This window comes from Lampris incognitus, chromosome 17 (assembly GCF_029633865.1).
Source record: "Lampris incognitus isolate fLamInc1 chromosome 17, fLamInc1.hap2, whole genome shotgun sequence".
Classification (NCBI taxonomy): domain Eukaryota; kingdom Metazoa; phylum Chordata; class Actinopteri; order Lampriformes; family Lampridae; genus Lampris; species Lampris incognitus.
The window spans coordinates 41796091-42084448 of NC_079227.1; the positions used below are offsets into that span (position 1 = coordinate 41796091).

Genomic DNA, 288358 nt, shown 5'->3' on the forward strand with positions numbered 1-288358 from the left:
AAGCAACATGACATGACACATGACGTGTGAGGTGTCTTGTTAGAATAACACAATGAACAGATGTAGGATGGAGCAAGAAGAGGGGGGTGGAGCAACATGACGTGACACATGACGTGTGAGGTGTCTTGTTGTTAAATAACACAACAGACCTAGGATGGAGCAACAAGAGGTGGGTGGAGCAACATGACATGACACATGACGTGTGATGTTTCTTGTAGTTAGAATGACACAGTGAACAGATGTAGGATGGAGCAACAAGAGGGGGGTGGAGCAACATGACATGACACATAACGTGTGAAATGTCTTGTTGTTAGAATAACACAATGAACAGATGTAGGATGGAGCAACAAGAGGTGGGTGGAGCAGCATGACATGACACATGACGTGTGAGGGGTCTTGTTGTTAGAATAACACAATGAACATATGTAGGATGGAGCAACAAGAGGTGGGTGGAGCAACATGACATGACACATGACATGTGAGGTGTCTTGTTGTTAGAATAGCCCAATGAACAGATGTAGGATGGAGCAACAAGAGGTGGGTGGAGCAACATGACGTGACACATGACGTGTGAGGTGTCTTGTTAGAATAACACAATGAACAGATGTAGGATGGAGCAACAAGAGGTGGGTGGAGCAACATGACATGACACATGACGTGTGAGGTGTCTTGTTGTTAGAATAGCCCAATGAACAGATGTAGGATGGAGCAACAAGAGGTGGGTGGAGCAACATGACGTGACACATGACGTGTGAGGTGTCTTGTTAGAATAACACAATGAACAGATGTAGGATGGAGCAACAAGAGGTGGGTGGAGTAACATGACATGACACATGACGTGTGAGGTGTCTTGTTGTTAGAATAACACAAAGAACAGATGTAGGATGGAGCAACAAGAGGTGGGTGAAGCAACATGACGTGACACATGACGTGTGAGGTGTGGTGTTGTTAGAATAACACAATGAACAGATGTAGGATGGAGCAACAAGAGGTGGGTGGAGCAGCATGACTTGACAGATGACGTGTGAGGTGTCTTGTTGTTAGAATAACACAATGAACAGATGTAGGATGGAGCAACAAGAGGTGGGTGGAGCAACATGACGTGACACATGACGTGTGAGGTGTGGTGTTGTTAGAATAACACAATGAACAGATGTAGGATTGAGTAACAAGAGGTGGGTGGAGCAGCATGACTTGACAGATGACGTGTGAGGTGTCTTGTTGTTAGAATAACACAATGAACAGATGTAGGATGGAGCAACAAGAGGTGGGTGGAGCAACATGACATGACACATGACGTGTGAGTTGTCTTGTTGTTAGAATAACACAATGAACAGATGTAGGATGGAGCAACAAGAGGTGGGTGGAGCAACATGACATGACACATGACGTGTGAGGTGTCTTGTTGTTAGAATAGCCCAATGAACAGATGTAGGATGGAGCAACAAGAGGTGGGTGGAGCAGCATGACATGACACATGACGTGTGAGGTGTCTTGTTGTTAGAATAACACAATGAACAGATGTAGGATGGAGCAACAAGAGGTGGGTGGAGCGGCATGACATGACACATGGCATGTGAGGTGTCTTGTTGTTAGAATAACACAATGAACAGATGTAGGATGGAGCAACAAGAGGTGGGTGGAGCAACATGACATGACACATGACGTGTGAGGTGTCTTGTTAAATAACACAATGAACAGATGTAGGATGGAGCAAGAAGAGGTGGGAGGAGCAACATGACATGACACATGACGTGTGAGGTGTGGTGTTGTTAGAATAACACAATGAACAGATGTAGGATTGAGTAACAAGAGGTGGGTGGAGCAGCATGACTTGACAGATGACGTGTGAGGTGTCTTGTTGTTAGAATAACACAATGAACAGATGTAGGATGGAGCAACAAGAGGTGGGTGGAGCAACATGACATGACACATGACGTGTGAGTTGTCTTGTTGTTAGAATAACACAATGAACAGATGTAGGATGGAGCAACAAGAGGTGGGTGGAGCAACATATCATGACACATGACGTGTGAGGTGTCTTGTTGTTAGAATAACACAATGAACAGATGTAGGATGGAGCAAGAAGAGGTGGGTGGAGCAACATGACATGACACAGGACGTGTGAGGTTTCTTGTTAGAATAACACAATGAACAGATGTAGGATGGAGCAACAAGGGGTGGGTGGAGCGGCATGACATGACACATGGCATGTGAGGTGTCTTGTTGTTAGAATAACACAATGAACAGATGTAGGATGGAGCAACAAGAGGAGGGTGGAGCAACTTGACATGACACATGACATGACGTGTGAGGTGTCTTGTTGTTGGAATAACACAATGAACAGATGTAGGATGGAGAAACAAGAGGTGGGTGGAGCAACAGGACATGACACATGACGTGTGAGGTGTGTTGTTGTTAGAATAGCCAAATGAACAGATGTAGGATGGAGAAACAAGTGGTGGGTGGAGCAACATGACATGACACACGACGTGTGAGGTCCTGTTGTTAGAATAACACAATGAACAGATGTGGGATGGAGCAACAAGAGGTGGGTGGAGCAACATGACATGACACATAACGTGTGAGATGTCTTGTTGTTAGAATAACACAATGAACAGATGTAGGATGGAGCAACAAGAGGAGGGTGGAGCAACATCACATGAAACATGACGTGTGAGGTGTCTTGTTGTTAGCATAACACAATGAACAGATGTAGGATTGAGTAACAAGAGGTGGGTGGAGCAGCATGACATGACACATGACGTGTGAGGTGTCTTGTTAAATAACACAATGAACAGATGTAGGATGGTGCAACAAGAGGTGGGTGAAGCAACATGACATGACACATGACGTGTGAGGTGTCTTGTTGTTAGAATAACACAATGAACAGACATAGGATGGAGCAAGAAGAGGGGGGTGGAGCAACATGACGTGACACATGACGTGTGAGGTGTCTTGTTGTTAAATAACACAACAGACCTAGGATGGAGCAAGAAGAGGGGGTGGAGCAACATGACATGACACATGACGTGTGAGGTGTCTTGTTGTTAGAATAACACAATGAACAGATGTAGGATGGAGCAAGAAGAGGGGGTGGAGCAACATGACATGACACATGACGTGTGAGGTTTCTTGTAGTTAGAATGACACAGTGAACAGATGTAGGATGGAGCAATAAGAGGTGGGTGGAGCAACATGACATGACACATAACGTGTGAAATGTCTTGTTGTTAGAATAACACAATGAACAGATGTAGGATGGAGCAACAAGAGGTGGGTGGAACAGCATGACATGACACATGATGTGTGAGATGTCTTGTTGTTAGAATAACACAATGAACAGATGTAGGATGGAGCAACAAGAGGTGGGTGGAGCAGCATGACGTGACACATGACGTGTGAGATGTCTTGTTGTTAGAATAACACAGTGAACAGATGTAGGATGGAGCAACAAGAGGTGGGTGGAGCAGCATGACATGACACATGACGTGTGAGGTGTCTTGTTAAATAACACAATGAACAGATGTAGGATGGTGCAACAAGAGGTGGGTGAAGCAACATGACATGACACATGACGTGTGAGGTGTCTTGTTGTTAGAATAACACAATGAACAGACATAGGATGGAGCAAGAAGAGGTGGGTGAAGCAACATGACATGACACATGACGTGTGAGGTGTCTTGTTGTTAGAATAACACAATGAACAGACATAGGATGGAGCAAGAAGAGGGGGGTGGAGCAACATGACGTGACACATGACGTGTGAGGTGTCTTGTTGTTAAATAACACAACAGACCTAGGATGGAGCAAGAAGAGGTGGGTGAAGCAACATGACATGACACATGACGTGTGAGGTGTCTTGTTAGAATAACACAATGAACAGATGTAGGATGGAGCAAGAAGAGGGGGGTGGAGCAACATGACATGACACATGACGTGTGAGGTGTCTTGTTGTTAAATAACACAACAGACCTAGGATGGAGCAACAAGAGGTGGGTGGAGCAACATGACATGACACATGACGTGTGATGTTTCTTGTAGTTAGAATGACACAGTGAACAGATGTAGGATGGAGCAACAAGAGGTGGGTGGAGCAACATGACATGACACATAACGTGTGAAATGTCTTGTTGTTAGAATAACACAATGAACAGATGTAGGATGGAGCAACAAGAGGTGGGTGGAGCAGCATGACATGACACATGACGTGTGAGGGGTCTTGTTGTTAGAATAACACAATGAACATATGTAGGATGGAGCAACAAGAGGTGGGTGGAGCAACATGACATGACACATGACGTGTGAGGTGTCTTGTTGTTAGAATAGCCCAATGAACAGATGTAGGATGGAGCAACAAGAGGTGGGTGAAGCAAGATGACATGACACATGACGTAGGAGGTGTCTTGTTGTTAGAATAGCCCAATGAACAGATGTAGGATGGAGCAACAAGAGGTGGGTGGAGCAACATGACGTGACACATGACGTGTGAGGTGTCTTGTTAGAATAACACAATGAACAGATGTAGGATGGAGCAACAAGAGGTGGGTGGAGCAACATGACATGACACATGACGTGTGAGGTGTCTTGTTGTTAGAATAGCCCAATGAAGATGTAGGATGGAGCAACAAGAGGTGGGTGGAGCAACATGACGTGACACATGACGTGTGAGTTGTCTTGTTAGAATAACACAATGAACAGATGTAGGATGGAGCAACAAGAGGTGGGTGGAGTAACATGACATGACACATGACGTGTGAGGTGTCTTGTTGTTAGAATAACACAAAGAACAGATGTAGGATTGAGTAACAAGAGGTGGGTGGAGCAGCATGACATGACACATGACGTGTGAGGTGTCTTGTTAAATAACACAATGAACAGATGTAGGATGGTGCAACAAGAGGTGGGTGAAGTAACATGACATGACACATGACGTGTGAGGTGTCTTGTTGTTAGAATAACACAATGAACAGACATAGGATGGAGCAAGAAGAGGGGGGTGGAGCAACATGACGTGACACATGACGTGTGAGGTGTCTTGTTGTTAAATAACACAACAGACCTAGGATGGAGCAAGAAGAGGGGGTGGAGCAACATGACATGACACATGACGTGTGAGGTGTCTTGTTGTTAGAATAACACAATGAACAGATGTAGGATGGAGCAAGAAGAGGGGGTGGAGCAACATGACATGACACATGACGTGTGAGGTTTCTTGTAGTTAGAATGACACAGTGAACAGATGTAGGATGGAGCAACAAGAGGTGGGTGGAGCAACATGACATGACACATAACGTGTGAAATGTCTTGTTGTTAGAATAACACAATGAACAGATGTAGGATGGAGCAACAAGAGGTGGGTGGAACAGCATGACATGACACATGATGTGTGAGATGTCTTGTTGTTAGAATAACACAATGAACAGATGTAGGATGGAGCAACAAGAGGTGGGTGGAGCAGCATGACGTGACACATGACGTGTGAGATGTCTTGTTGTTAGAATAACACAGTGAACAGATGTAGGATGGAGCAACAAGAGGTGGGTGGAGCAGCATGACATGACACATGACGTGTGAGGTGTCTTGTTAAATAACACAATGAACAGATGTAGGATGGTGCAACAAGAGGTGGGTGAAGCAACATGACATGACACATGACGTGTGAGGTGTCTTGTTGTTAGAATAACACAATGAACAGACATAGGATGGAGCAAGAAGAGGTGGGTGAAGCAACATGACATGACACATGACGTGTGAGGTGTCTTGTTGTTAGAATAACACAATGAACAGACATAGGATGGAGCAAGAAGAGGGGGGTGGAGCAACATGACGTGACACATGACGTGTGAGGTGTCTTGTTGTTAAATAACACAACAGACCTAGGATGGAGCAAGAAGAGGTGGGTGAAGCAACATGACATGACACATGACGTGTGAGGTGTCTTGTTAGAATAACACAATGAACAGATGTAGGATGGAGCAAGAAGAGGGGGGTGGAGCAACATGACATGACACATGACGTGTGAGGTGTCTTGTTGTTAAATAACACAACAGACCTAGGATGGAGCAACAAGAGGTGGGTGGAGCAACATGACATGACACATGACGTGTGAGGTGTCTTGTTAGAATAACACAATGAACAGATGTAGGATGGAGCAACAAGAGGTGGGTGGAGCAACATGACATGAAACATGACGTGTGAGGTGTCTTGTTGTTAGAATAGCCCAATGAAGATGTAGGATGGAGCAACAAGAGGTGGGTGGAGCAACATGACGTGACACATGACGTGTGAGGTGTCTTGTTAGAATAACACAATGAACAGATGTAGGATGGAGCAACAAGAGGTGGGTGGAGTAACATGACATGACACATGACGTGTGAGGTGTCTTGTTGTTAGAATAACACAAAGAACAGATGTAGGATGGAGCAACAAGAGGTGGGTGAAGCAACATGACGTGACACATGACGTGTGAGGTGTGGTGTTGTTAGAATAACACAATGAACAGATGTAGGATGGAGCAACAAGAGGTGGGTGGAGCAGCATGACATGACACATGACGTGTGAGGTGTGGTGTTGTTATAATAACACAATGAACAGATGTAGGATGGAGCAACAAGAGGTGGGTGGAGCAACATGACATGACACATGACGTGTGAGGTGTCTTGTTGTTAGAATAGCCCAATGAACAGATGTAGGATGGAGCAACAAGAGGTGGGTGGAGCAGCATGACATGACACATGACGTGTGAGGTGTCTTGTTGTTAGAATAACACAATGAACAGATGTAGGATGGAGCAACAAGAGGTGGGTGGAGCAACATGACATGACACAGGACGTGTGAGGTGTCTTGTTGTTAGAATAACACAATGAACAGATGTAGGATGGAGCAACAAGAGGTGGGTGGAGCAACATGACATGACACATGACGTGTGAGGTGTCTTGTTAAATAACACAATGAACAGATGTAGGATGGAGCAAGAAGAGGTGGGAGGAGCAACATGACATGACACATGACGTGTGAGGTGTGGTGTTGTTAGAATAACACAGTGAACAGATGTAGGATGGAGCAAGAAGAGGTGGGAGGAGCAACATGACATGACACATGACGTGTGAGGTGTGGTGTTGTTAGAATAACACAATGAACAGATGTAGGATTGAGTAACAAGAGGTGGGTGGAGCAGCATGACTTGACAGATGACGTGTGAGGTGTCTTGTTGTTAGAATAACACAATGAACAGATGTAGGATGGTGCAACAAGAGGTGGGTGGAGCAACATGACATGACACATGACGTGTGAGTTGTCTTGTTGTTAGAATAACACAATGAACAGATGTAGGATGGAGCAACAAGAGGTGGGTGGAGCAACATATCATGACACATGACGTGTGAGGTGTCTTGTTGTTAGAATAACACAATGAACAGATGTAGGATGGAGCAAGAAGAGGTGGGTGGAGCAACATGACATGACACAGGACGTGTGAGGTTTCTTGTTAGAATAACACAATGAACAGATGTAGGATGGAGCAACAAGAGGTGGGTGGAGCAGCATGACATGACACATGGCATGTGAGGTGTCTTGCTGTTAGAATAACACAATGAACAGATGTAGGATGGAGCAACAAGAGGAGGGTGGAGCAACTTGACATGACACATGACATGACGTGTGAGGTGTCTTGTTGTTGGAATAACACAATGAACAGATGTAGGATGGAGAAACAAGAGGTGGGTGGAGCAACAGGACATGACACATGACGTGTGAGGTGTGTTGTTGTTAGAATAGCCAAATGAACAGATGTAGGATGGAGAAACAAGTGGTGGGTGGAGCAACATGACATGACACACGACGTGTGAGGTCCTGTTGTTAGAATAACACAATGAACAGATGTGGGATGGAGCAACAAGAGGTGGGTGGAGCAACATGACATGACACATAACGTGTGAGATGTCTTGTTGTTAGAATAACACAATGAACAGATGTAGGATGGAGCAACAAGAGGAGGGTGGAGCAACATCACATGAAACATGACGTGTGAGGTGTCTTGTTGTTAGCATAACACAATGAACAGATGTAGGATTGAGTAACAAGAGGTGGGTGGAGCAGCATGACATGACACATGACGTGTGAGGTGTCTTGTTAAATAACACAATGAACAGATGTAGGATGGTGCAACAAGAGGTGGGTGAAGCAACATGACATGACACATGACGTGTGAGGTGTCTTGTTGTTAGAATAACACAATGAACAGACATAGGATGGAGCAAGAAGAGGGGGGTGGAGCAACATGACGTGACACATGACGTGTGAGGTGTCTTGTTGTTAAATAACACAACAGACCTAGGATGGAGCAAGAAGAGGGGGTGGAGCAACATGACATGACACATGACGTGTGAGGTGTCTTGTTGTTAGAATAACACAATGAACAGATGTAGGATGGAGCAAGAAGAGGGGGTGGAGCAACATGACATGACACATGACGTGTGAGGTTTCTTGTAGTTAGAATGACACAGTGAACAGATGTAGGATGGAGCAACAAGAGGTGGGTGGAGCAACATGACATGACACATGACGTGTGAGGTGTCTTGTTGTTAGAATAGCCCAATGAAGAGATGTAGGATGGAGCAACAAGAGGTGGGTGGAGCAACATGACATGAAACATGATGTAGGAGGTGTCTTGTTGTTAGAATAGCCCAATGAACAGATGTAGGATGGAGCAACAAGAGGTGGGTGAAGCAAGATGACATGACACATGACGTAGGAGGTGTCTTGTTGTTAGAATAGCCCAATGAACAGATGTAGGATGGAGCAACAAGAGGTGGGTGGAGCAACATGACGTGACACATGACGTGTGAGGTGTCTTGTTAGAATAACACAATGAACAGATGTAGGATGGAGCAACAAGAGGTGGGTGGAGCAACATGACATGACACATGACGTGTGAGGTGTCTTGTTGTTAGAATAGCCCAATGAACAGATGTAGGATGGAGCAACAAGAGGTGGGTGGAGCAACATGACGTGACACATGACGTGTGAGGTGTCTTGTTAGAATAACACAATGAACAGATGTAGGATGGAGCAACAAGAGGTGGGTGAAGCAACATGACGTGATACATGACGTGTGAGGTGTGGTGTTGTTAGAATAACACAATGAACAGATGTAGGATGGAGCAACAAGAGGTGGGTGGAGCAGCATGACATGACACATGACGTGTGAGGGGTCTTGTTGTTAGAATAACACAATGAACATATGTAGGATGGAGCAACAAGAGGTGGGTGGAGCAACATGACATGACACATGACATGTGAGGTGTCTTGTTGTTAGAATAGCCCAATGAACAGATGTAGGATGGAGCAACAAGAGGTGGGTGGAGCAACATGACGTGACACATGACGTGTGAGGTGTCTTGTTAGAATAACACAATGAACAGATGTAGGATGGAGCAACAAGAGGTGGGTGGAGCAACATGACATGACACATGACGTGTGAGGTGTCTTGTTGTTAGAATAGCCCAATGAACAGATGTAGGATGGAGCAACAAGAGGTGGGTGGAGCAACATGACGTGACACATGACGTGTGAGGTGTCTTGTTAGAATAACACAATGAACAGATGTAGGATGGAGCAACAAGAGGTGGGTGGAGTAACATGACATGACACATGACGTGTGAGGTGTCTTGTTGTTAGAATAACACAAAGAACAGATGTAGGATGGAGCAACAAGAGGTGGGTGAAGCAACATGACGTGACACATGACGTGTGAGGTGTGGTGTTGTTAGAATAACACAATGAACAGATGTAGGATGGAGCAACAAGAGGTGGGTGGAGCAGCATGACATGACACATGACGTGTGAGGTGTGGTGTTGTTATAATAACACAATGAACAGATGTAGGATGGAGCAACAAGAGGTGGGTGGAGCAACATGACATGACACATGACGTGTGAGGTGTCTTGTTGTTAGAATAGCCCAATGAACAGATGTAGGATGGAGCAACAAGAGGTGGGTGGAGCAGCATGACATGACACATGACGTGTGAGGTGTCTTGTTGTTAGAATAACACAATGAACAGATGTAGGATGGAGCAACAAGAGGTGGGTGGAGCGGCATGACATGACACATGGCATGTGAGGTGTCTTGTTGTTAGAATAACACAATGAACAGATGTAGGATGGAGCAACAAGAGGTGGGTGGAGCAACATGACATGACACATGACGTGTGAGGTGTCTTGTTAAATAACACAATGAACAGATGTAGGATGGAGCAAGAAGAGGTGGGAGGAGCAACATGACATGACACATGACGTGTGAGGTGTGGTGTTGTTAGAATAACACAATGAACAGATGTAGGATTGAGTAACAAGAGGTGGGTGGAGCAGCATGACTTGACAGATGACGTGTGAGGTGTCTTGTTGTTAGAATAACACAATGAACAGATGTAGGATGGAGCAACAAGAGGTGGGTGGAGCAACATGACATGACACATGACGTGTGAGTTGTCTTGTTGTTAGAATAACACAATGAACAGATGTAGGATGGAGCAACAAGAGGTGGGTGGAGCAACATATCATGACACATGACGTGTGAGGTGTCTTGTTGTTAGAATAACACAATGAACAGATGTAGGATGGAGCAAGAAGAGGTGGGTGGAGCAACATGACATGACACAGGACGTGTGAGGTTTCTTGTTAGAATAACACAATGAACAGATGTAGGATGGAGCAACAAGAGGTGGGTGGAGCGGCATGACATGACACATGGCATGTGAGGTGTCTTGTTGTTAGAATAACACAATGAACAGATGTAGGATGGAGCAACAAGAGGAGGGTGGAGCAACTTGACATGACACATGACATGACGTGTGAGGTGTCTTGTTGTTGGAATAACACAATGAACAGATGTAGGATGGAGAAACAAGAGGTGGGTGGAGCAACAGGACATGACACATGACGTGTGAGGTGTGTTGTTGTTAGAATAGCCAAATGAACAGATGTAGGATGGAGAAACAAGTGGTGGGTGGAGCAACATGACATGACACACGACGTGTGAGGTCCTGTTGTTAGAATAACACAATGAACAGATGTGGGATGGAGCAACAAGAGGTGGGTGGAGCAACATGACATGACACATAACGTGTGAGATGTCTTGTTGTTAGAATAACACAATAAACAGATGTAGGATGGAGCAACAAGAGGAGGGTGGAGCAACATCACATGAAACATGACGTGTGAGGTGTCTTGTTGTTAGCATAACACAATGAACAGATGTAGGATTGAGTAACAAGAGGTGGGTGGAGCAGCATGACATGACACATGACGTGTGAGGTGTCTTGTTAAATAACACAATGAACAGATGTAGGATGGTGCAACAAGAGGTGGGTGAAGCAACATGACATGACACATGACGTGTGAGGTGTCTTGTTGTTAGAATAACACAATGAACAGACATAGGATGGAGCAAGAAGAGGGGGGTGGAGCAACATGACGTGACACATGACGTGTGAGGTGTCTTGTTGTTAAATAACACAACAGACCTAGGATGGAGCAAGAAGAGGGGGTGGAGCAACATGACATGACACATGACGTGTGAGGTGTCTTGTTGTTAGAATAACACAATGAACAGATGTAGGATGGAGCAAGAAGAGGGGGTGGAGCAACATGACATGACACATGACGTGTGAGGTTTCTTGTAGTTAGAATGACACAGTGAACAGATGTAGGATGGAGCAACAAGAGGTGGGTGGAGCAACATGACATGACACATGACGTGTGAGGTGTCTTGTTGTTAGAATAGCCCAATGAAGAGATGTAGGATGGAGCAACAAGAGGTGGGTGGAGCAACATGACATGAAACATGATGTAGGAGGTGTCTTGTTGTTAGAATAGCCCAATGAACAGATGTAGGATGGAGCAACAAGAGGTGGGTGAAGCAAGATGACATGACACATGACGTAGGAGGTGTCTTGTTGTTAGAATAGCCCAATGAACAGATGTAGGATGGAGCAACAAGAGGTGGGTGGAGCAACATGACGTGACACATGACGTGTGAGGTGTCTTGTTAGAATAACACAATGAACAGATGTAGGATGGAGCAACAAGAGGTGGGTGGAGCAACATGACATGACACATGACGTGTGAGGTGTCTTGTTGTTAGAATAGCCCAATGAACAGATGTAGGATGGAGCAACAAGAGGTGGGTGGAGCAACATGACGTGACACATGACGTGTGAGGTGTCTTGTTAGAATAACACAATGAACAGATGTAGGATGGAGCAACAAGAGGTGGGTGAAGCAACATGACGTGATACATGACGTGTGAGGTGTGGTGTTGTTAGAATAACACAATGAACAGATGTAGGATGGAGCAACAAGAGGTGGGTGGAGCAGCATGACATGACACATGACGTGTGAGGGGTCTTGTTGTTAGAATAACACAATGAACATATGTAGGATGGAGCAACAAGAGGTGGGTGGAGCAACATGACATGACACATGACATGTGAGGTGTCTTGTTGTTAGAATAGCCCAATGAACAGATGTAGGATGGAGCAACAAGAGGTGGGTGGAGCAACATGACGTGACACATGACGTGTGAGGTGTCTTGTTAGAATAACACAATGAACAGATGTAGGATGGAGCAACAAGAGGTGGGTGGAGCAACATGACATGACACATGACGTGTGAGGTGTCTTGTTGTTAGAATAGCCCAATGAACAGATGTAGGATGGAGCAACAAGAGGTGGGTGGAGCAACATGACGTGACACATGACGTGTGAGGTGTCTTGTTAGAATAACACAATGAACAGATGTAGGATGGAGCAACAAGAGGTGGGTGGAGTAACATGACATGACACATGACGTGTGAGGTGTCTTGTTGTTAGAATAACACAAAGAACAGATGTAGGATGGAGCAACAAGAGGTGGGTGAAGCAACATGACGTGACACATGACGTGTGAGGTGTGGTGTTGTTAGAATAACACAATGAACAGATGTAGGATGGAGCAACAAGAGGTGGGTGGAGCAGCATGACATGACACATGACGTGTGAGGTGTGGTGTTGTTATAATAACACAATGAACAGATGTAGGATGGAGCAACAAGAGGTGGGTGGAGCAACATGACATGACACATGACGTGTGAGGTGTCTTGTTGTTAGAATAGCCCAATGAACAGATGTAGGATGGAGCAACAAGAGGTGGGTGGAGCAGCATGACATGACACATGACGTGTGAGGTGTCTTGTTGTTAGAATAACACAATGAACAGATGTAGGATGGAGCAACAAGAGGTGGGTGGAGCGGCATGACATGACACATGGCATGTGAGGTGTCTTGTTGTTAGAATAACACAATGAACAGATGTAGGATGGAGCAACAAGAGGTGGGTGGAGCAACATGACATGACACATGACGTGTGAGGTGTCTTGTTAAATAACACAATGAACAGATGTAGGATGGAGCAAGAAGAGGTGGGAGGAGCAACATGACATGACACATGACGTGTGAGGTGTGGTGTTGTTAGAATAACACAATGAACAGATGTAGGATTGAGTAACAAGAGGTGGGTGGAGCAGCATGACTTGACAGATGACGTGTGAGGTGTCTTGTTGTTAGAATAACACAATGAACAGATGTAGGATGGAGCAACAAGAGGTGGGTGGAGCAACATGACATGACACATGACGTGTGAGTTGTCTTGTTGTTAGAATAACACAATGAACAGATGTAGGATGGAGCAACAAGAGGTGGGTGGAGCAACATATCATGACACATGACGTGTGAGGTGTCTTGTTGTTAGAATAACACAATGAACAGATGTAGGATGGAGCAAGAAGAGGTGGGTGGAGCAACATGACATGACACAGGACGTGTGAGGTTTCTTGTTAGAATAACACAATGAACAGATGTAGGATGGAGCAACAAGAGGTGGGTGGAGCGGCATGACATGACACATGGCATGTGAGGTGTCTTGTTGTTAGAATAACACAATGAACAGATGTAGGATGGAGCAACAAGAGGAGGGTGGAGCAACTTGACATGACACATCACATGACGTGTGAGGTGTCTTGTTGTTGGAATAACACAATGAACAGATGTAGGATGGAGAAACAAGAGGTGGGTGGAGCAACAGGACATGACACATGACGTGTGAGGTGTGTTGTTGTTAGAATAGCCAAATGAACAGATGTAGGATGGAGAAACAAGTGGTGGGTGGAGCAACATGACATGACACACGACGTGTGAGGTCCTGTTGTTAGAATAACACAATGAACAGATGTGGGATGGAGCAACAAGAGGTGGGTGGAGCAACATGACATGACACATAACGTGTGAGATGTCTTGTTGTTAGAATAACACAATGAACAGATGTAGGATGGAGCAACAAGAGGAGGGTGGAGCAACATCACATGAAACATGACGTGTGAGGTGTCTTGTTGTTAGCATAACACAATGAACAGATGTAGGATTGAGTAACAAGAGGTGGGTGGAGCAGCATGACATGACACATGACGTGTGAGGTGTCTTGTTAAATAACACAATGAACAGATGTAGGATGGTGCAACAAGAGGTGGGTGAAGCAACATGACATGACACATGACGTGTGAGGTGTCTTGTTGTTAGAATAACACAATGAACAGACATAGGATGGAGCAAGAAGAGGGGGGTGGAGCAACATGACGTGACACATGACGTGTGAGGTGTCTTGTTGTTAAATAACACAACAGACCTAGGATGGAGCAAGAAGAGGGGGTGGAGCAACATGACATGACACATGACGTGTGAGGTGTCTTGTTGTTAGAATAACACAATGAACAGATGTAGGATGGAGCAAGAAGAGGGGGTGGAGCAACATGACATGACACATGACGTGTGAGGTTTCTTGTAGTTAGAATGACACAGTGAACAGATGTAGGATGGAGCAACAAGAGGTGGGTGGAGCAACATGACATGACACATAACGTGTGAAATGTCTTGTTGTTAGAATAACACAATGAACAGATGTAGGATGGAGCAACAAGAGGTGGGTGGAACAGCATGACATGACACATGATGTGTGAGATGTCTTGTTGTTAGAATAACACAATGAACAGATGTAGGATGGAGCAACAAGAGGTGGGTGGAGCAGCATGACGTGACACATGACGTGTGAGATGTCTTGTTGTTAGAATAACACAGTGAACAGATGTAGGATGGAGCAACAAGAGGTGGGTGGAGCAGCATGACATGACACATGACGTGTGAGGTGTCTTGTTAAATAACACAATGAACAGATGTAGGATGGTGCAACAAGAGGTGGGTGAAGCAACATGACATGACACATGACGTGTGAGGTGTCTTGTTGTTAGAATAACACAATGAACAGACATAGGATGGAGCAAGAAGAGGTGGGTGAAGCAACATGACATGACACATGACGTGTGAGGTGTCTTGTTGTTAGAATAACACAATGAACAGACATAGGATGGAGCAAGAAGAGGGGGGTGGAGCAACATGACGTGACACATGACGTGTGAGGTGTCTTGTTGTTAAATAACACAACAGACCTAGGATGGAGCAAGAAGAGGTGGGTGAAGCAACATGACATGACACATGACGTGTGAGGTGTCTTGTTAGAATAACACAATGAACAGATGTAGGATGGAGCAAGAAGAGGGGGGTGGAGCAACATGACATGACACATGACGTGTGAGGTGTCTTGTTGTTAAATAACACAACAGACCTAGGATGGAGCAACAAGAGGTGGGTGGAGCAACATGACATGACACATGACGTGTGATGTTTCTTGTAGTTAGAATGACACAGTGAACAGATGTAGGATGGAGCAACAAGAGGTGGGTGGAGCAGCATGACATGACACATGACGTGTGAGGGGTCTTGTTGTTAGAATAACACAATGAACATATGTAGGATGGAGCAACAAGAGGTGGGTGGAGCAACATGACATGACACATGACGTGTGAGGTGTCTTGTTGTTAGAATAGCCCAATGAACAGATGTAGGATGGAGCAACAAGAGGTGGGTGAAGCAAGATGACATGACACATGACGTAGGAGGTGTCTTGTTGTTAGAATAGCCCAATGAACAGATGTAGGATGGAGCAACAAGAGGTGGGTGGAGCAACATGACATGACACATGACGTGTGAGGTGTCTTGTTGTTAGAATAGCCCAATGAAGATGTAGGATGGAGCAACAAGAGGTGGGTGGAGCAACATGACGTGACACATGACGTGTGAGTTGTCTTGTTAGAATAACACAATGAACAGATGTAGGATGGAGCAACAAGAGGTGGGTGGAGTAACATGACATGACACATGACGTGTGAGGTGTCTTGTTGTTAGAATAACACAAAGAACAGATGTAGGATTGAGTAACAAGAGGTGGGTGGAGCAGCATGACATGACACATGACGTGTGAGGTGTCTTGTTAAATAACACAATGAACAGATGTAGGATGGTGCAACAAGAGGTGGGTGAAGCAACATGACATGACACATGACGTGTGAGGTGTCTTGTTGTTAGAATAACACAATGAACAGACATAGGATGGAGCAAGAAGAGGGGGGTGGAGCAACATGACGTGACACATGACGTGTGAGGTGTCTTGTTGTTAAATAACACAACAGACCTAGGATGGAGCAAGAAGAGGGGGTGGAGCAACATGACATGACACATGACGTGTGAGTTGTCTTGTTAGAATAACACAATGAACAGATGTAGGATGGAGCAACAAGAGGTGGGTGGAGCAACATGACATGACACATGACGTGTGAGGTGTCTTGTTAAATAACACAATGAACAGATGTAGGATGGAGCAAGAAGAGGTGGGAGGAGCAACATGACATGACACATGACGTGTGAGGTGTGGTGTTGTTAGAATAACACAATGAACAGATGTAGGATTGAGTAACAAGAGGTGGGTGGAGCAGCATGACTTGACAGATGACGTGTGAGGTGTCTTGTTGTTAGAATAACACAATGAACAGATGTAGGATGGAGCAACAAGAGGTGGGTGGAGCAACATGACATGACACATGACGTGTGAGTTGTCTTGTTGTTAGAATAACACAATGAACAGATGTAGGATGGAGCAACAAGAGGTGGGTGGAGCAACATATCATGACACATGACGTGTGAGGTGTCTTGTTGTTAGAATAACACAATGAACAGATGTAGGATGGAGCAAGAAGAGGTGGGTGGAGCAACATGACATGACACAGGACGTGTGAGGTTTCTTGTTAGAATAACACAATGAACAGATGTAGGATGGAGCAACAAGAGGTGGGTGGAGCGGCATGACATGACACATGGCATGTGAGGTGTCTTGTTGTTAGAATAACACAATGAACAGATGTAGGATGGAGCAACAAGAGGAGGGTGGAGCAACTTGACATGACACATCACATGACGTGTGAGGTGTCTTGTTGTTGGAATAACACAATGAACAGATGTAGGATGGAGAAACAAGAGGTGGGTGGAGCAACAGGACATGACACATGACGTGTGAGGTGTGTTGTTGTTAGAATAGCCAAATGAACAGATGTAGGATGGAGAAACAAGTGGTGGGTGGAGCAACATGACATGACACACGACGTGTGAGCTCCTGTTGTTAGAATAACACAATGAACAGATGTGGGATGGAGCAACAAGAGGTGGGTGGAGCAACATGACATGACACATAACGTGTGAGATGTCTTGTTGTTAGAATAACACAATGAACAGATGTAGGATGGAGCAACAAGAGGAGGGTGGAGCAACATCACATGAAACATGACGTGTGAGGTGTCTTGTTGTTAGAATAACACAATGAACAGATGTAGGATTGAGTAACAAGAGGTGGGTGGAGCAGCATGACATGACACATGACGTGTGAGGTGTCTTGTTAAATAACACAATGAACAGATGTAGGATGGTGCAACAAGAGGTGGGTGAAGCAACATGACATGACACATGACGTGTGAGGTGTCTTGTTGTTAGAATAACACAATGAACAGACATAGGATGGAGCAAGAAGAGGGGGGTGGAGCAACATGACGTGACACATGACGTGTGAGGTGTCTTGTTGTTAAATAACACAACAGACCTAGGATGGAGCAAGAAGAGGGGGTGGAGCAACATGACATGACACATGACGTGTGAGGTGTCTTGTTGTTAGAATAACACAATGAACAGATGTAGGATGGAGCAAGAAGAGGGGGTGGAGCAACATGACATGACACATGACGTGTGAGGTTTCTTGTAGTTAGAATGACACAGTGAACAGATGTAGGATGGAGCAACAAGAGGTGGGTGGAGCAACATGACATGACACATAACGTGTGAAATGTCTTGTTGTTAGAATAACACAATGAACAGATGTAGGATGGAGCAACAAGAGGTGGGTGGAACAGCATGACATGACACATGATGTGTGAGATGTCTTGTTGTTAGAATAACACAATGAACAGATGTAGGATGGAGCAACAAGAGGTGGGTGGAGCAGCATGACGTGACACATGACGTGTGAGATGTCTTGTTGTTAGAATAACACAGTGAACAGATGTAGGATGGAGCAACAAGAGGTGGGTGGAGCAGCATGACATGACACATGACGTGTGAGGTGTCTTGTTAAATAACACAATGAACAGATGTAGGATGGTGCAACAAGAGGTGGGTGAAGCAACATGACATGACACATGACGTGTGAGGTGTCTTGTTGTTAGAATAACACAATGAACAGACATAGGATGGAGCAAGAAGAGGTGGGTGAAGCAACATGACATGACACATGACGTGTGAGGTGTCTTGTTGTTAGAATAACACAATGAACAGACATAGGATGGAGCAAGAAGAGGGGGGTGGAGCAACATGACGTGACACATGACGTGTGAGGTGTCTTGTTGTTAAATAACACAACAGACCTAGGATGGAGCAAGAAGAGGTGGGTGAAGCAACATGACATGACACATGACGTGTGAGGTGTCTTGTTAGAATAACACAATGAACAGATGTAGGATGGAGCAAGAAGAGGGGGGTGGAGCAACATGACATGACACATGACGTGTGAGGTGTCTTGTTGTTAAATAACACAACAGACCTAGGATGGAGCAACAAGAGGTGGGTGGAGCAACATGACATGACACATGACGTGTGATGTTTCTTGTAGTTAGAATGACACAGTGAACAGATGTAGGATGGAGCAACAAGAGGTGGGTGGAGCAGCATGACATGACACATGACGTGTGAGGGGTCTTGTTGTTAGAATAACACAATGAACATATGTAGGATGGAGCAACAAGAGGTGGGTGGAGCAACATGACATGACACATGACGTGTGAGGTGTCTTGTTGTTAGAATAGCCCAATGAACAGATGTAGGATGGAGCAACAAGAGGTGGGTGAAGCAAGATGACATGACACATGACGTAGGAGGTGTCTTGTTGTTAGAATAGCCCAATGAACAGATGTAGGATGGAGCAACAAGAGGTGGGTGGAGCAACATGACATGACACATGACGTGTGAGGTGTCTTGTTGTTAGAATAGCCCAATGAAGATGTAGGATGGAGCAACAAGAGGTGGGTGGAGCAACATGACGTGACACATGACGTGTGAGTTGTCTTGTTAGAATAACACAATGAACAGATGTAGGATGGAGCAACAAGAGGTGGGTGGAGTAACATGACATGACACATGACGTGTGAGGTGTCTTGTTGTTAGAATAACACAAAGAACAGATGTAGGATTGAGTAACAAGAGGTGGGTGGAGCAGCATGACATGACACATGACGTGTGAGGTGTCTTGTTAAATAACACAATGAACAGATGTAGGATGGTGCAACAAGAGGTGGGTGAAGCAACATGACATGACACATGACGTGTGAGGTGTCTTGTTGTTAGAATAACACAATGAACAGACATAGGATGGAGCAAGAAGAGGGGGGTGGAGCAACATGACGTGACACATGACGTGTGAGGTGTCTTGTTGTTAAATAACACAACAGACCTAGGATGGAGCAAGAAGAGGGGGTGGAGCAACATGACATGACACATGACGTGTGAGGTGTCTTGTTGTTAGAATAACACAATGAACAGATGTAGGATGGAGCAAGAAGAGGGGGTGGAGCAACATGACATGACACATGACGTGTGAGGTTTCTTGTAGTTAGAATGACACAGTGAACAGATGTAGGATGGAGCAACAAGAGGTGGGTGGAGCAACATGACATGACACATAACGTGTGAAATGTCTTGTTGTTAGAATAACACAATGAACAGATGTAGGATGGAGCAACAAGAGGTGGGTGGAACAGCATGACATGACACATGATGTGTGAGATGTCTTGTTGTTAGAATAACACAATGAACAGATGTAGGATGGAGCAACAAGAGGTGGGTGGAGCAGCATGACGTGACACATGACGTGTGAGATGTCTTGTTGTTAGAATAACACAGTGAACAGATGTAGGATGGAGCAACAAGAGGTGGGTGGAGCAGCATGACATGACACATGACGTGTGAGGTGTCTTGTTAAATAACACAATGAACAGATGTAGGATGGTGCAACAAGAGGTGGGTGAAGCAACATGACATGACACATGACGTGTGAGGTGTCTTGTTGTTAGAATAACACAATGAACAGACATAGGATGGAGCAAGAAGAGGTGGGTGAAGCAACATGACATGACACATGACGTGTGAGGTGTCTTGTTGTTAGAATAACACAATGAACAGACATAGGATGGAGCAAGAAGAGGGGGGTGGAGCAACATGACGTGACACATGACGTGTGAGGTGTCTTGTTGTTAAATAACACAACAGACCTAGGATGGAGCAAGAAGAGGTGGGTGAAGCAACATGACATGACACATGACGTGTGAGGTGTCTTGTTAGAATAACACAATGAACAGATGTAGGATGGAGCAAGAAGAGGGGGGTGGAGCAACATGACATGACACATGACGTGTGAGGTGTCTTGTTGTTAAATAACACAACAGACCTAGGATGGAGCAACAAGAGGTGGGTGGAGCAACATGACATGACACATGACGTGTGAGGTGTCTTGTTAGAATAACACAATGAACAGATGTAGGATGGAGCAACAAGAGGTGGGTGGAGCAACATGACATGAAACATGACGTGTGAGGTGTCTTGTTGTTAGAATAGCCCAATGAAGATGTAGGATGGAGCAACAAGAGGTGGGTGGAGCAACATGACGTGACACATGACGTGTGAGGTGTCTTGTTAGAATAACACAATGAACAGATGTAGGATGGAGCAACAAGAGGTGGGTGGAGTAACATGACATGACACATGACGTGTGAGGTGTCTTGTTGTTAGAATAACACAAAGAACAGATGTAGGATGGAGCAACAAGAGGTGGGTGAAGCAACATGACGTGACACATGACGTGTGAGGTGTGGTGTTGTTAGAATAACACAATGAACAGATGTAGGATGGAGCAACAAGAGGTGGGTGGAGCAGCATGACATGACACATGACGTGTGAGGTGTGGTGTTGTTATAATAACACAATGAACAGATGTAGGATGGAGCAACAAGAGGTGGGTGGAGCAACATGACATGACACATGACGTGTGAGGTGTCTTGTTGTTAGAATAGCCCAATGAACAGATGTAGGATGGAGCAACAAGAGGTGGGTGGAGCAGCATGACATGACACATGACGTGTGAGGTGTCTTGTTGTTAGAATAACACAATGAACAGATGTAGGATGGAGCAACAAGAGGTGGGTGGAGCAACATGACATGACACAGGACGTGTGAGGTGTCTTGTTGTTAGAATAACACAATGAACAGATGTAGGATGGAGCAACAAGAGGTGGGTGGAGCAACATGACATGACACATGACGTGTGAGGTGTCTTGTTAAATAACACAATGAACAGATGTAGGATGGAGCAAGAAGAGGTGGGAGGAGCAACATGACATGACACATGACGTGTGAGGTGTGGTGTTGTTAGAATAACACAGTGAACAGATGTAGGATGGAGCAAGAAGAGGTGGGAGGAGCAACATGACATGACACATGACGTGTGAGGTGTGGTGTTGTTAGAATAACACAATGAACAGATGTAGGATTGAGTAACAAGAGGTGGGTGGAGCAGCATGACTTGACAGATGACGTGTGAGGTGTCTTGTTGTTAGAATAACACAATGAACAGATGTAGGATGGAGCAACAAGAGGTGGGTGGAGCAACATGACATGACACATGACGTGTGAGTTGTCTTGTTGTTAGAATAACACAATGAACAGATGTAGGATGGAGCAACAAGAGGTGGGTGGAGCAACATATCATGACACATGACGTGTGAGGTGTCTTGTTGTTAGAATAACACAATGAACAGATGTAGGATGGAGCAAGAAGAGGTGGGTGGAGCAACATGACATGACACAGGACGTGTGAGGTTTCTTGTTAGAATAACACAATGAACAGATGTAGGATGGAGCAACAAGAGGTGGGTGGAGCGGCATGACATGACACATGGCATGTGAGGTGTCTTGCTGTTAGAATAACACAATGAACAGATGTAGGATGGAGCAACAAGAGGAGGGTGGAGCAACTTGACATGACACATGACATGACGTGTGAGGTGTCTTGTTGTTGGAATAACACAATGAACAGATGTAGGATGGAGAAACAAGAGGTGGGTGGAGCAACAGGACATGACACATGACGTGTGAGGTGTGTTGTTGTTAGAATAGCCAAATGAACAGATGTAGGATGGAGAAACAAGTGGTGGGTGGAGCAACATGACATGACACACGACGTGTGAGGTCCTGTTGTTAGAATAACACAATGAACAGATGTGGGATGGAGCAACAAGAGGTGGGTGGAGCAACATGACATGACACATAACGTGTGAGATGTCTTGTTGTTAGAATAACACAATAAACAGATGTAGGATGGAGCAACAAGAGGAGGGTGGAGCAACATCACATGAAACATGACGTGTGAGGTGTCTTGTTGTTAGCATAACACAATGAACAGATGTAGGATTGAGTAACAAGAGGTGGGTGGAGCAGCATGACATGACACATGACGTGTGAGGTGTCTTGTTAAATAACACAATGAACAGATGTAGGATGGTGCAACAAGAGGTGGGTGAAGCAACATGACATGACACATGACGTGTGAGGTGTCTTGTTGTTAGAATAACACAATGAACAGACATAGGATGGAGCAAGAAGAGGGGGGTGGAGCAACATGACGTGACACATGACGTGTGAGGTGTCTTGTTGTTAAATAACACAACAGACCTAGGATGGAGCAAGAAGAGGGGGTGGAGCAACATGACATGACACATGACGTGTGAGGTGTCTTGTTGTTAGAATAACACAATGAACAGATGTAGGATGGAGCAAGAAGAGGGGGTGGAGCAACATGACATGACACATGACGTGTGAGGTTTCTTGTAGTTAGAATGACACAGTGAACAGATGTAGGATGGAGCAACAAGAGGTGGGTGGAGCAACATGACATGACACATGACGTGTGAGGTGTCTTGTTGTTAGAATAGCCCAATGAAGAGATGTAGGATGGAGCAACAAGAGGTGGGTGGAGCAACATGACATGAAACATGATGTAGGAGGTGTCTTGTTGTTAGAATAGCCCAATGAACAGATGTAGGATGGAGCAACAAGAGGTGGGTGAAGCAAGATGACATGACACATGACGTAGGAGGTGTCTTGTTGTTAGAATAGCCCAATGAACAGATGTAGGATGGAGCAACAAGAGGTGGGTGGAGCAACATGACGTGACACATGACGTGTGAGGTGTCTTGTTAGAATAACACAATGAACAGATGTAGGATGGAGCAACAAGAGGTGGGTGGAGCAACATGACATGACACATGACGTGTGAGGTGTCTTGTTGTTAGAATAGCCCAATGAACAGATGTAGGATGGAGCAACAAGAGGTGGGTGGAGCAACATGACGTGACACATGACGTGTGAGGTGTCTTGTTAGAATAACACAATGAACAGATGTAGGATGGAGCAACAAGAGGTGGGTGAAGCAACATGACGTGATACATGACGTGTGAGGTGTGGTGTTGTTAGAATAACACAATGAACAGATGTAGGATGGAGCAACAAGAGGTGGGTGGAGTAACATGACATGACACATGACGTGTGAGGTGTCTTGTTGTTAGAATAACACAAAGAACAGATGTAGGATTGAGTAACAAGAGGTGGGTGGAGCAGCATGACATGACACATGACGTGTGAGGTGTCTTGTTAAATAACACAATGAACAGATGTAGGATGGTGCAACAAGAGGTGGGTGAAGCAACATGACATGACACATGACGTGTGAGGTGTCTTGTTGTTAGAATAACACAATGAACAGACATAGGATGGAGCAAGAAGAGGGGGGTGGAGCAACATGACGTGACACATGACGTGTGAGGTGTCTTGTTGTTAAATAACACAACAGACCTAGGATGGAGCAAGAAGAGGGGGTGGAGCAACATGACATGACACATGACGTGTGAGGTGTCTTGTTGTTAGAATAACACAATGAACAGATGTAGGATGGAGCAAGACGAGGGGGTGGAGCAACATGACATGACACATGACGTGTGAGGTTTCTTGTAGTTAGAATGACACAGTGAACAGATGTAGGATGGAGCAACAAGAGGTGGGTGGAGCAACATGACATGACACATAACGTGTGAAATGTCTTGTTGTTAGAATAACACAATGAACAGATGTAGGATGGAGCAACAAGAGGTGGGTGGAACAGCATGACATGACACATGATGAGTGAGATGTCTTGTTGTTAGAATAACACAATGAACAGATGTAGGATGGAGCAACAAGAGGTGGGTGGAGCAGCATGACGTGACACATGACGTGTGAGATGTCTTGTTGTTAGAATAACACAGTGAACAGATGTAGGATGGAGCAACAAGAGGTGGGTGGAGCAGCATGACATGACACATGACGTGTGAGGTGTCTTGTTAAATAACACAATGAACAGATGTAGGATGGTGCAACAAGAGGTGGGTGAAGCAACATGACATGACACATGACGTGTGAGGTGTCTTGTTGTTAGAATAACACAATGAACAGACATAGGATGGAGCAAGAAGAGGTGGGTGAAGCAACATGACATGACACATGACGTGTGAGGTGTCTTGTTGTTAGAATAACACAATGAACAGACATAGGATGGAGCAAGAAGAGGGGGGTGGAGCAACATGACGTGACACATGACGTGTGAGGTGTCTTGTTGTTAAATAACACAACAGACCTAGGATGGAGCAAGAAGAGGTGGGTGAAGCAACATGACATGACACATGACGTGTGAGGTGTCTTGTTAGAATAACACAATGAACAGATGTAGGATGGAGCAAGAAGAGGGGGGTGGAGCAACATGACATGACACATGACGTGTGAGGTGTCTTGTTGTTAAATAACACAACAGACCTAGGATGGAGCAACAAGAGGTGGGTGGAGCAACATGACATGACACATGACGTGTGAGGTGTCTTGTTAGAATAACACAATGAACAGATGTAGGATGGAGCAACAAGAGGTGGGTGGAGCAACATGACATGAAACATGACGTGTGAGGTGTCTTGTTGTTAGAATAGCCCAATGAAGATGTAGGATGGAGCAACAAGAGGTGGGTGGAGCAACATGACGTGACACATGACGTGTGAGGTGTCTTGTTAGAATAACACAATGAACAGATGTAGGATGGAGCAACAAGAGGTGGGTGGAGTAACATGACATGACACATGACGTGTGAGGTGTCTTGTTGTTAGAATAACACAAAGAACAGATGTAGGATGGAGCAACAAGAGGTGGGTGAAGCAACATGACGTGACACATGACGTGTGAGGTGTGGTGTTGTTAGAATAACACAATGAACAGATGTAGGATGGAGCAACAAGAGGTGGGTGGAGCAGCATGACATGACACATGACGTGTGAGGTGTGGTGTTGTTATAATAACACAATGAACAGATGTAGGATGGAGCAACAAGAGGTGGGTGGAGCAACATGACATGACACATGACGTGTGAGGTGTCTTGTTGTTAGAATAGCCCAATGAACAGATGTAGGATGGAGCAACAAGAGGTGGGTGGAGCAGCATGACATGACACATGACGTGTGAGGTGTCTTGTTGTTAGAATAACACAATGAACAGATGTAGGATGGAGCAACAAGAGGTGGGTGGAGCAACATGACATGACACAGGACGTGTGAGGTGTCTTGTTGTTAGAATAACACAATGAACAGATGTAGGATGGAGCAACAAGAGGTGGGTGGAGCAACATGACATGACACATGACGTGTGAGGTGTCTTGTTAAATAACACAATGAACAGATGTAGGATGGAGCAAGAAGAGGTGGGAGGAGCAACATGACATGACACATGACGTGTGAGGTGTGGTGTTGTTAGAATAACACAGTGAACAGATGTAGGATGGAGCAAGAAGAGGTGGGAGGAGCAACATGACATGACACATGACGTGTGAGGTGTGGTGTTGTTAGAATAACACAATGAACAGATGTAGGATTGAGTAACAAGAGGTGGGTGGAGCAGCATGACTTGACAGATGACGTGTGAGGTGTCTTGTTGTTAGAATAACACAATGAACAGATGTAGGATGGAGCAACAAGAGGTGGGTGGAGCAACATGACATGACACATGACGTGTGAGTTGTCTTGTTGTTAGAATAACACAATGAACAGATGTAGGATGGAGCAACAAGAGGTGGGTGGAGCAACATATCATGACACATGACGTGTGAGGTGTCTTGTTGTTAGAATAACACAATGAACAGATGTAGGATGGAGCAAGAAGAGGTGGGTGGAGCAACATGACATGACACAGGACGTGTGAGGTTTCTTGTTAGAATAACACAATGAACAGATGTAGGATGGAGCAACAAGAGGTGGGTGGAGCGGCATGACATGACACATGGCATGTGAGGTGTCTTGCTGTTAGAATAACACAATGAACAGATGTAGGATGGAGCAACAAGAGGAGGGTGGAGCAACTTGACATGACACATGACATGACGTGTGAGGTGTCTTGTTGTTGGAATAACACAATGAACAGATGTAGGATGGAGAAACAAGAGGTGGGTGGAGCAACAGGACATGACACATGACGTGTGAGGTGTGTTGTTGTTAGAATAGCCAAATGAACAGATGTAGGATGGAGAAACAAGTGGTGGGTGGAGCAACATGACATGACACACGACGTGTGAGGTCCTGTTGTTAGAATAACACAATGAACAGATGTGGGATGGAGCAACAAGAGGTGGGTGGAGCAACATGACATGACACATAACGTGTGAGATGTCTTGTTGTTAGAATAACACAATAAACAGATGTAGGATGGAGCAACAAGAGGAGGGTGGAGCAACATCACATGAAACATGACGTGTGAGGTGTCTTGTTGTTAGCATAACACAATGAACAGATGTAGGATTGAGTAACAAGAGGTGGGTGGAGCAGCATGACATGACACATGACGTGTGAGGTGTCTTGTTAAATAACACAATGAACAGATGTAGGATGGTGCAACAAGAGGTGGGTGAAGCAACATGACATGACACATGACGTGTGAGGTGTCTTGTTGTTAGAATAACACAATGAACAGACATAGGATGGAGCAAGAAGAGGGGGGTGGAGCAACATGACGTGACACATGACGTGTGAGGTGTCTTGTTGTTAAATAACACAACAGACCTAGGATGGAGCAAGAAGAGGGGGTGGAGCAACATGACATGACACATGACGTGTGAGGTGTCTTGTTGTTAGAATAACACAATGAACAGATGTAGGATGGAGCAAGAAGAGGGGGTGGAGCAACATGACATGACACATGACGTGTGAGGTTTCTTGTAGTTAGAATGACACAGTGAACAGATGTAGGATGGAGCAACAAGAGGTGGGTGGAGCAACATGACATGACACATGACGTGTGAGGTGTCTTGTTGTTAGAATAGCCCAATGAAGAGATGTAGGATGGAGCAACAAGAGGTGGGTGGAGCAACATGACATGAAACATGATGTAGGAGGTGTCTTGTTGTTAGAATAGCCCAATGAACAGATGTAGGATGGAGCAACAAGAGGTGGGTGAAGCAAGATGACATGACACATGACGTAGGAGGTGTCTTGTTGTTAGAATAGCCCAATGAACAGATGTAGGATGGAGCAACAAGAGGTGGGTGGAGCAACATGACGTGACACATGACGTGTGAGGTGTCTTGTTAGAATAACACAATGAACAGATGTAGGATGGAGCAACAAGAGGTGGGTGGAGCAACATGACATGACACATGACGTGTGAGGTGTCTTGTTGTTAGAATAGCCCAATGAACAGATGTAGGATGGAGCAACAAGAGGTGGGTGGAGCAACATGACGTGACACATGACGTGTGAGGTGTCTTGTTAGAATAACACAATGAACAGATGTAGGATGGAGCAACAAGAGGTGGGTGAAGCAACATGACGTGATACATGACGTGTGAGGTGTGGTGTTGTTAGAATAACACAATGAACAGATGTAGGATGGAGCAACAAGAGGTGGGTGGAGCAGCATGACATGACACATGACGTGTGAGGTGTGGTGTTGTTATAATAACACACTGAACAGATGTAGGATGGAGCAACAAGAGGTGGGTGGAGCAACATGACATGACACAGGACGTGTGAGTTGTCTTGTTGTTAGAATAACACAATGAACAGATGTAGGATGGAGCAACAAGAGGTGGGTGGAGCAACATATCATGACACATGACGTGTGAGGTTTCTTGTAGTTAGAATAACACAATGAACAGATGTAGGATGGAGCAACAAGAGGTGGGTGGAGCAGCATGACATGACACATGACGTGTGAGGTGTGGTGTTGTTATAATAACACAATGAACAGATGTAGGATGGAGCAACAAGAGGTGGGTGGAGCAACATGACATGACACAGGACGTGTGAGTTGTCTTGTTGTTAGAATAACACAATGAACAGATGTAGGATGGAGCAACAAGAGGTGGGTGGAGCAGCATGACATGACACATGACGTGTGAGGTGTGGTGTTGTTATAATAACACAATGAACAGATGTAGGATGGAGCAACAAGAGGTGGGTGGAGCAACATGACATGACACAGGACGTGTGAGGTGTCTTGTTGTTAGAATAACACAATGAACAGATGTAGGATGGAGCAACAAGAGGTGAGTGGAGCAACATGACATGACACAGGACGTGTGAGGTGTCTTGTTGTTAGAATAACACAATGAACAGATGTAGGATGGAGCAACAAGAGGTGGGTGGAGCAACATACCATGTGTGGTGGTCCCTCATCATCAGCGGTTCTTGGTGGTGGTGTACGACCTCCATTCAAAGTGGCCGGAGGTTGTTTTCCCATGGGAACAGTCACCACGAGGGCCATTATCGATGTCCTCGACAGCTTGTTTGCAAGATGGGGTCTGCCCCTGTCCATTACCACAGGCAATGGACCCCAGCTAACCTCCGCAGAATTATCTTTCTACCTCCGCAGCAGAGGCATTAAGCACCTCCACACTGCCTACTTTCACCCTCAGGCCAATGGAGGGGTAGAGCGTTTTAATCAGACCTTTAACAATGGTATTAGAGCACACCTGACAGGTGTACTCGTTCCAGACCGCCCTGAATCAAACGCTGATACACGATAGGTCGAGTGAGCATTCTACCACTAACACCTCTCCGGCATCCCTAATGTTGGGAGGTGAGATGGAGCTCCCACTGGATCGGTTCAGGACCCGGGGCATAGCAGCACACAGAGCTCGAAGGGTCAAAGCAAAACGGGCCGTTATTAGGCACCAGAGGGAGATGAAGCAATGCTTCAACAATGCAAAGAAGCCTCTCATCCAGGTGTCGGAGAGGGTGTGAACCTGTCGGCCCCAGCGAGTCAATAAAATGAGCACCTTCTGGTCTCAGCCCCGGCACGTCACACACAAACTGGGGGCTGCCACATTCAGACTGAGTGACGGTTCACGTTGGCAGGCCAGTTGCCTCAGGGAAGTGCCTGTACCTCCTCCAGTTTATACACCTGAGTTTCCTCCCCATTCTAATACAGCAACCGGCTGCTCTGAGCCATCACCAGTACAGCCCGCACCCGACCTTCCACCTGAGCCTCAGGACCCAGAACCAGAACCGGTCATCAAGGCTGCGGGTCGGTCTACACGGGTACGCACTCGCCCTGCCCATCTTAAGGACTTTGTATTGTCTTTCCATCCCTGGGTCTGTTCCTCTCAGGTGTGTTAGCCTCTGGTTGAATGATGGTAACTGAGCACTGTTCACATCTTTGTGTTCGACATTTATATAGGAGGTGGTAAATGTTGTGTATGTGAGTACCCTGTTTTGGTGTTTTACGACAGTTGACAGCTTTACGGCAGTGTGCGTTGTGAAATAAAGAATTTTTATGTTGCATCGAACTACTGTGTGGATGTACTGTGTGTTGTACTATGCTACTGTTGGGTGAAGGAGAAGGAGAGGGGGGAGGCATGTCCAGAGGCAGCAGGAGAGGAGGAAGGGTAGGAGTGTGGAGGTGAGAGTCAGAACTTTGAATGTTGGCACTATGACTGGTAAAGGGAGAGAGCTGGCTGATATGATGGAAAGAAGAAAGGGAGGCATACTGTGTGTGCAAGAGACCAGGTGGAAGGGGAGTAAGGCCAGGAGTATCGGAGGTGGGTTCAAACTCTTCTACCATGGTGTGAATGGGAGGAGAAATGGGGTAGGGGTCATTCTGAAGGAAGAGTATGTCAAGAGTGTGCTGGAGGTGAAGAGAGTGTCAGACAGGGTGATGAGTCTGAAGCTGGAAATTGAAGGTGTGTTGCTGAATGTTATCAGTACATAAGCCCTGCTAGTTGGGTGTGAGATGGAGGAGAAAGAAGAATTCTGGAGGGAGCTGGATGACGTGGTGGGGAGTGTACCCAAGGAGGAGAGAGTGGTGATTGGAGCGGAGTTCAATGGACATGTTGGTGAAGGGAACAGAGGCTATGAGGACGTGATGGGCAGGTATGATGTCAAGGAGAGGGATGTGGAAGGACAGATGGAGGTGGATTTTGTGAAAAGGATGGAAATGGCTGTGGTGAATATGTGTCTGTGAATGTTCTCATTCATCCAGGTCGTCATGGTGATCCAAAGGAGTTGAATCAAGTGCAACTGGACTTGGTATAGTATATCTGTGAAGACGTTTCGCCTCTCATCCAAGAGGCTTCCTCAGTTCGTGCCTTTCTGACTAGACCAAGCTGGTCTGACTGGCAGGTGATGAGACTCAGATATTTATCCTCTTGAGGATAAATATCTGAGTCTCATCACCTTCTTCTCTCACATAACCATACAACATGTTAGCATCTCTTTCCACTAAACATATTCCACACCCCAGATTTCCTCTTTTCATAATGGGCTGTATTCAGGGCCGCTGCTAGCCGTTTGGGTGCCCTAGGCGTAATTGCTTTGTGGTGCCCGCCCCCCCCCCCCGCCGTGTGGTGGTGCACAAACTACACTGTGCCACCGTGCTGCCAAACCTTAATAAAAAGACAACATTTCCAATGTTCTTCTAGCTAATTAAGTAATGGCAGTTATGACTCGATTTCCCCTGCAGATATCGACCTTACCCTTACCCTGATGAAGAAATCGGTTTCACACAGCCAATTAGCAATCTCTGGACGCTGGTCCATCTGTCATGTCAGACCTGATTACAAGCAGCCTCCGATGTCCACCAGTTATTCCTGTGTTAAGAGGCTCCGACCTGATTCCCTCAAACGGCCTTACACGATCATAATGGGTCTTGCAAACGCCATGTTTTGAGATAAACATGCTGAACTTGGGTAACTGCTTTGCTAAAGACGGATGGATCCGGCATGCTAACGATGCAAGGGTACTGACACCTGAGGAGTAGGCTGACTATAACGGAGAAGAACGTATTCATGTATTTCACAATACACCGCCATCTATTGCCCAAAATCTGCCCCTAGTGACGTAACTACCAGCTCCCCTTAAACACCTGCCCCCTAAGCAACGCTGGCAGCGTTGAGGATGATGAGATGTGTGCTTGCAGCTCACGTTAGAAGATCTTTAGCTTGCTAACTTGACCTGCTGCTTGCCTCAAGATGTCTCCTGCCATTAGGCTATGTGTGTTGTGCAGGCCAAGGCTAACGTTTAAGCACTTTACACTATTTAAGAATGAACATTTCTAAAACATACCTGCAAGCCATGCACGAGCATCCTCCTGCTGCTGCTCCTCTGCTCCCGACTCCTGTCGCCTGTTCGAAGCCGAGGCGTGTAGCTAACGTTTCAGGTAGCACCAGGCTTGAGTTTGTTGGGCACCATCGCACAGACCACAGGAAGGAGGAGGAGGGGGAGGAGGGGGGCACCATCATTCATTTGATTATTTCGAGGAAATATGTATGTCCTACACATTACCTATAATGGTCTTATGATACCAATTATATTGGGGTTCATCTTAAATTTAAATAATTAATCATTATGAAAATTATAAATAAATAAATAAATAATTCTGGTGCCCCCTCCAGCAGTTGGTGCCCTACGCACAGTGCGTGATGCGCGTTATGGGAGCGGCGGCCCTGGCTATATTCCTCCTTAACTTGACAGCAAACCTTGCATGGCTTAAAATCTAATTTAATAAATCAACATTACATCCGTTCACTTTGCCAGTCACCCCAAACAACCACAAGTCTCTCCCTTCCATTCTGTCAACAACCACCTCTCCTACACCTACTTATTACTTCTGTCAGCAACCACCTCTCCTACACCTACTTATTACTTCTGTCAGCAACCACCTCTCCTACACCTACTTATTACTTCTGTCAACAACCACCTCTCCTACACCTACTTATTACTCCTGTCAACAACCACCTCTCCTACACCTGCTTATTACTTCTGTCAACAACCACCTCTCCTACACCTACTTATTACTCCTGTCAACAGCCACCTCTCCTACACCTACTTATTAATTCTGTCAACAACCACATCTCCTACACCTACTTATTACTTCTGTCAACAACCACCTCTCCTACTTCTACTTGTTAATTCTGTCAACAACCACCTCTCCTACACCTACTTATTACTTCTTTCAACAACCACCTCTCCTACACCTACTTATTAATTCTGTCAACAACCACCTCTCCTACACCTACTTATTACTTCTTTCAACAACCACCTCTCCTACACCTACTTATTAATTCTGTCAACAACCACCTCTCCTACATCTACTTATTACTTCTTTCAACAACCACCTCTCCTACACCTACTTATTAATTCTGTCAACAACCACCTCTCCTACACCTACTTATTAATTCTGTCAACAACCACCTCTCCTACTTCTACTTGTTAATTCTGTCAACAACCACCTCTCTTACACCTACTTATTACTTCTTTCAACAACCACCTCTCCTACATCTACTTATTACTTCTGTCAACAACCACCTCTCCTACACCTACTTATTACTTCTGTCAACAACCACCTCTCCTACACCTACTTATTACTTCTGTCAACAACCACCTCTCCTACACCTTCTTATTACTTCTGTCAACAACCACCTCTCCTACATCTACTTATTAATTCTGTCAACAACCACGTCTCCTACATCTACATATTATTTCCTTCATCTTCAACATGTATCCTCCAGGTCACAACATTCAACACACTCATGTATACATGTTTCCACTCCCACACCACACACATCACATTCTGTCTTCACATCCACGTCACACTTACTGATTATTACATTATTGAACACCCTGCTGTCTTAATAAAAAAAAAATCAAAACTCTCACATTCAACACTGTTTCACTTCACTCTGATTTGTCCATATCCTCCCTATACCCATCTCATTCATCACCCTCTCCCACACTTTCTCCATATCCTCCCTACACCCATCTCATTCATCACCCTCTCCCAAACTTTCTCCATATCCTCCCTACATCTGTTGTGGTTACACCGCCCCGAGCTGCCTCCCCGGCCACGTTCAAGCCACTCCCCCAGCTCGGACGTGCCGGAAACATCCGAGCGCTCGGCTCGCGCTCTGAGGAGACGAGCGCTGCACTGCACCAGGTGTTTGCCATCATCCATCAGGCACACCTGCGGCAATCAGGCAGCCTTCTACAAGAAGTCTCCCAGAACACCACTCCGGGCTTCGACGTACCGAACCCTGCGGTAAAGTTCTGACAAGCCCTCCAGCGTTCCTTGCATCCTGTTTATTCCCCAGTGTCTTCTCTTCGTGTCTCTGTTTCCTCCCAAGACTCTCCCTCCGCCACTTCCACGGCTCCCTCATCCCCAGCGACCTTCAAGTTTTTCCCCGGACCTCTCCTGCGATCTCCCCCCTTGTCCCTCTACCTGGACCCCTTCTTTCGGACTCGACTTCCCGGATCTCGGACCCGGACTTCCTCGGACAACCCCTCTTGGATCACGGACTGGACTTTCTTGCCAGGTGCGCGCACATTATTTCAACACCTCCTGGTCATTTACATACCGCACCACACATTGGCTAAAAACACTCACACATAATTATACACGCAAACCACGGGACACCACACATAGTTTATTCACACATCCCACTAACAGAACGCTTTTGCACCACACATTCCCCTCCCCCAATAAAACCACCTTTTTGGATTTTGAAGTCATCCTGTGTCTGTCTGCCTTGGGTTTCGCCACACGGGTCGGGTTCTGGTGCGCGAGCATAACAGAACGTCGAAGCCATTATGGACCCAGGCAAACCCAAGGAGCAGACGGTCCCTGTGACGCCCCAGAGCCCCGTCCCCCTAGAGGCAGTAGTAAGAAGTCACAGCTGCCAACTTGCCTCTATCCGCTCAGAGCTTACTACTGCCTTCACCCGTGTCACCGGAGAGATCAGCGATCTTCAGTCCGGCTCCCAGGCCGCGACGAGCGCGTTAGACGCCCTCTCCGCGCAGATCGCTGCACTCACAACAGCGGTCTCCAGGATGAGCGACCATCCTGCTCTGGCCCCGGTCTCTGCCCCCAGGTCGGCCTCCGGTTTCCCCGTTCCTGGTCCCGACGTTCCCCCTCCTCCGAGTCAACCCCCACTGGACCCCCGGTGCGAGCCTAACCTTCCCTGCTCCAAGGCCTTCGGTGGGGAGTTCGAGCTGTGCAGGGGTTTCCTTGGTCAGTGTGAGCTCCTGTTCAAACACCAGCCAGCCAGGTATAGGACAGGAGAGACCAAGGTAGCCCTTGTTATGTCCCTCCTCACCGGCAAAGCCCTCAGCTGGGCCATAGCGGCGGTTGGCCATACCGAGCGGCTCGCCTCGGACTATGGTGCCTTCCGCCGCGAGTTCAATCTGGTGTTCGACAACCCAGCTGACGGGGAGGACGCTGCCAGCCGCCTCCATCCAGCAGGGAGCCAGGTCGGTGGCAGATTATTCCTTGGAGGTGAGGATACTCGCGGCAGACAGTGGGTGGGATGACACTGCGCTCAAGACCGCGTACAGGAGGGGGCTGAGCGACCCCATCAAAGATCTCATCGTTCGGGCCCGCCCTGCCTCCTTCAACGAGTTCGTCGCCCTCCTGATGGACGAACGCCTGCGGGAGCGGCGCCAGGAACGCGCCCCGCGCACTGGCCCCTCCCATAGACCAACCCCCGTACGTTCTACCGGTGCCTTCCCTGGGTCAGCGTCCCGTGGGCTCTCTCCACCCTCACACTCCCCCTCGTAACCCTGGGTGGCTTCTGGATCCAGGCCGGAGGAGGAGCCCATGCAGTTGGGTCGCTCACGGCTCCCGCTGGAGGTTAGGGAGCAGAGGATGCGTGACTACCTCTACTGCGGGAGGTCGGGCCACTACATCAAGGCCTGCCCGACTCGCCCAAAAGACCCGGCTCACTAGCGAGGGGTGTCCTAGTGAGCCTGACGACCCTTCCTCAACCCCAGCCCAAGAAGGAGCACAACCAGCTTTTCCCGGTCACTCTCACCTGGGGTAACGACTCACTCTCTATTGGTGCACTCCTGGATTCGGGGGCGGACGAGTGTTTGATGGACATCTCGCTGGCCCGGCAGGCCGGCATTCTACTCGTCCCCCTAGACACACCCCTCACAGCCCAAGCCCTAGATGGTCGTTCACTTGGTAAGATCACACACAGCACTGCTTCCCTCACTCTTTCGGGTAATCACGTGGAAGCTATGCGTTTTTTGGTTTTGCGCGCCCCTGGTGTTAGGAAGACCGTGGTTGGAACGGCACGATCCCTACATCTCTTGGTCTACTGGGCGGATTTTGGGTTGGAGCGTTGCGTGTCATGCCAACTGCCTTCGCTCCGCCCACTCCCCGTCCAGCGGCCTCAGGCCCGTGCCTCCTCCCACGGATCTCACTGGTGTTCCTCCCATTTATCACGATTTAGCCCCTGTATTTAGTAAGGACAGTGCACTCCCCCCCCCTCACCGTCCCTATGATTGCGCCATATATCTCCTTCCCGGGGCCGCCCTTCCCACCGGTCGGTTGTATAATCTCTCCGTCCCGGAGAAGGAGGCTATGCGCAATTATACCACAGAGTCCCTGGCCTCGGGAATCATAAGGCCCTCGTCTTTCCCGGTGGCAGCGGGCTTTTTTGTGGCAAAGAAGGAGGGCAGCCTGAGGCCTTGCATAGATTATCGACTGTTAAATGACATCACGGTTAAAAATAAATATCCACTCCCCCTTATGAGTTCCACGTTCGAGCCACTCACTCACGCCACGGTGTTCACCAAGCTGGACCTGCACAGCGCGTACCACCTGGTGCGCATCCGGGAAGGGGATGAATGGAAGACGGCCTTCAACACCCACCTAGGGCATTTCGAATACCTCGTTATGCCCTTCGGCCTCACCAACGCCCGGGCCGTCTTCCAGGCGTTGGTCAACGACGTGCTCCGGGACATGCTGAACACGTTCGCGGTGGTGTACCTGGATGACATCCTCGTGTTCTCCAGGACTGAGGAGGAACACCACCAGCATGTCCGCCTGTTCCTCCAACGGCTGCTGGAGAACAGACTGTTCGTGAAGGCCGAGAAGTGCGTGTTCCACTCCGCCTCCGTGGAGTTCCTTGGCCACATCGTGGAGCAGGGGCTCGTCCGCACCGACCCCTGGAAGACCCGAGTTGTGGAGGAGTGGGCCCGGCCCACTAACAGGACGCAACTCCAGCGCTTCCTGGGGTTTGCCAACTTCTACCGGCGCTTCATTGGGGGGTTCAGCCGTGTGGCCGCCCCCCTCACTGCACTCACTTCCGCCCCTTCTCCTGGACCTCGGAGGCAGAGGTTGCCTTCTCGGCCCTGAAGAGGCTGTTCACAACAGCTCCGGTGCTCGCCCACCCAGACCCGTCCAGGCAGTTCATCGTGGAGGTGGACGCAGGCATCGGAGCCGTCCTCTCCCAGCGGTCGGAGGAGGACCAGAAGATCCATCCGTACGCCTTCTCCCGGCGTTTCAGTCCTGCGGAGAAGAACTATGACATCGGCAACAGGGAGTTGATGGCTGTCCACGCCGCCCTAGAGAAGTGGAGACACTGGCTGGAGGGAGCAGGGCAGCCGTTCATCGTATGGTCCGATCACAAGAACCTGACCTACGTGCGGACGGCTAATAGGCTCAACCCCAGGCAGGCGCGCTGGGCTCTTCAGCCGGTTCGACTTCACCCTCACCTACCGCCCGGGCACCAAGAATGTCAGGGCAGACACCATCCTTCCCCCGGCCTGCGTGGTGGGTGTCGTCACCTGGGCCATCGAATTGGTGGTGAGAAGGGCCCAGCCCAACCCCAGAACCGGCTATTTGTGCCTCCCTCTGTCTGGCCCCAGGTGCTGGAATGGGGCCACTCCAGCCGTTTTGCCTGCCACCCCGGTGTCCACCGAACGGCGGCCTTCATCCGCAGGGATTTCTGGTGGCCCACCATGGAGGCAGACACCAGGGAGTTCGTGGCTGCTTGCGCCCGCAGCAAGGCTCTCCATCACCCTCCAGCAGGTCTCCTGCGCCCCCTTCCTGTCCCCGGCCGACCTTGGTCCCACATTGCCTTGGACTTTGTAACCGGCCTCCCCGTGTCCCAAGGCAATGACACCATTCGGACCATTGTCGACCGGTTTTCCAAGGCCGTCCACTTTGTTGCCCTCACCAAACTCTCCTCTGCAGCCGAGACGGCGGACCTTCTCGTCTCCCATGTCGTCCGACCCCATGGGATTCCCCTGGACATTGTCTCTGACCGTGGTTCACTTCTAAGGTGTGGCAGGCCTTCTGTAAAGGGATTGGGGCCACGGTCAGCCTCTCCTCCGGGTATCACCCCCAGACCAATGGGCAGGCAGAGCGGGCCAATCAAGCCCTGGAGGCGGCTTTGCGTTACCACCAGCAACCCCGCCTCCTGGAGCAAGTACCTGCCCTGGGTGGAGTACTCGCTCAACTCCATGGAGTGTTCGGCTTCCGGTTTGTCCCCCTTCGAGTGTTCCCTTGGCTATCAACCCCCTCTGTTCCCCCATCAGGAGTTGGAGGTGGCGGTCCCGTCCACGAGGGTCCATCTCCGTTTGGAAGACCGCCCGGGCCGCTATGTTGCAAGCTACAGAGCGGGCCCGTCGCAGCGCCAACCGGCGGAGAGTGCCGGCCCGAGCTTATCGACCTGGCCAGAGGGTATGGCTCCTGGCCCGGGACCTGCCCCTCCCTACCCTCAGCCGGAAGCTGGCTCCCCGCTACGTCGGTCCCTACACCATCGACCGCATCGTCAACCCATCGGCGGTGCGTCTCCATCTCCCCACCTCACTCAAGATCCATCCCGTCTTCCATGTCTCGCGCCTCAAACCGGTAGCCACCAGCCCCCTGTCTCCCCCTGTCCAAGCTCCTCCACCCCCCAGGGTCCTCGACGGTGGGGACATGGTCTGAGATGTCGACCGGCTGCTCGCAGTACGCCGCCGGGGGCGTGGGTACCAATACCTGGTGGACTGGGTTGGCTATGGGCCCGAGGACCGCAGCTGGGTTCCCCGGTCCTACCTGGCCGACCCCGCACTCCTGGAGTTCTATCAGGCCAACGCCATCGGACGGTCGCCCGCTATCTCCCGTAGGAGGGGGGGTCCTGTTGTGGTTACACCGCCCCGAGCTGCCTCCCCGGCACGTTCAAGCCACTCCCCCAGCTCGGACGCGCCGGAAACATCCGAGCGCTCGGCTCGCGCTCTGAGGAGACGAGCGCTGCACTGCACCAGGTGTTTGCCATCCTCCATCAGGCACACCTGTGGCAATCAGGCAGCCCTCTACAAGAAGCCTCCCAGAACGTCTCTCAGTGCTTCGACGTACTGAACCCTGCGGTAAAGTTCTGACAAGCCCTCCAGTGGTCCTTGCATCCTGTTTATTCCCCAGTGTCTTATCTTCCTGTCTCGGTTTCCTCCCAAGACTCTCCCTCCGCCACTTCCACGGCTCCCTCGTCCCCAGCGACCTTCACGTTTTTCCCCCGGACCTCTCCTGCGATCTCCCCCCTTGTCCCTCTACCTGGACCCCTCCTTTCGGACTCGACGTCCTCGGACAACCCCTCTTGGATCACGGACTGGACTTTCTTGCCCGGGGCACGCACATTATTTCAACACCTCCTGGTCATTTACATACCGCACCACACATAGGCTAAGAACACTCACACATAGTTCTACACGCAAACCACGGGACACCACACATAGTTTATTCACACATCCCACTAACAGGACGCGTTTAGCACCACACATTCCCCTCCCACAATAACACCACCTTTTGGATTTTGAGGTCATCCTGTGTCCGTCTGCCTTGGGTTTCGCCACGCGGGTCGGGTTCTGGTGCGCGAGCATAACACTATCTTTTCCAAACAGTGGTTTGACAATGTTGTTTAACCAACATGGGCAACTTTACAATTATGTTGAATTCATTCAACATTATGGATTCCCTGTTCCACCTAAAGAATGTCGTGTTGTCTTTGATGCTGTTCCTTCTGGTGTTGTTTCAATGGTCCAAGGTGTGAGTGTGAGTATGTGTCCCCATATCAGTAGTGTAACTGAAACAGCTGTTGGGACAGCAAGCTTTTCATGGGACACCGAGAACCAAAACAAGATTATTAGTCAACTGTGTCAGCAAGATATTATTGGCTCACCCTCTGCCTTATCTCAGTGGTCTGCCTTTGTTGGTGGGAAAAAAAGGCTTTTACCTCCTAAGTTCCTCTTGACTAATAAAGTAGAAAAATTTCTAAATTATTCAGATTCTATCCAACTAATCAATATTTGCAGAGACTTAAGGAGGACATTGATGTGAGTTGCTCTCTCTGTGGTTTGTTTAATGAAACATTGGTTCATTTATTTTGGTCTTGCCCACACCCTAAACCACTGTGGAGTAGGTTGTCTCGTTTGATTATTGATCATATTGACCCTGAGTTGGAAAACTGTATGGTTTAGATATACTGAATTTGATAGGAACCTCGATTCTCAGTTTTATTTAATCAATTTGCTAATTATCTTAACAAAACTTTACATTTACGGATCTAAATTCTCCAGCAAGAAACCTAATTTTCCTGAGCTGTCTGCCTATATCAAACTATATATTTCATCAATATCTGATAGTGAGAATAAAAAGCTGTAAAAACATGTAAGCACTTTATCATTTACAAAATATGAATTTGTTACTTTATACAATCCCCCTGGCGTATTTGTGTTAATGTTGTATACATTTGATAATGTGACCATTGTTGTACACACTTGTTACTAAAGGTCTTAAGAGAGAGAGATGGAAACAAGGCGCGGAGGACACATCTAATGGGAGCTCTCTCTCTGTGTGTGTGTGTGTGTGTGTGTGTGTGTGTGACAGTGAAGGCAGACGCCTTGTGACGACAGAACACAAAGTCACCATCCTTGTTGAAAACACGTCTGTTTATTTGTAAGTAGGCAAAGCATCATCCGCTGAAGAGCAACGCCTCAACAATGACCGTTTCCTCCCTGTGGACACAGGTTGGAAGGGTTAGTGCCCATATTGTGGTTGAGTGAAAGTCCTTAGTGCCTTAAAAGAAGACTAAAAAGGGGTCTATCTTAATTTATTATTTTCTATTGTGAATAAATAATACGTCTTCATGAAAGGTGATGTCACTTGTCTCATTGTCCTGTTAATAAACATGTAATAAATAGAGGGGGTTAAAAGTACAGGATTTTATAGGTTTAAGGTTCAAGTATAAAATACCTCTGCATCCTAATATCTTAAGTTGGCAGACAACCAATACTGGACTGACCTTTAAGGGGTAACCTAGAGAAAAACAAAACGGGGTTTGTGTTAAAGGCCCCAGGGCCCCCCCTGTATCTCAGGTGAGGGGATGCCGACCAAGCGCTACAGGAGCTATACAGAGTTATTGACACCAGGACAGGACAGGACGGGAACCGAACGGGGGCCAACACAAAGTCCTAACAGGAGTAACCCCCCCCTTCCCCACCCCACCACCGACGGTGCTGAAGAGCCCCAAACCTGAAGACAGAAGGTGGCAACCGCTCCTACCCTATAGTGTGTCTAACAGAGGTGAGCTACGTCATGGGGTGTTTGCCCATGGGCACCTGACCTCGATCCTCTTGCCCAAAAGAGCTAAACAAACTAAAGGCTAAACACAACCACAATACTCAGGATTTAAACACAATGCCAAACTTAAGCAAACACGGGCCAGACGTCACAAACACAAAGTAGCTACAGACACACACAGACCAACACAAAGTAGCTACAGACACAAAGACCAACACAAAGTAACTACAACACACAAAGTAGCTCCAGAAACAAAGACCAACACAAAGTAGCTCCAGAGACAAAGACCAACACAAAGTAGCTCCAGAGACAAAGACCAACACAAAGTAGCTCCAGAGACAAAGACCAACACAAAGTAGCTACCGAGACAAAGACCAGCACAAAGTAGCTCCAGAGACAAAGACCAACACAAAGTAGCTCCAACACACAAAGTAAACCAGCTGGCGGGGGAAGTGAAGACCTGTGGGGGTTAAATGGGAGACTGCACAGCTGATGGAAACTGGGTGATTTGTTGACCGGTTGATGAGGTGATGAGGAGCACCTGGCGGACACCTGAATGTAGCGTCAGAGAGAGGGTTAGATACAGACAGGCAACACAACACACTTGTATGGACACGGACACACCCGTGGCCGTAACACCCCCACCCATAAAAACAAGCCCCTACAGGCTTATTTAAAAAAAATTTAAAAAAACCCACAAGAACCAAAAAAACTGACAATGTGCTACATAACAGTAACCAAACAAAAAGGTGGAGCACCTCAGCCACACCACAAGTAGCTCCACTACATCCAAAATGTGACCCAAAAATGGCCAGCCCCTTCCCACCAACACATGGTCACCTACAAAGTGGCCCTCAACCACAACAGGTTACTGACAGACAACACAAAGTAGCACACACACACACACACACCTCGGTCACCGTGGCGACCCACGCCAAATGACGTAGCTGCATTCGACCCGCAGGTGAACCAGCTACAACTCGTGACCACACAAAACAAAAAGACACACAGTCACACCACAAGGTGTGCTAGCATGGACCAGCTGGTGGAGGAGGCATGGTGGAGGTTGAGAGCGCAGCACGCCCCGCACTCACAGCTCTACAGGTCTACCGTCCGTAAGTCCCCTCCCGTCTCTCTGCCACAAGTCTCCCACTGGAGACCTGCCTCAGCCTGCCTCTCAGGCGGCCTCAGCACCCATGACGAGTGCAACACACGGGACCAGGGATCGAACCGCAACAGCGTGGCCGGCAGCTCCGCCACCAGGACCACTAGGTCCAACACCATGGCAGAGGGCGAAAGGAAGTGGACCAGCAGCCACAGCCGTACCCACCACCAAACCAAGAACACACCAACACCACCTGCCAACACTACACACAATGATGAACACCGTGCTTAACACCACACGTTAGCACAGCACACTACAGGAAATAGCAACTAGCCAGACCGAAGCCGCCAATATCCCGGACGAGCCCCCATTTGTTACGACCCTCGGTCTGGAGAGGCTGCGACAATTAGTGTACTGGGTAACAGTGAGGTGAGGGTGCAACACAGTGAGACATAAACGTTTAAATATAAATATTCATTGACACCACGACAGGACAAGGGAACCGAACGGTTGCCAAAACAACAAACGACTAGCAAAAGTAACCCACCCATGACAGTGCTGAAAAGCACCAAAGCTAAAGACAAACAGTGGCAACCGCTCCTACCCTAGTGTGTCTAACAGAGGTGAGCTACGTGATGGGGTGTTTGCCCATGGGCACCTTACCTTGATCCCCTTGCCCAAAAGAGCTAAACAACTAAACAACTAAACACAACTCAAAACAGTCCAAATGCAAACTTAAGCGAAAACGGGCCAGACATTGCAAACACAAAGTAGCTACAGCACACAAACTGAAATCACACAAACTCAACTAGCTGGCCGGTGAACTGAAGACCTGTGGGGGTTTAAATGGGAGACTGCACAGCTGATGAAGATGGCATGGTGGTGAGGACCACCTGGCGGACACCTGAATGTAGAGTGAGGGTTAGATACAGGAGGGAAGACAAAACAACTATACGGACACGGACACACCCGTGGCCGTAACACACAGTATAGCTCATCTTTATTGAATAGACAACTGATTAGTAGTATATTATAGTAGCTAATTATAATAATCAGTCTGTACACATGATGAAAAAAATTCCCAAATTAGAACAGCCAGATGACAGAAACCTTCGTCAGTGACCCAGCTTGTGAAGTGTCAGCTTTTTACGCCACGTCTTAATGCTGTAATTCTCTCCAGATTCATTTTTTTTACTGTAACTTCTGTCTTTATTTTCCAAGTAGGTGTTAAACAGGACTTCCAGTTTTATTGAACTTGTTCATACAGCAAACTTATGTAAGCAAACTTATATAAGCAAGTTTTTGTCAGTGTGGTGTGGAAAGACTGTTGAATCTTTTACACGGAAATAGAATATTTGAGATTAACAATTTTTGTGTACTGGAGCTTGCTGAAGAGGACTTATCATACTGTATTTGCCTCGGATCAGCTGACTGGTTGTTCTCTTAAATGGAGTCATGGGGAACAAAAACAGTTGTTTTGTTCTGGCATAGAGGTGGTTAGAACGACCCCCCAGTAACTTTTATTCCAAGTAACCAGTATCATTTATCAATTTATCACGTTTATATCAAACCAAATTTCGTTAAAATCGTTTCAGAATTAAGCGAATGACAGTCGACATATGTAGAGAAGTCTTAATCTCTCACTACACATTATATTGGTTTACTTTCGGATATTGACCGCTCAAATATGGCGGACGGGCAGCGGCGACGTAGAGCGGCGGCCAATGAGGTATCTGTAATTGCTGCCGTTCTATGTGCTTTTATTTGAAATACTTGCCTTTATTTTGACATTCTCAAAACCGGAAGTAGTCCACGTTAATTCCGTAAACGTCACACAAGTAGTACTGTAACCTTGCTAGTTTTTTTTTGCTTTGATTCAGAAGACATACCTTGGCCTGATGCTAAGTCAGTGTTTGACAACACAGTGTCCAGTGTCTCCTCAGCTCAAACCAGTAAGTCAAAACCCTCTTCCAAAGCATCCAGACACTCTTCTATCCTGTCACGGAGTGCAAAACAAGCAGCAGCTGAAGTTGCGGCTACACAAGAGGTGATAAAGATAATGACTGCACAACATCAACAAGTGGAAGAAATACAAAGACTTGAGGTGGAAGATCAAATCTTAAAGGCTGAAAGAGAAGCTGAAGAAAGGCAAATTGAAGCAGAAAGCGCTAAAAAAAAGAGCTCAGTTCATAGCAGAAAGTGCTGATAGAAAAATGAAGCTTGAAGGGAAAAGGAAAGAAGTGGAACGGCTGGAGGAACTAAAAAGGCACAATGCCGCACAAGCAAGACTACAAGTTTATTCAGAATCTCTCCACCCACCACTCACGCTTAACCCTTTAAGTGACCCCTTCTTTCCCTCTCAACAAGCACAGGTCTCCCAAGCTCTTCCTGCTCAACAAGCCAAGCCCACTCAAGTCCATCACCCACATCAGGTTACAGTCACCAAAACCTCTCTCCCATATCTCTCTGTGTACACCTCTTAATCTGTCCCACAACCAGCCACATTCACTCAAGTTCCTGCGAATCAAGCCACCACTCCGACTACACCTCTGCTCATGCAACAAGCCCCATTCACCCACGTTCCTACCACTCAAGCAGTCACCTTTACTACCTCTCATGAAGCTTCCAATGACCTTGTGAGAACACTTGCTGAAGCAATTACAGCTAACCGAGTTCCAATCCCAGAACCTGAGGTATTCAAAGGAGATCCTCTCAAGTATAATGATTGGAAGCTATCTTTCTGTACTCCGATTGATCGCAAGAACTTGCCAACTGAAGAAAAGCTGTTCTTTCTACACAAGTATGTTGGTGGCACAGCCAAGTGAGCTATTGAAGGACATTTCCTTGTAGGAACAGAAACAGCGTATCGTACTGCCTGGGACATACTTGAGGACAGATTTGGTAATTCATTCATAGTTGCCAAGTCATACCGTGACAAGATACATACAAGGCATAAAAGTGGACCCAAAGACAGCGAAAATCTTTGTGAGTTTGTAGATTTTCTGAGCAGTGTTGAATCAGCCATGCCACATGTTCAAGGTCTATAAACTCTCAACGACTGTGTGGAAAACCAAAAGATTGCTGTCAAACTACCGGATTGGTTGAGCTCACGTTGGAATAGAGCAGTCACGATGTATCAAGATGAACACAAAATGTTCCCTGACTTCAGATACTTTTTCCATTCTCAACATAGAGGCTCGGATTGCATACAACCCCATCACATCATTACAAGCAATAAAGCCAACTGACCAAGAAAGATCAAAGCCAACAGAACGAGAACAGTCTAAGTATGAACGAAATCACAACTTCAGTGCTAAGACTTTCACCACGAGTACAATTGAGAAGACAAGCATCACGTGCATTTTCTCTAAGAAGAAAGGCCATACTCTCCATAGACGTCGCAAAATCATGGAAAAACCAGTTGAAGAAAGGGTTAAGTTTGTACAACTGAAGAAGTTATGTTTTGGCTGCCTTAAGATCGGCCATAACGCCAAAGCTTGTACATCCAGGAGTGTGTGTGACTCATGTGGAAAACGCCACCCGACATGCTTACATCAAGATCGTGGGAAGAAAGACCAAGAACAAGGAGTAAGAAACAAACAAGAAAGATCAAATGAAAACAAAGGAGACAAAGACCAAGAGTCTAACTCAATAGAAACACAGCAAGCTACCTCCAACTGAGTTGTTCAAGAGAGGAGTAGCACTCATACCTCATCAATTGTTTCAGTCTATGTCTCTACGACAACGGAACCAGACAAGGAAGTTCTAGTGTATGCTCTGCTTGATGGTCAGAGTGACACAACCTTCATCTTGAAGGATGCAGCTGAGACACTGTGCGCCAAGAAAGAGCCAGTAAAACTCAAAGTGTCCACGATAACATCAAAAACAAAGGTGGTGAACAGCCAAAAGGTGCAAGGACTACAGGTAAGAGGCATCAGCTCGGACACTAAAATCACACTCCCAACAACCTACACCAGGGATTATATACCAGCAAATAGATCCCATATACCCACAAGCACAACTGCAAAGTCCTGGCCTCACTTAGAACATGTGGCAGATGAAATGTCTCCTGAGCTCGACTGCGAAGTAGGGTTGTTAATTGGCTATAACTGTCCCCAAGCCTTACTTCCCAGAGATGTCATCATTGGCAATGAAGACCAGCCATACGCTCAAAGGTCTGTGTTGGGTTGGAGCATTATCAGCTACAGCAGCGCTGACGTTGACCATGAGCACGAAGATGAAATCGGTGTGAGCCACCGTATCATCATAAAGAAAATTCTACCAGCTACCAAGCCTCCTTCTGAGCTCAGTGATGAAGACCCAGAAATCAAAAGAGCACATGTTCACACAACCAACGCAAAGGAGGAGAGGTCTCTGTCAGACCGCCTTCAGAAGTTTTCAGATTGGAGGAGAGCTGTAATGGCCATAGCGAGACTTAAGCGTCTTGCAAAGGAAGTGAAAGGTCTGAAAACAAGATCCAATGAAGCTACAACGTTTGAGGAAAGAAAGGATGCCGAACAATTCATAATCCACATAGTTCAAGAAGAAGCATTCAGTGAAGAAATCAAGTCTCTAAAACAAAAGAAAGGGGTACAAAAGTACAAATCAACCGAGCTGCACAAGTTAAACCCATTCATGGATAGCCATGATATCCTGAGGGTGGGAGGCAGATTGACACAAGCAGCACTCCATGCCCATGTCGAACACCCAGCTATCCTCACAAAAAGACATCATGTGTCTCGACTGCTAATAAAGCACTACCACGAGAAGGTTAAACATCAGGGTCGTGGAATGACCATCAATGAACTATGCTCCAATGGGTTTTGGATCCTGGGATGTAGTAGTGAAGTGTCATCCCTCATCTTCAAATGCATTAAATGCAGGAAATACAGAAAGTGTAATCAAGAACAAAAAATGGCCGACCTTCCACCTGAAAAGATGGAAGCTACCCCTCCATTTACATACAGTGGTATGGACTGTTTCGGACCGTTTTATGTTAAAGATGGAAGGAAAGAACTGAAGAGATATGGACTCCTATTCACCTGCTTGTGTTCATGAGCCATCCAAATTGAGGTATTGGATGACCTTTCCACTGATGCCTTCCTTAATGCGCTGCGCTGCTTTATTGCTATAAGGGGTAATGTAAGTCAATTACAAAGTGACCAAGGCTCAAACTTTGTTGGTGCATGCGACGAACTCCAGGAATTGATGAAAGGGATAGAGCAAGAACGTGTGAAAGAACAAGGATGCAGCTTCGTCATGAACCCACCTGCTTCCAGTCACATGGGCGGTGTCTGGGAGAGACAGATACGTACCGTGAGAAGTGTCCTCACATCCATCTTTGACCAGGTTGCTGGAAGATTAGACAGCTCTTCATTAAGAACCTTCCTATACGAAGTGATGGCTATAGTGAATAGTCGACCACTGACCACAGAACACCTCAATGATCCATCGGGACCAGAACCCCTAACTTCAAACCATATATTGACAATGAAATCGTCAATCATCGCACCACCACCTGGAGAGTTCGTAAGGGAAGATCTCTATCTTTGGAAGAGATGGAAGAGAGTTTAATCTTTGTCCAATTCATTTTGGATCAGGTGGAGGAAGGAGTATTTGCTAAACCTGCAACAAAGAAGTAAATGGAACAAAGACAGGAGAGATGCTAAAGTGAATGACATTGTCCTGTTGCAAGATGATGCCACGCCAAGAAATCAGTGGAAGTTGGCAAAGGCCGTCGAGGTCTTCAGAGGAGCTGATGGAAAGGTCAGAAAACTCAAACTGTTACTTAGTGACACAACACTAGACAGTAAAGGCACTCACACAACTAGTGCCAGTGTACTTAGAAAGGTCCATACACAAAACAGTACTATTGCTTGAGGCTGAGTAAAGGATTAACTCTTAAATAAGAGTGTTTTGGTTTTCAAAGTATATTCGCTTATTTACATCAATGTCTTATAAGGTCCTGTTAACAATGTCAAGTTTAATTGAGAATCACACATTGTGTGATGGTGGGAGTGTAATTGCAGCCGTTCTATGTGCTTTTATTTGAAATACTTGCCTTTATTTTGACATTCTCAAACCCGGAAGTAGTGCACGTTAATTCCGTAAACGTCACACAAGGACTGACACGAACCCGTAGTAGTACTGTAACCTTGCTAGTTTTGTTTTGTTTGTTTTTTTGGTCACTCTATGCTTTGTAGTTTTCCACTACAGTTGCATATGAAAGAGTGCATGTAAGATTGAAGAAAAGTTTGTGTTCAAGCATCATATTTGGACTGAGAAGATTGCCTGGGAGTAATATCCAAGATAACTCTGCCGTTGGTTGAGAAGCAGGCTAAAGTGGTTAGTATTAGCTTGTTTTCTTTAGCTGTATTGGCTGCAGTGCTAAGCAGTGCTATTTTCCTAATGATTGTACAAGCTGATGTTGTTTTTTCTTTGTCTGTCTGCACTTTTAGTTCTACGCTGTAAATAAAACATCAGTAAAAAGAACTGGAGTCTCGCATCCAATCAGTGGGTGGCATAGTATCTACGTCTATATGTCTATGGGGGAGACACGCTGCTGCCAGGCCATCACAGGGCCGACACACACATTACATATATACAATACATAGATACAAGATATACTTAAAATATGTAGATATTACATATATAAAATATTTATATATTAACTATATAGAAAATACATATATATACATCTCAAAACATTTTGAATATTGTGGAAAAGTTCATTATTTTCCATAATTTAATTCAAAAAGTGAAACTTTCATATATTCTAGATTCATTGCAGTGATGACCCCTCCGCTCCACTAGGGGCGCCTGTAGTTTTGTGTTCTTCTTTGTCTTGCAGGCTCATGGTCAGGGGCGGAGGGTCATCATTTTGCTCATGAGCTGAGTACTGACTACTGTAGTGGTTATAGGGATACATAATTCCCCTTATTGAGCTAGTAGGAACGTTGGTTTACAACTGCTGTTTTCTCGGTTCGTGTTTACAGTGATACACTTCCGCTGCGCGGGTTTTTGTGTTGTTGTTGTAATGGTGAAGAAAGTTGTCACGACTCCTGCTTGAGCTCCTCTACACTGGTGACCCCGACGTTTGTCTCTTGGTAGTTATCAGAGACAATCTTTCAAACGAACATGGTTGACGAAATCAACGCGGTTTCTCTCAAATTGCCAGAGTTCTGGGAGTCATCGGCAACGACATGGTTCGCCCAGGCGGAAGCGCAGTTTCGACTGCAACTAGAGTGGTGAGTCTCCTTACAAATCCTCCGGCGGCAGACAAATACAAGGGGCTCAAAGATCACCTCTTGAGGATTTTTGAACTTTCCGACGCCGAGAGGGCCCACCGTCTCTTTTCTCTGCAAGGCTTGGGTGACAGCAAGCCATCCGAGCTCATGGACAAGATGCTGAATCTGTCAGATCCGACTATGGCCGGACTCGATGAAGCAGCAATCATTGGCAAACGCTGTCTTCGGGTGGGGGGCGGAGTCGGCTTGTGTTCGTCACGTGAATGCGTCTCTGTGTGTGTCGGAAGAAACAGTGGTTCGGCCTGGAGTCGCCTTGTCACGAAAGTGGGGAGGCGGTCTCCTTCGAGACTGCCGGCCGGAGAGATGCAGTTGGCGAATGCCTGTAGTACGAGGGTGGGTGTTTGAATTAAAATAGGGATCGATTGGCCACTAAATTGGGAGAAAAAAGGGAAAAATAAGAAATACATTTATAAAAAAAAAAAAGATGCTGAATCTGCTGGGACTGTCGCACACACCTGATTTCCTCTTTGTCCAACTGTTTCTGCGACAACTGCCTGCCTGCTCAGGTGCGGACCGCTTTGGCTAACACCAGCATTACCGGTTGCCGCAAGCTAGCTGAAGAAGCTGGCAAGTTCTTCCTGGCCGGCCAACAGCAGCACTGCGCGTGCGCGCTCACCCCCGGGACAACCCCCGGTCGGCGACAGGAGCCCGTCCTGTGCTTTTACCATGCAAAGTTCGGGGCCAAGGCGAAAAAGTGCAACTCCCCGTGCAATTTCAGCTCGTCGGGAAACGCCAAGGCCGGCGCTCACTAGTGGCCATGGGCGTTGGCGTGGAGGACAACAGGCTACTTTTCCTGCAAGACTCCATCTCGCTGCGGCGTTTCCTATGCGACACTGGGGCGCAGAGGAGTGTCGTACCTGCATGGAGTGTGGACGCCCTGTCGGGCGCTCACGGCCCTCCCATGGAAGCTGCTAACGGCAGCTCTATCCGTACGTACGGCACGAGGCACATTGACATGTGTTTTAACGGACAGCGGTTCAGCTGGGATTTTGTCACCGCCGACGTGGCATTTCCCCTCCTCGGTGCAGATTTTCTTTGTGCTCATGGGCTGCTGGTGGACGTCAGGAATCGACGCCTGATTGACGCCGTCACCTTCGCTTCACACGCGTGTGCACTCGGCGATACAGGCTCCGTCAGGCTGTCCAGCATGCTCTCCAACGAGGACGTGTTTCTCCATCTTCTCTCTGAGTTCCCTGACCTCACTCAGCCCACATTCTCGTCATCTACGACCAAACATGGGGTTGAGCACCACATCGTCACCACCGGCCCACCGGTGCACGCCCGAGCTCGGCGCCTCGACCCGACCAAGCTCTCTGTCGCCAAGGCGGAGTTTGAGAACATGGAGCGCGTCGGCATCATCCGCCGCTCCAGCAGCCCGTGAGCTTCACCCCTCCACATAGTGCCTAAGCCTGGTGGTGGGTGGCGTCCATGTGGTGACTACCGTCGACCCAATGACGCAACAACACCGGACTGCTACCCGGTCCCTCACATCCAAGATTTCTCCGCCCACCTGGCTGGGTAAGTGATCTTTTCCAAGGTGGACCTCGTCCGTGGATACCACCAGGTGCCCGTCCATCCCGCTGATGTCCCCAAAACGGCTGTGACAACTCCGTTCGGACTGTTCGAGTTCCTGCGCATGCCGTTTGGGCTCAAGAACGCCGCGCAGTCCTTCCAACGCCTTATGGACTCAGTGTTGCGGGACCTGCCCCTCCTCTTTGTGTACCTGGATGACATCCTGGTCGCTAGCGCCTCCGTGTCCGAGCACTTGTCCCACCTCAGATCCCTTTTCGAGAGGCTCAGCCTGCACGGGTTGATAGTTAACCCGTCCAAATGCCAGTTTGGTCTGAGCACCATCGACTTCCTGGGCCACCGGGTCACCAAGGACGGGGCGCCCCCCCTTCCATCTAAGGTGGAGGCCGTCGCAGACTTTCCACGCCCACACACGGCTCAGTCCTCCGGGAGTTCATTGGCATGGTGTCCTTCTACCATCGGTTCATCCCCCGGGCTGCCGATCTCCTCCGCCCCCTATATGAGGCTCTGAAGGGCACAGCCTCCAAACACGCCGTGGACTGGTCTGCAGAGGGACAAGGCTTTTAAGGGTGTGAAGGCCGCCCTGGCTGACGCGGCGATGCTGGCACACCCTGTGTCTGGAGCGCCCATCGCCATCACGACGGATGCTTCGGACTACGCTGTCGGCGCGGTTTACGAGCAGTGGGTGAGCGGCGCGTGGTAGCCGCTTGCCTTCTTCAGCCGGCAGTTGAACCTGAGAGAGCGCAAATGCAGCACCTTTGATCGTGAGCTGCTTGGCCTTTTCCTCGCTGTTAGGCACTTTCGTTTCCTACTGGAGAGCCGTCAGTTCACGGCTTTCGTCGATCACAAACCGCTGGTGTTCGCGATGGCCAAGGTGGCAGAGCCGTGGTCAGCCCGCCAGCAGCGACAGTTGGCCTACATCTCAGAGTTTACCATCGACATGAGGCATGTCGCTGGGAAGTCCAACCCGGTTGCCGGCTGTCTCGCCCGGGCCATCGCTGGTGCCGCCCATTTGGGACTCGACTACAGCCAGATGGCGGCTGACGAGGCCGCCGACCCAAGAGTGCAGGCATGTAAGACCGCCGTCACAGGGCTGCAGTTGGAGGATGTGGCGTTCGACGACGCCGGTGCCACGCTCCTGTGCGAAGTCTCTACGGGTCAGCCCCGACCCGTCGTTCCAACTGCTTGGAGGCGACGGGTCTTCGACGCAGTCCATGGGCTGTCTCACCCTGGCAGAAAGCCTTCACAGAGGTTGGTCTGGCATGGACTCAAAAAGGATGTGAGGGACTGGGCTGACACCTGTGTGGAGTGCCAACGCTCCGAAGTTCTCCGGCACGTCAAAGCGCCCCTGATACCTTTCACGGTACCTGAGAAGAGGTTCGACCACGTGAATGTGGACCTGGTAGGCCCCCTATCCCCCTCCCGTGGTTTCACATACTTGCTCACCATGGTCGACAGGACCATGGCCAGACGCCGTCCCGCTTTCGTCCCCAAAGCCGCCTGAGGTTGCCCGAGCGTTCATCGGAACCTGGGTCGCCCACTTTGGCACCCCATCTGACCTCTCCTCGGACAGAGGGCCACAATTCACGTCAGCGCTCTGGGAGGAGATCGCCGCGGGTTTAGGGGTGAGGCTCCATCGCACCACAGCATATCACCCCCAAGCTAATTGATTGGTCGAGAGGTTCCATCGCTCGATGAAGGCCGCATTGCGGGCTACCCTCAAGGACGACCGCTGGGTCGACAAACTGCCTTGGGTCATGCTTGGGCTCAGGACGGCCCCCAAGGAGGACCTCCAGTCCTCATCCGCCGAACTGGTCTACGGACAGCCACTTCGGGTCCCGGGGGATTTCCTTCTCACCGCCACAGCTCCCTGGTCCGCTAGCTGCCAACGGACTGCGCTGCAGGAGGAAGCCAGGGCTTTTGCACCGGTCCCCACTTCTCAGCATGGCGGCTCTCAGTCCTATGTCCCCACGGAGCTGCGGTCGGCGGAGTATGTTTTCATCTGTCACGACGCGCACCGCGGTCCCCTGCAGCCACGACGGCCCATTTCGGGTACGGGACACTGGAGATAAGCACTTTGTGGTGGAGGTTGGAGCGGGTTTCTGTGGACCGCCTCAAGACTGCTCACCTGCACTTAGACCACCCTGTTGGTCTGGCCCTGCCCCCACGGCGGGGGCGGCCCCGGGCCCTGCCCCCCTCCCCCGGCGAGCCGCTCCCTGCTTCCCCAGCCCCTCCCTTTCCCCGGTCCAGTTGTGGGGACTCTGCTGCTTTGCCTGCGGTTAACCAGCCCCCAGCTCCTGTTCAGCGGAGCCCTTGGGGCAGAGAGATCCGCCCCCTCGCCACAATGACTTTTCGTATTAAGGCGAATTCTGGGGGGACGTGTGTAGTGGTTATGGGGATACATAATTCCCCTTATTGAGCTGGTAGGAACGTTGGTTTACACCTGCTGTTTTCTCGGTTCGTGTTTACAGTGACACACTTCCGCTGCGCGGGTTTTTTGTGGTTGTTATGGTGAAGGAATTAATGGTGCACGTTGTGTAGCCGAAAGAGAAAGTTGTCACGACCCCTGATTGAGCTCCTCTACATAAGTCCATTATAATTGTGTTATCAATTTTCAATGTTGTATTGTGTTAATTGTGTATGTAGCCCAGTGCTTAATTGAGCTACTGTATGAAGCTACAATAAATAAGATAAATAAATAAGTTACAGTTCATCTGATAAATAAGCTATATTCTCTTCATGGTTATATACACTGCTATTTACAATGGTTACAAGTTGAGTGTATCAGTTATACAGTAAGCCCTAATGCCAGTTCGCTCATGGGCCTTGTTTATTTCAAGTGTTTACAGTATGGTTGCTGCCCATTGCTAATCTTGTCCTCTATCTGGATGAATATGTCATTCATCCCTTTTCTTTGTTTTCATTGGTCACTGTTTACTGTAACAAGCCAACCCGTATGTATGTTGAGATAAGGGGCGGGACATAGAATTTTGACATCGGTGATTTGAGGTAAAGCGGTCAGAAAGCTGGACGATGAAGACGAATGAACCGAAGCTTCTCTGTGTTGTAACGTTAGTAGCTGTTTGTACACAACGTTGGATCAACGGATTGTGACTCCTGTGGACTCGTGTGTACTTATAGGATATCCCAGAGGTAAATACATGTTTCTGGAACTATTGTGTAAAACTGTGACTACTCGTTGTGGTGTTAGAAGAGTGTTATAAGCTAATCGCGGCTAGCGGTTAGCCTAGCCGCTAGGCTAGCTACTGATTCATTCATATTCATGTTAGCTAGCGAGTGTTGCTAACGCTAGCTAAGTGACAAGTTGCTGCTAGGTTAAAACGAGCTGGTATTTGGACTTGGTCATGTAGTCTATGCTGTTGATTCAGGACCGACAGTGGTGGTGTGTGGACCAGGGAAGGAAGGAAAGCTCTTCGGGGGGACAACAACGGAGACCGTTTCTCTTCTTGGGGCCTGGGACTGTTCGTGTTGCTGTGTGTGTGTGTGAGGATTCTTCGCGCCATTCGTCGCCTCTACTTCTCCGACCTGCGCTCACGGTGGAGCGCAGGCCTGTCGCCATTCCCCCCTCATCTCCGCCTCTCTTCAGCTCTCTTCTCTTCTCCCATCCTGCTTTGGCTACTCATCACCCTGGCCCGGGTTCCGTGAGTACCGGTACCCATCCCGAGTCTGCACGTGCTTTTATTTAGGCTTGGTCGGTCAGTAAACAAGCGAAGTGGCCCGGACAGTTTTTAGGCCAGCGTTCACTTTCAACAACAACAGGCCCGCAACGGTAACCATGGTGACGGACTGTTACAGTGTGTGAGTGTGCGCGTGAATGGGCCGGCCATTTTCTTTTATTTGTGATACATGCACATATTGATTGTACATTGAGTTGACTTGATTTTGGGAATTACTTTGATTATTGATTAGAATTGGAATAGGCTTGTAGCCTATTTGTTTAATTGGATTTTGTATATTGTAAATTATTGTGATCTTTCTATTATTATGTTCATTCACTAATTAATACAAATACACTTTCTTTATTAACCTTTGTATGGTTAGTAAATATTCGCCATTGTTATTTGTATTTAAAGCAAAAGTGTTGCGTCCTTAATTAAATAGATAAGATCCTAAAATATAATTACATTAAAGGTACACATGGTATATTAAAGGTACACATGGTATATTAAAGGTACATAAGGAAGTTATTCTAACCACTTCCTCTAGTTGATGGAGGCACTAAGCGTCAAATTTACATAGTTTATCACTTCAGGTAATAGCGACCAGTATTCATTAGAAGAACTCTGGCCCCGGCCACATGGGAGGGGTTACATATAAACACAACATCCATTGCACGCTGCCCGTCTTGGGAGAGAGATCCTCCTCTGCTGCTCTCCCTGAGAGTTCTTCCTATTTTTTCTCCCTGTTAAAGGCTTTTTTTAGGGAGTTGTTCCTTATCTGATGAGAGGGTCTAAGGACAGAATGTTGTGTTGCTGTAAAGCCCACTGAGACAACTTTGTAATTTGTAATATTGGGCTATACAAATAAAATTGATTTGATTTGATTTGATGACACAGAAAGTGGTCTGGCGGCGGCCTCACCTGGTGTTGACTGTGGTGTTTTTGGCGTCATCGTGAGGAGTGCGGGGAGGTGTGTCGAGGGTGTCTGGCTGGGAGAGCCAGTGCTGGATCGGCTGGGACAGCTTGGTCTGCTTCGTCCGTTGGGCCCGGGGACCACGGCCCCTGCCTGAATCTGCGCCCGAGGAGGAAACGCCGAGGGCGGTCTGACAGGATGCAGAAGCGGAGCAGGCTAAGCTAACAGCTAGCCCATGCACACCAGCGGTTCCGACAGTCATCCTGGCTGGCGTTCGTTCCCTTGGACAGTGATTTTTTTTGTGTAGTTAGGATATAAGTCCATTTGAATATGTGTGTTCTTGTAATTTTTGGATGTGTTCTTGTCTTTGTGTTGTAAGTGTAAGTACAACACAAAGACAAAAATACATCCAAAAATACTGTACAGTGTACAGCGTGCAGTACTGCTGTGGGCTGGGGAAACGGCATTTCGTTTCATTTCATGTGCGCAAGTGCATGAAATGGAATGACAAATAAAATGTCCCTGATTCCTGATGAACAAGATAGTAAGTCCAGAAATGTGAACCAAGGCAAAGAATGGGTTAAGTACACATCGACACTTATCTGCCAAGCAACAAAACCAATTGTTTCCCATGACTGACCAACTGCAGATGATATGGCACTCAAAGCTTTAGTCGACTGGTTAATGTTGTCGCCCGTGGTGCGGGAGCCACGGGTTCGCGTCCCGCCTGTGGCGGTCCCGGGCAGCCCCCTTAATTCGCTACCAATGTAGTGAATGCCAATGCCCTCTCCAACTCTACTGCTGAATAATGCAACTAATTTCTCCAGTTTTTTGCAGACAAAATCGCCGCTATCAATGAATCACTGTCCCCTGCATCGGACTCAGCAGCACCTACTCCGGCCCCTCTTCTCCCCATTCCTCTTGACCTCCCTATCCCTCCCCCTGATCGCCGCCTCTCCCGGTTTGTTCCAGTTGCCGCTACCACTATCTAAACTCATCAACTCATCAAAATCTACAACATGTTCCATTGATCCCATCCCCACCCCCCTACTGAAGAAATGCCTCCCTGCCCTATGCCCTTACCTCACCAAACTTTTCAATTCCTCACTGTCCCATGGAATTGTCCCCTCTGCCTACAAAACTGCAGCTGTCACCCCAATTCTCAAGAAACCTGGTCTTGATCCGTCCTGCCTCAACCACTACCAGCCAATTTCCAATCTCCCTTTCCTCTCTAAAACCCTGGAACGCATTGTTAGCACACAACTCCAAACCTACCGACACTCCAACAACCTACTTGAACCCCTCCAGTCTGGTTTTCGCCCACTCCACAGCACTGAAACTGCACTCCTTAAAGTACTTAATGACCTCCTCATCTCTGCTGATACTGGAGCCCTTAACATCCTCATCCTCCTTGACCTGAGTTCAGCCTTCGATACTGTGAGCCACAACATCCTGCTCACCAGATTGAAAGATGTTGGTATTGAAGGCACCGTACTCAGCTGGCTCTAGTCCTACCTCTCCAACAGGTCACACTTCATCTCACTTCACAACCACTCCTCTGTTCCATCCACAGTCGCACAAGGTGTTCCCCAAGGTTCTGTACTCGGCCCACTCCTTTTCATCATCTACATCCTCCCTCTCGGTCAGATTCTCCGCCATTTCAACTTGGACTTCCACTGTTATGCTGATGACACCCAGATATACCTCAGCACCAAATCCCCTCACAATCCACCCCTCTCTCACATCGACTCCTGTCTGTCTGTAGTTAAAGTCTGGATGCAGCAAAACCTTCTCAAACTCAACAGTGACAAAACTGCACTCCTCTTCATTGGCTCCAAGTCCACTCTCAGCCAAATCAACAACCTTGCACTCACTATCGATGGCACTACTGTCTCCCCTTACCCCCAGGCACGCAACCTTGGTGTGATCCTTGATCCCACCCCCTCCTTTGAGCCACATATCCGCCAAATGGTCAAATCCTCCTTCTACCACCTTCGGAACATTGCAAAAATAAGATCCTCTCTCACACGCCCTGCTGCTGAGATGCTGATCCATGCCTTCATCTCTCCCGCCTTGATTACTGCAACTCACTCCTCTATGGCATCAGTGCTAGCTCTATCAAGAGATTCCAATTGGTCCAGAACGTATCCGCCCAACTTTTAACTTTCACCAATTCCTGGCACCACATCACCCCAGTCCTAAAATACCTCCACTGGCTACCCATCTCCCACCCGATCAATTACAAACTCCTGGTTCTTACTTATAAAGCCCTTCACAAAACTGGCTCCCCCATACCTCACCGATCTCCTCTCCCTCTACTAACCCTCTCGGCCCCTCAGATCCACCTCAGCCTCCCTTCTCTCTACCCCCAGGTCCAACCTCCACGGCTTTGGTGACCGAGCCTTCTCCAGAGCAGCTCCCAGGCTCTGGAACTCACTTCCCCAAATCATTAGAGACTCAGAATCCCTCCCACTCTCCAATTCTGTCTCAAGACACACCTTTTCTCCATTGCCTTCTCGTGCCCCCCCCCCCCCCCCCGTCCCCCCGCTCATACACCTCTGGTCTGGGGCAGGCTGGGGACTGAGCGCTTGACCTGCATCTGTGATTTATGTGATTTATGATGTTTGTTTTTCTTTCCCTTTATATCTGTCTAAGTGGGAGAGTACTGCTGGCGTCGTCTGTGGCTGCCGCCTCTCCCTCTCGTAGCCCCCCTCCCCATCCACCCCTGTATGTCTGTGTTATGTTCATCTGTCGTCTTGTTTCACTCCATTTATTATAAAGCGACTTTGAGTACTAGAAAAGCGCTATATTTGATTTATTATTATTATAAAGCTGATATGCAAAGTTTTACTAGGCTGCGCAGCAAGTCTGTGCACAAGACTACAGCTTATCTTTACTGTACACACTTGTTCTCTTGGCTGATAGATAAACTATATTAAAGCACCTGAAAGAAAAGCATACAGAAAATGAAAATAAACTAGTTCCTCTACAATTTCCCTTTCTTCCACCCACATTTAACAAGCCAGTGTGAATTCGATCCCAATTTTTATTTATTTAGGGGGGATTTCTCCTCCAATCGTACTTGGCCAATAAAATAGAAGAAAGAAATAAAATGTGTGTTAAACCAAATAAAACGCAGAACGTATTCCTTTTTTTATTTTTACATATATTACACTGGTCCTGAACAAGTAGAAATACACTTATTGCACATGACTGCACTTTAATGAAATTAACAAAACTGTTCTAACCATTTTACTTAACATAGAGAAAATCATGTAATATTTCAATACAGTATTTTTGCAACCAAAGTCATGTAGCTTCAATTGAATGCAACACATCCATTTGCAAATGGAGTTCTTACTTTGAGATGAAGGACATCTTTCCATAATTCTGAAGGAGAACCATCTCATTTCAAAGAGATCAAGTTATGCAGGTACCTTACAGTAATATAGTTTTTCTTTAATGTCCCACAGAGTTTGCCTACCATAACATTATATTACAAATACAATCTTAAATTCTTTACAAATTTGTAGAGAATGAATCTGAAACTTGAGGCTGAGGGTGTGGTGTTCCAAACAACCCAGCCACTGAGGATGCACAAGCCAGTGCATTGTTAGTGCCCGTCCCAAGCCTGGACAAATGGGGAAGGTTGCGTCAGGAAGGGCATCCGGTGTAAAGTCTTTGCCAAATCAAATATGCAGATCATAAATCAGATTTCCATACCGGATCGGTCGAGGCCCGGGTTACCAACGCCCATCACCGGTACTGTTAACCAGCAGGCTGCCGGTGGAAACTCTGCTACTGTTGGGCGAAGGAGAAGGAGAGGGGGAAGGCTTGTGCAGAGGCAGCGAGAGAGGAGGAAGGGTAGGAGTGTGGAGGTGAGAGTCAGAACTTTGGATGTTGGCACTATGACTGGCAAAGGGAGAGAGCTGGCTGATACGATGGAGAGAAGAAAGGTAGGCATACTGTGTGTGCAAGAGACCAGGTGGAAGGGGAGTAAGGCCAGGAGTATCAGAGGTGGGTTCAAACTCTTCTACCACGGTGCGAATGGGAGGAGAAATGGGGTAGGGGTGATTCTGAAGGAAGAGCTCTCTTGATATACAGGACACGCTGTTCACAGCCAATACACTCTTGTGTTGGAGGTGAAGAGAGTGTCGGAAAGAGTGATGAGTATGAAGCTGGAAATCGAAGGTGTGTTGATGAACGTTATCAGCGCATATGCCCCGCAAGTTAGGTGTGAGATGGAAGAGAAAGGGGAATTCTGGAGTGAGTTGGATGTTTTTGTCTGTCTTGATGCATGCTCAATAATACAGGTAAGAAAAATAAGGAAGGTTGAATCAGTTCATCTGGACAGAACGTTTATTGACTGATACGTTTCATCACTCAACTAAGCGACATCTTCAGTCTACTGACCGCAGACATCCCCACCACTTATCGTTCCATCCAGCCATTTTTCCTCCCTATGAATGATGGTTTGAACGGGGAGTCAAAGAGGCCATCTATGTTAAGAGGGAACAACCATGCCTGAACCGAGGTGGGGGGGGGTGCCCAAGAGAATACCTGTCGCTATCTTACAGTGCCGTGATTGCAACTATTCCCTACTCTGTGAATAGTACACATGGCCATCGAAACTCTAGTTAATGACACACCCATATTTGCATATGAAACTGGTTGATGGTTTTGGTCGTTATGCAACTGTTTTGTTTATTCGGATGGGGACACCTGCAGTCAGTTTAGACTGAAGGTCACTTAGATGATGATGAAACGTATCTGTCAATAAATGTTGTATCCAGATGAACTGATTCAACCTTCTTTGAAGAGAAGGAAGAATTCTGGAGTGAGTTGGACGACGTGGTGGAGAGGGTACCCAAGGAGGAGAGAGCGGTGATTGGAGCGGACTTCAATGGACATGTTGGTGAAGGGAACAGAGGTGTTGAGGAGGTGATGGGTAGGTATGGTGTCAAGAAGATAAATATGGAAGGACAGATGGTGGTGGATTTTGTGAAAAGGATGGAAATGGCTGTGGTGAATACATATTTCAAGAAGAGAAGGAAGACTGTTGTGTGGAGTTCAGGGAGGAGGTAAGTCAGGCACTGGGTGGTAGTGAAGAGTTGCCAGATGGCTGGGCAACCACTGCAGAAATAGTGAGGGGGACAGCTAGGAAGGTATGTGGTGTGTCATCAGGATAGGGGAAGGAAGACAAGGAGACTTGGTGGTGGAATGAATAAGTACAGCAAATTATACAGAGGAAGAGGTTGGCAAAGAAGAAATGGGATTGTCAGAGAGATGAAGAAAGTAGACAGGAGTAGGAGGAGATGCAGTGTAAAGTGAAGAGAGAGGTCACAAAGGCAAAGGAAAAGGCGTATGGTGAGTTGTATTTCAGGTTAGACACTACGGAAGGAGAATAGGACTTGTACCGATTGGCTAGACAGAGGGACCGAGCTGGGACGGATGTGCAACAAGTTAGGGCGATCAAGGATAGAGATGCAAATGTGCTGACAAGTGAGGAGAGTGTGTTGAGAAGTTGAAGGAGTACTTTGAGGAGCTGGTTAATGAAGAAAACAAGAGAGAGAGAGAAGGTTGGATGATGTAGGGATAGTGAATCAGGAAGTTCAGCGGATTAGCAAGGAGGAAGTGAGGGCAGCTATGAAGAGGACGATGAAGAGTGGAAAGGCAGTTGGTCCTGATGACCTACCTGTGGAGGCATGGAGATGTTTAGGAGAGATGGCAGTGGAGTTTTTAACTAGATTGTTTAACACAATCCTGGAAAGTGAGAGGATGCCTGAGGAGTGGAGAAGAAGCATACTGGCACCGATTTTCAAGAACAAGGGCGATGTGCAGAACTGTAGCAACTACAGAGGTATAAAGTTGATCAGCCACAGCATGAAGATTTGGGAAAGAGTAATAGAAGCTAGGTTAAGAGGAGGAGAGGTGATGATCAGCGAGCAGCAGTATGGGTTCATGCCAGGAAAGAGCACCACAGATGTGATGTTTGCTTTGAGAATGTTGATGGAGAAGTATAGAGAAGGCCAGACGGAGTTACATTGTGTCTTTGTAGATTTAGAGAAAGCATACGACAGGGTGCCGAGAGAGGAGGTGTGGTATTGTATGAGGAAGTCAGGAGTTGCAGAGAAGTATGTAGGAGTGGTGGAGGAAATGTATGAGGGTGGTGTGACAGTGGTGAGGTGTGTGGTTGGAATGACAGATGGGTTCAAGGTGGAGGTGGGATTACATCAAGGATCAGCTCTGAGCCCTTTCTTGTTTGCAATGGTGATGGACAGGTTGACGGACGAGATCAGGCAGGAGTGTCTGTGGACTATGATGTTTGTGGATGACATTGTGATCTGTAGCGAGAGCAGGGTGCAGGTTGAGGAGAGCCTGGAGAGGTGGAGGTATGCACTGTAGAGAAGAGGAATGAAAGTCAGTAGGAGCAAGACGGAATACCTATGTGTGAATGAGAGGGAGGACAGTGGAATGGTCAGGATGCAAGGAGTGGAGGTGATGAAGGTGTATGAGAGTAAATACTTGGGGTCAACTGTACAAAGTAACAGGGAGTGTAGAAGAGAGGTGAAGAAGAAAGCTGTCAGAGAAGAGGAAAAGAGGAAGGCCAAAGAGGAGGTTTATGGATGTGGTGAGGGAGGACATGCAGGTGGCTGGTGTGACAGAGGAAGATACAGAGGACAGGAAGAGATGGAAATGGATGATCCAGTGTGGCGACCCCTAACGGGAGCAGCCAAAAGTACTAGTAGTGGTAGTAGTAGTAGTAGAAGTAGTAGTAGTAGTAGGTGTGATTTTCCAAATCTAACTGATGAGAATGACAAAGGCAAAATAGAGACATATGTCGGCCTAACAGAGGGAACATTCAAAAAGAGGTTTAATGCGCATGTGTAGCTTTAGAAACAACCGTTTAAAGAATGTCACATATTTAAGCCGTTATATTTGGTCATTGGCAGACAGAAACATTAATTATTCAACCAGCTGGAAAATCCTCTCAAAGAACAAAGCATATTAGCCCAGCAGTAAAGTGTGTAATCTATGTCTAACTGACACACATTTTATCATCTGCAAACCAGAAATGTCCACACTGAATAACAGGAATGAATTGGCCAGCAATGGCAGACATAGATATAAGCACCTATTTCGTAATTATAAATAAATCATGCCAACAGACAAGTACACCCCCCCCCCCCACTGGACCGTTAGTGAACACGTGTTTTTGAATGTAAGCACCACTCCCTTCCCCACTGGACGTTGTCCACATGATGTGCATGACGAGGTGATTAACGATATGCCCTCTCTCGTTTAACTTGATTGACAGCTGATGATTGCTTATGGCATGAAACAAGTTTGTACTGTCTCACAAAGTATTTAACTGAATACTTGAATCACTGGATTATACATATACACTATATGTACAAAAGTGTTGGGACACACCTCTTAATCATTTAATTCAGGTGTTTCATTCAGACCCATTGCCACAGGTGTATAAATCCAGCAGCGTGCCATGTAGTCTGCATTTACAAACATTTGTGAAAGAATGGGTCATTCTGAACAGCTCAGTGAATTCAAACGTGGTACTGTCATAGGATGCCACCTTTGCAATACTAAATCAGTTCGTGAAATTTCTTCCCTGCTAGATATTCCACGGTCAACTGTAAGTAGTATTATTTAAAAGTGGAAGCATTTAGGAACAACAGCAACTCAGCCTTGAAGTGGCAGACCACATAAAGTCACACAGCGGGGTCAACGAGTGCTGAGGCACATAGTGCGTAAAAGTCACCAACGCTGTGTTGACTCAATAACTGCAGAGTTCCAAACTTCCTCTGGCATTAACATCAGCACAAAAACTGTGTGCCGGGAGCTTCATGGAATGGGTTTCCATGGCTGAGCAGCTGCATGCAAGCCTTACATCACCAAGCACAATGCCAAGCGTCGGATGGAGTGGTGTAAAGCACGCTGCCACTGGACTCTGGAGCAGTGGAAACATGTTCTGTGGAGTGACGAATCACCCTTTTCTGTCTGGCAGTCTAATGGACGAGTCTGGGTTTGGCTGATGCCAGGAGAACGTTACCTGCCTGACTGCATCTTGCCAACTGTACAGTTTGGTGGAGGAGGGATAATGGTATGGGGTTGTTTTTCAGGGGTTGGGCTAGATCCCTTAGTTCCAGTGAAGGGAAATCTTAATGCTTCAGCATACCAAGACATTTTGGACAATTCTATGCTTCCTACTTTGTGGGAACAGTTTGGGAAGGGCCTATTTCTGTTCCTGCATGACTGTGCCCCATTGCACAAAGCACGGTCCATTAAGACATAGTTGGGTGAGTTCAGTGTACAAGAGCTTGACTGGCCTGCATAGAGCCCTGACCTGACCTCAACCCCACTGAACACATTTGGGATGAACTAGAACAGCGATTGCGAGCCAGGTCTTCTCGTCCAACATCAGTGCCTGACCTCACAAATGCTCTTCTAGATGAATGGGCAAAAATTCCCAGACACACTCCAAAATCTTGTGGAAAGCCTTCCCAGAAGAGTGGAAACTGTTATAGCTGCAAAGGAGGGACCAACTCCATATTAATGCCTATGGCTTTAGAATGGGATGTCATAAAAGCTCCTGTAGGTGTAATGGCCACGTGTCCCAATACTTTTGTCCATATATACGTATATCCAGTGATCCAAGTGTATTTATTATTATTATTTTGATCCTTGTTTGTTGAGCACGTTCCCTACCATTCAAGGTTTCATTTAATGAAGTTATATATATATATAGCATTTTTTTTCGGAAACCGTCAATGGTGTTGATAAATGTGCTCAACAAATGAGGAGCGGAATATCAATGTAGATGTAGAAAAAATGTTTAATACATTTACATAATGTTTGACAAATTTACATATTTTTTCCTACATCAACATTCATTTATATATATATATATAGTCTAGGTCAGTGGTTTTCAAATCAGTCCTCAGGGACCCACAGTACTGCTGATGTTCTGTTCTACCATGTGGTTAATTATGTTTACCTGTTGTGTCAGTTATTCCAGCCATCTAATTAGGGCAGTTCCCCTGACACTACAGGTGAACATAATTAACTGTTGGTTCCTGAGGGCTGGGTTGAAAAACACTGGTCAAGGTTATAGACTGCAGATCTGGTGCAAATGGCTTCTCTAGCTGCTCCATACTATTGGTAGATTTTGTTTTGGAGAATTGTGGTCACCTAAAGTATACAATACATGATTCCCGGTTGTGAGTCACTTGTTTGAGACAGACAAACCAGTCAAGCACAGCTCCCAGACCAAGGCACGATAGACCTGCTTGTGTCTCACATGGCTGGTGACTAGAAGGATGCAAGGCAACTGGGCCTTGAGGGTTAAGGGGGTTAAGTGTAGATTTATCTGCAGGTAGGTACATATAGTCCATACTTTTCTTGACTCCTAGCTGCTTCGCTTGATTTCTCTTCCTCTTCCACTCACTCCTGATGCACAAAATCAGGGAAGAAACATGCCTCAAAATCCAAGGAGTGCTCAGGTCTTCATGCCAAGCTTGGCTTTCTAGAAATCAAAGAGCAAAGAAGTCAAAGGAAATCACACATATCCAGACAAAGACGCAGACAGACAAAAAGACATAGATGTGAAGACATAGTGCATAGGTGAAGACATAGTGCTTACACAGTCGAAGTGAAAATTCAGTGAAAATAAAGTTACACATTTCTAACATTGATAACCTTTACACAAATGTAATGTTCCAGATCGTCAGGCCAATACCAGCTGGAGGCTAAGACAAGAGCTCTGTCCAGATGCACCTTAAGGAAAATTATTAATGAAGGGATGACTGTTACCTGTCCAGTTCCCTGCCCAGTGTTTCCTTTCCTATAACTAGCTTTATGTGAACCGGTCTGGTGTGCACAGACCCATCTCTATGACCTTGAAAATAAAATTACCCACGAAGATGGAAAGGATGAGATAAACGTACGATTCCTGAAGCGTGTTTGGGCTTGACACTGTAAGTGGCCTTCTCCTTGGCCTGTCGGAAGCATTCCTCTGCTACTTTTAACCTGGACAAGAACAAAACACACAAACAGCAGACAATTATTTTAAGTTCACCAACTCTATTAATATCCATCCATCCATCCATTCTCCAAGCCGCTTATCCAGCACTCAGGGTCGCGGGATGCTGGAACCTATCCCAGCAGTCATTGGGTGGCAGGCGGGGAGACACCCTGGACCCTATTAATATACAAATATTTTAAAAGGTATACAGTTTGTTTTATGTGGACTTTTCCATCTTTGGACTCTGCTCCATCATTCAGGGATACATCCCAGTGATACATAACTCGAGACCCAACGAGACCTACAAGGCTTTAAATCAAGTGTTTATTCATAAATGCATACTTTTCCAGTCCATATGGTAAAAATCCCTGCTGGAACAAAATAGTTTCACAGACATCAAAAACTACAGAAAGTGACCCTGTATGAAACTAGAAAAGAGCATACTGAAGGTTTAATAAGAAATGTGTCTGTGGGGGGCATTTAAGCATTTATTTGACATGATACTAGAAGTGGACAGGAAATACTGTCAGTACTGAACCACAGGCTAGGACTCATAATGCAGACTCAGTCTCAGTTCACAAAAATCAGTCCTTTTAATAAAAATGAGGTAGGTACACAGGTGATCAGATCGGCAGGCGAAAGGCGAGGTCAAAAAGGCAAAAACAGGTCAGAAAACTATAGGGCTCAAGAAACTTACACAAGGGAAAAATGCTGGAACGCTGTCACAAGGAACAAGACGAACTGGCACAGAAGGAAGGGAACACTAAGACTATATACTCTGGAGGAGGGGAGACAATGAGACACAGGTGAAACACATTAAGGCAGGGCAGGTAATCACACAGGAGGGAGACACATGAGGGCAGGAAGTAAAGGACCTGAAACAGGACAAGAGGTGAGTGTCAAAATGAAACAGGAAGTACAAGACAAAGAACACAGGGAGAAACAAAAAGATAACTTAACTATCCAGATGGGGTGTGACAGTACCCCCCCCCCTACGGCCGGCTCCAGACGGTCCAGGGTTGCCAGGGTGGGCCCGATGGAAGTACAGGATGAGGGAGGGGTCCAGGACATTGCTGGCTGAGACCCAGGAACGTTCCTCCGGGCCATATCCCTCCCAGTTGACCAGGTATTGGGAGCCCCAGCCCCGACACCGGATCGCCAGGAGCTTGCGGACAGTGTAAATGGGGCCACCATCGACTAACAGGGGCGGAGGAGGGGGCCTGGAGGCAGGGACCAGAGGGCTTCATATGGCCGGTTTGATATGACTCACGTGGAAGGATGGGTGGACTCTCATGGGTCTGTGGAGTTTGAGCTTGACAGCAACAGGGTTGATGACCTTGGAAATAGGGAATGGCCCCACAAACCTGGGAGCGAGTTTCCAAGACTCCACTCTGAGAAGCAGGTCTTTAGTGGATAGCCATACCCTCTGGCCGCTCCTGTAGGTGGGGGCAGGGATTCGCCATCGGTCAGCCGCCTTCTTGTAATGCTCGGAATTGCGGAGCAGGGTGCGTCGGGCCTGGGCCCAGGAGTGGCGACAGTGGTGAACCAGAGCCAGCACAGAGGGCACACTGACCTCCTTCTCCAGGGCAGGGAAGAGAGGAGGTTGATACCCATAGGCACACTGAAAGGGGGAGAGACCAGATTAGGAACATGGGAGAGAGTTGTGTGCATACTCAACCCAGGTGAGCTGACTGCTCCATGTGTTGGGGCTCTGGGAGGCGAGGCAACACAGGCTGGTATCCAGCTCCTGGCTCAGCCGCTCCGTCTGACCGTTGGTTTGGGGATGGTGGCCAGATGTTCCCAGGAGTGAACAGAAAGCCCGCCAGAACTCTGCCACAAACTGCGGGCCGCGGTCAGACACAATGTCCCTGGGGAAGCCATGGAGGCGAAAAACATGATGCAACATCACCTCAGCTGTCTCCTTGGCTGAGGGCAAGGGAACAAAATGAACCATCTTTGAAAATCTATCCACCACCGTGAGGATGGTGGTGTTACCTTTGGAAGGGGGGAGACCAGTCACAAAGTCCACAGAGATATCTGACCAGGGTCGATGTGGCACAGGGAGTGGGTGAAGCTGACCAGAAGCTGGGCGTCAGGAGACCTTACTGCGAGCACACAGGACAGGCTGCCACGTACTCTGTCACCTCCTTCTCCATGACCAGCCACCAGAACTGCTGTCTTATGACGAACATGGTCCTGCGTAATCCAGGGTGACAGGATAACCGGGGAGACTGGACCCAGTGGATGACCTGTGAATGCAAGACAGGAGGCACAAACAGCCGGTTCGGCGGACAGCCGGCCGGAGGTTGACAGTTCACATTGGCCTCGTTGACCCTTCTCTCAATGTCCCAAGTGACAGAACCCACAACACACGAGGGAGGAAGAATGGGGGTAGGATCTTTACAAGAGTTCTCAGAGGGAAACAAACGGGAGAGAGCATCAGGCTTTAAGTTCTTGGAGCCAGGGCGATAAGACAGGGTGAAATGGAACCGGTTGAAAAAGAGAGCCCACCTTGCCTGTCGAGAGTTGAGCCTCTTGGCCGTCCTCAAGTACTCAAGGTTTTTATGATCTGTCCAGATGAGAAAAGGCTGTTCGGCCCCCTCCAACAAGTGCCTCCACTCCTCCAATGCCACCTGGATGGCAAGCAGCTCACGGTTGCCAACTTCATAGTTTCTCTCAGAGGCCGACAGCTTGCAGGAAAGAAAGGCACAGGGGTGTAGCTTATTGTCCTTAGCCGACCTCTGAGAGAGAACAGCTCCCACCCCCACATCGGAGGCATCCACTTCCACCAAAAACTGCGGTTGAGGTCAGGCAATGTGAGGACAGTAGCTGAGGTGAAGCTGGTCTTCAGTCTCTGGAAGGCGAGCTCAGCCCAGGGGTTCCACTTGGAAGCTAGGCTTAGGAGAGGTCAGTGCATGAAGGGGGGCAGCAACAGAACTAAAGTTTCTGATGAACTTTCTGTAAAAGTTAGCAAACCCCAGGAATCGTTGAGCCTCCTTACGACTAGTGGGAGTGGGCCAATCCACAACGGCGCTAACCTTTTCTGGGTTCACCCCCCTCAGACACGATGAACCCCAGGAAGGACACGGAGGGCATGTGAAACTCACACTTCTCAGCTTTGACAAAGAGTTGGTGGTGGAGGAGGCGCTGGAGGACCCGCCGGACATGCTGAATATGAGTTTGCTCCTCAGGGGAGAAGATTAAGATGTCGTCCAGGTAAACAAAAACAAACTCATTGAGCATATCCCGGAGGACGTCGTTCACCAGGGCCTGAAAGACAGCTGGTTCATTGGTAAATCCAAACGGCATGACCCGGTACGTGTAATGACCACTGGGAGTGTTAAATGCTGTCTTCCATTCATCCCCCTCCCTTATTCTAACTAGGTGATAAGCATTCCTTAAGTCCAGTTTAGTGAAAACCTTAGCACCATTTAGTAGTTCAAAAGCAGTGGAAATTAAAGAGAGGGGGTAACTGTTGCGAACGGTGATCTCATTGAGTCCTCTGTAGTCAATGCAAGGCCACAGGGTTTTATCCTTTTTTTCAATGAAGAAGAATCCAGTGCCAGCGCAAGAGGAGGAAGGTCGAATAATCCCTGCAGCCAGGGATTCCTCAGCGTACTTTCTCATGGCCTGGGTTTCAGGAGCTGACAGGGAATACAGGGGACACTTGGGTGGTGAAGTTCCAGGGAGCAGGTCAATGGCGCAGTCATAGGCACGGTGTGGAGGCAAGGATGTTGCATGAGCCTTGCTAAAAACCTCCTTAAGGTCACGGTAGCAGACGGGAACCCGGGAAAGGTCGGGAAACTCTGAATCCAGGCTGGGGGAGTTCTGGGAGGTGTTAGGAGGTTGAAGCTCTGACAGGAAAGGTTGAGAGGGTGAGAAACAGTTCTTTGCACAAGTCTTTCCCCATGAAATTACCTGACCTGTTTCCCAGTCTAAATAGGGGTTGTGGAGTGTGAGCCAGGGGTATCCCAGGATAAGTGGCTGCTGAGGAGCTCGAAAGACATGAAAGCTGTTTCTTGCAGTGTGAGAGTCGGGAAAAGACAGGTGCAGTGACTGAGTGTGATTGGTGACCTTACATAATAGCCTGCCGTCCAGGGCACTGGCATCCAGGGGCTGGTTGAGGTGGAAGGTTTTGAGGCCCAGCTTCCTGGCTAGATCAAAGTCCATTAAGTTAGCATCTGGGCCGGAATCAACTAGGACTGGATGCTTAAAAGAAAACGCAGGGGAGATGAGAGACACTAGAGGTTGCAAACGAGAGGGATTAGAAACAGTCAAAGTACGGCTCACCAGTGCCCTCACCTTCACTGGCGAGCCCGGTCTTTTAACAGGCAGAAGGCGATGAAGTGGCCCAGTTGGCCACAGTAGATGCAGCGACCCTCTGAAACTCGTCGCTGGTGTTCCTCTGGGGTCAGGTGGGTTCGGCCAAGCTGCATAGGTTCCTCCGTGTCTGCGGGAGGCGCTGTGATAGAGTCAGCAGGAGGAGTGTGTTGCCAGGAGGAAAAAGAAGAGCTGCTGACCTGTTGCCTCCGCTGGAGCGGTGGGGACTGCAGGGTTTGGTTCCGCCTCTCTCTCTCTCATACAGACGCTTGTCAATCTTTATAGCCAGGGCTATAAGGGAATCCCGTTCTGCAGGTAGGTCCAGGGGCGCTAATTGGTCTTTGAGAGTGTTAGAAAGTCCATCAAGAAAAGCATCAAACAAGGTTAGCTGGTTCCAATCACTCTCTGCTGCTAGAGTGCAGAACTCTATGGCGTAATAAGAGACTCTCTTCTTACCCTGTCACAGTCTCACCAGGGCTCATGCTGCCTCCCGTCCAGGGGCTGTCTGGTGGAAGATCTGGGTGAAGGTCTTGGAGAACAGTGACAGTGAATTATAGACAGGTGATTTCTGACTCCACTCTGCCATCACCCAGGCCTCCGCTCTCCCAGTCAGGTGAGAAATAACATATGCAATCTTTGAGCGGTCAGAGGGGAAGGCAGCAGCCTGAAGCTCAAAATGCAAATCACACTGGGTTAGAAAAGCTCTGCAGTCACCTGTGTCTCCAGAGAAACGCTCTGGACTGGAAAGGTGGAGAGGCAGGGACGGAGTGGCAGGTGCTGGAGAAGCAGCATTGGACCCAGAACCAGTAGGTGCCACTGGTGTCGATTCGCCAGAGTCCAGCGGGTTCTGCATCTTCTGCATTTGGTCAAAGCGATGGTTGAGCTGGGATCCGAAAGCTGCCAAGAGGGACTCCTGATGGTCTGTCAGCTCATTCACTTCATGGCGAAGAAGACTGATCTGTTCATCTTGACTCTGGATCTTGTGAACCTGTGCCCGGAGCACAGAGCATACTTTATCTGAGTCCGCTGAGTCCATGTTATGGCCAGTTCGTACTGTCAGTACTGAAGCACAGGCTTGGACTCAAATCACAGACTCAGTCTCAGTACACAAAAATCAGTCCTTTTAATAAAAATGAGGTCAGTACACAGGTGATCAGAAAACAAGGCAACAGTGTCCAAATCGGCAGGCGAAAGGCGAGGTCAAAAAAAGGCAAAAAACAGGTCAGAAAACTATAGGGCTCAAGAAACTCACACAAGGAAAAAATGCTGGAACGCTGTCACAAGGAACAAGATGAACTGGCACAGAAGGAAGGGAACACTAAGACGATATACTCTGGAGGAGGGGAGACAATGAGACACAGGTGCAACACATTAAGGCAGGGCAGGTAATCACACAGGAGGGAGATATGAGGGCAGGAAGTAAAGGACCTGACACGAGACAAGAGGTGAGTATCAAAATGAAACAGGAAGTACAAGACAAAGAACACTGAGAAACAAAAGATAACTTAACTATCCAGATGGGGCGTGACATATACAGGGTGGAAATGTACAAGAAAATTCTAAGACCACATTCAAACCTGAGAAAACTGCAATCAGGCCTGAGCCTATATGACATGTGCATGCCTGGATATTGACTTGTATGGCCCCTAGGTGTCTAAGCTCAAAATGTCCCCCCAACCCACCCATACCCATATCGCCATGTGTGCATTATGCCACCCAACACTTTGTTTATCACAACCATCAGACAACAAATACAAATGAATGCACATTCTCTCTGTCTCTCTCTCTCTCTCTCTCTCTCTCTCTCTCTCTCTCTCTCTCTCTCGCTCTCTCTCTGTGTATCTCTCATTCTGTTTCTCTCTCTCTGTGTGAGTCTCTGTCTCTGTCTGTCTGTCTGTCTGTCTGTCTGTCTGTCTCTCTCTCAGCCTGTCCGCTGCAGTGCACCAAATGTAACATGTGCTTTATAGGTACAATGCGTACCTATAAAGCTAGTTATCTATCAAACTGTAAGGTGTAGTATGGCAGATGAAAAGTGCCAAAAACCTCTCAACCGACCAATCGGTCGACCAACCAAACATCATATCAACCGTCTTACTGACCATCTATTGGAACATGTTATAGACCACTTTAGAGTGGATGTCACGGTTATGTAACTGCAGTTGTGCGCGTATTGTGGAGGCTTGTAGGTTTGTTATGGTTTACAGTCCTTTCCAGATGGAGGGACAGGATAACTGCTGCACAATTAGAATAGAGAGAATCCATCCATTGGTGCAGCATCAGCAGTAATGCGAACATTGTACCGGACCATTGTGGTGAAGAGGGAGCTGAACCGGAAGGCAACACTTTCAATTTACCAGTCAATCTTCATTCCAACCCTCACCCATAGTCATGAGCTTTGGGTAGTGACTGAGAGGGTGAGATCACGGATACAAGCGGCTGAAATGAGTTTCCTCCATAGGGTGCCTGGGCTCAGCCTTAGAGATAGGGTGAGGAGTTCGGACATCCGGAGGGAGCTCGGATGGTCAATCCTACGCAAATTAAGATGTGGAAAAAATGACCAACTCTGTAATGTATTCGTATTCACCAGGCAGAAGGAGTATGATCACAGTGTTCACAATCAGCGCACTGAGCGGCTGTGGCATGACTTATGGTTATCAGTCTTGAACAACTACTACATTACTTTCCACCATCTGGACTCTTCTCTGCCTTCAATTTGTGATGATTCTCAGGATCAATGCAAATCCTGAGATTTCCCGCACACGTGGGATTGGCATCGACTTTCTTCTGAAGGAAGTCAATGTGTGTGGATTTCTGGACAGCTGTCACAAATAGCCACATTGTGTGACCAGGTAGACTTGATCTACACTATATGTACAAAAGTATTGGGACACCCCTCAAATTGAGGTGTTTCATTCAGACTCATTGCAAAAGGTGTATAAAATCAAGCAGCTAGCCATGCAGTCTGCTTTTACAAACATTTGTGAAAGAATGGGTCGTCTGAAGAGCTCAGTGAGTTCAAGCGTTGTACTGTCATAGGATGCCACCTTTGCAATAAGTCAGTTCGTGAAATTTCTTCCCTGCTACATATTCCACGGTCAATTGTAAGTGGTATTATTGAAAAGTGGAAGCGTTTAGGTAAAACAGGAACTCAGCCACCAAGTGACAGACCACATAAAGTCATAAAGCGGGGTCAGTGAGTGCTGAGGCGCACAGTGTGTAAAAGTCGCCAACGCTCTGTTGACTCAATAACTGCAGAGTTCCAAACTTCCTCTGGCATTAACATCAGCACAAAAACTGTGCGCCGGGAGCTTCATGGAATGGGTTTCCATGGCCGAGCAGCTGCATGCAAGCCTTACATCACCAAGCACAAAATGCCAAGTGTCGGATGGAGTGGTGTAAAGCACACTGCCGCTGGACTCTGGAGCGGTGGAAACGTGTTCTGTGGAGTGATGAATCACGCGTCTCTGTCTGGCAGTCTGATGGACGAGTCTTGGTTTGGCAGATGCCAGGAGAACGTTACCTGCCTGACTGCATTGTGCCAACTGTAAAGGTTGGTGGAGGAGAGATAATGGTATGGAGTTGTTTTTCAGGGGTTGGGCTAGGCCCCTTAGTTCCAGTGAAGGGAAATCTTAATGCTTCAGCATACCAAAACATTTTGGACAATTCTATGCTTCCAACATTGTGGGAACAGTTCGGGGAGGGCCCTTTTCTGTTCCAGCATGACTGTGCCCCAGTGCACAAAGCAAGGTCCATTAAGACATGGTTCAGTGAGTTCAGTGTACAAGAGCTTGACTGGCCCGCACAGAGCCCTGACCTCAACCCCAACTCAATTTTTCAAGGTTGAATATTAAAGCTAAGGTAAACCCACTTCCAACAACTTCAATGTGGAACAAGACCATGTAATTAATTGTGGATCATTTTACTCTTGCTAGGTCAAGTATCTCCTCCAAAAAAATGTTATCATGTTGAACCAAATCCTCATAGATGGTGTGAGCAGGTGAACTGAACCCTGATGAAGTTGACATGGGTAGAAGGAAAAAGCCTAAAATAACAAACAAGGCAAGGGGAAAAGAAAAAAAAATCTAAACTCAGAATCTAATGACAGCATTTGTGTACCTGTCCTGGAGAATATTCTTGTTCTCCTTCTTCCAGAGGTCCTTGAAGTCCGATGAAAACTCATGCCATATGGAGAAGAACGTGTGGGGAGAAACCTCCTTTTCTCCTGACTTAGCCTTCACAGAAAAGAACACTGTAAGCTCCAGGAACCTGGGCAGAGAGAATTATATTTTGTAGGTTAAATTTTATTATAAGCAATGTCTTCCCTCAATGAGTAGAAAATTGGCCATTTTGGGAATATCCAGATGTTTCAGATTTGTATCGGTCCAGCACAAGACAGGACACAAGGTCCTTATTCTTGGATCAGGTGTGGTTGGATTAGGTTTGGTTTGGTTTCCCATGGCACCATTTCAAATGAACCAAAATGTATCAACAGCATGTATCAACAACATGTATCAACAACATGTAATAAAATGTATCAACAAAATATATATGCAAAATGTATCAGTAACATGTATCAACAACATGTATCAACAGAATATATCTACAAAATGTATCAACAAAAGCTATGTGGGAGCCGTCACTGTTCATTGGTCAGAAATCTCGTAGGGTTGGTGAGTGGAAAAAGGACTTTGTTTTTCTTCTGGGATAGAAAAGCAAACAATCCTCTGAAAACTGAAAAAAAATTCTCTTACAAATTGAGCAAATCTCAAACTTTTAACACCTGACTTTTTATTAATTTACGATTATTTGCCACAAATTTGCATACTTTCTATACTTGCATAAAAAAACCTTACATGAAAAGTTCTCAGTCCAGAAATTGGGTATTCATTTCAACTCATTGGTTTTACGTCTTTATTCCTACATATTATTCTTCTATTACACTGAGCTTCTATTAGCCAAACATTTAATCAACAGAACCTCATTCAAAGCCCCCTCCAAACAGTATATGTTGTCTTGTCCTTGGACCTGATATCAATAGAACACAACTGTTCTTATACTGTACTAGGACACACAACATTGAAACCATATATTTTCAAGGTGTTTATTGTTGTTATGTACTATACTGACCTCATGACGATTTTTATTTCTAAATTAATCACAAATGTCTTCAGTGATCATTCAGAAGAAACATCAGGTCTAAGTGAGTCTTGCATTAATTTAAAGAGTGAAAAGAGCCAGTAACAGATTGCCTGGGAGCAATGATCCTGTGCGCAGATAAAGAATAGTGGTTTTACTTACGTTGTGTGTGTGGTGCTAAGCTGAACCTCCTGAGTCTCCAGTTCACTTTTAGCTGAGAAAAGAAAGGAAGTTGGTTAGTATGAAAAGACAGACATACAGAAATGGTTTGCTCCTGTTACACTGCTACCAGCTGTGGAAGCAAACATGCCCTGCAGCTCATTCCTGACAAGACAGAGGTCCTGGTTCATTCCTGACCAGACAGAGATCCTGGTTTATTCCTGACAAGACAGAGATCCTGGTTTATTCCTGACAAGACAGAGGTCCTGGTTTATTCCTGACCAGACAGAGATCCTGGTTTATTCCCGACAAGACAGAGATCCTGGTTTATTCCTGACAAGACAGAGGTCCTGGTTCATTCCTGACCAGACAGAGGTCCTGGTTCATTCCTGACCAGACAGAGATCCTGGTTTATTCCTGACAAGACAAAGGTCCTGGTTCATTCCCGACAAGACAAAGGTCCTGGTTCATCCCTGACAAGACAGAGGTTCTGGTTCATTCCTGGCAAGACAGAGATCCTGGTTTATTCCTGACAAGACAGAGGCCCTGGTTCATCCCTGACAAGACAGAGGTTCTGGTTCATTCCTGACAAGACAGAAGTCCTGGTTCATTCCTGACAAGACAGAGGTCTTGGTTCATTCCTGACAAGACAGAAGTCCTGGTTTATTCCTGACAAGACAGAGGTCTTGGTTCATTCCTGACAAGACAGAGGTCGTGGTTGTTTGTTCAGAGGCAGATCATCTATGCCCACCTAAACTCTCACTCTAAAACTGAGCAGGTCAGAAGCACAGATTTAATTTTTGAATCTGATCTTAATTTCTAATGTTGTGTTAACAGTCTCATTAAAAAGCTTTTCATTAATAAAAAAAATCCAAACTAAAAGGTTTCTCATCACAGACACTGAAAAACAAGTACATACCTTAATTTTGAGTAGCTTGGGTAATTGTGACATGATTGTGATGCTCTTTTTCCTGGCTGCAACTCATTCAAAATGATGTAGCCAGTTTTGAGAGGGACCAGTAAATGTGAGCACATCACACCTGGGTGATCCACAACTGTCTTTAAGATCCTACTGCTTGTTTGTAAAGCAGTAATTGGCCAAGAACCACAATATGAGCTAACCAGCCCTCGGAGGTCACCTGTCACTGGCCAGTAATTCACTCTCAGGGCAAAATAAAAAATAACCGGTGAAAACAATTTTAGTTATTATGCTGATGATAATGCTATTATGTTGTTGAAAATGTTTGGAGGGACAACTTACCCTATTGTTGTTGTTTTTTTTTTTGACCACATGGTACAAGAGGTCTAATCAGCTAAAGTGACCAAAAACACCCGTGCATGTGTCCTGGGTGTTTAATATGCAGGTGCATTATCTTTACCAGAAAACAAATGCTTAATGTCTTCTACACATGATCACCAGTAAAACTTCTTTGTGCGAGCTGAGCTGTTGCTTTCCTACCATAGTCAACGTTTCTGTTGTGAACCTGTTTGCTGCTGACCTTTTAAAGGATGTGCAAATGTGGTCAATTCAAATGTTATCTCTATGCACCAGTTGAACCATTGCTTTCTGCTGGCTGTCACATTGTTGCTGGGTTGGACATTGCAGACCACTCTTTAGATTTTCTGGTTTGCAGCTATTAAGTTGAAACTGTCAGAATCCGTAAGGTTAAAACTAAGATTTGAATGTCTGTAATAAATGCTTAGCAGTCAATGTTTGCAATGTAGCATTTTCATTGAAACAACACAGTGAATTTACACCAGCAGAGTTACAGCACCTTGCCCAGAAAAGGGAAACTGGGGCCCCTTCCTGGAGCCAGACCTGGGAAGGGAGCTCACCAGCGAGTGTCTGGTGGCCAGGCCTTGGCCCATGGGGCCTGGTTGGGCCCAGCCCAAAAAAACAACATGGAGCCACCATCCCATGGACCCACCACATGCAGGGATGAGCATTGGGGTAGGGTGCAATGCAGGCCGGGTGGCAAGCCAAGTCGAGGACCGGGGCGTGCCGACTTGGCCTGTGCCAAGGTAAATTGTGCCCCCCCCCCAAAAATGTTTTACCACCAGCCACCACTGCTGTCAACTGATCACCACCTGGTGGTGAGTTGGATCAGATGGCAGGGAAGTTCTGCTGGACAGACCTGGAAAACCCAAACGTGTAGTGAGGGTGAACTGGGAACGTCTGGCTGAGAACCCTGTCTGTGAGGTCTTCAACTCCTGCCTTCGGAAGAAGTTCTCGTGTATCCTGAGGGAGGCTGGGGACGTGGAGTCTGAGTGGACCATGTTCAAAGCCTCTATTGCAGATGCATCAGGCAGGAGTTGTGGTCATAAGGTCATCGGTGCCTGTTGAGGTGGCAACTAAGAACCCGCTGGTGGACACCGGCGGTGAGGGAAACCGTCAGGCTGAAGGAGTCCTTTCGGGCTTGGTTGGCCAAGGGGTCTCCTGAAGCAGCAGACAGGTATCAGGAGGCCAGAAGGGCTGCCGCTTCGGCGGTCATGGAAGCAAAAACTTGGGTGTGGGAGGAGTTCGGTGAGGCTATGGAGGAGGACTTTCAGTTGATCTCAAGGAAGTTCTGGCAACCATCTGGTGACTCAGGAAAGGGAAGCAGGGCTTGACTCAGGCTGTCTTAAGCCTGTAAGCGGAACTGTCGACCCAGACTGGGGATGTTGTCGAGCGGTGGAAAGAACACTTTGAGGAGCCCCTGAACCTGGCTAACACGTCCCCAGTGGAGGAGGTAGAGTCTGAAGACTCAGGCTAAGTCCCACTCATATCCCTAGCAGAAGCCTCTGAGGTAGTTAAGAAGCTCCTTGGTGGCAAGGTGCTGGGTGTGGATGAGATTTGCCCTGTGATGCTGAAGGCTGTGGACATTGTTGGGCTGTCTTGGCTAACACACCTCTTCAGTGTCGAGTGGAGGTTGAGGACAGTACCTGTGGAGGGTGGTGGTTCCCATATTTAAAAAGGGGGACCGAAGGGTGTGCTTCAATTATCGGTTATCATCTACTCAAGCACAAACTAGGAGCCATCGGGATGCTGCACCACTGAGCTGACAATGTCCCCACCGACACAGCAACCAGGGAAGGGGAGAAATCCCACATTAAACAGGCCCTGGAGAAGTGTTGTTATTGTAACTGGGCATTTGCCAAGCCAGAAAGATGCCCACACACTGCACCAGCCGATCGAAGAGAGGAGAAGGACAACAGCTGTCTCAGCGAAAACCTGTAGTAATTCCCTATATGGTGGGAGTGTCAGAACAGTTGAGATGTGTATTTTACTAACACCGCATCTTGGTTGCGTTCAAACCCCAAACAATGCTGCATCAGAATGTGGTCCACCCCAAGGATCAGGCTCCCCGGAACAAACAGAACAATATAGTGTACGCTGTTAACCAGTGGCGCCGGCAGCCTTAATCCTGTACGCACCATGCGTACATTTTTTAATGATTTTGTTCGGTTTTTTTTGCCACTCAAGCCGTTTGACGCAAATACATTTGAAGGCTGATGATTGGTGTTAACATCACTGGCTAATAGCGCACGGTGCGTACAGAATTACGGCAGCCGGCACCACTGCTGTTAAGTGCTGGGAGGATTCCCGTGATTTGTACATCGGGGAAACCAAACAGACTGGCGTCGTGGATGGCACAACACAGGAGAGCTAACACGTCAGGCCAGGACTCCACAGTCTACACCATCTACAGGCCAGGATGAGGATGTGCTCATCCTTGAACGATGGTTTGAACGGGACGTCAAAGAGGCCATCTATGTGAAGAGGGAACGAAAATCCCTGAACTAAGGAGAAAATGTTCATCATCTTACAATCCTGTGATTGCAGCTATTCCCCAATCCTCTTTGAATAGTACATGTGGCCATTATAACTACAATTAACGGTCACGCCATTTGCACATGAAACCGATCACCGGTTTCGGTTGTTATGCAACTGTGCTATTTATAAGGCTGGGGATACCTGAAGTCAGCTGAGACAGACAAAGTCACTTAGATGAGTGATGAAACGCTTATCCCACTAAACTTTGTGTCCAGATGAACTACATATACTGCATTCAAAGAAATGAACTTCATCCCAACCGTGAAGCATGTTGGTGGCAGTATTTTGGTTTGGGGCTGCTTCGCTGCCTCTGGATCAGGATGGCTTGCCATCATTGATGGTACAGTGAATTCTGGATTGTAACAGAAAATTCTACAGGAGATTGTCAAGGTGTCATTCCACGACCTGAAGCTCATCAGAAAGTGGGTCATGTAGAAAGACAACCTAAAATATACAAATCTGTCTTCTAATGTATAGTTAAAGCAGAAGAAATTTAATGTTCTGGAAGTGCCAAGTCATGGAAGGCACGGTGGCACAGTGGTTAGCACAGTTGCCTCACAGCAAGAAGGTACTGGGTTCGAGCCCCGGGGTAGTCCAACCTTAGGGGCTGTCCCGGGTCGTCCTCTGTGTGGAGTTTGAATGTTCTCCCCGTGTCTGCGTGGGTTTCCTCTGGGTGCTCCAGTTTCCTCCCACAGTTCAAAGACATGTAGATCAGGTGAATCGGCTGTACCACATTGTCCCTAGGTATGAATGTGTGTGTGTGTGTGTGTGTGTGTGTGTGTGGGCCCGCCCTGTGATGGTCTGGATAGGCTCCAGCATCCCTACGACCATGAGAGCAGGATGAGTGGTTTGGATAATGGATGGATGGAAAGAAGTGCCAAGTCAAATTCCAGACCTTTATCCATTAGAAATGTTGTGGAAGGGACCTGAAAGAGAGCAGTTCATGCAAGGAAGCCCACCAACATCACTGAGTTGAAGTTTTGTAAGGCGGAATAGGCCAAAATTCCTCCAAGCTGATCTGCAGGACTGGTCAACAGGTACGGGAAATGTTTGGCTGAAGTCATTGCTGCTCAAGAGGGTCACAGCAGTTACCAAAGTGAGGGTCACATACTTTTTCCAACAAAGATATTTGATGTTGGATAATGTTGCTCAATAATTTGATGAAATGGTGTATTTTTGTTTTATTTTTTTAATGGGGCTCTCTTTACCTAGTTTTAGGACTTAGATGAAGATAGGATCACAATGTACATCAAACCTATGGAAAAATATAGAAAATTCTAAAGGATTCACAAATTTCTAGCGCCATTATAAATATATTGTATCATACTGGTTTTATGGCCGTTGTATAACAAACATCTTTGTTTTCTGTTGTCCCTCCTGTACAAGAGGTTAACAATGATGCTATGAGAGAGAGGGGGGGGGGCTCTCAACGTGTTAAAATATAATTTTATCAGGATCAGCAGCAGCCTGTCATTGTAGATATTAATTTTATTACAGTGTGCTCCTTTTAAATCTTGCTATAATTTGAAGTTTTGGCTTCCTGAACAAATTCCATGATACAGTTTTAGCCAATGTTCACTCAAAATGCCCAGCTGAAACAAAGATATATGTATATATATATATATATATATATATATAAACTTTTAATACATGGCAGTACAAGCTTGTTTCGTGTGTCACGCACTCATCAGCTGCTAATGTGATTCAACAAAAAAAACACACAGTATACGCTGCCCCGCGTCACGCCACTAATTTCGGTGGACAGCAACTGTTGAGGTTTCACCGCCCCGAGCTGCCTCCCCGGCACGTTCAAGCCACTCCCCGAGCTCGGACGCGCCGGAAACATCCGAGCGCTCGGTTCGAACTCTGAGGACGCAAGCGCTGAACTGCGCTGCGCTGCACCAGGTGTTTGCCATCATCCATACCTGCGGCAATCAGGCAGCCCTCTACAAGAAGCCTCCCAGAACAAAAAGCCTCCCAGAGCAAGAAGCCTCCCAGAACAAGAAGCCTCCCAGAACAAGAAGCCTCCCAGAGCAAGAAGCCTCCAAGAACAAGAAGTCTCCCCGAACAAGAAGCCTCCCAGAGCAAGAAGCCTCCCAGAACAAGAAGCCTCCCAGAGCAAGAAGCCTCCCAGAGCAAGAAGTCTCTCAGAACAAGAAGTCTCCCAGAACAAGAAGTCTCTCAGAACAAGAAGCCTTCCAGAACAAGAAGCCTCCCAGAGCAAGAAGCCTCCCAGAACAAGAAGTCTCCCAGAACAAGAAGTCTCTCAGAACAAGAAGCCTCCCAGAGCAAGAAGCCTCCCAGAACAAGAAGTCTCCCAGAGCAAGAAGCCTCCCAGAACAAGAAGCCTCTCAGAACAAGAAGCCTCCCAGAACAAGAAGCCTCCCAGAGCAAGAAGTCTCTCAGAACAAGAAGTCTCCCAGAACAAGAAGCCTCCCAGAAAAAGAAGCCTCCCAGAACAAGAAGCCTCCCAGAGCAAGAAGCCTCCCAGAACAAGAAGTCTCCCAGAACAAGAAGCCTCCCAGAGCAAGAAGTCTCTCACAACAAGAAGCCTCCCAAAGCAAGAAGCCTCCCAGAACAAGAAGTCTCCCAGAGCAAGAAGCCCCCCAGAACAAGAAGCCTCTCAGAACAAGAAGCCTCCCAGAACAAGAAGCCTCCCAGAGCAAGAAGCCTCCCAGAACAAGAAGCCTCCCAGAGCAAGAAGTCTCCCAGAACAAGAAGTCTCCCAGAACAAAAAGCCTCCCAGAACAAGAAGCCTCCCAGAACAAGAAGTCTCTCAGAACAAGAAGCCTCCCAGAGCAAGAAGCCTCCCAGAACAAGAAGTCTCCCAGAGCAAGAAGCCTCCCAGAACAAGAAGCCTCTCAGAACAAGAAGCCTCCCAGAACAAGAAGCCTCCCAGAGCAAGAAGTCTCTCAGAACAAGAAGCCTCCCAGAACAAGAAGTCTCTCAGAACAAGAAGTCTCCCAGAACAAGAAGCCTCCCAGAACAAGAAGCCTCCCAGAGCAAGAAGTCTCCCAGAACAAGAAGCCTCCCAGAGCAAGAAGCCTCCCAGAGCAAGAAGTCTCTCAGAACAAGAAGTCTCCCAGAACAAGAAGCCTCCCAGAACAAGAAGCCTCCCAGAACAAGAAGCGTCTCAGAACAAGAAGTCTCCCAGAACAAGAAGCCTCCCAGAACAAGAAGCCTCCCAGAGCAAGAAGCCTCCCAGAACAAGAAGTCTCCCAGAACAAGAAGCCTCCCAGAACAAGAAGTCTCTCAGAACAAGAAGCCTCCCAGAGCAAGAAGCCTCCCAGAACAAGAAGCCTCTCAGAACAAGAAGCCTCCCAGAACAAGAAGCCTCCCAGAGCAAGAAGCCTCTCAGAACAAGAAGCCTCCCAGAACAAGAAGCCTCCCAGAGCAAGAAGTCTCCCAGAACAAGAAGTCTCTCAGAACAAGAAGCCTCCCAGAACAAGAAGTCTCTCAGAACAAGAAGTCTCCCAGAACAAGAAGCCTCCCAGAACAAGAAGCCTCCCAGAGCAAGAAGTCTCCCAGAACAAGAAGCCTCCCAGAGCAAGAAGCCTCCCAGAGCAAGAAGTCTCTCAGAACAAGAAGTCTCCCAGAACAAGAAGCCTCCCAGAACAAGAAGCCTCCCAGAACAAGAAGCCTCCCAGAGCAAGAAGTCTCTCAGAACAAGAAGTCTCCCAGAACAAGAAGCCTCCAAGAACAAGAAGCCTCCCAGAACAAGAAGCCTCCCAGAACAAGAAGTTTCCCAGAACAAGAAGTCTCCCAGAACAAGAAGCCTCCCAGACCGCCTCTCTGGGCTTCGGCATACTGAACCATGCGGTAAGCTCCGATAAGCCTGTTCCAGTGACTCCTAGTAAGCCTCTTCTCGTGTCTATTCCCACGCTGTTGTTTTGTTTCTCCCAGTATCTAAGTCCTGTGTTCCTGTTTTTCGTCTTGCTGTTTTTGTTCCCCTCAAGAACCTCCCTCCGTGACTCACATGGTCCCCGCGTCTCCCTCGCTCCTCGTCCTCAGCGACCATCACTTTTTCCCCGGACCCCCTCCAGCGGTCTCTCTCCCTGGACCCCTCCCTTCGGACTGGACTTCCTGGATCTCGGACCCGGAGTACCTCGGACAACCGCTCGCTCAACCGATTCGGACTCTGGTAGCCAGGCGCACACACATCGTCACAACACCCCGACGGAGATTCCCCTGTTATCATTCTGTGGCAGTTTTATTTTCCTGCATTAAAATTGCCTTCGGGTTTCTCGGTGCTCCTTGTCCGTGTGTCCTTTGGATTTCGCTACACTGGTCTCTGGTCTTCATTCGAGACCCGTAACAAGCAACCAATCAGAGGAGAAAACATTTAAACTATTACAACCAACGGGGTAGGTCGTTACAATGGAGAAAACATTACAACCAATGGGGTAAGGGGCTGGGGCTTGTTTGGAAAAAAACAGTTAAATGACCAGGGCACCGTTGAAATAGCCTTCATTCATCTTCGGTCGGTTCGCGGTGGCAGCAAGCTAAGTAGGGCACTCCCAGATGTTCCTCCCGGGGGATTCCAAGGCGTTCCCATGTAGTCCCTTTAGCGAGTTCTGGGTCTACCCCGGGGTTTCCTCCCAGTTGGTCGTGCCCAGTAAACCTCCAAAGGAAGGCACCCAGGAGGCATCCTAATCAGATGCCCAAACCACCCCACCTGCCTCTTTTTGACACGAAGGAGCAGCGGCTCTACTCCGAGCTCCCTCCGGATGTCCGAGCTCCTCACCCTATCTCTAAGGCTGAACCCGGACACCACTCATTCTAGCCACTTGTATCAGCGATCTCACCCTTTCGGTCACTACCCAAAGCTCATGACCATAGGTGAGGGTTGGGTACGAAGACTGACTGGAAAATGGAGAACTTTTGACTTCCGGCTCAGCTCCCTCTTCACCACAGCAGTCCGGCACAACGTCCACATTACTGCTGATGCTGCACCAATCCACCTGTCAATCTACCGCTCCATCCTACCCTCACTCGTGAACAAGACCCCGAGATTCTTGAACTCCTTCACTTGAGGCAACAACTCATCCCCAACCCGGAGGGAGCAATCCACCATTTTCCAGTAGAGAACCATGGCCTCAGACTTGGAGGTGCTGACTTTCATCCCAGCCATTTCACACTCAGCTGCAAACCGCCCCAGTGCGCATTGAGCAATGTGATGGCCCGATAATTGGAGCACACCCTTCAGTCCCCCTTTTTGAATATCGGAACTACCACCCCAGTCTGCCACGCCACATGAAATAGCCTATATTTTGAATATAAGAAGGTAACGTCAAATGGGGTAATTTGCATATATAATATAGTGGGGTGGTGTTGGGGCACAGTTGGAAGGGCAGACAGTTAAAATACATCTAATGGCACATGTGTATAACTTAAAGGGGGGGGATAATAAAGACGTTTTACTTGTAGTTACAAAGGAGATATTTTTTTTCGGTGTGTACAGCTGGTGGCCAATTCGTTTCTATTATTCAAGGTCGACATATCAGGTCTGCAAATAATAAAAATAAAATGCTTTTCTGCCGAGCACAGGTTACATCTTTTGCCACTTGTTGCGATTATGGTAGTACGTAAGGGCACATGTGGGCATCTGTCATTTCATGTGACTAGAGTGACAAACAAGTGTGGCAAGTAGCATAAGGCCACATAACCAGGACAGAACGTCAGTAGAAGATAAACTTGTTTATGCCCAAAAGTAGGATACGTGACATTCCATCATGTAAGGGTAACCACTATTATGCAGGAAACAGTAGCAGCAGTGGTAGCAGCATGTCAAGACAACCATTAAACTGTCAAAGGGGGAGGACTGAAGACATCCTAACGTCATCCTTACATCGATAGAGAGGCTCCTGCTCCACCAACATGTCCTCATCAACAAGGACCCTGATTAATAGCAGGACATTGACTGACGCCAGTAGATTGTTCACTAGATTTGGAAATGGTATAAAGACAGGGAGGCTTTTGTCTGATTTTCAGTCACCCTGCAGACCTGACTCAGATTTTGTTGATTTGTCAATAAGTCTTATTTTGAAGGATCCTCGTCTCATTGAGATTTTTTGCAAGTTCTCTGTATCACTGGCCACCACACGATACACACCGTTGGTTGTAATGTTTTCTATCCCACCATTGGTTGCTGTGCATCGTAACTGCCTACACCTACTACTACTACTTTCAACTGCTTCCGTTAGGGGTCGCCAAAACGGATCATCCGTTTCCATTTCTTCCGATCTTCTGCATTTACCTACCTACCCCATTGGTTGTAATAGTTCAGGCGTTTTCTCCTCTCATTGGCTGCTGTCCACCGAAATAAGGGGCGTGACGCGGGGCAACGTAAACTGTTTTCTTTGTTGAATCACATTAGCAGCAGGTGAGTGCGCGACACCTGAAACAAGCTTGTACTGTTATGTAGTAAACGTTTTTTTCCCCCCTACGTCTATATTGATATTCTGCTCATTTGTTGAGCACTTTTATTTGTGTATATATTGTAACGTGCATGGATAAGTAGACACGTTGGTCATTGACTAATGGGTCGGACCCTTTAGTCGACTGGTTAACATTGTCGCTTGCGGAGCGGGAAACACGGGTTCGCGTCCCGGCTGTGGCGACAGTCTCCCAGACTGCCCCCCGAATTCGCTATAAAATATATATAGATCTTCTGTCCTCGCCAAGCGTTGTCCTCGTGAACGTGTACTCGGCTGTACAGACAGCTAAACACTCCCCTAATCAAGCTCCAAGGAACAGACAGATGTGTTGAATTTGGCAGTTTAATCAGGATAAGAGTGAAACAGTGGACAAAGAATGGAGATATACAAATGACAATCTTACGCTACTGTACTAAACAACAAAGAAATAATGATGCATATTTGTTTTATACCAATAAAAAAATGCAACTTACAGATGATGCCATGTATAAGCTATGAAGGAAAGATTGCGTTGTATTGTAGCTAGCAGTAACATGCTGCCGTCTCTGGTAAGATCTCGAGAGGAAATGGAGCACTTCCTGTTTCCAGGGTTAACAAAAGGAACTACTCAGAACAACTAGGTTTGCAGATGACACCACAGTCATTGGCCGTATCACAAACAATGACGAGATGGCCTACAGAGACGAGATTGAGCACCTCACATCATGGTGTACTACCAACAATCTTGCCCTCAATGTGCAGAAGACGAAGGAGCTGATTGTGGACTTCAGGAGGTCTAGAAGCTGCAGCCACTCCCCCATACACATCAATGGGGTGGAAGTGGAGCGTGTCTCCAGCTTTAAATTCCTTGGAGTCCACATCAGCAAGGACCTTTCATGGACATTAAACACCCAGGCCCTTGTGAAAAAGACCCACTAATGCCTGCATTTCCTGAGGAGGCTGAGGAGCGCCCGTCTACCCCCCAAAATTCTCACCAACTTCTACCACTGCACCATAGAGAGCATCCTGACCAGCTGCATCTCAGTGTGGTACGGCAACTGCACCTCAGTAGACCAGAAAGCTCTGCAGTGGATCGTCAAGGCGGCCCAGCATATCACCGGTACCCAGCTCCCAGCCATAAAATACATTTATCACAAACGCTGCCTTCGAAGGGGTCTGAGCATCAGCAGAGATCCCACCCACCCCAACCATGGACTGTTCTCCCCCCCCCCCCGCGCTCTGGGAGGCGCTACAGGAGCCTCGGAGCCCACACTACCAGGCTCAAAAACAGCTTCTTTCCACAAGCTGTTGCCCACCTGAACCTGGCTACCCACTGAATGTCTGTAGATATTTTTAAATATTTTGTACTCCAGCTGTTTTTTAACTTATTTTTAGCTTTTGGTCTTCATGTGTGTATATCTTATACTGTGTTTGCTGTGTTTGTGTGTCAGTCTTGCACTATTTGGTGAAGCCACAGCCCTTATTTAATTTCTAACATGTGCCTGCACATTGTTTTTAATGACAATAAATTGAATTGAATTGAATTGAAAGGTAATCTTGATTGATAGTTTATATGAACTCTGTGAACGCAAAAAAAAAAAATAGAAACGAGGATGTTGGGTAGACTGCCAGGCTTCCAGCAAGCCCCAAAGCGTATTCTTGCTCTTTCTTGAAGGGTCTCACTACTATCACACAAAGTCTTTCAGATGAGCAGGAGCCTGCCTTGTCCTCACGGAGCATCACAGTGCAGGTGGAGGCTCTGCTGTCACGTCTGGCGGCCTGTCAGTTGGAGAGCGTTCAGGAACTCCTTCAGGAGCAGTTACTTTCTCGCTGACCAGAGTGGTGACGACAGAGTCCTCAGGTGAGGCCTACGGCGAGTGTTCTGGACCTTGTAAGAGCACATCAATCAATGCTATGCCCTTGAACTGTGCACTTGAGTCAAAGGCAATCCTCATTTTCCCGGGTTTCAGGGGGTGGTAAACATCGAAGCTTGGTCAATACCAATACTTTTGTGTCTGTGAATGTTCTCATTCATCCAGGTCATGGTTATCCAAGGAGTTGAATCAAATGCAACTGGACTTGGTATATATCTGTGAAGACGTTTCGCCTCTCATCCAAGAGGCTTCCTCAGTTCATGCCTTTCTGACTAGACCAAGCTAGTCTTATTAGCTTGGTCTAGTCATCAGCTGCGCGTCTCCCGTCAGCAACGGGGCGACGATATTCGCCCATTGTGCCTCGGGCCAGCCCTCTTGCGTTGCCACCCGCTCGAAGACCTCCAGGTACGCCGTCACGTCGTCCTCCGGTGTTTGTTTGGTGAGACGGCTGGCTGGTGTCCCTCCGGGCAGCGCCGCGGTGTGTCGGGCGCCCAGCTGCACCACCATCGTCTGGAGAGTGGCCATGCCCTCAGCCTGCTTGGTTTGGGCTTGGATCAGCAACTGCATTGCTGCCTCCATGTTTCGGCTGTTCACAGTCTGCTTCACTGAATCGGGTGTTCTGGTAGTGGTTTCACGCCGCCCGCATCCTCCACCAACTGTGACAACCACGGGGGAACTTTAGCACCCGACCCAACAACGAAACAGAGACTGTCAGCAGGTTGAGCCCGCTGAGGGCATTTATTCAAAACACACAAGGAAAACAGGAGTCTTGCTCCTCGTCCGAGCCAGCTGGCTCCCGTCTTCCTTGGCTCCTACGCTGGGCAGCCAACACAACTATAGCTTTCTCTCTCGCCCCCTGGCGGCTGTCTCTGTCTCCCTTTTATCCTTGGGCTCCTCATCAGCCTTTGATTGGGGCCAGGTGTGTCGCTCACTCTCCCTCTCGTTGAGGGGGAAGTGGGTACAGGTGTGTTTCTGGGCTGTGCTGGGTCGCTGGCCATGGTGCAGAAGCTGGGCTGACACCGGGGTTGTCACACAGGTGACAACCCCGCAGACTGACTACAGGCGTTCCAGAGGGTTCGGTTCTTGGTCCTCTCCTTTTCTCCCTGTACACGACATCCCTGGGTTCTGTTATTCGCTTTCATGACTTCTCTTACCATTGTTATGCCGATGACACCCAGCTGATCTTGTCCTTTCCTCCCTCGGGCACACAAGTATAGACATGCATTGCTGCGTACTTGACTGACATCTCGGAGTGGATGGCAACACCCCACCTGAAGCTCAATCTGGACAAGACAGAGCTGATGTTCCTCCCAGGGGAAGGTTGATCACACCGTGATCTGGCCATCACCATTGATAACACCATGGTGACGCAAACTCGGACTGTGAGGAATCTGGGTGTGATCCTGGACGACCAACTGTCGTTTGCTGCAAACATTGCATCGGTTGCTTGCTCCTGCAGACTTCTCCTCTATAACTTCAGGAGGATTCGCCCATTCCTCACCGATGAGACGGCACAGGTGCTCATCCAGGCTCTGGTCATCTCCCAGCTGGACTATGGCAACTCTCTCCTTGCTGGCGCCCCGGCGTTGGCCATCAGACCTCTGGAGCTTGTTCAGAAAGCTGCAGCTTGTCTGGTGTTCAACCACCTTAAGTTCTCTCACACAACTCCCCTTCTCATGTCCCTACACTGGCTCCCAGTAGCTGCTCGCATCCAGTTTAAGACTCTGGTGCTAGCCTACAGGGCAGTGAAAGGATCAGCTCCTTCCTATCTCCAGGCCATGGTCAAGCCCTACACCCCCACCCGACCACTTTGCTCTGCGGCCTTGGGACGCCTGGTTGCCCCGTTGCTCAGAGGCCCTTGCTGCTGATCGACCCGGTCATGGCTCCATTCTGTCCTGGCCCCACAGTGGTGGATTAACTCCCCACTGATGTTAGGACAGCAGAGTCGCTGCCCATCTTTCGACGCAGGTTAAAAACTCACCTCTTCAAGAACTACTACCCTGTTTCTTGTTCTTAGCACTTATTGTATTCACTCATGTAAAAAAACAAACAAAGAAAAAATCTCTTTCTTGCACTTTTACTTTAGCACTGGTTTTGCTCTTAGATGCTTGTTTAGATGCACTTATGACCTCTGATGACTAGTAGTTCTCCTGATTTCCTACGTTAAATGATGCACTTATTGTAAGTTGCTTTGGATGAAAGCGTCGGATAAATGACTGTAATGTAATGTAATGCCGATGATGAAGATGATGCAGCACACTCTGACTTGACATCCAGGTCTCGAGGATCGATATTAATGGGATTTGGGTCTGACATCACCGTATTGGGCAGGTGGATGTATCTCCAGTCCACAGGAAATGTTCTTGAAGATGTAGGCTTTTTTTTTCTCTAACTTTTCTAAACTGGCTGAAATATGTGCTCAGTTTGGGGGATGAGATGCCAGTCTTCCTCTATATGTGTCTAATCAATAAAACTAATTGCGGTTTGGCAGGGGATGAACTTGTATGTCCCGTCGAGTGGATTCTACTAGACGCATATATGTTATTTCTTCACAGCTTGTATTGGTGGTACATATTTTCACTGTTCTGTCCACGCTAAGCGTTATAAGCATTTTATATATATATAATGTAACAGCCTGAGTGTTGATATCTCTTGGTTAGGGTTGCAGGGTTGCCACATGGACCTTTTTGGGGGAAGGTGTAATCATCAGTATAAAAGTGTGTAAAGAGACTAAACTAAAGACATAAATTGGTTTGATCAACACTGGAAGTGTGTGTGTGTGTTTGGGGGGGGGCATTTAATACATTTTCTTTCTTACCTTGGGTAAGAAACTCCTCCATCTTGTCTTTGAAGGGCTGCAGGTGTTCTTCCTCTGAAACCTTACAAACCTTCACCACCTCTGAGGTACAAGCTGCCAACATAATACACAGAATAAAGCGTCATCATCTGAATGTTTAATGGAATCTGTTATGCAGAGCAAGTTAAAATATGGACATGTTACGAGTTTCTGGATCCTGTCTCCAGATGTTGCAAGTACTGAGTAAAACGAGTGAAATAAACAGCAGTGGAGCACTTGGAGCTACATAAAAGCCTTTATTACAAACCCCAATTCCAATGAAGTTGGGACGTTGTGTAAAACGTAAATAAAAACAGAATACAATGATTTGCAAATCCTTTTCGACCTATATTCAGTTGAATACACTACAAAGACAAGATATTTAATGTTCAAACTGATAAACTTTATTTATTTTTTGCAAATGTTCACTCATTTTGAATGTGATGCCTGCAACACGTTCCAAAGAAGCTGGGACAGGGGCATGTTCACCACTGTGTTACACCACCTTTCCTTTTAACAACACTCAATAAGCGTTTGGGAACTGAGGACACTACTTGTTGAAGCTTTGTAGGTGGAATTCTTTCCCATTCTTGCTTGATGTACGACTTCAGTTGCTCAACAGTCCGGGGTCTCCGCTGTCGTATTTGGCGCTTCATAAGGCGCCACACATGTTCAATGGGAGACAGGTCTGGACTGCAGGCAGGCCAGTCCAGTACCCACACTCTTTTACTACGAAGCCCTGCTGGTGTAACACGTGCAGAATGTGGCTTGGCATTGTCTTGCTGAAATAAGCAGGGACGTCCCTGAAAAAGACGTCGCTTGGATGGCAGCATATGTTGCTCCAAAACCTGTATGGACCTTTCAGCATTAATGGTGCCTTCACAGATGTGCAAGTTACCCATGATGCCATGGGCACTAACACCCCCCCCATACCATCACAGATGCTGGCTTTTGGACTCTGCGCTGATAACAATCTGGATGGTCCTTTTCCTCTTTAGCCCGGAGGACACGACGTCCATGATTTCCAAAAACAATGTGAAATGTGGACTCGTCAGACCACAGCACACTTGTCCACTTTGCGTCAGTCCATCTCAGATGAGCTCGGCCCAGAGAAGCCGGTGGTGTTTCTGGGTGGTGTTGATATCTGGCTTTGGCTTTGCATGGTAGAGTTTTAACTTGCACTTGTAGATGTAGCGACCAACTGTGTTAACTGACGATGGTTTTCCCAAGTGCCCCTGAGCCCACGTGGTCATGTCCTTTACACAATGATGTCGGTTTTTAATGCAGTGCCGCCTGAGGGGTCGAAGGTCACGGGCATTCAATGTTGGTTTTGGGCCTTGCTGCTTACGTGCAGAGATTTCTCCGGATTCTCTGAATCTTGTGATGATATTATGGACTTGAGAGGATGAAATCCCTAAATTCCTTGCAGCTGTACGTTGAGAAACGTTGTTCTTAAACTGTTGGACTATTTGCTCACGCAGTTGTTCACAAAGTGGTGAACCTCGCCCCATCCTTGCTTGTGAACGACTGAGCCTTTCAGGGATGCTCCTTTTATACCCAATCAGGACACTCACCTGTTTCCAGTTAACCTGGTCACCTGTGGAATGTTCCAGACAGGTGGTTTTTGAGCATTCCTCAACTTTCCCAGTCTTTTGTTGCCCCTGTCCCAGCTTCTTTGGAACGTGTTGCAGGCATCAAATTCAAAATGAGTGAATATTTGCAAAAAACAATAAAGTTTATCAGTTTGAACATTAAATATCTTGTCTTTCTAGTGTATTCAATTGAATATAGGTTGAAAAGGATTTGCAAATCATTGTACTCTGTTTTTATTCACGTTTTACACAACGTCCCAACTTCATTGGAATTGGGGTTTGTACAAGGAATTCCAAAAATATAAATTGTTCTCTCATTTTCAGAGATGTAAGAAGTATTTAAAATGTTTGCATATCTGGGCATTTAGAAATATCCATGAGCCAGGGTCAGCACATGGCTTTGGTGTATTTATGGAGTAGTTTATCATTTGTTATGATGGCTAATGTGTGTATAAAATCTCCCCGTAGGTCAGTCCCCTTTCGACACATAAATATATGTCGTTAGAAAAAGAGTGAGTGCAAAAGTTAATAAAACGATGCAATAGAAAACAAGCAAATGAGAGACGTGGAGAGAGGAACTTTTCCATGACTACATAGCCACATTAATTAAAATAATGATAACAGTTTTACCTCTATAAACCTTCCCAGTCCTCAAGGTGGCTTAACAATAGTAATTATCAACATAATATAACACAGCAGAAACAACCAGAACGTGACAACATAGCAACAACTAACAGAGTAAAACAGGACAGGATAAAGATATAAGTCCAGATGAAGGTGACATGGAGAGAGACAGGTCACACTATGACCAGAGAGGAGTCTTACACAAAATGTAACGCTATGATGGAGGAAATGTAACAGATGCTCTTTGAGAGAATTCCAAAGTTTGAGAGCCATGACACATGGCCTGTAGAAGAAACACACACACACACACACACACACACACACCTGCAGAAGAAAGCCTGAACCCAGGACAGAGAGTCAAGCACCACTGGAACTCCTCGCTGTACTGGAGCTCCTCACTGTACTGGAGCTCCTCGCTGTATTGGAGCTCCTAACTGTACTGGAGTTCCTCACTGTACTTGAGAGAGTGTATGTACTGGAGCTTCTCGCTATGCTGGAGCACCTCGCTGTACTGGAAATCCTCACTTTATTGGAGCTCCTCACTGTACTGGAGCTCCTTACTGTACTGGAGTTCCTCACTGTACTGGAGCTCCTCACTGTACTGGAATTTCTTATTTTACTGGAGTTCCTCCCTGTACTTGAGAGAGTGTATCTACTGGAGCTCCTCACTCACTGTACTGGAGTTCCTCACTGTACTGGAGAGAGTGTGTGTAATGGAGTTCCTCATTGTACCGGAGAGAGTGTATGTACTGGAGAAAGTGTATGTACTTGAGTTCCTCACTGTACTGGAGTTCCTCACTGTACTGGAAATAGTGTATGTAATGTAGCTCCTCACTGTACCGGAGCTTCTCACCGTACTGGAGAGCGTGTATGTACTGGAGAGAGTGCATGAGGGGAATGTATGTCCTGGAAAGAGTGTATGTACTGGGGACAGTGTATGGGGGGATTATATGGGGGAAGTGCATGTGCTGGAGATAGTGTATGGAGAGCGGGTATGGGGGAGTGTATGTACTGGAGAGACTGTATGGCGAGAGTGTTGGGGAGTATATGTACTGGGGAGAGGTTATGGAGAGAGCGTATGGGGGAGTGTATGTGCTGGAGAGAGTGTATGTACTGGAGAGCCTACGGAGAGAAAGTTGGGGTAGTATATGTACTGGAGAGTGTATGGGGGAAGTGTATGTGCTGGAGATAGTGTATGTACTCGAGAGGGTGTATGTACTAGAGACAGTGTATGGGGGAAGTGTATGCACTGGAGAGAGTGTATGTGTATGTACTTGAGAGAGTATGTGTACTGGAACAGTTTATGGGGGGAGTGTATGTACTAGAGAGAGTGTACGGGGGAAGCAGGACAGACTAATACTGTGCGGCAAGACCATGGGGAGCTTGAAGCGTACTTCCTTGAGGCCAACCTTTAGTCCTCCTCAATAGCCTCACCAAACTTCTCCCACACCCGAATTTTTGCTTCTGCAACTGCCAAAGCTGCAGCCCTTCTGGCCTCCCGGTACCTGTCTGCTGCTTCAGGAGACCCCTGGGCCAACCAAGCCCAAAAGCCCTCCTGCAGCCTGACGGCTTCCCTCACTGCTGTCATTCACCAGCAGGTTCTTAGATTGTCACCTCGATAGGCACTGATGACCTTATAACCACAGTTCCTACCTAGCACATCTGCAATAGAGGTTTTGAACATGACCCACTCAGAGTCCATGTCCCAGCCTCCCTCGGGATACATGATACACGATAACTTCTTCCGGAGATGGGAGTTGAAGACCTCCTGGACAGGGGCCTCCGCCAGATGTTCCCAGTTCACCTAACTACACGTTTGTTTGTTTTTGTTTTTATATTGTTTTTTATTACTTTGGTTTATTATATTTGTGAGAAGCTATTACATGAACGGTTTCTTTTGCATTCTTCATATGTGATTCAAATTTGATGACATAGTTGACCTGCTCACTGGTCCAATTCAGGACTCTGAGAGAGCACACGGTAAATTCAACTAATTGCAATGCTGATGCCCAGTTTGCACCTCATACCCACAGTTTCTTGCAGATAGGTTGGCAAGTAGAAATGTTCATGTTATGATGTTCTGCAAGACCAGGTTAAAAATGAATAAATAAATAAATAAATAAATGAACAAGTAAATAGTAAATAAATAGATAAATCAATTAATTAATAAATACATAGATAAATGGATAAATAAATAAATGGATAAATAGATTAATTAATTAATTAATTAATACATAGATAAATAAATAAATAAATGGATAAATAAATAAATGGCAGAGAAAATGGTCAGACATGCTTGCTTTAGAACTGTTAATGCCAAGACTGGGCAGTGACAACAGGAAGTATTGTAAGAACAACTGTATCAAATCATCAGAAGAAGAGTTGTATCGCTTGGTTTTAGAGATATTGGATTATTTCAAACTATATAAACTCTGATCAAAACATGACCTTGACCAGATTATGTCTGATAATCGGGTTACTGGTTTCCATATGAACATACTGGATGTGTATTGCAAGTTTATTTTGATTTGTTAGTTTGGGTGTTCTACCTCTCAGGTCCTTCCTCAGTCGACTCAGGTCTTTCTGAAAATCTTCGAACTTCATCTGTGAAGCCTGGAATAGGTCCTGAGGCTCAGGGAGAGGGTAGAAACAATTTTCTCTCCCCGCTTCCTGAGAAGTGAAACACATTATAAACACAGTAAGAGTTGTGAGTAAAACAAGGCTAGGTCTTGGCTAGTACAGCCGGAAAAAAGCGAGTGTAAAGTGCTTGTGTGACGATGTCAAATGTGTGTATAATGGTTGAGAATATCATGTAGGTTACATTCATGGGCCTTCCAGCAAAGATTTTGTTTCGCAAGTAAACAAATATTACTGAGAATGTAACAGGGACAGGTTTACCACACAGGATGAGCTGAGCAAAAAGGCAAAGCAAAAATAGCTAAAATCCTAAAATAGCTAAATTTCGGTCGTTCCTGTCCATGGCTGATGCAGAGTGTCTGCTACATGCACTTGTTTCATCCAGATTTGATTACTGTACTGTTCTGTTTTCAGGTCTCCCACATGCTACTACCCAAAGTCTTCAGATTGTTCAGAAAGCTGAAGCGAGAATCCTCCCCAATTGTATCCGGACAATTACCCCACCCTTCCGAGCTGTCTCGGTCGCTGCTCCAGCCCCTCTGCCAATCCGGGGAGCGCTGCAGACTACCACGTCTCCTCCGATACCTGTGGCGTCACCGGCCGCTTCTTTTCACCTGACAGTGAGGAGTTTCACCAGGGGGACGCAGCACATGGGAGGATCACGCTGTTCCCCCTCCCCCCTGAACAGGCGCCCCGACCGACCAGAGCAGGCGCTAGTGCAGCAACCAGGACATATACACATCAGGCTCCCCATCCACAGATACGGCCAACACGGGTAATCGAACCGGCGTTCCCCGTGTTGGTAGGCAATGGAATAGACCACTACGCCACCCGGATGCCCTGCAGCTAGAATCCTAACCAAATCTAGGAAATCTGACCATATCACCATTTAGATCAGAATACAAGGTGCTTCTGCTGGCTTATAAAATCCTACATGGGCTTGTCCCATCCTACCTGTCTGATCTCCTTAAACCTTACATGCCATCTCGAGCTCTTCGTTCTCAAAATACAGGGCTCCTGCGTGTACCCAAAGTTAAAAAGAAGTCAGCTGGTGGCAGCAGGGCCTTTTCCTATCGGGCTCCATTGTTGTGGAATAACCTGCCTGCTGCCATCAGACCATCAGAGTCTGTTGAGTCTTTAAATCCAAACTTAAAACTCATCTTTTTGCCTTAGTTTACAATTAGTTGTCTTTAAATTGAGTGCTTCACAACCCGTACTGCATGGCGGGTCGGTTTCTGTCTCAATGAATTTACCAACCACTGTTCTGCCGATGAGATTATAGAGTATAGATTATAGAGTATATATTATAGAGTATATATTACTGAGTATAAATTATAGTGTATAGATTATAGTGTATATATTATAGAGTATAGTGTATAGATTATAGAGTATAGATTATAGTGTATATATTATAGAGTATAGTGTATAGATTACAGGGTATAGATTATAGAGTACACATTATAGTGTATAGATTATAGAGTATATATTATAGTGTATAGATTATAGAGTATACATTATAGAGTATACATTATAGTGTATAGATTATATATTATAGATTATAGTGTATAGATTATAGATTATAGAGTATAGTGTATAGATTATAGTGTATAGAGTATAGATTATAGTGTATAGAGCATAATTTATAGAGTATATATTATAGTGTATAGATTATAGATTATAGATTATAGTGTATAGAGTATAGATTATAGAGTATAGATTATAGTGTATAGATTATAGAGTATATATTATAGAGTATATATTATAGAGTATATATTATAGTGTATAGATTATAGATTATGGATTATAGTGTATAGAGTATAGATTATAGAGTATAGATTATAGTGTATAGATTATAGTGTATAGAGTATATATTATAGTGTATAGATTATAGTGTATATATTATAGTGTATAGAGTATAGATTATAGTGTATAGAGTATAGATTATAGTGTATAGATTATAGAGTATAGTGTATAGATTACAGGGTATAGATTACTGACTCAGTTTTATGAACTGAGATTGGAAGCCTCTGCCTCCTGTACTTAGGCACTGTCTTCCCATCACTGGAGGGTCGGCACTGCCTGGAATGAGGGGGAAGCTAGGATTATTTCACGTCTTGGCTTGCCGGCAAACGAAATCAATAAGTAGGCAAATGGGGAAAGGGACGTTGTACTCTCCCTTGTACTTAGAATCGTGCGAGAGCCTCTCCTGCAAATTATAAGGCAGGCTCTGCACAATGGGGTTGATACCATGGGCTGTGTCTGAGCAGGTGAGTCCCGGCAGGCCCCCATCAGATTTAGCAGCTTCAACTCACCTAACTCTCTTAACTTCCGGGTGAGCTGCCGGATATACACCATGGGAAACAAGTCTGAAAACATTTTTCAGTCCTTTGTGTTCACCGACGAGGCTCATGAAAATGACTTTGAAAGAGTGCTCGCTGAAATCGACGAGTATTTTGTCTGCAGAAGGAATGTAATTCATGACCGTGCATGCTTCCATCAGCTTGTTCAGAGACCGGGTGAGAAAGCGGAGACTTTCATAAGGGCCTTGGACGAGTTGTCAGAACATTGCGAATTCGGCGCGAGCAGGGATGAAAACACCTGTGACCGGATAGTTGTCGGCATACTCAACAAGGAAGTCTCCCGGAAACTGCAGCTGACAAAGGACCTGACACTAGCACTGACCATATACACCGTCAGGCAGTCTGAGGAGGTTACAGCACAAATTAGCATGCAAGGTGAAGCAACGGGGGCCGTTCATGAAGTCACCCAGAGGCGCAGCAAATACACCAAGCATCCCGGTAAGCCAACAGGGGGAAATAAGCAGCAGGGCCAAAATAAGCAGCAGGGCCGATGTGGAAAAGTGAGGCATAATAAGGATGAAAACTGCCCAGCTAAAAGATCCACATGTAACACACGTAACAAAGTTGGACAGTGGAGTAGAGTGTGCAGGAGTCGGAGAGCGGTGAGTGAGGTGGTGACAGAGCCAATGGAGCAGCAGCAGTCATATTTCCTCGGGGCTGTGAGTGAGGCAGACGGGGAAGCAGAGCAATGGGCTGTCCGGTTGCTAGTGGGCTCCACACCCCTGGAGTTTAAGATCGACACGGGAGCTGATGTGACTGTCATCTGTGAGGAGGCCTACCACTCAATCACTCCCACCACACCGCTAGAGCCTGTATACATTCCCCTTGATAGCCCGGGCAGCGAGCTACAGTCCCTAGGGCGGATCCAGAGCGCTGTCACCTACAAAGGCAAGACTTACCCACTCACAGCATATGTCGTCCGTGGACACTCCGTGAACAACTTACTCAGCTGGAAAAAGCCTGTGGAGATGAACCTGGTGAGGAGAGTGGAGGAACCTGTGTGCAAGGGAGCACATACGTATGCACAGGCATATGGGGGCATGGGACATAAAGATACAGCTGAAAGACAATGCTCAGCCATATGCTGTGTATGCCGCAAGGCGTGTGCCTTCCCCATGCTGCCAAAAGTAAAGGAAGAACTGCAGAGGATGGAGAGAAACGGTGTCATAGAGAAAGTATAGAGAAAGTGACGCAGCCCACTGAGTGGTGTGCACCGATGGTGTCAGTATTAAAGAAAACCACAGGCAAAGCGCGTATCTGCGCCGACTTCAAGGGGCTGAATGAGGCTGTCAAGAGAGAACAGTACGTTCTGCCAACAGCAGATGAGTTTATAGCAAAGCTCAGCGGAGCCACACTCTTCTCTTCACTGACTGAATGCAGCCAGCGGGTTCTTCCAAATACCGCTACACCCAGATAGCTGTAAACTCACCACCTTCATCACACCGTTTGGCAGGTTCAACTTCAAGCGGCTGCCATTTGGCCTAACAAGTGCACCCGAAATCTTCCAGAGGAAGATGGCGGAGACCCTACAGGGGTTGGAGGGTGCCGGGGTGTTTATGGACGACATAAATGGTCTATGGTGCTACAGAGGAGGAGCATGACAGTCGCATTGGGAAGGTGATGCAGCGTATAGGGAGTGCTGGTCTGAAGCTCAACCGAGAAAAGTGCTCCTTCAGGCAGAGTGAGCAGCAGTTTCTCAGCATCTCATCGACCGATCCGGGGTCTGGCCAGACCTGGATAAAGTGGAAGCCATACAGCAGCTCTCACCACCCACAGACGTGCACGAGTTAAAGAGGATATTGGGAATGGTGAACTATCTTGGGAAATACGTTCCCAACCTTGCAACCGTGGGAGAGCCTCTGTATGAACTTTTGAAACACAAAAACACATGGACATGGGGTCACGCACAACAAGCGGCATTCAAACAGATCAAAAGGCTGCTGACGTCCGCACCCGTGCTGGCCTACTATGATGCGACCAAACCCACCAAACCCAGCAGCTACGGGTTAGGGAGCGTACTGCTTCAACTCCACGGGGAGCAGTGGAAACCAGTGGCGTATTGCTCCAGATGCCAAACTGAAGCAGAGACTCACTACGCCCAAATTGAGAAGGAGCAGCTGGCGGGTGTGTGGGCGTGCGAGATATTTGACAGATATCTTGTGGGACTGGAGCAGTTTAAACTGACAACTGACCACAAGCCGCTAGTGCCTCTCATAAACAGCCGCAGCCTGGACAACGTCCCCATACGTTGGCAGCGCCTTCTCACGAGGCTCATGAGATTTAATGCAGTAGCAGTACACTCCTGGAAAACCTGCTGGTTGCAGACACCCTGTCATGCAGTCCACCAGCAGGCATGGGCAAAGTGAGTAACACAGACAGCGAGGTGGCTTTCTACGTGGCCATTGTAGTGGGGGCAATCCCCGCATCCAAGAGTAAGATGGATGAAATTAGAGGGGTGACTGCAGCTGATGTTTGTCATGCAGCTTATAAAGAGAGGATGGCCTGAGCACTCACAGACTGTACCTAACGATGCTAAAGCATACTTCCAAGTCAGATCAGAGCTATCAGAGTATGATGGCCTCGTCCTAAGAGGAAGCAGGATTGTAATACCGAGGTCAATGAGGGCAGAGATCCTTCAAAAGATTCACGAAGGGTACCAGGGCCTCACAAAATGTAGGGAGAGAGCATATTCATCCGTGTGGTGGCCCGGACTCACTACGGAGATTAACAGGCTAGTGCTGAAGTGCCAGGTGTGCTGTGAAGTGAAAAGAACTCAGCAGAAGGAACCTCTCATTTCCACACCTCTCCCAGCATGACCCTGGAAGAGAAGTGCCATGGACCTCTGCAAGCTCAATCACCACAGTTACCTGGTAATATCAGACTATTACTCGAGGTTTCTAGAAATACTGCACCTTCCCTCCACAACTAGCGCACAAGTCATCCAAAAGCTCAAAACAGTTTTTTCTAGGTTTGGTATCCCAGACGAGGTGGTAAGTGATAACGGACCACAACTTTCAAGTGCAGAGTTCAGAGAGCTCGCCAAGAAGCTCGACTTCAAACACTATACATCCAGTCCTCACCACCCACAAGGCAACGGCCATGCTGAGAGGGCCGTGCAGACAGCTAAGAAAATGCTCAAGTAACAGGACCCAGTGACGGCTTTAATGAACTATAGGTCCACACCCTGCTCCACCACAGGCTACAGCCCAGCCGAGCTGTTGATGGGGAGAAAAATAGGCACCACACTCCCCACTTTGGAGAAACATCTCCTGCCAAAACGGCCCAGCAGAGCAGCTGTGGAAGAGAAGGACAGGAGAGGAAAGGCCAAACAGGCCCACTACTACAACCTTCGCCATGGAGCTAAGCCACTGCCTGCCCTGCGACCAGGAGACGCAGTGCTTTCCAAGTTAGACCATGAAAAATCGTGTTCTCTGCCAGCGGTGATCTCAGGTGAGAGTTCTACCCCAAGATCCTTCGTCATCACGACGCAGAATGGAGGTGCTGCGACGGAACGGCCGTCACCTCCAACCAGGGCCGGTTCCCCAACCCACCACAGCAGTGCCGGATGAGAACTCTGGGACAGATAACCACTCTGACACAGCCACCATGATAGAGACTGTTCCTGTCGGTCCGAGTGTGGCTACTCCCACATCCCCTCTGCCTGGTCAGACCGTGACCAGATCCGGATGGGTGTCCAAGCCAGTTAACAGGATGAACCTGTAGACACTGTTGTATCGATCTATGGCCTTTTGAGGGGGGGGGGGGGGGTAATGTGAAGAAACTGAAGAAATGTGTGTTGACATTTATGTTTGCATTTTTCATGTTGTGGGAAGTTGATTGAAATGTATTGATAATTGTTGTGAAAGTGTTTAGAGTTGAATTACAGTGCCTTTGTTGAGTCAGAATAGGGACCAGTAATAGTATGTCGAACTGTCTCGATTTAAATAATTTTTGGGTTAGGTTATGTGCCATCGAGAATGGTCATTCTCTGGGTTTTCCCAGCAGGTTATTAAAATAGCACTCAAAAAGGAGGGAGATGTCATATACGGTAATATATGTGAGCCTATACTGTAGTATTTACGGTAATTGAAAGCGCTTGCGCTAGTACTGTATTGTTCCGGGAGTACTATATGTTGTTGCCTGCCTCATAGTTTCATTAAACTGACTGATGCTACAAGAAGCCTGCTTGCCGTCATTCACAATATAGAAATCTGTTGACCCCCCCCCCCCATGGACGTGTTCCCTTGTTTACATGCGCCAAATGTGCGTGTGCAGATTGTGAGGTAAAAAGGGGCCAGGGTTCTTGTATTTATGAACATTACTATGTTCATTCCGAAGAGGTCATCACAGAGAAATGGATTTAAAACGAAACGAAGCGTCTCACAGTTGTTGCGCTGTCGGTTGTACAAATCGTTAAGATGGTAAAAACAAGCATCTGCATTTTTATCGCATGCTGAAAGGGAAAAACCCAATCGACAAACGAAGAAGACAGGCGTGGCTTCATGCGATCCGTCAGGAGGACTGGAAGATGTGGTCAGAAGAGCAAATATAAAACGCGAAGACTTGCGCAGAACATTTCATCTCTGGTATGTATCCGTTTCTTACACAAATAAGTATTGTGACGAACATACTGTAACGTGCATGGATAAGTAGACACGTTGGCCCTTGGCTAGCGGGTCAGACCCTTTAGTCAACTGGTTAACGTTGTCGCTTGCGGAGCGGGGGACACGGGTTCGCGTCCCGGCTGTGGCGGTTCCCGGACTGCCCCCCGAATTCGCTACAATACGTACGTAACTGCTCTACATGTGATACTATCCTAGTAGAGCAACTGCCAAACCAAAGACTGGGTTGTTAACACCTAGCATTCCTCAAGTTTGACAACGATTCCACCAGTTTTCTTGTGTTATGTTGTTTGAGGCAGGAACTGCTTGAGCACTGTTTGAGGTCATACTTTGACTCCAGCCTCGAGCTCATAACCGTACAAACAATTCAATTTTTGTCGAATACAAACAATTCCACCGCACAAACAATTAAACTACGAGGGCTTACCTTTGATTTGATGACACGAAACTTGTTTTCCTTCGATAGCGGATGGTAAAAGCAGTGTGCTTCTAAAGACTTGTATGCTTCATGGTTCTTTGGTAAATCTACTTGGTGTGTGTGAGGTGTTTAGTCACGTCCCTCCAGCCCATGTTGGGCAACTTCGTGACGTCACTTGTCCACTGAGCTTCAGCAAGCAGAAACGGATCGGGACGTTTTTCTCCAGCGCTTAGCCTAAGTTTCGACTCGTAATGCGTTCTGTCTTCCTTGCTTAGACCTTCAACATATTCTGAAATTTCTATTTTCTCAAATTTCTAAATTTTCTCCGTTTAATTTTAGGTTTTATAGCTTTCACCTGTGAGTTTCATAGGTACGCACGTTGTTTCTCGGCCGTATTTTGCCACATGTTCTTACAACGCAGCTTTTACGTCACGTGATAAGGGGTCTTTTAACAGGCAGTAAATTATTTATTGTTTACACATTATTTATGCAGTGTACATTCTATGAGATCCATGAACTTCAAGGTATGTGACTTTAAAAAGAGCGTGTTAAACTTAGGGTAAAGAACGTTTTTTTATCTTTCTTTTACTTTTAGCCAATTAATTATGTCTTTCTTAAAATCCATACGCTAAAATGGCATCAGAATGTTTACTTTATGAGTGTCCCCCCCCCCCCCCCGTCCCTAATACATTGGACTATTCCATGATCTTACTGCGCATCTGTACAGATGATTCAGGAAGACAGTAGCCAACAGCTCGGTGTGGTGCACAGACTGTCGACAAACAAAGTGACGCTACCGCAGAGGCGCTGAAAGAAAGAGCAAGTGGGAGGAAAGTGGAATGCTATTAGCAAAACCGCCAAATGTAACAACCTCTCTTACGGTGGCTACTGACGACACTAGCATTACCACAGAGCAGCAGCAAGCCGCTGCTTGCGCAAGCACTAGCGTTGGCATTGCTAATATACTAGCAAATAGGAGCCACCCGTTGCTGCCGCAGTGTCGCCCCAGGTTGCTCAATCGATGCTGCTGCTGCATGCAAGGCAACCTTACAGGATCCTCCAACTGGAGATGGTAACGGAACTGGCGCGTTCACTCTCCATGATAACTATGGCTCTGATGAGGATGGCGATACAGATAATAACCCACAATTGGTGAGTAGAGTATCAGTCACCCTGCCGATGTGTTACACTCTGGCTGAAACAGCTGCCAGACAAAGAGCGCTGCTCAGAAGTGCAGAGGACCATTTCAGGTCAAGGACAGAATTTTTCCAAAACACCAAGAGCAGTGCAAATGTGCAAGCAGTAACTATTAAATACAAATGAAGAATGGACAAAGGAGAAGCAGGTCCTGGCTCATGTACAGTGAAAAAAGGACTTCGTTGTGTCCTTTTTTTTTGCCGCCCGTTTGGAAACCAAGAAAAGAGCACTCGGCTTAGTGGGGATAGGTTCAATAACTTGAGACAGCATCAGAAGTCTACTGAACACATCGCACATGGATATCTAGCACAATCAATCACAGAAACTACAAACACAGCTATGGATCAGGTGACCCAAGAAGGTTATTAGGTCTCAAATCATACAGCAACATGGCGATTTTTTTCTGGTTCACATAAAGAACATGGTGATGCAGGCTTCTATCACGAAAACCACATCATTTGATTTATTCTAGATGTGGCATGTAGTGACATAAGTGAAGCCATAATGTTTAATGTTCAGCCTATAAACCATAATTGATCTTGAAGTAAACCAATGGAAAGATATTTTAAGATGATTAACTTCAATTATGAGCCATCTGGCAGAGTGTAATCTTGCATTTCAGGGCCACTCAGACAGGTTGTTTGAGTCTGGCAATGGACATTTCCTTGGGCAAGTAGAACGGATGGCTCAGTTTGACCCAGTCATGCAAGAGCATTTGAGGGGAATTCATGCAAAAGAACTAAGTGACACTTATTTAAGCAGGCATATTCAAAATGAAGTAATTTCCCTTGTGGCAAAGTGTATGACTGATGCAATTGTAGAGACCAGATATTATGAAATAATCATGGATTGCACTCCAAACCTCAGTCACAATGAGCAGTTGTCAGTGTTGCTACAATTTGGAAATTGTGAGACCCCCAAAAGGCCTCCGCACCAGGCCCATGACTGCGCCATTGACCTGCTCCCCTGAACTTCACCACCCAAGGGTCCCCTGTATTCCCTGTCAGCTCCTGAAATCCAGGCCATGAGAAAGTACGTTGAGGAATCCCTGGCTGCAGGGATTATTCGGCATTCCTCCTTCCCGCTGGCACTGGATTCTTCTTTGTTGACTAGAAGGACAAAACCCTGCGGCCTTGCATTGACTACAGAGGACTCAACGAGATCACCGTTCGCAACATCTACCCCCTCCCTTTAATTTCCAATGCTTTTGAACTACTAAATGGTGGTAAGGTTTTCACTAAACTGGACTTAAGGAAAGCTTAACACGTAGTTAGAATAAGGGAGGAGGACGAATGGAAGACACTATTTAACACTCCCAGTGATCATTACGAGTACCTGGTCATGCCGTTTGGACTTACCAATGCCCCAGCTGTCTTTCAGGCCTTGGTGAATGATGTCCTTCGGGATATGCTTAATGAGTTTGTTTTTGTTTACCTGGACAACATCTTAATCTTCTCCCCTGATGAGCAGGTCCTTCAGCGCCTCCTCCACTACCAACTCTTTGGCAAAGCGAAGAAGTGTGAGTTTCATATGCTCTCCATGTCCTTCCTGGGGTTCATCGTGTCTGAGGGGGAGGTCAGGATGGACCCAGAAAAGGTTAGTGCGGTTGTTGATTGGCCCACTCCCACTAGCCATAAGGAGGTTCAACGATTCCTGGGGTTTGCTAATTTTTACAGAAAGTTCATTAGAAATTTTAGTTCTGTTGCTGCCCCCCTTCATGCACTGACCTCTTCTAAGCCTAGCTTCCAGTGGGAACCTCCGGGCTGAGCTCGCTTTCCAGAGACTGAAGACCAGCTTCACCTCAGCTCCTGTCCTCACGTTGCCTGACCCCAACCTGCAGTTTGTGGTGGAGGTGGATGCCTCCGATGTGGGGGTGGGAGCTGTTCTCTCTCAGAGGTCGGCAAAGGACAATAAACTACACCCCTGTGCCTTTCTTTCCCGCAAGCTGTCGGCCTCTGAGAGAAACTATGATGTTGGCAACCATGAGCTGCTTGCCACCAAGGTGGCATTGGAGGAGTGGAGGCACTGGTTGGAGGGGGCCGAACAGCCATTTCTCGTCAGGACGGATCATAAAACTTTGAGTACTTGAGGACGGTTAAGAGGCTCAACTCTCGGCAGGCAAGGTGGGCTCTCTTTTTCAACCAGTTCCATTTCACCCTGTCCTATTGCCCTGACTCCAAGAACTTAAAGCCTGATGCTCTCTCCCGTATGTTTCCCTCTGAGAACACTTGTAAAGAACCTACTCCCATTCCCCCCTCGTCTGTTGTGGGTTCTGTCACTTGGGACATTGAGAGAAGGGTCAACGAGGCCAATGTGAACTGTCAACCTCCGGCAGGCTACCCGCTGAACTGGTTGTTTGTGCTTCCTGTCTTGCATTCACAGGTCATCCACTTAGCCCACTCTTCCCCAGTTATCTTGTCACTCTGGAGTACGCAGGACCTTGTTCGTCATATGACAGCAGTTCTGGTGGCCAGTCATGGAGAAGGAGGTGACAGAGTACATGGCAGCCTGTCCTGTGTGCTCGCAGTAAGGTCTCCCGGCGCCCAGCTTCTGGTCAGCTTCGCCCACTCCCTGTGCCACATCGACCCTGGTCAGATATCTCCGTGGACTTTGTGACTGGTCTCCCCCCTTCCGAAGGTAACACCACCATCCTCACGGTGGAGGATAGATTTTCGAAGATGGTTCATTTTGTTCCCTTGCCCAAGTTGCCCTCGGCCAAGGAGACAACCGAGGTGATGCTGCATCATGTTTTTCGCCTCCATGGCTTCCCCAGGGACATTGTGTCTGACCGCGGCCCGCAGTTTGTGGCACAATTCTGGGGGGCTTTCTGTTCACTCCTGGGAGCATCCGTCAGCCTCTCATCTGGCCACCATCCCCAAACCAATGGTCAGACGGAGTGGCTGAGCCTGGAGCTGGATACCAGCCTGTGTTGCCTCGCCTCCCAGGGCCCCAACACATGGAGCAGTCAGCTCACCTGGGTTGAATATGCACACAATTCTCTTCCATGTTCCTCATCTGGTCTCTCCCCCTTTCAGTGTGCCTATGGATATCAACCTTCTCTCTTCCCTGCCCTGGAGAAGGAGGTCAGTGTGCCCTTTGTGCTGGCTCTGGTTCACCGCTGTCGCCACTCCTGGGCCCAGGCCCGACGCACCCTGCTACGCAATTCTGAGCATTACAAGAAGGCGGCTGACCAATGGTTTATCCCTGCCTCCACTTACAAGAGCGGCCAGAGGGTATGGCTATCCACTAAAGACCTACCTCTCGGAGTGGAGTCCCAGAAACTCGCCCCCAGGTTGGTGGGGCCATTCCCTATTTCCAAAGTCATTCACTCAGTTGTGGTCAAGCTCAAACTGCCCTGAGCCATGACAGTCCACCCATCCTTCCACGTGAGTCAGATCAAACCGGCCATAGAGAGCTCTCTGGTCCCTGCCTCCAGGCCCCCTCCTCCCCCTCGGTTCGTCAATGGTGGCCCTGTTTACACTGTCCACAAGCTCCTGGCAGTCCAGCGTCGGGGCCGAGGCTCCCAATACCTGGTCGACTGGGAGGGATACGGCCCGGAGGAATGTTCCTGGGTCTCGGCCAGCAACATCCTGGACCCCTCCCTCATCCTGTACTTCCATCGGGCCCACCCTGGTAACCCTGGGCCGTCTGGAGCCAGCCATAGAGTGGGGGGGGGGTACTGTCACGCCCCGTCTGGATATTTAAGTTATCTTTTTGTTTCTCCCTGTGTTCTTTGTCTTGTACTTCCTGTTTTATTTTGATACACACCACGTCTCGTTTCAGGTCCTTTACGTCCTACCCTCATGTGTGATTACCTGCTCTGCCCTAATGTGTTGCACCTGTGTCTCATTGTCTCCCCTCCTCCAGAGTATATAGTCTTAAGGCCCAAACATACTCGGGTGGAACGTACGCGGAATGTACGCAGAGCAGACTCCGCCGGACTAAAAGCAGACGTCCGCAAGCCCTGTGCGTGCAAAGCTCAGATTTTACGACCGCGATGAGTCCGCGCCACGCACCAGTGTCAGCGGCGCGTACGTTCCGCCCGAGTATGTTTGGGCCTTGAGTGTTCCCTTCCTTCTGTGCCAGTTCGTCTTGTTCCTTGTGACAGCGTTCCAGCATTTTTTCCATTGTGTGAGTTTCTTAGGCCCTATAGTTTCCTGGCCGTTTTTTGGCCTTTTTGACCGCTCCTTTCGCCTGCCGATCTGGACACTGTTGCCTTGTTATCTGATCACCTGTGTACCGATCTCATTCTTATTAAAAGGACTGATTTTTGTGAACTGAGACTGAGTCTGCGTTTTGAGTCCAAGCCTGTGGTTCAGCACTGACACTATCAGCTTCTTTGGTCTGTTACAATGACTTTACACTCTGTTCAGCTCCTCAGTTCATCACTGGACCATTCTCACAGAACATGACATTAACTTTACACTGAAGGCATTGTCTACAACCAGGTGGGCGTGTGGGGTTGAAGCTGTTAAAGCTGGTCACTACCAGCTGCTTGAAATGTGAAGGCTCTGCTCTAAAGGAATATGCCACAGACAGGCGGGATGCAGATGTTGTCTAAACAGCTGGAAGCATCTGCCAGGAGATGCAGAGATGGTAAGTTATTGTGGTACGTACCATTGTGTGGTACAAAGTGTGGTTCCAGATAAATAAAGTGAGCAAGCTCGTGCAGAGCCCCAAAGTTTCAGCTGAGACAGTCAGGAAAGAAATCGGGGCAGTTACAGAATTCCTTAAGGAATTTCGAGATCATGGATTCAACTCTGTCAAAACAGATCCCAGGGAGATAGCGGAGAAGCGTGAGGTGGAGATGAGCTGGCCAGAGGTGCATCATAAAAGAACAACTCGACAGTTTGAGTAAGAATGCAGAGAGCAAACGCTGTCAACTGCGGAAGAGCTCTTCAAAAAAGAGATTTCCTGTCTCGTAGATACAGCCCTTGTCATATTAGAGGAGATATTTTCACACAGGCAAACCTTCTGTGAGCTCTATGGAGTTCTCTACTGCGTTAACTTAGTGTGAAGCACTGAGAAGGGAGGAAGCTGTATGAATGCTACAACAAATTGGAGCAGAGAATGGATGATACTGATGCAGACGACCTGAAGCTTGAGGTAAAAAGTGCATTTAGAGCTTTATACATATAAGGAGCGCGAGACGCACGAAACAGGCCTGCACTGCTATGTATTAAAATCTTTTTTCCTGTATCCGTGTTGATATATATATATATATATATATATATGTGTGTGTGTGTGTAAAGAGACATTCATGGAGAATACCTTTGCATGTCTCTTTATCTGATGTTAGGGTCTAAGAACAGGATGTTGTGTAGCTGTCAAGCCCACTGAGGCACATTTGTAATTTGTGATATTTGGCTATATAAATAAAACTGACTTGACTTGAAAAATTGTTAAATTTAGATAGTACACACATAAAGAGCTATAGATGCATTAAAGGGAAAATTCACCGATTTTCCACCTTATTTCTGTCTGTCTGTGACAAGGGCAGGGTGCAAACTACGGGAGAGCCAATAAGGCATGAGCTACCCTGAAAACATAATTTGTGAAGTTTTGGGGAGGGTCTTTACCATATAGACAATATGCTATGCATTTCCAGTTTCTGTGTCTCCGTCATCATGGATCATGTGTAAAATTAGGCTATTATTATGCATGATTCATACATTAGGATCACTATTCACTTCTACCGGCATGCATGCAGCTCCTGCCATCACCATCGAAGCGTGGCGGCGCTGTCAGGGAAAAAAAAACAAAAAAACAAACAAACAAACCTTTTGGGGGGAAAAAAATAAACTCTCGTAGTCCCACTCAGTCTGCGCGCCGAATCGCCATTATTCATTTCTGTTTTGTAGTCAGCATACAGATAGCAATGCCAAAAAGAAAACAATGGAGCTTAGTCGCAAATCCTGGATTTACTAAACAATCTAAGCCAATCGAAGACCAACCAGAGCAAGCGGCGTCTTCAACAACCGACGCTGATGCTGCACCTGCTGGGATAAACCTGCAAACGCCCGTTGTGACAACGCAGGACAAGCCGACAGAAGAAGCTGGAGATGGGGGTAACAGTTGGAGATGGGGGTAACAGTTGGAGATGGGGGTAAAAGCAATGGTATTGTTGCGGGACAGCTCCCTGACAGATAGTGACAGACAGACAGTCTGACTAAAGTAACGCGAGACCCTGTTAGCCAATGAGAAGAGACTTAGGAATGCGTGCGTGCTGCCTATTGCTATCCATTGCACAGCACAGCGTTGGTTAGTTGTTATAGTGGTTTACAGACTGTCACACAGTGTTAGCTTAGCAAAACGTGTTAGCGATCAGACGTAACATTCCTGACTCCTACACCTCGACTGAGCTGACGCTAGACAGTGACTAACCAGCGACGACCATAATAGAACCAGTAAGGGTGATTACCAGCCCCCAGAGAGAGATCAGAGTGTGCAGCCAGTGACAGTGCGAGTGTCTGCAGAGTGAGACCATCCCAGCCAGGCTAGCCAGCGGCCGTCATCGTCTGCAGACTGCAGGAGCAGTGCAAGGTGGGTTGCTAAACCCGTAGCCTAGCCCGGCTAATTAACGCCAGAGACTGTGTTGTCGCACCATAATTCCCAGCCTCCAACTACTTAATATAAGAACATCTAAACCCAGTCCCGCGACAAGTGGTGTCAGAAGTGGGATAATTGGATTGCATTCTGTCTCCATACAGAATAGCGGTGCTATTGCTATTTACGTTAGCGTCCTTGCTAACTAGCAACCGGCTAATTACGTGCAGTAGCACTTTATCAAGGCCATCGTTGCATGTGATCTAGATGATGTTGGAACCTACTGAGGAGATCGAGCACGTGGAGCACGGTGCTGTAGGGGGGGGGAGAGGATAGCGCTGTGGAAAGCGAAATGGAAAAGCAGATGTGTCGTCTAGCCCAAATGTTTGAGCGGTCCCTCCTTAACCAAGAAAAGCAGGAACAATCAATGGAGGAGGTGAAGTGCATGCTTAAAGGGGTACTTGTCGGGCGAGTTGTGCCACATCCCCAACCTCCCGCTGTGCAGCAATTGAGCATGGGACTCCACCCGCTCCCTAGTTCCCCGCAGCCATTCAATGGCTATCAGGAGGGCTTTGATAGTGGCCATGGAGCCAGTCATAGCATTACAACGCTTGGAAGGGAGAGCGAAGCTAAGGGGCGGATTCGCCGAGTGTCATGGGATGATGAGCGTAAAGGGGGAGCGCCAAACCCGACATCGACGGCCACCGGCGCGACGCAGTCCGACCTAAATGCTGACATCAAGGAGTTGAAAGCCGAGGTAGCGGCGCTGCTGCAGGAAATGCGGCGTTCCTGGAAACCGTCCCCCCCGCAGCTGACATCCGACACAGCCGAACAGAAGAAGGAGGAACGGGGCAGAACTCTAGAGCGGCCGGCGAGCAGCACTAATGGGCAGCGGCGTTACCAATCACCGAGTCCGGGCGCCACCCCTAGAGGCTCCTGTTACCAGTGTGGAGGCCAGGGCCACTTCAAACGAGACTGCACCTCCCGCTCACCGAGCCCTCACGTCAAGGAAAAGGCCGATAGCCAGCCAGCACCCCGCATAAACCGAGCAGCAGGAGATGGTCCTAGTCTGGTAGTGCCCATCACGGTCAACAAACTGGAACTCAAGTGCGTTGTGGACACCGGCGCGGAGGCGACCGTCATGTCTGGGGACACCTTCCGTCAGCTGGAGCTAGCTGGTCAGCCAAGTGTGGGGACTGCCGTCCTGAGGAACGCGGAGGAGGGGAAAGAAATGACCGAGACTCCGAGGTATAGAGTCACCATCCGCTTGGGCCGTAAGACCAAGGACTGGGACGTCTACGTCGCACCCATCCGCGACCCCTTTCTCCTGGGTCTGGATTTTATGCTAGCCGCCAGAGTCACAGTTTCGGTCGGAGGACAAGTACACGTTGATGGAGAACCGATCGGCACTGTCGTCATAGGCAGGTCGCTGGGAGAGTACACGGTTTCCAGAGTACTGCTGGAGTGCCCCTCGACTTTACCAGCGGAGAGCGAACGCGACGTCTGGGGTCTAGTGGAAGGCCCGAGGCCAGGAGTTTCTGCCGTCCTGGAGCCCACTGGCCTTGCGGGGGGGGTCTCTTCGGGCAGTGTGGTAGTCGACGTTGCCGGGGGAGTCCCTGTGCGACTATGCAGCTTGTCGCCCCGCGAGGTGACCCTAGGGAGGGGTGTTTGCTTGGGCGTGTTGGTTGAGGCAGAGGAAACCCCGTCCCTAGAGCCGAACCCCACGAACCCGGCGGGGAAGGAGCAGGTGTCGGTACGGCGGCTGGGGTCCGCAGCAGCCTTGGATCTGCCAGACCATCTGTCATCCCTGTATGCAGCCACCAGTAAGGAGCTCGGGGAGGGGCGGCGGAGGGCCCTGCTGCAGCTTCTGGTCAAGCACGGGGGGGTCTTTGCAGCAGCGGACGACGACCTGGGCTGTTTTGGTGCTGTCCGGCGCCGCGTCGACGCCGGAGGGGGACGCCCAGTGCGCCAGGCAGCCCGCCGCACACCGCTGGGGTTCCAGCAAGAGGAGGAACAGCACCTCCAGGAAATGCTGAAGGCTGGAGTGATAACGCCATCGACGTCTGAGTGGGCTTCACCTGTGGTCCTGGTGAGGAAGAAGGATGGAGGCGTTCGATGGTGTATCGACTGCCGAGGACTCGGTGAGCTGGCGCTGGGGGACGCGTGCCCGCTTCCGGGGATTGGGGAGTGTCTGGACGCCCTGGAGGGCGTGGCCGTGTTCTCCACGTTAGACATGCAGAGTGGATACTGGCAAATTGGAGTCCATCCTGCTGACCGATGCAGGACGGCCTTCATTACTCGCTATGGCCTGTACGAGTACGCCCGAATGCCTTTCGGACTCTGCGGCGCGCCGGGCGCCTTCCGGAGGGCCGTGGGGGTTGTCCTGCGCGGGTTGCAGTGGAGGAGCCTCCTCGTGTACCTGGATGACGTCATCGTCATTGGCCGCAGTGTTGAAGATGGGTTGGGGAGCCTGGCCGTCGTCCTCGAGCGGGTCCAAGCCAGCGGGCTCAGGCTCAAGCCCTCAAAGTGTCATCTCCTGCGCAGCGAGGTGCTTTTCCTGGGCCACATGGTGAGCGGACGGGGGATCGCTCCCGGCCCCGAGCTGGTGGGGGCGGTGGAGGACTGGGGTCCACCCTCCGGCATCGCGGAGCTCCAGGCCTTTCTTGGGCTGTGCAACTACTGCCGGCGCTTCGTCCGCGGCTTCTCTCTCGTCTGCGACCCGCTGTGCGAGCTTCGGAGTGGGGGAGCGGAGTTCCGCTGGACCGATCGCCAGCAGGAGGCGTTCGAGGAGATGGAGAGGGGACTCACATCCACTCCGGTGCTGGCCTGCCCCACCGGGGATGGCGAGTTCATCCTCGACACTGACGCCTCAGGCACCTGTGTAGGCGCGGTGCTCTCGCGGGTCCAAGAGGGCAGGAAGGAGAGAGTCCTCCACCATGACCGACTGTTGCCCTACCTCGCCGAGGAAGTACCCATCTGGATTCAGCGGAGGCGGCACGCACTGCTGCAGATTCCGGCGTCAGGAGAGAACCTGCCGAGTACACCAGGAGAAGACCTCGAGGATCCGGAAGCAGAGGCAGCGGACGACAGAGAGATTGAGCGACAGGAGGATATCGGTGGACTGGCGGAGGATCGGGGGTTCGAGAGCGATGACGACCTCGACCTACGTCTGGAAGACGTGTTCCCCGATGAGGAAGATGACACATCGGGCCCCCCCACGGAAGCCCCACGAGGGCCCCATGAAAGCCCCACGAGGGCCCCACGAAAGCCCCATGGGAGCCCCACGAGCGCCCAGGTGTCTCCCTCCTTGTCTCCGCCCTTGGCTGCCAGCAGTTCTCCAGGGGAGCCGACCACTACTCGACGCCGAGAGGCCGCAGCCCGTGTTCCAGGCGGGCAGTCTTCCGCCCCTGACCCGGAGGGAGCCGAAGCGGACGTTGCTGAGCCCCTGCCCCTCCCCACCACTAGACGGGGCGGACCAGTCCGGCCGCCTGCCTGGCTCCGGGACTCTGTTCGAGACTGATCTTGACGGACGTGACTAGTTGACTCAGGGGGTTACTAGGCTAGTCACAGGAGTCCTACTTTAATAGTGACCACCCAACCAGTTTATTTTGACGCCCTTAGTTCCGGGCCTAGTTGTGTGCCGGGTGTTTTGTCCCGGTTGTAATTCCGACTCTAGTTCCCAGAGTTATTTTATCTTTATGTTGAAGGGACTCAACAATCTAAAGGGGGGGTAGTGTTGCTGGACAGCTCCCTGACAGATAGTGACAGACAGACAGTCTGACTAAAGTAACGCGAGACCCTGTTAGCCAATGAGAAGAGACTTAGGAATGTGTGCGTGCGTGCTGCCTATTGCTATCCATTGCACAGCACAGCGTGGGTTAGTTGTTATAGTGGTTTACAGACTGTCACACAGTGTTAGCTTAGCATAACGTGTTAGCGATCAGACGTAACATTCCTGACTCCTACACCTCGACTGAGCTGACGCTAGACAGTGACTAACCAGCGACGACCATAATAGAACCAGTAAGAGTGATTACCAGCCCCCAGAGAGAGATCAGAGTGTGCAGCCAGTGACAGTGCGAGTGTCTGCAGAGTGAGACCATCCCAGCCAGGCTAGCCAGCGTCCGTCATCGTCTGCAGACTGCAGGAGCAGTGCAAGGTGGGTTGCTAAACCCGTAGCCTAGCCCGGCTAATTAACGCCAGAGACTGTGTTGTCGCACCATAATTCCCAGCCTCCAACTACTTAATATAAGAACATCTAAACCCAGTCCCGCGACAGTATTGTAGCGAATTCGGAGGCGGCCGGGAGCCGCCGCAGCCGGGACACAAACCCGGCTCTGCCGCACCACGGGCGACTACGTTAACCGGTCGACTAAAGGGTCCGGCCCGTTAACCAAGGGCCAAAGAGTCTAGTCATCTGTGGTCGTTACACTAACCCCCCCCCCCCCCCCTTTAACAGCATACCAGCTCCCTCGCGCCTCTGGGCGGACGCGCTTCCGATGGCCTCACGATCTCACCATTCCACTTCTGACATCAATGTAGTGAATTCGGGGGGCAGCAGGGAACGGCTGCAGCTGGGACGCGAACCTGGGTCGGGCCCTTTAGTCGACTGGTTAGCGCAGTCGGCTGTGGTGTGGGCTACCCGGGTGCGTGTCCCGGCTGCTGCGGATTCCCGACTGCCCCTTGAATCCGCTACAGTATAGTTCGCACACTAGACAAGGGAAGCACACGAAAATCACCTGCAATTGTTCATGTTTTATGCTGCGTCTGTGGGGCAGCAGAGAACCCGAGTTTTCCCTTCTGGCCTCCAAGTGATGTATGATGAGGTCATTTGGCGACTGGAGAAACTAGCAGGATTTCTAATCCCTATTCTAAACAAGCTGTTCAAAGAAACACACCCTCATTCTCTCATCTAAGCTACATTTCCAGTTGTGTAAACGAAGTCCCACAACAACAGTGCAGAGAGTTTTATGGATGAGGATACTGAGGCTTACGCGTGGTGCATTCTGGTACGTGCAGGCTCTGGGGAGAACTTTGTGGGCAGAACGACACCGATGTCCCCATCGATACACAGTGAGGATTCTGTTGCTTCAGTCGACTACATTCGTCATCAGTAGATTGCACAGACACCATCATTGGTGAAATGTCCCTTTAAGGCATACCATCTAGCCTTGTATTGTTGAGCAACATGCTGTCTTCACAGCACAACATCTGGGCTGCTGCAACACCTCCAACAGGGATGATGCACTGAGCCGTCCAGCTGTCCACAGCAGATACGGACAGCAGGGAGTTTGGTTCTCTTTCATTATAAAACTATAATTTTTAGCACTAAAATGAGGACTGACAACCTATTTGCTAATGCTAATCTGAACTTGTACAGAAAAAATACATAAATAGATAAATAATATAAATTCACGTGGAGGCCTAACTTGATCCCATTATTTATAGCATCACTGCTCCATGGCTAATCAACCTGATAATAATTGTTAATGACATCATCCTATGTGAAGAAACTGAGTTGTGTTGAACTGTAAGGTAGAGTCGCACTGCGTTGCACAGAACGAACTTAAAACAACACGCCTGGTGCCATGCCGGACTCGTAACATGCTCTCTGTGCCAGCAGTGTATGATGGAGGGCCAGATGGAAGTGTGGACAGTATGCAGCAGGAGGAGGAGGAGGAGGAGGAGGCAGGGCCGGATGTAGGCATAGGCAAACTAGGCCGCTGCCTAGGGTCTAATTGTCACAGGGGGGCCCAGACAGACGGATAAAAACATCAACTTTTGGTCTAAATTAAAAATATTTAACCTAAAATATTTTAAACTATAAATACATAATAATAAACAAAAATATATACCTAACTAATTAACCGTAATAACCATGTGGCAGTTAAAAGTAATATTGTTTGTTTACAAAGTATCAAAATGTGCTTGTTTGGGGGTGGGGTGGGGAGGGGGGCCCCAAGAAAAATGCTCTGCCTAGTGTAACCTATCCATTTAATCCGGCCCTGGGAGGAGGTAGGAGAAAAGCAGAGGAATAAAGACAGAAAAATAGAAGGTGAAAGAAACAGCTATAAAGCATACCTCAGTAAAGTGTTGCAGATGATAAGCAACTATATAGGACAGAAGACTTCTTGTATTATCCTGCAAGTAGAGAGAGGAAACACTATGAAGCAAGCTGTGCAGACACCACATATTATTTTCATGCAAAGAACATAGAGACACCAGTTTGAGGCTATCTGAGGTGTGCTGGCAGCCATTAATGACATGTATGTCCAATTCAAAATAGCTAGTATGGCGACCAGAATCAGGCTTTATTGGCCAAGTATGCTTTTACACATACACAGAGTTTGACTTCAGTTGTTACATCTCTCAGTGAACCACACACACACACACACACACACACACACACACACACACACACACACACACACACACAAACACACACAAACATATATTCACACCTAGGGACAATTTAGTATGGCCAATTCACCTGACCTACATGTCTTTGGACTGTGGGAGGAAACCCACGCAAGACACGGGGAGAACATGCAAACTCCACACAGAGGACGACCTGGGACGACGCCCAAGGTTGGACTTCTCTGGGGCTCGAACCCAGGACCTTCTTGCTGTGAGGCGACCGTGCTAACCACCTACGATAGGATCCTTCTGTATACCCTATACATCCTATACAATAGGATGGCTTAAAGGCACAGAACAAATTTTGTCGTAACCTTGTACAATGGCAAAAATAAAGTGGCTTTCTGTAACTCTGATGAGATGTTCATTTAATCACTTCTTGAGTGCATGAGTGCTGCCACACTGAATGTTAATGATGACAACACTTGGGAGGTGATTCCAAACCCACACTGGTCTGAAGAAAGCTTCTATCAAGGGGTTTGGTTCTACTTTAGGCAATACTGAAACATGAGCTGGCCTAGACATGCTGGTTCTTGTTGTGTGTCTGGAAATGTAAAGCACGAGAGCAGGGCCCCAAGATCTACTGGGCTCTTATAAGTGTGCAGTTTGTATAGCACTGTTGTTGCTACACCCTTCCTTCTGTGATGTAAACTTGTAAATCCCAACTGCTTTCATACAAAGCCTTCCAATGATCTTAAACGTCTTCCTCTGGATGATATCAGTTTGACCAAGGGTGGTGGGGTGGTGGGGGCGGCTTCGAATCTGACCTTGGTAGACATTGACTCTACCCTGAACATCGAGCTTGTTTAGTACTGTCATCAGGACTCAGTCTTTGACAAGCTCTCTTCGAGGTGGAGGAAAGATGTATCTCCAGTAGTTTGCTGTCAGAGCATTACCCCGGGATGTCCATCTCCTTATAGAACTAGAGGTTGGTAGTTCCAGAGGAAAAATGGAGAAGGTTAGAGTTCTCTTCTTAGGTAAGAGCGCTGCCTTACTTATGAGATTACTTTTGAACCCAGCAAGTATGACTGTGTTTATCTCTGTGTTCACTGGTATGCTGCATGCTCTGCACAGGTGCTTTCTTTCCACACTTTAGATAGAAAATGGTTAAGATACAAACATTGTAGAACTTCGTGTATGGGGTCATTTTAATTGGGACAATCGTAGATTTCAAACAACAGAGAGATCACATCTCTGTGCTAAAGACTGCTCAGATGAGGTGTGTCCAAAGTGTCTGACTTGGTTTGGGACCACACTCAGGCCGGTGTGTGTTAAGGGGTTAAAAAATACTTTAAAATGTTGTCAGCCAAAAGAGGCCTGTATATAAAAGTGAGGAATGTCCTATAGTATAGAATTACTCTTTCACAGGAGTGTAATGTAGGTATCAGTTTGGAGGTAAATAGGAGCGAATCATCTGGGAAACGGGAAACACCTGGGCAGCACGGTGGCCCAGTGGTTTGCACTGTTGCCTCACAGCAAGAAGGTCCTGGGTTCAAACCCCAGGCTGTCCCAGGTCCTTTCTGTGTGGAGTTTGCATGTTTTCCCCGTGTCTGCGTGGGTTTCCTCAGGATGCTCCGGTTTCCTCCCACCATTAAAAAGACATGCACGTTAGGTAAATACTCCTGTCTGTGCCTCTGAGAAAGGCAATGGAAAGAAGAACTGGAGTTGGTCCCCGGGCGCTGCAGCTGCCCACTGCTCCTAGCTAAATGGCTGCCCTCTGTTTCCAGTGTGTGTGGGGGAATGGGTTAAATGCAGAGGGCAAATTTCCCCATGAGGATTAATAAGGCATAGACCTCTCATCTCATATGTACACCATTAAACGCTAATTTCTCATCTCATCTCATCATCAGCCACTTCTCCCGGGTCAGGTTGTGATGGCAACAAGTTAAGTAGGGCACTCCAAACATCCCCTCCCCAGCAAAGCCCTCCAGCTCCTTCTGGGGGATCCCAGGATGTTCCCTGGCCAGAATGAACATATAATCCCTCCAGCGAGAATTGGGTCTACCCCGGGGTCTCCTCCCAGTTGGTCCTCCTGGACCAGCCCGGCCTGCATTGCACCCTACCCCAATGCTCATCCCTGCGGGTGGTGGGTCCACGGGGTGAATAAAAAACCCACACCATTGAAATGACTGGAGGGCATGGGTTCTTTATGACAACATGTTTGTTTGTCGCCAGCGAGAGGAGCCCAGATATGATGTCAAGCTGACACTCTGGGGTAGGTTGTGGTTAAGAAGACTGTTGACAATTAAGCCCCAGCAACGGGGATTCACAAAATTGTGGACAATCTCATAAAAGATACTTGAATTAACTAAGTACCTGGCCTCTATAAACCTGATGTGTCTGATAACTGATATTGTAAATTTCATACGTTTTCCAAGTATGACTTCCAGGTGCTTGGTGGCACAACGCTAGTGTCCCAACACCAAGGTTTGCAGTTCAAACACCAAATTGGCTTCGGGCTCATCCTGGCGTTACAATGAGTACAATCAGCAGCACTCCTAGGTAGGGTATTTGCAGAGGTAATGTTTCCCGCCATTACACCTAATGACTCCTAGAGGGGGTGGGCAGGGTTGGAATAATTTACTGGAATGATGTAATGGCGTAATGTATTTACTGTGCAGAAAATAAGTATTTGTATACAGCCATGTTTTGTTTCAAGCACCAGTATTCAGATTACAGTTTATACATTTTCTGAAGACTCTTAGCATATTTCCCTCCTAATCAGCGCCAGCGTTACAGGTGGGACCTTGTTCACGGTTTATTGGTGGGCGAGCACCGAATGGGAGGAAATTCTTTTAAAGAGAAGAGTTAGCGGATTGGCAGAGGTAGGCTCCCAAGAAGTTGCTCCAGAAGGTTGGAGATCTTCTCCTCGATGTGGATGGCTGCTCCATCTGCCCATCCCCAGAAGTCCGCAACCTTGGTGTCTGTCTGGACTCCACCCTCTCACTCCAGTCACACATCAAATCTGTCACCAAACCTGCGTTCTTTCACCTTAAAAACATCTCCAGACTCTGGTCATTACTCTCAGACTCCGTGGCAGAGACCCTCATCCATACCTTCATCACCTCCCATCTGGATTACTGCAATGGAGTCCTGTCTTGGGTACCTAGCAAAGCCCTAGACAGGCTTCAGTATGTGCAGAATTCAGCTGTCACCTGGCAGCAAAACATTTGAAAAAAATTGTTGTCCAGTGAAATCGGAGGGCTGCAGAGACACGGACCCAGATCTCTTTCTCCCCCAAAAGACGTCCAAATGAAAATTCGTTAAAGTCTTTTTAATGTTTTTAAAACTTTGGACTTTTTAAGTCTTTGTTTTAAATAAACTGTCTGTTGCGCCCTCATTGCCCATCTGTGTCTGTGTCTCTGTGCCCGGGATCTCCAGCTGTGGTGCAGATTTGGCACATTTAGTTTTCCTCATCTTTTGGTATTTTAGGGGTGAGCGTCCGAGGTCCATAACAGCCTATTGCAGTGTTGGCTCAGGGGCCGCCCTTCATAATATTGAGTTTGGCCAGCTTAACTTTCATTTTCCCGTTTTTATTTTCCTTTCTTTTCTATTTTGTGATTTGTTTTCTGTGCATACCGTCAGTAATGTTTTCTTTTTGGTTCGTAATAAACACATTATATTGGGTTTCACCCAAATTCTTATTTGGTTTATGCTAATGACCTCCTGATCTGTCAAGTCATTCTAGAGGTCACAACAGACACCCTTTCTTGTTCCTCAACAAGGAACATAAACAACTGTGGTCCCTGCTGTGGCCAGCCGAGTCTGAGGTAACAATTTGGTTCAAACTATGGATTAGGACCCTAGTGCATTTATCCAAGCACCCCTCTTTCTTCTTTTGTATACACTCACACTGCTCTTGACATCTTTGAGTTTGGGAAGGATGTCCAAGTTGAAGCCGTCAGCCTGTCCCCTCGTTCTGTTGCCTCCATTCATGAAATTGCCAAAAGCAAGAACCAAACTCAGCACCTGCATCACCCCGGCACCACTGTGAAGGGTCTGGGGGGGGGGGGGGGAGAAAAGATGCATTTAGAAACATAACAGAGAGAGAAGTAGGGTGCATGTGCATAATTAACACACACACGTCAAGTGTCAACTACATCTATAATTTTCTTGTCAACCTATGCCTTAAGAAAAACAGCAAAAAGTTTTGATAATAATATCAGTCTTACAAAAAATTATCCTGAGACAAAACTTCACAAAAATGTGTGCACTGTGTTTGTGTATTTCTGCATTTTAGCATTGTTTAAAGTATCTATGTGGAAATACGTAGGCTTTAAATCAGACATTATAAACTGAAGACAGTATGTGATAACTACAATGTCTGTGCTTACTCACTCAAACATGCAACCTTTAATTTAGCCAGTTCAGTTAATAGTGATGCCTGTGAAATGTGCTAATACTTATGACAGTGTAACCTGACATCCTCTACAACCTGATATCCTCTACAGCCTGATATCCTGTACAGCCTGATATCCTCTGCAACCCTGATATCCTATACAGCCTGATATCCTGTACAGTCTGATATCCTCTACAGCCTGATATCCTCTACGGTGTTATATCCTCTACAGTCCGATATCATCTACAGTCTGATATCCTGTATACTCTGAAATCCTCTACAGTCTGATATCATGTACAGACATATCCTCTACATTCTGATATTCGCTACAGTTTTATATCCTCTACAGTGTTATATCCCCTACAGTTCGATACCCTGTACAGCCTGATATCCTATACAGTCTGGTATAATGTACAGACATATCCTCTACAGTCTTATATCCTGTACAGAAATACCCTGTACAGTTTGATGTCGACTACAGTCTGATATCCTGTATAGTGTGAAATCCTCTATAGTCTTATATTGTCTACAGTCTGATATCCTCTACAGTCTTATATCCTCTACAGTCTGATATCCTGTATAGTCTGAACTCCTCTACAATCTGATATCATGTACAGACATATCCTCTACAGTCTGATATCCTCTACAGTCTTCTAATCTGTACAGACATATCCTGTACAGTCTGATGTCCTGTACAGTCTGATATCCTCTCTAGTCTGAAATCCTCTACAGTCTTATATCCTCTACAGTCCGATATCCTGTACAGCCTGACATCCTCTACAGTCTGATATCCTCTCTAGTCTGAAATCCTCTACAGTCTTATATCCTCTACAGTCCGATATCCTGTACAGCCTGACATCCTCTACAGTCTGATATCCTCTAAAGGCTCAGATCCCCTACAGTCTTATATCATGTACAGACATATCCTCTACAGTCTGATATCCTCTACAGTCTTCTATCCTGTACAGACATATCCTCTACAGTCTGATATCCTCTATAGTCTGAAATCCTCTACAGTCTTATATCCTCTACAGTCTTATATTGTCTACAGCCGGATATCCTCTACAACCTGATATCCTCTACAGTGTTATATCCTCTAAAGGCTGATATCCTCTACAGTCTTATATCCTCTATAGTCCGATGTCCTATGCAGCCTGATATCCTCTACAGTCTGATTTCCTGTAGAGACATATCCTCTACAGTTGGAAATCCTCTACAGCCCGATATCCTCTACAACCTGATATCGTCTACAGCCTGATATCGTCTACAGTCCGATATCCTCTACAGTCTGACATCCTGTATAATCTGAAATCCTCTAGTACAGTCTGATATCATGTACAGTCATATCCGCTACAGTCTTATATCCTCTACAATCCGATATCCTGTACAGCCTGATATCCTCTACAGTCTGATTTCCTGTACAGACATATCCTCTACAGTCCGATGTCCTCTACAGTCGTATATCCTCTACAGTCTTATATCCTCTAGTCTGAAATCCTCTACAATCTGATATCATGTACAGACATATCCTCTACAGTCTGATATCCTCTACAGTCGTCTGTCCTGTACAGACACATCCTGTACAGTCTGATGTCCTCTACAGTCTGATATCCTCTATATCTGAAATCCTCTATAGTCTGAAATCCTCTACAGTCTTATATCCTCTACAGTCTGATATACTCTACAGTCCTATATCCTCTACAGTCCGATATCCTGTACAGTCTGATGTCCTCTACAGTCTGATATCCTCTATAGTCTGAAATCCTCTACAGTCTTATATCCCCTACAGTCTGATATCCTCTACAACCTGATATCCTCTACAGCCTGATATCCTCTACAGTTTGATTTCCTGTACAGACATATCCTCTACAGTCCGATATCCTCTACAGTCTGATGTCCTCTACAGTCTGATATCCTCTACAGTCTTATATCCTCTACAGTCTGATATCCTGTATAGTCTGAAATCCTCTACAATCTGATATCATGTACAGACATATCCTCTACAGTCTTCTATCCTGTACAGACATATCCTCTACAGTCTGGTATCTTGTACAGTCCAAAATCCTCTACAGGCTGGTATCATGTACAGAAATACCCTATACAGTTTGATGTCCACTACAGTCTGATATCATGTATAGTGTGAAATCCTCTACAGTCTTATATTGTCTACAGCCTGATATCCTCTACAGTCATATCCTCTACAGTCTGATATCCTGTACAGCCTGATATCCTCTACAGCAGGGGTGTCAAACTCCAGGCCTCGAGCGCCGCAGTGTCTGCAGGTATTTGTTGCAACCATGCACTACACCACCTGATTAAACTAGTTCCTTTCCCTCCTTGATCCAGGAGGTGAGCTATTTAGTGAAATCAGGTAGTGTAGTGCATGGTTGCAAAAAATACCTCCAGACACTGCAGCCCCCGAGGCCTAGAGTTTGACTCCCCTGCTCTACAGCCTGATATCCTCTACAGCCTGATATCCTGTACAGACATATCCTCTACATTCTGATATTCTCTACAGTTTTATATCCTCTACAGTTTTATATTCTCTACAGTCTGATATCCTGCACAGTCTGATACCCTCTACAGTCTGATATCTTGTACAGTCCAAAATCCTCTACAGTTTGGTATCATGTACAGAAATACCCTGTACAGTTTGATGTCGACTACAGTCTGATATCCTGTATAGTTTGAAATCCTCTACAGTCTTATATTGTCTACAGCCTGATATCCTCTACAGTCTGATATCCTGTACAGTCTGATATCCTCTACAGTCTTACATCCTGTACATTCTTTTATCCTCTACAGTCTTATATCCTCCACAGTCTGTTATCCTCTACATTAACTATTTGTGGGTTATTACATTTCTACCCACCAACTTTAAGTCAGAATTTGGCTGTGAGTTGAATGCTTGCTGCAGACAAAGGCAATGTGTATTGGAAAAACCTGACATGCACACACATATATAACCTCTGCTCACCTTGCATACTCTTTGCAGTATATCCAGTTTTCTCAGTATGGATTGGATGCACTCGGAAAAGGTGGACTGGAAGAGGATGCAAAAAACTCGACCAGAGAAGTCAGGAATCAGGGAGAGCTGATATAGAAATCTGAAGCAATAAAAATTGTATTGAACGTGACTCTTGGTCATGAACTTTCTCTTTTCACATTCTTAGATCACATTGCCATTTGTAATAGTAAAGCATAACAACAAGTGAATCTCACTGCTCAGGTTTGTCCAGGGGCTTGGCAGTATCCTTGTCTTTTGATGACTTGATGTGCTTTTCAATCTTGTCCAGTTCGTCTTCTTGTGCTCTCTGACAGAATTATATAATGTGATAATTATTTTTTCGAAATAACCCAAAATAGGAAACCCCTTGATGTACATATTGTTAGAAACACTACATACAAATAAAGCATGATAGTGAATGGTAAGCACAGTAATTTACAATTAGAAAAGTATGATGGCTGATATAGAGAAAGGAATGCCAAATCAGTGCAACACAATAGCAAATCTGAACCCATATTATGATGGGTGGGGAGGGTGCAGACTGTGTGTCAGATACACAAGTGACAGCAGGTGTATTAAAAAGTTGTGGAAAAGCCATTATCAGAGGTCTTCAGGGATCAAGTGTTAAATTTGTTGAAGGTTGGACAAAATTTTTAGTAGCAAAAACATTTTTTTGGGCAAAATTCAAAATGATGGTAAATCTAGTAAGGTGAACATGGTCATTGCCTTTGTTGCCTGATAGATACATCTTAACCTAAAGAATGTGGCAGTGGAAGAATGTTGACTGCAGCTGAAACAATATCTGAGTTATAAGACAAAATATAAAGTGGCCCCAAGGTAGCACTACGGTCATGGGTTGAGTATGAGGAGCACATGTGCAATAGGGACTAGTGTGCCCAATGTGATGCCTTGTAAGCATGTATGTAGCATGCATGTATGCATGTATGTATGTATGTATGTATGTATGTATGTATGTATGTATGTATGTATGTATGTATGTATGTATGTATGGAGAAACTCAATTCAATTCAATTTAATGTCATTAAAACAATGTACAGGCACATCTGTAAAAACAAAATGATGGCTGCGGCTTCACCAAACAGTACAAGACAGACATAGACAAACACAGCAAACATAGTATAATATATACACAGTATATAAAGTATAAAACTAGAATGAGTATAACATATTTACAGACATTCAGTGGGTTACTAGGTTCAGCTGGGTAACAGCTTGGGGACTAGAAATTGCAGTACTTGGAATATCTGACCAACTAACTACGAATGAGATGTCCGCTTTAGGATATGGTGTTCACCTGCAGTAATGTCTATGTAATATCTTAGACATGATTCTAGTTTACTCACTCCTTTTTTAGTAATAGCACCAAAATGAGCCACGCTACCTTTGGAGAGATAAAGTTAATGTGTTTTCCAATGACACCGACTAGAATTACAAGTGAATTGAACAATGATGTAAACGCTAAAACTTCAGTTATGAACGGGCACTTTAGCTTATCTGTGGAGAGTTCTAGGAATTGGAAACAATTACCCATCAATTCCCAAAAGATTGATCGTTTCCTGAAGAAACCAGGCAAATAAAGTTTTCCAGTCATGCTGAACCTCATTATGAGGGAAGTGCTCAGTACCAGAACGATACTAACCTGCTTACAAACACAGTTCAGAATATATCTGAGGAAGTTCTTGGATGGTGGCGCTAATTACCCCAAAATTATAGGACGTTTTAACCGTTGACTTGGCATTTTCAGTAATTACAGTATCATATTATAAGTGCTACTAAAGAGGATGTATACAGAGTGTGATTACCCCCCCCCCCATAGGTGTATTTGTGTCTGTGAGTCATTATACACTAACTTGAAGAACACGTGGCGTGTGTGTATGTATGTAGAGTGTGTCTTGCTTACATTTTCGTAGAGTGCCTGTAGGGTCTCCAGATCCACTACTGTGTTGTCAAGGTTCAGGATGGCTAGGGGGGAAGAGGGAGATTTACTATTTGATTGTATGATCAAAATTGCATCTAAAAAGACTAAAACATGAGTAAGTATGTATTTTAAAAATGGAATGAATGAGAGAGAAAGATGAAGAGATAACGGTGAGGAATTTAAAAACGAGGCAGAGAGATGGAGAAGAGGGTTTCCTTGACAAAATAAATGAATAAACACAGGAGAGGGCGACAAAGGGGTATCAATAGATGGCACCCACAAGGTAAAATAAATCAGAGAACCAACAGGAAGGATGTCATGGTTTACTCTTGGGCTGCTCCTTTGCTGGAAGCAACTGACAGGAACATACGTAATGCGATTACATCTAATGGTGTTTGCTAGTGCTCGCGGCAGGTCACAGGGTTAGCCAAGGACAGGCCCTGTGAGAGGGCCGCACCGGCAGCCACACACTGAATCACAGGACATGGTGGGAACTCTCCATTTCTCTTTCATTTTACTTCATGTTTCAGTTTTAGCATGACACTCAGAATGCATATATACAGAGAAATAAATAACTTGACATATAAATCTTAGTTTCATAGAACATACTCATCATTCATTCATTCATCATCAGCCGCTACTCTGGGGTCGCGTCACGGTGGGCAGCTAGCTAAGTAGGGCACTCCAAATGTCCCTCACCCCAGCAACGCCCTCCAGCTCCTCACGGGGGATCCCAAGGCGTTCCAAGGCCAGACTGGACATGTAGTCCTCCCAGCGAGTTCTGGGTCTACCCCGGGGTCTCCTGCCAGTTGGCCATGCCCAGAAAACCTCCAGAAGAAGGCGCCCAGGAGACATCCTAATCAGATGTCCAAACCACCTCAACTGGCTCCTTTTGACGCGAAGGAGCAGCGGCTCTACTCCGAGCTCCCTCCGGATGTCCGAGCTCCTCACCCTATCTCTAAGGCTGAGCCCAGACCCCCTACGGAGGAAACCCATTTCAGCCGCTTGTATCCACCATCTCACCCTTTCAGTCACTACCCAAAGCTCATGACCATAGGTGAGGGTTGGAATGAAGACTGACTGGTAAATTGAGAGCTTTGCCTTCCGGCTCAGCTCCCTCTTCACCACAACGGTCCAGTACAATGTCCCCATTACTGCTGATGCTGCACCAATCCACCTGTCAATCTCCCGCTCCATCCTACCCTCACTCGTGAACAAGACCCCGAGACACTTGAACTCCTTCACTTGAGGCAACAACTCAGCCCCAACCCGGAGGGAGCAATCCACCATTTTCCAGTAGAGAACCATGGCCTCAGACTTGGAGGTGCTGACTCTCATCCCGGTCATTTCACACTCAGCTGCAAACCGCCCCAGTGCGCGCTGGGGGTCGCGTTCTGATGACGCAAACAAAACCGAATCATCTGCGAAGAGCAGAGATGCAATTCTGAGGTCTCATATAACATACTGTCAGCTTTATTAGACAGCACAGTTATCTATTTGGCGTGCACACATTTAGTTAACTTTCTTATGTAAATCTCGTTATATTAACTTAAGTTTTCAAATGTTCATGAAGTTAATTCAGTTTTCTTTGAGTTACCAGTTTCTAGGGGTTGCTGCTGGAGTTGTCTGGCTAGCCAACAAAAGAAGTCCCAGCTGCATCAGACCTGCTTCAATGGTGCTGATTGCCAATTGGACTGCATCTTGTTCCTCCTGCATCACGGGGAGGGGGAGTATCTGCTAGTTTGATTTTGGTTATTATTTCTTTGACAACGGTGGTTTTAGTATTGTTTTATTATTTGTCCTTAGTTAATATGAGGCAGCACTATACAGAAATGTTTTGTGGTTGTGGTAGTTTGTTTAAATGGTTATGTCTTATTCTATCCCCCTGTGTATCTGAATGGCCTGATCATCCGTCTATATACGTTTCCCCCATATCTCAGTTTGGCAGGTCAGTTGGTGCTGCTCAGTTCTCTTCTGTTAGTTCTTCGGCTTAGTTCTATTATGTTGACCTCTTTTATGGGCCTAGAATTATTGTCAGAAGTATTTTTGTTACTTCCTTTGCTTTTTTAAATTAAAAAAAAAGAAAGAAAAAACATTTTTTAAAAAACAAAAACACCTGTCTCGCTGGTCTCTGGTCTATCACCTCGGTCTGTAACATTTGGTGGCAGTGGTGGGATCAGTTGGTACAGAACACAGGCATTTTTTTCCCCAAGTTTTTTTTTCTTCTTTCTCTTCATCACTCCCAACCCCAGCCTATGAACAATCCAGTGTGTATGATTGGGTGGAAGAGGAAATCATGTAGAGATTTGGGAACCACAGACTGGACAAGAGGAGCAAGCAGATGGCACAAACACTGGAGCCTCTTGAGGGGTCACAGGCACTGAGGATGAAGACATCAGAGAATCAACACTGGCGTACCTGGTTGGCAATTTGTACCCACAAGTGCCAGCAAGAGGCCCAAGATGAAGGAGGAGTCAGCATGCCAGCAGCAGCATTTTAAGGCCCGACAACATCAGTTCCAAATGCTCCACCTGGAGGTGCAGGCTTGCACTTCACCAGTCCTGGAGCTCACTTCAACAGGGCCAGACACCTTAGGCTTAGAAACCCTTGACTCAGATAATTCCGATGAACCTGTTCCAAGGGGCCAAGCAGCACTGTTGCCAGAGGGCCCCCTAGCCATTGCTTCATCAGGTCAGTTTGAGTTCTCCCAAGAGCCCAAATTAGAAAAGCTGGCAGAGTGATTATATTGAACACTTTCTTGTAAATTTTGGAAGGATTGCAGCAGCATGCAAGTGACCTAAATCCGACTGGGTTTTTCACCTTATTTCATTTGCTTACTGTTAAAGCTAGAAGCACCTATGTGCTTATGGACATAGATGATACTTCTGATTATGAGAGCGTTAAAGATGCCATTCTCAAAAAATATGACATTAACCCAGAGACCTACAGGCAGAGATTCCACTCCAGAGATTTTGAACCTGGTGAAACTCTCAAGGAGCTTTACATGGGACTGAAAGAGCTGTATGGGAAGTGGATCCAAATCAAAAGGTAAAACTGTTAAAGATGTTGGTGAAATTATTATCTTGGAGCAATATTTGCGAATGCTATCCATTGACCTACTGTTATTGATTAGACAACATGATTCCTCATTGGCTGCAGAGGCTGCTTTGCTGGCTAATGTGTTTGTGGTTGCCTCGAGAAAAGGGCAACCTTGGAGCTACACCACCTGGAATGCTGCAAAAGATACCCATGGGCCAACATTCTCTCAACACCACCGGAGGGCAACATCAGGTGTGGGTAAGGCTCCCATGAGGGAGAAGCAGCCAGCAAATACCCCAACAAATCAGTCTAGCAAAGTGTCAATTTGTTACCTGTGTGGACAGGAAGGTCACACAAAACCAATGTGCTCAAATAACCCTCCTAAGCGCAATCGTGTGTTTTGACTCACTAAAATTACCTTAAATGATCAATCCATGAAGATTACAAGCATCAAAATTAATGGGAAAGGGGGCATGCGGGTGGTGTGGCAGTCTATTCCATTGCCTACTGACATGTGTTACTTCCGGCTTGATTGGGCATCCCTACAGACACAATTGGCCGTGTCTGTAGGGATGGGGAGCCAGATGTGGATATGTGTCCTGGTCGCTGCACTAGAGCCTCCTTTGGTCAGTCGGGGTGCCTGTTCAGAGAGGTGGGGAACTGAGGGGGAATAGCGTGATCCTGCCATGTGCTATGTTCTCCTGGCGAAACTCCTCACTGTCAGGTGAAAAAAAGCAGCTGGTGACTCCGTATGTATCGGAGGAGGTATATGGTTGTCTACAGTCCTCCCTGGATTGGCAGAGGGGTGAAGCAGTGACCAGGATGAGCTCCCTCCGGATGTCTGAGCTGAATGGGATAACTGGCCAAGTACAATTGGGGGGGGGAAAGGGGGGGGATAATAATAATAATGGCAAAGCTTTGCAGGCCCTAATTGACACTGGCAGAGATCTGACCCTGGTGCACAGGCAGTTTGTACCATCTAATGTTATCTGTACTTTGTGTGCACGGAGATAAGAAGCCTTACCTCACTGCTGACATTTACGTTGAAGAGCAAGGGCAACCCTGACTTTTGAACATTGGAGTTGCTGACAATCTTCCTTTTCCGGTAGTAGTGAACAGTGACCTGTCAATCTTGTTTAATTTGTTACACCAACCTCAAAGTTGTAATGTTGCAGTAACCAGAACCCAAGCCAAGCTGGTAGATGATCCCTCAGTAACCCTCAGTGCCCTGCCTTGTTATGATGCAGACCTAGACATCCAGCCTGGGATGTCCCATACAAAGGAGGCAGGAGAGAGTCCAGCACACTGTTGTAAAACCATCAGATGAGCTTGATCCAGATGTTCCACTGGGTTTCAAAGTGCCTTCAAACATGGTTCAGATGCAACGAGATGACCCCAATTTAGTTGTTGTAGAGTGCTAAAAAGAGAGAGGTGGGGAGAGAGTTTGAGTACAGTTCTGGAGAGGAGTATTTCCTGCAGATGGGTATGTTCTACCGTCAACATGGACCAACTAAGCAGCTAATGGTTCCCAAGGTAGCCTGAGACACAGTACTTGTCTTGGGCCACTCTGTTCCCTGAGTTGACCCCGTAGGGAAACACAAGACCCTGACTCACATTAAACACCACTTTCAATGGCTTGGTTTGTGGACAGGTGTTGCCTAGTTTTGTAGGACTTGTCCTCAGTGCCAGAAGACATTAGGTAAAGGACCCTCTAGAGATCCAGTCCAGCCTCTTCCCCTTTGAGCATCATGGTAAGGACACTGTTGGTCAAGTTGAAAGAAGCAAAGCTGGAAACCACCACAAGTTTGTAATCATAGACTATGCTACTACATATCCAGATGTGTTTCGCCTAAAATCTGTCAAAGCAGACTGTGGCATTATCCTTGGTGCAGTTCTTCTCCAGAGTTAGATTAGCCTATGAGATTTTAACTATCCAGGGCTTTGCCTTCTGAAACAGGTTTACCAACTGATTGGCAGCAAGAGTGTGCCAAAAAACCCTCTCAGACAAATGGACTGATGGAGCAGTTCAACCAGACCCTCAAGCAAATGCAAATCAAAAACACATGCATGTTAGGATGAGTGCTCCTGTCTGTGTCCCTGACTGAGGCATGGCAAGACAAACTGGAGTTGGTCCCTGGGTGCTGCATGGTGGCTGCCCACTGCGCCTAGCTACACAGCTAGGATGGGTTAAATGCAGAGGAAGAATTGCCCTATTGGGGTTAATAAAAATAGTAAAAAAGAAAGAAAAGAAAAGAAAAAAATGCTTCATAAGTTTGTCAATGACACTGGTTCCAATTGAGATCAATGGCTGCCCTACTTCCTCTTTGCATACAGGGAAGTACCCCAGGCCTTGACTGGTTTTTCTCCATTCAAACTGTTGTAGTCAGTAAGGTCAGGGGACCTCTGACCTTGCTGAGGGAGGCATGGGAGAGAGCTATTAACATCATCTCCTATGTTGTTCAAATAAGAGATAGGATACAAAAGATGACTGAACTGGCCCTGCAGCACATGGCAGAGGCACAGCAGTACTAGAAAGCTTGGTATGATTAGACAGCACGGCAGAATAAATGTTATCCCAGGTCAGAAGGTCCTAGTCATGCTACCCACCAGTGACAGTAAGGTTCTGGAAAAATGGAAAGGACCCCCTGAAGTGGAAAAACAACTTGAATCCACTATCTACTTAGTTGCCACCCCAGGGCAACTACTATGTCCCAGCAGGGTGCTGTCTGTGAACCTCCTCAAGGACTGGGCTGAAAGACCTGATAAGAAGGCAAATGTTTTGTTGATCCGAGCTGTGGAGGAGGAAGGGGCTGTAGATGACCAATAACTGCCCTCACCAGCTCTCGCTGAACTTTATCTAAGATGTCTGTCAGCTGATCAACAAAATCAGGTGAAAGCTTTGTGTAATACTCAAATATTTGAAGAGTACCCAGGTCGAACAAATTTTGTTGAACATTATAGTATTAAAAGGACGTCACAGTGTTGAATAAATAATGCAGCCCTCACTTAGATACCTTTTTCATTGACAATAAAACATTCTATTCACTGTGGGAATTTTCAAATTTGTTCTGGTCGGTGTCTACATCCCACCCCTTGTGTTGAAGAGGGGTTAAAACACCTGGCTGATCAAATTACAAACATGGAGCGCAAATATCAAGACTCCCCACTCATTATCCTTGGGGATTTTAACAGAGCAAACTTCAGCCACGAACTGCCAAAATACAGACAGCATGTTAAATGTCCCAGCAGAAACAAAATCACTCTGGATCATTGGTACACAATATTAAAGGATGCCTGTCGCTCTGTCCCCCGTGCAGCCCTGGGCCTCTCTGATCACTGTCTGATTCATCTGAGCCCAACCTAAACGCAGAAACTAAAATCTGCAAATCCTGTGGTTAAAATTATGAGGAAATGGACCAACGAGTCAAAACTGGAGGTCCAGGCCTCCCTCGACTGCACTGACTGGAGTGTTTTTGAGGCTGCATCTACAGACCTGGATGAACTGACTGACACTGTGACATCTTATATCAGCTTTTGTAAGGACATGTGTGTGCCCACCAAAACCTTCTGTATCTTCATCAGGCCAAAGAGGAAGCCTACAGGAGTGGAGATAGGATCCAGTGTAACAAAGCCAGAAAATATACTCAAAAAGGAGATCAGAGTGGCAAAAAGGTGCTACTCTGAAAAGTTGAAAGACATGTTTTCTGCCAACAACCCATCACCAGTCTAGAGTAGTTTGAAATCAGTCTGGAGTGGTTTGAAAGATGTTACCAACTACAGGAGACCATCCCCCCCATACTGCAGGGAACCATCAACTGGCTGATGACCTAAATGGGTTTTACTGCAGGTTTGAAAAGCAAACATTTACAAACATCGCCCTCTCTGGCCACAACACACAAACAACTGCACTCCCTGCCAGCCACTCTTCCCCTCCCCACCGAAGCCCAACCCACACTCAGGATCTGTGTTGAGGACGTGCGCCAGCTCTTCCAGAGACAGAATACCAGGAAGGCACCGGGCCCGGACGGCATATCATCCTCCTGTCTGTGCTGACCAGCAGGCCCCCATTTTCATGCTAATCTTAAACAGATCACCGGAGCTGTGTAAAGTCTCCTCCTGCTTCAAAAGCTCCACTATCGTCCCGTTCCCCAAGAAATCCCATATCAATGGATTAAATTACTACAGGCCGATTGCCCTAACGTCTGTGGTCCCAAAATCCTTTGAAAGACTGGTGTTGGCCCACCTGAAAGAAATCACAGGCCCCTCGCTTAATCCCCCGCAGTTTGCCTACTGAGCAAACATGTCAGTAGAGGATGCAGCCAACATGGGATTGCGCTACATCTTCCAACACCTCAGCTCCCCAAAGGACATACGTAAGGGTCCTGTTTGTGGAATTCAGCTCAGCGTTCAACACCATCACCCCAGATATCCTCCACTCCAAACTCACCTGGCTCACTGCACCACCCCCATCTGTCAGTGGATTAAAAACTTCCTGACAGAGATGAGGCAGCTGGTGAGGCAGGGGAAAATCATGTCCAGCACTCAGACAATCAGCACAGGCATCCCCCAGGGATGTGTGCGCTCCTCTCTACTCTTCTCCCTCTACACAAATGACTGCATCTCGGATGACCCGTTTGTGAAACTCCTGAAGTTTGCAGACGACACAACCATCATGGGCTTTATCCACCCAGGACCTAAGGCGGGCATCCAACATAGACACAATCATCAAAAAAGGCCCAGCAGAGGTTGTACTTTCTCCACCAGCTCAAGACGTTCAACCTGCCTCAAGAACTGCTGATTCAGTTCTATACTGCAACAATCCAGTCTGTCCTCTGCACATCCATCACGTTCTGATGTCGATCGGTCACCAAACAGAACAGGGACAGACTACAATGGACAGTTAAGTCTGCACAGAAAATCATTGGTGCCAACCTGCCCTCCATTCAGGACTTATACACCTTCTGACTCAGGAAACGGGCAGGTGACATCACTGCAGAGCCATCACGCCCTGGTCACAACCTACTCCAACTCCTCCCCTCTACAGAGCACTGTATGCCAAAACAACCAGATATAAAAACAGTTTCTTTCTGTGGGCTGTCATTCAAATGAACGCTTAACACTGTCAATAAATCCAACCCTGTTGTATATACTGTACTGCACATGTTGTATATACTATACTGTACAGTGTACATATACTGGTACACTCTCATGTCCATCTACCTCAGGCATGTATGTAAGTAACTTGCTAACATCTACACTCACTGGCCACTTTATTAGGTACACCTTGCTAGTACCGGGTTGGACCCCCTTTTGCCTTCAGAACTGCCTTAATCCTTCGTGGCATAGATTCAACAAGGTACTGGAAACATTCTCAGAGAGTTTGGTCCATATTGACATGATAGCATCACGCAGTTGCTGCAGATTTGTCAGCTGCACATCCATGATGCGAATCTCCCGGTCTACCACATCCCAAAGGTGCTCTATTGGATTGAGATCTGGTGACTGTGGAGGCCATTTGAGTACAGTGAACTCATTGTCATGTTCAAGAAACCAGTCTGAGATGATTCGAGCTTTATGACATGGCGCGTTATCCTGCTGGAAGTAGCCATCAGAAGATGGGAACACTGTGGTCATAAAGGGATGGACATGGTCAGCAACAATACTCAGGTAGGCTGTGGCGTTGACACGATGCTCAATTGGTACTAAGGGGCCCAAAGTGTGCCAAGAAAATATCCTCCACCCCATTACACCACCACCACCAGCCTGAAGCGTTGATACAAGGCAGGATGGATCCATGCTTTCATGTTGTTGACGCCAAATTCTGACCCTACCATCCGAATGTCGCAGCAGAAATCGAGACTCATCAGACCAGGCAACGTTTTTCCAATCTTCTATTGTCCAATTTTGGTGAGCCTGTGTGAATTGTAGCCTCAGTTTCCTGTTCTTAGCTGACAGGAGTGGCACCCGGTGTGGTCTTCTGCTGCTGTAGCCCATCTGCCTCAAGGTTCGACGTGTTGTGCGTTCAGAGAGGCTCTTCTGCATACCTCGGTTGTAATGAGTGGTTATTTGAGTTACTGTTGCCTTTCTATCAGCTCGAACCAGTCTGGCCATTCTCCTCTGACCTCTGGCATCAACAAGGCATTTTCGCCCACAGAACTGCCGCTCACTGGATATTTTCTCTTTTTCGGACCATTCTCTGTAAACCCTAGAGATGGTTGTGCGTGAAAATCCCAGTAGATCAGCAGTTTCTGAAATACTCAGACCAGCCCGTCTGGCACCAACAACCATGCCACGTTCAAAGTCACTTAAATCGCCTTTCTTCCCCATTCTGATGCTCGGTTTGAACTGCAGCAGATCGTCTTGACCATGTCTACATGCCTAAATGCATTGAGTTGCTGCCATGTGATTGGCTGATTAGAAATTTGCAGTAACGAGCAGTTGGACAGGTGTGCCTAATAAAGTGGCCGGTGAGTGTATTTCAGCATCTCTGATATATTCTCTGCACCATTGCGCTTTATCGCCTCTTATGTCACCTGTATGTCAATCCTTGTGTATATGTGAAGATTGTTGTGTTGTAGTGTTGTTATTCTGTGTTAAGTACACTGAGAGAGCAACGAAACCAGAGTCAAATTCCATGTATGTGCAAACCTCCATGACCAATAAACATGATTCTGAAGGGAAAAAAAAGAAAGATGAGGCTTCTGTAAAATGTATGAGTTACAGATATTGGAGTGCCTCCTTGTGTCCCTGAAGAAGGAATTGGACCTGATGCTGTCCCTGGGGGTCATTCAGCACTAAAAAAGTGAGCGGTGTAACTTAGTAGTTTTGATCCAAAGAAGGATGGCACAATACGATTTTATATTTATTTCAGATACCTGAACTCTGCCAAAGTTTGATTCTTACCCAACAGCATGTATTGATGACATGATTGAGCACTGGGCAAAGCAGAAAACCTTACTACCATTGACCTGTGTGCAAGAGATACTGGCAAGTGCCTCTTTCCAAGCAGTACAGGGAGCCAATTGTATTTCTGACTCCTTGGCTTTTCCCATTTGCAGTCCTGCCATAGCTAGGCTAGGCTAAGCTAATTAACTGAGCCAAAAGGTTTTGTATATTTTGTAGAATTTTTTGGTTCTTGTTTTTATCATTGTGGAATCGAAAAATAGTATCAAATATCAAATTCTTTGTACAGAAATTAAAAACGTTGATATCTTGACAACCTCGACAACGAAGACTGTAAAGATGCCTCCAAAACAGTCCAGCACATACGATTAGCAAGGTGTAACATGCAAATGGGAACAGCATACACTTAGCAGCCCAACAATATTGCATGAATTATGCACAGGAACACCTGCGCAGAGTATGAGTTAGACCATCCTAAATCCAGATAGGGATGGGATACACCACAAAGAGTGGTTGAGAATGAGATTTACCAATCCAGACAGATAATCAATTACTGGCCACGCAACCAGACATTGTGGTACAAGCAAGAGAAAACTGCAGTGGAGGTAGATGTAGCAATCCCAAGTGACAGCAACATCAAGAGGAAGGAATATGAGAAGCTAGAGAAATACCAGTGGAGGAAGGGGGAACCAGGGAGATGTGGAAATTGAAGGAAAAATGATCCCAGTCGTGTCGGGAGCACTCAGGCTGACCCACAAATTGGGGCAGATGTTTTAAGATGTTCCAGGAGTAACACCCAATATATCTGTCCAGAAGAGTGCAGTTCTAGGAACAGCTACGATATTGCCCAGAACCATCACACTGCCAAGCCCCTGGTAGAGGACCTGATAATGAGGAAGAGACACATATCACCCATGCGGGTTGCGAGGGAAACTTTTATTAACAGTCAATCAGTAATAAGCCATGAAAGCCCAATGCCACAAATGAACAGAGATATTAACTGGATGGTATAGTAGCTATTGTTAGAACTATTTACATTACACGTGCTGAGGGAATGCTACAATAAAGTGAACAGTTTAAGTCATGGAAACATATTAACACAAAATAAAGACACTTAAAATCAAATGTCAAAGCATAGGAAGCAGCATTCTGTCGGTCAAAAAGTGTAAAGCATGAGACCTAAGCAGAACTACCAATACAGTGATAGCCTAACACAAATGCTAACCAAATATTATACAACATGTAATATACAAAAATACTCTTAATGTATATCAAATGCAAACGAACATTCCTATGAGACAATGGTACAATTAGAAGCTTACTTGTTACTGATAACTGAATCTACAATGATGTGTCGAAAGAATGGTCAAGAGTGGCAACCTTCTTCCGTAACTGGCAAATTTGGGCTTGTCACTTAACATTAACGTAATTTCCTACTTCCACCTCTTAGGCCAGTCCCGAAGGGTCCTGCTGCTGGAGCAGCAAGAGGAGGGCCTGTCTCATCTGCAGCCTGACCCTTCTTCAGTAATCTAGCGGCCACCTAGCAACATACTAGTACCCACCTAGTGATAGCCTAGCAACAACCTGCTCTCAGTGCGCTACAAACCATTTAGCACGTGCTAGCAAACGCTTTGTGAAACACTCACCCAACCAACTAGTATATCCTTGCAACCACCCAATTACACTCACAACTCTCAGTAAACGCTACAAAAACTTGGGGGAAAAAAAGAAAAACATGAATAATAATAATAATAATAATAATGATAACATGCATTGATGAATAATGTCTATTAAGTTTCTGATTTTTCATTTTTCATTTTTGTGGGTGGTGGCTCCAGCTCAACCATGACTGCTGCAAGTACCACAACTTTCAGTGCTGGGACAGGAGTCTGATGGAGATCTCTGAGTCCTAAATGTCTCTGCGTCTGGCATTGGTGCTTCACTGACAGAGGATAGCACTCTAGCTAGCTAGATAATAAGACCATGTGCTGCAGTCATACTGACATATGAGGGTGATGGTCCTATGCATCATCAAATTACTAATACTTGTGGGACTTTTTTGCTCTCTTTTTCATTTAATGTATTTGTGAATGCAAACGGGGAAAAAAAACAACAAAACAATTAAGTATAAACAATGTTATTTGTTTTCAAAATATCAAGCGAACCACCATTAAGCATCAATAGGGCTACAACTGCCTGCAAGCTGAACGTTGCGAACCCCTCCTTAGGGTGAAACAGTGTCTTACATGAGGTTGTTATCTATCCAGCCTCTTAGTATTTTCTGCTATGCAATGATGCCTGATTACATGTATAATACCTGCAGTACAAGTATGGGACAGTACAGTACAGGAGGATTAAATACTGGAGGATTAGCTCCGTCAATGTCAGGCATCATGTCTCTCTCTACAGTGTCAATCAAACTTGCTGCTGTGTAGTGAACAGATGATAGTTTGACAAGTTTCATGAGCATGCAGGGATGACAGAGTATTTCTGACAACTCTCATATGTGAAGGTACATGAACATACTATGCAGGAAATGAGAATGATTTCTGAATTATTTGTTTCTATGGGACAAAACACATATTGACCAAAAATCCATCCATCCATTATCCAAACCGCTTATCCTGCAATGGGGGTCGCGGGTATGCTGGAGCCTATCCCAGCAGTCATTGGGCGGCAGGCAGGGAGACACCCTGGACAGGCCACGGAGCCATCACAGGGCCGTTTTTGATCAAAATACAGTATTTTATTGTATGTTGTTACTATTATAGCATCTGATATAGATAGTAATAATACCTCAAATGAAGTGTATACTGTCATATTTGATCTGTATAATATGACTTACTCTCCATCAACAGCTTACAAATGAAGACACCAAAGTCCCACTCCCACTGTCCCAGTACTTTAACTCTAAATCTTGTTTAAATGTTATATTTTTAAATCTAATACTTTTATCATTATACCGTTCAATTGAAATTACTATTTCCATATAGCCCAACCTACAAGTCTAACATTTTTTCCACGATAACCAATCACTGAATCTCACAACCTCTGACTCATCTCATCTCATCTCATCTCATCTCATCTCATCTCATCATCTCATCTCATCTCATCTCATCTCATCTCATCATCATCATCTCATCATCATCTCATCTCATCTCATCATCATCTCATCATCTCATCATCTCATCTCATCATCATCTCATCTCATCATCATGTCATCTCATCTCATCTCATCTCATCATCATCTCATCTCATCTCATCTCATCTCATCATCATCTCATCATCATCTCATCATCATGTCATCATCATGTCATCTCATCTCATCTCATCATCATCGCATCATCATCTCATCTCATCATCAGCCGCTTCTCCGGGGTCAGGTCGCGGTGGCAGCAAGCTAATTAGGGCACGCCAGAGGTCTCTCTCCCCAGCAACACCCTCCAGCTCCTCCTGGGGGATCCCAGGGCATTCTCAGGCAAGAATGGACATGTAGCCAGCGAATTCTGGTTCTACCCTGGGGTCTCCTCTCAGTTGGTCCTCCTGGACCAGTCTCTCTCTCCCTCTCTCTCTCCCTCCCTCCCCCCCCCCCTCTCTCTCTCTCTCTCTCTCTCTCTCTCTCTCTCTCTCTCTCTCTCTCTCTCTCTCTCTCTCTCTCTCTCTCTCTCTCTCTCTCTCTCTCTCTCTCTCTCTCCCTCTCTCTCTCTCCCTCCCTCCCTCCCTCTCTCCCTCTCTCTCTCTCTCTCTCTCTCTCTCTCTCTCTCTCTCTCTCTCTCTCTCCCTCTCTCTCTCTCCCTCCCTCCCTCCCTCTCTCCCTCTCTCTCTCTCTCTCTCTCTCTCTCTCTCTCTCTCTCTCTCTCTCTCTCTCTCTCTCTCTCTCTCTCCCTCTCCCTCCCTCCCTCCCTCCCTCCCTCTCTCTCTCTCTCTCTCTCTCTCTCTCTCTCTCTCTCCCTCTCTCTCTCGCTCTCTCTCTCTCACAAACTTGCATGTACCATCACACTAACTGGCTTACAGCTAAAGCAACATTACTGAAAAAAGACTTGTTAAGCAATACCATTTTCCCACAATTCCAGGATTCATGCAGACTTGTTAACAAAGCCATGTTTGGTTAAGAACATTCATCAACCATTTGGGATTAAAACGTTTCCAAAATTGGGGCACACAATGTCAATAAAGTGGATAACAATCGGGAGCAGACTGCACAGAGGGAGCCCCACTGTGTGATTACAGGGAGGGCGTGAGGAGTGGTACGCACTGCCTGCAGTGGTATATTTCTCACCCATTCATCTGTTAAGACTATCATTCTGTGTTATAGGAAGAACCAAAACTTAAAGGCTTACCATGCTGAATGTCTTTCATATCGAGGTGCAGGGAGGACATGAGGATCCCTACTGCTTGAGAGCGCTTGTTATTAAGGAGCTTTACCACCTGAGAGACACACATTAGGTCATGTTAATTTCACCAAACAAAATGAAAAATGATCCAACTTCTCAAACATAAACTGATGCTGACATCATGTTAAGACCTCGTTTGTAACCTTGCCAGGATTCACGTCAGGATGCAAATGATGTGGATGTCTTTGTGCATGCTCAATAATCCATCCACCCATTATCCAAACCGCTTATCCTGCTCCCAGGGATGCTGGAGCCTATCCCAGCAGTCACTGGGCGGCAGGTGGGGAGACACCCTGGACAGGCTGCCGGGCCATCACAGGACCCCATCACAGGACCCCCCCCCACACACACACACACACACACACACACACACACACACACACACACACACACCTTGGGACAATGTAGTACGGCCGATTCATCTGACCTACATGTCTTTGGACTGTGGGAGGAAACCACGGGGGGAACATGCAAACTCCACACAGAGGACGACCCAGGACGACCCCCAGGGTTGGACTACCCCAGGACTCGAACCCAGGACCTTCTTGCTGTGAGGCGACCGCGCTAACCACTGTGCCACCGTGCCGCCCAAGATCAGCCATATTAGGGCTATTATGAAAGCCTTTCTAGAAGAGACGTTCAACTTTCTCTGAGTTTCGTACCCAGTGTTGGAAGCCGAGCCTTGCCTTCTAAGGAGGGGGCCTTGTGGCTGATCTGTGTGGGTGACACAGACACAGCGAGCCGTGTGTGGATGTTCTTCTTAGCTGCAGCCACAGATACAGCCGTGTGCTGACAGAGAGGAAGGCCGCCCCGTTACCAAGCGAGGATTCTCGCGCATCAGAGGGAGGCTGTGTCAAACTGCACCGCAGTGCCCCGTCCCCCACCGCAGAGTTGGACCGGACTCTCTGTCACAGAGTTGGCCCGGTGGACATGTGAAACAAAGCGCGTGCCGCTCCACTTTATTTGGACCTCAGCCCACACCGTACACCTGACCTATGCCGTAGAGCGCGCATGGGCAGACGTAAGACGTACTCCGCGCTCTCCACCTTCCTTGACTAGACACAGCCACTCACCAGCTAACTGGCGGATAAGCATCCTAAACCGAGGACATGGCCTGCGCAAAAAAGCGGAAAGTCCACCAAGAAAACCGTCGGTTCAAATCTGACTGGACCGCTCAGTCTTGTTTTATGTCTTTGCCAAACCGACTTGACGGGCATGCAGCCGCAGCTGTCTGCACAGCAGATGATCTCAAGCTGCACTTCAGCACTACACATGCTGCCAGTTTTAATGCCAACTGCCCTACACAATCACAGCACCGCACACAAAAACAGCAAACATGAAGGCACCGTACAAGCACCCCGTTCCTACTCTCTGCAAATCAGCACCAGCACGACAGGGTGCAGCAGCGGCATCAGTGCAGGTTTCATGGACCCTTGCTGAAGATTAGAGTCATCCACTGATCCTGGTCTGACTGAAACGTGTGGAGGTGACGCGGTTGGTGAAGTTTTAAGTCATGACGACAAAACAAGAAAACGGTTGTGGAGCTACTAAAGCAGGTGCCATTGTCGACTAACACGAAGAGTAGAACTTCTAGTGGAGGAGTGTTTTTTTCCAATCTACTCACTGATTTGAAGAAAGCAGAAGCCACATCACTAGCCACAGACTCGTCCTGTGACAAAACCGACACGGAACAGCTATCTGTATTCACCAGATGTTTTGATGGGGAGACCCCTCAGGAAGAGCTGCTTTGTTTGCTCCCTCTGCCTGGGTGCACAACTGGGGACATCATCGTTAATGAGTTAACACAGTTCTTTAAGGAGAACGGCTTGGGTGTGAGCAAAGCTGTGTCCGCTGTCACCGATGGGGCTCCGTCAATGGTGAGACCAGACAAGGCCTTGGTGAGCAGGCTTGCTGCTGTTACCCCAGCACTCTTAGCACTTCCTTGTATCATTCACACACCAGCGTTGCGTACTAACTGCGTGGGGAAATGAAAGAGGAGACTGATGCTGTGACGAGACTGGTACATTTACTAGTTCGTGAGAATTGTAGCCTGCAACATCACCTTTCCAGAGCACCGCTGGAGGAAACGTCCGCAGAACACAAGGACGCTTCACTGCAGAATGATGCTCGCTGGCTGAGCAGGGGCTGCGTGTTGGAGAGGGCGTGCGACCTCAGGCGACCGACCAGCTTGTGTCATTTTTATCTGGACCGCGGAGCCAAAAAGCCCAAGAATATCAGGGGGGTTTAAGGGGCAATAAGGTGAATGTATGTATGTATGTATGTATTTATTTGTGTGTGAAATCATGTCTCATCTAAATCACCTTAATCTGTAATTACAAGGCAAGAACCACACTGTTAGAGACATGTACGAGGTGGCTGAAGCTTTCTGGTCAAAGCTGAGCCTTTTGGAGAGAGACATTCAAGGGGGGAAGATGCACTGTCAGGACAGCGGAGTCGCTGCCCATCTTTCGGCACAGGTTGAAAACTCACTCTTCAAGAACTACCACCCTGTTACTTGTTCTTAGCACTTATTGTATTCACTCATTTAAAACGCAAAACAAAAAAATCTCTTTCTTGCGCTTTTATTTAGCACTGGCTTTGCTCTTAGATACTTGTTTAGATGCTCTTATGACCTCTGATGACTAGTAGCTCTCCTGATGTCCTACGTTAGTATGGATAAAAGCGTCGGCTAAATGACTGTCATGTCATGTCATGTCATGTCATGTCATGTCATGTCATGTCATGTCTGCAGGAGCACTGCGAGAGAATGAAATGTGGGAGGATCCAGCAGTGAAGGATTCCGTGGCGAGCCTTGCAGAAAACAAGACGTGCTGCCTTCTGACCCGGCTCCCTCAATGCGCGACGCCTTATTACGAAGCAATAGAATCCAGGCGCTAGGTTTCTAGGAAGACCCGCCCCATACACTGCCTCTGATTAGCCAACTTTAACCCTAACCCCACCTTAATCCCAACCTTAACCAACCCAACCAACGGAGGCAACTAATATCGGCCGATCTGGCCAATCCTAGCGCTTGAATGCTTGAATACATCCTCCTCTTCCTGAGACAGCCAGCCATTCTCTGTTTTGGCTGATAGCCAGTGGACTGCAGTACCTTCCATAGATGAGGCAAGTCTTCAGATGAGGTCTTGCAGATGGGAACATCTGATTTGCTCAAAGCACAACACAAGAACGTTGGGGTGAGTGACTTTTGGATCAATGTGGTTCCCCAAGCTTGAGTCAAAAACATGAGTGCTATTGCAATGCTCCTACTCACAATTTTCCCCTCCACGTACACATGTGAGTCATGGTTTTCTTCAATGAACTCGATCAAGAACCAAGAAAGAAACAGACTCTTCAATGCACATCTTGGCCGGTGTCTCAGGCTTGCCACAACAGAAAACAGGTCCGACATCAGAAGGATGCCTCATCCCGTCACTCTCACTTCTCTCACTGGTTGGGGAATGAACATCCATTAATTTTGTCCATTTGTCCATAATTAAGTGGTTGGTTTTGGGCTTATTTTGTTTCAAGAGAGCATTTTTCTTTCTTGTGTGACCGTCTACACAAGCCTTAAGAATCCCAGGCCTAAATTGTGTGACCGTCTACACAAGCCTTAAGAATCCCAGGCCTAAATTATTACTACTACCACCACCATCACTACTACTACTATACTACTACTACTACTACTAATAATAATAATATAATATTAATAATTACGATAAAATAATAATGATAAACTAATAATGATGATAGTTCATTCATTCATTTTCCAAACCGCTTAACCTTACTCAGGGTCGCGGAGAGGCTGGAGTCTATCCCAACAATCACTGGGCGGGAGGCGGGGAGACACCCTGGACAAGCTGCCCCGTCCATCACAGGGCATGATGATAATAATAATTGTAATAGCAGCATCAACAACATATGCACATAAAACAACCTTTGCTGGTGCAGTGGGAGAAAAAAATGGACATTTTCGCCCTTGGCTTGGCATGCATGACATGATTTGGCCCTTGGGGAAAACTAATTGGGGAACCCTGCTAGGGCTTTCACCAAATAAAACCTTCCCCCTGTGTACATCAACCTGTTCGCCCCCATAGATAGCTCAGTCAAAGTATTCAAGTATGTGGACGATACCACCATTATGGGCCTCATCTCGGACAACAAGACTCCATACCGGCAGGAAGTGGACAGGGCAGGTAAGATGGTGCAATAACAACCAACTCCTGCTCAACACCTCCAAAACAATGGAATAGCTATTGACTTCAGAACAAAAGACAAGACTGCCAAAGAACCCACCCATATTGCTGAACAACCCATGACCGGGATAAACTCCTTCAAGTTCCTCAGCACTCATCAGCAAAAAGTTAAAATGGGACAGGCAAAAACAAGTCTATTATCAAAAAGGCACAATGACTGTACATCCTGAGGCACCTCGGAAAGTACAGTCTTGAATCTTAAAATTAATCTCTTATGACCGAAAGGTGGTTTTTTTTCTTCCTCAATGTGCACTGACGGAGTAGAATTGACGATACGGGTATGACTGAATAATTGGGCTATCACACACTAACAACAAAGGCAGGAGCCAGAGGTCAACATGAACAAAGTGCTTACTGCTCCCAGGGTTGAAACTGGGGAAAGAAACGTGTATACAGACAGTCTGTTGACATTCAGAGTTTAGCACATCATAGCATATTGAAGGCCCATGCATTCAATACGCTAACCCATCTGGTAGACCACACATCCAGTTATTTTGTGAACGCAAACTGCAAAATGGAGTCTTTTACGTGTCTATAGCTTATGGTTAGGCTATTTCCCTCCATTAATTTATAATTTTTGACATCTTTTTGAGACGAGTCAAAAATTAATCTATCATCGGACATCTTGAGTGAGCCTCTCCTCAAAACCCTTCCGCATTTCCCCTTCGATCCAACATAAAACATAGAATCCCAGTTGCAGTGCTCTGGAGAAACAGTAGACAATGTCTGCACAACATGTAGATGAGCAGGTTTTCTATGTTACCATCCTCAGGAAAGTGCCGCATCCAGGAATGAGTTTATAGTGAGGGGCAGCACATGCTAATGACAAAAGACACAAGCAGAATCTATCAGTGGCAAACAAAATGCAAAAAAAATTTTTTTTAAAAATGACCGCTGATATCTTACTATTTGTTGCCATGGCCTCATTTTTCACCATGGTGATATAGTATATCACAGGGGTCTGTATGTAATACCCAGAAAGAACCATGTTCTTCCCTGACCTGCATTATCACCAGACATGTAACCTATTGAGCATGTTTGGGATGCAGCAAGCCGTTCCACTCCCTGCTGAAATACAGCCAGACAACCGAGGCTTGGAAGAGGAGGATGAGCTGCACTTGTGGCTGCTGGGACCTGTGACCAGGAGACGTACATATGGAAAACCAGTCATCTCTACTCGTGGCATCTCATCATCAGCCGCTTCTTCGGGATCGTTTGAGGGTGGCAGCAAGTGAAGTAGGGCACTCCAGATGTTCCTCTCCCCAGCAACACCCTCCAGCTCCTCCTGGGGGTTCCCAAGGCATTCCCAGGCCAGACTGGACATATAGTCCCTCCAGCGAGGTTCAGGGTCTACCCCGGGATCTCCTCCCAGTTGGATGTGCCTGGAAAACCTCCAAAGGAAGGCACCCAGGAGGCATCCTGACCAGATCCCCGAACCACCTCAGCTGGCTCCTTTCGACGTGAAGGAGCAGCGGCTCTACTTTGAGCTCCCTCCGGATGTCCGAGCTCCTCACCCTATCTCTAAGGCTGAGCCAAGACACCCTACGGAGGAAACTCATTTCAGCCGCTTGTATCCGAGATTTCACCCTTTCAGTTACTACCCAAAGCTCATGAGCATAGTTGAGGTTTGGAACGAAGATTGACTGGTGAATTGAGAGCTTTGCCTTCCGGCTAAGGCAAACCAGTCATGTGAAGTCAAATAATTGGTGTATAATACATTTATTTCAATCGACTAGATTCCTCTTAGGAATTATTCTGAATATAACTTTGAAAATATTACATGTTTATATTTTTTCAGTGGAGAGAGAGAGAGAGAGTACAGTAGAAAAGTAAATAGTAAAAGTAAAAAGAATCAGAGGTTTGGTTCTGTGGCGCTTAGTGCTCAGCTGTTACTGCTTAAGATGCTCATCACACACACTGACCTGTTTGGCCTTGGACTTGGTAATTGTGTCTGACAATGGCTTCTTCTTCTCCTTCACCGCTGTCTTGGAGAACAACTCCACAAATTCCTGAAAGTCCACTTCAGGTTCCTCAATTTTATCCCACACCAGTGAAGAAGACATCTCCCTGAAAAGAAGACAAAGACAAACCAAGTAGAGCACATGTAAAATAAAGTGATAAAGCCAATTTTGCTCAAATTCAGTGGCACCCCCAAGGGGTGGCCAGGGGTGGCCACAGCCACCCCTGATACTATCCCTGGCCCCCCTGCTGCCCCCCCCCCCCAGCCACGAGTCGCATACGCAGAATATGCTTCTGATTATGCAGAATATGCTTCTATCTGATATTTTGCAATAGGTGCTGTTCATTTGAATCAATAATGCATATTTTTCATAATAATTCATGTCAAAGAAAATAAGAAATGCATAGCCAGGCAGCCAGCAGCTTCTGATCGTCCGTCACTGCGTCACACATATACAATGTAACAATGAATCATCTAACACGTTCCAATATATACAGACACATAACACATTAAACAGAACTGTTGTGGAACTCAAAATGTTAACTGTGCCGGTATTAGTCGATGCACATCAGATATGTAGTAACATTAACTGTAAAAAAACAAGAAACCAAAGTATTTCAGTAGGCGATTCCTTAACTCTCATATTGGCAGTTTTCAACTAGCCTATACAGTATACTACGAAAGCATAACAGAATTCCCGAAATTCAGTCATGGCTTTTGGTTTCGGTGTGCCACCCCAAGATTTTCAGTGGCCCCATTTGGCCACCCCGATGAAACATTTCTGGGGGGCGCCACTGCTCAAATTAGGGGGAAAAAATACCAAATGAAAAAATATAAGTCCTTCTACGATTCCATAACTACAAGCACAAACTTTGGAAGAGAAAATCCATTCACCACATGTAAATGGTACTCAAAATATGACAGGATATTGATAGCAAAATAAAATTACAGATTATAAGTGATGTACTTATCTCTACTCATCTTTGCTTTTAAAGACACGCATGTTAGGGTTAGTACTCCTGTCTGTACCGCTGAGCAAGGCATGGCAAGAATATCTTAAAATTATTATCTTATCCTTTTCAACAAACGCCACACCTTCGCTACCATCATGTTTCCGGGTTTCGCTTTATTCTGAAATATAATGATCTTACTTTAATAATTGTATCCTTTGTTTTACATGACATGACATGACATGACATGACATGACATGACATGACATGACATGACATGACATTCCAGTCATTTAGCCGACGCTTTCATCCAGCACGACTTACAACAAGTGCATCGTTTAACACAGGCGATCAGAAGAACTACTCGTCACCAGAGGTCATAAGTGCATCTAAACAAGCATCTTAAGAGCAAAACCAGTGCTAAAGTAAAAGCACAAGAAAGAGGCGTTTCTTTGTTTTTACATGAGTGAATACAATAAGTACCAAGAGCGAGTAACAGGGTAGTAGTTCTTGAAGAGGTGAGTTTTCACCCTGCGCTGAAAGATGGGCAGCGACTCCGCTGTCCTGCCATCAGTGGGGAGTTCAGTCCACCACTGTGGGCCAGGACAGAACCGAGCCGGGACCGGGGTCGATCAGCAGCAGGGGCCTCTGAGCGACGGGGCCACCAGGCGTCCCGAGGCAGCAGAGCGAAGTGGTCTGGCGGGGGTGTAGGGCTTGACCATGGCCTGGAGACAGGAAGGAGCTGTTCCTTTCACTGCCCTGTAGGCCGGCACCAGAGTCTTAAACCGGATGCCAGCAGCTCCTGGGAGCCGGTGTAGGGACAGGAGAAGGGGAGCTGTTGTGTGGGAGAACTTAGGGCGGTTGAACACCAGACGAGCTGCAGCTTTCTGAACAAGCTGTTTATAATAGTTTGGCCTATTGTCCAATTTTTATTCATTCGAATTTAAATGTGACATTAATTTACACGCCTGACGGGGCCAAAATACTATGGAGACAGGACATAGAGCTTGTCATCTTCTGGCTTTTCAACCACATCAAAAATAAACAAACCGCCCACAAAGTCTCTAAAATCACCCATCAAGTTTCAAAGAAGCCGGACTTAAAACCCGAAAGGGCAGATGCTTTTGCAAGTCTAACAAGAACCTGATCACAGCCCTCAAATCGACAACAAAGAGGACAAAGTTGGAGTATTTTTCGCTAAACTAAATGTACTCTCTTCTTCACATGAAATCAGTAAACATGATGATACCTATAGAAGAGAGCGAGAACTACAGCTAAAGAAATAAAGTTATCAAAAACAAGAACAATAGAAACAGTTAAAATAACAATAAATCAGCTGGTACTAATGGGACGCCAAGAGAACTCATGAGGACTTTGAGGAAGCTCTCTCACCAGTTCAAGTGAAGGTCTACAGATGTGCCTCAGCAGAAGGCCAACAAAGGGTTATCTATTATTGATCAGCTATTTAATGGAGACATTTTGAAATTATTTGGACAACTTGAACAAGAGCTCTGTTTTGGGGTATAGATTTCTTCACATTCCTACAACTAAGACATTACTGAAGGCATTACATGTGGAGTAGGACCAGGTTTGTGAATCACCATTTAATCTAGACAGACTCTTCCTGTTGAACATAAAGGCAGTAATAAAAAAGAGTTCACCGTCACTTATATAGCGTGATTCAACATACAGCTGTAGGGAACTGGATATAAAACATGAATGGGAACTGGAAATCTTGAAGTGAATATCAGAGTTACAGCTGAAACATAGGAAAATTACACGGAGGAGAATATTCAAGATCTGTCTGGTGACCGTGAGATACACCAGCACTTCACAGTTATGATGCCGAGGACATGGGGAAGATTGGAGACACACACCCATATTTTTTGATTGCTCAAAACTCTCTCTCTCTCTCTCTCTCCTCTCTCTCTCTCCCTCCCTCCCTCCCTCCCTCCTCCCTCCGCTCTCTCACTCTCTCTCTCTCTCTCTCTCTCTCTCATCTCTCTCTCTCTCTCTCTCCTCTCTCTCTCTCTCCTCTCTCTCTCTCTCTCTCTCTCTCTCTCTCTCTCCTCCCTCCCTCCCTCCCTCCCTCCCCTCCCTCCCTCCCTCCCTCCCTTCCTCTCTCTCTCTCTCTCTCTCTCTCTCTCTCTCTCTCTCTCTCTCCTCTCTCTCTCTCTCTCTCTCTCTCTCTCTCCTCTCTCTCTCTCTCTCTCTCTCTCTCTCTCTCTCTCTCTCTCTCTCTCTCTCTCTCTCTCTCTCTCTCTCTCTCTCTCTCTCTCTCTCTCTCTCTCTCTGATTCCAACCTCATTTTTTCCCACCAAAAAGACGACATTTCATTGTCTAAACTAAATTCAAAAGTTTGCCTTAGGGCAGACATGAGCATGTACTTTAGCTGAAAGTATTTAAAAGATGTATTTTAAATACTTTTGAGTATTTCACAATTTGTATTTGACCAGTCTGGAAAAAAATAGAATGGAATTTGTAATATGTTACTTCTGGGAGCGGTGTATTTCTATCTGAAAATACTCATAGAATACTCTCAGCAGAGCTCAGACTTGAGATCACAGGGATGATGTAACTCATGGTGATGAGAAGAACGATGCGAAACAGTTAACTGCCAAATCACACATGATGACGTGACAGTGATGCTGTGTGCATAGTGTGGATGCTGGTGTGGGCTGTATTCAGTTTCTCCCTCCGGCTGATCTCCACCACTACTTCCGGCTGCTCCTGTTAAGGGTCACCACTGTGGATCATCCGTTTCCATATCATCCTGTCCTCTGCATCTTCCTCTGCCATACCAGCCACCTGCATGTCCTCCCTCACCACATCCATAAACCTCCCCTTTGGCCTTCCTCTTCTCCTCTCCCCTGGCAGCTCCATATTCAGCATCCTTCTCCCAATATACCCAGCATCTCTCCTCCACACATGTCCACACCATCTCAATCTTGTCTCTCTTGCTTTGTCTCCAAACCATCCAACCTGAGCGGTCCCTCTAATATACTCGTTCCTAATCCTGTCCTTCTTCGTCACTCCCAGTGAAAATCTTATCATCTTCAACTCTGCCACCTCCAGCTCCACCTCCTGTCTTTTCATCAGTGCCACTGTCTCCAAACCATATAACATAGCTGGTCTCACATCCATCTTGTGAACCTTCCTTTAACTCTTGCTGGTACCCTTCTGTCACACATCACTCCTGCCACTCTTCTCCACCCTGCCTGCACTCTCTTCTTCACCTCTCTTCTGCACTCCCCGTTACTTTGGACGGTTGACCCCAAATATTTAAACTCATACACCTTCATCACCTCCACTCCTTGCATCCTGACCATTCCACTGTCCTCCCTCTCATTCACACATAGGTATTCCGTCTTGCTCCTACTGACTTTCATTCCTCTTCTCTCCAGTGCATACCTCCACCTCTCCAGGCTCTCCTCCACCTGCACCCTACTCTCGCTACAGATCACAATGTCATCCGCAAACATCATCGTCCACGGAGACTCCTGCCTGATCTCGTCCGTCAACCTGTCCATCACCACTGCAAACAAGAAAGGGCTCAGAGCCGATCCTTGATGTCCTTTCTTCCTTTTGTTGTCTTGGTCTCCCTCCCGCTGATATCGTCAGAAGTGTGAGGTAAAGCCTGCTGTGAATGAGGATGCTCTGAAGAGTGTTTTCCCCACAAATATATTACTTACAAACAAGATGACAATGACAGCCAGTCATATTGGCCACATAGTGACATAGTAATTGATAAATGTATGATTTTCCCCAAAACCTATGTAGTTGCAAGTCCACGGATAGGTTTTGTGGCAAGGTAAGCCCATGTCCACTACTTCAAACTGGAAGATAAACAACAGGATGGCGTCACATATGGTGTCCTCAGCGAGTTGGTGCACACTGTTTTGCATGCTTCTTTGTTTCTCATTGGGTTTCCAGACAAATAACACATAACAGCAGTTTAAAATGAGGCTATAAGTAATTACAAAAGACAAGATAAGAAAAAGCAAAGAAACATCTGTATGATAAAGTAAACAAAACAAAATTAAAAAGGGGGGAAAAACAAGCAAAATAAATAGATTGGTCATGAGAACTAGGAAATTATGTAGTTTCATGGTAAATGGAACTAACAGTAAACATGCACATTCCAGCGTGTCAGATAATTCCAGCTGAATTATCTGTTGACTGACTTCAGATAGTTTATTCTTCATAACTTTAACTTCATTTGAAAATGAGATAATTTCCCCTCATAAAAAGGCTTTTACAGCCTCCCACCATAGCACAGACATGGAGACACCTGGGGTTTTATTTAGTGATAGAAAAGAGTCAATTTATTGTGAGATAAAACTCACAAACTCTTCATTGGAGAGCAAGTGTGTATTAAGGAACCAGGGATGATGTGTAAAAACATGTGGTGGGGGACCCGATCCTTGAGGTGGGCCACGGATGGCAATATGTACTTAAACAGGTCCTGGTTAAGTGTGGTTTATCCTAACTGGAGGTTTGTCAAAGCCAGGAAGATGCCCAAACAGTGCACCAGTCAATCCAAGAGAGGAGAAGGACAACAGCTGTTTAAGTGTAAACCAGTGGTGATTCTGTATGTGGCGGGAGTGTCATAACAGTTGAGATGCGTATTTTCCAAACATCGCGTCTCAGTTGCTTTCAAACCCCAAAACACACTGCACCAGAAGTTGGTCCACCCCAAAGATCAGGTCCCCCGGCACAAACAGAGCAATATTGGGTAGATGTTAAGTGCCAGGAGGATTGCCGTGACTTGTACATCGGGGAAACTAAACAGAAACTGGCCAAGAGGATGACACAACACAGGAGAGCTAACACATCAGACCAGGACTCCACAGTCTACACCATCTACAGACCAGTGGCCACTCTTTCAGGGATGAGGATGTGCACATCCTTGATAGGGAAGAAGCTGCTTTGAACGAGGAGTCAAAAGAGGCCATCTATGTGAAGAGGGAATGACCATCCCTTAACCGGGGGGGGTGGGTACATCTAAGAGTACATCTGTTGCCATCTTACAATGCTGTGATTGCAAACATTCCCCAATCCTCTGAGAATAGTACACATGACCATTGTAACTAGTTACAATGGTCGTGTGTATGTCACAAACCAGCTCACTGAATGTGACAAAGTAGGGAGGTCCCACATGGTCTGGATAATTGATAAGATTTATTAGAGGGAAAGAATAGTGCATGTCCATCAATCAGTATGTCTACAATGCCTGAGCGTGTGGAAATGAATGATGCAAAGGTGTGAGTGGGTGTTGATATAGCACAAAATGGAGCCCAACAATGGTCAGGAAGACCAGGGAACAAGAGAGACTGAGGCAAGCCTGCAGGGCCCTTATAAAGCCTCCTGAGCTCAGTCAGCTCAGGTGTGCTGCATGAGAGCAAGTGCCAGCTCCGCTCAGCAATTACCTGCACAGAAAGAACAGCAGCAAGCAGAGCAGCAAAACCATCCCAATAAGGCCAACCCACAAGGCCATCACACTCCCCGCCATAGCAAAGGCTCTCGACCCTGGACATAACTATTTACAGAACATGACAACTACTGAAATTACATTACAGCAAATATGTAACTTCATAGTTCAACTTGAAATGTACACAATTTGAATAAACTCGCTCCTACCCAACACCCCTTCATACAACTTGACTTTGCTGTAACTCCACCGACTCTGCATCCTCCAGCCTCATCAGCCTTGGCGCCTAGGAGCAGTTTAAAAGGAAGGGGAAACGAGACGGCAAAGGACAGCATAGTAGCTATAACTTTGCATGAAACTGCATCGGCGCCCGAGACAAAGCGTCCGCCATAACATTATCTGTAACCTTAGTATGACGGATGTGCAAATTATAGGGCTGCAAAAATAAGGCCCATCGCATGAGCCTCTGGTTCGGGTTCCGTAATGTATTCAAAAATGTTAATCGGTTATGATCTGTAAATACAACAATGGGCATTCCAGAGTCCAAATACACATGGAAATGCCGCAGTGCCAAAATTAACGCCAGAACCTCTTTCTCTACCACTGAATAGTTTACCTGGTAGGTCTTAAACTTCTTAGAGAAGAAGCTAACTGGACAATCAATACCTTGGTTGTCAGGCTGCAGAAGGACGGCTCCAGCCCCAATGTGACTGGCATCCATGTGCAGTTTAAATGGCTGGTCCATCTTGGGAGCTAGCAGGACTGGAGCAGAACACAACAGAGCTTTGATATGGCAAAAGGACTGCTGACATTGAAGACCAAACAAACTTGGATTTGGCCTTCAGCAGGTCAGTCAGAGGAGCCACGACAGAAGACAAATTGTGGCAGAAACAACGGTAATACCCAACAAGACCCAAGAACCTCATAAGCTCCCTTTTTGTAGTAGGAGCAGGGAATGCATTTATAGCTGCCACCTTAGCATTTACTGGCCGCACGTGTCCCTGACCTACTACCTTACCCAAATATGTTATTGTAGCTTTTGCGAACTCACATTTAGCCAGGTTAATGGTTAGATTTCCATCAGCCAAACAGCCAAACAAAGCACGAATACGGGCAATATGGTCTTCCCAGATGTTACTGTATACCACAACGTCGTCTAAGTACACAGCACAACCTGCAAGCCCACTGACAACCGTGTTCATAAGCCTTTGAAAGGTAGTGGGAGCATTACGCAAACCAAAACCCATAACGGTGTATGAAAACAAGCCAGATGGAGTAATAAAAGCAGAGATTTCTTGGGCTCTGGGCGTTAAAGGGACCTGCCAATAACCTTTCAAAAGATCAAATTTGCTCACGAACTTCGCTGCACCAACTTGACCGATACAGTCTTCAACACGGGGTAAAGGGTAAGAATTTGGCTTGTTACCACAATCACTTTCTGGAAATATGTACAACAACGTGGAGACCGATGGGATTTTTCGACAAGCAGAATGGAGATGCCCAGCTGGAAGAAGAAGGCACAGCAGTGTTATGGTCAAGCATGTATTGTACTTCACGGTCCAGTATTTTCCTTTTCTCTTCAGAGGCACGATAAAACCTCTGACAAATTGGTTGCGCATCACCGACATCAATGTCGTGCTCGATCAAATTTCTCCTCGAGGGAATGTCACCAAACAAAGAAGGATAACTTCGAATCAGTTCTGCCAACTCAATGCACTTCTGAACAGGCAAATGAGCCAACAAAGCCTCCAAATTTTGAAGTGACTCAGAGTTCCTTAAACGACCACGCACCAAAGAATCATCAGGTATAGCCACCTCTTCCTCACCCCCATCAAATGCTGACTGCACCACATTACAAGCAGTCAAAGCTGGACTTGCATCTAATGAAGAGGAACCTGACTCAACCTGAGGTGAAACACATACAGTGCTGCTTGAAAGTTTGTGAACCCTCCAGACATGGTCACTGTTTTTGTAAAAAAAACATTAAAACAAGCTTATTACACATACATCCAAATCCCAATTTGTAAAGCACGCCTTCCAAATAATGGACACACACACAAAAAGAGATATATTTTCATTATTTAATTCAACAAAGGTGGTTTATTTCACAAAAACTGAAAATTTAACATGTGCAAAAGTATGTGAACCCTTGTATTAGTAGCTTGTGGCTCCTCCTTTTGCAGGCATTACTTCAACCAAACGTCTTCTGTAACCACTAACCAGTCTCTCGCATCTGCTTATGGGGCTTTTTGCCCACTCCTCCTTGCAGAACTCAGCCAGTTGAGAGAGGTTGGAAGGACATCTGGTATGTACCAACTTCTTCAGGTCTCGCCACAACATTTCAATTGGATTAAGGTCCGGACTTTGACTGGGCCTATCCAGAGTACGAATCCTCTTTCTCTGAAGCCATTCCTTTGTAGTTTTGCTGGAATGCTTTGGGTAATTGTCTTGTTGCATAATCCATTTTCGTCCCAGCTTCAACTCCCTGACTGATGGCAGGAGATTCTGGTCAAGAATTTGTTGATATGCCGGAGAATTCATGGTTCCTTGGATAATATGGAGTCGTCCAGGTCCAGAAGCAGAAAAGCAGCCCCAGACCTTCACATTTCCATCACCATGCTTCACTGTTGGGAGGAGATTCTTTTCTTCATATGCAGTGTTGGCTTTTCTCCAAACATGTTGGTTTTGATTGTGACCAAATATTTCTATTTTGGACTCGTCTGTCCAGAGAATGGACTTCCAGAAGGCCTCTGGTTTGTCCAAGTGCTCTCCGGCAAAGTTAAAATGGGCAGCTTTGTTCTTTTTTGAGAGCAGAGGCTTCCTTCTAGCAACCCTCCAATTAATGTCATGGCTATTCAATTTTCGTCTGATTGTAGATGCATGCACATTTGTCCCAGATGCTACCAGAGAGGTCTGCAACTCTCTAGAGGTGATGTGTGGGTTGGCCTTTACCTGATTTATTATTTTTCTGGTGCTTCTGGGTGATAGTTTTGATGGGCGTCCTAGGCAGAGTTGCTGTCATGTTGAAGGCCCTCCATTTGTAAATTATTTGTCTTACAGTGGATGGATGGAGCTGGAATCTCTTGGAGATGGTCTTATAGCCCTCCCCAGACTGATGGGCTGTCACTACCCTCTTCTTCATGTCCTTGGATATCTCCTTTGCTCTCGGCATTGTTGATTTGTATGGGACCACAGTGGTTTGGTTGGTTTCCTCTCTCTTTTAATTAGTGCAGGCCAAACCCTTTCCCAAGGATGTCTCATTTCATTGGTCTGCTTAAATGATTAATTAAGCACCCAAATGTGTTTCACCCGAGTCTGTTACCTGCTTGACTTAACCAATACAGCTGGGGGTTCACTTACTTTTGCACATACACTAATTCCATGTTTCATGTAGTTTTTGGGCTACTTAAACAAGTCCCACTAAACAAGTACATGCAACTGATAAACATATATTTGACATTTCATACATAAAAACTGGTGATGATAGAATAAGAAAATCATGGTAAAACAACAGAAACATCTAAACTGCTCAAGGGGTTCACATACTTTCAAGCAGCACTGTATATAATATGGCTTCAGCAGATTTACATGGCACAATTGATGCCTTTTCCTGTGGTCTGGAGTAGCAATTAGATAATTTTATTCAGACAGCTGACGTTTCACAGTACGCCCAACAAACTTTACCTGGAAAGGCGACCCAACAATTGGCAACAAAGCAAGTACTTGATCACCCTCACTAAACTGACGAGTCTCAGCACGCCGATCATAGAAATGCTTCATCCTAACCTGAGAACCCTCAAGCTTCTGTCTTGCCAACTGGCCTGTCATATAAAGTCTGTGCCGGAACCCATTAACATAGTCTATTAAATTTGGCAGGGGGTCATCTGCCAACAACCCATCCCGAAGCACAGACAATGGCCCACGAACCTTATGGCCAAAAACTAGGTCATTGGGGCTAAATCCAGTACTCTCCTGACACACTTCCCTAGCAGCCAACAGCAACCATGGCAGACCTTCCTCCCAGTCTCTGTTCATTTCAGTACAAAATGACCTTAAAGACTTGAGAGTTTGGTGAAACCGTTCCAAAGCACCCTGACTCTGTGCATGATGAGCAGATGCCTGGTTATGTTTGATGTTAAGCTGTTTAAGGACCTGAGAAAATAAATGTGACGAAAAGTTCGACCCTTGGTCACTTTGGATGATTTTTGGGATTCCAAATATGGCAATAAACTGAGTCAAAGCCTTAACTACTGACTTAGCTGTGATTGTACGTAAGGGTTACGCAGCAGGATAAAGTGTGACCTGGCACATCACAGTCAACAGATATTCAGAACCAGACTTTGACCTAGGCAAAGGCCCAACACAGTCCATGATCAAATGCTCAAATGGATTCTCAACTACAGGGATTGGACACAAGGGGCCAGGCTTAATAGCCTGATTCGGCTTACCTGTTTCCCTGACACGTATGACATGTCTTAATGTAAGCTGCCACATCACGCTTAAGACGAGGCCAAAAGAAGTAACGCAAAATGTGATTGTAGGTTTTCCTTACTCCTACATGACCTGTCTGATCATGGGAACACTTCAACACTTCATTTCGAAACTTAGTAGGAACCACAATTTGGACTACAGGATCCCCCACATGATCCAGACCCTGAGGCACCCACTTACGAACCAATACGTCATCCTGCAGGAAGTATCCAAAGGCAGCACTCTCAGCTTCCCGGCTGGGCCACACCTGGTCTAACAGCCCCCCCCCCCCAGGTGGCATCAGCCTGCTGCTCACTGATAAGCTCCTGCTGAGAGAAGGCAAATGACTCCGGTATGTGCACATAAAGTTTCACATCACACTCCTCTTTCTGAAGTGAAGAACCAAACTCTGCTTTTGACATTGAACGTGTAACTGCACATGCTGGAAAAACATCATGCAACTCCTTCACTAGTTTTGTTACCAAGGGTGGAGTTTTAACTGGTGGAGAACCATCGGCCCAGACACGATCTCCAGCCAAGTCATTGCCCAAAATCATATCAATTCCATTGATGGGCAAGGCTGGACGCACACCCAGATGGACTTCACCCTCCACAAGACCACAATACAGACTGGCCCTATGCAAAGGCACACACAGTGTGGTTAACCCTATTCCCTGCACCAGCACACAATCCCCAGTAGCAGTGTCCTGAGAAAAGGGCAGCAGGGACTTCACAATGAATGAATCCTGTGCTGCAGTGTCTCGAAGAATTTTCACAGGCACTTTCCAGTCACTGCCAGGGAGAGAAACAAACCCATCAGACACAAAAGCTCCACAACCAGAATACTCAGTCTCAGATGTAACAGACTCAAACACCCCATCAGCAACCACTGGAGACATCACCACTGGAGCAGTGCAAACAACAGGTTTAACATGCTTGCTCCCTGTGCGACTCCCCGTACTTTTCAGTACAGGACACTCAGATTTCCAATGTCCCCTCTCATGACAATAATTAAACTCTCTACCAAAGCCAACTGAACGAGGACCATGAGCTACCCGAACAGGCTCAGACCAATAAACTTTAGTACCAGAGCCCACAGTGCTAGAAGCATTATCTGAAACATTTTTTCTCCCAAATTTCCCCCTATGTGCTAACACGTATTCATCTGCAAGTATAGTAGCTACAGAGGCTGTTTTTACTCCATCAGCAATATGAATGGCAACTTCAGCTGGAATGCAATCTTTAAACTGCTCTAGCACCATCAGATCAAAAAGCTCCTGAAAAGTTGTAACATCTAATGCAGAACACACCTGTTAAAATGCTTTGTCAAATCTCTAGCAAACGCAACATGCGACTGCCTTTCTAACTTTCTCCAAGATCTAAAGTGTTGACGATATGCTTCTGGCACCAACTCATAGGCTTTCAACACTGCCTCCTTAACAGAGGAATATTTTTGACTGTTAACTGGACTGAGTGCTGAATAAGCTTCCTGGGCCTTCCCTGTCAAGACTGACTGCAACATAACCACACGGTCCTCCTTGGGCCAACCTCTCCCATTGGCAACACGTTCAAAAAGTGAGAAAAAGGTGTCTGGGCCTTTCTCATCAAACTTTGGCACTAGACGCGAATTGCTTACCACATCAAAATTTCTCAAACCAGGCGAAGCTGAGGGAGACTCATTTAAACACTCACTGTCAGCATTACTCAGTCTGCCTTGCCTGATCACATCTAAACGATACTGCTCTAGTATCTCCAGTCTTCCCTTCTCTACAGACTGTCTGATCCGTTCCTTCTCTACGTTTAATTTTTCCCTTTCCATCTGCAACAGCAACAGCTCTTTCTGCTGCTCAAAGGTTAATGCAACATGCGACACCACAGACTCACCCTCAGCCTCAACTACAGCTGGTAAAACCCCATTTTCAACCAAAGTAGCTCTCAACAATCCCTTAATTTCCTTTTTTAACCGTTTATCGCCAATGTTAACATCATAATGCTCAACAAGCTTCAAAAGCTGCTCCTTAGTACAACTATTCAACAGTTCCTCTGAAGGAGACTGAACAAAACTAGCAGCCGTATCCATAGCAGAACAGCAGTGATTGCTGAGGTACAAGATGAATCAGACCAGTCCCGCTAACTACCTACCCAGAAACTTACTAAACTCACCCCTAGTCTTCATGCGGCTACTGACAGTGGGTATTTATGCACTAAAACCACCAGAAGGAGAAAGGCAACTGCACAAACAGCGACCCCCTCCGACTGTAGTGACGCGGTCCCGAGACTACTGCTCCAACCGCTTTCACCGCAACACTACAAAGGTTTTATGAACGAATCCCAAAGGAGAAACGTTACTACATCCTACAAGGGAAAGTTCTCATTCTAACGAATGCACCCCAAACAATCACACTACCACCATGGCCCAAAACTGTTTTCAGCTCCACAGAAAACAGCACAAAACTCCCTAAACAAATACCCCATAACAAAATTGAAGAGGAAAACCAGTCCAATTACCAGCAACCTCTACACACAGGCCAAGTGAACTCAATCACAGCCAATAACGAAAAACCTGGAACATGCGACCTCCCAAAAGTAGTCCCAAAAACAACCAGACACTCAAGATCCAAACCTGCGACTACAGCACCCTCTAACTCACTCTAAAGGTAAGCCCAAAACCTCTACTAGTGAAGATAGAGATGCCACAACTAGTTCAAACAAATACAAAAGTTTAAATCAACATTGGCAAACTTATCAAACAGGACGAGCTCCCATTTTCTCACAAACCGGCTCACTGAATGTGACAAAGTAGGGAGGTCACACATGGTCTGGATAATTGATAAGATTTATTAGAGGGAAGGAATAGTGCATGTCCATCAATCAGTATGTCTGCAATGCCTGGGCGTGTGGACATGAATGATGCAAAGGTGTGAGTGGGTGTGGATATAGCACACAATGGAGCCCAACGACGGCGAGGAGGACCAGGGGACGAGAGAGACTGAGGCAAGCCTGCAGGGCCCTTATAAAGCCTCCTGAGCTCAGCCAGCTCAGGTGTGCTGCATGAGAGCAAGTGCCAGCTCCGCCCAGCAATTACCTGCACAGAAAGAACAGCAGCAAGCAGAGCAGCAAAACCATCCCAATAAGGCCAACCCACAAGGCCATCACATGTACTCTTCACACGTGTACTATTAACGGTAATGGCAAACGACACAGAAGCGAGTCAAGTCGAGTCAAATCAAGTTGATCCGGTACCATGTAGTGGAAAAGGGGCATTAGATGAGTGATGAAATGTTTCTCACAATAAACACGGTGTCCAGATGAACTGATTCAACTTTCTGGTATTTCCTTACCTGGATTATTGAGCAAGCATCAGGACAGTACAACAAAGAATATGTGAACAACAAGTGAACAACAAACCAGGCCCCTCCCCCTTTGAAAAAGCACCTCCCCAAACGAGACGCACACTAAACCAGTTGTCTGTCTAAACTCTGTTGTTAAAAACAAAACAAAACAAAGTTCCATCAAAGAAGTGATGTGACATCACACCGTGAGTTCATTCATTCATTCATCTTCAGCCACTTCTCCGGGGTCGGGTCATGGTGGCAGCAGGCTAAGTAGGGCACTCCAGACGTCCCTCTCCCCAGCAATGCCCTCCAGCTCCTCCTGAGGATCCCAAGGCGTTCCCAGGCCAGACTGGACATGTAGTCGTTCTGGGTCTACCCTGGGGTCTCCTCCCAGTTGGCCGTGCCCGGTAAACCTCTAAAGGAAGGCGCCCAGGAGGCATCCTAATCAGATGCCCGAACCACCTCAACTGGCTCCTTTCGACGCGGAGGAGCAGCAGCTCTACTCCGAGCTCCTCACCCTATCTCTAAGGCTGAGCCCAGACACCCTACGGAGGAAACTCCTTTCAGCCACTTGTATCCGCGATCTCACCCTTTCGGTCACTACCCAAAGCTCATGACCATAGGTGAGGGTTGGAACGAAGACTGACTGGTAAATTGAGAGCTTTGCCTTCTGGCTCAGCTCCTTCTTCACCACAACAGCCCGGTACAACGTCCACATTACTGCTGATGCTGCACCAATCCGCCTGTCAATCTCCCGCTCCATCCTACCCTCACTCGTGAACAAGACCCCGAGATACTTGAACTCCTTCACTTGAGGCAACAACTCATCCCCAACCCGGAGGGAGCACCACCGTGAGTCATTTGTGGTAATTAGAGAACATTAATTACTTATAAAAGAATGGCAAATAAGAACATAGAATTCTCTTTTTAAGGTAACTTCATAAAATAAACATTTTGTGGCATGCACACTGTTGGTACTGTAGGAATGGCAGGAAAGTAGAAACGGACAATTTCTCTCATTGACCACATAAACGTGTGTGTCTTTTGTTTTCTTTATACAAAACTGCGGGTATCTCCAACCTTATAAACAGCACAGTTGCATAATAACAGAAACTGGCACAGTTGCATCAAAACTGAAACCAGTGATTGGTTTCATATGCAAATTGCTGTGACCATTAATTAGAGTTACAATGGCCACTTGTACTATTGACAGAGTTTTGGGGAATAGTTTCAACCACAGCATTATAACATTGCGACAGATGTACTCTTAGCGCCCCCCCCTCCCAAAAAAAAGGTCACCAAGGCTAACGTTTCCATCTCTGAATCGAGGGCGGAGGGTGGGGGGGTAGTCTGCTGCTGTTAATCCCGGGGCAGCTGAAGAAATTAAACCTGACACAGAAAATTATGGTAAATTTCTATATCTCCATCACTGAGTCCATTCTAACCTCCCCCATTAAGGTCTAGTACATTGTTGCCACCGCCTCTGCCACTGCCAGAGACCAGGGAAGGCTTCAGCATGTCATTCCATTCACTCAGCGGAGAAGGTGATCGGCTGCTGCCTCCCATCCCTCCAGGACCTGAATGCCCCCAGGACCTTCAGGCAGGCAAGGAAGATTGTTGGCGACCCTTTATGAGTCTCTGCCCTCTAGCAACAGGCTGAGTTCCATCAGGACCAAAACCTCACTCCACAAGAAGAGTTTCTTCCATGTTGCAGTTGGACTAATTTACAGGCCTCCTGGCCCCCCAGACTAATCCCACTGACAACCACTCTCCCAAATAAGAAGTTCCCAAGTTCCAAGTCTTTGTCAAGGCAAGGCAAGGCAAATGTTAGGGTTTGTGGAAGACTTCAAGCGCGCGACACCAGACAGAGATGGGGTTAGCCGAAAACTGGCGTACTTTATTCCTTACGCGTACAAATAGTTAAACATCGGAAGGCAATGAGCGACAGGAAAGTCCAAGGGGGAAAAAAACTCGCGGGTAATCCAAACGGGAACACGGCAGGACACTTCCACGGGGAAACTTTGCAAGGGAAAACATGAACCAAGGGCTGGGGATAAGTTCGTAGAGAAAAGGACCGTGGGAGGAGAGTAGCCGCTACTGCGGGTGCGGGGAGGTTACAACACGAACTGACAACAGGCGCGTGGGAGGCCACCAAACTTAAGCCCAGCCCTGATGACTAAGCCCGGCCCTGACGAGCCGATTGGCTGCCGGCGCGGGGTGGGCGGGCCACGGCGCGGGGTGAGCAAGCCATAACAGTACCCCCCCCCCTCCACGGGAGCCACCAGGCGACTTGCCCGGCTTGTCGGGATGGGAATGATGGAACTCAGTGAGCAGCCCAGGGTCCAGGATGAGCTGGCGGGAGACCCAGCTACGTTCCTCCGGACCGTAGCCCTCCCAGTCCACCAAATACTGGAACCCCCGTCCTCGGTGCCGGACGTCCAGCAGCCGGCGGACCTTCCACTGGGGGTGCCCATCCATGATCTCAGGGGGAGGCGGAGCCGGGGCCGGAGGCATCAGAGGACTGTGGGAGACAGGCTTAACCCGAGACACATGAAACACGGGATGGGTCTTCAAGGAAGCCGGAAGCTTCAGACTCACCGCCGCGGGGCTGAGAACCTTCCTGATCTCAAAGGGCCCGACAAACCGGGGGTTCAGCTTCTTCACGGTGGACTGAAGCGGAAGATCCTTCGAGGACAGCCACACCCTTTGGCCTGGTTGGTACGTAGGTGCTGGGGACCGGCGTTGGTTGGCTCCCCGACTGGCGCGCTCAGCTGCCCGGTGCAGAGCAGCTCTGGTCACCTCCCAGACATGATGACACCGGTTCAGATGGGCCTGCACGGAGGGAACCACCACTTCCGACTCCTGCGCACCAAAGAGAGGCGGCTGGTAGCCCAGGGACACCTCAAAAGGTGAGAGGCCGGTGGCAGAGCTAACCAGGGAGTTGATGGCATACTCGACCCGTGGGGAGGAACTGGCTCCAGGAGCTGGGCTTCTTGGCGGCCATGCATCGGAGGGCAGACTCCACGCTCTGGTTCATCCTCTCTGTCTGTCCGTTAGTCTGTGGGTGATAGCCAGAGGAGAGACTAACAGAGGCACCCAACCCCTTACAAAAGGCCCGCCATACCTGGGAGACGAACCGGGGCCCTCGGTCCGAGACGACGTCCAGGGGAAGGCCGTGGAGACGGAACACGTGGCTCGTCAGGAGGTCCGCCGCCTCAGAAGCCGATGGGAGTCTGGGGAGGGCCACCAGGTGCACTCCCTTACTGAAGCGGTCCACCACTGTCAGGATCACAGTGTTACCCTGGGAGGGAGGCAGTCCGGAGACAAAATCCAACACCACATGGGACCAGGGCCAGCTTGGAGTTGGGAGGGGCTGCAGCAGACCCGTGGGTGCCTGGTGAGAGGCCTTGCTGCGAGCACAGACGGAGCAGGCCCCTACGAAGTCCCTGACGTCGTTCCTCATGGTGGGCCACCAGAAACGCCGAGCCAGAAAGGTGAAGCTGCGGTGGACACCCGGGTGGCAAGCAAACTGACTGGCATGGCCCCACTGGAGGGACGTGGCTCGGGGCGGGATGGGAGCGCAACGCCTGCCTGACCACAGTCTCGATGCCCCTGGTAACCATTGCCAACCACCCTGGCCTCAGGAAGGATGGGAGTCGGCTCCTCTGTAGCTGGCTCCCTCCTCGGGTGTTGTCGGGACAGGGAGTCTGCCTTCGTGTTGCGGGACCCGGGGCGATAAGTCAGCGTGAAGTCAAACCGACTGAGGAAGCTGGCCCACCGTGCCTGCCGACCATTGAGGCGCTTGGTTGCCCGGATGAACGTCAAGTTCTTATGATCCGTCCAGATGGTGAACGGCTGTTCCGCCCCCTCCAGCCAATGGCGCCACTCCTCCAGAGCAGCCACCACTGCCAGCAGCTCCCGGTTCCCGACGTCATAGTTCTCCTTGGCGAGGAGGAACCGGCGAGAGAAGAAGGCGCATGGGTGGACCTTCTGGTCAGACGCTGACCGCTGGGAGAGGACAGCCTCCAACCCGGTGTCCGAAGCGTCCACCTCTACGATGAACTGCCTCTTGGGGTCGGGGTGGAGCAGGACCGGGGCGCTGGTGAACCTCTCATTGAGGGACTGGAACGCAAAGCGGGCAGCCGGGGACCAGATGAACGGCTGGGAGGGGGAGGTCAGCCTGGTGAGAGGTTCTGCCACGCAGCTGTAGTTCCGGATGAACCTCCGATAGAAGTTCGCAAACCCGAGGAAGCTCTGTAATTCCTTCCGTGATGTGGGATCGGGCCAGTCCACCACAGCCTGGATCTTGCGGGGGTCGGCCCGGGTCTGTCCCCTCTCAACGACGAAGCCCAGGTAGTCAACGGAAGGGGAATGGAACCGGCACTTCTCTGCCTTGACGAAGAGCCGGTTCCGAAGGAGACGTTCGAGTACCTGGCGGACATGCTGGACATGTTCCTCGAGGGTCCTGGAGAAGATGAGGATGTCATCGAGGTAGACCACCACAAACTCGTCGAGCATGTCGCGGAGAATGTCATTCATGAGAGCCTGGAATACCGCCGGGGCGTTGTTGAGGCCGAACGGCATGACCAGGTACTCATAATGACCCCGGGGCATCTTAAAGTCTGTCTTCCACTCGTCCCCCTTCCGGATCCGGACCAGATGATAGGCACACCGGAGGTCCAGCTCAGTGAAGACTGTAGCCTGGGTGAGGGGCTCAAGGGTGGAACTCATGAGAGGAAGGGGGTACTTGTTCTTGACAGTTATCTCATTGAGTTGGCGATAGTCAATGCAGGGTCGGAGGCCCCCCGTCCTTCTTCTTCATGAAAAAGAATCCAGCTGCCACCTGGGAGGACGAGAGCCAAATGAGCCCCGCTGCCAAGGACTCAGAGATGTACTCGTCCATCGCAGCTTTCTCGGGGATGGTCAGACTGTACAGACGACTGCTGGGAAGGGGTGCCCCAGAGTGGAGGTCGATAGCACAGTCATAAGGCCGATGAGGACGAAGAGATTGGGTACTCATGGTACTCAGGGGGAACAGAGGAGAGGTCGGGAGGCGGGGTACTAGGGGCACGTCGGGGGGATGGGGTGGGAGCAGCCTGGAGACATTGGGCATGACAGGAGGAGCTCCACTCCATGATGGTACCGGAGGCCCAGGCGATGTGTGGCTCATGCTGCACGAACCAGGGGTGCCCTAGGATCACAGGGACTAACGGGGACTGGATGATGTAGAACCGAAGTATCTCCACATGGTTACCTGCTATGGTGAGAGAGACAGGGTGGGTGCGTTGGGTGACGCTGGCCAGGCAGCGCTCGTCCAGCGCGAAGGCCTCCATGGGCTTCTCCAGAGTCTCCAGCGGGATGTTAGCCTGGGCAGCAAACTCCGAGTCCAGGAAACACTCATCAGCCCCCGAGTCGAGGAGTGCACCCACCGTGAGCCGTTGGTCAGCCCAGGCCAGGGTAACGCTAACTAGATGGTTCTGTGGGGCAGGACGGCGGGAACAGGAAAGTCGGCTCACTAGGATCTCCCGGGGCCCCAGTGAGCCTAGTCTTTTGGCCGAGTGGGGCAGCCGCTGATCAGATGTCCCTTCTGGCCACAGTAGAGGCATTGACCCGCCTTGAACCGGGCCTCCCGTTCGGCAGGGCTAAGGCGCGTGCGCCCCAGCTGCATAATAGGTTCCTCCCCCGTCGTGGTCTGGGGCGCGGGGGGAGAAACGGCCACAGGGAAAGTGGGGCGAACAGGAGTAGGGATCCTGTTAGGAGTGCTGGACGACTGGGGAATGGACGGGGATCCACACAGGGCTCGCTCGTGCCTCCTCTCCCGGAGGCGTCCATCGATGCGGATGGCGAGCTTGATCAGGTCCTCGAGGGAGGTGGGCTCCTCCTGGGTGGCTAGCTGGTCCTTGACAGCCTCGCTGAGACCTCTCCGGAAGGTGACCCGAAGTGACTGGTCGTTCCAGCCGCTCTCAGCTGCGGCCAGCCTGAACTCCACCAAGTAGTCTGTGACACTGCCACTGCCCTGCTGGATACTGCTCAGCCGAGCACCAGGGTCCTGGCCACCGACCGGATGGTGGAAAACCTTCCGTAGTTCCGCCTCAAAGGCCTCGTAGGTGAGGCATAAACTGGCCTTCATGGACCAGGAAGCAGTGGCCCACTGAGCTGCTCAGCCTGTGAGCAAGTTGGTCACGTAAGCGACCCGGGCAGCATCAGACGTGAACATGCTGGGTTGGTGCAGGAAGACCAGCTCACAGTGCATGATGAACTTGGCACAGGTCTCAAAGTCGCCATCAAAGGGTCGTGGGCTGGAGAGGCAGGGCTCCCGGGGAACTGGGTTGAGCCCCACAGGGTTAGCCGGGGCAGCGGGCCCAGGGGGCGGGTTACCCACGACTCCAGGGGCAGGCTGGCCCGGCGGCTGGATGGTGAGAGCCGCCGGGATGGTTTGCAACTGCCGCAGGATCTCTGCTTGTTGGCTCGCCAACGCCGCCTGCTGACTCGTTAGGTCACCCACACAGGCCTGGAGGGGCGGGACCCAAGTCTGAAGATCTCTCACCGCAGCGGAGGCCGCCTCTAGCTGCTGGGTGTGGGAGTTAGTCAGTTGGATCTGTTCGATTAGAGCCGCTCGAAGCGGGCTGGCCGGTACGCTCTCTGTGTCGGCTGGGGTCGTCATGGTCAGTTCGTACTGTTAGGGTTTGTGGAAGACCCCAAGCGCACGACACCAGACAGAGATGGGGTTAGCCCAAAACTGGCGTACTTTATTCCTTACGCGTACAAACAGTCAAACATAGGAAGGCAATGAGCGACAAGAAAAAAACGGAAAGTCCAAGGGGGAAAAACTCGCGGGTAATCCAAACGGGAACACGGCAGGATACTTCCACGGGGAAACTTTGCAAGGGAAAACATGAACCAAGGGCTGGGATGAGTTCGTAGAGAAAAGGACCGTGGGAGGAGAGTAGCCGCTACTGCGGGTGCGGGGAGGTTACAACACGAACTGACAACGGACACGTGGGAGGCCACCAAACTTAAGCCCAGTCCTGATGACTAAGCCCGGCCCTGATGAACCGATTGGCTGCCGGCGCGGGGTGGGCGGGCCATAACAGCAAATTCATTTGGATAGCACATTTCAGCATCAAAGCAATTCAAAGTCATTAACATAAAAGGCATTAAGAAAAGCAACATAAGGCAATAAAAATGCATTTAAAAACAAATAAAGTGAGTAAAAGTTACAGTGTAGTGTAAGATGAAAATCAAAAGCTTGAAGTTTTATTCAATCATAGGCAGCGGCAAAAAGGAACGTATTCAGCCTTGATTTAAAAGAACTGACAGTTGCAGCAGACCTGCTGTTTTCTGGGAATTTGTTCCAGATATGTGGTGCATAAAAACTGAAAGCTGCCTCGTCACGTTTAGTTTTGACTTTGGGGACAGAAAGCAGACCTGTCCCAGAGGATCAGAGCGGTCTGGGTGGTTCATAGTGTAGCAGTAGATCCGAAATGTATTGTGGCCCTAAACCATTCAGTGCTTTATAAACCAAGAACAGAGTTTTAAAATAAAACAGAAAGCAGGTACAGCGACTTCAGAACTCATGCGATGTGATCCACTTTTTGGTCTTAATATGAGTCCTGACTAAGACTAAGCAGCAGTATTCCTAATCAGCTGGAGCTGTTTGATCAATTTTTTAGAAAGACCTGTAAAGACTCCACTGAGTCAACTGAAAATAAATGCATGGAAAAGTTTTTCCACATCCTGCTGATATATAAATCCTTTAATTCTTGAAATAGTCTTCAGGTGATAGTAGGCTAACTTCATAATTGTCTTAATGTGGCTGTCTAAATTCGGGTCTGAGTCCATGACTACACCAATATTTCTGGCTTGGTTTGTTTTTTAACATTACCGATTGTATCTGAGTGCTGACTTTTAATCGTCCTTCCTACTTCAGTTTTATCTTTGTTTAATTGAGGTAAATTCTGATACATCCAATCATTGATTTGTTCAATGCACTTACTCAGTGCTTGAACGGGATTATAGTCCCCTGGTGATATGGTTATGTAAATCTACGTGTCGTCTGCATCATTACGTTAACATGTTTTTTTTTCCATAATCTGAACTAGTGGTAGCATATAGATGTTAAATAGAAACGGCCCCAGAATGGAGCCTTGGGGAACTCAACAGGTCATTTTTGTATGCTTAAATCCGTAATTACCTATGGATACAAAGTAGTTCCTGTCCTTTAAGTAGGATTCAAACCAGTTTAGCGCTGTGCCAGAAAGTCCCACCCTGTTTTCCAATCAGACAAGTAATATTTTTTAGTCGACTGTGTCAAATAACAGCACTGAGATCCAATAATACCAGGACTGAGATTCTGCCACTATCTGTGTTTAAAGCAGATGTCATAAACGACCTTAACAAGAACAGTCTTGGTGCTGTGCTGTGGTCGAAATCCTGACTGGGAAACATCAAAATTGTTGTTTAGTTCCAAAAAGTTGTTGAGCTGCTGGAAACAGTTTTTTTCAGTTATTTTACTTAGAAATGTGAGGTTTGATATGGGCCTAATTGTTCATTAGTGAAGTGTCTAGATTGTTCTTTTTCAAGAGTGGCTTCATTACTGCAGTTTTCAGGGCCTGTGGGAAGAGACCTGAGAGAAGAGATGTGTTGACTATTTGTAGAAGATCTGAGGACATACAATTAGATTAAAAAAAATGTTGGCAGAATATCAAAGCAGCAGGAGAGGTTTTCAGGTGTTGTATAATGTCCCCGAGGTTTTTATGGTTGATGGGATCAAACTATGACATGCTATTTGAATTGAGTTTAGGTGGATGAAGGGACAACACATGCCCTGTGCCTAGTACAGAGACACTGGCTGCCTTTCTAATTTTCAGAATTTTGTCATTGAAGGAGGTGGCAAATTCACTGCAAGCCGTGGTCGATAGAAATTCAGAGGCTACTGCCACAGGGGGTTTGTTAGCCTGCCGACAGTAGCAAAGAAGGCACATAGATTATTATCATATTGTTGGTTTTGGCAATGATTTCCAAAAAGTAGGATCCCCTTGCATTTTTCAGTTCCAAATATAAATGCACAGTCCCTCTTTATAGATGCCATAACGAACAGTAATATTTGTTTTTCGCCACCTGCATTCCGCTTGACAGCACTCTCTTTTTTCTATTCTGAGCAACGTGGCACAGCTCCATGGAGAGACCACCTGCACCTTGGTGGGTGCAATGGCATCGATAACATCTGTCATTTTAGAATTAAAATAATCTACAAGCTCACTGACTGAGACACGAGAGAGGGCGGGTGTGGAAGAGAAATCCTGATTAATCATTTCATTGGTGCTTTCAGTGATATGCCGTTTTGTGATTCCCTCTTTTTGAGCATTTGTGTGCAGGGAGATATTACTCTCAAAGAAAATACAGAAATGTTCAGACCCTTGGAGATAATTAAGTCCAGAGTGTGCCCCTTGTTGTGGGTGGGCTCAGTCACATGCTTAGTCCGTCCATAGTTATCAAGAACGCAACACGGTTCTTTAGTTCCTCCGTCCTGGGGGTTGTCAGCATGGATGGGGGGGGGGCGCTGGGAAGGATCCATGGTGTTATCTCTGTTTTCCTGGGCAGAAAAGATTGCTCTACTTTTCCAAAGTTTTCCAACACCATTCCAAATACAAGCAGTGAGGTGCCGGAGGCCATAGGTTAGCACGGCAGTAAGCATGTGAACCCCCACTCTGTTTAAATGAAACCCATTCATCCTGAAATGGTTTCGTTGTTGCCAAAACAAGTTGAAGTTGTCAATGAAGTTCAGTTTTTGAGCAGCGCATGTGGAGGAAAGCCAGGTATTAAATGCTAGCAAGTGGCTGAAACATTCAGTTAATTTCCCTAAAGTGGGGATTGGACCTGACACAAATATCTGAGCTGAGACTTGTTGCAGAATGGCCCTGCATGAAGTCCCTTTTTAACAGCTCTGAGCCATGTATCATTCAAGATTTAGTTTGTCATTTTCATTGTGTATCTGCGCACATAAATAAAAACAAAATGCCATTTCTCCCAGCCCACAGCAGTGCAACAGAAAAGATTAAAATACACGTCCAAAAATTCCCTGAAAACGATACCACTAAAAATATAAAAACAGAGAACAAAACAAAAAAGCACGCACAATTAACAACACAGTCCATTTAAATGTTGACAGCCGGTGTCTGTCAATGAGTGACCAGCACTGATTGGGGCGGGGGGCGGGGGTTACAGGGTAGGTGGCTGAGCATGACCTGGGGGGGGAACACAGTTTGTTAATAATCCTGACTGCTTGTGGGTAGAAGCTATTTAGCATTCTGCTGGATGTAGCACAGATGCTCCTGTACCTCTCCCCAGACGGCAGGAGAGACAACAGGTTGTGAGAAGGGTGGTGCAGATCCTTAATGATGCTGAAGGCTCTGTAACACAGCGCTGATGGTAAATCTCCAACAGGAAGGGGAGAGGGGCACAAATGTTCTTGCTAGCTGTCTTCACTGTCCTGTTCAGCTGGTGTTGTTGGGTCGCTTTGCAGTTACCGAACCAGGAAGCGAGACCGTAGGTTAGAGTGCTTTCAGTGGTGCCCCTGTAGAAGGTGGTGAGGGCTGGAATGGGGAGGCTTGCCCTTTTAAGTCTCCGGAGGGGATGAAGCCGCCGTTGGGCCTTTTTAACGATGGCCAAGGTGTTAACAGTCGAGGTCTGGTCGTCCGCCAAGTGCACTCCCAGGAGCTTGATGTTACTGACCCTTTCCACAGTGGCGCCATCGATGGTCAGCGGCGTATGATGGTGCCTGCCAGCCCTCCAGAAATCAGTCACCATCTGTTTTGTTTTACTTATATTCAGGGAGAGGTTGTGGGATTCGCACCATGCCGTTAGCTGTTTCACCTCTATCCTGCCGATTCATCATTATTGCTGACGAGACCCACTACCATTGTATCATCTGCAACCTTGATGACGTGGTTGGTGTTAAATTTGGCAGTACAGTCATGGGTTAGCAGGGTGAACAAGAGGGGGCTCAGGATGCAGCCCTGGGGTGAACCTGTGCTGACTAAGATTGAATTTGATGTGTGGCTGCCTACCCTGACTGTCTGCTGCCTCTGCGTCAGGAAGTCTTGGACCCAGTTACAGGTACCAGTGTCCACGTCCGGCAACCTCAGCTTCTCCACCAGATGTTGTGGTACTGTGGTGGTAAATGCCGAGCTGAAATTGATTAAGAGGATCCTGGCATAGGAGTTCTTCCCCTCCAGGAACTTCAGAGAAAATACAAAGACATGGCACACATGATCAGCGCTGTCAGTGCCTTTAAGGCCAAGGTGGGTGTGTGCCTCTCAGGTGAGGAACGAAAGGTTGCTGCACTTCCCAAACCTAGAGAACATGTCACAAAACATCGGAAACAAAGATGCTCTTCTCCCCCAAGAATTCTACACCCACCTGGAGAAACTGGCATCCGAATTCAACGGGTGTTTTCATGAGTTAAACGACATAGGGGAGGTTGTTGCATTTACCTCCAACCCTTTCCTCCCCATTGAGATTGAGGAGGTGTCCGCGAAATTCCAGCAAGTATTCGCTTTACCAGTCGGAGTTGACATGGAGATAATTGATTTGCAAATGGCATCGAGTTGAACGCAAGATCAAGACACAGGGATTTTGGGGTCTTGTAAACACTGAAAAGTTTCCCCTCCTTTCATCTTGCTGACTTCAGGTGAGGGCCTGCTTTGGATCAACATATCTGTGTGAGATGGCCTTGTCACATGTGACAATAAGCAAGTCAAAGAACAGGTCTCGTCTAACTAACAGACATCTCACAGACAGTCCAGACTTGCTGTATCAAACTATGAGCCAGACCACACAGCACTGGCTGATAGTGTGCAACCACAGCCATCACACTGAAGGTGTGTGTGTGTGTGGGGGGGGGGGTGTCTCATCCACAGCCATCAGAGTGAGTATGGCCAGTTTGAAATATGATGTGTTGTGGGCTATTGTTTACAAAAGGATATGATGTGTGTTGTATGCTGTGTAACATGGAAAGTGAAGCAGTACTGCACGTGATTGGCTGAGGCCTGTAAGTGACTGATTGTTGAGGTTATTATGAATGGTGAATGAGTGATAGGCCTGGGGAAATATTGAACAATTTTAAAAAGACACCCTGGACAGGCTGCCAGACCATCACAGGGCTCACACACACAGGGACAACTTCGTACGGCCGATTCACCTGACCTACGTGTCTTTGGACTGTGGAAGGAAACCGGATCACCCGGAGGAAACCCACGCAGACACGGGGAGAACATGCAAACTCCACACAGAGGACGACCCGGGACGACCCCCAAGGTTGGGCTACCCCGGGGCTCGAACCCAGGACCTTCTTGCTGTGAGGCGACCGCGCTAACTGCTGCACCACCATTGACTGTTGTCATAAAATGTTGAATGATAGTTGTACTTACTTCTGATTCTACTCTTTGTATGATTAAATTAACACTTTATCTGTTGTCATAATTAAATTATAATTGGCTTGTGATCTTCGTGGGAGACAAATATTTGATAGGGGCTTTGAAACAAAAATAATTGGATTATGACTGACAGGTAACAAAATAAAATGTCAGTGGACCTGCACTGTGGGCTTGTTTTGTTTGTCATTTTTGCAAGAGGTAGATCTTGGCTTACATTTGGACTTGGGATGTGATCTTAGGCTTGAAAAGGTTGGTGACCACTGGTTTACGCGAAATTGCGGTTTAGGTTTTGTGCTTTTTTAGAGCGTTTCAGAGTTTATAAGGGGTTAGTGTTGGGGGGAATGTTATGTGCTGGAGTGTCATGTGACCCACACTGCCATCCCTGAAAAGTTTCAAAAAAAAATCTTAACATCTTTTAATTCCCACAGCTTCCAACCGGCAGGGACAATTTAACATAGACGTAGAGAAATGTGTCCTCTCTCACCCAGTGTCTCTCTCATTGTCACATGACTTCCGCTGTTTTAAATAACTTGCCTGCAGGCACAGACAGTGCTGACCAAACCTCCCATAGACTTCCATATCAAACCGAGCTCTTAATTTGTCAGAAACAGGGATGATGGCAGTTTTAAACTGTGACAGCTCCTATCCCATAAAAAGCAGGTACACATATAACACATTAGCGTCTTCACTATAGCCTTGTGATGCCCATTAAGAAAAAAAAATGTTGGTACGACTTGTACTTTTTCAGCCTGGATACACACCATAAAGCAGGCACACTCAACATTTCTCCAGAAATGTTCAAGTTCTATTTACTCTATTTCCAACAGCTGTGATGGTATATTCATTCATTCATTCATTCATTCATTAATTCATCAGCCGCTTCTCCAGGGTCGGGTCACAGTGGCCTCAAGCTAAGTAGGGCACTCCAGACGTCCCTCTCCCCAGCAACGCCCTCCAGCGCCTCCTGGGGGATCTCAAGGCGTTCCCAGGCCAGATTGGACATGTAGTCCCTCCAGTGAGTTCTGGGTCTACCCCGGGGTCTCCTCCCAGTTGGATGTGCCTGGTAAACCTCCAAAGGAAGGCCCCAGGAGGCATCCTAATCAGATGCCCGAACCACCTCAAGTGGCTCCTTTTGACGTGAAGGAGCAGCGGCTCTACTCCTAGCTACCTCCGGATGACCGAGCTCCTCACCCTATCGCTAAGGCTGAGCCCAGACACCCTAAGGAGGAAACTCATTTCAGCCGCTTGTATCCGTGATCTCACCCTTTCAGTCACTACCCAAAGCTCATGACCATAGTTGGAACTGACTGGTAAATTGAGAGCTTTGCCTTCTGGCTCAGCTCCCTCTTCACCACAACGGTCCGGTACAACATCCACATTACTGCTGAGCTGCACCAATCCAACTGTCAATCTCCCGCTCCATCCTACCCTCACTCGTGAACAAGAACCCGAGATACTTGAACTCCTTCACTTGAGCAACAACTCATCCCCAACCTGGAGGGAGCAATCAACCATTTTCCGGTACAGAACCATAATGAGGGTGTAGTTTTTACAATCTATGACACTTTAACTCTTTTGCCAAGAATCCAACTTCTTGCACTGCCAGAATTTTGACTTCATTTTTACAAATAGTTGATGTATTTCAGGGATGTTTCCCACTGATAAAGTGTCAGAGGGAAACGTGCAGGTTTTGAGTTCATAGGGTCATAGTTGGAATTCAAGATTGCTGGTCTAGTTCTGACTTTGAAAACATTTTGAAGCACTCTGCATGAGCGACAAAACTGTAAAGATCTCCAGTTCCACTTTTTATTCAATACCATTCAAGGTGTGGTCTGTTCTCCATAGCATTAAGTTGCTGCAGCAATCAGTATAAAAGTTGGATGTCAGTCAATGATAAGGTCATTTACCTATCCCTTATCAGTTGAGCATTAAGATTACTGCAATCCAAAACAGTCCTGTACATGTGATGCTGTGGTTGTTTCTTAGTACATTCATTGTGATACAGATTAACCTCTTACAACATTCAGTATTATTAAATACAAGTGTGAGACTTGTGACTCTTGTTTTATAGTAGGTCCAATGACATGTTTGACCCAGATTTCTTTCAGAGTTACTGGGATAAGTAATCTATTTCCTTTCTTTTAGCACAAGTACCAAAGTGCGTTCCTAAAGGTTGTTTAAGATTTTAGGTGAGATTTCATGCAAAAGCTTTTTACCGAACTAGGCCAAATTCTATGTTCACTGTCTACGTGTTTTGATGCTCAGTCCGAAAGTGATTAAACAACTGGTTGGAACAACTGGTCCAACTACTGAGGCAGTAGATGGGAAACAACTTAAAGAAGTGTTTAAAGTAAATATTTCTAGAGTGTCTCAGCCAGTTTTAGTTTAGCATGAATCAATGTGTGTGTTCGCTAATATCTTATGTTCTTCTTGGATATTATGAATGAGTTTGAAATTCTATCCACATTTAATGGTGTTATTATTAGCCACTACCTTTTTGAGAACATAACTGATGTGGGGCCCTCAGATGACACAGTGGACTACCACTAGCATTCCACTTTTAATTCTAGTGTTGCATCCAGCTCGATCAAGTGTTGCAGAGAATGCAATTCGCAGAGCTCCAAGACGGGAAGCCGGTAGGGGTAATGTGTCCTGCCAATGCAACTAGTGATTCCTACTGACAGTGAGGTGTCTACATCTTTGCAGAGTTATCTGGGGCTAATTACATGGGCTTCCACAGGCATTACATAACCCAAGAAAAACCTGAAGCTGTCTTTACCCCAGAAAAGCCTGAAGCTGTCTTTACCCCAGAAAAACCTGAAGCTGTCTTTACCCCAGAAAAGCCTGAAGCTGTCTTTACCCCAGAAAAGCCTGAAGCTGTCTTTACCCCAGAAAAGCCTGAAGCTGTCTTTACCCCAGAAAAGCCTGAAGCTGTCTTTACCCAAAAAAAACCTGAAGCTGTCTTTACCCAAGAAAAACCTGAAGCTGTCTTTACCCCAGAAAAGCCTGAAGCTGTCTTTACCCCAGAAAAGCCTGAAGCTGTCTTTACCCCAGAAAAACCTGAAGCTGTCTTTACCCCAGAAAAGCCTGAAGCTGTCTTTACCCCAGAAAAGCCTGAAGCTGTCTTTACCCCAGAAAAGCCTGAAGCTGTCTTTACCCCAGAAAAGCCTGAAGCTGTCTTTACCCAAAAAAAACCTGAAGCTGTCTTTACCCAAGAAAAACCTGAAGCTGTCTTTACCCCAGAAAAGCCTGAAGCTGTCTTTACCCCAGAAAAGCCTGAAGCTGTCTTTACCCCAGAAAAACCTGAAGCTGTCTTTACCCCAGAAAAGCCTGAAGCTGTCTTTACCCCAGAAAAAACGTGAAGCTGGCAGAAGTGGCCGGCGATGCCACTTTTATCTGAGAATGCATGTTATGCTACACTCTCTTAACCGATGTGAGGATTGAGCAATAGAAGGACCACAAGAAAATAGAATTGGATATGTCAAGTTGGGATGAAAAAGGGAGAAAACAAAAAAGATTACAATTGATTTAAGAAGCAACAGCCTTACTTTTTAGTGTGCAACTGTATCCGTGTCCAGTAGAGTGGTTTCATGGGTTTTGGTGGCTCCACCACAGTCTTCCTGGGAGGCTTCCCCTGTTCCATGCCTAGAGAGAAAAGACCAAAAGGCAGAGGAGGTGGCAGGGATCCTAAGCCTGGAGGAGCAAGCTTACCACAAGGGCCCGTTGGCAGAGAAAGGTACGGGGGCAGCCCACACCCAGGAGGTGGAGGAGGTGGAGGTGGGACCGCCATTCCAGGTAAAGGTGGTGGAGGCAAAGGTGGAACAAGGCCACAGGGAAGAGGAGGAGGTGCCACTGTGTATCCTGGAAGGGGCGGAGGAGGCAAGGGGGGTGGAGGTGGCATCAGTCCACCTGGAAGGGGTGGAGGAGGTGGAGGTTGTGACATTGGTCCTTCTGGGTTGGGGGGTTGAGTTGGGGGAGGAGGAGGCGGTATTGAACCTCTTGGAGGGGGAGGAGGATGTTGCATTAAACCTCCCAGAGGAGGTGGGGAAGGAGGAGGAGGATGAGGTTGTATTGAACCTCCCGGAAGGGGTGGAGGAGGTGGGGGAGGAGGAGGGTGTATTGAACCTCCTGGAAGGGGTGGAGGAGGTGGGGGAGGAGGAGGTTGCATTAATCGTCCCGGAAGTAGTGGGGGAGGAGGAGTTAGCACTGGACCTCCAGGAAGCGGTGGAGGGGGTGGGGGAGGTGGAGGGAGCATTTGTAATTCCGAAAGAGGCGATGGAGATGGAGAAGGTTGTGAGCCAGTGTCTTGCCGCTGCTGCTGCTGTTTACAAGTACACTTGAACTCTGCTTGCACTGCTTTGGGGGAGGTGGGCACACGTATACTGAGCTCACCACAAAGTTCTTGGTGTGCAGTCTCCTTCAAACCCCCTGTCTGAAACGACACCAAACTTGCCTCATTAATAACACAAGGCAGTTTGAACTTAAAGCTTTCATCCATGGGGGATGTCTGGACTGATTTGACCTCCAGGCAGCTCAAGTCCATCAGTGTTTCCGTTTGTAGATGGACGTCACACAAAGCCCTGAAAAAGCCTTCCTCGTTGCCACACTCCTGGTCTCTGGTGCTGACGGTTGTGACATTGTCTCTGTCCAGAATAGGAGGCTGTCTCTCCAGCTCAGCAATCTTGGTCCTGAGGTCTTCAATGGTTTGCTCCAGTTGTTGGATAACATTGATATGCTCTTCTTTCAGTTTCACTGAATTTAGGACACACTCCTCCTGGGAAGAAAAGACAAAGAAAAGAAAAGAAAAGGGGGTTAGAGTGGAAAAGGTGGGTTCATATTAGGATGTGCTGAAGAAACGAGATAGTCATTCGAATCATCATGCTGGAGCTCTTTAGAAATAGGCTGTTGACCTATGATGACAGAAGAACAGAGCAGTGTTTGCCCCCGACAATCTCTTAGTCAAGTTGGGGTGCCCTGTGGGTTTGGGCGGGGGGGGGGATCTGGGGGCGAGTGATCAGTGTGATGTCTCTTTTTTACATTTACTTGATTTTAATTGTACTGTCCAAACATCAACACATACATGCACAAAAACAATAATGTTAGGCAAAAAAAAAAATCTGTTAACTGCTGAACTGCCAACACAGTTCCCTAGTTTTGGCGCCGGCGCCGCCACATTAATAAATCTTCACAGCCCCTCCAATTTGGTTCGCTTTCGGTGTGCATCATATAGTTTTATTAATTTATACAAAAATCAATAAATAAACAGACAAAAAAAAGACGAATGACGGCGTTCCGCCCCCCCCTTTTTTTCTCCCCAATTTTACTTGGCCAATTACCCCACTCTTCTGAGCCACCCCCTCTGCTGATCCGGGGAGGGCTGCAGACTCCTCCGATACATGTGGAGTCACCAGCCGCTTCTTTTCACCTGGCAGTGAGGAGTTTCACCAGGGGGACGTCGTGCGTGGGAGGATCACACTACCCCCCCCCCCCCCAACAGGCACCCTGACCGACCAGAGGAGGCGCTAATGCAGCGACCAGGACATATACCCACATCCGGCATCCCAGCCGCAGACACGGCCAATTGTGTCTGTAGGGACGCCCGACCAAGCCGGAGGTAACGCGGGGATTCGAACAGGGGGATTCGAACCGGCGATCCCCGTGTTAGTAGGCAACAGAATAGACCGCTACGCTACCCGGACGCCTTAATGACGGCGTTTTAACTGTTGAACTGCCAAAAAACTTCCTAATTTTTGTCACAGGCTACATTTCGGCACAGGCTGTTTTTTTTGGGGGGGGGGGGTTGTGTTTTTTTTTTTTAATCAGCCATCTTTGGTATAAACGTCATAACTACCATGGACATAACTAATGTCACTCATCTCGCATAGCTAGACCTGCGTGTAAAACTAAAACGAGGCCTGGCAATGCAACATTTTTCATGTGATGACTGGCCACTCACGTTGCTTATTGGCTTAGCTAACGCTGCTTATTTTCTTAGCTAACGCTGCTTATTGGCTTAGCTAACGCTGCTTATTGGTTAAGCTAACGTTGCTTATTGGCTTAGCTATCGCTGCTTATTGGCTTAGCTAATGTTGCTTATTTTCTTAGCTAACGCTGCTCATTGGCTTAGCTAACGTTGCTTATTGGCTTAGCTAACGCTGCTTATTGGCTTAGCTAATGTTGCTTATTTTCTTAGCTAACGCTGCTCATTGGCTTAGCTAACGTTGCTTATTGGTTTAGCTAATGCTGCTTATTGATGTAACCGGTTATGTTCTTGCCCGGTGCGGGATTCGATACGGATGTACTGCACCACAAGGCGACATCACTAACCGCTCGACTAAAGGGTCAGACCCGTTAGTTAGGGACTAATGTGTCTTATTAGTAGTTTACATTGGCTTAGCTAACGCTGCTTATTAGCTTCGCTAACATTGCTTATTAGCTTAGCTAACGCTGCTTATTAGCTTAGCTAACGCTGCTAATTGGCTTAGCTCACGCTGCTTATTGGCTTAGCTAACGTTGCTTATTGGCTTAGCTAACGCTGCTTATTAGCTTCGCTAACATTGCTTATTAGCTTAAGTAATGCTGCTTATTAGCTTAGCTAACGCTGCTTATTGGCTTAGCTAACGCTGCTTATTAGCTTAGCTAACGGTGCTTGCTCAACAGTGCGGAATGCACACCAACAGTTACTCAAATGTGACGTGAAAAGTAACGTTAACAGTGTGAACGGTGTTGAGAAAAAAACTTTCCCACTAAGACTTTTTTTTTTATCCAGGTAGTCATAGTCTCACTCATGTTCCATTTAAGGTGTGCGTGGCATTCTTGTGTAAGAAGTGGGGTTGTTATGAAGCATCTAGTGTGTTGGTGTAGTGTTGTGTGTCTGTCACGTCTCACTCTCAACCTTCACCGCTGGCTAGCAGAAATGTGAGCAGGAGAGCCGAGCGTGTAAGTATTTCCCTGCCAGTACATAGCCTCTCTAACAGCCGGCCCTATGTAGTGCCTCGCCATGGCGACACAGTAACTGGGTACACCTTGGACCCTGGCTGAACTACAAGGGACTCGGAGCACGTCCGGCCCCTAGACATGAGGTATGCAGGCCCACCAGTGTGTGGACATTCCCTGATGCCAACGAACCAGCCCCCAGCTATGGGTTAAATAGTGCCAAGTCAGGTCAGCCTTTGCTGCTACCATTATGACAGTAGATGGTACTATCTGCATCCGTTTCTACTGCCTTCTAGATTTGACTCTTCAGGCAAAGGCTAGGAGACGGTACCTCCGAATTCAAATTCAAGAATGTGCTGGCAGCATGGTGCTCGATGGTGTTTGCGGCAGAAGAGTCCAATAGGATCATGAGCCCTATCGGACCAATGGCAAAAACATCAGATGGCATGCAGAGAAACCACTCTGTTGGTCAATGGACGGCATCACCTGACATGTAAGCTGTCATTGCGGGGCAACCTCTTTAACTACTGAGCCTGCCCTGTTGCACTATGGCGTACCGCTTACGAATGGGTTCTGAGGTCTAGAGAGACTGTTCGGCAGGGGCACGACACCGACTGTCTTAACTACTGTGCAAGGCGTGATGTGAGGAGAGCTCGATCAACATTCATCTGTGACAAATGTGGACAATATTGTCGCTCTAATGTGGGCCTGATGGCCCACAGGCATGCTTGCCAAGCTTAAACTGTGCCAGTCATCATGGTTTTGAATGGACTGCTGAAGAAGCATGTTCCATTTAAGAGGATGATAAGGTGTGGACTATTGGGGTAATCCTGCTGTAGTGCTTCCTCACTATTGGAGTTCATGATTTTGAATGGCACAATAAAATCAACAACATGAAAACTGCAAATACTATTCCCAAGTGTCACTATCTCTGCTGTGTTTTGAACTGTAGTCAATGTACAACAGCCAAGAAGAGCTTCTGAGATCTCGGCTGCAGAGCTCGGGTTGAACACATGTTAACAGATGCAGGGATAGTGTTTTGGGGACGACCTGAAGAATGGTACCTCAAGAACAGTGGCCATGTGATCAGTTATACAGTTATCAAAACTATAACAGATTCAAGGCAAATAACACAACATATGGTCAACAGTATGAATGAGTTAGGCCCTTGATGTCCTAGGCAGAAAGACTACTTCCTTTCTGGAGTGCCAAGATCAGCCCCTTCGCTCAGAGGTTGAACTGTCAGGTCATGGGTTGAAGGTATGAGGGCTAAGAGATAAGGTTTCCTTTGTCTCTGCTGCCATTCAATTGTTAAATGGGAAATAGTATTTCACTGTTTTCTGGAGATGGCTTATTTGCATACTTCTGCATTTTGCCCTCGGTGCTGAATGAACTTCATCAAAACTCTTGGCCCGTTACTTCCTGTTGTTTGTTGTCCATCAGAGCTTTGGTGTTTTCTGTGGTTTTGTATGTTCGTTGCAAATCAATTTCCCTGTCCGGGACAATAAAGATACTTGGAACTTCAGACAAGGTTAACTGAGTCATTAAGATATTAATCAAATAAGTATATTTACCTTATGTTCACTGATCTCCTTTTTCTGTTGTTGCTTTAGACCCGAGAAGGCTGTGTTGTGTTCTGTTCAGACAGACAGGCAGTTACCATCAAGTCAAGTCAAACTTTAAGAATATATATATATACACACACACACACACACACAGATTTATATACATTATACACATTATCAACACTACTCATTCAATATTCTCATGAGAGTTGTCTGACAGGCTTTCCTCTAACTGTACCTATATATATATATATATATATATATATATATATATATATATATATATATATATATATATACACTACCGTTCAAAAGTTTGGGATCACCCAAACAATTTCGTGTTTTCCATGAAAAGTCACACTTATTCACCACCATATGTTGTGAAATGAATAGAAAATAGAGTCAAGACATTGACAAGGTTAGAAATAATGATTTGTATTTGAAATAAGATTTTTTTTACATCAAACTTTGCTTTCGTCAAAGAATCCTCCATTTGCAGCAATTACAGCATTGCAGACCTTTGGCATTCTAGCTGTTAATTTGTTGAGGTAATCTGGAGAAATTGCACCCCACGCTTCCAGAAGCAGCTCCCACAAGTTGGATTGGTTGGATGGGCACTTCTTTGAGCAGATTGAGTTTCTGGAGCATCACATTTGTGGGGTCAATTAAATGCTCAAAATGGCCAGAAAAAGAGAACTTTCATCTGAAACTCGACAGTCTATTCTTGTTCTTAGAAATGAAGGCTATTCCATGCGAGAAATTGCTAAGAAATTGAAGATTTCCTACACCAGTGTGTACTACTCCCTTTAGAGGACAGCACAAACAGGCTCTAACAGGTACTATTTAATGAAGATGCCAGTTGGGGACCTGTGAGGCGTCTGTTTCTCAAACTAGAGACTCTAATGTACTTATCTTCTTGCTCAGTTGTGCAACGCGGCCTCCCACTTCTTTTTCTACTCTGGTTAGAGCCTGTTTGTGCTGTCCTCTAAAGGGAGTAGTACACACTGGTGTAGGAAATCTTCAATTTCTTAGCAATTTCTCGCATGGAATAGCCTTCATTTCTAAGAACAAGAATAGACTGTCGAGTTTCAGATGAAAGTTCTCTTTTTCTGGCCATTTTGAGCATTTAATTGACCCCACAAATGTGATGCTCCAGAAACTCAATCTGCTCAAAGAAGTGCCCATCCAACCAATCCAACTTGTGGGAGCTGCTTCTGGAAGCGTGGGGTGCAATTTCTCCAGATTACCTCAACAAATTAACAGCTAGAATGCCAAAGGTCTGCAATGCTGTAATTGCTGCAAATGGAGGATTCTTTGACGAAAGCAAAGTTTGATGTAAAAAAAATCTTATTTCAAATACAAATCATTATTTCTAACCTTGTCAATGTCTTGACTCTATTTTCTATTCATTTCACAACATATGGTGGTGAATAAGTGTGACTTTTCATGGAAAACACAAAATTGTTTGGGTGACCCCAAACTTTTGAACGGTAGTGTATATATATATATATATATATATATATATACACTACCGTTCAAAAGTTTGTATATATATATATATATATACACTACCGTTCAAAAGTTTGGGATCACCCAAACAATTTTGTGTTTTCCATGAAAAGTCACACTTATTCACCACCATATGTTGTGAAATGAATAGAAAATAGAGTCAAGACATTGACAAGGTTAGAAATAATGATTTGTATTTGAAATAAGGTTTTTTTTACATCAAACTTTGCTTTCGTCACAGAATCCTCCATTTGCAGCAATTACAGCATTGCAGACCTTTGGCATTCTAGCTGTTAATTTGTTGAGGTAATCTGGAGAAATTGCACCCCACGCTTCCAGAAGCAGCTCCCACAAGTTGGATTGGTTGGATGGGCATTTCTTGCGTACCATACGGTCAAGCTGCTCCCACAACAGCTCAATGGGGTTCAGATCTGGTGACTGCGCTGGCCACTCCATTACCGATAGAATACCAGCTGCCTGCTTCTGCTCTAAATAGTTCTTGCACAATTTGGAGGTGTGTTTAGGGTCATTGTCCTGTTGTAGGATGAAATTGGCTCCAATCAAGCGCTGTCCACTGGGTATGGCATGGCGTTGCAAAATGGAGTGATAGCCTTCCTTATTCAGAATCCCTTTTACCCTGTACAAATCTCCCACCTTACCAGCACCAAAGCAACCCCAGACCATCACATTACCTCCACCATGCTTAACAGATGGCGTCAGGCATTCTTCCAGCATCTTTTCATTTGTTCTGCGTCTCACAAACGTTCTTCTTTGTGATCCAAACACCTCAAACTTGGATTCATCCGTCCACAACACTTTTTTCCAGTCTTCCTCTGTCCAATGTCTGTGTTCTTTTGCCCATCTTAATCTTTTTCTTTTATTGGTCAGTCTCAGATATGGCTTTTTCTTTGCCACTCTGCCCTGAAGCCCAGAATCCCGCAGCCGCCTCTTCACTGTAGATGTTGACACTGGTGTTTTGCGGGTACTATTTAATGAAGATGCCAGTTGGGGACCTGTGAGGCGTCTGTTTCTCAAACTAGAGACTCTAATGTACTTATCTTCTTGCTCAGTTGTGCAACGCGGCCTCCCACTTCTTTTTCTACTCTGGTTAGAGCCTGTTTGTGCTGTCCTCTGAAGGGAGTAGTACACACCGGTGTAGGAAATCTTCAATTTCTTAGCAATTTCTCGCATGGAATAGCCTTCATTTCTAAGAACAAGAATAGACTGTCGAGTTTCAGATGAATGTTATCTTTTTCTGGCCATTTTGAGCGTTTAATTGACCCCACAAATGTGATGCTCCAGAAACTCAATCTGCTCAAAGGAAGGTCAGTTTTGTAGCTTCTGTAACGAGCTAAACTGTTTTCAGATGTGTGAACATGATTGCACAAGGGTTTTCTAATCATCAATTAGCCTTCTGAGCCAATGAGCAAACACATTGTACCATTAGAACACTGGAGTGATAGTTGCTTGAAATGGGCCTCTATACACCTATGTAGATATTGCACCAAAAACCAGACATTTGCAGCTAGAATAGTCATTTACCACATTAGCAATGTATAGAGTGTATTTCTTTAAAGTTAAGACTAGTTTAAAGTTATCTTCATTGAAAAGTACAGTGCTTTTCCTTCAAAAATATGGACATTTCAATGTGACCCCAAACTTTTGAACGGTAGTGTATATATATATATATAAGCAAGAGTGTATGTTTGTATGTTCGCTTAAAACTCCAGAAATACTCATTGTAGAACAAAAAGAAAGGTATATTTAGAATCAGCACTTTCCAAAGATTGCCCAGTTCGAAAATATTTCAAAAACCAAGTAAAAAATGTCATATATTTGTGAAATTGAGTGTATTTTGTAGCAATTTGTGGTGGTGGCACCAGCGGCGGCGACGGATTTACAGCGATTAATACACACATTGGCAAAGAAGCTTGATGAATGGATTGAAAATTATGACATTTGATCATTTTCGTCATTAAGATTCATTTATTCGACATTCGTTTATCACATGTATTACATCATAAATTATCCTATATTGCATCATCGATTATATCGTGAAGATCAGATCGTGTCGGTTGTTTTGGTGAGAACATTTTCCCCGGGCAACGCCGGGTACCTCTGCTAGTAAATAAATAAGTACTCAATTTAACTTCTGTACGATGGTATTTTGGGGGATCTGGTAGTTTAGTGGTTGTCAATGTACTTACATAGAATAACAACACAACAATCTTCAGGAATTTATCCAAGGAATGACGACTATATGCAGGTGAAACAGGGAGGAAATAATGCGATGGTGCAGAGTGCAAAGACGCAGGAATAAATAACAGCACCACGTAGCCTACTATGTAAGGGTCTTATACATCAGACTATGTGTGGCACCGGGCCTCGGCTTGCTCAGGCTGGTCTGCACCTGCTGACATGTCATACTGTCAAACTACTGGAACAGTTTGCAATGTGCACTTGCTTCATGACTCTGCCCTCATGAGGGTGTGATCTGAACACTGTTTTTATTCTTCTTTGATGAGAAAACCCCCTTTCACCTGGCACCATGGAGCTGGGGACAGTTAAACCAAGCTGGGCCTGTACTTCATTGAGGTCATGTAAGAGAAACCCACACACGTAGGTACTCCTAGTAGACTAGTATATCTGATTTAGAAACTAGCGCATAAATTCCGTTCCATTCCATTGTCCGAACCGCTTATCCTGCTCTCAGGGTGGCGGGGATGCTGGAGCCTACCCCCACCAGCAGTCATTGGGCGGCAGGCGGGGAGACACCCTGGACAGGCCGCCAGGCTATCACACACACACACACACACACACACATTCATACCCATACACACATTCAGGGACCATTCTAGTACTGGTGATTCACCTGACCTACATGTCTTTGGACTGTGAGAGGAAACCGGAGCAGCCGGAGGAAACCCACACAGACACAGGGAGAACATGCAAACTCCACACAGGACCACCCGGGACGACCCCCAAGGTTAGCACATAAATAAAAGTATAAGATAAAAGAATAAAAGCCATTATTTTAGTGAACAAACAATGAAGGACACTCTTTTTCTATGCATTTTTCCCCGACAATTTAACAGGCAAGTTTTTTTCCGGTTTTGAGTGTTTTTAATCAGCCAAATGCCGGCTATGTCCAGCCAGCTGAAATGCTGCTTTAAATGCATGTCCATCCATACTCCCCACATGTATATTGTGCGCTTACCAATGTTTGTATGCCCATCTGTCCGTATATGTGTATATGTATCACACCATGCTATCACGCCATACTATCACTTCACACTATCACACCACACTGTCAAACCATGCTATCACACCATTCTATCACATCAAACTATCACACCACGCTATCACATCAAACTATCACATCACACCACGCTATCACACCACGCTATCACATCAAACTATCACACCACACTATCACATCAAACTATCACACCACACTATCACATCAAACTATCATGCCATGCTATCATACCACACTGTCACACCACACTGTCACACCAGACTATCACACCACGCTATCACACCATGTTATCACACCATGCTATCACACGTGGTGTGAGCTACATGCTGATACATGCTCCCCACACATCCATCTTGGTCCATCTTGGTCTACTGGGTGCATGTTTCTGGTCTTACCAGCCTCCGCGTATTTGAGTTCGGGCTTGTTTTCTCCTCCAGGTACCAGCGGAGGCCAGATTCCCTTGATCTGGCCTGGTAGTCTCCCCTCAAATGCCTCCATTGAGTGGGGGGGTTGGTTGACTGCAGCCCATGTATAAAGCTGGTCTTGCTGTGAATAAAGAGAGTAATGTGGGGTCAGGATGAGATGGAAAATATACTGCTCAAAAACATAAAGGGAACACCTAAAAACACAATATAGACCTCGATGAATGAAATATTTCAGCTGAAAATCTTTATTTATTACACAGAGGAACGTGTTTAGAGCAAAATAACCTAAGAATGATCAATGGAAATCAAAATCATTAGCCCATTAAGGTCTGGATTCAGAATCATACTCAAAATCAAAGTGGAAAATGAGAGCATAGGCTGATCCAACTTCTGTGGAAATTCTTCAAGACGATTCAAAATGAGGCTCAGTAGTGTGTGTGGCCTCCACGTGCCTGTATGCACTCCCTACAACGTCTGGGCATGCTCCTGATGAGACGACGGATGGTCTCCTGAGGGATCTCCTCCCAGACCTGGATCAGGGCATCGGTCAACTCCTGGACAGTCTGTGGTGCGACATCGCGTTGGCGGATGGTACGAGACATGATGTCCCAGAGGTGCTCGATTGGATTCAGGTCTGGGGAACGTGCAGGCCGGTCCATAGCATCAATGCCCTCGACATACAGGAACTGCTGACACACTCTGGCCACATGAGGACGAGCATTGTCATGCATGAGCAGGAACCCAGGGCCCACTGCACCAGCATATGGTCTGACAATGGGTCTGAGGATCTCATCCCGGTACCTAATGGCAGTCACGGTACCTCTGGCTAGCACGTAGAGGTCTGTGCGGCCCTCCAAGGATATGCCTCCCCAGACCATCACTGACCCACCGCCAAACCGGTCATGCTGGAGGATGTTGCAGGCAGCAGAACGTTCTCCACAGCATCTCCAGACTCTCTCACGTCTGTCACATGTGTTCAGTGTGAACCTGCTCTCATCTGTGAAGAGCACAGGGCGCCAATGGCGAATCTGCCAACCAAGATGTTCTCTGGCAAAGGTCAATCGGGCTGCACGGTGTTGGGCTGTGAGCACAGGCCCCAATTGTGGACGTCGGGCCCTCATACCATCCTCATGCATTCTGTTTCTCACTGTTTGAGCAGAAACCTGCACATTAGTGGCCTGTTGAAGGTCGTTTTGTAGGGCTCCGGCAGTGCTCCTCCTGTTCCTCCTTGCACAAAGGACCAGATAGCGGTCCTGCTGCGGGGTTGTTGTCCTCCTGCGGCCCCCTCCACGTCTCCTGGTGTACTGGCCTGTCTCCTGGTACCTCCTCCATGCTCTGGACACTGTGCTGGGAGACACATCAAATCTTCTTGCCACAGCACGCATTGATGTGCCATCCTGGATGAGCTGCACTACCTGAGCAACTTCTGTAGGTTGCAGATACCGCCTCATGCCACCTCTAGTGGTGAGGGCACTAGCAAAATGAAAAACTAACCAAAGATCGGCCAGAAAAGATGAGGAAGGCAAATGGTCTGTGGCCACCACCTGCAAATCCATTCCTTTTATAGGGGTTGTCTTGCAAATTGTCTAATTTCCACCTGGTGGAAATTAGACAATTTACCAACAGGTGAAATTGATTCACAAATCAGTGTTGCTTCCTAACTGGACAGGTTGATATCTCAAAAGTGTGATTGACTTGGAGCTACATTGCATTGCTTATGTGTTCCCTTTATTTTTTTGAGCAGTGTACTTTAAATGGTTTGGTTTTTAATAAAAATTGCACTGGCACAAATTTCCCTCATTTCAGCTGAAAGCTCATATGTAGTATTTTCTCTTGTGTAAACAAGTACAATAAGGCTCAGAACTGGAATATCTGTGTTCAGTTCAATAACAGACATCATCAATGACATACTTCAATGTTATCCTTGGCTGTAATTTTAAATACTTATAAAAATAAAAACCTCATGAAAATGCTGATCATCCTATAAAACAGCACACATAAAACACGACTTTCGTTCGGTCCTCGTGTAGTTGAGTTGTACATTAAATACATACATTGTGTAAATACATTAGACACCATATAGAGGCCTCAAGTCTCTTGAAAAAGACCAGACATGGAAACCCTTTAACTTACAGACCAATTATTACACAATACAAGCCAGCGATATAAGTGTAAAGTGGAAGTGGTTTAGCTAAGATGATTTAGCCAAGGTGATTTAACTAAGATGATTTAACAAGCTGATTTAATTAAGGTGATTTAACTAAGGTAATTTAACTAACCTGATTTAACTAAGCTGATTTAACTAAGCTGATTTAATTAAGATGATTTAAGTAATGTAATTTTACTAAGATGGTTTAACTAAGGCTATTTAACTAAGATGATTTAATTAAGGTAATTTAACTAAGATGATATAACTAAGATGGCTTAACTAAGGTGATTTAATTAAGATAATTTAACTAAAGTGATTTAACTAAGGTGATTTAACTAAGATGATTTAATTAAGGTAATTTCACTAAGATGATTTAATTCAGATGATTTAACCAAGGTGATTTAACTAAGGTGATTTAACTATGATTTAACTAAGCTAATTTAAGTAAGATGATTTAACTAAGGTGATTTAACTAAGATGATTTAATTAAGATGATTTAACTAAGGTGATTTAATTAAGATGACTTAACTAAGATGATTTAACTACGGTGATTTAATTAAGGTGATTACTGAGCAACATGACTAAAACAGGCTTTTCCCTAGCGCTGCTTTGCTTCCTGGTCATTACAGCGTTGTGTGAATTAGCTTCTACCCTGGTTCTCAGGGGTCGACAAAGCGGACCTAATAGTTTCAATCAGTACCCTGTGAGGGCACAGCACCGATCCGGTATGGAGCCTTGACTGATCCGGTATAGTCTAGTCAATCCACATACTGATTTGGTAAAATGTTATTTGGGGCACAGGTAACGCACTGGATGCCACCCCAGCATTCATCCACTTGAGCCCGTGGCTGTCACCTGACAACGTGGTGTGGAATATAATCTAGATTAAACACTGTACTGGAAAATCCAATTGTGTCAAATCGGTATTCTGGATCCTTTGTGCTAAAGGGATGCATATAATGAATATAACTATAAAATACATATTAAAGGGCGTCCGGGTAGTTTAGCGGTCTATTCCGTTGCCTACTAACACGGGGACCGTAGGTTCGAATCCCCGTGTTACCTCCGGCTTGGTCGGGCGTCCCTACAGACGCAATTGGCCGTGTCTGCGGGTGGGAAGTCGGATGTGGGTATGTGTCCTGGTCGCTGCACTAGCGCCTCCTCTGGTCGGACGGGGCGCCTGTTCGAGGGGAGGAGGGGGAACTGGGGGGAATAGCGTGATCCTCCCACGCGCTACGGCCCCCTGGTGAAACTCCTCACTGTCAGGTGAAAAGAAGCGGCTGGTGACTCCACATGTATCGGAGGAGGCATGTGGTAGTCTGCAGCCCTCCCCGGATCGGCAGAGGGGGTGGAGCAGAGACCGGGACGGCTCAGAGGAGTGGAATAATTGGCCAAGTACAATTGGGGAGAAAAAGGGAGAAAAATCCCCCCCCCCAAAAAAAAATAAATATATAACTTTGTTAAAAGAAACAGTCAACGGTAGGGAAAGTGCTCAACCAATAAGGAGCAAAATAATCAAATCACTAGTAGTTCACCTCTGTTGCATTTTGCCTCAAAGAAAGGGGGATGTGACGATTGGATGCTGTTACACGTTCTGCCCACTAGGTGACACCAGCTGTTAGTACTTACCTGAGAGATCTATGCGAACTAGATAGGATTAGATGAAGAAGACACACTAAGAATGCACGTGGATGTAACGGAATGAGCTGTGTAATGAGTTAAGAGTGGAATAAACAAGCCTCATCCTTCTAAACCCGAACTTAACATGTGCATTCTTAGTGTGTCGTCTTCATCTGCTCGGAGACACAAACTGACAAGAGTAGGATGATAGCCTACGCTTGTCAGTTTGTGTCTCCTTTTCTTCTTTTTTAGATTTGCTTGCACTTCCTTTTATCCATAAGTTCGGTCTACTTGGCTTTCTGGTTTCTCTTGTGGACCTTCTCACCCCAGCTTCACTTGGAGGGTTTATGTTGGTGTCAGTGTTACAGTCCATAGGAGGTGTGTAGATGGACTGAGATTCACTGTGGGCTTCACTGAGCTCACCGACAGTCTCTGGTGGAGTCTTTAACAGACTGCAACGACTGCGTGTGAAGATTTTTCCGTCCTCAGTTCTCACCGTGAACGATCGTGGAGCTACCAACCTCCTGCAGAACCGTCGCTTTTGTCTTCCATCCATCAGCACCCTCAATCCTGACTGTGTCATTGCTGGAGAGTGGAGGAAGATGCTTGGCTATGTTGTAGACTTGACTTTTGGGTAGTGCGGAACTTCCTCTTCATCAGCAGCTCAGCAGGTGATAGGCCGCACTGGAGAGGTGATGCTCCGTAACTGAGTACAGCCAATACGGATCCGAGTCACTGTCGGCTGCTTTCTTTAGGAGTTGCTTGAGAATGTGGACTCCTTTTTCAGCTGGCCTATTTGACTGTGCATAGTGTGGACTTGACGTCACATGCTGGAAATCATATTGCTCTGCAAACCTCTGCCGCTAAAGCATGGGCCGTTGTCACTCACCACGGTGTGTGGAATGCCATGCCTGGCGAAGATTGATCTTACATGTGTTATGACACAGGTTGACGACGTATTTGCTAATAATGCCATTACAGGGAAGTTTGAATAGACATCAATTACCACAAAATAGTCTTTACCTCTGAGATGAAACAAGTGCCTTCCCACTTTGGGCCATGGTGCTGTTGGCACATCAGCTACCACCATGGGCTGTTTGCTCTGCTTGTTTCTATGCCTCTGGCATGTGTCACATTTGCTTACCATTGTTTCAATGTCGGGCAGCACGGTGGCGCAGTGTTTAGCGCGTTCGCCTCACAGAAAGAAGGTCCTGGGTTCGAGTCCCGGGGTAGTCCAACCTTGGTGGGTCATCCCGGGTCGTCTTATGTGGAGTTTGCATGTTCTCCCCGTGTCTCCGTGGGTTTTCTCCGGGGGCTCCGATTTCCTCCCACAGTCCAAAGACACATGTAAGTCAGGTAAATTGGCCGTATCAGATTGTCCCTAGGAATGAATGGGTGTGAGTGTGTCGGCCCTGTGATGGCCTGGCGGCCTGTCCAGGGTGTCTGCTCGCCTGCCGCCCAATGACAGCTGGAATAGGCTCCAGAATCCCTGAGAGCAGCATAAGCAGTTAAGACAATGGATTGATGGATGGATGGATGTTTCAATGTCTTTGTTAATTCCGGGCCAGAAGACTGACTCTCGCCCTCCTTTTGCCCTTTTCAATGCCGAGGCGGCATTCGTGTATCTTGTGTAGTATGTCCATTCTCAAAGCTTGTGAGATGACAATCCTGCCCTTTTTTAGCAACATTCCATCCACAATACTAAGTTCACTTCTGACATGGTAAAACTGTGGACATGAACCCACTGGGCATCCCTCATCCATGTTTTGAATTACATGCTGCAGCTGTGTCCTTTGCTGTTGCCTCCGGTATCTGCCTCGACTTTGCGTCTGACACAGGCAGCGCAGCAGACACCATGTTCACATGGCATTGAATATCCTCATCTGTTGTACTCACGCCGTTGCCTGTATGCGCTCTGGAGAGGGCGTCGGCGAGTACCAGGTGCTTTCCTGGAGTGTAAACTAGTTCAAAGTCGTACCTCTGCAACTTCATCATCAAGCGTTGAATCCATGGAGACATCTCCTTTAGATTCTTCTTGATGATAGCGACCAGCGGCCGATGATCTGTCTCTACGGTGAAATATGGCAGTCCATATACATAGCTGTGAAACCGCTCTCAGCCATAAGTCAGTCCCAAGCATTCTTTTTCGATCTGGGCATATCAGCATTCAGATTTTGTCATTGTTCTGCCTGCGCAGTGTTTATTTTGATGTAATACCACTTTCAACCACTGGGTAGCTGCATGCTATTGTTTTGATGTGATTTAGCGCCACGTGCACAAGAAGAAGAATGAAACAGGAAGTGCAGTTACAGTAGTTCAGTTGTTAAACGACCTCAGTCTGATATGCTGAAAGAAAGTAGAAAAAGTTGTTGCATGTCTCAATCTTCGCTCATCATTCTGTTTAATGCCATCAGAAAGCAATGACTGTAAGATAAATAATAGTGTACATCTTTGGTAACGTTTGTAGGTGTATATTGTGTAGTGTGGTGACCCACATCTATATAACTAGAGACATTCACCAAAGAGATAATGCACTTCCGCTTCCGGTACAGAGTTCAGTGTCGTTGTCGAACGTATGACATGCAAAGTTGGAGCTAGTAAACTACCTCGACTACGTCTACTCTCACGTCTCCTGTCTCGTTGTTTTCTAACTCCACACTGGTGACCCCGACGTGATCGAACTACTAATACGAGTATGTCTGACAACGACGACGCCGGTGCTAACAACATGGCTATTGCTAACGCTAGCATTTACGCCGCTACTGTGAAGCTACCCGACTTTTGGCAGCATAATCCACGGCCGTGGTTTCAACATGTGGAAGCCCAGTTCCAGCTGAGAGGGATGACGCAGGATGCAACGCAGTACTTCCACGTAGTGGCGGCGTTAGACGCATCGACAACGGCGCGAGCAATGACGCTGTTGGAAGCTCCGCCAGCTGCTGGCAAGTACGATGCTATAAAGACATTCCTCCTGAAGCTATTTGAACTGTCGGAGCTGGAGAAGGCAGACCGTTTACTGTCCCCGAATGGCCTCGGCGACGGCAAACCGTCTGAGTTGATGGAACAAATGCTGTCTGTGCTGGGATCGGCTGATCCGGCCTTTCTTTTCACACACATTTTTCTGAGGCGGCTCCCCGCACCTGTACGCACAGCACCGGCCAGTTCTCCTCTCGCCGCCTCCAAGGACTACCGTTCTCTGGCTGCTGAAGCAGACAGGGTTTTCCTGGCCAACCGGCAACAGTTTGTGCATGCCCTGCTACCCCACCAGACCGCCCCACCACCACCTGTGTACGACTATATGGACACCGCGGCTGCGGTGACAGCCCGCCGCCAACCTGACGACGGGCTCTGTTATTACCATGCCAGGTTTGGGGCAAAAGCAAAACGGTGTCGCAAACCCTGCAGTTACAGGGTTCAGGGAAACGCCAAGGCCGGCGCTCGTTAACGGCTATGGGCGCCGGCCGTGACTGCAAGCTGTTGTTCATCAGAGACTCCTTGTCGGGCCGGCGGCTGCTGGTTGACTCTGGCGCTCAACGCAGCATACTACCAGCACAAGCTGTGGACACGATGACCGACAGTCACGGCCCCCAGATGGACGCCGCCAACGGCACGTCCATTCGGACGTACGGTATCAGACATGTGGACGTGTGTTTTGGCGGCCGACGTTTCGGCTGGGACTTTGTGATGGCTGCTGTATCCACCCCGCTCCTAGGTGCGGATTTCCTCTGTGTTTTCAACCTGCTGGTGGATGTTAAAAACTGTCGCGTGATTGATGCCGTCTCTTTTGCGTCATACCCCTGCACGCTTGGGGGCGCTGGAGCGCTGTGCCTCGCTAACACACTCTCCACCGGGGATCCATACCAACGCCTGCTCGCAAATTTCCCCGAGCTCACCACACCCACCTTCTCCTCGGCGGTGGCCAAGCACGGCGTGGAACATCATATCACCACAGTGGGCCCCCCAGTTTACGCCCGGGCCCGACGCCTCGACTCGGCCAAGCTCGCAATAGCCAGGGAGGAGTTTTCGACTGTGGAGCGCCTCGGCATTGTCCGCCGTTCTGACAGCCCGTGGGCTTCCCCTCTTCACATGGTTACTAAGGCCGACGGGGGTTGGCGCCCGTGCGGGGACTACCGTCGCCTAAACAATGCCACGACCCCCGACCGGTACCCCATACCGCACATACAAGATTTCTCTACCCACCTGGCGGGCGCTGCCATCTATTCCAAAATCGACTTAGTGCGGGGGTATCACCAAGTGCCGGTCCACCCACTGGATGTCCCAAAAACGGCTGTCATCACACCCTTTGGGCTCTTTGAGTTCTTACGTATGCCTTTCGGCCTTAAAGGGGCGGCGCAGACGTTTCAGCGCCTTATGGATTCTGTGCTCCGCGACATGCCATTTTTGTTTGTGTACTTAGACGACATCCTCGTGGCCAGCGCGTCGGCGGAGGAACACATGACGCACCTCAGACAGCTGTTCGACAGGCTCAGCGAACACGGCCTCATCATCAACCCAGCTAAGTGTCAGTTCGGGGAGTTGTCCATCACCTTCCTCGGGCACCACATCACTCCACAGGGGGCCGTTCCCCTCCCTGCCAGGGTTGAGGCTGTCACCATGTTCCCCCGCCCCCGCACTGTACAGTCGCTGCAGGAATTCCTGGGCATGGTGAACTTTTATAACCGTTTCCTGCCCCGTGCCGCCCACATCATGCGTCCCCTGTATGAGGCCCTGCGGGGTAAGAAGTCTAAGGACGAGCTGGACTGGTCTTCGGGGATGGACGAGGCTTTTGTGGCCGCCAAGACCGCGCTGGCCAACGCTGCGCTGCTAGCTCACCCGTCGCCTGCCGCCCCCATAGCCCTTACAACGGATGCCTCCGACTACGCCGTGGGGGCCGTGTGTGAGCAGTGGGTGGGGGGGGGGGGCTGGCAGCCGTTGGCGTTCTTCAGTAAACAACTCCGTGAGAGCGAGCGCAAATACAGCACCTTTGATAGGGAACTACTGGGTCTCTTCCTCGCAACCAGACACTTTAGGTTCCTATTGGAGGGCCGACAGTTCACCGCTTTCGTGGACCACAAACCGCTGACGTTCTGTATGGCCAAAACCTCAGAACCGTGGTCTGGGCGTCAGCAGCGCCATCTCGCGGCGGTTTCCGAGTTTACCACGGACATACAACACGTGTCGGGCAAGGATAACTCCGTCGCCGACTGCCTTTCACGGGCGGTTGTTAACGCAGTTCACTTGGGACTCGACTACGCCGCTATGGCAGCGGACCAAGCCAAGGACGCGACCGTTCAAGACTACCGGTCGACCCCTACGGCGCTACGGCTGGAGGACGTGACGTTCGACGCGGCCAACACCACCCTCCTCTGTGACATCTCCATCGGTCAACCGCGCCCCCTGGTGCCTACTTCCTGGCGGCGCCGAGTTTTCGACACCGTCCACGGCCTTTCCCACCCGGGAGTGAAGGCCTCGACCAAGCTGGTGAGCGTCAAGTTTGTTTGGCCTGGGCTCCGTAAGGATGTTAGAGCCTGGGCCGGCCCGTGTGTGGCGTGCCAACGCGCCAAGGTGCACCGCCATACCAAGGCCCCTTTGGCGCCGTTTGTGGTTCCAGAGAGGCGGTTTGACCACGTCAATGTTGACCTGGTGGGTCCCCTGCCCCCCTCCCGTGGTTATAGGTTCCTCCTCACTATTGTGGACAGGGCCACCAGGTGGCCAGAGGCTATTCCCTTGTCCTCCACGACGGCAGCAGAGGTAGCACTGGCGTTCATCGGCTGCTGGGTGGCCCGTTTCGGCACGCCGGGTGACATCACGAGCGACCGGGGCTCCCAGTTTACCTCGGAGCTCTGGACGGCGGTCGCTGAGCACCTGGGGGTGAAGATCCACCGCACTATGGCGTACAACCCGCAGAGCAACGGACTTTGTGAGCGGTTCCATCGGGACATGAAAGCCGCTCTGCGGGCAAGCCTCACTGGCTGCGACTGGATGGACCGGCTCCCATGGGTCATGCTCGGCCTGCGTTCGGCCCCGAAGGAAGACCTCCAGACCTCCTCCGCTGAGCTGGTGTATGGCCAGCCCCTGCGAGTTCCGGGGGAGTTTCTTCCGGATGCTACGGCTCCCTGGTCGGCCGCCTCTCACCTCAGTGCGTCCCGGAGCGCTGCCGGTGCCTTCGCTCCCGTTCCGATGTCTCAACACTGCCTCCCCCGGTCCTACGTCCCCAAGGATCTGCCATCGGCGAGGTACGTCTTCATTAGGCACGACAGCCATCGGTCCCCGCTGCAGCCCCCATACGACGGGCCCTTCCGCGTCCTGGAGGCGGGGGATAAGAACTTTGTGGTGGACATGGGGGGCAGGCCGGAGCGGGTCGCTATAGACCGTCTCAAGCCCGCTCACTTGGACATTGGGGAGCCAATGCAATTGGCCCTACCCCCGCGGCGGGGGCGCCCTCCTAGGTCGGCCCCGGCACCTGCCTCTGGTCCTGCTTCGGCCCCGCCTATGGCCCGGGTTTCGGCCCCGTCAGGATTTATCACCCAGAAGTGATTCACGTCCTTCATTCACGACAGAGAAGAGTAGGTGATGCACTTTCCTTTCACTGTAACACTCAGCTTGCATGCGCCTAAACACTCGATTGGCTGCCCATTGTAGTTTTTCAATCCAGACGTTTTCCTTATCTGTGGCTCATTTTGCATTTCTTTGATATTTGACAGCTGATGATTGTTTATAGCATTAAACAGGCTTGTACTGTCTCATAGAGAATTTACTTGACTAACTGGATTATACACACACACACACACACACACACACACACACACACACACACACACACACACACATTTATCATAGTTATATAAATCAGCAATTACCAACCTTTAACATCTATTAAACATGTACAGTACTTTGTCATGTCCATGTGATGAATTGGCCTATACAGTCATGACATATATGTGCCTGCCAGATGCAGTCAGTTATGTCATCCATATGCTACTTCAGTAAAAGTCGCACTCGAGTGATGGTGCAGAGCAATCCAGGTTCTACCGTCTCTTCTTGCGTGTTTTCTCAGGTGATAAAGAGCTGTGTATTAAACATCACTGTGCGTCCGCATACCACACGCATAATACAGGTGGGTTGGAGCGATTTTATCAGACCCTCAAATCGCTGTTGCGCGCCGACTGTACGGAGATGGACGGAGACTGGGAGGATGGTTGACCATGGCTCATGCTATCCGCTAGACGGGTAATGCAGACGAGCACCGGGTGAGGTCTGGGCACGCTGTGCGCGACCCGCTTGCAGTTTTTCAGGCAGATGGGAAAGAGGCTGACCTGCCTGTGAATCTTGTGGAATATGTGAATGGGTTTAGGCAGAATCCTTACGCAGCGGGTGAGTTAGCGCAAGAGAAACTGGCAACTGCACAGTCAAAAATGAACAAACTTTATGATCGTAGAGCGGAGCGTCGTGAGTTTGGCCCTGGAGACCAAGTTTTGGCTCCAGGTTTCAGGCAAAAATTCATTGGGCTTTATTCTATTGTGAATAAACTGTCTGTAAAATACTGCGCCTTCCAACCCCCGAAAAGAGAAAAGCCATTCAGTTGTGTCATGTGAATTTGCTGAAGGTGTATTACTCTCGGGCTGCGTCTGAGGCTACCAAACCATGCGTAGTCGGTTCTGAGGTACAGACTAGTCCTGCTCTGTTGATGGAATCCAGGTCAGGGGCCCAGGTGCATGCTGCGGCAGAGCATGCGGACAGAATGCCTGGGACCCGGATGATCCCATTGTGTGCGGTCGGCTAAAAAAATTCAGACACGGGCAGAACATGCAAACTCCACACAAAGGACGACCCGGGACTAACCACAAGGTCGGACTACCCCGGAGGTCGAACCCAGGACCTTCTTGCTGTGAGGCGACCGCGCTAACCACTGCGCCACTGTGCCGCCCCTGAGGTAGAGTATATGTTGCAAAGTTAAAGCCTCCTTCCTCCAGTTGGGCATCCCCCAGTCTGCTCATTGAAAAGCCAGATAAACCTCCACGTAGACAACACCACTAAACCGGATTCATTTCCTCAGCCGTGCATGGGGGACTGCATTGATCAAGTGGGCCCTGCTAAGTTTGTGAGTAGATTCGTTTGTTGAAGGGGTAGTGGCAGGTCCCACCCTCAGCACGTGCAGGTGAGATCTCGGCTTTCATTACTCCATTCGGGCTGTGCGAGTATACAGTCATGCGCTACGGACGTAGGAATGTGTCGACAACGTTCGAACGTCGGATGAAAACGGCTGTCTCGGGGCTGGAGGGGTGTGCGGTCTATTTGGATGATGAGGTGATTTTCAGCGACTCGTGGGATGCACACGTTCGGCAGATTAGGGCTCTGTTCCATCACATGGCCGAGGCGTGTCTCACCGTCAATCTGGACAAAAATGAGTTTGCCGATGTGGTCGTGCGGGGTCAGGTGCGATCTGTGCATGAAAATGCGCTGGCAGTGGAAAAGTATACCCCCCCCACCTCCAAGAAAAAAATTAATGCGGTTTCGTGGTCTTGTTGGCTATTACCATAGCTTTTGTGAGAATGTTGCACCGTGGTTGTGCCGTTAACTGACTTGCTTAAAAGTATGGTGAAATTTGTGTGGTCCCCCAAGGGTCAAAGTGCATCTGAGCATGTTAACCTCTTGTTGTGTTCGGCCCCTGTTCTGGCTGCACCACGGCTGGATTTAACTCCAGGTGGATGCTAGTAATGTGGGTACTGGCGCAGTTGTTACGGGTTGTGCAGGAGGACCCAGACGACCACTCGGGAGGCGGAGGACTCTTAGTAATGTTTAATGAAAAGTAACAAAGGGAGAAAATAATAAGGGAGAGAGAAATGCGGGCTGTGTATGGTGCTCAGGTAGTTTTGTTTGTGGGGAGTGTGAATACGCTATGTGTAGTGATAGGCGGTAATGTGTCTAGCTGTGTTAGTGTAAATTATCCTAAGTGTGCTTAATATGTGAATGGGGCGTTGTGTAAGTGTGCGAGTACCAGCAAAAATACCAGTGCAAAGGCAAAGGGGGATCAAGGAGTAGTCTGAGTTCAAAGCCAATGTAGTAGTTCGAGGAGGTTGGTTGGCAGGCGAGCCGGCTCTGCGCAACAGGCCAAAGGTATGCTATGGGAAGATCTGGCAATGAGTCAGTAGAAGACCAGATTCTTGTAGGGGTTCAAGGGATTGCAGATGGGGAACAGCTGAGATGATTGTAGATGGGGCACAGCCGTGCTGCCAGAAGATGGCATCAGAGGCGCCGTGGGGCGCGCCGTGCTTGTTGGGAGGTGCTGGGGACCTCAGGGTCTGAGTCCGGTGAAGGCGAATGTGAACGCGCCCCAGCTGTGGTGGTGAGGAGTGGATACTCAGGCGAAGCCGAGCGCCATGGAGGCCCAGAGGTAGATTGCATGGGTTGTGAAGGTGAAACTGTAACAGGACCCCTCCCCCAACGGGAGCCCCCTGGCGACCGACCAGGTTTATCAGGGTGAGCCTGGTAGAAGTCCTGGAGGAGACTGGGGTCCATGATGAGTGGGGGAGACACCCAACTGTGCTCCTCCGGACCATAGCCCTCCCATCCACCAGATGTTGGAAGCCACTGTGGCGCACGTCCAGCAGCCGCCGCACCGTCCATTGTAGGTGGCCGTTGTCCAGTTGAGGAGATGGAGCATGAACAGAGAGCATAAGAGGGCTAGAGGAGACTAGCTTGAGCTTGGAAACATGAAAAACCGGTTGAACTTTAAGAGATGCAAGGAGGATGAGACGAACAGCCGCGGGGTTGATGAGGCTGTCGACAACATAGGGGCCAATGAAGCAGGGTGACAACTTCTTGGAGGTGTCCTGCCGCTGGAGAGGAAGGCCCACTGTGGACAGCCATACCTTCTGCCCATGTTGGTAGGCAGGCGCCGGAGTCGGTTTTCCCTCCAGCAGGTGCAGTCGTTGGACCGGAGCAGGGTGGCCCGTGTGGTCTTCCAGACCCCTCAGCACCGGCAGAGATGGGCTTGTACGGAGGGAACTGCCACTTCGACCTCCTGACTGGCGAATACTGGGAGCTGGTACCCGAGAGAGCACTCGAAGGGTGAGAGCCCGGTAGTGGCGCTGGGCATGGTATTCAGGGGGTACTCAACCCAGGGCAGGTCGTCACTCCAAGAGGAGGGGTGCTTGTCCGCAACACAGTGGAGAGCTGTCTCCATGTTCCGTTTAGCTCGCTCATCCTGCCAGTTAGTTTGAGGGTGGTACCCGGAGGAGAGACTGACGGTGGCATTGATTCCCAGATAGAAGGCTTGCCAGACCTGGGAGGTGAATTGGGGTCCACAGTCCAACACAATGTCACGGGGCAGGCCATGAAGCCGGCACACGTGCTCTGTAAGCAGCCTGGCAGTCTCAGCAGAAGACGGAAGCTTGGGGAGGGCCACCAGGTGCACAGCCTTAGAGAAGTGATCTACCACAGTGAGGATGGTGGCGTTACCCTGAGAGGGGGGGCAGACTTGTCACAAAGTCCAAGGCTATGTGGGACCAAGGACGGCTGGGCACAGGAAGAGGGCGCAGAAGGCCCGCCGGGGCTTGGTGTGAGGCTTTACTGCGGGCGCACACCGAACAGGCCCCGACGAACTCCCGGACGTCGGACCTCATGGTGGGCCACCAGAACCATCACTGGATGAAGGCCAGGGTGGGATGAGATGCCGGGGTAGCAGGCGTACCGACTGGAATGGCCTCATTGGAGGACCAGGGACCAAACCCTGCCCGGAACGAAGAGACGATATCGGGGTCCGTTTCCTGGATCAGGCTGAGTGTGTTGGGCCCACTTCACCATAGTCTCAATGCCCATGGTGACCGCCCCCCCCCCACCTGAGCCGCAGGGATGATGGTACCCGGAGCCTCAGTGGTAGGTGAGGGTGTAGTCGAAATGACTCAGGAACTGGGCCCAGCGTGCCTGGCGGTCGTTGAGGAGTTTAGCCCACCTGGTGATCATCAGGTTCTTGTGGTCAGACTAAGTGATGGCGGGGTACTCGGCACCATCCAGCCAGTGGCACCACTCCTCCAAGGCATCCACGGAAGCCAGCAGCTCCCTGTTGCCAATGTCATAGTTGGCCTCAGCAGAAAGGTAGCGGCGAGAGAGGAACGCACAGGAGTGGGCTTCTAATTCTCTACAGAACGCTGGGACAAGACGGTCCCGATGCCTGTGTCAGAGGCGTCCACCTCCACAGTGAACTTCCTGGCAGGGTCAGGGTGTAGGAGGATCGGGGCCGTGGTGAACCGTTGCTTGAGATCGGTGAAGGCATGGTCGGTGGCGGAGGATCAGGCGAAAGGGCGGAGAGTGGAGGTGAGCTAGGCGAGTGGAGCAGCGACCTGAGTGTAGTTCCGGACGAACTGCTGGTAGAAATTGACGAAGCCAAGCAAGCTCAGGAGCTGCTTCCATATGATCGGCAGGGGCCATCCACAACGGTCTGGATCTTGCGGCGGTCAGGTCTGGTGGCTCCACCCTCCACAATCAGGCCGAGAAACTCCACCGAGGAGTCATGAAAGGTGCACTTCTCTGCCTTAACGAAGAGCCGGTTCTCCAGGAGACGTTGGAGAACCAACCGGACGTGTTGGGGGTGCGCCACCGGGAGTAGACTACAATATCGTCCAAGTACAGGACCATGAACACGTCGATCATGTCCCGGAGGACGTCGTTCATGAGTGCCTGGAAGACCTCTGGGGCGTTGGTGAGGCCGAAGGGCATAACCAGGTACTCGTAATGGCCTCGGGGTGTCTTGAACGCCGTTTTCCACTCGTCACCCTCCCGAATATGGACGCGGCGATAGGCTCTCCGGAGGTCCAACTTGGTAAAGATGGTGGTCCCGATGAGGGGTTCGAAGTTGGAGCTCATGAGAGGGAGTGGGTATTTGTTTTTTTTACAGTGATGTTGTTGAGTTGTCTGTAATCGGTGTAGGGCCGGAGCTCTCCACTCTTCTTCTTGACAAAGAAAAACCCCGCTGCCACTGGGGAAGAAGAAGGCCAGATGAGCCCCTCTGCCAGACACTCACCGATGTAGGCCTCCATGGCTGCCTTCTCAGGAAGAGAGAGGCTGTAGAGATGACTGGCAGGGAGATGTGACCCAGGAATGAGCTCGATCGGACAGTCGTAGTGATGGTGAGGAGGAAAGGTGCAGGTGCGCTCCTTGAACACCTCACCAAGGTCGTGGTAGATGGGGGGGGGGCCGAGGAGAGGTCAGGACACGAGGGAGTCCGGGCTGCCCGGAGGTAGCGGGCGTGGCATGAGGTGCTCCAGCCAAGGATGCGTCCGGAGGGCCAGGCGATATGGGGGTCATGGAGTTCCAGCCAGGGTCATCCCGGGATGAGAGGTGCGTCGGGGTAAGGATAATAAGGAAGCGGATCTCCTCCACATAGTTCCCAGAGATGGTCAGAGTGAGGGGCAGAGTGTGATGAGTGATGGGACCCATGGGATGACTGTCCAGGGCAAAGGCAGTGATAGGATTGTCCAGAGGGACAAGGGGAAGAGCCACTTTGTGGGCAAACTCCTTGTCGATAAAACTCTCATCGGCCCCCGAGTCGATGAAAGCTCCAACCGAGAGAGTATGCCCCTGCTAGGCGAGAGTGGAGTCAAACCTGGTGGAGTGGGTAGGAGGCTGGGGATGAGAGATTCGGCTCAGCAGGTATCCCCTGATGATCCTAGTCTTTTTGGGGTCCTTGGGCAGGTAGGACAGGTCTCCAGCAGATATCCCTATGGTGTTCCCGTTCTGCCACAGAGAGGCAGATCCAGCTGACCTGCATGGATTCCTCCTCTGACCCAACAGGAGCAGAGGGTGACGCCAAAGCACAGTGGAAGTGGTCCCGCACGGTGAAGACCTTGTGGCCCTCTCCCTGTGACGTTCGCGGAGACAATTGTCTATGGCGATGGAGAGCAAGATGAGATAGTCGAGGTCATGGGGTGCAACGCGAGATACCAGCTCATTCTTGAGAACCTTTCTAAGCACATTGTGGAACGCTGCCTGGAGCACCTCGTTGTTCCACCAACTTTGCGTAGCAAGGGTCTTAAAGTCCACTGCGAACTCTGCCACACTGCGTGATCGAAGACTTTCTTCTTCATCTCCGTGGTGAAAGCCCTGTACGTGGCACAAGCAGCCGTTCCCCTCTCCAGTTCAGAGCTACCCCAGGTGAGAGCAGAACCCCTCAGACAGCCCATAAGATAGGCGATGTGAGAGCGGTCAGTGTGATAGGAAAGGGGTTGTTGGTCAAAACCAGGGCACATTGGGTCAGAAAGGCTCCCGATGGAACGAGGCCGGCAGGAGAGCGGGGCCGGGAGCTGTGGCAGTGGATACGACGATGAGTGGAGCGGAGGCAGCGGCTGAGGCAGCTGAGAGAGAGCATAGCGGCGGAGAGCTCCTGGATAGCCTGCTCCAACTGAGTCTGTCTGGCTGCCTGGTTGGCGGCGATAGTCTGTCGTTGCAGGGTTACCAAAGATCGGATCTCGTCCAGAAGAGACCAGAGCTCCTGTAGCTGGTCTTGCAGACCAGCTCCGGCTGGTCTGCCGGAGCTGCCCAGCCTGAGTTTTGAGAGACTGGGCTTGCGTGAAGAGGGCGCGGCGCACAAGGTCCTCCTGTTGTCCTCCGGGTTGAGTCTCCGAGTGGGCTGGGTCCATCATGGCCACATCTTCTGTTACGGGTTGTGCATGAAGACCCAGACGACCACTCGGGAGGCGAAGGACTCTTTAGTAATGTTTAATGAAAAGTAACAAAGTAAAGGGAAAAAATGAGGGAGAGAGAAATGCGGGATGTGTATGGTGCTCAGGTAGTTTTGTTTGTGGGGTGTGTGAATATGATGTGTAGTGACAGGCGGTAATGTGTCTAGCTATGCCTTAGTCTACATTATCTTAAGTGTGTGTAATATGTGAATTGTGTAATATGTGGGCGTTGGGTGTTGTGTAAGTGTGTAAGTGTGCGTGTACCAGCAAAAATACCAGTCCGAAGGCAAATGGGAATCGAGGCATAGTCCGAGTTCAAAGCCAAAGTAGTAGTCTGACTTCAAAGCCAAAGTGATAGTCCGAGGAGGTTGGTTGGCAGGCGAGCCGGCTCTGCGCAACAGGTCAGAGGTATGCTATGAGAAGATCTGGCAATGAGTAGAGAGAAGACCAATTTCTTGTAGGAGTTGAAGGGATTGCAGATGGGGAACACCTGAGATGATTGCAGATGGGACACAGCTGAGGGAATGGGTGACCGGGGAAGTGCAGAGCCGTGCTGCCAGTAGATGGCATCAAGAGGCGCCGTAGGGCACGCCGTGCTTGTTGGGAGGTGCTGGGGACCTCAGGGTCTGAGTCCGGTGAAGGCGAATGTGCCCCAGCTCTGGTGTTGAGGAGTGGATACTCAGGCGAAGCCCAGCGTCGCGGAGGCCCAGAGGGAACGGAAGAGGTAGGCTGCGGGGGTTGTGAGGGTGAAACCATAACAGCAGTTTTCTTGCAGTAAGGCGAGGATGGACCTGACAGACCTGTTCGCTATTTCAGAGAAGTTTACTTCCTATCAGCGTAACTATTCAGTGACTGAAATGGAGGCTTTGGCCTCACAGTACTGAGGTTTACATGGGCAGAGTGGGTATGCCAGTGGTTGTCTATACTGACCTTCTGGAAGTCATTAAGCTGTCCTACCAGAGGCTGGTCTCTCTTTCTCCCAGCCTATAGTTTAGATAATAGACATATTAAAGAAGAAAGCCACTTTATTTGGTCATTGTATTCTTACAACGAGTTGTATTTTTACAATGAATTATCCGCATGTAACCCACCTTACTGTATATCCAAAGGAGCTGAATCAAGTGCAACTGGACTTGGTATATATCCGTGAAGACGTTTCGCCTTGGATGAGATGAGAGGCGAAACGTCTTCACGGATATATACCAAGTTCAGTTGCACTTGATTCAACTCCTTTGGATAACCATGACCTGGATGAATGAGAACATTCACAGACATCCTACTGTATAGGTGCAGTGGGCAGCTGCAGCACCCAGGGACCATCTCCAGTTCTTCTTTCCATTGCCTTGCTCAGGGGCACAGTCAGGAGTATTAACCCCAACATGCATGTCTTTTTGATGGTGGGAGGAAACTGGAGCACCCGGAGGAAACCCATGCAGACACGGGGAGAACATGCAGACTCCACACAGAAAGGACCCGGGACGGCCTAGGGTTCGAACCCAGGACCTTCTTGTTGTGAGGCAGCAGTGCTAACCACTGGACCACCGTGCCTCTGTTGTAGCAATATGAGTGGGATCAGTTCACTCAATTTGATATAACCTGTGCGTCTGTAGCTCATAAAAAGACATCTAAAATGATGCAAACTTTGCATTATCAATGACATAACTGACTGAATGACACTTAATGACAACTAGGGTTGCCAACTTTTACACTATCAAATAAGGGACAAAAGACGATATGCCGCGGTGGTGTGGGTAGTATGGTGTTATTTGAACATACAGTGTATTGTTTTAAGCCATTTGTCATAATGATAGCTAATCTCTTACGTCCAAATTAAAGATCAATACACAACTTTCATGCCTTGGCTACATACGGTAGGTTTAATAACAGTTTAATTTACAGCTGGTACCTTTAACACACTCCTTTATTTGAACCATTACCTAGTACCTTTACTATTAGTCCAAGTCAAATGTATTGTGACTCTTGCACTGTAGGTATTGTTACTTGTTACAAGTGACAAACTAGAAGTAACAATAGCTTCTGTATGCTGTAGTCATAAAGCTTCATAAAGACTCTTTCATGCTCATGACAGATGTGATGTCATGGTTGTGATGAGGTCATGTCACTCCTTCAAATAAAGAGTTGCCCTGCCCTGCACTGATATCACATGAGCAGGGAAGTGCAGAACATTTGTGGCTGGATTATATTTCAACCTTCATATACGGGACTGTACTGTCATTCACAAATCGTCATTTCCACAAATTTCTATTGACTTCCTGAATAGTGATTTTTCTGAAGTGCTCGTTATAATGATCCAGTTACATTTTCCTTTGCATTTACATGAAACCATGATATTCCAATGGATTTTAAAATGTTTGCATGATAATTTGCTAAGATATACATATTTTTGGCCTTCTTCCTCTACACCGGTAGCCATGTTCCATCTTACACTGCCTCAGTTTGCAAATGATTCTGGTAATTTTCTTCTACCACTCTGTTGATTCTGCATCAGAAAACGCTCTGTTTGTAGGGCCATTTGGTGTGCTAGATGACCACTGTTATGTATGGATGATGCTATTCTACAAGTGACCACTAGGTGGCACATGTATTCTATATTGCTGTTGTCTGGGTTGTAACCAACAGAAGAAGAGTTTCTAGTAAAGCTTGGAAACGAACAGCCGTGTGTGCGTTGTGGTCCCTGCATCGTGTGTGAAATTGTTTACACCATAGTGTTATTAGCCAGCTACAGAATATAAATTGGCGACGAGATGTGGAGTAGAAACTTTTAGGCACCAAAGTAGCCGTGAAAAGGCAATTTTTCTACTTGTTTGGACGAAGTCATCCACGCAGTTGTAGCTAATGCTAGCATGGTGCTAGCCAACTGACTGAACTTGCTAGCTGATGATGAGCAGTAGCAGCGGAGAAAAAAAGGGAAGAGGAACCAGAAGGACGCATCATGGTGGGAATTATTGGCGGTATGGAACCATTTGAGGAATCCGGTGAACAATGGGCAACGTATATTGAGCGTTTTGAGAATTATATCCTGGCTAATGAGATCAGGGATGCTAAGAAGGTGCCGGTTCTATTGAGTGTGATAGGGCCAAAGACCTACGGATTATTGCACAGTCTGATTGCTCCAGATAAGCCTGGGGAGAAGACGTATGGTGACATTGTAAAGGTGTTGAAAGGACATTTCGTCCCCAAACCGATAGTGATAGCAGAGCGATTCCCTTTCCACAAGAGGAATCAGGAGGACGGTGAGTCGGTGGCTCAGTATGTTGCTGTGCTTAAAGGACTTTCCGAGCATTGTGAGTTTGGTGGCTACTTAGAGGATGCACTACGGGACAGGTTTGTTTGTGGACTGAAAAGTGAAACGGTTCAGAAGCGCCTGTTGACTGAGGACAATTTGACCTTTCAGAAAGCGGTCACTTATGCAGTTTCAGCAGAAACAGTGGCGCGTGACGCACAACAGTTGAGCGGCTCGTTAAAGGTAAATGCCGTTCTCTCTCAAACACCCCATGCCAATTGCAGGCGGTGTGGAAAGACAAATCATAGTGATGATGACTGTTGGTATAAAGATAGAGACTGCCATCAATGCGGCAGGAAAGGCCACATTGGTCGCATGTTTAAAAGTAAACCCAAGAATGACTATGGCAGAGAGAGGAAATACAGAGAAGGGAAACCGGAGTTTAAAGGCAAAAGCAACACATCCAAACACAGCGGGAGAGACAAGAAGAAGAAAGTGCATTGTGTGGAGGCCAGTGACAATGAAAGTACAAGTGAAGGGACTAAATCTGACACCGATAACGAATGGCCATGTTATGCACTGTCTCGTAAGGGTAAATATTCACGTATATCTGTGTTACCTGAAATAAATGGTAAGAAAATGGAAATGGAATTAGACACAGGGGCTGCTGTATCTTCAATTTCATGGGAACAGTATAAAAGTACAATGAAAAAGGTGCCATCGCAGCCTACTGATGTAGTCCTTAGGACGTACACAGGGGAACCTTTGTTACCAGAAGGGGTTATTAATGTGAAAGTAAACCTGAATAAGCAAACAGCTGAGTTACCATTCTATGTTGTAAAAGTGAATGCAGCTCCACTATTTGGTAGAGAGTGGCTGAGAGCTATTAAGCTTAACTGGAAAGACTTAAAAACTGTGTATGGTGTACAACTTGAAAAAAAGACAGTTTAGATGCTGTAGTAAAGCGGCATTCTGCTGTGTTCTCGGATGGGTTGGGTTCAATGAAAGACATTAAGGCGAGAGTGACTCTTAAACCTGATAGCATACCCAAATTCTGCCCACCACGCAATGTGCCCTATGCTCTGAGATCCAAAGTAGAGGCTGAACTGACCCGCCTCACTGACCTTGGCGTGATCTCACCAGTGGAGCATAGTGACTGGGCCACACCCGTAGTTCCTGTCAACAAGAAGGATGGCACGGTGAGACTTTGTGGTGATTTCAAAGTCACCCTCAACCAAGCGCTCTGTGTGGACAAGTATCCTATTCCACGCATTGAGGATCTCTTTGCATCACTAGCTGGAGGTCAACGCTTCAGTAAACTGGACTTGTCAAACGCATACCTACAGATGGAAGTACTGGAGGAGTCGAGGAAGCTACTGACTATTTCCACACAAAAAGGACTTTTCTGCTACAACCGCTTGCCCTTCAGTATTGCGTCGGCACCAGCGTTGTTCCAGAAGGCTATGGATCAAGTGCTCGTTGGATTGCCATTCACGCACTGTTATCTTGATGACATTCTGGTTAGTGGGCCAGATGAAGAGACCCACCTGAAAGCCCTGGACGACATTCTCACGAGACTGGAGGAGTATGGTCTCCATGTCAAAAAGGATAAGTGCATGTTTTTCCAGGAGTCAGTAGAGTATCTAAGTCATATCATCGATGCTGCCGGGCTCCACAAGTCGCCAGAGAAGGAACGCGCTGTTGTGGAGGCACCGGCGCCCACCAACGTTAGCCAACTACGCTCGCTCCTCGGAATGATAAACTGCTATGGACGTTTCATCCCAGACCTGGCAACCATCCTGCAACCACTGAACGCACTGCTGCACAAAGGGAAGAAATGGCAGTGGACTACAGCTTGTGAGGCAGCGTTCCGAAAAGTGAAAGAGCTCATGGTATCTCAGAAGGTGCTAACCCACTACAACCCTGAGCTGCCCCTCCGTCTAGCCTGTGACGCTTCACCCTATGGGGTAGGGGCTGTACTCTCTCACGTCACGCCTGATGGTGTAGAGAAACCTATCGCTTATGCGTCAAGAACACTCAGCAAAGCAGAGCAAAACTACGCCCAGATTGAGCGAGAGGCGCCGGGGATAGTCTTTGGCGTACGTAAGTTTCACCAGTATCTCTATGGTAACAAGTTCACTCTACTCACAGACCATCGCCCGCTGACCTCCATTCTCAGTCCAGTGAGGAGTACGCCGTCGATGGCCGCAGCCCGCATGCAGCGCTGGGCGCTCCTCTTATCAGCACATGATTACACTATAGAGTATCGTAAAGCTTCAGCACATACTAATGCAGATGGACTGTCAAGGTTGCCACTTCCGGACACTCACGATGACAAGATAGACACAGTAGATGTGTTTTACATGTCACAGTTAGACACACTACCAATCAGTACCACTGATATCCGAAACACTAGATCTGACCCTACACTGTCTTGCGTACTAGAGATGGTCACTACTGGACATTTTCCAAACACGAAAAACACAGATACTGAACTGTCTCTTTTCCTGACTCGTCAAAATGACCTCACAATCCAACAGGGATGCCTCATGTGGGGCACACAAGTGGTAGTGCCACCCAAGCTACGGCCCCGGGTGCTCAACAAGCTACATACAGCACACCCAGGGGTAGTGAGGATGAAAAGCTTGGCACGGTCGTATGTCTGGTGGCCAGGTATTGACTCCCAGATTGAGCTCCAGGCCAAATCCTGCCACTCATGCCAGCGTATTCAGAGAGAACCGAGTCTTGCCCCTCTACATCCATGGATGTGGCCTTCCAGTCCTTGGGAAAGGATTCACATGGACTTTGCTGGTCCATTTGAAGGACACATGTATCTTGTGGTAGTAGATGCTCATTCTAAATGGCCCGAGGTGCAAATCATGGATAGCACCACAGCAAGCAAGACCATCACAGTACTGAGGGGCCTTTTCAGTCGCCACGGCCTTCCTCACATTCTCGTAAGTGACAATGGACCCCAGTTCTGTTCTGAGGAATTCGCCACATTCCTGAAAGCCAATGGAGTCAAGCACATTCGCTCAGCACCGTATCACCCTGCTACGAACGGCCTGGCCAAGCGCTTTATACAGACTTTCAAACACGCCCTCAAATCCTCCAGGGGCGCTGCACCAGTGCAACAGCGGCTCGACACATTCCTGTTGACGTATCGCAACACCCCACATGGCACGACAAAGGAACCGCCGGCTATGCTGTTCACAAGGTGCATGCTACGCACGCGACTGGACTTAGTCAAACCCAGTGTGGCTGGGGTTGTTCATCGCTCTCAAGACTCCCAGCAGCAACGCCGTCAACAACACTCCAAGGCCAGACACTTTGCAGTCGGTGAGTCTGTCCTTGTTCGTGATTACCGGAAGGGGAGGAAAAGTGGACACAAGGAGTTATAATGACTCAAACGGGACCAGTGTCATACGAGGTCAAGGTGGGAGCACAGGGAGTGTGGAAACGCCATGTGGATCAGATGTTGACTCGAACAGAGCAGGCACATGCGGACGCTGCCAGCTCTGCAGTCCACCTTCCTACCAGCTTCCCTATGTCACCTCAACGTAGTGCTGGTGGTACTACACGTCACCTCGGTACCCCTGCATCTCACACTGATGAGAACACTAATCCAGTTCCAGTGGCTAGAGCCCACGGAGACACCTCACTCCAGTGAACCAGCTGGTGCTGGACCTACTAAGATAGCGGAGACTGTCAGACACTCGCGCTATCCGGTGAGACATACTAAACCACCTGCACGTTACTCTGCTGAGTAAACACATTGATAATGTGGTAAAGAGACTGAGACTTTTGAGTTTAAAAATATTGGGAAACTAATACGGGTTCTGAATGTATACTGGAAAATAACAATGTTTTGAATGTACTTTTGGGAAGTAACATTACGCCTTTGTCACTTAATCTTTGTTCCGGGAAGTGATTTTTGCATTGTTGATGTACAACATATTTTAGTTGGGAGGCGATGTTATGTATGGATGATGCTATTCTACCAGTGACCACTAGGTGGCACCTGTATTCTATATTGCTGTTGTCTGGGTTGTAACCAACAGAAGAAGAGTTCCTAGTAAAGCTTGGAAATGAACAGCCGTGTGTGCGTTGTTGTCCCTGCATCGTGTGTGAAATTGTTTACACTATAGTGTTATTAGCCAGCTACATAATAACCACTACCCCTCAATCCCCAAACAAAATGGGACACTCTTCCCTACACGGCTACATGCAAAATGAGGGGTAGAGCCAAGGAGGGGAAATAGGATTGGGCCTTTCTGTCCCTTCTAATGTGCTTACAGCATCCGGTTGTTTAAGTTTGAGGAGGGTGGTCAGACTGTGTGGGTATTGTGGGGACTTCCTTTTATTGTGTATATATCACGTATTGAATATTATTTATTTTATATATTATGGAAATTATATACCTTCTGGTTGTGTTGTGGCATCCCTTTGGGAACTCCCTTTTATTGGAGGGGGGGGGTGACCCCTTCCCTTCTCTGCCAGCCTGTCTTGTTCCTTCCTGTTTTGCAGATACCTGGTGGGTGGGGCAGGGGATCATCACCTGGGCCCTGTGCTCCCAGGCTTTAAAGTGGCGGGTAACTGAGCTCAAATCTGTGTTTTGGGATACCCATACCCCAGGAAAACATATCAGTAACCACCCAGCCAATTCTGTATGATTAAAAATGTTGCGAAGTATATAAAACAAAGCTTCAAAAACGTGTAAAAATCTACAGCGTCCACTGGTTTCAGACTCTGGGGGCGTGGCACCGAGAGGAAGACGGCGACGTCACCAAGGAAGCCGGCCAAAAAAAATCAAGAAAGGAAAACGGGAAAAATACCCAAAAACGGTCTAACTCCGCAAATCAGTTCTATACATGGTTCAGCACATTTTAACATGTCAACAGCAATACATCTCCCACCTTTATAAAGTATTTTGAAGCAAATCTGTCAATTAGGTTACCCTGCTCTTTAACACACGCTGTTGCCCAGTGGAGGGCAGATGAACTGTTTGCAGCTTATTAGTATTTAGTGGAGACTGGTTACACAATAAATTTAGTTGTTTCTCCCGCATTTGTTGTCCACCTCCCCTCCTCTGTTGTGCCTTGTCAAGCCGGGCTATGACAGCCCTCACACGGCAAGCCCCGCCGGTTGCTTGTGGGGGTACTGACTAGTTCTTCCTCTATTCTCTACCAGCGCCTCACACGAGTGTTTCATTTTCAAAAAATCAACAAGACCAACTCGAAAAGTCTGCTTCACATGAACAATATTAGTGTAACTAAGAGATTCACAGAAAAAAAAACATTTTACATGAATAGATTATCAACTAGTGAAGGTAAAGTGGAGCAGGAGATTGACAGGCAGATTGGTGCAGCATCAGCAGTAATGCGGACGTTGTACCGGACCATTGTAGTGAAGAGGGAGCTGAGCCGGAAGGCAAAGCTCTCAATTTACCAGTCAAGCTTCGTTCCAACCCTCACCTATGGTCATGAGCTTTGGGTAGTGACTGAAAGGGTGAGATCGCGGATACAAGCGACTGAAATGAGTTTCCTCCGTAGGGTGTCTGGGCTCAGCCTTAGAGATAGGGTGAGGAGCTCAGACATCCGGAGGGAGCTCAGAGTAGAGACGCTGCTCCTTTGCGTCGAAAGGAGCCAGTTGAGGTGGTTCGGGCATCTGATTAGGATGCCTCCTGGGCACCTTCCTTTGGAGGTTTTCCAGGCACGGCGACCCTGAGGTAGACCCAGAACTCACTGGATGGATACATGTCCAGTTTGGCCTGGGAACGCCTTGGAATCCCCCAGGAGGAGCTAGAGGGTGTTGCTGGGGAGAGGGACGTCTGGGGTGCCCTACTTAGCTTGCTGCAACCGCGACCCTGGAGAAGCAGCTGAAGATGAATGAATGAATGATCAACTACAACACAAGTTTCACGAGTCTCGTTTTGGTATTTTCTGGTTGTAAACAGCTGTTCAGAGCCGCTGTCAACAGGACCCAATAACTCTTGCCACGTAGCATCTACAGTTATCAAGTGCAGCCCCCACTCTTTACAACGGCGCGATCACTGCCATAGCCCGGCAGCAATTGTTCTATGAATGGTGAGACATCTGTATAAATACATTTAAAATAGGGTTTAGTGTTGAAAGTTGAAGACCTTTGGAAGGATACTTTTAACACATTTTTGCTTTTGAGAAGGCAGGCCAAGTGAAGATTTGGATGAAATTACAGTATATAATGTATATATATAATCTATATGAAACTGCCTAAGCCATGTTTATATGCAAGATAACTATGTGATTATGTTTGAGAATCAAAGTAGATATGTGTTCAATCAGTGATAAATTTCCTTTATTGTGCTGCTTTGTTAAATACTTGATTGGCCCTCATCAGTTCCCTCAGGCATTCTGTGTTCTGTTATTCCTGAGTAGCAGGACCACTGCTCTCAGTAACCGCTCACAACCAGGCTATGTGTTTACATGACTAAGGATGCAGTTCTAAGCATACCATGTAAATGACTTTTTTTTTCTCAGCTGAAAACTTGTAATGAAATGTATGATTAAGCAAGGTGATGGCCTGGCGGCCTGTCCAGGGTGTCTCCCCACCTGCCACCCAATGACTGCTGGGATAGGCTCCAGCATCCCCGCAACCCCCATTGGGATAAGTGGCTTGGCTAATGGGTGGATAAATTCATATTTAATTTTCTAGCTGTGAGGGTAATTCTCCACCTCATACAGGCCACCACAGTACAATGAATGTGAATAAACCACAGGCAAAATATGGCATAGAACCTGGCTGTACATCTGTAGATCTGTGGCATCTGTAATACTTACATCAAATTTGGCTTCTGCTGTTGCGTTGTTGATCTGGGTGGCGCTCCCTCCCAGTTGCTCTCTGAAACAGTCAGTGAAGGGCAACAGAAGACCCATGGCCAGGATTCTGGAGCATAGTCTCTCTGCCTCCTCTGGCTCTGCCTTTTCCTGCTGGAGGAAGAGTTTCTCCAAAAGGGTTCGGCCTAAAACATAGGGCCAGTGAAGAAAAACAAATCAACAACTTAGATACTAGAGAAGGAGCAACATAAGAAAAGGAGGAACAAAAGGCAAGAGAGGTAGAAAGGAGAAAAGGGACAGGAGGGCAACAATCCACTCAGCCTGCTGGAAGGAAGTTCTTGAATGAGGTGCAACCCTAAAGTAGGGGCTAGGGGAAATGGAGCTTGACGTTAGAATTTACAAAAATCACTAGTCACAGATGAATGATATAAGGAGGGAGGAAAAACTCATCTGCCACTCCTTACCCCTGAGAGCAGGGCTTAATGTTTGCCCTCTTGTTTACACAAGTCATGGGAATTTGACAGTTGAGAAGAAAGGAAGGCATGAGAGGAAGTTCTCTCAAGGGAGGTCCACTCTGAGACTTTGAAAATCACTTGACTACGTATGTCATGAACGAGGGATGCAAACTTTGGTCACAGCCATTTCAAATGGAGCCCACAGCAGTACACAATTGCATCATCTTGTTTCATTGCAAGGTGAGGCCTACCTCAAACATTGCAGTTTTACAAATTCCAAGCAGTCATTTAGGCAGAAGAAAATATAACCAATGGTAGTGAGGGTCCAAATTAACCTGCGGTCTTGTCCTATTGTCTTTCACCACGATTGTTTTGAATCTTGGTCACAATAGTGTGCGCTGTATAAGTCAGTAAAGTGAGCAGGTTCAAACCACATCGACTCTTCGTTACCGAGCATTATACGTATGGGTTTGACCCTGATCTTGAGGTGGGTCAACTAACTGGGTACCTGGACACAGTGCAACCCTTTTAATCCAATTCTTGACACGCATCCAATGCAGGTGGAATGCTGGGATAAAAGGGACATGACATAGCTAGAAAACCCAAATTACTGTTTGTGACAGCATCATTATGGCAACATCTGTTAAAGGTCACCACCAATCATCAAGGCTTGGATGATTACTTTTATCATTCTTCCTGAATAAAGAATAAGTCGGGAGCTGCAGAGAAGTATGTAGGAGTGGTGCAGGATATGTATGAGGGTGGTGTGGCAGTAGTGAGGTGTGTGGTTGGAATGACAGATGGGTTCAAGGTGGAGGTGGGATTACATCAAGGATCGGCTCTGAGCCCTTTCTTGTTTGCAGTGGTGATGGACAGGTTGATGGACAAGATCAGGCAGGAGTCTCCATGGACGATGATGTTTGCGGATGACATTGTGATCTGTAGCGAGAGTAGGGTGCAGGTGGAGGAGAGCCTGGAGAGGTGGAGGTATCCACTGGAGAGAAGAGGAATGAAAGTCAGTAGGAGCAAGACGGAATGCCTATGCATGAATGAGAGGGAGGACAGCAGAATGGTGAGGATGCAAGGAGTGGAGGTGACGAAGGCGTGTGAGTTTAAATACTTGGGGTCAACTGTCCAAAGTAACGGGGAGTGCAGAAGACAGGTGAAGAAGAGAGTGCAGGCAGGGTGGAGTGGGTGGAGAAGAGAGTCAGGAGTCCTTTGCAACAGGTTACCAGCAAGAGTTAAAGGGAAGGTTTGCAAGATGGTATGGTTGTATGGTTTGGAGACAGTGGCACTGATGAAAAGACAGGAGGCGGAGCTGGAGGTGGAGGTGGCAGAGATGAAGATGCTAAGATTTTCACTGGGAGTAACGAAGGACGACAGGATTAAGAACGAGTATATTAGAGGAACAGCTCAGGTTGGACGGTTTGGAGACAAATCAAGAGAGGTGAGAGTGAGATGGTTTGGACATGTGTGGAGGAGAGATGCTGGGTATATTGGGAGAAGGATGCTGAATATGGAGCTGCCAGGGAAGAGGAGAAGAGGAAGGCCAAAGAGGAGGTTTATGGATGTGGTGAGGGAGGACATGCAGGTGGCTGGTGTGAAAAGAGGAAGATGCAGAGGACAGGAAGACATGGAAACGGATGATCCGCTGTGGCGCCCCCTAACGGGAGCAGCCGAAAGTAGTAGTAGTAGTAGTAGTAGTAGTAGATTCTTTATGAATAAAACTATGTTCTCCATTTTGAACAATAAGTTAAGTTAAAGTACCTGGGCCACTTATCCTACAAAGTTCATGAACATGCTGTCAGAGAGTTTACAACCTCAGACAAGACATACTGAGGGATCAGTAAGGTGAGGAGTAAGGCGAGAGAGAGATACAGACAGAGAGGCAGAGACAGAGAGAGACAGAAAGAGAGATTTGATTTTAAAAAGGTAAATTTATTCAGAAGACATTATATTCCAACAGCTGATACTCAAACACAATCATTTCTTTATCATCCAGCCCATACAAAAAAACAAAAAAAACCTGTTTCAGGGTGGGGAAACAGACCATTGTGTAGTCTAAACCAGTATTTGTAAAAACAGAATTTCAAAATAAAATAGCCCAACATAACAAACACAAATTCACCTCAGGGGGTTTGCAGCAACACAACATCCTGTCCTTAGACCCTTGCATCAAATGAGGAACAACTCCCTAAAACACTCCTTTAACAGGGAGAAAATCTAGGAAGAACCCTCAGGGAGAGCAACAGAGGAGGATCTCTTTCCCAAGATGGACAACGTGCAATGGATGTAGTGTTTACACAATGTACATAACAAATAACTAAAATAAAAATAAAACCAGATCTTCACCAACTCCCACTAAGCACACTACCACCCCAAGTTCTGGGGTGTGAGCGCTCTGCTCCCCTTTCGTAGGCCCTCATCATTATCAGCTCTCCTTCAGAAAGGTTTTTACTTCGTAGCTGTAAAAAAGTCTCGTGCGGCATGTAGACCTCAGGTTGAGCAGCCGAGCTATGGCCTCGGTGTTGTTGAGTCCCAATCCTGCTGCAGGCACTATGCGCTGTAGGGTGATGGTCGTGGTGGAAACCAGTTTCTGGGGAAATCCTGGAGAGGACCAGTCGTGGGCAACCAGCCTGGTTCCACGAATCAGTGGCTCCTCCAGCAAGCAGTAAGAGGAAGATCACCCAGTGCAACACCCTCATCAACTAAACTCATCTTAAACATCATCACTGAGTTGTCGTTTTACTTTCCCTACAAGTTTTCTCAGTCTACAGATTTCCCGGTCAGTACATGTGTTTACCTCCAAATCTCCTGTGTTTTTCATAAAACGTTTGACGGAGTCAACAATAAGCTGCAAGTCTGGAAAGTAATTTTCCACCTTGACCGCCCTCAAACCCTTGGTGATCTGTAAGAAAAGCAATAGCTCCCTTCAGTGTCCACCTGAGTGGAAACTAACTCATACACACTTTCTCCTGTGTCCTCCTCAGATGAAGATGACTTTTTTTACCTATTGAAACCCTCTTTGCTTTTAAATTGTCCTGTCTACCCTCTGTGGGCTTCCTTTAAAAGACTTTTTTTATTTCATCATCCAATAGCATCTCTTCCTCTTCCTCAGTGCAGACTCTTCTCCTCTAATAGCAGTCTGTTGTATTTGCTTCTTCCGACCACAATTCATGTCTTGCCCAGCCAATTTGCTATATGTTCTCTCTGTTCTCGTTCTCTTTTTTTATTCTGTTCATCCTCCCCGACCTGCTCATCCTGACCATCAGCTTCCACCTGTTCAAGCTCTGTCACATTCCCATCATGATCACCTTTGTTAACCTGCTCAACCTGCCCACCTTCCTCTCCTGCCTGCTCAGTCTATCCGTTTCCCTTGTGTTCTCCAGCCTCGGTCTCTTTCTGTTGCACCACCCGGTCTATTTCTCCTGCCCCTCGCTCCCCGGCCTCCCGTCTGCCCTGTGCCGACTCAGCAGCGCCGTCTTCAGCCGGGGATGCGCCGCTCATGGCGGCATCGGGGGACGAAGGCGGCCCTTGAGAATCAGACCCTCCCTCACTCCTGTCGGGACAAGACCTTATGAAATGCCCCTCCGACCCACAGCCAAAACATCTCATCATGCCGGATGTACAAATACAATGTAGTCAAAACCGTCGATCCTGAACTTCAGCTTCAGATCCAAATCCTCCGCATTATCTCTCAGAATCATGAAGCCTCGTCTCCTATGGGACACAACGAGTCTCAAGTGAGGAGACTTGCAACCGGAAGAAACCCTTTTTATCGGGGACACTAGCTGTCCATATTTTGCAAGCTCCTTCTCTAAAGCGGCATTACTCATGAACGGGGGAGCATTAGAAGTGGTGAGTCTCGTGGCAGGATTAACCCGGGGCAGAACGGGAGTCAACGTGTCCTCCATCACCACACCGCTGTCCACCTCCTGCTTGGCTTTATCACCACTATCGATAAACATGACCGCAGCACTGTTCATTCTGGATGCTGATTGTATGGTTCCATATCCCACATGCTCGCCTACCGCGAGGCAGCGCTCCTCCACCAAGCACGTGACCACCGGAGTCACTTTAATCACGTGCCGGCGTGTCAACTTTCCAAACGCTGCCCCTCCACCTCCCACAGCGGCCATAGTACCCCGCTGAGGGTGGTAGCACCGCTACCGGCAGAAAAAAAAAACAACTCCACTCAGACCTGTCACCGAAAAAAAACCCAACTAACTAACTAAAAGACAACAAAAAAGCACATGAAAAAGGACAAGACGGATAGAAAGAAAAAGCTCGTTTTAGAAAAGTTTATACCGAAGCAACATGCTGCTACTCTGTCCTCACTAGCACTTCCACTCTGCTCCGAGAGAGAGAGAGAGAGAGAGAGAGAGAGAGAGAGAGAGAGAGAGAGAGAGAGGGGGGGGGGGGGGGGGACAGACAGACGGACAGACAGAAACACACACGGGGACGTACAAGACAGTGGAGGAAAGTGCACACAGGTGGACTATATCTTATGTAGGAGGCATGATCTGAAAGGGGTTGGAGACTCCAAGGTGGTGACAGGGGAGAACGTAGCTAGGCAGCATCGGGTGGTGGTCTGTAGGATGACTTTGGAGACCAAGAAAAGGAAGCGAGCGAAGGCAGAGCCGAAGATCAAATGGTGGAAGTTGAAGAAGGAAGACTGTTGTGTGGAGTTCAGGGAGGAGGTAAGACAGCTACTGGGTGGTAGTGAAGAGTTGCCGGGTGGCTGGACAACCACTGCAGAAATAGTGAGGGAGACAGCTAGGAAGGTACTTGGTGTGTCATCAGGACAGAGGAAGGAAGACAAGGAGACTTGGTGGTGGAATGAGGAAGTACAGCAAATTATACAGAGGAAGAGGTTGGTAAAGAAGAAGTGGGATAGTCAGAGAGATGAAGAAAGTAGACAGGAGTACAAGGAGATACAGCATAAAGTGAAGAGAGAGGTGGCAAAGGTAAAGGAAAAGGCGTATGGTGAGTTGTATGAAAGGTTAGACACTAAGGAAGGAGAAAAGGACTTGTACCGATTGGCTAGACAGAGGGAACGAGCTGCAAAGGATGTGCAGCAAGGTAGGGCGATCAAGGATAGAGATGGAAATGTGCTGACAAGCGAGGAGAGTGTGCTAAGAAGGTGGAAGGAGTACTTTGAAGGGCAGATGAATGAAGAGAGAGAGAGAGAGAGAGAGAGAGAGAGAGAGAGAGAGAGAGAGAGAGAGAGAGAGAGAGAGAGAGAAGGCTGGATGATGTAGGGATAGTGAATCACGAAGTTCAGTGGATTAGCAAGGAGGAAGTGAGGGCAGCTATGAAGAGGATGAAGAGTGGAAAGGCGGTTGGTCCTGATGACATACCTGTGGAGGCATGGAGGTGTTTAGGAGAGGTGGCAGTGGGGTTTTTAACTAGATATGTGATGGCTAATTCCGATGGCGTCGCCACAGTCTACACAGGAGGAGGAGGAGGAGTGGAGAAGAAGCATACTGGTGCCGATTTTCAAGAACGAGGGTGATGTGCAGAACTGTAGCAACTACAGAGGTATGAAGGTGATCAGCCACAGCATGAAGATATGGGGAAGAGTGATAGAAGCTATGAGAGGTGACGATTGAGGCACCTTGTAACGTTGTTTCTTGGCATGCTGCAAGCAGGACACCGCAAATGCACTACTGAAGTTCATTGTAATTTCCATCTTCCAGTTTTATTGAAGCAGAATGTTTATAAAATTGGTAATTGTTGTTTTTGTTAATGAACTCAGTTGTTAATCAACTCTTTGAACTCAAATTTATTTTATTTATTCCCCCCCCCTTTTCTCCCCAATTGTACTTGGCCAATTACCCTACCTCTTCACATCCGGCTTCCCACCCGCAGACACGGCCAATTGTGTCTGTAGACACGCCCGACCAAGCCTGAGGGAACGCGGGGATTTTAAAAATATGGATGGCAACATCAAGTCTATTCGCTGGATTAAAAAGACAGCCCAATGTCACTGCCGACATGAGAGGGAGATTAATAATGTTTTAAGTACAGGTAGTCCTCGGGTTACGAACCAGTTCCGCTGTTGAGTCTGTTCTTTTGTCGAATTTGTATGCAAGTCGGATCAGTTATGATTTTACTTAGTCAAATGCTTGTCTTAGTAAATAGCATATATTTTATCTAAAATGTTGTAAATATAATAATGCAGTAATAATAATGTAACATATCACAGTATTTCTACTTGAGAGAATGTGTGTATCGGTATGAAAACATCAATTAGTCAAATGTTTGTCTTAGTGTATAGGATGTATTGTAGAGTTACTGCTATTAAAACACAATTCAAACCTGACACTGAGCGTTGCTTTATTCACGGCTGTTGTCGGCCGCAGTACCGACCGCCATTAAACCCGACTCACGGGTCGCCTCTCTCTCCAAAGACCCGACCCACTAACCCTTGACCCGGCAACAGTGTACCACCCCCCGGAACAGCAAAACATCTCCCCAACTATGTACAACTAACACTAATACCCCCTGGTGAAGCCGAACACGCCACAGTATCTCCTAACACATAATCGTGCAGTACTGATAAGACGTGTAACTAGGGTGCAGTGTTCATAACTGAGAGAGAGAGAGAGAGAGAGAGAGAGAGAGAGAGTCAGAGCCATGCCGTGACGCATGCTCCGCAAGGCAGGTAGGAGAACCAGCATACCACGTTGCATCCGGATCAACTGATTCAGCTTTGTGCGATTACAGAAACCTGTGTCACATTTCAAACTCCCCACCTGCCACTGCCGCGACCGGAGGAGGCCGTTTGACGCCAGGAACCGGAGCCCGCTCGGGGCTGCGTGTCACCTCTCTCTCTCTCTCTCTCTGAGCGCTTTAGTATTTCCACTTCCGTTTCAGCCGTGGTCGTTCTGCTTTCCTTCGGCGCACCACCCGCACCAGATCCACGCGCACCAGATCCACGCGCACCAGATCCACGCGCACCAGATCCACGCGCACCAGATCCACGCGCACCAGATCCACGCGCTGATTACGAAACATCAGAACACAACGCACACAACATAAAATGGCGACGACGGCGCGGCGTTGTTCTCCCTCGAGCCGGCGAACCGCCTAAAACGCGCGGTGTTTTGAGCATCGACGGACCACGTTAGTTTTGTTCGGTGTGTTTAAGACACTAAATGAGAGCAATCTGTTCTCCTGTTCCCCGTCCGCCTTCCCGGCCCCGGTACGCTTCACCTAACAACGCAGACACCCTACTGGGTCTCACCCGGGGTGTAGGCACGGAAGTAGCCGTGATTGGCTGTTGCGTCGGCCAATAGACAGCGCGGAACCTCGAAGCGCACTGACTTGAAACAACGATGCGCACTGAAACATTTAGCTCGCTAGCTTACAACTGGCCTTAACATGGCCAGATCGTACTGTAACGACAGCTAACGTTAACGCTCGCTAACAATGGACATTCAAAGAGTTTAAACCCTAACCAACAGCCAATCACGTCCGTGATTGGCGGTTGGATCTAGCATCAACCTTATGTAACCAGGTTAAAATTTATGTTTTTATTTTATTTTGTTTGAGTATGAAATATCACCAAATCCTGTCTGTGTGCTGTTATTTGTGTTTACTACATTTTATTTTATGTCATTATTTACTTTTATGTATGTTTTACAACGACCGTCATATACGTGTACTGTCGCTTTAAGAGAGAGGTCTTGTGGGTACACGGAAGAGGGAACGCGGGAGAGGCCATTTTTTGTTTTGTGGGGGGAGTGTCAAGCAGCGATCGAGCCGAGCCACACGTGTTTCTTACCGTAGGACAGTTTTTTTTGCTGGTTGAGGAGAACGTAACTTTGAGTATCCCTGTAAGAAGATACTGCAAGCTGTGGGATAAAATACTTGTTTATCCTTTCTTACATCGGAGTCCCGTGGACGGTTTCTCCTTCTAACGCACACGAGTGAAGTCCGGGTAGTGGTTGAACTTCGACCCCCACGTCCGTAAGAAACACCGCTCCCGCTGGAGGACTGGACGTTTGTCGAAGAGTTTGAAACCAAATTAAATGGCAAGGTGGGCCAAATAGAGTCCTGTGTGTCCCCCCCCCCTTCTTTGATCATTGTAATGATCTGTGCCCTCTGGCTATGTTAACTTATAACATTAATAAAGCAAGGACGACTTCTCTCATGCTGGGTGTTTATTCACCGAACGGATTCCGACTGACGTTGTTACGTACATCACGTGACTTTGTTGTGGCGCTACGGAAAGCCGTAAGGGACATTAGCAAATCAAATATTACTAGCAAATATTACATCTCCCTTTTTCTGAAAAGTGCTGCTTTCTCTGCAGAGATACAGACCACGTTGAGCACGTTTATAAACGAATACAATCTTAATAAGAAAGAATATGAAAATGGAACTCTTATATAACTGGACTGCAACAAAGTAGTGTAAAACATTTCCTTCCCTGTCTAAATGTGACACCGTAATAACATTTCATCTTTTTTTTTTTTTTTTTTTTTTTTTTTACATTCATAAGTCAAGGATTTGTCTTGGTTTGACCGTGCGACCTGACCTCGTGGTGTAACCAGGCTGTGTGTCTGGTTGTCGCTGATTGTTCGTGTCTGGAGGTTCAGCATGCTCTTGCTGATGGGCTTGTGTGTTGTTGTTAGCGCTGGTAACAGTCTGCTGTGAAGTGTGTGTGTGTGTAGTGTGAGTGTTCACTCTGCTTTGTCGCAGGTGTTGACGGTTGCGTCGGTAGATCTGACCTTCTTTGGTTTGGATGTGGTAGCTCCTGTCTGTGTTCGCTGGTCTTTCCACAGTTGCAGGTCTCCAGGATCCATCCTCCTGCCGGAAGCGGATTGGTGTGCCTGCGGGCAGGTGGGGCAGAGGTTTGGCTGTTCGGTTGTAGTATGCCTGCTGGCGCTGTTGACATACCTCTCTCCTTTTGTGAACATCCTCCTGACTGGCGATCTGTGGCTGCAGGTGTTTTGCTGTTGATGGGAGAATGGACCGCAGCCTCCGACTCATCAGTAGCTGTGCCGGTGATTTCAGGTTGTCCACCGGTGTGTTGCGATACTCCAGTAAGCTCATGTAGGGGTCTTTGTTCTCAGCTTTGGCTTTGTCCAGGATGCGTTTGGCCGTCTGGACAGTCTTCTCGGAGAGGCCGTTGCTCTGTGGGTAGTGGGGGCTTGTGGTGGTGTGTGAGAAACCCCATGTCTGTGAGAAGTTGCGGAACTCACCAGAGCTGTAGCACGGACCGTTGTCGCTGATGATAGTCTCGGGGATTCCGTGTCGAGCCATTGCTGCTTTCAGCTTCATGATGACGGCAGATGAGGTGCAGCTGTAAAGTCTTTCTAGCTCGAAGAATCTGGAGTAGTAGTCCACAGTGACTATGAAGTCCTGTGAGTTCCATGTGAATAGGTCTGTGCCTATCACTTGCCACGGCCGCTCGGGTATGGCGTGTGACATCATTGGTTCCTTTGCATTTGCGCTGCGCCGTTCTTGGCATATGCTGCAGTCTGCTACCGCATCCTCGATCTGTTTCCCCATGCCAGGCCAGAACAGTAAGTCTCTTGCTCGGCATTTGCTTTTTTCCACGCCAAGGTGGCTGGCATGGATGCGCTGTATCATGTCCTTGCGAAGCTTTTGGGGGACAATGATTCTCTCACCTTTGAACAGGATACCGTCCATTTCTGAGATTTCTGCTCTGTGGTTCCAGTATTCCTGGATGCTGGGCGGGCACTTTTTCTTTGTGTCTGGCCAGCCAGTGAGTGTGGCTCGTCTGAGTGCGGTGAGCTGTGGATCTTGCGCTGTTTCCTGCTTGATTTCTGTGAGTCTTGTGTCGCTCACAGGGATGTTGCTGAGGACTGTGTGCACTTGGGCCTCCATCCCTTCCTGTAGGTCACTGTCGTGGTGTTCTATTGACTTGCGTGACAGTGTGTCGGCCACCGGTATGTCCTTACCGGGGCGGTGGATGATTTGGATGTCGTATTTTTGGAGCGCCAGGATCATCCGTTGCAGCCGGGGTGGTGCTGCTGCCAGTGGCTTTTTTAGTATTGCCTCCAGAGGCTTGTGGTCTGACTCCACAATCACTTTTCGTCCGTACATGTACTCGTGGAACCTCTTGCAGCCGAAGACCACAGCGTAGAGCTCCTTCTCTATCTGTGCGTAGTTTTCTTCAGTGCTGTTGAGTGACTTGGACGCATAGGCAATTGGTTTGCCATCTTGGAGCATGACAGCCCCAAGGCCACTTTTGGATGTATCCACTTGGAGTCGCAGCTCTTTCTGCGGGTCGAAATATGAGAGTACTGGACCTGGGTGCTGTGTAATGAGATTCTTCATCTCTTGGAACGCCTTGTCGTGGACTGCATCCCACACAAACTCACTGTCCTGTTTCAGAAGCTGTCTGAGGGGTGAGTTTATCTGTGAGAGGTGTGGAGCGAATCTGGCGAGGTAGTTGATCATGCCGAGGACTGTCTCCAGCTCTGCTTTGTTCTGTGGGGGTTGCATGTCCTTGACCGCCTTCACCTTGTGTGGGTCTGGTTTGATGCCTTTGTGTGAGAGCGTGTGGCCGAAGTAGCGTACCTCGGACACGCATATGTGACACTTGTCGGGGTTGAGCCTCACCCCTCGCTCCCTTGTGCGCTTCAGCATCGCTCTGAGACGCTGGTCATGTTCCTCTTTAGTCTTGCCGAACACTAGTATGTCGTCCACTATGGCCGTCACACCGTCCAATCCTTCATATGTTTCATCCACGCGTCTCTGGAACTCGTCTTGAGCGGACACGATTCCGAATGGCAGTCTGAGGAAACGATACCTGCCAAACACTGTGTTAAATGTCGTCAACATTGAGGATTCAGTGCTCAGTTTGATGGCCCAATAGCCTGACCGCGCGTCTAACACGCTAAAGTACTCAGCTCCAGCGAGCTTTGTGGTGGCGTCCTCCAGCGTGGGGAGGGGGTAGTGAGGTCGTTGTATCACTTTGTTAAGAGCTCTGGGGTCTAAACACACTCTAAGTTTGCCTGTCTTTGGCTTCTCAACAATGACGAGTGCGTTCACCCATTCTGTGGGTTCTGTTACCTTACAGATTATGCCGCCTTTCTCCATGCTGTCAAGCTCGTCCCTCAGTTTGCTGCGTAGGGCGATGGGGATTCTGCGTGGTGGGCAGACGACCGGCGTTGCATCTGGTGTGACGTGGAAGGTGCACTCGCCTGGGAACTCTCCTATTCCCTGGAAAACATCTGCATACTCATCCATTATGCTCTGTGATGTGACATTGTTTTCCTCGCTCACAGCCATCACTACTTTTACCAAGTTTAGGTCACGGCATGTTTTCATTGCCATGACTGGTGGGGCGTTTGTGTCAATGACGTAAAAGTCCAGCATCATTGCATTGTCTCTGTACTTACATTTGAGTTTGCATGTGCCTTTCACGCTCAGCGCGCCTCCTCCATATTCAGTGAGTCTGTGTATTGCTGGTTTCAGTGTCACATTTTTGAACAGCGCCTGGAACAGGTTGGTGGGAATAGTATTGGCCTGTGCCCCAGTGTCTAGTTTAAACTTTACCTTCTGTGGAGGTGTGCCAATTCCAACCTCTACGTAAGCCTGCTCGTTGCTTTTTCCGTTGTTCTCTATTGAGATGCACTCTATGTACAGCTCTGTCTGTTCTCCCACAGCGGTGCTCTCCACTGTAATGTTGTCGAAGTACAGTTCTTCCTGCTCTCTGTCAGTGGTGTACTCTTCTGGGTTCTCTCCGACGGCATGTACTGTGCCGCGGTAGTACCTTGTCTGTCCCTGGGAGCTAGACTTGCATACTTTAGCAAAATGATTGAGCTTCTTGCATTTAATGCATTGTTTACCCTTAGCTGGGCAAGTGGCTTTAGCGGCGTGTAGCCCTCCACAATAGCTACACGCCCTGGCGGCGGTGCTAACGTTACCCTCCCTTTGTCTGAAGTTAGCGTTAGCTGCTTTGGGTGCGTTCGGTTTGTAAGTCTTTCTGCCTATTGCGTGCACCGTTTCACGTGTGCTGCCCTGGCCCATAAACTTTAGCTGTTGCTTTGTTAGCTCGTGTGAGCGGGCTACATCTAAGGCTTTTTCTAGCGTTAGCTCAGCTCCCTGGCTAAGTAGCTTTTCTCTCACTCTGGGTGAGTTGGTGGCAAACACGATGCGGTCCCTGACCATCTCGTCGGCATTTGGGTAGCCACAGTCTTTGACTAGGAGCTTTAGCTCAGTTACAAATTGTTCGAAGGATTCACTCTCTCCCTGCATCTTTTCATGAAATTTATATCTGGCATAAATCGGGTTTGATTTGGGGGTGATGTACTCAGTGTACTTATCGTAGTACGTTTCTAGCTTCTTGGCTTGTTCTCCGCTGAGTGTCCAAGTGTTGTGCACATCTCGCCCTTTTTCCCCTATCCAGAGCAGGAGGTAGCTGCATTTCTCCTCTTCGTTCTTCCCGCGCAGGGGGCCCTTGAACATTAGCTCCGTTGTTTGTCGAAATCGTCTCCATGCTTCAGGTAAGTTCGCCGATTCCCAGTCCATCTGTGGAGCTGGAACGGCGTACGAATCCATATTGGGTATTTAAACTCCGCTACTCTGACACCATGTAATGATCTGTGCCCTCTGGCTATGTTAACTTATAACATTAATAAAGCAAGGACGACTTCTCTCATGCTGGGTGTTTATTCACCGAACGGATTCCGACTGACGTTGTTACGTACATCACGTGACTTTGTTGTGGCGCTACGGAAAGCCGTAAGGGACATTAGCAAATCAAATATTACTAGCAAATATTACAATCATGATGATGATGATGAGAAACTGAGGGCCCCCACAACACCTGGGACCCCACCGAAAATAGAACACAACGCAGAGCTACTGATGAGAGTGACGGGCGTGCAGCAGGCTGACCAGCATAGGACTGCCCCCGTTACACTTACATCTTTGGTAGTCCGTCCGTTCGTTAGTACGAACCATTGTGTGTAACTCGAATTTTTACTTTTTTAATAATAGACTTTACGGAGTTCGGGTCATAAGTACAGGAGTTCGTACGTCGGGTGTTCGTAACCCGGGAACTTCCTGTAACTAGAGACTATGTTCAGTTACTTATGCATTGTAAAACATTGTTTTCAAAGTATGTTCACTTGCAAGTGAGTGAACGCTTCTGACCCTTCTGCCCTGGCATCATCACATCTGGGGTGAACATCTGGTAAGAACATCCGGTGGGAACAAGGCTTTACCATCAAACATAGCGCTGCAGCATGAGCACCACGTGATGGAGTTGCAGAATGTAATGCGCCACCTTCAGACTATCTTGTGTCTTGTGATTGGTTTGCTTGCTCTACTTCCAGCATCATTGAGTGTGCTTCCCGTGGAACGCTGCTGCCTTTGGTCCCACTGCAACTGCGTTCGTAGTATCACCTGCCAATTTTTTAAAGAGGTTTTCTGTTTTCTCTTTTTTTTTGGTATTTTATACCTTTATTGGATAGCGCAGTGGGGACAAACAGGAAAAGGGGGAGAGAGATGAGTTGCAACAAAGGTCGCCGACTGGATTCGAACCGGCAACATCTTAATCATGTGGCCACGTGCTATGCACTGTAACCATTCGGCTACGGAAGCGCCCCGTTACCAGTCAATTTGACAGCCAGCCACCCAAACAGTTCCCCAAACATTCTCCCAAACAGTTCCCCAAACATTTACCCAAACATTCTCCCAAACATTCTCCCAAACAGTTCCCCAAACATTCACCCAAACAGTCCCCCAAACATTCTCCCAAACAGTTCCCCAAACATTTACCCAAACAGTCACCCAAACAGTTCCCCAAACATTCACCCAGTCACCCATTCTCCCAGTCACCAAAACAGTCCCTGAAACAATCCCCCAAACATTCAGCTTGATAGACAGGCTGACTGTGTCTGCCAGTAACCCTTGTGTTGTTCACACATTCTGACCCTGGTCTTAAGGGTCATTATGACCTGCCTTCATTAAACCTCTAAATCAAAGCAACTGAATTTAATTTTAACCCCAAATCTTCATTTCAAAATGGCGGCGCGAACTCACGTTTGCGGCGGCCTCCGCCAGTTCCGCCTATGCAGCGTCTCTATCCATGTGTTGGTCTGCGTCTGAGTTTGTGTCATCGTGTGAAGAATTATGTCTGTGATAGTCGATTTCGTTTGATGTGTGGAGAGCTGGTGTTGGATCGGCTGGGAGAGCCTGGTCTGTGGCGGCCTCCTGTGGGCCGAGGGACCACGGCCGTGCCTGGAGCTGGGCCCGAAGAGGAAACACTGAGGGCGGTCCGACAGGACGCGGATGCAGGGCAGGCTAAGCTAACTGCTAGCCCATGCGGACAGTCATCCTGGCTGGCGTTCGTTCTCTGGACAGTGACATTTTTGGACTGTGTTGCAGATTTACTGAATGGACTGTGTTGTTGACTGTTTTGTTTTGTTCTCTCCGTTTTTGTATGTTGTTGGTGCTGTCGTTTTCTTTTGGATATGTGTTTTTTGTCTTTTGTGTTGAAATGCTGTGGGCTGGGAGAAACGAAATTTCGTCTCTTTTGTGTATGAAAGTACATGACTGAGATGACAATAAATTGTTTCTGATTCTGAAATCTATTTTGCAGGGAGAAACAGCCTGAAGTTCACCACAAACTGTGGGACTATCTGGGTTTTCGTGTCTGTGAACGTTCTCATTCATCCAGGTCATGGTTATCCAAAGGAGTTGAATCAAGTGCAACTGGACTTGGTATATATCCGTGAAGACGTTCCGCCTCTCATCCAAGAGGCTTCCTCAGTTCGTGCCTTTCTGACTAGACCAAGCTAGTCTGACTGGCTGCTGATGAGACTCAGATACTTATCCTCTAGGAGTCGTTGTCAGAGCTATTGATGTCCATGGCTCTTTGTGTCCCGATGTTTACCAACGCCCGTCGCTAACAGAGCCATAGATATGCGTGGCTCTTTTGTGTACCGATGTTTGGCCGCGTCCGTCGCCATCGGAGCTATTGATTTGCATTTGTTTAGCAGCGACGGTCGTTGGGGGTGTTAGTTTCGACTTCATTATTCAGTGGTCATGAGAGTCGTTGGAGCCGTTAGTGACCGACTGTTGTTCTTGGAGGCTAGGCTTCTTGAGTCTCCTGGGTAGAGATGACAGGACGGCATTGTAAGTGGAGATAGGTGGTGTCGCAGACCTCCTCCTCTGTCGAGGGATGGTTTTTCCAGTTTCGCATAGATGGCTTCTTTCACCCCTCTTTCAAACCATCCATCTTCTCTGTCCGAAATGTGCACGTTGCTGTCCTGGAAGGAGTGTGTCTTCTCCTTTAGGTGTAGATACACTGCTGAGTCTTGTCCTGAGGAGTTTGGCCTCCTGTGTTGGGCCATCCATTTGTGTAGTGGTTGATTGGTTTCTCCTATGTATAGGTCAGTGCAATCCTCATTGCATTGTACAGCATACAACAGACTGCTTTTCCGGAAGTGTGGTACACGGTCTTTGGGATGAACCAGTCTTTGTCGGAGTGTGATGCTGGGTTTGAAGTATACCGGGATGTGGTGTTTGTTCTCGGAGACCCCAGAAACATACGGGATGACTGTGCTATTCCTTCTGTTCCTTTTCTCCTTGTCGCTCACCTGGTTGGTCTTTCTGGACCGTGTTGCAGTTTTCACAAAGGTCCAACTGGGGTAGCCACAGGTTTTTAAAGCTCCCCTCACGTGTTTGTGTTCTTCTCGTTGGGCCTGAGTGCTGCTGGGCACATTGTCAGCTCTGTGTTTCAAAGTTCTGATGACGCTCAGTTTGTGTTCGAGAGGCTGGTGTGAGTCAAAAAGTAGATATTGGTCTGTGTGTGTAGGTTTCCTGTAAACCCCAATGTGGAGGCTCCTGTCTTCCCCAAGGTGGACGTCACAGTCCAAGAAGGGCAAACTGTTGTTCTTTACGTCTCCCCTTGTGAATTTAATGTTCTTGTCCACTGAGTTGATGTGTTTGGTAAACGCTTGCACCTCTTGTGTTTGGATTTTGACCCATGTGTCGTCCACATATCTGAACCAGTGGCTCGGAGGTGTTCCTCTGAAGGAGTTCAGGGCCCTGTGTTCTACCTCTTCCATATATAAGTTGGCCACAATGGGAGATACTGGTGAGCCCATTGCACAGCCGAGTTTCTGTCTGTAAAACTGGCCCCTGAATTGGAAATATGTAGTGTTCAGGCAAAGGTCCAGTAGTTGGCAAATCTGGTCTGGGCTGACGTTGGTCCTACTGTGGAGAGTGTCATCCCGTAGCAAACGATGCTTTGGAAACTGTGAGGCAACGTTTGCTTCACGGATATATACCAAGTCCAGTTGCAATTGATTCAACTCCTTTGGACATCTGCGTTTTCCCTCTTCACGGTGAAGAAAGACTGCATTTAATCAGTGGACACCAATCGTTTTTATAGGGTCACATGAACCACACGTGTATTAGGGTCAAACATGACCCAAAGACAATCTTAGTACCCTAGTGGTGTACAGCTTTCATGGAAGTATTCTGGTATATTATGCTATTTTATTTTGGTATACGATGCTATATTATTCTGATATATGATGCTTTATTATTCTGGCCTATCATGCTATACTATTCTGATATATGATGCTATATTATTCTGGCATATTATGCTATATTGTTCTGATATATGATGTCAAATTATTCTGGCATATTATGCTATACTGTTCTGATATATGATGCTATATTATTCTCTATTATATGATGCAATATTATCGGGCATAGTATGCTATATTGTTCTGGCATATGATGCTATATTATTCTGGAATATCATGCTATATTATTCTGGTATATGATGCTATATTATGCTGGCATATGCTATATTATTCTGGAATACCATGCTATATTATTCTGGAATATGATGCTATATTATTTTGGTATATGATGCTATATTATGCTAACATATTATGCTATATTATTCTGATATATGATGCTATATTACTCTGGCATATGATGCTATATTATTCTTGCATATTATGCCATATTGTTCTGGTATATGATGCTATATTATTCTGGAATATCATGCTATATTATTCTGCTATATTATGCTGGCATATGCTATATTATTCTGGAATACCATGCTATATTATTCTGGCATATGATTCTATATTATTTTGGTATATGATACTATATTATGCTGGCATATAATGCTATATTATTCTGGAATATCATGCTATATTATTCTGGAATATGATGCTATATTATTTTGGTATATGATGCTATATTATGCTAACATATTATGCTATATTATTCTGATATATGATGCTATATTACTCTGGCATATGAGGCGATATTATTCTGGAATATGATGCTATATTATTCTGGCATATGATGCTTTATTGTTTTGGTATATGATGCTATATTATTCTGGCATATTATGCTATATTATTCTGATATATGATGCCAAATTATTCTGGCATATTATGCTATATTGTTCTGATATATGATGCTATATTATCCTCTATTATATGATGCAATATTATCGGGCATAGTATGCTATATTGTTCTGGCATATGATACTATATTATTCTGTTATATGATGCTATATTGTTCTGATACATGATGCTATGTTATTCTGGCATAGTATGCTATATCATTCTGGTAAACAATGCCATTTTATTCGGGCATAGTATGCTATATCATTCTGGTATATGATGCTATATTATTTTGGTATATTATGCTATATTATTCTGATATATGATGCTATATTATTCTGGCATATGATGCTATATTATTCTGGAATATCATGCTATATTATTCTGGAATATGATGCTATATTATTCTGGCATATTATGCTATATTGTTCTGGTATATGATGCTATATTATTCTGGCATAGTATGCTATATCATTCTGGTAAACAACGCTATTTTATTCGGGCATAGTATGCTATATCATTCTGGTGTATGATGCTATATTATTCTGATATATGATGCCAAATTATTCGGGCATATTATGCTATAATGTTCTGATATATGATGCTATATTATTCTCTATTATATGATGCAATATTATCGGGCATAGTATGCTATATTATTCTGGCATATGATGCTATATTATTCTGGAATATTATGCTATATTATTCTGGCATATGATGCTACATTATTTTGGTAGATGATGCTATATTATTCTCGCATATTATGCCATAATGTTCTGGTATATGATGCTATATTGTTCTGGTATATGATGCTATATTATTCTGGCATAGTATGCTATATCATTCTGGTAAACAATGCTATTTTATTCGGGCATAGTATGCTGTATCATTCTGGTATATGATGCTATATTATTTTGGTATATGATGATATATTATTTTGGTGTATGATGCTATATTATTTTGGTATATGATGCTATATTATTCTAGCATATTATGCTATATTATTCTGATATATGATGCTCTAATATTCTGGCACAGCATGCTATATCATTCTGGTATATAATGCTATATGATTCGGGCATAGTATGTTATTTCATTCTGGTGTATGATGCTATATTATTTAGGTATATGATGCTTTTTTATGCTAGCATATTATGCTATATCATTCTGCTAGTTGATGCTATATTATTCTGGCATATCATGCTATATCATTCTGGCATATTATGCTATACTGTTCTGATATATGATGCTATATTATTCTGGTATATTATGTTGTACTGTTCTGGTATATGATGCTGTATTATTCTGGCATAGTCTGCTATATCATTCTGGTATATAATGCTATATTATATTATTCTGGCATGTTATGCTATATTATTCTGCAAGATGATGCTATATTATTCCGGCATATGATGCTATAATATTTTGGTATATGATGGTACTTTCTTCGGGCATGTTATGCAATATTATTCTGATATATGATGCTATATTATTCTGGCATATGATGCTATATTATTCTGGAATATCATGCTATATTATTCTGGAATATGATGCTATATTATTCTGGCATATTATGCTATATTGTTCTGGTATATGATGCTATATTATTCTGGCATAGTATGCTATATCATTCTGGTAAACAACGCTATTTTATTCGGGCATAGTATGCTATATCATTCTGGTGTATGATGCTATATTATTCTGATATATGATGCCAAATTATTCGGGCATATTATGCTATAATGTTCTGATATATGATGCTATATTATTCTCTATTATATGATGCAATATTATCGGGCATAGTATGCTATATTATTCTGGCATATGATGCTATATTATTCTGGAATATTATGCTATATTATTCTGGCATATGATGCTACATTATTTTGGTAGATGATGCTATATTATTCTCGCATATTATGCCATAATGTTCTGGTATATGATGCTATATTGTTCTGGTATATGATGCTATATTATTCTGGCATAGTATGCTATATCATTCTGGTAAACAATGCTATTTTATTCGGGCATAGTATGCTGTATCATTCTGGTATATGATGCTATATTATTTTGGTATATGATGCTATATTATGCTGACATATTATGCTATATTATTCTGCTAGATGATGCTATGTTATTCTGGCTTTATGATGCTATATTATTCTGGCATATTATGCTATACTGTTCTGATATATGATGCTATATTATTCTGGCATATTATGCTATACTGTTCTGGTATATGATACTATATTATTCTGGCATATTATGCTATATTGTTCTGGTATATGATGCTATATTATTCTGTCATAGTATGCTGTATCATTCTGCTATATAATGCTATATTATTCGGCATACTATGCTATATCATTCTGGTATATGATGCTATATTATTTTGGCATATGATGCTATATCATTCTGGCATATTATGCTATATTATTCTGGGATATTATGCTATACTGTTCTGATATATGATGCTATATTATTCTGACATAGTATGCTATATCATTCTGGTATATAATGCTATATTATATTATTCCGGCATATGATGCTATAATATTTTGGTATGTGATGCTACTTTCTCCTGGCATATTATGCTATATTATTGTGGCATAGTATAATAAATTATTCTTATATATGATGTTATATTATTCTGGCATATGATGCTATATCATTCTGGTATATGATGCTATATTATTTTGGTATACGATGCTATATTATGCTGACATATTATGCTATATTATTCTGCTAGACGATGCTATATTATTCTGGCTTGATGATGCCATATTATTCTGGCATATTATGCTATATTGTTCTGGGCTATATTATTCTGGCATAGTATGCTATATCATTCTGGTATATGATGCTATATTATTCTGGCATATTATGCTATATTATTCTGATATATGATGCTATATTATGCTATAATGTTCTGATATATGATGCTATATTATTCTATATTATATGATGCTATATTATTCTGGCATAGTAGGCTATATCATTCCGGTGTATAATGTTATATTTTGTTGGCATATTATGCTATATTATTCTGGTATATTGTGCTATGTTATTCTGGCATATGATGCTATATTATTCTGGCATATTATGCTATATTGTTCTGGCATATTATGCTATATTATGCTGGCATATTATGCTATGTTATTCTGCTAGATCAATCTCTATTTTTCTGCCATATGATGCGATATTATTTTGGTATATGATGCTATTATTCTGGCATATTATGCTATTTTATTCTGATATATGATGCTATATTATTCTGGCATATTATGCTATATTATTCTGGCATATTATGCTATACTCAGATGAGAAAAATTGAACAAATCTGTCTGACCAAGGCACTTAATTACACGAAGTGCCTTGGTCAGATAGATTTGTTCTCTTTTTCTCATCCGAAACTACTAACCTTGGACCAAAGAGCACCCAACAAATATATTACTTAACTACAGAGAGGACTGAGCACGCCACTGACTCCAAACATATTATGCTATACTGTTCTAATATATGATGCTATATTATCCTGGCATGTTATTCTATATTGTTCTGGTATATGATGCTATAATATTCTGGCATAGTATGCTATATCATTCTGGTATATAATGCTATATTATGCTGGCACATTATGCTATATTATTCTGGCATATTATGCTATATCATTCTGGTATATGATGCTACTATTCTGGAATGTTATGCTATATTATTCGGGCATAGTATGCTATATCATTGTGGTATATGATGCTATATTATGCTATATTATTCTGGCATATTATGCTGTATTATTCTGGTATATGATGCTATATTATTCTGGCATATTATGCTATACCATTCTAGTATATGATGCTACTATTCTGGAATATTATGCTATATTATTCGGGCATAGTATGCTATATCATTGTGGTATATGATGCTATATCATTCTGGTATATGATGCTAGATTATGCTGGCATATTATGCTGTATTATTCTGGTATACGATGCTATATTATTCTGGCATATTATGCTATATTATTCTGGTATATGATTCTGTATGTTTCTCGTATATGATGGTATTTTACTCTGGTATCTGATGCTATATTATTCTGGGTATCAGCTTTGCATGGCTGGTTGTAGATTTGGTCCGTGCTTTGCTCCATGGTGCTAAATATGTACTTGAAACATGGATACTACAGTAATTAGGCCAGGTCCTGTTAGGATGTGATACTGCCTTTGCCTCCATTTAGTATGTCAACAAACTACTCAATGGCATGCTAAGGTGCTACTATGAGATGTAACAATATAATATGTTCACAGTCAGCTGACATGAGTTATATGTTTGGTAAAGGCTCTCGCTTCAAGGCTCTCAGCAGCACCTTTGAACTACTACCTGGTCTACTTAAATCAAACCAAGCTACAACCAAAGGAATTTTTTTTACATCCACATCTCTCACATCTGCTGGGTCTAACTGAGAAAGGACCTGTAAACCTAAGCGGGGTGGGGGGGTGGGGGGTGCTAGGTTATTTTGCCATTTGAATATATAGATAAATTTACCTCTATGGTTTATGTGAATTAGTTTCATTTCCGAACTGAATAGGTCTGAAACTAATATTAAGATCCCTTTACTGATGCCCATATTAAATTCTCCTCTCACTAGTCCCCTTCTCAGAGAGCTTGGAGCACAGCTACATCACTGCAGAACTACAGAGCTGGAAAAAACTCAGTGTCATGCACAGGGAGCCTTCAGAATGGGTTTGGGAAGATGGTTCAAAGCTTCCAAGATAGTCGTCCAACACACCATGTCAGACCAGCTGGCCCAACCCAGAGCTCTACTTACCAATAAAGACATCTTGAAAGCTGCAGTTGAAGCTTTGCCCACAGGAAGACCTTCTGGTAGCGTAAATCGGCTGGCTGCCCCCTCTTAGCCTGTCCTCGGAGCCTCCATAACCCCTCAGGTAGTCCCCCAGTTCACCAGACCCTTCGCTGTCCTCCCCTCGGTGCTTCAGCCTTCTGTCTAGCTCGAGCTCGTCAGTCCAGTCAGCGGAGCGGCTGACGGGCCTGGAGAGGCTGTGAGAACGCGGTCTGCGGGCCTGCCGGCGTTCAGCTGTGGCTCTGGTAGAAAGTCAGCCAAATCAAATGGTTATTTGAAATATCTTTGTCAACAAAGAAGCCAAAAAGCAGAGAGAGGAATGATATGAGAAAAGGTAGGACACTGTCAGGGATCACATGCCCAACTGAATACAACTTTCGAGCCTTTGTTGCATTAAAGTTTCAGATGTAAATAAATATGAATTAGCATTCCTTTTCTCCCCGATCAATTATTTGAGTCTACCCTGGTGCAGTGCAGCATCCAGCTACTGTCCTGCTGAAATGGCTGACGTACAGTGCATCGCTTGGCTAAATACAGCAATGGGTTCTGGGAAAGGGGTTGTCCATGTTATAATACAACTTATCATATCAAGTTATAGTCAGTATAGGGACAATGGGGTCTTTTAGTGAAAATGATCCTGTTGCTGTATTTTGACCCCCATTTCAACAGGCCAGTCAGGAAAATACCCCTTTGTCCATAAATTTTACGACAATAAGGATGTCCCCTTCCCTTGTAAATCTCCTACTGAAAGTAAAACAAAACCGGCGTCTGTTTAGAAAAGTATTTAAAGTCAACAAAGATACAAAAATTAGAAAAAAGTAAGCAGCCCCACTTACCTGAGAACCTTGTCATTGGCCCTGCGCTGGGACAGGGGGCTTTGGGAGCGAGACTGTGATGGAGAGGGTCCTAAGGAGTTAAGCTGACGTGTGGTGGTCTTGATGTAGGAGGGGCAGATGGGAGGGTAGGGTTTGACTGTGGGGCTGGAGGAGGCGCTGGAGACAGTAGAGGACAGGGGGGACTTCTTGAGCCGTGTGGCTGATGGAGGGTTCTCCTGGTGCGAGGCTTGAGTGAAGGAGACACAGTTCTTCCTACACTGCTGGAACAGGAGAGGGATACTGGTTGATGTGGCTTCAGACTGGTCAGGTTGATCTTCAGCACTCAGGCAGTCGTCTTGCGAGTCAGCAGCAATCCTGATACCTGGGAGCTGAGCCTCGTTTTCTTTAGGGACTGAATTCAAGCCTTCTCTCAGTTTATAACTACTGGATCCAACACTGTGCCTATCTGATGAAAGACAACAGAACTCCAGCCTATTTCCCCCTTTGTTCCTCACTTCTTTAAGTCCTTTCTGTCTCTCTTGTTTTTCATTTGGGAGTTCCACTGAGCTCTCACATGAGGCTGGAATATCAGAGAAGCCATTGGCACTGGTTGTCTTGGTGACAGGACTAAAAGCTGCCCCCCCATCCATCACCATGGTGATGGCTGTGTAAGGGGGAGGCGACTGCACAAGAGCATGTCGGTCCTTTGTCCCTGTGGCAGCACAAAGAGAGCCCTTAAAAGCATGAGCTTCTGGCTCTCTTCGCTCTTTTCTGTCATTTTGCTGCTGGACCCTAATTTCCTTTTTCTGCGCTGTTGTTCTCCTCTCCTGGTCTTGCCCTTTGTCATTCTGCTCCTCTGCTCCATTGAGGAAGACATCCAGGGTTGGTGTGAGGCCATTCTGTCTTGAAGTGGACAGCTGTTCTGTCTCTAGGAATGACAGTGCATCAGATCCCAGTTCTAACTCTGGGGTCAGGTCTAGCAGCTCCGGGGGGGTTAAGTTTACCTCTACTCCGCCACCTTGCTGTCTTTCCTCCTCTCGTACTCCCCAGCTGAGCGCACTCTCCCCTCCTGGGATCGAGCTAATCGTGTCCTGCTGCTGCTGCTGTTGTTGCTGAAGCCTGATGGTGAGCTGGATGTCTGCCAGCAGGTCTTCTTGGTCAGCTGCTGAATGAAAACTGTAGATATCTGTGTCTGACCCCGAGCTACCTCCTTTCTGCACTCCTTCCTCTGCAGGGGACGTTGTTTCTGTTGATGTTTGCTGCTGCTCCAGCTGCTTGCTCTCCTGTCCTTTTAATCTTCCTCCGTCCTTTTTCTCTGCATCCACTTTTTTTTCCTCATCACTGAAAGTAACATGTCCCACCAAAAGCTCGTTGTCTGACTGCCCCAGCTCGTCTGCAGACAGGTCTGGTGTTTTGGTGCCCACAGAGGGAATACTGACCAGATCATCATTTTGAGACTCCAAAACATCCTCTTTTGAGCCAGTTGTTGACAAATGTGCTCCTCTTTTATCCTTGAGGTTGCTCTTCCGCTTCCGTATGGAAAAAACAGATGACTTGGACTCCGTTTTGTTTTTCTTCTTGCCTCCCCCTGTATCCTGCTCTCCCCATCCTCCTCCTTTTCCACCGTGTCTGTGAGATTTTTTTGCACCTTTCTTTGTTGATTCTCCCCCTCCCCCTCTCCACCCCTCTTCAAAAATGGGGTTGCTTCCATCCTCGGATGCTCCTGCAGCAGCAGCTTTCCTCTGCTTAGCCTCCTGGTTTCCCATGTTAGCTGAAGGTCTCAGGCAGAAACCTTTCTTGTCTTTTACGCCATGCCTGGCAGAGCTACTCCTTTCGTTGCAAGCTTGTGAGCACTTGTGGCTAGGTGAGGAGAGCTCGTCTTTGTGTCTAAAAGGGTTGCGGCAGTTATAGCCGTTTGTGTCAATGTTTTTTGAAAAATCCTCTTCATCCAAGTCCTTTTCCGGTGACAAGACATGGAGCAGCAGTGCTGATGCTGATGCTGAAGCTGAAGATACGCACAGTAACTGCGTCTGTTTGCTCTCTCCCCCTCCTTGCTTTCCTCCAATTGCTGCCTCGTTCTCCAGCACCTCCTCCCCTCCCCGTCTGCCTAGTGACGCAGGCTTTAGTGCGTATCTTCTGAGCATGCTCAGTGCTCCTCTCTGGCTGACGGGGGCTGTGCACGATCACAGAGGGAGAGATAGAGGGGGACGAGCAGAGCAGTAGGGGCTGGGTAGTCTGACGCTCAGAGGCGGAGAGAGACAGCTTAGCTGTGGAGTGACAGAGTGAAGATGAGCAGGGTTGAGGCTGAGAAAAAGCTAGAGGCTGGAAGGGGACCCGGTTCATACAAGGTTGGGACTGAGAGATGATGGCTATTGTAATGCTGTTGCAGCGTTTGTGGGTAGGGCGAAGGAGAGGATGGTGCAGGGGTGGGACCGGGATGAGGATTCTAACGTAAAATAAATAAGCGGCTGGGGCAGAGGTTTGAACTGAAAGGTACATTTTGGCTATGGATCATTCCGTAGGGTGGGCAGGGCGGGATGCTGGAGGCTGGCATTCCCAGCGAAGACGTGTTTCTGTGCTACATCTCCCATGATTCTCAGGCTCTTACGTCTGGGTCAGAGAGTCCCCCTCGAGACGCTGTCTGTGGAAGCGTCCATCCATAAAGCTCTCCTTCGCTGCAGGTGGTCTGGCTAGTCTTCATCCTCTGTAACATGGAGGACGGAGGAAATGTAAAATGCAGAGTAAGACAAGTAAAGCATGTACTATTAACACATCATTTATTAATAAGAATTTATCATTTTATACTGCTCCCGTACTTATTCACTCACCATAGTGAGGGGGGACTCAATCAGTGATCTGATGATCGATACTCTAATCATTTACAGTAGCAGACACTCTCTTGCTACAAGTGTGAACAGGGAATCAGCACGCTTTTGCCATCAGTACAGTAACAAGTACAGCAGCCAGTACAGCAATCAGTACAGTCGCCAGTACAGTAGCCAGTAAAATAATCAGTACAGTAGCCAGTACAGTAGCCAGTAAAGTAATCAGTACAGTAGCCAGTAATCAGTACAGTAATCAGCACAGTAGCCAGTAGAATAATCAGTACAGTAGGCAGTGCAGTAACCAGTAATCAGTACAGTAACCAGTACAGTAGCCAGTAGAGTAACCAACCAGTACAGTAATCAGTAACCACTAAAGTAATCAGTACAGTAGCCAGTAGAGTAATCAGTATAGTAGCCAGTGCAGTAATCAGTACAGTAGCCAGTAAAATCATCAGTACAGCAGACAGTACACTACTCAGTACAGTAGCCAGAAGGAGTAATACGTACAGTAGCCAATACAGTAATCAGTACAGTAATCACCACATAGGCCAGTAGAATAATCACTACAGTAGTCATAACCAGTACAGTAATCAGTACAGTAGCCAGTAGATTAATTACCACAGTAGCCAGTAGAATAATCAGTACAGTAGCCAGTAGAGTAATCAGTGCAGTAGCCAGTAGAATAATCAGTACAGTAGCCAGCTCAGTAATCAGTACAGTAGCCAGAAGGAGTAATACGTACAGTAGCCAATACAGTAATCAGTACAGTAATCACCACATAGGCCAGTAGAATAATCACTACAGTAGTCATAACCAGTACAGTAATCAGTACAGTAGCCAGTAGATTAATTACCACAGTGGCCAGTAGAATAATCAGTACAGTAGCCAGCACGGTAATCAGTACAGTAGCCAGTAGAGTAATCAGTGCAATAGCCAATACAGTAATCACCACAGTAGCCAGTAGAGTAATCAGTATAGTAGCCAGTACAGTAATCAGTACAGTAGCCAGTAGAGTAACCAATAGAGGGATCAGCACAGTAACCAACCACTACAGTAATCAGTACAGTAACGAATACAGTAATCAGTACAGTAGCCAGTAGAGTAATCAGTACAGTAGCCAGTACAGCACTCCCCACAGTAGCCAGTAGAATAATCAGTAAATTAGCCAGTACAGTAATCAGTGCAGCAGCCAGTAGAGTAATCAGTGCAGTAGCCAGTAATCATTACAGTTAACAGTACAGTAATCAGCCCAGTAACCAGTGCAGTAGCCAGTAGCATAATAGTACAGTACAGTAACCAGTACAGTAGCCAGTACATTAATCAGTACAGCATCCAGTTCAGTAACTGCTACAGTAATCAGCACAGTAGCCGGGAGAATCATCAGTACAGTAGCCTGTACAGTAATCAGCACAGTAACCAGTAATCAGTACAGTAGCCAGTGCAGTAACCATTAATCAGTACAGTAGCCGGTAGAATAATCAGTACAGTAACCAGTAATCAGTACAGTAGCCAGTACAGTAATCGGGACATTAGCCTGTAGAATCATCAGTACAGTAGCCAGTACAATTATCACAGTAGCCAGTACAGTAATCAGCACAGTAGCCAGTAGAATAATCAGTACAGTATCCAGTACAGTAATCAGTACAATAGCTAGTAGAGTAATCAGCACAGTAACCAGTACAGTAATTAGTAAAGTAGCCAGTGCAGTAACCAATAATCAATACAGTAACCAGTAGAATAATCAGCACAGTAGAGTAAACAGTAAAGTAACCAACCAGTACAGTAACCACTAAAGTAATCAGTACATAAGCCAGTACAGTAATCAGCACAGTAACCTGTACAGTAACCAGTAGAATAATCAGTACAGTAGCCAGTACAGTAATCAGTACAGTAGCCATTAGAATAATCAGTACAGTAGTCAGTAGAGTGATCAGTACAGTAGCCAGTAGAGTAATCACCACAGTAGCCAGTAATCAGTATAGTAGCCAGTACAGTAACCAGTAGAGTAACCAGTAAAGTAGCCAGTACAGTAACCAATAGAGTGATCAGTACAGTAACCAACCACTACAGTAACGAATACAGTAATCAGTACAGTAGCCAGTAGAACAATCAATACAGTAGCCAGTAGAGTAATCAGTACAGTAGCCAGTACAGTAACCACTAACTACAGTAACGAATACAATAATCAGTACAGTAGCCAGTAGAACAATCAGTACAGTAGCCAGTACAGTAATCACCACAGTAGCCAGTAGAATAATCAGTAAATTAGCCAGTACAGTAATCAGTGCAGTAGCCAGTAGAGTAATCATAACAGTTAACAGTACAGTAGCCAGTAGCATAATTAGTACAGTACAGTAACCAGTACAGTAGCCAGTAGAATAATCAGCACAGTAGCCAGTACATTAATCAGTACAGCAGCCAGTAGAGAAATCAGTACAGCATCCAGTTCAGTAACCGCTACAGTAATCAGCACAGTAGCTGGTAGAATCATCAGTACAGTAGCCGGTACAGTTATCATAGTAGCCAGTACAGTAATCAGCACAGTAGCCAGTAGAATAATCAGTACAGTAGCCAGTACAGTAATCAGTACAATAGCCAGTAGAGTAATCAGCACAGTAACCAGTACAGTAATTAGTACAGTAGCCAGTGCAGTAACCAGTAATCAATACAGTAACCAGTAGAATAATCAGTACAGTAGCCAGTAGAGTAAACCGTAATCAGTACAGTAACCAACCAGTACAGTAACCACTAAAGTAATCAGTACATAAGCCAGTACAGTAGAATAGTAGCCAGTACAGTAACCTGTACAGTAACACGTACAGTAATCAGCACAATAGCCAGTACAGTAACCAGTAGAATAATCAGTACAGTAGCCAGTACAGTAATCAGTACAGTAGTCAGTAGAGTGATCAGTACAGTAGCCAGTAGAGTAATCAGTATAGTAGCCACTAGCCAGTACAGTAACCAGTACAGTAACCAGTAGAATAATCAGTACAGTAGCCAGTACAGTAATCAGTACAGTAGCCATTAGAATAATCAGTACAGTAGTCAGTAGAGTGATCAGTACAGTAGCCAGTAGAGTAATCAGTTCAGTAGCCACTAGCCAGTACAGTAACCAGTACAGTAACCAACTAGTACATTAATCAGTACGATAGCCAGTACAGTAACGAGTAAAATAATTAGTACAGTAACCAGTAATCAGTACAGTAGCCAGTACAGTACCCAGTAATCAGTCACCAACCAGTACAGTAATCAATCCGGTAGCCAGATATCACTACAGTAGCCAGTACAGTAACCAGTACAGTAGCCAGATATCAGTGCAGTAGCCAGTAGAATAATCAGTACAGTAACAAGTACAGTAGCCAGTAGAATAATCAGTACAGTAGCCAGTAGAGTTATCAGTACAGTAGCCAGTAGTGTGATAAGTACAGTAATCAGTACAGTAGCCAGTAGATCTTCAGTACAGTAGCCAGTACAGTAACCAGTAGAGTAATCAGTACAGTTACTAACTAGTGCAGTAATCAGTACAGTAACAAGTACAGTAGTCAGTGCAGTAGCCAGCACAGTAACTAGTAGAATAATCAGTACAGTAGCCAGTACAGTAATTAGTACAGTAGCCAGTAGCGTAACCAGTACAGTAGCCAGCACAGTAACTAGTAGAATAATCAGTACAGTAGCCAGTACAGTAATTAGTACAGTAGCCAGTAGCGTAATCAGTACAGTAGCCAGTACAGTAGCCAGCACAGTAACTAGTAGAATAATCAGTACAGTAGCCAGTACAGTAGCCAGCACAGTAACTAGTAGAATAATCAGTACAGTAGCCAGTACAGTAATCAGTACAGTAGCCATTAGAATAATCAGTACAGTAGTCAGTAGAGTGATCAGTACAGTAGCCAGTAGAGTAAACCGTAATCAGTACAGTAACCAACCAGTACAGTAACCACTAATCAGTACATAAGCCAGTACAGTAGAATAATCAGTACAGTAACACGTACAGTAATCAGCACAATAGCCAGTACAGTAACCAGTAGAATAATCAGTACAGTAGCCAGTACAGTAATCAGTACAGTAGCCATTAGAATAATCAGTACAGTAGTCAGTAGAGTGATCAGTACAGTAGCCAGTAGAGTAATCAGTAAAGTAGCCACTAGCCAGTACAGTAACCAGTACAGTAACCAACTAGTACATTAATCAGTACGATAGCCAGTACAGTAACGAGTAAAATAATTAGTACAGTAACCAGTAATCAGTACAGTAGCCAGTACAGTACCCAGTAATCAGTCACCAACCAGTACAGTAATCAATCCGGTAGCCAGATATCAGTGCAGTAGCCAGTACAGTAACCAGTACAGTAGCCAGATATCAGTGCAGTAGCCAGTAGAATAATCAGTACAGTAACAAGTACAGTAGCCAGTAGAATAATCAGTGCAGTAGCCAGTAGAGTTATCAGTACAGTAGCCAGTAGTGTGATAAGTACAGTAATCAGTACAGTAGCCAGTAGATCTTCAGTACAGTAGCCAGTAGAGTAATCAGTACAGTTACTAACTAGTGCAGTAATCAGTACAGTAACAAGTACAGTAGTCAGTGCAGTAGCCAGCACAGTAACTAGTAGAATAATCAGTACAGTAGCCAGTACAGTAATTAGTACAGTAGCCAGTAGCGTAACCAGTACAGTAGCCAGCACAGTAACTAGTAGAATAATCAGTACAGTAGCCAGTACAGTAATTAGTACAGTAGCCAGTAGCGTAATCAGTACAGTAGCCAGCACAGTAACTAGTAGAATAATCAGTACAGTAGCCAGTACAGTAATTAGTACAATAGCCAGTAGCGTAATCAGTTCAGTAACCACTGCAGTAACCAGTACGGTAGCCAGTACAGTAACCATTAGAGTAAGCAGTACAGTCACAAACCAGTACATTCATCAGTACAATAGCCGGTACAGTAACCAGTAAAGTAACATGTACATTAACAAGTAATCAGTACAGTAGCCAGTACAGTAACCAGTAATCAGTACAGTAATCAGTGCAGTGAACTCTTTTATATCTTATCAAACGCTTTTATCTTGTTCAACTCTTTCATATGAGAGAGAAAAGAAAGAGTGGGTGAAGACAACGAGAGGTGTACTATACTATACTATACTATACTACACTATTACTATTCAGTAGAGCTATAGCTGTCCTTAAGCTGCACAACATGTTCTCACCTGCCACCATCTGAGGGACACTGGATGATACACATTCACACACACATATTTCCTACTTTTCACACCAAGACTCCCCAAGACCACACACACACACACACACACACACACACACACAGACACACACACACACACACACTCCTTGTGCGTGTCTATGTATAAGTACATGTTCAGTATATGTTCTGATTCCTTGTACGTGTCTGTGTATAAGTACATGTTCAGTATATGTTCTGATTCCTTGTACGTGTCTGTGTATAAGTACATGTTCAGTATATGTTCTGATGCTTTGTTCGGTTTGTAATGACTGCTGTGGCAATACACGTGCCTATATGTCATGCCAATAAAGCACTTCTGAATTTGAATTTGAGACAGACAGACAGACAGACTTTTGATTTTAAAATAACTTTTATTTACATCACAGTAAAAAAAAAAAAACTATTCCCATCAAGTCAACATTAAACAAACTGGTGAGCTAGAAAAACAAAATCACATGCATCATTACTCAATCAAAATACACACACACACACACACACACACACACACACACACACACGACCATAATTAATTAAAAATTGAGAACAAGTGACCCATCTTCACTTAGTGAACCCTAAAACATGTCTTAACCCCCACAAAGCCCTGAAAGAGTCCAGATTACTGGTCAGGGTGTAGAAAGCGTGCTCTATCCTCAGACGAGCCGCCACCAAACCCTTCACCTCATCAGTCCAGCCCTGACCTAGCATCTGATTCTTCCTGGTCTTCCAGATCGCTCAGTCCAGCCCTGACCTAGCATCTGATTCTCCCTGGTCTTCGAGATCGCTAGCTTAGCAGTTCCAAACAGAAAATTGACTAGGACCAGAAGCAGCCCTTTTCTTGCCGTGTATTTGGGCCCAAAAACAAACAAGGGGGCAGATAAATCCTCACCCAAAGCTTCCACCCTTTCCTGCAGTAATAAGCCCACTAATCTAGGACAAGAGACCACTAAATGCTCTAACGTTTTACTCTGAGTGCAGAAAGGACATTCATCCCCAGTGCTTGGATCTAGGTGAGCTCTCTGTCTATTTTAGCAATTGCTTCACGTATCACCCTCCACTGGAGGTCAGCCATCAGTTTATCAACAGCAGACTTATAAAGGACCCACCACCTGCCTTTGGGGGTACAGTCTGAAGCAAAAACCTCAGTCCACCTCGACTCCCTGACTTCAGCCAGAGAGTGAAAGTTGACTACCTTCACACAGCTAGAGTAAAACTGCTTCTTCCCACAAGAGCTGAAACTACCCAGCACTGGTGTACTCAGGGAAAAAAGCAGTCCACTCCCCCCTCGCCACACCCCAAATACAGGAGTGATGATCAGGGGGGGAAAAACATACTCATTGTCATCATCCCATTGGTCAGCTAGAGCACGACTTTCAGCAAACGCCCTCAGTGGCCCAGACAGGGACTCCCAGACTTCCTCCACAACCTTCTTCAGCACTCTGGAGGACCCAATGTTAATGACGCCACCAAGTGCTTCCAAGGATATTTTTGTAAGATGGCCCACATTGGTAATGCCAACCTCAACAAACATAGTCCATACCGTACCAGAGGAGAAGGTGGTATTCGTAAGGAAGTCGTTGTGAAACAGCAGCTCCTCAAAAAGCCAATCCCTGCTCCAGGGTCAGGAGTTCATGTGACCTTCAGCATCGGTCAGGCTTCAACCACCGACTTGTAAAAATGTGCGAGTCCAGTTAGGTCAACTTCTGATGATCTCAGTAAAAAAAGCTGTTTATCAAACCCAAGCCTACCAGCTTTCCGAAGAAGCAGCAGAGCAGAAGCCAACCAGCAGTGACCGCAGCTGTACAGCAGCCTCTGCGCCGTCTGTGGTCTGAAGGCCGCAGTTCTGGACCGAATGTCTATAAGTCCTTGTCCTCCCTCTGCCATAGGAAGATACAGGGCCGATGCTCTCAGCCAGTGCTGACCAGACAAACAAAAAAATTCACCATGAGCTTCTGCATCTCTTCCGCAAGACCTGGCAGTGGCACCAAAACAATGAGTCTGTGCCAGAGAGATGAGGCGATCAGGTTATTAACTATCAGAGCTCTTCCCCTGTAGGACAGCTGGGGTAGCATCCAATTCCATTTAGACAACCTGGCTTCTACCTTCTCTAGCACTCCCTCCCAGTTCTGCCTCTGAAAGTCTTCACTTCCCAAATATACTCCTAGAACTTAAATACCTCGTTCCCCCGACCTAAGGTTCCCAGGGAGACAAGCAGTACTCCCCAAGTCCCACTGACCAAACAAGCCTCACTTTTCCCCCAGTTAACTTTGGCTGAACAAGGCTTTTCATATAAGGACAAGCTTTCTTTCAATTCCCGGATATCTCCCTCTCCCTGGAAAAACATTAACATCATCAGTGTACGCTGATACAACAACAGAAGGGTGTTGATCTAGCTCTGGCAGAGAGAGACCCCTCAGCCTGCTTCTCACCCTACATAGGAGAGACTCAATGGCAATGCTGTAAAGCTGGCCTGAGATGGGGCAGCCCTGCCTAATCCCCCTCTTAACTGGTACAGGACAGCTCAACCCTCCCCCCACCTTCACTACACAACACGCACCACTATACATACAAGCAACCTTATCCAGGACAGGAACCCCTCCCCAACATCAAAGGCCTGCAAGGTAGAGAAATGAAAATTGTGATCTACATGGTCAAAAGCCTTCTCTTAGTCAATAGATAAAATACCAACATTTGTATCACATAGTTTACATACATCAAACACATCTCTCATTAAAAACAAAATTATCTATCAGACACCTGTCTGGAACACAATAGGATTGATCCACACCAATCAACAGTTCAATATACAATTCCAGTCGGTTAGATAAAACTTTGGAGAGGATTTTACAGTCTGTGCACAAAAGAGCTACTGGTCTCCAGTTTTCCAAAAGGGCTAAATCTCCCCTCTTCCACACTGTGAAAACTCCGCAGAATGCCGTACAAAGGTGGCAAGGTTTGGAATGTCAGAGTCTTCAGATCGAGGAACAGTGAGTCATGCAGTCCCAGACCACCAAACATCTGCAAAACTGTGCGTGTCAGTGGTCTCCACACCAAATCTTTTGGGCCATAAAGCAGTCTCTGGATAAACTGAAGGCAGTACACAGCACCTCTACTGGCCAAATGTATAAGTCCTGGTCCTCCTCCCTCCTTTGAGAGAAAAATAATTTATTCCCCCCTCCCCCAAAATTTTTTTTTTAAAAAATCAATGAAACAGCTTGAATTCGTGAATGTTTGAAGGGGGATCAACAAAAACTAATATGTGCCATAATGAGGAGGACACTAGAATGTTGATTACAAGTGTCCTCCCTCTGTAAGACATGCTTGGCAAAAACCCTTTCCAGTTTTAAGCCGGCGTTCTAGCTTTTCTAAAACATTCTCACAGTTCTTTTCTCGCACAGATTCTTCACTTAAAATACTCCAAAGTACTTTATCCCTCCCTTTTTCCAAGTTAGCCCTCCTGGTAGAACTAAATTGTCTAGTGACCTTTTCCCAACAATCACAGCTTCACTTTTTTCCAGTTCACCTTTGCAGACAAAATGTTATTAAAAAGCTCTACAGTCCCCTCCAAGATATTGATATCTCTCCGTTTGTTAATCATTACCATAACATCATCTGCGTATGCTGAGATTTTTACAGCTCAAGTACAACCTGGGAAAAAAAACACCTGAGAGTTTTTTTTTCTGAGTTTGTGAAGTAAAGGCTCAATGGAAAGGGAGTACAGCATTCCAGAAAGTGCACATCCTTGACATACTCCCCTCTGTACATTAAAAGGTGCAGCCAAACCACCATTAATATTTAGTATACTCGCAATATCATGGTACAGTACCTGGATCTTGGCTACTGTTAGGGTTTGTGGAAGACCCCAAGCGCACGACGCCAGACAGAGATGGGGTTAGCCGAAAACTGGCGTACTTTATTCCTTACGCGTACCAATAGTCAAACACAGGAAGGCAATGAGCGACAAGAAAAACGGAAAGTCCAAGGGGAAAAACTCGCGGGTAATCCAAACGGGAACACGGCAGGATACTTCCACGGGGAAACGTTGCAAAGGAAAGCATAAACCAAGAGCTGGGGTGAGTTCGGAGAAAAGGACCGTAAGGGAAGAGTAGCCGCTACTGCGGGGAGGTTACAACACGAACTGACAACGGGCGTGTGGGAGGCCACCAAAATTAAGCCCAGCCCTGATGACTAAGCCCTGCCCTGATGACTAAGCCCGGCCCTGATGACTAAGCCCGGCCCTGACGAGCCGATTGGCTGCCGGCGCGGGGTGGGCGGGCCACGGCGCGTGGTGGGCGAGCCGTAACAGTACCCCCCCCCCTCCACGGGAGCCACCAGGCGACTTGCCGGGCTTGTCAAGATGGGAATGATGGAACTCAATGAGCAGCCCAGGGTCCAGGATGAGCTGGCGGGGGGCCCAGTTCCTCCGGACCGTAGCCCTCCCAGTCCACCAAATACTGGAACCCCCGTCCTCGGCGCTGGACGTCCAGCAGCCGGCGGACCTTCCACTGGGGGTGCCCATCCACGATCTTAGGGGGAGGTGGAACCGGGGCTGGAGGCATCAGAGGACTGTGGGGGCCAGGCTTAACCCGAGACACATGAAACACGGGATGGGTCTTCAAGGAAGCCGGAAGCTTCAGACTCACCGCCGCGGGGCTGAGAACCTTCCTGATCTCCAAGGGCCCGACAAACCGGGGGTTCAGCTTCTTCGCGGTGGACTGAAGCGGGAGATCCTTTGAGGACAGCCACACCCTTTGGCCTGGTTGGTACGTAGGCGCTGGGGACCGGCGTCGGTTGGCTCCCCGACTGGCGCGCTCAGCTGCCCGGAGCAGAGCAGCTCTGGTCGCCTCCCAGACATGATGACACCTGTTCAGATGGGCCTGCACGGAGGGAACCGCCACTTCCGACTCCTGTGCAGCAAAGAGAGGCGGCTGGTAGCCCAGGGACACCTCAAAAAGTGAGAGGCCGGTGGCAGAGCTGACCAGGGAGTTGATGGCATACTCAACGCAGGGGAGGACCCGGCTCCAGGAGCTGGGCCTCTTGGCGGCCACGCACCGGAGGGCAGACTCCATGCTCTGGTTCATCCTCTCCATCTGCCCGTTAGTCTGTGAGTGATAGCCAGAGGAGAAACTAACAGAGGCACCCAACCCCTTACAAAAGGCCCGCCATACCTGGGCGACGAACTGGGCCCCTCGGTCCGAGACGACGTCCAGGGGAAGGCCGTGGAGACGGAACACGTGGCTCGTCAGGAGGTCCGCCGTCTCAGAAGCTGATGGGAGTCTGGGGAGGGCCACCAGGTGCACTCCCTTATTGAAGCGGTCCACCAGTGTCAGGATCATAGTGTTACCCTGGGAGGGAGGCAGTCCGGAGACAAAATCCAACGCCACATGGGATCAGGGCCGGCTTGGAGTTGGGAGGGGCTGCAGCAGACCCGCGGGTGCCTGGTGAGAGGCCTTGCTGCGAGCACAGACGGAGCAGGCCCCTACGAAGTCCTTGACGTCGTTCCTCATGGTGGGCCACCAGAAACGCCGAGCCAGAAAGGTGAAGGTGCGGTGGACACCCGGGTGGCAAGCAAACTGACTGGCATGGCCCCACTGGAGGGACGTGGCTCGGGGCGGGATGGGAGCGCAACGCCTGCCTGACCACGGTCTCGATGCCCCAGGTAACCATGCCAACCACCCTGGCCTCAGGAAGGATGGGAGTCGGCTCCTCTGTAGCTGGCTCCCTCCTCGGGTGTTGTCGGGACAGGGAGTCTGCCTTCGTGTTGCGGGACCCGGGGCGATAAGTCAGCGTGAAGTCAAACTGACTGAGGAAGCTGGCCCACCGTGCCTGCGCTTGGTTGCCCGGATGAACGTCAAGTTCTTATGATCAGTCCAGATTGTGAACGGCTGTTCCCCTCCAGCCAATGGCGCCACTCCTCCAGAGCAGCCACCACTTCCAGTAGCTCCCGGTTCCCGACATCGTAGTTCTCCTCGGCGGAGAGGAAGCAGTGAGAGAAGAAGGCACATAGGTGGACCTTCTGGTCAGACGCTGACCGCTGGGAGAGGACAGCCCCCAACCCGGTGTCCGAAGCGTCCACCTCTACGATGAACTGCCTCTTGGGGTCGGGGTGGAGCAGGACCGGGGCGCTGGTGAACCTCTCCTTGAGGGACTGGAACGCAAAGCGGGCAGCCGGGGACCAGATGAATGGCTGGGAGGGGGAGGTCAGCCTGGTGAGATGTTCTGCCACGCGGCTGTAGTTCCGGATGAACTTCCAATAGAAGTTCGCAAACCCGAGGAAGCTCTGTAATTCCTTCCGTGATGTGGGATCGGGCCAGTCCACCACAGCCTGGATCTTGCGGGGGTCGGCCCGGGTCTGTCCCCTCTCAACGACGAAGCCCAGGTAGTCAACGGAAGGGGAATGGAACCGGCACTTCTCTGCCTTGACGAAGAGCCGGTTCCGGAGGAGACGTTCGAGTACCCGGCGGAAATGCTGGACATGTGCCTCGAGGGTCCTGGAGAAGATGAGGATGTCATCGAGGTACACCACCACAAACTGGTCGAGCATGTCGCGGAGAATGTCATTCATGAGAGCCTGGAATACCGCCAGGGCGTTGGTGAGGCCGAACGGCATGACCAGGTACTCATAATGACCCCGGGGCATCTTAAAGGCTGTCTTCCACTCGTCCCCCTTCCGGATCCGGACCAGATGATAGGCACACCGGAGGTCCAGCTTAGTGAAGACTGTAGCCTGGGTGAGGGGCTCAAAGGTGGAACTCATGAGAGGAAGGGGGTACTTGTTTTTGACGGTTATCTCATTGAGTTGGCGATAGTCAATGCAGGGTCGGAGGCCCCTGTCCTTCTTCACGAAAAAGAATCCAGCTGCCACCTGGGAGGACGAAGGCCGAATGAGCCCCGCTGCCAAGGACTCGGAGATGTACTCGTCCATCGCAGCTTTCTTGGGGATGGTCAGACTGTACAGACGACTGCTGGGAAGGGGTGCCCCAGAGTGGAGGTCGATAGCACAGTCATAAGGCCGATGAGGAGGAAGAGATTAGGCCCGGGTCTTGCTGAAAACCTCACCTAACTCATGGTACTCAGGGGGAACAGAGGAGAGGTCGGGAGGCGGGGCACTAGGGGCACGTCGGGGGGATGGGGCGGGAGCAGCCTGGAGACATTGGGTATGACAGGAGGAGCTCCACTCCATGATGGTACCGGAGGCCCAGGCCATGTGTGGCTCACGCTGCACGAACCAGGGGCGCCCTAGGATCACAGGGACTAACGGAGACTGGATGATGTAGAACCGAAGTCTCTCCACATGGTTACCCGCTATGGTGAGAGAGACAGGGTGGGTGCGTTGGGTGACGCTGGCCAGGCAGCGCTCGTCCAGCGCGAAGGCCTCCATGGGCTTCTCCAGCGTCTCTAGCGGGATGTTAGCCTGGGCAGCAAACTCCGAGTCCAGGAAACACTCATCAGCCCCCGAGTCGAGGAGTGCATCCACCATGAGCCGCCGGTCAGCCCAGGCCAGGGTAACGCCAACTAGATGGTTCTGTGGGGCAGGACGGCGGGACCAGGAAAGTCGGCTCACTAGGATCTCTCGGGGCCCCAGTGAGCCTAGTCTTTTGGCTGAGTGGAGCAGCCGCTGATCAGATGTCCCTTCTGGCCACAGTAGAGGCATTGACCCGCCACGAACCGGGCCTCCCGTTCGGCCGGACTAAGGCGCGTACGCCCAAGCTGCATAGGTTCTTCCCCCATCATGGTCTGGGGCGCGGGCAGAGAGAAGGCCACAGGGAAAGTGGGGCGAGCAGGAGTAGGGGTCCTGTTAGGAGTGCTGGACGACTGGGGAATGGACGGGGATCCACACAGGGCTCGCTCGTGCCTCCTCTCCCGGAGGCGTCCGTCGATGCGGATGGCGAGCTTGATCAGGTCCTCGAGGGAGGTGGGCTCCTCCTGGGTGGCTAGCTGGTCCTTTACAGCTTCGCTGAGACCTCTCCGGAAGGTGACCCGAAGTGACTGGTCGTTCCAGCTGCGGCCAGCCTGAACTCCACCGAGTAGTCTGTGACACTGCCACTGCCCTGCTGGATACTGCTCAGCCGAGCACCAGGGTCCTGGCCACCGACTGGATGGTGGAAAACCTTCCGTAGTTCCGCCTCAAAGGCCTTGTAGGTGAGGCAGAAACTGGCCTTCATGGACCAGGAAGCAGTGGCCCACTGAGCTGCTCGGCCTATGAGCAGGTTGGTCACGTAAGCGACCCGGGCAGCATCAGAGGTGAACATGCTGGGTTGGTGCAGGAAGACCAGCTCACACTGCATGATGAACGTGGCACAGGTCTCAAAGTCGCCATCAAATGGTCGTGGGCTGGAGAGGCAGGGCTCCCGGGGAACTGGGTTGAGCCCCATAGGGTTAACCGGGGCAGCGGGCCCAGGGGGCGGGTTACCCACGACTCCAGGGGCAGGCTGGCCCGGCGGCTGGATGGTGAGAGCTGCCGTGATGGTTTGCAACTGCCACAGGATCTCTGCTTGTTGGCTCGCCAACGCCGCCTGCTGCCCCGTTAGGTTACCCACACAGGCCTGGAGGGGCTGGACCCGAGTCTGAAGATCTCTCACCGCGGCGGAGGCCGCCTCTAGCTGCTGGGTGTGGGAGTTAGTCAGTTGGATCTGTTCGATGAGAGCCGCTCGAAGCGGACTGGCCGGTACGCTCTCTGTGTCGGCTGGGGTCGTCATGGTCAGTTCGTACTGTTAGGGTTTGTGGAAGACCCCAAGCGCACGACGCCAGACAAAGATGGGGTTAGCCCAAAACTGGCGCACTTTATTCCTTACGCGTACAAACAGTCAAACATAGGAAGGCAATGAGCGACAAGAAAAACGGAAAGTCCAAGGGGAAAAACTCGCGGGTAATCCAAGATGGGAACACGGCAGGATACTTCCACGGGGAAACTTTGCAAGGGAAAACATGAACCATGGGCTGGGATGAGTTCGTAGACAAAAGGACCGTGAGGGAAGAGTAGCCGCTACTGCGAGGAGGTTACAACACGAACTGACAACGGGGCGTGGGAGGCCACCAAACTTAAGCCCAGCCGAGCCGTAACAGTTTGGAAATTATTGAACCAGTGAATGGGCCCACCCCGTGGGTGAATCCGGTCGTGATTGTCCCAAAACCCGAAAATTGTGTTCGACTTTGCCTGGATATGAGACGGGCCAACGAGGCCATAGTGGCGGTGAACGCAACGCCGAGAGCACTCACCACCCGAGAAGTGGAGGAGGCATCTGCCGCTGACCCAGAGATTCTTGAGGTACGCGAAGCCATAGCGACTGGACACTTTGAAAAGTGCAAACCGTATGCTTTCATTGCAAGTGAGCTATGCACAGTGGGGTATCTTGTCCTGAGAGGCACACGCAGAGTGTTGCCGCAGGCCTTGTAGACGTGGGCACTTGCGCTAGTCCATGAAGGACATCTGGGTATCGTGGGAACAAAGCAGCGTCTCAGGACAAAAGTGTGGTGGCCTGGCATGGATAGGGCTGCGGAGAGACACTGTAAAGCCTGCCACGGATGTCAGATAGTGGCTAGACCTGGCCCACCTGAACCGCTGAGACCCACACCGCTACCTGATGGACCCTGGCGGGATGTCGCCGTTGACCTACTGGGGCCTCTCCCGTCTAACCACTCCATTGTAGTGGTAGTAGACTATTTCAGCCGGTATCACGAATGTGACGTCATGACCACCACCACATCTGAGAGGGTCATAGACAGTCTGGAGTCAATATTCAGTTGACATGGACTGCCAGTCACAGTCAAGTGTGACCATGGACCTCAGTTCAGATCTGAACAATTTAGACTGTAGGGTGAGGGAAACGGCATCACACACATCAAAACCACACGGAAATACGCTCAGGCCAACGGAGGAGTTGAGCGTCAGAACGCGTCACTGTTGAAGAGGATTGGGGTTGCTCCGTCAGAGGGACTGGATTGGAAGGAAGAACAATCTACAGGAGCATCCTCCATCCATCAACAGGTAAAAGCCCTGCTGAATTGCTTTCCAACCCAAAGATGAGAGGAAAGCTAGCTGACCTGATGGAAGTGACCACAGATCAGGAAGTGTGTGACCGGGACACCGAGCAAAAGGCTAAGAGTCAGCTGCATGCAGACACACGCAGAGGAGCTCCGCAGTCAGAGGTCAGTGTCGGGGATACTGTCCTCCTGAGACAGGACACAACGGACCAGTTCTCCACCACATTCAACACCACACCGCACAAGACCATCAGCAGGACCGGAAACAAGGTGGTAAAGGAATCACCAACAGGAGCACGATACTGGAGAAACACCACCTTCGTTAAGAGATACGAAGGAAAGAGACTGAAACAAGGGACATTTCAAGAAAAGTGTTGTGGTCCAGACGCAAGGCGCGTCTCCGCCTGAGTCTACCGGCAGGGTTCAGTCAGCGCGCTCGTTGAGAGCGCAGCCACGCACCAGAGGCTCATCGGTGATCATGGCACCTGAAGCCAGTCTGCAGCCCGCTATAAGAGAGGACGCTGACGTGCAGTCGGTGCCAGATTGTGCCATCTAGTACGGTAGTTACCCAGTAGATCGCGAGACTCTTTGGCTGTGTTTTCTCCTGCAATTCCTGTGTTGTGATTCCTGAGCCTAATTCTGTCTCTCTCTCTCCCGTCCTCCCAGAACCCCCCGGTGCCGGTGCTTCTCGGGCTCCGTCTTCCTCCCGTCCCTTGTGTTCCTCGGACCCCTCCCTTGAGCTCCCACGCTGCCTCCCGCAGAACCCCTACTCCTGGACTTGCGCTTCACCAACATGCACAGACACCCTCCAGTCATTTACATTCCTGCACACACGCACCACACTCGCCCTGCACAGAGACACATAGTCTTTTACACAGCCCACATCCAGGACTCTAGTGGCACCATACACATCCCGCATTTCCCTTCCCCGAATAGGAATAAACGTGCCTACGGGCTTGACCCTGCCGGACCCCTGCACTGGTTCCTTTCCGACCCACGACAAAAAGGGGGAAATACCGGAAGCCGAGGATAGAGAAATCAGAGAGGCAACAGAAGAACACGCACACACGCCACTGATACCCAGAGTCCACAAAGCGAGCATGCCTCCGACATACAGGTACAGGCAGGCGTGCCAGACGGGCCGCAAAGGGTCAAGCCCACAGCCAGCAGACTGTCTGTCTGACTAGCTTTTAAACGGAGGACTGCTTCTCACTACTTCATGTGTTGGGGGAAAGAAGAGTTTCTACAATGCTTCTGATTGGTAAGGAGACACCGATTTATAATGTACAGGTAATAATTTGAAGATACAGTGATTAAGCTACGTTATGTGACGTTATAACAGCTAACTGTTACGAGGTGTCAAATGATGTTCTGATCATTACTGGAGTATGGTTTAATATGCAATAGCTGCATTAATGTGAGTATAACCATCAGCTGTACGTTTTGGTTAAGAAGAGTTTAATGCCAAGAAAAGGGGGGTGTCATGTCTATGGTGACCACGACCCTCAGGGAGGGAAGGGCATTGTGGGTTGTCTAATAAAGCGCGCCCAGCAAGAGACCGCACATTCCATGTGTGGTCCAAGTTACTGAGATTAGATTCTGTATAAGCTGCTTAGCTCAGTAGTAAAGTAGAGATACAGCAGTTGTCAGGGCCGCCCCTTCACCCCGGGAGCGAAGGTGTGGATCTTCAACCCGACCCGGAAGAGAGGGCCCCCCCCCCCAAGCTCGCCAGCCAGTGGGTGGGGCCCTGTGGGGTGCTGGAGCAGCTTTTGGATGTTGTGTACCGGGTGAGACTGTGTGTCCGGGGGCGGGTGGTAGTTCTGCACCGGGACCGCTTGGCACCTTACCGCCCCTTGGCTGAGGAACCTGCAGATCAGTTAGCCCACCCGGGACGGTCCCTCGTTAGAATTGTGTCCTCCCGTTTTACCCATCAGGCACTGCGTTCAGATTGTTAGTCATGTTATTAAATGTTGCAAGTGTTTATGTGGTTTTGTGTGATTACTGTGTGGTGTGGTTGTGTTGTGTAGGTTTGGTACTGAAACCCTGATCAGCATTGTAGTTCAGGTAGATGACCTCCATGTGTTGTGTGGCGTTTCTCTTGACGTCCCGTCTCTGCGTGAGATCGGTCAAGGACACTGGAAGGTTACCTTTCTCACTACTTCTACGTTCACCACAACATGCTGATGAGGAAGGAAACCAACTTCCTGGCGGCAAAACATTTATTCCACTGTAATACTCTCTTCTTGCTTAGTAACGACACACTGACGTCGCCCATCAGCAAATATGACCCAGAATTACCAGAAGCTGAACACACATAGTACATATACATGACATATGATATATGTCACGTATACATGATATAACAATGATATCGGAACATGACATATCTTATCCCCAGTCACCCCACTAGCCCCACCTACTAGCCCCACCTACTAGCCGGGATGCCCTACGTAAGAGGGTATGTAGTATATCTCGTCCCTGCAGTGAAACAGCGAAGTGCTGGAAGTCGGGTTTAGGGTTTAGAAAAGACAGAAAAGTAGGTAGGTCAGTAAATAGAAGACGGGGGGGGGGGGTACAAACTGGTAGACCTCCACAGGTGATATTACCGACATAAATAAAAACAGCAAGCAGAAGAGAAGGGGGCAATAATTCTTCAGTTTGGCGGGAGATCATGGAAGTATTTCAGGAAAGGTCCCCACACCTTTGGGAACTCGTCCTCGGAGCCCCAGACTGAGTAGCGGACCGTGTCCAGGTTTGGACAGGACATCATATCGGTCAGCCACTGGAAGTGGGTGGGCGGGGCAGCATCCTTCATCTCAGCAATACTGCCCCGCCTGGCCAAGAGACGAGCGGAGGACACCATGCGGCGTTTGGGTGGGGTCAGGGGTACGTCATCCTTGCCAGTGGTGCCGAACAGGGCGCCCAGAGGGTTAGGGTCTAGTTTAAAATTGAGGGTTCGGAATCAGGTTTGGAGGACGTTTTCCCAGTGTTTTTCAAGTGTGGGACACGCCCAGAACACGTGGACAAGGGACGCCTCATCCCCCCTACATTTGTCACACAGATGGGACTCACATCCGGGTACATACGGGACAGTTTGACTTTGGACACATGGGCTCTGTGCTCCACCTTAAATTGTGAGAGACAATGAGGGCCACAGAGGGATGTGGAGTGAGCCAGCCTGAAGACTGAATTCCATGGATCATCCAGCAGTGAAAGGCTGGAGTCCTGCTCCCAGGCACTTTAATCTGGTGACCCGCTGCCCCTCCTTCACCGTGACCCTTCCCCCTTTCTCCTGATTGGCCTTCCTGCAACAGGCAAGTCAAATATGGAAACATGTATAATCATGTACATATCCCCATATAGTACAACTGTACCAAAATAATCAACTTTATGAAACCAAAATAATAAGCGGGGTACACAAGTAATAGTACTATTGTTTAACGTCTCAGTTTAAGGTCACGTACACGTACATATACGTACGTAAGTACACGTGAGGAAGACTCTGGAGCAGCACCGGCAAGCAAGCAGCACGCAAGCACACGACCAAGGCGCCGGTGGAAGGATTGTGCTGGTCACAGAAGACGTGAATTTCATGTGACCGCTTATAAGCAAGACTCTTGCCTTTTTGTAGCAAGCAGCCAACCACTCTTCTCCGTGGTTGGCTGGAAGCCCGGGCAGACACAGCAGGTACCGGGGCTTTCCTGCTGGGTCTGCCCGGGCTGCGATATTATGAACCCTACATAGCCCTCGCCAAAATCCCGTACCCTGTCCCAAATCTCGCGAACGGACGCCGGATTTCCGCTGCGTTGCTAAGGAAACAATCAACTATCAACTCGGTGCGAAGCAAAGCTAACGTTAGCTACCTTCAATTTTGTAATTTTGTATTTTTCGCAATTTTGGACAGCTGGCTGCTTTTGTAATTTTGGACTGCTGGCTGTCAACAACAGAACGGAGGTAAGTAACGTTAGTTGTCTGAACATGGACATATATCTAATAAATAGACTTTCTCACATTTAAGAAAGCTGATCAGTAAGTTGTTACCTGTGTATAAATGTAAAAGTCATATTACTACAATATAGGAGCTCGTTTTGTTTGTAGTCATGATAAGGGGTGAAGTATCCTATGCTCAAACGTGGAGCAAGCAAAGATTGAGTTAAAAACGTTAATGTTGATTGTGGATAACTTAGACAGGTTAAATTGTGGGTGTACAGCGTTTCCTTGATGAGCGCTAACCCCATAACAACATATTTTCGCGTTGCTACGGTGGCGCACACGTGACAAAGCCAGAAACGGGATTTTGGCGAGGCCTATGTAGGGTTCATAATATCGCGCCCGGGCTTCCAGCCAACCACGGAGAGGAGGAGTCCAACCGTTCATCCATGCGAGGGGCGTTACGGGACGATGCGGCAAGTTCAGAGGACCGGACGGGTCTCCGGCGCACGGAGCTGTCACTGAAGGGTTGACGGATGAGCCGAGCACGCGCACGCGCACCACGCACGCACAGCAAGAAGGAAGAAGATGCACACAGTTTAGAGAGCAACCTTTCCAAGGCAAAGCCATAAAGAACCTGGACACCAATATGTCAAGAGTGGTCTAAGAAGAGGGCTTTTGTAAAGGTTTGCCTTGTTCTGTTTTCCATACCGGGAATGTTAGCTACTGGCAGCACGGTGGCGCAGTGGTTAGCGCGGTCGCCTCACAGCAAGAAGGTCCTGGGTTCGAGTCCCGGGGTAGTCCAACCTTGGGGGTCGTCCCGGGTCGTCCTCTGTGTGGAGTTTGCATGTTCTCCCCGTGTCTGCGTGGGTTTCCTCCGGGGGCTCCGGTTTCCTCCCACAGTCCAAAGACATGTAGGTCAGGTGACTCGGCCGGACTACATTGTCCCTAGCTGGGAGTGTGTGTGTGTGTGTGCGCGCGCGTGTGAGATGGCCTGGCTGCCTGTCCAGAGTTTCTGCCCGCCTGCCGCCCAATGTCAGGTGGGATCGCTTCCAGCATCCCCGCGACCCTGACAGCAGGATCAGCGGTTGGATGATGGATGGAAGCTACTGCAGTGTGTGTGGTGAGTGTTTTGACTCATTTGCTCATGTAATTTAATTGAAGCTTGTCATTTATAGACACGTTTACGGTGCCAAAGTTAAAAGGGAAATACATTTTCTCCTGGAGTTTTCTCTATTGGAAATAACAAGGAGGCCATTTGATATTGGAGTTTTCTAAGAAGGTCTGAAGTGTGTTATATTGTAACGTACATGAATAATGTAGTGAATTCAGGGGGCAGCTCGGGACGCCGCATCAGAGCTGCCCCCCTGAATTCGCTACAATATTCATGTACGTTACACTATTACACTACCCCCCTCCCCGTCGGGAAAGCGCGGATCCCACTTCTGACACCAATGTAGCGAATTCGGGGGGCAACCACAGGAACTGCCGCAGCCAGGACGCGAACCCGTAGCTCCCGCACCGCGGGACACCGCTAACCGCTCGACTAAAGGGTCCGACCCGTTAGCCAAGGGCTACCGAGCCTACTCACCCGTGATCGTTGTAACAAGCTCAAGCTCTGTACCATGACCTCAGGAAGCCCAGTAGTAAGCGCCCAAAGAGTAAACGACCTACAAGTCCGTACAGAGTGGGACGTAGCTGGGCGACGTGAGCGCAGGGTTTCGGGAGCTGTTCACCTTCACCTTTATAAGATAAGCGGAACATAGCTGGTACGCCTTGTATTTCACAACACGTCTTAGTGTCAGGGCCGGTGCGGCCGGGTAAAGACCGCGGACCCAAAAGCAGACTCAGGGACACAACATTGGTTTCGGTGTCTTTAAAATCAGAAGAGCAAAACATGGAATCAAGGCACCGATGACGTAGTAACAGATAAACTCAAAATGTCAAAAATCCTTAGCAAAGGTACCGGCAGGGGTCAGGCAGATATCCAAAAGGTCACAACAGGCAGAGTTCGGTACACGGAGGAGCAAGGAAACACAGCAAAAGGTACCGGCAGGGATCAGGCAGACTCACGTGGCTAAACAGGCAGAGACTGGCGACAAGACACAAGGCAGGGCAAAGTGTCCAAGACAACAGGCGAAAATACAACCCAGAAACAGGCGCGGGTCAAAAATGAGGAGTCAAAAAGAATCAGGCATGAGCAAGAGCTCTCTCCGAGCGACGCAGCCATCTAGCGAGGAGTGGAGCTCCTGGCACGGCTTAAAAAGCCATGGCTGACGAGGAGAGTGGCAGCAGGTGTGGTGGAGCGGTTTTTGCGCCGTCTTATCTGTCCATCAACCAGGAGGCAGGGCAGAAGGGAAAACCTGGCCTGGCGTGCACGGCCTGTAGCAGGCTAGTTCGGCCGGACTGTGACACTTACAGCGGTGTTGTGTGTTGATGTGTTAGTGACCTCACATTCTTGATGTATTTCGGTTTATATTCTTTACCGATAATTGTGTCTTTGTAGATTTAGAGAAAGCATATGACAGGGTGCCGAGAGAGGAGGTGTGGTATTGTATGAGGAAGTGGCAGAGAAGTATGTAGGAGTGGTGCAGGATATGTATGAGGGTGGTGTGACAGTGGTGGGGTGTGCGGTTGGAATGACAGATGGGTTCAAGGTGGAGGTGGGATTACATCAAGGATCGGCTCTGAGCCCTTTCTTGTTTGCAATGGTGATGGATAGGTTGACGGACGAGATCAGGCAGGAGTCTCCGTGGACGATGATGTTTGCGGATGACATTGTAGCGAGAGTAGGGTGCAGGTGGAGGAGAGCCTGGAGAGGTGGAGGTATGCGCTGAAGAGAAGAGGAATGAAAGTCAGTAGGAGCAAGACGGAATACCTATGCGTGAGTGAGAGGGAGGACAGTGGAATGGTGAGGATGCAAGGAGTGGAGGTGATGAAGGCATATGAGTTTAAATACTTGGGGTCAACTGTCCAAAGTAACGGGGAGTGCTTTGAGAATGTTGATTCAGAAGTATAGAGAAGACCAGAAAGAGTTGCATTGTGTCTTTGTAGATTTAGAGAAAGCTTATGACAGAGTGCCGAGAGAGGAGGTGTGGTATTGTATGAGGAAGTCAGGAGTTGCAGAGAAGTATGTAGGAGTGGTGCAGGATATGTATGAGGGAGGTGTAGCAGTGGTGAGGTGTGCGGTTGGAATGACAGATGGGTTCAAGGTGGAGGTGGGATTACATCAAGGATCGGCTCTGAGCCCTTTCTTGTTTGCAATGGTGATGGACAGGTTGACGGACAAGATCAGGCAGGAGTCTCCGTGGACGATGTTTGCGGATAACATTGTGATCTGTAGTGAGAGTAGGGTGCAGGTGGAGGAGAGCCTGGAGAGGTGGAGGTATGCACTGGAGAGAAGAGGAATGAAAGTCAGTAGGAGCAAGACGGAATACCTATGCGTGAATGAGAGGGAGGACAGTGGAATGACAGGGATGCAAGGAGTGGAGGTGACGAAGGCGTATGAGTTTAAATACTGGGGTCAACTGTCCAAAGTAACGGGGAGTGCAGAAGAGAGGTGAAGAAGAGAGTGCAGGCAGGGTGGAGTGGGTGGAGAAGAGTGTCAGGAGTGATGTGTGACAGAAGGGTACCAGCAAGAGTTAAAGGGAAGGTTTACAAGATGGTAGTGAGACCAGCTATGTTATACGGTTTGGAGACAGTGGCACTGACGAAAAGACAGGAGGTGGAGCTGGAGGTGGCAGAGATGAAGATGATAAGATTTTCACTGGGAGTGATAAAGAAGGACAGGATTAGGGACGAGTATATTAGAGGGACAGCTCAGGTTGGACGGTTTGGAGACAAAGCAAGAGAGAGATGGTTTGGACATGTGTGGAGGAGAGATGCTGGGTATATTGGGAGAAGGATGCTGAATATGGAGCTGCCAGGGAAGAGGAGAAGAAGAAGGCCAAAGAGGAGGTTTATGGATGTGGTGAGGGAGGACGTGTGTCACCACTAGTGATGGTTCCAGCCTATTTATCGACCCGGTGACACGGTTCACAGCATCCCCAAGATACACACACACAAACAGGGCAGGTAGGTATAACATCACTAACTTTATTCACAATATTTCATACATTTAACAATTCATGAAATACTACTTCAGAATGCTCCATCTGACACATGTATAAGACAGCAGTGTAAGGAAGCCCTTCCCGCAACCCTAGCTAAATAGCTCCCTGCTGCCTACTCGTCAGCCCTAATGAGCCCCCACTGCCCGGACCCCACACTCCAAGAACATCCAGGTATAAAGTCAAGTCAGGTGAAGGTTACTTTTGCTATTGCGCCCAAAACATTAGCGAACCACTACACACACATGGAAACCCACCGGGTCAACTAACTCCCCCTCTAACCAGGGAACACTCCACTCTAGTCACCTCCGACGCAGGGAGCACTCGCATAATCCCACAATGAACCCTAGTGCACTAGGGTACTTGGAAGGCTTAAGGCCCGGGCCGCTGCAGCTCCCACCACTCCACCACTGAGCTCAGCCGGCAGAAGCTACCTATCTTGTAGGCTATTGGGCGCCAGCTTACCTCAAATGAACGTCTCTCCTCTCCTCGGTGAAGCGCTTGGTTCCCTGCGCGACGAGGTCCCTCCGACTCCCCGCGGCGCGCTCTGTTGACTGGGCCGTAGGCCAGACTGGACTGTGGGTCCGGTTCGGGGACGGGTCTCTCCGGCGTTATCCAGGCGGTCGGCGGAGGAAGACGGAAACAAAACACAATTCAACCACCGGTTCCAGCTCCTGCAGAGGCTTCCAGGTCAGCCATACGATTCTCCCGGCAGCGTCTGATCAACCAGAGACAAGGATGGGCACTTATCTGGAAGGAGGGGCGAAAGAAGCCCAGCCCCTCCGTTTTCCACCAACGCTTCCCCAGGTTCCACGTAGCCTACGGCTGGGCAGCTGATCCAGCCGGGTGCCGCGCCTCCCTCTCCCGGTCGGTCCAACAGTGGGAAGGAACCAAACAGGAACGTGCAGACACACCAGTCAACTACGTTCCCTGCGAGCCGCTCCACCGGTATCGGTGAGGAGACTATAAACAGTGCGTGAGCGGCACTTATCTTGAGGGGGGGGGGGGCAAATCCCAGCCCCTCCGCTGATGCTTCCAGACCTCAGGTGGACTCGGCTCCGTGGCTGCTGCCGTCCGGTTCACGTCCCCGCTGCTTCAGCCTCCGAGTCCTTTTGTCTGTCAGCTGCTGCCAATCATGCCAGGCGCCACACCTGACGCTGCTCAAGTCAATTAGGGCAACTAGCACAGGTCGTTAGGCGTGAGACAACTCCTCCTTGTTCAGTTCAGACAGTCCAGTTATACAATGTCCGTACAAAACACCTTTACAACCAGTGCTGTCCAACTGTCCATACCCATCACGTCATACTCTGCAACTGTTAATACACACATGTCCATAGAATTAGTTACCCTTCCCCACCCATACTGGAAGGTTCTCTCCCACTTCCCTACACTGGATCCCTCTGGTGCCCCCTAGCGACACATGCAGGTGGCTGGTGTTACCGAGGAAGACGCAGAAGACAGGGAGAAATGGAAACGGATGATCCGCTGTGGCGCCCCCTAACGGGAGCAGCGGAAAGTGGTAGTAGTAGACTAGCGATAAAAGAGGCGTAAGCTAATAGCACTGTTAGCTACAGCAGCATGGTTAGCAGCATGGTTAGCAGACACTGTTAGCTACAGCAGCATGGTTCGCAGAATGGTTAGCAGACACTGTTAGCTACAGCAGCATGGTTAGCAGATACTGTTAGCTACAGCAGCATGGTTAGCAGCATGGTTAGCAGACACTGTTAGCTACAGCAGCATGGTTAGCAGACACTGTTAGCTACAGCAGCATGGTTAGCAGACACTGTTAGCTACAGCAGCATGGTTAGCAGACACTGTTAGCTGCAGCAGCATGGTTAGCAGCACTGTTAGCTACAGCAGCATGGTTAGCAGCACTGTTAGCATCTGTGGCTTGTGTGCGTGCGTTGCTGTTTTGTTATTTTCGGATGGGAATCATGGCCACGAACAGTGGAAAGGAACACATGAGGAATATTAAGAACAACGACAGGAAGAATGATGAAAACACGGAGAGTGAAGAGACGAAGGGGAATAACATAAACGAAAACCAGGAAAACACGACGACAATGAGAGAGGGAGAGGAACAGATGGGCGAACAGACGGCGGAGGACAGAAAAACAGTGGAAGAGAATGTGGAGAAGAAGAGAGAAATGAGTTGACGGTGGAGGTGGAGGTGGAGGAGGTGAGAGAGTTACCATGATGGGCATATTGAAGTAGGTGAAGAAGAGTGTGGAGAGGTGGGTGGTTGGTTGCAGAGTTAGAGGACAGAAGACTTCTGAAGTCACAGTGAAGGACGAGGACGGGAAATCCAAACTGATGGACGGCGTGCCAGTGAGAGGGGCGCTGATTCACGCCAAAGACCTCACCAACAATGACGTGGTGGTGTCCTTCATCACCCTGCCTGTCTATCCGGAGGACTGGAAGATGCTGGCAACGCTGGGAGGATGGGGAGTGAAGGCGTTATCACCAGTTAGATGACGCATGTGGCCTGGAACAGGAACAGCTGACGGAACGAGATTCCTTAAAGTTTCAAGTTTCAACCACCAGGTCCGTTCACCCCCCTACGCCACAAAAGCTGAGACTGTAAGAGGAGCAGAACACTTCAGAGTCCTCCATGACAGACAAGGCCGTGTGAGCAGACTCTGCAGTAAACCTGGACACGTGTTTAGAGAGTGCCCAGAGGTGACTTGCTTTAAATGCGGCAAGAGGGGGCGCTACGCCAGAGACCGTGGCGAGCGGAGAGAGAGGGAGAGAGAAGAGGAAGAGCGGCAGACAGAAGGAGAAGCAAGTGGAGAAGAAGAGCTGGCAGCACAGGAGAACGTTATAAGTGAAGATGATGACGGAGAGCAGATGGAGGAGGTGGTGGAGCAAGAAGGAGAGGAAGACGAGAGAAGAGGAAGAGCGGCAGACAGAAGGAGAAGCAAGTGGAGAAGAAGAGCTGGCAGCACAGGAGAACGTTATAAGTGAAGATGATGACGGAGAGCAGATGGAGGAGGTGGTGGAGCAAGAAGGAGAGGAAGACGAGACGGCAGCCGAGGATGCAGCCATGGAGGCGGAAGGTGAGAAGGAGACTGAGGAGACCAGCAGCAACAAGGGCGGTAAGCTGAGAAATGAGGAAGAAGAGAAGAAGAAAGACGAAGCGGTGGTGAGAGTGAATGAAGGGATGAAGAGCAGTGGGGGAGCAGGGGAGGCTTCTGGGGTGGAGGAGGGAGGGGGCAATACAGAGAGTAAGGAGAAAAAACAAGCACAGCTGGCTATAAATAGGAAAACCCCAAAAGGGAGGAAATCCGGTAGACAATAAAAGGAAGTGGTTAAAATGGGACACCTCTTCCCACTTATAGTCTGGATGGTTAAAATCACCTCCTTAAATACAAGTAGGCACCGCATCAGATTAGGAGACAGCAGGCCTTCATGGTATGCAGGTCTGAGATCTTATGGGACACACTGGGATGAGGCGTGTGAGAGACAGGTGGAGAGAGAATGGGTGGAGAAATGTGTGTGAACAAGGGTGGAGTCACAACAAGAGGGGTTGCAATATGAGTGAAAAGAGGTGTAGTTGGGAATGTTAGGGAATGTGGGGGTGATGGGGAGGGGGGAGCGATAGGGATTTCTTTTGAGCATTTAGGTAAAAAATTCAATTGTTGAATATGTATGCACCGAACGATGAGAGAGAAGGGAGGGGGTTTTGGGGGGGGTTGGAGGTTGGGGGGGGGGGTCGGTGAGAACTGGATAGTAGTGGTTGGCTTTAATGTGTGGTGTGGAAGGTGGGACGCAACTGCGAGTGGGAGGTTTAAGAGGGACTCATGGAGAGGTGTGTTGAACGGAGTGATGAGCGTAAAAGGGCTGATAGACGAGTGGAGAGAGAGGAGTCCAGGGGGGGAGGGGGGGAGGCAAATGGTGAGAGGGGTGTTAAAACAGAGCAGGATGGATTTAGTTTGGAGCACAAAGAGCACAGTAGAGAAGATAGGGGGAATAGAATACAGAGACATGATAATTAGTGATGGCTTGATGTTAGGTTTTAGCATAGGGCCAAGTGTAGAGAGGAGGGGGGAGGGGAGGGGGGAGGTGCCTGAATGGTGAACTGCTGAAAGATGAGGCATATAAGGAGATAGTGAGGGAGTGTAGGATGAGAAGAAAGGATGAGAGTATTATTGTATTTAGAAATCACGTCAGGACACAGCGCTGTCCCTCGACACAACCTCTCCGTGGCATTCTTTATTTAGACTGACACAGCATCACAGGCAGACCCGATCAAACAACCCAGAGCCCGCAGGCATCACCAATCGATCCCAGCACAATAGAACAGCACCAAATCAAATGCAGCACTGTCGATGTGTGCAGACATAACATTCCCCCCCCCCCCCGGCAGGATTTCAAACATGAAAGGTTGACACAAAGTCCTCTAGGTGGCCAGGGCGTAAATGTGTGCGAACAGGTCGCGGGGCGGCCTGAGGCTGGGCAGGCCGAGGTGAGGAGGGAGATGGCAGGGGAAGCTGAGGCCCAGGAATGTCTGGGGCCCGTGTAGGAGCTGCATGAAGCCCCGGGGCGTCTCGCCATGCTGAGGGAATGGCTAAGGTTGTGTCACCAGCTGTGTGTGGCGGAGCTGACACCTTCCGTAGACGACTGGAGTGCCACCGAGTGCCATCGCTGAGGAGGTAAGTGGCTGGGCCCAGCTGACGGGTGACTTGGAGAGGAGAGGACCAGTATGAAGCCATTTTATGGTCCCTGTGGGGCCTGCGGACCCTGACCCAGTCTGACACATTGTTGTCTGGCACCCTGGTTCGTTTTGACTGGTCAAACCGTTGCTTCATCCGCGTCTGCTGATGAGTGACTGAGGCTCTGACCCCAGAGGGAGGTGCTTGAGGTGTGGAGGGGCGGAGCCTGCCAAGGGGCATGCACAGTTCCCGGCCTAGCATGAGAGAGGCTGGGGAGACGCCTGTGGTCGAGTGCTGTGTGGCCCGATAGTGCAGCAGAGTGTGACGGATGGCCTGCGTGAAAGAGCACCCTTGGGCCATGTGTGCTCTGAGGCCATTCTTCAGTGACTGGTGAAAACGTTCAACGCCGCCATTGGCCTGGGGGTGGTAGTACGCAGTGCGTATATGAAGGATGCCCTTGCTTTCGAGATAAGCAGTAAACTCAGCAGAGACCAGCTGAGGGCCGTTGTCAGTGGTGATGGTCTTTGGGAGGCCCCAGCGAGAGAAAAGAGAGTCCAGGAAGTCGATGATGATCTGTGAGGTCACAGTGCCGGAAGTGGTGAGTTCAGGCCATTTTGAGTGTAGATCGTAGGCGACCACCATGAAGCGTTGGTGGTGGGGAACTCCATGGATCTCACCACAAATGTCCAACTGCAGGTGTTCCCAGGGCTGAGAGGGCCAGGCAAGAGGTTGCAGGGGTGGGGGAGCCTGGTGGCCAGTCTTGCCACTCACAAGGCAGGCAGAACAGTCCTTCACCAGAGCCTCAATATCTCTGTCTATCCCCGGCCACCACACCAGGTCTCGGCAGCGCTGTTTCAGTTTCACAATGCCCAGGTGGCCTTCATGCGCCGTATTCAAAACACGTGCACGGAGAGCAGCTGGGACCACTGTGCAAAACCCACGTGCCACGCAGGTGTCGTTCCAGCAGGAGAGCTCCTGTCTGACTCGGGCGAACGCAGCCAGCTCCTCTGGGACCTTGTGAGGCCAGCCGTTCTGGATGTAGGTGCGGAGCTGGGAGAGGACAGGGTCCTGTTCGGAGGTTGCCCTCAGCTGCTGCAGAGAGACAGTGGCCTGAAGGGGTGTGTGTAGCATTTGGACAATGTCCTTTTCCACACAGTCAGTGTCCGTCTGTGGAGCTGGGGTGGAGACAGAGCGAGAGAGCAGGTCGGCGACAACATTGCCTCTACCTGGGGTGAACTGCAGGCTAAAGTTGTACTGGTGGAGGCGGTCAGACCAGCGGTGCAACCTCAGGGGTTTGTGGCCTGTCCCAGATGTGGACAGCAGCGCTGTCAGGGCCTGGTGATCTGTCCTGAGGGTGAAGGAGCGGCCATAGAGGTAGAGGTGCCACCTTTCACAAGCCCAGATACAGGCTAACGCCTCACGCTCACCTACGGAGTATCGCTGCTCGGTCAGGTTGAGGGAGGCGGGAGGCGACGGGCTTCTCCACACCGTTCTGGGTTTGAGACAGCACAGCCCCTATCGCTGTGGCTGATGCGTCACAGGTCACAAAGGTGGAGCTGGAGATGTCGAAGTGAGCCAACACTGGTGGTGAAGTCAGTTGAGTCTTGAGATCACGCACAGCGTCACTGCATGCCTTTGACCACACCCATGGCTCGTCCTTACGCAGCAGCTGGCGCAGGGGGGCTGTGGTCGCAGAGTACTGGGGAAGAAACCTCAGGTAGTAACTTGTCATACCCAGGAAGGAGGCGACCTGGGTGGCCGAGCTGGGCTCAGGGATGGCCTGAATGGCGTCCACGTTGGATTGTAGTGGAGTTACACCGCTCGCTGACAGCTGGAACCCCACGAACTCGATGGCTGGCACAGAGAGGACACATTTCTCAGCATTGAGAGTTAGCTTGTGCTTGGACAGGGCTGCGAAGACCATGTTGAGGCGCTTGTTGTGGATTTCACTGGTGGGCCCGTGTACCACTATATCGTCCAGATAAATGGCCACGCCCAGTATGCTAGCCAGCACGGAGACCATGATTTTCTGGAAGCAGCTAGGGGCGGAGCTGAGACCGAAAGGCATCCTGGTGTAGCGAAACATTCCTGCATGTGTCACAAAGGCTGTGAGGTTTCGGCTGCTGGGGTGGAGGGGCACCTGTAAGTACCCCTGTCTGAGGTCGAGCTTGGAGAACACCTCAGAGCCATAGAACTGAGCAGTGAGTTCTTCTGAGGTGGGCAGTGGATACTTATCAGGGACCACTGCCTTATTTACTGCACGTAGATCGACGCAGACATAGAGGCCCCCCGACTTCTTCTTAGCCACCACGAGGTTTGAGACCCAAGGTGATGCGTCCACCGGTTCAATGATGCCAGCTTCCAGCAGTTGTCGCAGCTCGGCGGAGACCCCATCACGGAGAGCCAACGGGATGCTGTGCAGTGGTTGGATGACAGATTTCACAGCAGGGTTGAGGAGAGGTTGATGGGCGAAGGCGGAGAGGCAGCCCAGCCCCATAAACAGCGATGGCCACTTCTGCTGCCAAGGTGTGGCAACAGTCAGGATTGCTGCCCCCCTTGTGTCTAAGAGAGAGAACCCCGGAGTGGAGAACAGGTCCAGGCCCATCAGGTTGGCCCCACGGCGTGCCACATGAAAAACTGCATTGGGCACCAGCTTGGTTCCATAGCGGACAGTCACTTGGAGAGAGCCAACCAGATCGATTTTGGAGTCACCATACCCACAGAGGACAGCTCAGGGTGCGGACAGTGGCAGTGAGCCGAAAAATTGACTGTAGGTATCAACATTCAGGAGAGACACACCTTCACCGGTGTCCAACAGCAGGGCGATGCACACATCATTAATGTTGACTGTGCATGATTTGAATGACACTGGCCCAGAGCTCACCTTGTGAATGACGGCGGTTGAAGACTGGGGGGTGTGGCCCTCTGACCCAGCCGGGGAAGATCGACAGACGTTGGCAAAGTGATTGTGCTTACCGCAGCTACGGCATGTCTGGCCACGGGCAGGGCAGTTCTGAGCCCTTGAAACATGAGACCGAGACCCACAGTTACCACAGGACTGTTGAGGGCGGGGCCGAGAAGCCGTCGTTGCAGCTGCAAGACGTCCTCAGTGGAGTCGGCGCCCGCCTCGCTCTGGCTGGGTTGCGTCCCGAGGGGCAGCCGTGAGTAAAGGGAGGAGTCGTTGGCAGCTTGACTGGAGGTGGCCACTTGCTGTGTATTTAGCATAGCAGCACACTCAGCTGCTCCCTCAACCTGTAGTGCGATGGTAATTGCTCTGGACAGCAGCAGATCGTCTTTTTCCAGCAGGAGAGTCTCACGCACCTTTGCGTTGTTGGTGTGTTCGATTAGCTGGTCGCGAACCATCTCGTCCTGAAGCGCGCCAAACTTGCATGAGCTAGCTAGCCCTCGCAAATTAGCTACGTACTGCTGCACAGACTCACCAGGCAGTTGGTGTCGCTGACGGAATATAAATCGCCGAAGGAGGGCGCTCTGTGGAGCAGCGAAATGGGTGCTCATAAGTCCCACAGCTTCGTCAAAGTTTGTGACGTTCCCCAGAGACCCGAGCACACGATGACCCTCTGCTCCCAAGCAGTGTAGCAACAGAGCCGTCTTCCTAGCCTGGCTCACGTCGTCGAGCCCTGAGGCGATGAGGTAATTGTCAAAACTATGTAGCCAGCGAGTCCATGGTACCGGAGGCTCGCCGGGTAACGCCAGGAAGGGGGCAGGTGGTGGGAGAGAGATATCAGCCATCCTCGTCGCCAATATTGTATTGAGAAATCACGTCAGGACACAGCGCTGTCGCTCGACACAACCTCTCCGTGGCATTCTTTATTTAGACTGACACAGCATCACAGGCAGACCCGATCAAACAACCCAGAGCCCGCAGGCATCACCAATCGATCCCAGCACAATACACCAGCACCAAATCAAATGCAGCGCTGTCGATGTGTGCAGACATAACAAGTATGGCTGAGGAGAACACTGGGAAGTGGTGGGAGACTGTGAAAGAACAGTTAAAGATGGTGAGTATAGATTATAGCAGAGGCAGAGGTAAGATGGAGAGAAAAAGAGAGGAGGCTAAAGGGAGAGTTACCTAGAGAGGCAGAGAGGTTATGATTTAGGAGAAGATATGAGATTAAAAGATGAAGAGAAGGAGAGAGAAGAAAAGAGGTGTATGGCAGCAATAGTTAGAAGCAGGGTAGAGGTGTAGTTGAAGGGGAGAGATGTACGAGGTGTTTTGTAGGGTTAGAAAAGACGAAACAAAATAATACTTAGAAAAGGAGGAAGGAAAGGATGGTAGGGAGACTGCAGACTTTGTAGGGATAGCTGAAAGAGGAGAAGACCATTACAGGGAGTCATGTAGGGAAGAACAGATTGATGAAGACAGCATAGGACAGGTGTTGGGTGAGGTGAAGGTCAGAGTAAGTGATGGTGATGGAGAGACGTGTGAGGGAGACATAGGGAGGGAATAGAGGCAGCAATAGCGGGGTTAGGTAGGAACAAGAGTCCAGGGAGAGAGGGGTTAATTGGGACCTTTGACATGGAGTTTAGAGAGGAATTGGTGCCAGTCTTACATGGAGTATTTAGGTGGAGAGAAGGAAAGTGTTACGGACCCAACCGATTCCGAGCAGCCAAATGTGCCGGGTACCCCGGAGGCAGAGACTCGGAGACAAGGGAACAAATAAGGGTTTTATTAATAAAACAAGTCCCTAACTAAAGCTAAGCTAGTGTGTAGTGTGGGGGTGCCTGGACAGAGGGAAAATGGGGTGTGTGCTGTGCTACGTGGGTGTGTGGAGAGCTGGTGTCTAACGTGCGTAAAGCGAAGTGTGGTGCGCAATGGAAATGGAGTGAGCGTTGTAAATGTGCGTGCGAACCAGCCGCAACAGTCCGAATCCATAGAGCGAGGGGTCGTCCGAGGAAGTCCGGGTCCGACATCCAGGAAGTCAAGTCCGAAGGGTGGGGTCCAGGGAGAGAGGCGTGGAGGGAGGTCGCTGGAGGGGGTCCGGGGAAAACGTGATGGTCGCTGGGGACGAGGAGCAAGGGAGACGCGGGGAGCCGTGGAAGTCGCAGAGGGAGGCTGGGAGAGAACCGAGGAGACAGCAGGGTAGATTGGCGCTGACAGGAAATGACGCAAACAAAGAGAAACTGGTTAAGTTCTTGGAAACGTGACGAGGCTCTTCTGCAGACTAGACTGACCGTACAGTTGTCAACGCTGAGGCGTCGGACGTCTGTCTGCAACAGCCTTTAGTAGAGCCATGCCCAGATGGTAACTGGGTGCAGCTGGCCTGATGGAGACTGCCAACACCTGCTGCCGAAGGAGACGCCCGGCGGCCCAACCTCAGTGGTGACGTGCTGAGTGGGGCTGGGAACGGGACTGTGGCCGGCATGGGCGTGGGGGCACAACAAAAAGAATGGGATGCCAGGTAGTACGTCAACAGGGTTAGTCAGCATCATCTACTAGAAAGGAGGGAGGGATAGATTAGAAAACTGTAGACCACTTGGCATGTTAAATAAGGACTATAACATGTTAGCAAGAGTGTTAGCCAACAGAATGAAGGAGGTATAGGAAGGGTGGAGGGAAGCACACAGGCTTACAGCATACCAGGTAGGGACGTAGCAGACACAATACATATCATCACACACACTATTGACTTTATGAAGGGGTGGGAAAGAGGGGTAGTTATTAGTTTAGATGTGAATAAAGCATTTGATAGAGTAGATCAGGGATATTTATACAAGGTCTTAGAGACAGTTGGTTTGGGCATAGGCTGGTAGGATGGATCAGTGGGATGTATGATAGGGCAGTTAGTTGTATTAAAATCAATGGGATGGTCACAGACACATAGATAGAGAGGTCAGTCAGGCAGGGGTGCCCCCTGTCGGCTCTGCTGTTCTCCTTGTCGGCAGAACCGATAGGGGGCACTACTGAAGGGAAATGATAAAATCAGGGGTATAGAGCTACCAGGAGGGCAGGTCAGTTCAGTTTATCAGTATGCAGATGACTCGACAGTTCCAGTAAAGGACAAGGAAAGTGTAGTTGGGGTATTAGGTACTCCAGAGCTGAATGGTAGGGCATCTGGGGCTAAAGTAAACATAGATAAGTCAGAAGAAGTGTATATCGGGGCAAGTAGAGAAGATTTAGGGATATGAATAAAAGAGAAGAAGGATTATTTCAGGGTGTTAGGTGTGAATTTAGGGACTGAGGATGAGGAAGGCAGAGATATACAGTATGAAGAGATGTTGAATAAGATCAGCAAGACTTTGGGGTTTTGGAGACTTAGAGGGTGAAGCTGAGAGGGAAGGTGGTGGTTGTGAATGGATTAGTTGTGAGTGTGATTGTGTATGTAATGAATGTGTTGGATGTGCCTGAGAGAGTGTTGAAGGAGGTGGAAAGAATGGGGAGTGAGTTTCTGTGGGATGGGAAGGGAGTTAGGATAGTAAGGGAGGTGATGGAAAATGAGTATGGAGATGGAGGGCGGAAGTTAATCAATTTAGGGGTGAAAAGAAAGCACTTAGGGTGAAAATGGTGGTTAGATATTAAAGAAACAAGAGAGATCACATATGCAAGGTGTTTTTAAGGGAGGCAGTTTATAAATGTGGAGGGTGTGGGGAGGGTGGAGTGTGTATGCAAATGAAGAAAGGCATGTTGAGTGGAGTGTCTGAGTTTTACAAGGAGGTGCTGGGAGCGTGGGGAGAGTTTGTGAAATGTGTGCAGTATGAATGTAAGAATGTGAAGCAGGTGTGGGAACCACCAGTGTTTTTAAATCCAAACATCACATGTGAGGGGAACACAGTGTACAACAGGGTGACTTGGAGAGCGGGTTTAGGAAGATACGGGATCTGGTGTAGGAGTATGTACCAGGGTTTATGAGGGCACAGGTACTGGTAGATGAAGCAGCCCGGTATCACGGCAGGTCGTGAAATAGTCACGACATTTAATCTATTGATTCGCGTACACGGACACGAATTTTCCTTTTTTCGTTACACTCAGCACGACTTTCAAACTCGCTGAGGATCATGGGTAGGCTAACGTAGCCTTCCGCTATTGAAACCGACCAAAAACAAGCTTGATTTCTCAGAATCGAAGGAGAACTAATGAAAATGGATAGGCGTAACACTAGCCTGTCATATTGTTGAGGTATCAAGGACGCTTGCGTGTTTTTGTGTTGAGAAATGTTGAAAATGTCTTTAAAATCCACAGATGGGTCCTCTCTGGCCCCAACCCTAACCTATATGGCTTCTGCGCTCCCGAGTCCCGATTGACAGAAAAAGAAGAGAAAAAACGTGATGCAGACACGAAACAGCCTTCCAACTGAAACACATTTATATTTCGTGTTAGTCATAAAAAAATTTTTAAATACGTGTAGCACAGCACGAATCCATACATTACTCATTCTTGACTATGACACGAAAAGACGTGATACCGGGTTTGAGATAAAGTGAGGGCAAGGGTTAATGAAATGAGGTTGGGAACTGCGGAGAGGATATTTGGTAAGATCAAGAGGGGGATGCCAAGAGAGATTGGGTCAGTATGATTGAGAGAGAGGCTGTGTTGGATGAGGAAGGAGAGATAGAAATGTATGTAGGAGAAGGAGAGAGGAGAGTGAGTCTGACGAATGTGAAAACGAGAGTGATGTATAGATGTTTAAGAGGGGAGGAAGTGAGAAGACCGGCTGTGGAGAAAGTGTGGGAGGGGGTGATGAATGAGATGGGTGTAGGGAGGATATGGAGAAAGTGTGGGAGGGGGTGATGAATGAGATGGGTGTAGGGAGGATATGGAGAAAGTGTGGGAGGGGGTGATGAATGAGATGGATGTAGGGAGGATATGAAGGAAGTGTGGGAGAGGGTGATGAATGAGATGGGTGTAGGGAGGATATGAAGGAAGTGTGGGAGAGGGTGATGAATGAGATGGGTGTAGGGAGGATATGGAGAAAGTGTGGGAGGGGGTGATGAATGAGATGGGTGTAGGGAGGATATGGAGGAATCTGAGAGTGAAGTGAAACAGTGTTGAATGTGAGAGTTTTGATTTTTTTTATTAAGACAGCAGGGTGCTCAATAATGTAATAATCAGTAAGTGTGACGTGGATGTGAAGACAGAATGTGATGTGTGTGGTGTGGGAGTGGAAACATGTATACATGAGTGTGTTGAATGTTGTGACCTGGAGGATACATGTTGAAGATGAAGGAAATAATAAGTAGGTGTAGGAGAGGTGGTTGTTGACAGAAGTAATAAGTAGGTGTAGGAGAGGTGGTTGCTGACCGAAGTAATAAGTAGGTGTAGGGGAGGTGGTTGCTGACAGAAGTAATAAGTAGGTGTAGGAGAGGTGGCTGTTGACAGGAGTAATAAGTAGGTGTAGGAGAGGTGGTTGTCGACAGAAGTAATAAGTAGATGTAGGAGAGGTGGTTGCTGACAGAAGTAATAAGTAGGTGTAGGAGAGGTGGTTGTTGACAGAAGTACTAAGTAGGTGTAGGAGAGGTGGTTGTTGACAGAAGTAATAAGTAGGTGTAGGAGAGGTGGTTGTTGACAGAATGGAAGGGAGAGACTTGTGGTTGTTTGGGGTGACTGGCAAAGTGAACGGATGTAATGTTAATTTATTAAATTAGATTTTAAGCCATGCAAGGTTTGCTGTCAAGTTAAGGAGGAATATAGCCAGGGCCGCCGCTCCCATAACGCGCATCACGCACTGTGCGTAGGGCACCAACTGCTGGAGGGGGCACCAGAATTATTTATTTATTTATTTATAATTTTCATAATGATTAATTATTTAAATTTAAGATGAACCCCAATATAATTGGTATCATAAGACCATTATAGGGAATGTGTAGGACATACATATTTCCTCGAAATAATCAAATGAATGATGGTGCCCCCCTCCCCCTCCTCCTCCTTCCTGTGGTCTGTGCGATTGTGCCCAACAACCTCAAGCCTGGCGCTACCTGAAACGTTAGCTACACGCCTCGGCTTCGAACAGGCGACAGGAGTCGGGAGCAGAGGAGCAGCAGCAGGAGGATGCTCGTGCATGGCTTGCAGGTATGTTTTAGAAATGTTCATTCTTAAATAGTGTAAAGTGCTTAAACGTTAGCCTTGGCCTGCACAACACACATAGCCTAATGGCAGGAGACATCTTGAGGCAAGCAGCAGGTCAAGTTAGCAAGCTAAAGATCTTCTAACGTGAGCTGCAAGCACACATCTCATCATCCTCAACGCTGCCAGCGTTGCTTAGGGGGCAGGTGTTTAAGGGGAGCTGGTAGTTACGTCACTAGGGGCAGATTTTGGGCAATAGATGGCGGTGTATTGTGAAATACATGAATACGTTCTTCTCCGTTATAGTCAGCCTACTCCTCAGGTGTCAGTACCCTTGCATCGTTAGCATGCCGGATCCATCCGTCTTTAGCAAAGCAGTTACCCAAGTTCAGCATGTTTATCTCAAAACATGGCGTTTGCAAGACCCATTATGATCGTGTAAGGCCGTTTGAGGGAATCAGGTCGGAGCCTCTTAACACAGGAATAACTGGTGGACATCGGAGGCTGCTTGTAATCAGGTCTGACATGACAGATGGACCAGCGTCCAGAGATTGCTAATTGGCTGTGTGAAACCGATCTCTTCGTCAGGGTAAGGGTAAGGTCGACATCTGCAGGGGAAATCGAGTCATAACTGCCATTACTTAATTAGCTAGAAGAACATTGAAATGTTGTCTTTTTATTTAGGTTTGGCGGCACGGTGGCGCAGTGTAGTTTGTGCACCACCACATGGCAGGGGGGCACCACAAAGCAATTACGCCTAGGGCACCCAAACGGCTAGCAGCGGCCCTGAATACAGCCCATTATGAAAAGAGGAAATCTGGGGTGTGGAATATGTTTAGTGGAAAGAGATGCTAACATGTTGTATGGTTATGTGAGAGAAGAAGGTGATGAGACTCAGATATTTATCCTCAAGAGGATAAATATCTGAGTCTCATCACCAGCCAGTCAGACTAGCTTGGTCTAGTCAGAAAGGCACGAACTGAGGAAGCCTCTTGGATGAGAGGCAAAACGTCTTCACGGATATATACCAAGTCCAGTTGCACTTGATTCAACTCCTTTGGATCACCATGACGACCTGGATGAAGGAGAACATTCACAGACACGTATTCACCACAGCCATTTCCATCCTTTTCACAAAATCCACCTCCATCTGTCCTTCCACATCCCTCTCCTTGACACCATACCTGCCCATCACATCCTCATAGCCTCTGTTGCCTTCATCAACATGTCCATTGAACTCCGCTCCAATCACCACTCTCTCCTCCTTGGGTACCCTCTCCACCACGTCGTCCAACTCACTCCAGAATTCTTCTTTCTCCTCCATCTCACACCCAACTAGCAGGGCTTATGTACTGATAACATTCAGCAACACACCTTCAATTTCCAGCTTCATACTCATCACCCTGTCTGACACTCTCTTCACCTCCAGCACACTCTTGACATACTCTTCCTTCAGAATTACACCTACCCCATTTCTCCTCCCATTCACACCATGGTAGAAGAGTTTGAACCCACCTCCGATACTCCTGGCCTTACTCCCCTTCCACCTGGTCTCTTGCACACACAGTATGCCTACCTTTCTTCTTTCCATCGTGTCAGCCAGCTCTCTCCCTTTACCAGTCATAGTGCCAACATTCAAAGTTCTGACTCTCACCTCCACACTCCTACCCTTCCTCCTCTCTCGCTGCCTCTGGACATGCCTCCCCCCTCTCCTTCTCCTTCACCCAACAGTAGCATAGTACAACACACAGTACATCCACACAGTAGTTCGATGCAACATAAAAATTCTTTATTTCACAACGCACACTGCCATAAAGCTGTCAACTGTCGTAAAACACCAAAACAGGGTACTCACATACACAACATTTACCACCTCCTATATAAATGTCGAACACAAAGATGTGAACAGTGCTCAGTTACCATCATTCAACCAGAGGCTAACACACCTGAGCGGAACAGACCCAGGGATGGAAAGAGAATACAAAGTCCTTAAGATGGGCAGGGCGAGTGCGTACCCGTGTAGACCGACCCGCAGCCTTGATGACCAGTTCTGGTTCTGGGTCCTGAGGCTCAGGTGGAAGGTCGGGTGTGGGCTGTACTGGTGATGGCTCAGAGCAGCCGGTTGCTGTATTGGAATGGGGAGGAAACTCAGGTGTATAAACTGGAGGAGGTACAGGCACTTCCCTGAGGCAACTGGCCTGCCAACGTGAACCGTCACTCAGTCTGAATGTGGCAGCCCCCAGTTTGTGTGTGACGTGCCGGGGCTGAGACCAGAAGGTGCTCATTTTATTGACTCGCTGGGGCCGACAGGCTCGCACCCTCTCCGACACCTGGATGAGAGGCTTCTTTGCATTGTTGAAGCATTGCTTCATCTCCCTCTGGTGCCTAATAACGGCCCGTTTTGCTTTGGCCCTTCAAGCTCTGTGTGCTGCTATGCCCCGGGTCCTGAACCGATCCAGTGGGAGCTCCATCTCACCTCCCAACATTAGGGATGCCGGAGAGGTGTTAGTGGTAGAATGCTCACTCGCCCTATCGGGTATCAGCGTTTGATTCAGGGCGGTCTGGAACGAGTACACCTGTCAGGTGTGCTCTAATACCATTCTTAAAAGTCTGATTAAAACGCTCTACCCCTCTATTGGCCTGAGGGTGAAAGTAGGCAGTGTGGAGGTGCTTAATGCCTCTGCTGCGGAGGTAGAAAGATAATTCTGCGGAGGTTAGCTGGGGTCCATTGCCTGTGGTAATGGACAGGGGCAGACCCCATCTTGCAAACAAGCTGTCGAGGACATCGATAATGGCCCTCGTGGTGACTGTTCCCATGGGAAAACAACCTCCGGCCACTTTGAATGGAGGTCGTACACCACCAGCAAGAACCGCTGATGATGAGGGACCCCTCACCCATGTACTTCACCACAGATGTCCAACTGGACATGGTCCCAGGGACGGGCTGGCCATGCTAAAGGTTGTAAGGGTGGTGTGGCTGGCAGTCCAGTTTGGCCACTGAGGAGGCATGCAGCGCAATCCCTGACCAGCGCTTCAATATCATGGTCGATGCCTGGCCACCACACCAAGTCTCTGCATCGCTGTTTGAGCTTCACTATGCCCAAGTGGCCCTCGTGCACCATGGCTAAAACATGCACACGCAGGCCACTCGAGACAACAGTGCAAAGCCTCTGAGAGACACAGACGTCTTTCCCGCAGGACAGCTCCTGTTTGATTCTCGCATAAGGTGCCAGTTCGGCAGGCACTTGTGATGGCCATCTGGCACATACAGTGGCTTGCAAAAGTATTCATACCCCTTGAACTTTTCCACATTTTGTCACGTTTCGACCACAAACATAAATATATTTTATTGGAATTTTATGTGAAAGACCAACACAAAGTGGCACACAATTGTGAAGTACAAAGAAAATTATACATGATTTAAAAAAAATTTTACAAATAAAAAACTGAAAAGTGCGGTGTGCAAAAGTATTCATGTGCAAAAGTATTCAGCCCCCTGAGTCAATACTTTGTGGAACCGCCTTTTTCTGCAATTACAGCTGCAAGTCTTTTGGGGTATGTCTCTACCAGCTTTGCACATCTAGAGACTGAAATGTTTGCCCATTCTTTGCAAAACAGCTCAAGCTCAGTCAGATTAGATGGAGAGCGTTTGTGAACGGCCGTTTTCAGATCTTGCCACAGATTCTCAATTGGATTTAGGTCTGGACTTTGACTGGGCCATTCTAACAAATGAATCTGTTTTGTTTTAAACCATTCCATTGTAGCCCAGGCTTTATGTTTAGGGTCGTTGTCCTGCTGGAAGGTGAACCTCCGCCCCAGTCTCAAGTCTTTTGCAGACTCCAACAGGTTTTCTTCCAAGATTGCCCTGTATTTGGCTCCATCCATCTTCCCATCAACTCTGACCATCTTCCCTGTCCCTGCTGAAGAGAAGCACCCCCAGAGCATGATGCTACCACCACCATGTTTGACAGTGGGGATGGTGGTGTGTTCAGAGTGATGTGCAGTGTTAGTTTTCCGCCACACATAGCACTTTGCATTTAGGCCAAAAAGTTCAATTTTGGTCTCATCTGACCAGAGCACCTTCTTCCACATGTTTGCTGTGTCCCCCACATGGCTTCTGGCAAACTGCAAACGGGACTTCTTATGGTTTTCTTTTAACAACGGCTTTCTTCTTGCCACTCTTCCATAAAGGCCAGATTTGTGCAGTGCACGACCAATAGTTGTCCTGTGGACAGATTCCCCCACCTGAGCTGTGGATCTCTGCAGCTCGTCTAGAGTCACCATGGGACTCTTGGCTGCATCTCTGATCAGTGCTCTCCTTGTTCGGCCTGTAAGTTTAGGTGGACGGCCGTGTCTTGGTAGGTTTGCAGTTGTGCCATACTCTTTCCATTTCCCGGATGATGGATTGAACAGTGCTCTGTGAGATGTTCAAAGCTTGGGAAATCTTTGTATAGCCTAACCCTGCTTTAAACTTCCCCACAACTTTATCCCTGACCTGTCTGGTGTGTTCCTTGGACTTCATGATGCTGTTTGCTCCCCAATATTCTCTTAACAACCTCTGAGGCCATCACAGAACAGCTGTATTTGTACTGAGATTAGATTACACACAGGCTGACTCTGTTTAGTCATTAGGTCAACATTCGATCATTCAGCAATCATCAGGCAACTTCTGAAGGCAATTGGTTGCACTCAGAGAAAAGGGGGCTGAATACTTTTGCACACCGCACTTTTCAGTTTTTTATTTGTAAAAATTTTTTTAATCATGTGTAATTTTCTTTGTACTTCACAATTGTGTGCCACTTTGTGTTGGTCTTTCACATAAAATTCCAATAAAATATATTTATGTTTGTGGTCGTAACATGACAAAATGCGGAAAAGTTCAAGGGGTATGAATACTTTTGCAAGCCACTGTATGTCTGTGCAGTTTTGCTAGTATAGGGTCCCGTTCCGATGCCTGTTTGAGCTCATCCAACACGATGACTGGCTGGAGGGGCATGTACAACATTTGCACATGCTGTACAAATGTTGTACTCTGCTTCACCATCCTCCGGTGAAACAGAGTAGGGGCCTCAATAGAGCGGGAGAGGAGGTCTGCTCCACGTTATCCCTCCCCGGAGTGAACTTCAGCACGTAGTTATACTGTCTGAGGCGGTCGGCCCACCTCTGTAGCCGCAAGGGCTTGTGGTCTGAGCGTGAGGCCGATAGCAGCGTGGTGAGTGCCTGGTGGTCAGTCCGGAGCGTGAACTGACGTCCGTACAGGTTAAGATGACATCGTTCACACGCCCAGACGCAAGTCAGTGCCTCCCGTTCACCCACTGAGTAGCATTGCTCTGTGGGAGTCAGGACCCTGGAGGTGAAGGCCCCGGGTTTCTCGACGCCGTGCTGCTCCTGAGAGCGTACGGCCCCCACTGCTCCAGGAGAGGCATCGCAGGTGAGGATAGTAGGGCATGACGGGAAAAAATGAGCCAGCACAGGTGCAGTGGTGAGTTGGTTCTTTAGCCTGCAGACTGCTTCCGAACATGCTGCTGTCCAGGTCCATGGTCTGGGATTACCCAGGCAGAAAACGGGTGTAATACGCCATCATACCCAAGAACGAGGCCACCTGGGAGGCTGACGCTGGCTCTGGGATGCGGTGCATGGTCTCGATGTTCGACATGAGGGGAGAAATACCCCTAGCTGAGACACGAAACCCCATGAACTTGAAATGCGGTGCTGAAAAGGTGCACTTTCCACTGTCCAGGGTCAAGTTGTGGTGCAGTAGGGCGCTGAACACTCTGTGGAGACGCCCGTCTTGAGTGTGTTGGTCCACACCATGGACGACTATGTCATCCAGGTGCACTGCCACCCCAGGTATTCCGGCAAGGACAATGGACATGACCTTTTGGAAGCAGCTGGGGGCGGAGCTTAGACCAAAAGGCATGCGTGTGTACCTGAAAACGCGTTAGAAACACTGTAAGATCCCTGCTGTCAGGGTGCAGAGGCACCTGCAAATATCCTTGCAGTAGATGGAGCTTCGTGAAAACTGTGGAACCGTGGAATAGAGTGGTAAGCTCCTCAGCTGTGGGTAAGGGTATTTATCTGGGATGATAGCCTTGTAGACAGCACGGAGACCCACACATGTTCTGATCCCCCCAGATTTCTTTTTGACAATGACTAGGTTAGAAATCCAGGGAGAGGCGTTAACCGACTCAATGATGGCGTCGTCCAACAGTGACTGAAGCTCTTTCGTGACGCCCTCACACACCGCCAAAGGGCTTCATCGAAGGGGCTGGATGACGGGGCTCGCATCATCCCTCACCAAGGGCTTGTGTGTAAAAGGTTTTGGACAGCCCAGTCCACCAAAGAGTGCAGGCCATTTCTGCTGCAACGTGGTGGTGACCTGAAGTATAGCCACCTCATTGTCGTCATGCAGGGACAAGCCCAACCCAGCGAATAGGTCAAGGCCTGGGATGTTAGCGCCCCTCCTGGAGATGTGGAATGGGAAGGATGGCAGGCGAGCGGTGCCGTAACGCACAGGGAGCTTGGGAGTGCCTACTACTGTGATCTTAGAGCTGCCATCACCACACAGCTCAGTGGAGGGTGGTTTAAGCGGCATAGGAGCAAAAAACGTATTACAAGTGTTAAGAAGGTTGAGCATGGAAACTGCAGCACCAGTGTCCAGTAGTAGAGGTAAGCCTACTTCCCCCCGCTGCACGGTGCAGGACTTGAATGCAACATGGTACCTGGAAACATGCCAAATCGCAGTGGTCAGCTGGGTTCGCTGGAAACTTGGCCTGAACAGCGTTACTAGCAGGGCTGAACGGCACATTTTGGCAGAATGGTTAAATGTGTTACAGTTCTTGCATCTCTGTCCCCGATCCGGGCAGTTCGGAGCGCTGGTATTGTGACAGCCAGCCCCACAATGGCCACAACACCGCCTGTTAAGCTGCCTGTGTGTCTGCTGCACGAGAATGTCACTGTCCGAATCCACGCTATGTGCACAGGAGCACGTCACCAGCGCGCACGCTGGCTGGAGCTGCTGCGCGAGGGCAGGGGCACGGGTTATTAATTAGCATAGAGGCGGTCTGGCGCTGACTCGACCTGGACCAAGATTCTGACAGCGTCCTCAAGTGACAAGTCGTCTGATTCCAAAAGCAGTTTGTCCCTCGTCTTGTCACACGGCGTCCCACTAGTTAGCTGGTCTGTGACCAGTTCCTGCCGCAGCTCACCGTGACTGTAAAGGCCCGCTAGCTCCCTCGGCTTAGCCACGTGGCTAGTGACCGACTCCCCCGGCAGCTGGGCTCTTCTCCTCAGGCGGTCTCGGCGGAGCAGGACCCGGTGTTTACCAGCGAAATGGTTGTGGAGCAACCGGAGCAGGTCTGCGTAGGAGGCAACTGGGGAAACGGTTCGTGAGATTGCTTTACATATCCTTTGCCCCCCCCCCCCCCGGCCGGGGCAGGAGCGGGGTATTGCTGTCTCCGCTTGTCGCTAATGTGCAGACAAGTCTCAAAACCATCCAACCAGGCGGTCCACCACACTGGAGGGTGGCGTCGCCGGGCATCGCCGAGAATGGTGCCGGTGGCGTCCGACTAAACTCCGCCATGTCTCGCCGCCAGTGTTATATGCAGGGAGCCGACAGCAGCACCGGAGGTCCACACAGTAGTTCGATGCCACGTAAAGATTCTTCACCTCACAACGCGCTGAGCAGATCGGGCTGATCTCCGCGGAGCGGACTCGAACACACCACACACAAATCGCCATAGCTCAGCTGTGGTTTTAATGAGGACGGGCATTGTTGTGATACAGCTCATGGTTCCAGCACCGACAACTGGATCATCACAAGAAATTCTGGTGACGGTTCACACCAGCGTCTACCCGATACCACAGGACAAACCGGAACTCGCCCCTCAACGGAAGTAATACGTCACAAAATGAACGCCTAGGCAGCGATCATTACATACCCCCCCCCCCTTGAAACAAGGGCCGTCCTCGGTCCTCACTGGACAGGAGAGGGACTCAAATGCCTAAACTAAATTTAGTGTTTTGATACAAAATAAAAAACGTCCACAGCACAAATCTCCAAACCAGTATCCCCATATCCAGCAGTGTGCAGGTGTTCATCCAGCTGGAGGCTTGTCCTCTATAAAGCCTTATAACAACTTCTTCAAAGAAAACAGAGCACAGGGAACATGCTGGAAGTGCTCACACTTTGATCTACGTAGTAGTTTAAAGTGTGAAAACAGGTCCTTCATTAGAACGACACAACACCCCAGTAAAAACAGAAAAGACAAGGCCCTCAACTCACAAATCAGACTTCTGAGCAAAGTTGGGGTGAGACCAGTGATTAAAGGCCCAGTTAGAGGTCCCTCTAGGTGTGAGTCCTGGCCTACATGAGTACTGGGAGGAGTGAGCATGAGTCAGTGACGTCAACGGCCTACGTTCCTCCAGATCCGTCTCCACTGGTGAGACACCAAGGCTACTCGACATATTCTGGCTTTGCCAGGGGCTCCTCACTCTCCCCAACCGGAGGGCCAATGTCTTCCCTGTTGCCGAAGAGGAAGTATAACCCATATCCCTGCTCCTCCTCATCATTTCTCCTGCCGTCTGCTGTCAGAGAAGGAGTTTGTGGAGCTTGTGCATCACTACCCCAAGTGAAGAAGGGTAGGAGGTTAGACACATGATGAACTCGAGCGCTGGAATTGTCTGAGACCCTAGACGACTTGTAATTCAAGTCCCACATCACTTGATCAACCCTGTAGGGACCCTTGTACAAGGGGGCCAATTTGGCAGTAAAACCGGCAGATGCGTCAGAGGGGATGATTTCTTAGCTGAACCGAGTCTCCAATCTCAAATGTCACCTGTCTCTTTTTCTTGTCCTAGTGACATTTCTGTGTTTCATGACTGGCTGTCCAAGACTGGCGCACATCCCGCAGAGCAGCAGACAGCTCAGACTTGTAGAGTCCCACAGTCTCTGGACCAGGTTCCAGCTCAGGTTGCATCCACAGGTCCAGTGGCGTGTTGAGATCCTTGCTGTACAGGAGGAAGGCAGGTGAATCACCTGCGCTCTGATGAGGAGCCATTCTCAGTGAAAGGTGATGGTCCCACTCCCTGTGTCTACACCCAAAATAAGCTCTGATTGGGGTCTTTATTGTCCGATTCACTCGCTCAGTTTGGTTGGATTGTGGGTGGTAGGCTGTAGTCACCTGTGGGCAGTCCCCAACGGGGCCACGACCGACTTCCTCTTTGCCAACCTCTTCCTCTGTATAATTTGCTGCACTTCCTCATTCCTCCACCAAGTCTCCTTGTCTTCCTTCCTCTGTCCTGATGACACACCAAGTACCTTCCTAGCTGTCTCCTTCACTATTTCTGCAGTGGTTGCCCAACCACCCGGCAACTCTTCACGACCACCCAGTGCCTGTCTTACCTCCTCCCTGAACTCCACACAAGTCTTCCTTCTTCAACTTCCTCGATTTGATCTTCGGCTCTGCCTTCACTCTCTTCCTCTTCTAGGTCTCCACAGTCATCCTACAGACCACCATCCGATGCTGCCTAGCTACATTCTCCCCTGTCACCACCTTGCAGTCTCCAACACCTTTCAGATCGCGCCTCCTACGTAAGATATATAGTCCACCTGTGTGCACTTTCCTCCACTCTTGTACGTCACCCTGTGTTCCTCCCTCTTCCTGAAATATGTATTCACCACAGCCACTTCCATCCTTTTCACAAAATCCACCTCCATCTGTCCTTCCACATTCCTCTCCTTGACACCATACCTGCCCATCACCTCCTCATCACCTCTGTTCCCTTCACCAACATGCCTTCTGAAGTCCGCTCCAATCACCGCTCCCTCCTCCTTGGGTACCCTCTCCACCACGTCATCCAACTCCCTCCAGAATTCTTCCTTCTCTTCCATCTCACACCCAACTAGCAGGGCTTATGTACTGATAACATTCATGTTGGTGACGTATGACGTATGACGTAGAAATACTGTGCAGGATATAGGGATCCCACACGGCTCCTGTATCAGGTACTGATACCTGCTCACACCGCTGCATGAGGCCCGAGTCCACAACTCACTTCTTAATATCTGTGGTCCTCCACAATCTGCAGGCTCGCGTCCAGCAGCTCCTCGGATCAGATGCAAAGTCCGCTGATCCAGCATCGCCTGCTGCTGGTAGGCACGAGGAGTCACGGGTCACTTATTCAGATAAAGTTTTTATTTACCCAACCCCCCCCCCCCCGTGATGACAACAAGCTCTGGGCCCGTACATTGACTGGTTTTATTTGGAAATGTTAAAATAAAATAAAATAAACAGGCAGGAATACAAACCAAGTGGAAATACCGGAGAACACTGCAAACTCTCTGTAAGAACACGAGTGATAACTGGTCCATGTTGGAAAAGGAGGAGGAGGAAGTAAAGACCTGTTCTGCTCCTGCCCCCTTTATACATT

The 288358-nt window shown here is 47.7% G+C and overlaps 1 protein-coding gene across 1 annotated transcript; it reads right to left on the minus strand.

The window, feature by feature from the left end:
* Positions 1-65522: 65522 nt before the first annotated feature.
* On the minus strand, positions 65523-239936 carry fmn2b (formin 2b). Its single transcript, XM_056296803.1, has 21 exons — positions 239551-239936; positions 238192-239511; positions 237323-237597; positions 214680-214861; positions 187140-187290; positions 181986-182047; positions 177553-178249; positions 177024-177471; positions 146815-146959; positions 140583-140670; positions 126283-126344; positions 124577-124668; positions 124332-124461; positions 120868-121014; positions 116680-116739; positions 95368-95488; positions 90585-90677; positions 75666-75717; positions 74484-74633; positions 65971-66052; positions 65523-65549 (listed from the first exon to the last, which is right to left on the minus strand). Exons 1-21 carry the CDS (start codon positions 239934-239936, stop codon positions 65523-65525), a joined length of 4770 nt encoding a protein of 1589 aa, XP_056152778.1.
* Positions 239937-288358: the final 48422 nt, after the last annotated feature.

What these genes read in the sequence shown, in the direction of transcription:
- fmn2b (XM_056296803.1), bottom strand. Translation starts at nt 239,936, where the DNA reads ATGGGAAACCAGGAGGCTAAGCAGAGGAAAGCTGCTGCTGCAGGAGCA. An exon ending in TCTGCAGACGAGCTGGGGCA is followed by an intron (nt 239,512 to 239,550) that starts GTCAGACAACGA and finishes TGTTACTTTCAG; the next exon opens with TGATGAGGAAAAAAAAGTGG. An exon ending in AGGAGATCAGTGAACATAAG is followed by an intron (nt 178,250 to 181,985) that starts GTAAATATACTT and finishes TTTTCTTCCCAG; the next exon opens with GAGGAGTGTGTCCTAAATTC.